At 44.7% G+C, this 275639-nt stretch overlaps 5 protein-coding genes and 4 long non-coding RNA genes across 18 annotated transcripts; 2 read left to right on the forward strand and 7 right to left on the reverse strand.

Annotated features, from left to right (window-relative positions):
* Positions 1-4111: 4111 nt before the first annotated feature.
* spen (spen family transcriptional repressor) lies at positions 4112-107455 on the forward strand. 5 transcript variants are annotated; one of them, XM_078949754.1, is made up of 16 exons: positions 4112-4628; positions 7644-7964; positions 16057-16650; positions 91723-91880; positions 95521-95721; positions 95793-95944; positions 96046-96171; positions 96249-96362; positions 96446-96559; positions 96631-96731; positions 96848-104561; positions 104642-104785; positions 104858-104986; positions 105069-105263; positions 105423-105581; positions 105817-107455. In XM_078949754.1, the coding sequence occupies exons 1-16, from the start codon at positions 4546-4548 to the stop codon at positions 105946-105948; spliced, it is 10437 nt and encodes a 3478-aa protein (XP_078805880.1). In that variant the 5' UTR covers positions 4112-4545; the 3' UTR covers positions 105949-107455. The 5 variants fall into 5 exon arrangements, with proteins under 5 accessions (XP_078805880.1, XP_078805881.1, XP_078805879.1 ...); XM_078949755.1 differs by having other exon boundaries at positions 104642-104776; XM_078949753.1 differs by having other exon boundaries at positions 104642-104986.
* Positions 24905-25964, reverse strand: LOC144993868 (uncharacterized). The gene is made up of 2 exons (XR_013657150.1): positions 25902-25964; positions 24905-25512 (listed from the first exon to the last, which is right to left on the reverse strand). It is a non-coding gene; the product is annotated as an uncharacterized LOC144993868 (long non-coding RNA).
* LOC144993865 (uncharacterized) lies at positions 29464-32735 on the reverse strand. The gene is made up of 2 exons (XR_013657147.1): positions 32683-32735; positions 29464-29767 (listed from the first exon to the last, which is right to left on the reverse strand). It is a non-coding gene; the product is annotated as an uncharacterized LOC144993865 (long non-coding RNA).
* Positions 33226-34097, reverse strand: LOC144993867 (uncharacterized). The gene is made up of 2 exons (XR_013657149.1): positions 34035-34097; positions 33226-33645 (listed from the first exon to the last, which is right to left on the reverse strand). It is a non-coding gene; the product is annotated as an uncharacterized LOC144993867 (long non-coding RNA).
* On the reverse strand, positions 38377-39436 carry LOC144993866 (uncharacterized). The gene is made up of 2 exons (XR_013657148.1): positions 39374-39436; positions 38377-38984 (listed from the first exon to the last, which is right to left on the reverse strand). It is a non-coding gene; the product is annotated as an uncharacterized LOC144993866 (long non-coding RNA).
* Positions 53901-57071, reverse strand: LOC144993863 (uncharacterized). Of its 3 annotated transcripts, none has more exons than XM_078949762.1 (2): positions 57000-57071; positions 53901-55438 (listed from the first exon to the last, which is right to left on the reverse strand). In XM_078949762.1, the coding sequence occupies exon 2, from the start codon at positions 55098-55100 to the stop codon at positions 54099-54101; it is 1002 nt and encodes a 333-aa protein (XP_078805888.1). In that variant the 5' UTR covers positions 55101-55438; positions 57000-57071; the 3' UTR covers positions 53901-54098. The 3 variants fall into 3 exon arrangements, with proteins under 3 accessions (XP_078805888.1, XP_078805886.1, XP_078805887.1); XM_078949760.1 differs by lacking the exon at positions 57000-57071 and adding an exon at positions 56509-56562 and having other exon boundaries at positions 53901-56151; XM_078949761.1 differs by lacking the exon at positions 57000-57071 and having other exon boundaries at positions 53901-55064; positions 55218-56221.
* Positions 65322-69623, reverse strand: LOC144993864 (uncharacterized). The gene is made up of 3 exons (XM_078949763.1): positions 69039-69623; positions 67098-67131; positions 65322-66740 (listed from the first exon to the last, which is right to left on the reverse strand). Exon 3 carries the CDS (start codon positions 66519-66521, stop codon positions 65520-65522), a length of 1002 nt encoding a protein of 333 aa, XP_078805889.1. The 5' UTR covers positions 66522-66740; positions 67098-67131; positions 69039-69623; the 3' UTR covers positions 65322-65519.
* On the forward strand, positions 106982-138197 carry epha2b (eph receptor A2 b). Of its 2 annotated transcripts, none has more exons than XM_078949759.1 (17): positions 106982-107118; positions 112364-112434; positions 113487-114126; positions 129474-129629; positions 129778-130116; positions 130220-130338; positions 130514-130685; positions 130770-130863; positions 131632-131684; positions 131758-131883; positions 132428-132613; positions 132694-132755; positions 132870-133079; positions 133166-133315; positions 133408-133601; positions 136049-136204; positions 137071-138197. In XM_078949759.1, the coding sequence occupies exons 2-17, from the start codon at positions 112378-112380 to the stop codon at positions 137177-137179; spliced, it is 2823 nt and encodes a 940-aa protein (XP_078805885.1). In that variant the 5' UTR covers positions 106982-107118; positions 112364-112377; the 3' UTR covers positions 137180-138197. The 2 variants fall into 2 exon arrangements, with proteins under 2 accessions (XP_078805885.1, XP_011471209.2); XM_011472907.4 differs by lacking the exon at positions 106982-107118 and adding an exon at positions 111804-111988.
* Positions 138198-165073: 26876 nt separating this feature from the next.
* On the reverse strand, positions 165074-223578 carry clcnk (chloride channel K). Of its 3 annotated transcripts, XM_078949764.1 has the most exons (20): positions 223345-223578; positions 221588-221719; positions 221371-221499; positions 220641-220657; positions 220518-220574; positions 220349-220426; positions 218325-218397; positions 212388-212513; positions 189827-189911; positions 189296-189394; positions 189050-189134; positions 183151-183303; positions 182338-182407; positions 182134-182244; positions 180353-180569; positions 175630-175763; positions 175239-175309; positions 174410-174490; positions 165525-165611; positions 165074-165356 (listed from the first exon to the last, which is right to left on the reverse strand). In XM_078949764.1, the coding sequence occupies exons 1-20, from the start codon at positions 223490-223492 to the stop codon at positions 165318-165320; spliced, it is 1992 nt and encodes a 663-aa protein (XP_078805890.1). In that variant the 5' UTR covers positions 223493-223578; the 3' UTR covers positions 165074-165317. The 3 variants fall into 3 exon arrangements, with proteins under 3 accessions (XP_078805890.1, XP_023812029.1, XP_023812030.1); XM_023956261.2 differs by having other exon boundaries at positions 220518-220657; XM_023956262.2 differs by lacking the exon at positions 212388-212513 and having other exon boundaries at positions 220518-220657.
* Positions 223579-275639: the final 52061 nt, after the last annotated feature.

Raw genomic sequence — 275639 nt, forward strand, 5'->3', positions numbered from 1 at the left:
GTTACTCAAAGAACACTGGCGCAGGCATTAACCGTTTCTAAACTATTATTATTATAGAAAATGTAATCATTGTTAGCTTTTCGTTAAAAAAGAAAAACCTAACAAACATGGATCCATCATTCCATGTTCTACACCTGCAGAGGGTCAGTGGATCAAGGTGGGACCAGTTCACCTGTCCATAACAGAGACAGCTTTGTCCAACTGACAGGTCGTAAAATGTTTACCTCATCAAGAAGGTTTCTAATGTTACATTTAGTTTGGTTGTTCTTTGAAGTTTGGAGCCAAAAGTCTCTGGATGACGATGATCTCCATTATTGATTAGTCTCGAAGACATTTCTGAAATAAAAAAAGAGATTTGGTTGATGTTGAGGTGGGAAAATGATGACACGCTGAAATGTCCACATCAGAAAACCCCATCCATGATCACAGAGGGCACATGAGATCCCACTGCAAGCACCATGTTCCCCATGAAGGCTTTATTACTGACGTGGAGGATCACTGTCGTGGAGATCACGGACATGAAGGATCACTGTTATGGACGATTACTGATGTGGAGGATCACAGATGGGGATGATCACTGACATAAAGGTTCACTGACATAAAGAGTTACTGACATAAAGGTTCACTGACATGGAGGATCACTGACATAAAGGATTACTGATTTGAAGGATCCCTGATGTGGAGGATCACTGATTCGAAGGATCACTGACATAAAGGTTCACTGACATAAAGGATCACTGACATAAAGGATCACTGACATGGAGGATCACTGACATAAAGGATCACTGACATAAAGGATCACTGACATGGAGGATCACTGACATAAAGGATCACTGATTTGAAGGATCCCTGATGTGGAGGATCACTGATTCGAAGGATCACTGACATAAAGGTTCACTGACCTAAAGGATCACTGACATAAAGGATCACTGACATGGAGGATCACTGACATAAAGGATCACTGACATAAAGGATCACTGACATGGAGGATCACTGACATAAAGGATTACTGATTTGAAGGATCCCTGATGTGGAGGATCACTGATTCGAAGGATCACTGACATAAAGGTTCACTGACATAAAGGATCACTGACATAAAGGATCACTGACATGGAGGATCACTGACATAAAGGATCACTGACATGGAGGATCACTGACATAAAGGATTACTGATTTGAAGGATCCCTGATGTGGAGGATCACTGATTCGAAGGATCACTGACATAAAGGTTCACTGACATAAGAGATCACTGACATAAAGGATCACTGACATGGAGGATCACTGACATAAAGGATTACTGATTTGAAGGATCCCTGATGTGGACGATCCCTGCTGCTTCATCAGCAGAGGACTGATAAAAGCCTTTCCCTCACTGTCAAGACTTCAGAATCATCCTGAGAGTTTAGTCCGCCGACCGGTCCCTGAGCTCAGCCTCAGGCTGCCCAGCGCGGGGCTGCCTGTGAGCTGAGTCCAGCTGCAAATGCGGCTCAGCAGAGGGCTCTATTGCTGACGGTAGCATCAAACGCTCCTCAGCAATGGTGATGAGTGCTTAGTTGCAGCATCAGGTGCTGTTTGGCTGCGTTTTGCCCTAACCGTGACCACGCTTTTTGTTTCTGCTCCTCGTGCGACCACTGTCTGTTGTCCTGGGCTGCGGGGGCAGGTGCTGCTGTTTTGTGCATCTCCACTTTGGAGGCTCCTTACATGTTGTGGATTCAGTGCATTTGGACTTTGGAGCCACCTCATGGTGTCTCCCTGACGGGCGTCAGCCACCAGTGTGTGCGGCCCACAGGCATCAATCAGGACTTTGGGCAGAGTCTGGGAATATGCACCTCAGCTGCAGGAACTGGATCCATTATTCATGGTGCAAATGGTGTTTCAAGGTGTCTGTGGCTCCTTTAGCTCAGGTATTAACATTTTTGGAGGAAAGGTGTGTATATTTTCCTAAAATAATAATAATAATTGATACTTTATTTATCCCACAATGGGGTAATTCTTCTCCGCATTTTGACCCATCCCCTGGGGGGAGTGGTGACCTGCAGACTACCTCAGCTTGGAGGGCAACAGGAGAGGCTGCAGAGAGCGGGGATTGATCCGCCAACCCTTTGGCATTTAGACAACCGCTCTACCACCTGAGCAAACTGCCGCCCATACAATACTTGTCTGGGTTTCCTGTGTCGGCGAGTCCTGCGCTTATTGATATTAGTTTTCTGTTGGCGGCACTCAGCAGCAACGGGGGACACACTATGCCACGCAGGAACCGAACTACTCAGTGTAGCACATCCACTGTTCAGTCCACAGGGAGGGGGGCTTCAGGTGATCCTGGTCTTTAGACAAACGGGGGGGGGGGCTTCAGGTGATCCTGGTCTTTAGACAAACGGGGGGGGGGGGCTTCAGGTGATCCTGGTCTTTAGACAAACGGAGGGGGGGGGCTTCAGGTGATCCTGATCTTTAGACAAACGGGGGGGGGGGGGCTTCAGGTGATCATGATCTTTAGACAAACGGGGGGGGGGGGGCTTCAGGTGATCCTGGTCTTTAGACAAACGGGGGGGGGGGCTTCAGGTGATCCTGGTCTTTAGACAAACAGAGGGGGGGGCTTCAGGTGATCCTGGTCTTTAGACAAACGGAGGGGGGGGCTTCAGGTGATCCTGGTCTTTAGACAAACAGAGGGGGGGGCTTCAGGTGATCCTGGTCTTTAGACAAACGGAGGGGGGGGCTTCAGGTGATCCTGGTCTTCAGACAAAGGGGGGGGGGGGCTTCAGGTGATCCTGGTCTTTAGACAAACGGAGGGGGGGGCTTCAGGTGATCCTGGTCTTTAGACAAACGGGGGGGGGGGGGGCTTCAGGTGATCCTGGTCTTTAGACAAACGGGGGGGGGGGGGCTTCAGGTGATCCTGGTAATTAGACAAACGGGGGGGGGGGGCTTCAGGTGATCCTGGTCTTTAGACAAACGGGGGGGGGGGGCTTCAGGTGATCCTGGTCTTTAGACAAACGGAGGGGGGGGGGCTTCAGGTGATCCTGATCTTTAGACAAACGGAGGGGGGGGGGGGGGGGGGCTTCAGGTGATCCTGATCTTTAGACAAACGGGGGGGGGGGGCTTCAGGTGGTCCTGGTCTTTAGACAAACGGGGGGGGGGGGTCTTCAGGTGATCCTGATCTTTAGACAAACGGGGGGGGGCTTCAGGTGATCCTGATCTTTAGACAAACGGGGGGGGGGGGGCTTCAGGTGATCCTGATCTTTAGACAAACGGGGGGGGGGCTTCAGGTGATCCTGATCTTTAGACAAACGGGGGGGGGGTCTTCAGGTGATCCTGGTCTTTAGACAAACGGGGGGGGTCTTCAGGTGATCCTGATCTTTAGACAAACGGGGGGGGGGGTCTTCAGGTGATCCTGATCTTTAGACAAACGGAGGGGGGGGCTTCAGGTGATCCTGGTCTTTAGACAAACGGGGGGGGGGGTCTTCAGGTGATCCTGATCTTTAGACAAACGGGGGGGGGGGCTTCAGGTGATCCTGGTCTTTAGACAAACGGAGGGGGGGGGGGCTTCAGGTGATCCTGGTCTTTAGACAAACAGAGGGGGGGGGCTTCAGGTGATCCTGGTCTTTAGACAAACGGGGGGGGGGGGGCTTCAGGTGATCCTGATCTTTAGACAAACGGGGGGGGGGGCTTCAGGTGATCCTGATCTTTAGACAAACGGAGGGGGGGGCTTCAGGTGATCCTGATCTTTAGACAAACGGGGGGGGGGGACTTCAGGTGATCCTGATCTTTAGACAAACGAGGGGGGGGGGTCTTCAGGTGATCCTGATCTTTAGACAAACGGAGGGGGGGCTTCAGGTGATCCTGATCTTTAGACAAACGGAGGGGGGGGCTTCAGGTGATCCTGGTCTTTAGACAAACGGGTGGGGGGGCTTCAGGTGATCCTGATCTTTAGACAAACGGAGGGGGGGGCTTCAGGTGATCCTGGTCTTTAGACAAACGGGGGGGGGCTTCAGGTGATCCTGATCTTTAGACAAACGGGGGGGGGGGGGGCTTCAAGTGATCCTGATCTTTAGACAAACGAGGGGGGGGGGGCAGTGAGGGGATCCTCCTGTCAGCCAGAACGGCTCAGGTGTCAAGTCACCATCACTCAATCAGGGGTTCTCTTGCGCATGCGCGTGGGCGGATGGCTATCTCATCGGGGAGAAAACAGCGGTTCACACACAAAGCCACGCCTGCGCGGTGCGCCTCTCATTAAGTGCGGTTGCTGCATCTTTTTAGGAAGCCGCGCGCTTTCTTTCAACACCAAAGGTCGCACGGAGTCAGGGACGCGCCTGGTCACGGGAACAGAGGAGAGCGCGTTCACGAGGAGCTGCAGGACCGCGCTTCTAGTGAAGAGGAGCGAACGGCGTGCGGGATTCAAGCTCCAGGTTTCCACCGGGTCACAGGCGGCACCGATGGTTCGCGTCCGGGATCCGGTTCGCTTGTGCGACGTCACTGCAGAAAAACGGTGGACTTTTGTCCGGCAGGAACCGACAGCGCAAACTGCATGAGTGGGGAGCGGGAGCGCTCAGCATGGTCCGGGAAACCAGACACCTATGGGTGGGAAATTTACCCGAAAATGTTCGAGAGGACAAAATCATTGAGCACTTCAAGCGGTGAGTATGAGGCGCGTGCGTGTGAGCGCGCGGGCAGCATCTCTGTGTCACCGTTTGGTGAAGTCGGGATGAAGCGGGAGGTTCCCCTGCTGTCACACCTCCACGGGGATCGCGTTAGAGAGCAGAAGTCTGCTGTTTCTATGGCGCAGCGTCCCGCCAGTACGCGCTGCTTCATAACAGAGGATGAGTGCAGCCTCGAACCCTGCCTCCCACCACCATCATCATCATCATCATCATCACCATCAGCCTTCCTCTCCGTCCAGCTCCATCGGGCTGCCTCACCGCGCACCGAGCATGTCAACAAACCCCCGGAGGTGCCGCGCCGCCGCGCGCCCGCGCAGGCAGCGCTGCGGGTCAAGTGGAGGCTGATGACGGCTGTTTTTCAGACAGGACTGTGAACCACAGCTGGCTGCTGCCCCGCGTGACCCGCAGGGCGATGCGGGCTCAGATCCCACTCATCACACGCAGACCCCGCGTTGGCCCGCTGTTCAGTTAATATCATCTCTTCCGCTTGTCTGGTCCTCCAAGACGACGCACCATTTATGGACATTTCGCCCTTTGTTCTCGGACCACATGTGCGCGTGCGGCTGTCACCGCTTCTTGAGGACACATCAGCTCGGTCCGCCCTTCATGTTCTGGGAAGCAGAGTCTTCCTTAAAACGCTGCTTTTTGTTAAATACCGGACTGAAGCTGACAATTCCAACACGCAGTGAACTGTCCACAGTTGTAGCTAAAGGCAAAGCTGTGTCTGTGGCAAACATCTGTGCGGATGGCTGCTGCTTTCAGGGCCGTCGTTTTTCCTAGATGCTTCTCATTTTGACTGAAGCATAAAAACGTGTCTACACTCACGCATCTCCCATCGCGCGCGCTAATGTACATCCATATGCTCGCTTATTGACATAATCCACGATGTGCGTGACGGGGTGTTTGGGGGAGGGGTGGGCTGCTGCAGATCCGCGTGCAGGTGCATGACAGCCGGAGTCAATGAAGATGGGGGGCGGCAGAATGAGTAAGCAGTGTGAGGAGTAGCTCTAAAATGGCGTCGGGGTCTGCGCAGTGCTGGTAACTGACAAGCCAATAAATGAGGGGCTGCCCACCCCCCAGCAGAATCTGGTGTGTTCAGGGAGTCACAGAAAAGACAGCATCGCTTTTTAGCTTCAGCTGTTTCTGTCAGAAGTGGATCATCATTCCGCCTCAGTCAGGTGTAGTACCGCTGTTCTCCACCAGGCGCTCCACAAACCTGCACTCAGCTCAGAGTTCATGTTCAAAGGTGTCTGCATCCACAAGATCGAGGGTCAGGGCTGGTTGCTAGGCAACGGTCGCCATGTCCAAGAAAACGATTGCAATGGGTAGCAAGCGGAACAATTTCTCACAAGCACATTCATACACTCATTAAAGGGCCTATATGGATGGATGGATGGATGGATGCATGCATACATGTATACATGTATCTCTATCTCATTTTGAGACTAGTAGTACATAACATTGTTTATGTATTCAAAAACTACACAGTAAGAGTACACAAATCTGTGAGTAGATACTTTTGTATTAACAGATGAGGCGTTTTATTACAAATCAGAAAGCAGTGACTTTAGTATTTCATGCTCTGCTGTAAACCGTGCAATGGGGGGGGGGCATGGCATTTCTGAAGCACGGCTGGCTCCGTGAGCGGTGCTCGAGAAGCTCCTGCTACAGGAAGACACTGCTGCCATATTGGGCTCGGATCCATCGGGCGGGAACTGCTGAGGCACGCGGGACGATCCGGGCCTCAATAGACACTCCAGTGGGCCGGAGTGGTCGTCTGCCGGGGACGTGACGTGCCGCAGGGCAGGAAGCGACTTTCTGATGACAGACAGAATTTGTGCTCAGTGTATTTAAGCAGTCATGTGCAGTGACGTATTTATCAGAGGATGTTCGATTGGCCGTTCTGCATGTCAATCAAGTCCTGTTCTTCTTGGTAGGATTTTGATTCGCTGAGGGATTTTTTAGAAAAATATGTTTTATTTTTGGGTTTTTTATCTGCTGGGCTGCGATCTACCCTTTTGATGCATTTATGTATTTCTGAGTATTCCTCTAAAAACCTGCTCTCACCAGCCCCTCCAATCACATGAAAAGGGGTGTGCTGCCAGCTCCGCCCCCAGACTAAGTCACGCCCACATTCTAGATGGAGCTAATGGGGATCGGCTAAACCACGGTAGCCAAACTTTTGGCAAGCGAGCTACTTTTTAAGACGACAAGCTCCAACAGATCTACCTACCTGTGTGTGTACATATATATGTATTTAAAAATCTATACATAGTATATAGTATTTTGGCTCTAAAATACCATGTTTATGTAATAATAATTCAAAAAAGTACACAAATCATTGTGAGGAGATAGCTTTGTCGTGTGTATTGATATTATTGTTGCACATGATTAGAACAGGTGCAGCGTTTATTCTGAAAACTGAAATAAGCGATGATGGCGTTTCATGCTCTGCTGTGTGAACCGTGTAATGGGGGACATTTCTATAGGGGGTCCGGGTTAACCGTGGACCAGCGCTCGAGAACCGCATGTTTGCTACCTTAGTGGGCTCAATCCCCTGAGCGGGAACCATGGAGCCAGTAGCCGGCGCCATGGCAGGACAGCTGGGTCAGACGGGATGTGTTGGTCTTGTTAAGGGCTCGGGCAGAAAGAAACACTCTTGTGGGCCTGGGTGGTCCTCTGGCAGGGACCTGGTGCACACATGTGCAGTGACACATTTATACACACATTCATACACACACACACACAGATTTTATACACACATCATACACACACACACATATTTATATACACATTCATATGTATAGGCCCATGCACACACACACACACACGTACTGAGGACGTGTACCTGGTTTGATGGTGAACACCTGGGAGGACAGAGAAGTGGCGTTGTGGACTTGAACTGTCCAGGTGTGGAGGAACCTTTTAGGGCTGAGGTATTGGTTTGCTAAACTGCTCCCTAATAATGCTTCTGCTTTGTTTCTACCTCAGGTATGGACGGGTGGAGAGCGTCAAAGTCCTGCCTAAGCGTGGTTCTGAGGGTGGAGTTGCAGCCTTTGTGGATTTTGTGGACATCAAAAGTGCTCAGAAGGCTCATAATGCTATCAACAAGATGGGGGACAGAGACCTGCGCACTGATTACAATGAACCGGGGACAATTCCTAGTGCAGCAAGGGGGCTGGACGATAGTCTGTCTTTAGGCTCGCGTGGCCGGGATGTAACAGGGTTCACAAGGGCGGCAGGGGGGGCCGTGTATGGGGCCCCCACGTCGCTTCACAGCAGAGATGGACGCTATGAACGCAGACTTGACGGGTAAGTGGGCAACGTTTCTGTGGAGGCGAGTCGAACCATGGTTTCTGGTAAACATCTTACCTCCAAGCATCTTTCCATCATCTATTCATTTACTTATTTGGGGGTTAAAGAGGAGAAGAGTCATGCTCAGGAACGAAATCATGAGATCCCCTCAGAGGTCCTCAGATTTGGCCCCAGTTCCTGGATTCCTGCTAAAAGTAGACCTGATGTATTCTGTTAACTGAGCATGCTCACACAGTGTCTGGTATTAACATAGGAAATAGTGTAATTGTCTGTTTGGGATTACGTTTGTGAGCATAAACGTCTCCACGGGGCAAAGATTGGACATCGTAAAATTTCCAGGATTATTGGAGAAAGAGAGGGAGAGAAAGGAAGAGAGAGTGGTCCAACGGCGGTCCTGGGATTCCCCTAATCTGGAGTTACGCTCTGTTCAATGGATTAATGCCATCCATTCTTCATCATGTAACAAGAAACCAATACACATTACATTATTAATCACCTCGTCCGGATTAGTCTAATCTGGCCTTCAGTCATGGTGCACACCTGTGGAGGGGCTTACTTCTCGTCCGGGTGGAGACGTGGATAACCTGCCCAGGATATTTATTCCCAGTTCCTGGATTAACGCCAGAAACAGGAAGAATGTGTTTCACGAAACAGGCGTGGTTTGTTTCCTTGTTCTTCCCTTTTTGTTGTTGTTTTCTTTGGGATTTAGAGCATTTCTAATTGAGTGCTGGGAGATCTTTTCTGCTGATTCAGCTCAGCAGAAAGAACCTAAACAAGTGAGCAAAAAATGTTTCTACCACCTCTTTCTTTTTTACTTTACAATGACTGAGACTTTCCAACGAGAACCACATCTGGATACTACAAGTCGGACAAACCCTGGAATTGTGACCGGACAGTTCAGTGGAGTTACTCCATCCATGTTTGTGGATTACTGAGCAACTTCCTGGAATTATTACCACAGCATGGATACAATCACCAACTTTTGGTTTAGGTTTGCTGCATTTCTGGCTGACTGGGTGGACAGCAAGACCAAGATGGATGGATGAAAGGTTCTGAATGCTGCTCTCCACTGTCGGAGCATTCATCTGGATTACTGCTACAGGATGTTTCCTTCTAACCTGCACCGGGTAGAGTCGGCTCATTTTGCAGAAGGATTAACTGATGGACGTAAGGAAAGAGTAGAAGACCTTGTTTTACTGTCAGGATGGGGATCCGTGGTGTCCTTACTGAAGACAGGTTCTTGGATTTCCGTACTGGACTGCAGTGAAACCCCCACACCTTTGGATTGATACTGGAAGTTTTCCAAGCTCTTGGTTCTGGGAGAAGCCACCTTTGTTTTTCACTCTGTGAACTAAAACCAGCTGAGCGTCTAAGCTGTGGTGCCATGAAGAGAGAGGATTACACTCCCAAGCCTCACTTCTTCATTTTTCCTTCCACCACTCAACATTTTTGCCCCATTTTTGCTCACAAAGTTGTATCTCCCTAAATTGTATTTGGAGTTATAGTTACCACTCTCTCAAAAGGTTGGTATGTCCTGCCCTGTGTATTCTAGCTGTCCTCTCTAACCCCCTAGTTTGAACCCTTGTCTTCTCCATTTCCCCACTAACCACAGTAGAGCGCATAGACTGCTGTTACTGTCTGTACATGCCGACATGTCTGCTGTTCTCCCCCCAACCCCCCACTCCCGTGTTTGCTTCTGTTTACAAAGGAAACGTAGAGTTAAATTATTTAGATATTACAGCGTTGACATTTTATGTCAGCCTTGGAAAAATGTCATTTTTATTTGCAGAAATGCATCCATGTTTACAAAAGACATTAAAATCCCTCGATGTAGGACCCGTGTTTTGGTTTAGACATAGATTTTATATTGTGCCTTTTGAATATGTTATATAACATACAGGTAAGCATGAGCAGCTCACACTGGGGTCAGAATTGTACTTTGGAGCAGAAAACCAGACTTTAGCAAAAAAGAGAGGCTTGTTTGGAGTTGAGCTTAACTTTTAGTTAGTTGTTTTGCTGATTTGGTCTAATCTCTTTTGAGACTTTTGGAATATGGCAGCGGATAAAGTATAATTAATCTATTGGGATAACATGTAACTGTTTCAGAAAACACCATGAACTGATTTTGCTGACATCACATACATGTGTGTCGTCCGCTGTGATTGGTCGTTTTTGCCTTAGAGTCACATAAACCTACTCAAGCCAAATGGTATTTTTCAAGATCAATTATCAGTTTATCTCCTTTGAAAATGATTTTTAATGGGTTAGGTCGATTGATGAAGAACTGGCCTCAGACAGATCGATCTGGTTGGATCGTAGGTAGGGCTGCACGATATGAGGAAAACTCGCGATATGCGATATTGGTGATTAATATTGCGATAACGATATAATTCGCGGTATATAAACAAATATCAAAACAACCAAAAACATCATTTCCGTGTTCACTGCAACAGTATAAAAATTATACTCCAAATGACCCTCGTCGACGTAGGCGGCAAACATCAAACATAAAAGGGCTCATCTGATTGATCAACAACGTAAACGGGTCCTTCCGATTGGTTAAATGCATAAAGGGATTTGTTTCATTTGTTCAATATTTCAAGCTGCCATGAGTTTGTTTTAGCACATTTAAGGTAACCATTTATTGCGATTTTCGCCGTCTTTTGCGGTATGCATATTGCACAGCTTAATGTCGCGATAACGATAAATTTGCGGTATATTGTGCAGGCCTAATCGTAGGGATAGAAATCGATTGATCGATCAATCGTTACACCGCCATGAAAAAGGCATTCAGGAGAAATGAAACATGAAAGTGAAGCTGAAGATTGTAGCAACAACAACAACAAAGAAATAAATGACAAACAAAAAATATGTTTGTGCAAAAAAGTTTGAAAAGAACAACTGTGGACTGTCCAGTCATGGAAAGAAAGAAAATGCAGTCAGGAAGCAACATAAGGAATCCAAACATCAAAACAGCTCTTCCGTTCCACCAGTTCAGTAAAATAGACGTTCAAGACAAAGGGTTGCTGGTTCTAAAGACACCCGTCAGTTCCCGTCAACTCCATCACATCATTATCAGCTGTAGGGCTGCAATGCGAGGAAAACCCGCGGTTTGGGATATTAGTGATCAATATTGTAATGACGATGCTATTACTGAATGAATCATTTCCATTTACCGCAACAGTTTCATTTAAATACGAGTCCACATAATGTTAACTGAACTCCTAATGACCCTGGTCTACATGGGAGGAGCCCATCTAACATAAAAGGACTCCATCTGATTGGTCAAATGCATATAGATTTAGTTTTTCGTTAAATACTTCAAGCTGGCACAAGATTGTTTTAGCACATTTGAGGTAACCAATTATCACAATTATCACTGTCTTTTGCGATGTGCATGCTGCACAGCTGCACATCTATATCTTCCACTTTCGGCTTCTCCCATCAGGGGTTGCCACAGCGAACAAGTCGCATGGTAAATTTGGCAATGTTTTACGCCGGATGCCCTTCCTGACGCAACCTTCTCAAACCGGGCTTGGAACCGGCAGAGGTAGAGAAGGGAACAGGGAGCAGCCCGGAGTCGAACCCTGGTTTCACGGACGGTACGCGCCGCAAACCAGCACGAGCTAAACTGGCTCCCCTGCTGCACATCTATATATCCACATCAATATCAAGCTGCACAGCTTGATATTGCGAAAACGATAAATTTGCGATTTAATGTGCAGGTCTACTCAGCATTATCAGATGAACATTTTGAGATTTTTTGGGTAAAAAAGAAGTGTTCTTCATTTTTTTAAGCAATAAAGGATGACCACTTCTTCATCCTTTCATTCATTTAAAGATTGTTTTTCTGTGGTGGCAAAAAACCCCACAAAGTTTAAAAATGCCATTTTTTAATGTTAGCATTTTCAAAAAAATGTCAAAAGTAAAAGTAAGGATATATATCACACTTTATTGCAGATCAGACTAACTAAATCCTTCCAAAGGTAAATCTTGTGGATTTAATCACAGTTTGACAGAGTTGACGAAAATCAAGGTTTGAAAGTACTGTTCTGTCTGTCTGTGCAAAGATTTACCAACATCTGTCTGCGTGGAAGCGGACAGATGTGTCAGAAGTTCTGATCAGTTCCAGGTCACAGGTCTGGATTTAGATCACAGGTCTGGATTAAGATCACAGGTCTGGATTTAGATCACAGGTCTGGATTTAGATCACAGGTCTGGATCCAGATCAAAGGTCTGGATTTAGATCACAGGTCTGGATTTAGATCACAGGTCTGGATTTAGATCACAGGTATGGATCCAGATCACAGGTATGGATCCAGATCACAGGTCTGGATCCAGATCACAGGTCTGGATTTGGATCACAGGTCTGGATTTAGATCACAGGTCTGGATTTAGATCACAGGTATGGATCCAGATCACAGGTCTGGATTTAGATCACAGGTCTGGATTTAGATCACAGGTCTGGATCCAGATCAAAGGTCTGGATTTAGATCACAGATCTGGATTTAGATCACAGGTCTGGATTTAGATCACAGGTCTGGATTTAGATCACAGATATGGATTTAGATCAGAGGTCTGGATTTAGATCACAGGTCTGGATTTAGATCACAGGTATGGATCCAGATCACAGGTCTGGATTTAGATCACAGGTCTGGATCCAGATCACAGGTCTGGATTTAGATCACGGGTCGGATCCAGATCACAGGTCTGGATTTAGATCACAGGTATGGATCCAGATCACAGGTCTGGATTTAGATCACAGGTCTGGATCCAGATCACAGGTCTGGATTTAGATCACGGGTCGGATCCAGATCACAGGTCTGGATTTAGATCACAGGTATGGATTTAGATCACAGGTCTGGATCCAGATCACAGGTCTGGATTTAGATCACAGGTATGGATTTAGATCACAGGTCTGTATTTAGATAACAGGTCTGGATTTAGATCACAGGTCTGTATCCAGATCACAGGTCTGGATTTAGATCACAGGTCTGGATTTAGATCACAGGTCTGGATTTAGATCACAGGTCTGGATCCAGATCACAGGTCTGGATTTAGATCACAGGTCTGGATTTAGATCACAGGTATGGATTTAGATCACAGGTATGGATTTAGATCACAGGTCTGGATCCAGATCACAGGTCTGGATCCAGATCACAGGTCTGGATTTAGATCACAGGTCTGGATTTAGATCACAGGTCTGGATCCAGATCAAAGGTCTGGATTTAGATCACAGATCTGGATTTAGATCACAGATCTGGATCCAGATCAAAGGTCTGGATTTAGATCACAGATCTGGATTTAGATCACAGATCTGGATCCAGATCACAGGTCTGGATTTAGATCACAGGTCTGGATTTAGATCACAGATCTGGATCCAGATCACAGGTCTGGATTTAGATCACAGGTATGGATTTAGATCACAGGTCTGGATTTAGATCACAGGTATGGATTTAGATCACAGGTCTGGATTTAGATCACAGGTCTGGATTTAGATCACAGGTATGGATTTAGATCACAGGTCTGGATTTAGATCACAGGTATGGATTTAGATCACAGGTCTGGATCCAGATCACAGGTCTGGATTTAGATCACAGGTCTGGATCTATATCACAGGTCTGGATTTAGATCACAGGTCTGGATCCAGATCACAGGTCTGGATGTAGATCACAGGTCTGGATATAGATCACAGATCTGGATTTAGATCACAGGTCTGGATCCAGATCACAGGTCTGGATCCAGATCACAGGTCTGGATTTAGATCACAGTTATGGATTTAGATCACAGATCTGGATTTAGATCACAGGTCTGGATTTAGATCACAGGTCTGGATCCAGATCACAGGTCTGGATTTAGATCACAGGTATGGATCCAGATCACAGGTCTGGATGTAGATCACAGATCTGGATTTAGATCACAGGTCTGGATCCAGATCACAGGTCTGGATTTAGATCACAGGTCTGGATTTAGATCACAGGTCTGGATTTAGATCACAGGTCTGGATTTAGATCAAAAGTCTGGATTTAGATCACAGATCTGGATTTAGATCACAGATCTGGATCCAGATCAAAAGTCTGGATTTAGATCACAGATCTGGATTTAGATCACAGATCTGGATCCAGATCACAGGTCTGGATTTAGATCACAGGTCTGGATTTAGATCACAGATCTGGATCCAGATCACAGGTCTGGATTTAGATCACAGGTCTGGATTTAGATCACAGGTCTGGATTTAGATCACAGGTCTGGATTTAGATCACAGGTCTGGATTTAGATCACAGGTCTGGATTTAGATCACAGGTCTGGATTTAGATCACAGGTCTGGATTTAGATCACAGGTCTGGATTTAGATCACAGGTCTGGATTTAGATCACAGGTCTGGATCCAGATCACAGGTCTGGATCCAGATCACAGGTCTGGATTTAGATCACAGTTATGGATTTAGATCACAGATCTGGATTTAGATCACAGGTCTGGATTTAGATCACAGGTCTGGATCCAGATCACAGGTCTGGATTTAGATCACAGGTATGGATCCAGATCACAGGTCTGGATGTAGATCACAGATCTGGATTTAGATCACAGGTCTGGATCCAGATCACAGGTCTGGATTTAGATCACAGGTCTGGATTTAGATCACAGGTCTGGATTTAGATCACAGGTCTGGATTTAGATCAAAAGTCTGGATTTAGATCACAGATCTGGATTTAGATCACAGATCTGGATCCAGATCAAAAGTCTGGATTTAGATCACAGATCTGGATTTAGATCACAGATCTGGATCCAGATCACAGGTCTGGATTTAGATCACAGGTCTGGATTTAGATCACAGATCTGGATCCAGATCACAGGTCTGGATTAAGATCACAGGTCTGGATTTAGATCACAGGTATGGATTTAGATCACAGGTCTGGATTTAGATCACAGGTCTGGATTTAGATCACAGGTCTGGATTTAGATCACAGGTATGGATTTAGATCACAGGTCTGGATTTAGATCACAGGTCTGGATTTAGATCACAGGTCTGGATTTAGATCACAGGTCTGGATGTAGATCACAGGTCTGGATGTAGATCACAGATCTGGATTTAGATCACAGGTCTGGATCCAGATCACAGGTCTGGATTTAGATCACAGGTATGGATTTAGATCACAGGTCTGGATTTAGATCACAGGTCTGGATTTAGATCACAAGTATGGATTAAGATCACAGGTATGGATCCAGATCACAGGTCTGACACAGGTCTTATAGACTGTTGAACTCTGAGAAGTTATTTGGTGTTTAGGAACTGAAGGCCCTGATCCTAAAGATCCAAGTCTGAAATCTGGAAGTCTACACTCACGTTTTTTCAAACTTTGTTCATGAACCGACACTTTCTCAAGAATATTTATTCTTTTTTTCCCTCCATTCGTTATTTCCTGTAATCAAACCTGCCAAAAGTTTGTCAAAATTTTCCAAGTTTTTGAGTTGAGTTTGCCAAAGTTCCAGTTTCTGTAAAACTACAACAGACTTGATTATTCTGCCTCAAGTCAGGATTTCTGACAAAAACATCTTTGACATGAAATTCATCAATTCATAGAATAATGAATTATTTCATAAAATCTACCAGCAAACGTATTTTGTTTTCAGACAAATAAAAAAGAAGCAGCTGTAAAGATTTGATAAATTGATATTGTTGCTATGAATTGAAGATCGGTTTAATTAAATGAATGGATTTCTTAACGAAACCATTGTTGCCGTTTTTACATTTGCTCTTATTTCTGATTTTTTGGTTCTTTAGTGGAGATTGAGTCGGTTTTCCGTTGATCCTCCCATTAAATGGACTTTCCTCACTCCTCCATGAGTCCAGCTTCCTGATGAAGGCGTGTAGTTTGAAAACATCAGCATGTGGAGATAAGTCCTCATGAAAGCTGTGAACGTACAGAGCAGTTCAGGTCAGTGAGGGCTTGTGGGAGAACGAGTAGGCAGACGTGAGGAACCGGAATGTCAGCTTAGACCTCTCCAGCCCCTTCCCCTGATCAGGAAACAGTTGTCTTGCAGGAATAGACGAGATCTGACCAGAACTTGCTGTCTTCTGGTTCCTCAGGGCCTCTGAGACTCGGGAGCGGGCGTACGAGCATGGCGCCTATGGCCATCACGAGCGTCCTGGGAGCAGCTTTGACCGTCAGCGGCACTACGACAGTGATTATTACCCCCGAGAGCGAACTCTGAGTGCTGCGGGGAGTGCGTCCTCCTGTGGAGGTGCAGCGGCCGCGGCTGGAGCTGCTGGACCCGGAACTGCTTCTGCAGGGGGTGGCGCAGGAAGCAGTGGATCAGCGGGGGCAACAGCAGGAGGAAGCTCGGTGTGCAATGCGGCCGGCTTCTACCGCTCCCACAGCCGGAGCCCCTGCCGCTTTGAGACACCCGAGCCTCGGTTCGAACCTCGCACCAGAGAGCCCTTCACCACGGCCGGTGGGGTTCACAGGGACCTGTATCGGGAGGACAGAGGGCGGCGCGGGGAGAGGTCCTATCGCCACAGTCACAGTCGGTCTCCACACTCCACGCATTCACGGAACCCGTCTCCTCAAAGGCTGGTGATCCAGGCGCCCCGCCCCGCACGCTCCCCCAGCGGATCCGGATCTCACAGCCGCTCCTCCAGCTCAGACTCCGTCAGCAGCTCCTCCAGCAGCACCAGCGGAAGGTAGGGGCTCCTCTGAGCTTTCTGCACTCCGTCATGATGCTCCCACCTCTGTGCCTCAGAGAACAATACCCCTGCAGCAAAAACACACCTGAGACAGAAACACACCTGCAGAAGAAACACACCTGAGACAGAAACACACCTGAGACAAAAACACACCTGAGACAGAAACACACCTGCAAAAGAAACACACCTGAGACAGGAACACACCTGCAGCAAAAACACACCTGAGACAGAAACACACCTGAGACAGAAACACACCTGAGACAGAAACACACCTGAGACAGAAACACACCTGAGACAGGAACACACCTGAGCCAGAAACACACCTGCAAAAAAAAAACACACGAGACAGAAACACACCTGCAAAAGAAACACACCTGAGACAGGAACACACCTGCAGCAGAAACACACCTGAGACAGAAACACACCTGCAAAAGAAACACACCTGAGACAGGAACACACCTGCAGCAAAAACACACATAAGACAGAAAAACACCTGCAGAAGAAACACACCTGAGACAGAAACACACCTGCAGAAGAAACACACCTCAGTCAGAAACACACCTGCAGCAAAAACACACCGGAGACAGAAACACACCTGCAGAAGAAACACACCTGAGACAGAAACACACCTGCAGAAGAAACACACCTCAGTCAGAAACACACCTGCAGCAAAAACACACATAAGACAGAAACACACCTCAGAATGAAACACACCTGCAGCAAAAACACACCTGAGACAGAAACACACCTGGGACAAAAACACACCTGAGACAGAAACACACTTGCAACAAAAACACACCTCAGACAGAAACACACCTGAGACAGAAACACACCTCAGAATGAAACACACCTGCAGCAAAAACACACTTGCAGCAAAAACACACCTGAGACAGAAACACACCTGAGACAGAAACACACATGAGACAGAAACACACTTGCAGCAGAAACACACCTGAGACACAAACACACCTGCAAAAGAAACACACCTGAGACACAAACACACATAAGACAGGAACACACATAAGACAGAAACACACCTGCAGAAGAAACAAACCTGAGACAGAAACACACCTGCAGCAAAAACACACATAAGACAGAAAAACACCTGCAAAAGAAACACACATGAGACAGAAACACACCTGCAAAAGAAACACACTTGAGACAGAAACACACCTGCAAAAGAAACACACCTGAAACAGGAACACACCTGCAGCAGAAACACACCTGCAAAAGAAACACACCTTAGACAGAAACACACCTGCAGAAGAAACACACCTGAGACAGAAACACACCTGAGACAGAAACACACCTGCAAAAGAAACACACCTGCAAAAGAAACACACTTGAGACAAGAACACACCGAGACAGAAACACACCTGAGACAGGAACACACCTGAGACAGAAACACACCTGCAGCCAAAATACACATAAGACAGAAACACACCTGAGACAGAAACACACCTGAGACAGAAACACACCTGCAAAAGAAACACACCTGCAAAAGAAACACACTTGAGACAAGAACACACCCGAGACAGAAACACACCTGAGACAGGAACACACCTGAGACAGAAACACACCTGAGACAGAAACACACCTGCAAAAGAAACACACTTGAGACAGAAAGACACCTGCAAAAGAAACACACCTGAAACAGGAACACACCTGCAGCAGAAACACACCTGCAAAAGAAACACACCTTAGACAGAAAAACACCTGCAAAAGAAACACACATGAGACAGAAACACACCTGCAGAAGAAACACACCTGCAGAATAAACACACCTGAGACAGAAACACACCTGAGACAGAAACACACCTGCAAAAGAAACACACCTGAGAAAGAAACACACCTGCAAAAGAAACACACCTCAGACAGAAACACACCTGACACAGAAACACACCTGGGACAGAAACACACCTGCAAAAGAAACACACTTGAGACAGAAACACACCTGCAAAAGAAACACACCTGAAACAGGAACACACCTGCAGCAGAAACACACCTGCAAAAGAAACACACCTTAGACAGAAACACACCTGCAGAAGAAACACACCTGAGACAGAAACACACCTGATACAGAAACACACCTGCAAAAGAAACACACCTGCAAAAGAAACACACCTGCAGAAGAAACACACCTGAGACAGAAACACACCTGAGACAGAAACACACCTGCAGCCAAAATACACATAAGACAGAAACACACCTGAGACAGAAACACACCTGCAAAAGAAACACACCTGCAAAAGAAACACACTTGAGACAAGAACACACCCGAGACAGAAACACACCTGAGACAGGAACACACCTGAGACAGAAACACACCTGCAGAATAAACACACCTGAGACAGAAACACACCTGAGACAGAAACATACCTGAGACAGGAATACATCTGAGACAGAAACACACCTGCAGAAGAAACACACCTGCAGAATAAACACACCTGCAGAATAAACACACCTGAGACAGAAACACACCTGCAGAATAAACACACTTGAGACAGAAACACACCTGAGACAGAAACACACCTGCAGCAGATACACACCTGAGACAGAAACACACCTGAGTCAGAAATACACCTGAGACAGGAACACACCTTCAGCAGAAACACACCTGAGACAGAAACACACCTGAGACAGGAACACACATGAGACAGAAACACACCTGCAGAAGAAACACACCTGAGACAGAAACACACCTGCAGCAAAAACACACATAAGACAGAAACACACCTGAGACAGGAACACACCTGCAGCAGAAACACACCTGAGACAGAAACACACCTGCAAAAGAAACACACCTCAGACAGAAACACACCTGACACAGAAACACACCTGAGACAGGAACACACCTGCAGCAGAAACACACCTGACAGAAACACACCTGCAAAAGAAACACACTTGAGACAGAAACACACCTGCAAAAGAAACACACCTGAGACACAAACACACCTGAGACACAAACACACCCGAGACAGAAACACACCTAAGACAGGAACACACATGAGACAGAAACACACCTGCAGCAAAAACACACCTGAGACAGAAACACACCTGAGACAGAAACACACCTGCAAAAGAAACACACCTGCAAAAGAAACAAACTTGAGACAAGAACACACCCGAGACAGAAACACATCTGAGACAGGAACACACCCGAGACAGAAACACACTTGAGACAAGAACACACCCGAGACAGAAACACACCTGACACAGAAACACACCTGCAAAAGAAACACACTTGAGACAGAAACACACCTGCAAAAGAAACACACCTGAGACAGGAAAACACCTGCAGCAGAAACACACCTGACAGAAACACACCTGCAAAAGAAACACACCTGAGACACAAACACACCTGAGACACAAACACACCCGAGACACAAACACACCTGAGACACAAACACACCCGAGACAGAAACACACCTAAGACAGGAACACACATGAGACAGAAACACACCTGCAGCAAAAACACACCTGAGACAGAAACACACCTGCAGAAGAAACACACCTGGGACAAGAACACACCCGAGACAGAAACACACCTGAGACAGGAACACATCCGAGACAGAAACACACCTGAGACAGGAACACACCTGAGACAGAAACACACCTGCAGCCAAAATACACATAAGACAGAAACACACCTGCAGCAAAAACACACCTGAGACAGAAACACACCTGAGACAGAAACACACCTGAGACAGAAACACACCTGAGACAGAAACACACCTGAGACAGGAATACATCTGAGACAGAAACACACCTGCAGAAGAAACACACTTGAGACAGAAACACACCTGAGACAGGAACACACCTGCAGCAGAAACACACCTGAGACAGAAACACACCTGAGTCAGAAACACACCTGAGACAGAAACACACCTGCAAACACACCTTGTTTTTTTTTTTTTTTTTTTTTTTTTTATCTTTTTGTCTTGTTATTTCAATCTATTTCCTTATTCAGTTATGTTTATTTATTCATACAGCTACCTTACACTTACCTTCTTTTATATTATTTATCCCTTTATTATTTATCCTTCTACCTTGCTAGTTTGCACGAGAGCACAAGTAACCGAAGTCAAATTCCCTGTACATGCGCTGTACTTGGCAAATAAAGTGATTCTGATTCTGATTCTGAAAAGAAACACACCTGAGACCGGAACACACCTGAGACAGGAACACACCCGAGACAGGAACACACATGAGACAGAAACACACCTGCAGAAGAAACACACCTGAGACAGAAACACACCTGCAGCAAAAACACACATAAGACAAAAACACACCTGAGACAGGAACACACCTGCAGTAGAAACACACCTGAGAGAGAAACACACCTGCAAAAGAAACACACCTGAGACACAAACACACCTGAGACACAAACACACCCGAGACAGAAACACACCCGAGACAGAAACACACCTGAGACACAAACACACCTGCAGAAGAAACACACCTGAGACAGAAACACACCTGCAAAAGAAACACACCTGCAAAAGAAACACACTTGAGACAAGAACACACCCGAGACAGAAACACACCTGAGACAGGAACACACATGAGACAGAAACACACCTGCAGCAAAAACACACCTGAGACAGAAACACACCTGAGACAGAAACACACCTGCAAAAGAAACACACCTGCAAAAGAAACAAACTTGAGACAAGAACACACCCGAGACAGAAACACATCTGAGACAGGAACACACCCGAGACAGAAACACACTTGAGACAAGAACACACCCGAGACAGAAACACACCTGACACAGAAACACACCTGCAAAAGAAACACACTTGAGACAGAAACACACCTGCAAAAGAAACACACCTGAGACAGGAAAACACCTGCAGCAGAAACACACCTGACAGAAACACACCTGCAAAAGAAACACACCTGAGACACAAACACACCTGAGACACAAACACACCCGAGACACAAACACACCTGAGACACAAACACACCCGAGACAGAAACACACCTAAGACAGGAACACACATGAGACAGAAACACACCTGCAGCAAAAACACACCTGAGACAGAAACACACCTGCAGAAGAAACACACCTGAGACAAGAACACACCCGAGACAGAAACACACCTGAGACAGGAACACATCCGAGACAGAAACACACCTGAGACAGGAACACACCTGAGACAGAAACACACCTGCAGCCAAAATACACATAAGACAGAAACACACCTGCAGCAAAAACACACCTGAGACAGAAACACACCTGAGACAGAAACACACCTGAGACAGAAACACACCTGAGACAGAAACACACCTGAGACAGGAATACATCTGAGACAGAAACACACCTGCAGAAGAAACACACTTGAGACAGAAACACACCTGAGACAGGAACACACCTGCAGCAGAAACACACCTGAGACAGAAACACACCTGAGTCAGAAACACACCTGAGACAGAAACACACCTGCAAACACACCTTGTTTTTTTTTTTTTTTTTTTTTTTTTTTTTTTTATCTTTTTGTCTTGTTATTTCAATCTATTTCCTTATTCAGTTATGTTTATTTATTCATACAGCTACCTTACACTTACCTTCTTTTATATTATTTATCCCTTTATTATTTATCCTTCTACCTTGCTAGTTTGCACGAGAGCACAAGTAACCGAAGTCAAATTCCCTGTACATGCGCTGTACTTGGCAAATAAAGTGATTCTGATTCTGATTCTGAAAAGAAACACACCTGAGACCGGAACACACCTGAGACAGGAACACACCCGAGACAGGAACACACATGAGACAGAAACACACCTGCAGAAGAAACACACCTGAGACAGAAACACACCTGCAGCAAAAACACACATAAGACAAAAACACACCTGAGACAGGAACACACCTGCAGTAGAAACACACCTGAGAGAGAAACACACCTGCAAAAGAAACACACCTGAGACACAAACACACCTAAGACACAAACACACCCGAGACAGAAACACACCCGAGACAGAAACACACCTGAGACACAAACACACCTGCAGAAGAAACACACCTGAGACAGAAACACACCTGCAAAAGAAACACACCTGCAAAAGAAACACACTTGAGACAAGAACACACCCGAGACAGAAACACACCTGAGACAGGAACACACCTGAGACAGAAACACACCTGCAGCCAAAATACACATAAGACAGAAACACACATAAGACAGAAACACACCTGCAGCAAAAACACACCTGAGACAGAAACACACCTGCAGAAGAAACACACCTCAGTCAGAAACACACCTGCAGCAAAAACACACCTGAGACAGAAACATACCTCAGACAGAAACACACCTGAGACAGAAACACACTCGAGACAGAAACACACCTGAGACAGAAACACACCTGCAGCAAAAACACACCTGACACAGAAACATACCTCAGACAGAAACACACCTGAGACAGAAACACACCTGAGACTGAAACACACCTCAGACAGAAACACACCTGAGACAGAAACACACCTGAGACTGAAACACACCTGAGACAGAAACACACCTGCAGAATAAACAAACCTGAGACAGAAACACACCTGAGACAGAAACACACCTTCAGCCAAAATACACATAAGACAGAAACACACCTGAGACAGAAACACACCTGAGACTGAAACACACCTGAGACAGAAACACACCTGCAGAATAAACAAACCTGAGACAGAAACACACCTGAGACAGAAACACACCTTCAGCCAAAATACACATAAGACAGAAACATACCTCAGACAGAAACACACCTGAGACAGAAACACACTCGAGACAGAAACACACCTGGGACAGAAACACACCTGCAGCAAAAACACACCTGACACAGAAACATACCTCAGACAGAAACACACCTGAGACAGAAACACACCTGAGACTGAAACACACCTGAGACAGAAACACACCTGCAGAATAAACAAACCTGAGACAGAAACACACATAAGACAGAAAAACACCTGCAGCAAAAACACACATAAGACAGAAACACACCTGAGACAGAAACACACCTGCAGAATAAACAAACCTGAGACAGAAACACACCTGCAGCAAAAACACACATAAGACAGAAACACACCTGAGACAGAAATACACCTGAGACAGAAACACACCTGAGACAGAAACACACCTGAGACAGGAATACATCTGAGACAGAAACACACCTGAGACAGAAACGCACCTGAGACAGAAACACACCTGCAAAAGAAACACACCTGAGACACAAACACACCTGAGACACAAACACACCCGAGACAGAAACACACCTAAGACAGGAACACACATGAGACAGAAACACACCTGCAGCAAAAACACACCTGAGAAAGAAACACACCTGCAGCAAAAACACACCTGAGACAGAAACACACCTGAGACAGAAACACACCTGAGACAGAAACACACCTGAGACAGAAACACACCTGAGACAGGAATACATCTGAGACAGAAACACACCTGCAGAAGAAACACACCTGCAGAAGAAACACACTTGAGACAGAAACACACCTGAGACAGGAACACACCTGCAGCAGAAACACACCTGAGACAAAAACACACCTGAGTCAGAAACACAGCTGAGACAGAAACACACCTGCAAAAGAAACACACCTGAGACAGAAACACACCTGAGACCGGAACACACCTGAGACAGGAACACACCCGAGACAGGAACACACCTGAGACAGAAACACACCTGCAGCAAAAACACACATAAGACAGAAACACACCTGAGACAGGAACACACCTGCAGTAGAAACACACCTGAGAGAGAAACACACCTGCAAAAGAAACACACCTGCAAAAGAAACACACCTGAGACAGAAACACACCTGCAGCAAAAACACACCTGAGACAGAAACACACCTGCAAAAGAAACACACTTGAGACAGAAACACACCTGCAAAAGAAACACACCTGAGACAGGAACACACCTGCAGCAGAAACACACCTGACAGAAACACACCTGAGACAGAAACACACCTGCAAAAGAAACACACCTGAGACAGAAACACACCTGCAGCCAAAATACACATAAGACAGAAACACACATAAGACAGAAACACACCTGCAGCAAAAACACACCTGAGACAGAAACACACCTGCAGAATAAACACACCTGAGACAGAAACACACCTGAGACAGGAATACATCTGAGACAGAAACACACCTGCAGAAGAAACACACCTCCAGAATAAACACACCTGAGACAGAAACACACCTGAGACAGAAACACACCTGAGACAGAAACACACCTGCAAAAGAAACACACCTGAGACAGGAACACACCTGCAGCAGAAACACACCTGAGACAGAAACACACCTGAGTCAGAAACACACCTGAGACAGGAACACACCTTCAGCAGAAACACACCTGAGACAGAAACACACCTGAGACAGGAACACACCTGAGACAGGAATACATCTGAGACAGAAACACACCTGCAGAAGAAACACACCTGACAGAAACACACCTGCAAAAGAAACACACTTGAGACAGAAACACACCTGCAAAAGAAACACACCTGCAAAAGAAACACACCTGAGACAGAAACACACCTGCAGAAGAAACACACCTCAGTCAGAAACACACCTGCAGCAAAAACACACCTGAGTCAGAAACACACCTGAGACAGGAACACACCTTCAGCAGAAACACACCTGAGACAGAAACACACCTGAGACAGAAACACACTCGAGACAGAAACACACCTGAGACAGAAACACACCTGCAGCAGAAACACACCTGACAGAAACACACCTGCAAAAGAAACACACTTGAGACAGAAACACACCTGCAAAAGAAACACACCTTAGACAGAAACACACCTGCAAAAGAAACACACCTGAGACACAAACACACCTGAGACACAAACACACATGAGACAGAAACACACCTGCAGCAAAAACACACCTGAGACAGAAACACACCTGCAAAAGAAACACACCTGCAAAAGAAACACACTTGAGACAAGAACACACCCGAGACAGAAACACATCTGAGATAGGAACACACCCGAGACAGAAACACACTTGAGACAAGAACACACCCGAGACAGAAACACACCTGACACAGAAACACACCTGCAAAAGAAACACACTTGAGACAGAAACACACCTGCAAAAGAAACACACCTGAGACAGGAACACACCTGCAGCAGAAACACACCTGACAGAAACACACCTGCAAAAGAAACACACCTGAGACACAAACACACCTGAGACACAAACACACCCGAGACACAAACACACCTGAGACACAAACACACCCGAGACAGAAACACACCTAAGACAGGAACACACATGAGACAGAAACACACCTGCAGCAAAAACACACCTGAGACAGAAACACACCTGCAGAAGAAACACACCTGAGACAAGAACACACCCGAGACAGAAACACACCTGAGACAGGAACACACCCGAGACAGAAACACACCTGAGACAGGAACACACCTGAGACAGAAACACACCTGCAGCCAAAATACACATAAGACAGAAACACACATAAGACAGAAACACACCTGCAGCAAAAACACACCTGAGACAGAAACACACCTGAGACAGAAACACACCTGAGACAGAAACACACCTGAGACAGAAACACACCTGAGACAGTAATACATCTGAGACAGAAACACACCTGCAGAAGAAACACACTTGAGACAGAAACACACCTGAGACAGGAACACACCTGCAGCAGAAACACACCTGAGACAGAAACACACCTGAGTCAGAAACACACCTGAGACAGGAACACACATGAGACAGAAACACACCTGCAGAAGAAACACACCTGAGACAGAAACACACCTGCAGCAAAAACACACATAAGACAAAAACACACCTGAGACAGGAACACACCTGCAGTAGAAACACACCTGAGAGAGAAACACACCTGCAAAAGAAACACACCTGAGACACAAACACACCTGAGACACAAACACACCCGAGACAGAAACACACCCGAGACAGAAACACACTTAAGACAGGAACACACATGAGACAGAAACACACCTGCAGCAAAAACACACATAAGACAGAAACACACATAAGACAGAAACACACTTGCAGCAAAAACACACCTGAGACAGAAACACACCTGCAGAAGAAACACACCTGAGACAGAAACACACCTGAGACAGAAACACACCTGCAAAACAAACACACCTGCAAAAGAAACACACTTGAGACAAGCACACACCCGAGACAGAAACACACCTGAGACAGGAACACACCTGAGACAGAAACACACCTGCAGCCAAAATACACATAAGACAGAAACACACATAAGACAGAAACACACCTGCAGCAAAAACACACCTGAGACAGAAACACACCTGAGACAGAAACACACCTGAGACAGAAACACACTCGAGACAGAAACACACCTGAGACAGAAACACACCTGCAGCAAAAACACACCTGAGACAAGAACACACCCGAGACAGAAACACACCTGAGACAGGAACACATCCGAGACAGAAACACACCTGAGACAGGAACACACCTGAGACAGAAACACACCTGCAGCCAAAATACACATAAGACAGAAACACACCTGCAGCAAAAACACACCTGAGACAGAAACACACCTGAGACAGAAACACACCTGAGACAGAAACACACCTGAGACAGAAACACACCTGAGACAGGAATACATCTGAGACAGAAACACACCTGCAGAAGAAACACACTTGAGACAGAAACACACCTGAGACAGGAACACACCTGCAGCAGAAACACACCTGAGACAGAAACACACCTGAGTCAGAAACACACCTGAGACAGAAACACACCTGCAAACACACCTTGTTTTTTTTTTTTTTTTTTTTTATCTTTTTGTCTTGTTATTTCAATCTATTTCCTTATTCAGTTATGTTTATTTATTCATACAGCTACCTTACACTTACCTTCTTTTATATTATTTATCCCTTTATTATTTATCCTTCTACCTTGCTAGTTTGCACGAGAGCACAAGTAACCGAAGTCAAATTCCCTGTACATGCGCTGTACTTGGCAAATAAAGTGATTCTGATTCTGATTCTGAAAAGAAACACACCTGAGACCGGAACACACCTGAGACAGGAACACACCCGAGACAGGAACACACATGAGACAGAAACACACCTGCAGAAGAAACACACCTGAGACAGAAACACACCTGCAGCAAAAACACACATAAGACAGAAACACACCTGAGACAGGAACACACCTGCAGTAGAAACACACCTGAGAGAGAAACACACCTGCAAAAGAAACACACCTGAGACACAAACACACCTGAGACACAAACACACCCGAGACAGAAACACACCCGAGACAGAAACACACCTGAGACACAAACACACCTGCAGAAGAAACACACCTGAGACAGAAACACACCTGAGACAGAAACACACCTGCAAAAGAAACACACCTGCAAAAGAAACACACTTGAGACAAGAACACACCCGAGACAGAAACACACCTGAGACAGGAACACACCTGAGACAGAAACACACCTGCAGCCAAAATACACATAAGACAGAAACACACCTGCAGCAAAAACACACCTGAGACAGAAACACACCTGCAGAAGAAATACACCTCAGTCAGAAACACACCTGCAGCAAAAACACACCTGAGACAGAAACATACCTCAGACAGAAACACACCTGAGACAGAAACACACTCGAGACAGAAACACACCTGAGACAGAAACACACCTGCAGCAAAAACACACATAAGACAAAAACACACCTGAGACAGGAACACACCTGCAGTAGAAACACACCTGAGAGAGAAACACACCTGCAAAAGAAACACACCTGAGACACAAACACACCTGAGACAAAAACACACCCGAGACAGAAACACACCCGAGACAGAAACACACCTGAGACACAAACACACCTGCAGAAGAAACACACCTGAGACAGAAACACACCTGAGACAGAAACACACCTGCAAAAGAAACACACCTGCAAAAGAAACACACTTGAGACAAGAACACACCCGAGACAGAAACACACTTGAGACAGGAACACACCTGAGACAGAAACACACCTGCAGCCAAAATACACATAAGACAGAAACACACATAAGACAGAAACACACCTGCAGCAAAAACACACCTGAGACAGAAACACACCTGCAGAAGAAACACACCTCATTCAGAAACACACCTGCAGCAAAAACACACCTGAGACAGACACATACCTCAGACAGAAACACACCTGAGACAGAAACACACTCGAGACAGAAACACACCTGAGACAGAAACACACCTGCAGCAAAAACACACCTGACACAGAAACATACCTCAGACAGAAACACACCTGAGACAGAAACACACCTGAGACTGAAACACACCTGAGACAGAAACACACCTGCAGAATAAACAAACCTGAGACAGAAACACACCTGAGACAGAAACACACCTTCAGCCAAAATAAACATAAGATAGAAACACACATAAGACAGAAAAACACCTGCAGCAAAAACACACATAAGACAGAAACACACCTGAGACAGAAACACACCTGCAGCAAAAACACACATAAGACAGAAACACACCTGAGACAGAAATACACCTGAGACAGAAACACACCTGAGACAGAAACACACCTGAGACAGGAATACATCTGAGACAGAAACACACCTGAGACAGAAACGCACCTGAGACAGAAACACACCTGCAAAAGAAACACACCTGAAACAGGAACACACCTGCAGCAGAAACACACCTGCAAAAGAAACACACCTTAGACAGAAACACACCTGCAGAAGAAACACACCTGAGACAGAAACACACCTGAGACAGAAACACACCTGCAAAAGAAACACACCTGCAAAAGAAACACACCTGCAAAAGAAACACACTTGAGACAAGAACACACCGAGACAGAAACACACCTGAGACAGGAACACACCTGAGACAGAAACACACCTGCAGCCAAAATACACAGAAGACAGAAACACACCTGAGACAGAAACACACCTGAGACAGAAACACACCTGCAAAAGAAACACACCTGCAAAAGAAACACACTTGAGACAAGAACACACCCGAGACAGAAACACACCTGAGACAGGAACACACCTGAGACAGAAACACACCTGAGACAGAAACACACCTGCAAAAGAAACACACTTGAGACAGAAACACACCTGCAAAAGAAACACACCTGAAACAGGAACACACCTGCAGCAGAAACACACCTGCAAAAGAAACACACTTGAGACAGAAACACACCTGAGACAGAAACACACCTGCAAAAGAAACACACCTGAGAAAGAAACACACCTGCAAAAGAAACACACCTCAGACAGAAACACACCTGACACAGAAACACACCTGAGACAGAAACACACCTGCAAAAGAAACACACTTGAGACAGAAACACACCTGCAAAAGAAACACACCTGAAACAGGAACACACCTGCAGCAGAAACACACCTGCAAAAGAAACACACCTTAGACAGAAACACACCTGCAGAAGAAACACACCTGAGACAGAAACACACCTGAGACAGGAACACACCTGCAGCAGAAACACACCTGAGACAGAAACACACCTGAGTCAGAAACACACCTGAGACAGAAACACACCTGCAAACACACCTTGTTTTTTTTTTTTTTTTTTTTTATCTTTTTGTCTTGTTATTTCAATCTATTTCCTTATTCAGTTATGTTTATTTATTCATACAGCTACCTTACACTTACCTTCTTTTATATTATTTATCCCTTTATTATTTATCCTTCTACCTTGCTAGTTTGCACGAGAGCACAAGTAACCGAAGTCAAATTCCCTGTACATGCGCTGTACTTGGCAAATAAAGTGATTCTGATTCTGATTCTGAAAAGAAACACACCTGAGACCGGAACACACCTGAGACAGGAACACACCCGAGACAGGAACACACATGAGACAGAAACACACCTGCAGAAGAAACACACCTGAGACAGAAACACACCTGCAGCAAAAACACACATAAGACAAAAACACACCTGAGACAGGAACACACCTGCAGTAGAAACACACCTGAGAGAGAAACACACCTGCAAAAGAAACACACCTGAGACACAAACACACCTAAGACACAAACACACCCGAGACAGAAACACACCCGAGACAGAAACACACCTGAGACACAAACACACCTGCAGAAGAAACACACCTGAGACAGAAACACACCTGCAAAAGAAACACACCTGCAAAAGAAACACACTTGAGACAAGAACACACCCGAGACAGAAACACACCTGAGACAGGAACACACCTGAGACAGAAACACACCTGCAGCCAAAATACACATAAGACAGAAACACACATAAGACAGAAACACACCTGCAGCAAAAACACACCTGAGACAGAAACACACCTGCAGAAGAAACACACCTCAGTCAGAAACACACCTGCAGCAAAAACACACCTGAGACAGAAACATACCTCAGACAGAAACACACCTGAGACAGAAACACACTCGAGACAGAAACACACCTGAGACAGAAACACACCTGCAGCAAAAACACACCTGACACAGAAACATACCTCAGACAGAAACACACCTGAGACAGAAACACACCTGAGACTGAAACACACCTCAGACAGAAACACACCTGAGACAGAAACACACCTGAGACTGAAACACACCTGAGACAGAAACACACCTGCAGAATAAACAAACCTGAGACAGAAACACACCTGAGACAGAAACACACCTTCAGCCAAAATACACATAAGACAGAAACACACCTGAGACAGAAACACACCTGAGACTGAAACACACCTGAGACAGAAACACACCTGCAGAATAAACAAACCTGAGACAGAAACACACCTGAGACAGAAACACACCTTCAGCCAAAATACACATAAGACAGAAACATACCTCAGACAGAAACACACCTGAGACAGAAACACACTCGAGACAGAAACACACCTGGGACAGAAACACACCTGCAGCAAAAACACACCTGACACAGAAACATACCTCAGACAGAAACACACCTGAGACAGAAACACACCTGAGACTGAAACACACCTGAGACAGAAACACACCTGCAGAATAAACAAACCTGAGACAGAAACACACATAAGACAGAAAAACACCTGCAGCAAAAACACACATAAGACAGAAACACACCTGAGACAGAAACACACCTGCAGAATAAACAAACCTGAGACAGAAACACACCTGCAGCAAAAACACACATAAGACAGAAACACACCTGAGACAGAAATACACCTGAGACAGAAACACACCTGAGACAGAAACACACCTGAGACAGGAATACATCTGAGACAGAAACACACCTGAGACAGAAACGCACCTGAGACAGAAACACACCTGCAAAAGAAACACACCTGAGACACAAACACACCTGAGACACAAACACACCCGAGACAGAAACACACCTAAGACAGGAACACACATGAGACAGAAACACACCTGCAGCAAAAACACACCTGAGAAAGAAACACACCTGCAGCAAAAACACACCTGAGACAGAAACACACCTGAGACAGAAACACACCTGAGACAGAAACACACCTGAGACAGAAACACACCTGAGACAGGAATACATCTGAGACAGAAACACACCTGCAGAAGAAACACACCTGCAGAAGAAACACACTTGAGACAGAAACACACCTGAGACAGGAACACACCTGCAGCAGAAACACACCTGAGACAAAAACACACCTGAGTCAGAAACACAGCTGAGACAGAAACACACCTGCAAAAGAAACACACCTGAGACAGAAACACACCTGAGACCGGAACACACCTGAGACAGGAACACACCCGAGACAGGAACACACCTGAGACAGAAACACACCTGCAGCAAAAACACACATAAGACAGAAACACACCTGAGACAGGAACACACCTGCAGTAGAAACACACCTGAGAGAGAAACACACCTGCAAAAGAAACACACCTGCAAAAGAAACACACCTGAGACAGAAACACACCTGCAGCAAAAACACACCTGAGACAGAAACACACCTGCAAAAGAAACACACTTGAGACAGAAACACACCTGCAAAAGAAACACACCTGAGACAGGAACACACCTGCAGCAGAAACACACCTGACAGAAACACACCTGAGACAGAAACACACCTGCAAAAGAAACACACCTGAGACAGAAACACACCTGCAGCCAAAATACACATAAGACAGAAACACACATAAGACAGAAACACACCTGCAGCAAAAACACACCTGAGACAGAAACACACCTGCAGAATAAACACACCTGAGACAGAAACACACCTGAGACAGGAATACATCTGAGACAGAAACACACCTGCAGAAGAAACACACCTCCAGAATAAACACACCTGAGACAGAAACACACCTGAGACAGAAACACACCTGAGACAGAAACACACCTGCAAAAGAAACACACCTGAGACAGGAACACACCTGCAGCAGAAACACACCTGAGACAGAAACACACCTGAGTCAGAAACACACCTGAGACAGGAACACACCTTCAGCAGAAACACACCTGAGACAGAAACACACCTGAGACAGGAACACACCTGAGACAGGAATACATCTGAGACAGAAACACACCTGCAGAAGAAACACACCTGACAGAAACACACCTGCAAAAGAAACACACTTGAGACAGAAACACACCTGCAAAAGAAACACACCTGCAAAAGAAACACACCTGAGACAGAAACACACCTGCAGAAGAAACACACCTCAGTCAGAAACACACCTGCAGCAAAAACACACCTGAGTCAGAAACACACCTGAGACAGGAACACACCTTCAGCAGAAACACACCTGAGACAGAAACACACCTGAGACAGAAACACACTCGAGACAGAAACACACCTGAGACAGAAACACACCTGCAGCAGAAACACACCTGACAGAAACACACCTGCAAAAGAAACACACTTGAGACAGAAACACACCTGCAAAAGAAACACACCTTAGACAGAAACACACCTGCAAAAGAAACACACCTGAGACACAAACACACCTGAGACACAAACACACATGAGACAGAAACACACCTGCAGCAAAAACACACCTGAGACAGAAACACACCTGCAAAAGAAACACACCTGCAAAAGAAACACACTTGAGACAAGAACACACCCGAGACAGAAACACATCTGAGATAGGAACACACCCGAGACAGAAACACACTTGAGACAAGAACACACCCGAGACAGAAACACACCTGACACAGAAACACACCTGCAAAAGAAACACACTTGAGACAGAAACACACCTGCAAAAGAAACACACCTGAGACAGGAACACACCTGCAGCAGAAACACACCTGACAGAAACACACCTGCAAAAGAAACACACCTGAGACACAAACACACCTGAGACACAAACACACCCGAGACACAAACACACCTGAGACACAAACACACCCGAGACAGAAACACACCTAAGACAGGAACACACATGAGACAGAAACACACCTGCAGCAAAAACACACCTGAGACAGAAACACACCTGCAGAAGAAACACACCTGAGACAAGAACACACCCGAGACAGAAACACACCTGAGACAGGAACACACCCGAGACAGAAACACACCTGAGACAGGAACACACCTGAGACAGAAACACACCTGCAGCCAAAATACACATAAGACAGAAACACACATAAGACAGAAACACACCTGCAGCAAAAACACACCTGAGACAGAAACACACCTGAGACAGAAACACACCTGAGACAGAAACACACCTGAGACAGAAACATACCTGAGACAGTAATACATCTGAGACAGAAACACACCTGCAGAAGAAACACACTTGAGACAGAAACACACCTGAGACAGGAACACACCTGCAGCAGAAACACACCTGAGACAGAAACACACCTGAGTCAGAAACACACCTGAGACAGGAACACACATGAGACAGAAACACACCTGCAGAAGAAACACACCTGAGACAGAAACACACCTGCAGCAAAAACACACATAAGACAAAAACACACCTGAGACAGGAACACACCTGCAGTAGAAACACACCTGAGAGAGAAACACACCTGCAAAAGAAACACACCTGAGACACAAACACACCTGAGACACAAACACACCCGAGACAGAAACACACCCGAGACAGAAACACACTTAAGACAGGAACACACATGAGACAGAAACACACCTGCAGCAAAAACACACATAAGACAGAAACACACATAAGACAGAAACACACTTGCAGCAAAAACACACCTGAGACAGAAACACACCTGCAGAAGAAACACACCTGAGACAGAAACACACCTGAGACAGAAACACACCTGCAAAACAAACACACCTGCAAAAGAAACACACTTGAGACAAGCACACACCCGAGACAGAAACACACCTGAGACAGGAACACACCTGAGACAGAAACACACCTGCAGCCAAAATACACATAAGACAGAAACACACATAAGACAGAAACACACCTGCAGCAAAAACACACCTGAGACAGAAACACACCTGAGACAGAAACACACCTGAGACAGAAACACACTCGAGACAGAAACACACCTGAGACAGAAACACACCTGCAGCAAAAACACACCTGAGACAAGAACACACCCGAGACAGAAACACACCTGAGACAGGAACACATCCGAGACAGAAACACACCTGAGACAGGAACACACCTGAGACAGAAACACACCTGCAGCCAAAATACACATAAGACAGAAACACACCTGCAGCAAAAACACACCTGAGACAGAAACACACCTGAGACAGAAACACACCTGAGACAGAAACACACCTGAGACAGAAACACACCTGAGACAGGAATACATCTGAGACAGAAACACACCTGCAGAAGAAACACACTTGAGACAGAAACACACCTGAGACAGGAACACACCTGCAGCAGAAACACACCTGAGACAGAAACACACCTGAGTCAGAAACACACCTGAGACAGAAACACACCTGCAAACACACCTTGTTTTTTTTTTTTTTTTTTTTTTATCTTTTTGTCTTGTTATTTCAATCTATTTCCTTATTCAGTTATGTTTATTTATTCATACAGCTACCTTACACTTACCTTCTTTTATATTATTTATCCCTTTATTATTTATCCTTCTACCTTGCTAGTTTGCACGAGAGCACAAGTAACCGAAGTCAAATTCCCTGTACATGCGCTGTACTTGGCAAATAAAGTGATTCTGATTCTGATTCTGAAAAGAAACACACCTGAGACCGGAACACACCTGAGACAGGAACACACCCGAGACAGGAACACACATGAGACAGAAACACACCTGCAGAAGAAACACACCTGAGACAGAAACACACCTGCAGCAAAAACACACATAAGACAGAAACACACCTGAGACAGGAACACACCTGCAGTAGAAACACACCTGAGAGAGAAACACACCTGCAAAAGAAACACACCTGAGACACAAACACACCTGAGACACAAACACACCCGAGACAGAAACACACCCGAGACAGAAACACACCTGAGACACAAACACACCTGCAGAAGAAACACACCTGAGACAGAAACACACCTGAGACAGAAACACACCTGCAAAAGAAACACACCTGCAAAAGAAACACACTTGAGACAAGAACACACCCGAGACAGAAACACACCTGAGACAGGAACACACCTGAGACAGAAACACACCTGCAGCCAAAATACACATAAGACAGAAACACACCTGCAGCAAAAACACACCTGAGACAGAAACACACCTGCAGAAGAAATACACCTCAGTCAGAAACACACCTGCAGCAAAAACACACCTGAGACAGAAACATACCTCAGACAGAAACACACCTGAGACAGAAACACACTCGAGACAGAAACACACCTGAGACAGAAACACACCTGCAGCAAAAACACACCTGACACAGAAACATACCTCAGACAGAAACACACCTGAGACAGAAACACACCTGAGACTGAAACACACCTCAGACAGAAACACACCTGAGACAGAAACACACCTGAGACTGAAACACACCTGAGACAGAAACACACCTGCAGAATAAACAAACCTGAGACAGAAACACACCTGAGACAGAAACACACCTTCAGCCAAAATACACATAAGACAGAAACACACCTGAGACAGAAACACACCTGAGACTGAAACACACCTGAGACAGAAACACACCTGCAGAATAAACAAACCTGAGACAGAAACACACCTGAGACAGAAACACACCTTCAGCCAAAATACACATAAGACAGAAACATACCTCAGACAGAAACACACCTGAGACAGAAACACACTCGAGACAGAAACACACCTGGGACAGAAACACACCTGCAGCAAAAACACACCTGACACAGAAACATACCTCAGACAGAAACACACCTGAGACAGAAACACACCTGAGACTGAAACACACCTGAGACAGAAACACACCTGCAGAATAAACAAACCTGAGACAGAAACACACATAAGACAGAAAAACACCTGCAGCAAAAACACACATAAGACAGAAACACACCTGAGACAGAAACACACCTGCAGAATAAACAAACCTGAGACAGAAACACACCTGCAGCAAAAACACACATAAGACAGAAACACACCTGAGACAGAAATACACCTGAGACAGAAACACACCTGAGACAGAAACACACCTGAGACAGGAATACATCTGAGACAGAAACACACCTGAGACAGAAACGCACCTGAGACAGAAACACACCTGCAAAAGAAACACACCTGAGACACAAACACACCTGAGACACAAACACACCCGAGACAGAAACACACCTAAGACAGGAACACACATGAGACAGAAACACACCTGCAGCAAAAACACACCTGAGAAAGAAACACACCTGCAGCAAAAACACACCTGAGACAGAAACACACCTGAGACAGAAACACACCTGAGACAGAAACACACCTGAGACAGAAACACACCTGAGACAGGAATACATCTGAGACAGAAACACACCTGCAGAAGAAACACACCTGCAGAAGAAACACACTTGAGACAGAAACACACCTGAGACAGGAACACACCTGCAGCAGAAACACACCTGAGACAAAAACACACCTGAGTCAGAAACACAGCTGAGACAGAAACACACCTGCAAAAGAAACACACCTGAGACAGAAACACACCTGAGACCGGAACACACCTGAGACAGGAACACACCCGAGACAGGAACACACCTGAGACAGAAACACACCTGCAGCAAAAACACACATAAGACAGAAACACACCTGAGACAGGAACACACCTGCAGTAGAAACACACCTGAGAGAGAAACACACCTGCAAAAGAAACACACCTGCAAAAGAAACACACCTGAGACAGAAACACACCTGCAGCAAAAACACACCTGAGACAGAAACACACCTGCAAAAGAAACACACTTGAGACAGAAACACACCTGCAAAAGAAACACACCTGAGACAGGAACACACCTGCAGCAGAAACACACCTGACAGAAACACACCTGAGACAGAAACACACCTGCAAAAGAAACACACCTGAGACAGAAACACACCTGCAGCCAAAATACACATAAGACAGAAACACACATAAGACAGAAACACACCTGCAGCAAAAACACACCTGAGACAGAAACACACCTGCAGAATAAACACACCTGAGACAGAAACACACCTGAGACAGGAATACATCTGAGACAGAAACACACCTGCAGAAGAAACACACCTCCAGAATAAACACACCTGAGACAGAAACACACCTGAGACAGAAACACACCTGAGACAGAAACACACCTGCAAAAGAAACACACCTGAGACAGGAACACACCTGCAGCAGAAACACACCTGAGACAGAAACACACCTGAGTCAGAAACACACCTGAGACAGGAACACACCTTCAGCAGAAACACACCTGAGACAGAAACACACCTGAGACAGGAACACACCTGAGACAGGAATACATCTGAGACAGAAACACACCTGCAGAAGAAACACACCTGACAGAAACACACCTGCAAAAGAAACACACTTGAGACAGAAACACACCTGCAAAAGAAACACACCTGCAAAAGAAACACACCTGAGACAGAAACACACCTGCAGAAGAAACACACCTCAGTCAGAAACACACCTGCAGCAAAAACACACCTGAGTCAGAAACACACCTGAGACAGGAACACACCTTCAGCAGAAACACACCTGAGACAGAAACACACCTGAGACAGAAACACACTCGAGACAGAAACACACCTGAGACAGAAACACACCTGCAGCAGAAACACACCTGACAGAAACACACCTGCAAAAGAAACACACTTGAGACAGAAACACACCTGCAAAAGAAACACACCTTAGACAGAAACACACCTGCAAAAGAAACACACCTGAGACACAAACACACCTGAGACACAAACACACATGAGACAGAAACACACCTGCAGCAAAAACACACCTGAGACAGAAACACACCTGCAAAAGAAACACACCTGCAAAAGAAACACACTTGAGACAAGAACACACCCGAGACAGAAACACATCTGAGATAGGAACACACCCGAGACAGAAACACACTTGAGACAAGAACACACCCGAGACAGAAACACACCTGACACAGAAACACACCTGCAAAAGAAACACACTTGAGACAGAAACACACCTGCAAAAGAAACACACCTGAGACAGGAACACACCTGCAGCAGAAACACACCTGACAGAAACACACCTGCAAAAGAAACACACCTGAGACACAAACACACCTGAGACACAAACACACCCGAGACACAAACACACCTGAGACACAAACACACCCGAGACAGAAACACACCTAAGACAGGAACACACATGAGACAGAAACACACCTGCAGCAAAAACACACCTGAGACAGAAACACACCTGCAGAAGAAACACACCTGAGACAAGAACACACCCGAGACAGAAACACACCTGAGACAGGAACACACCCGAGACAGAAACACACCTGAGACAGGAACACACCTGAGACAGAAACACACCTGCAGCCAAAATACACATAAGACAGAAACACACATAAGACAGAAACACACCTGCAGCAAAAACACACCTGAGACAGAAACACACCTGAGACAGAAACACACCTGAGACAGAAACACACCTGAGACAGAAACATACCTGAGACAGTAATACATCTGAGACAGAAACACACCTGCAGAAGAAACACACTTGAGACAGAAACACACCTGAGACAGGAACACACCTGCAGCAGAAACACACCTGAGACAGAAACACACCTGAGTCAGAAACACACCTGAGACAGGAACACACATGAGACAGAAACACACCTGCAGAAGAAACACACCTGAGACAGAAACACACCTGCAGCAAAAACACACATAAGACAAAAACACACCTGAGACAGGAACACACCTGCAGTAGAAACACACCTGAGAGAGAAACACACCTGCAAAAGAAACACACCTGAGACACAAACACACCTGAGACACAAACACACCCGAGACAGAAACACACCCGAGACAGAAACACACTTAAGACAGGAACACACATGAGACAGAAACACACCTGCAGCAAAAACACACATAAGACAGAAACACACATAAGACAGAAACACACTTGCAGCAAAAACACACCTGAGACAGAAACACACCTGCAGAAGAAACACACCTGAGACAGAAACACACCTGAGACAGAAACACACCTGCAAAACAAACACACCTGCAAAAGAAACACACTTGAGACAAGCACACACCCGAGACAGAAACACACCTGAGACAGGAACACACCTGAGACAGAAACACACCTGCAGCCAAAATACACATAAGACAGAAACACACATAAGACAGAAACACACCTGCAGCAAAAACACACCTGAGACAGAAACACACCTGAGACAGAAACACACCTGAGACAGAAACACACTCGAGACAGAAACACACCTGAGACAGAAACACACCTGCAGCAAAAACACACCTGAGACAAGAACACACCCGAGACAGAAACACACCTGAGACAGGAACACATCCGAGACAGAAACACACCTGAGACAGGAACACACCTGAGACAGAAACACACCTGCAGCCAAAATACACATAAGACAGAAACACACCTGCAGCAAAAACACACCTGAGACAGAAACACACCTGAGACAGAAACACACCTGAGACAGAAACACACCTGAGACAGAAACACACCTGAGACAGGAATACATCTGAGACAGAAACACACCTGCAGAAGAAACACACTTGAGACAGAAACACACCTGAGACAGGAACACACCTGCAGCAGAAACACACCTGAGACAGAAACACACCTGAGTCAGAAACACACCTGAGACAGAAACACACCTGCAAACACACCTTGTTTTTTTTTTTTTTTTTTTTTTATCTTTTTGTCTTGTTATTTCAATCTATTTCCTTATTCAGTTATGTTTATTTATTCATACAGCTACCTTACACTTACCTTCTTTTATATTATTTATCCCTTTATTATTTATCCTTCTACCTTGCTAGTTTGCACGAGAGCACAAGTAACCGAAGTCAAATTCCCTGTACATGCGCTGTACTTGGCAAATAAAGTGATTCTGATTCTGATTCTGAAAAGAAACACACCTGAGACCGGAACACACCTGAGACAGGAACACACCCGAGACAGGAACACACATGAGACAGAAACACACCTGCAGAAGAAACACACCTGAGACAGAAACACACCTGCAGCAAAAACACACATAAGACAGAAACACACCTGAGACAGGAACACACCTGCAGTAGAAACACACCTGAGAGAGAAACACACCTGCAAAAGAAACACACCTGAGACACAAACACACCTGAGACACAAACACACCCGAGACAGAAACACACCCGAGACAGAAACACACCTGAGACACAAACACACCTGCAGAAGAAACACACCTGAGACAGAAACACACCTGAGACAGAAACACACCTGCAAAAGAAACACACCTGCAAAAGAAACACACTTGAGACAAGAACACACCCGAGACAGAAACACACCTGAGACAGGAACACACCTGAGACAGAAACACACCTGCAGCCAAAATACACATAAGACAGAAACACACCTGCAGCAAAAACACACCTGAGACAGAAACACACCTGCAGAAGAAATACACCTCAGTCAGAAACACACCTGCAGCAAAAACACACCTGAGACAGAAACATACCTCAGACAGAAACACACCTGAGACAGAAACACACTCGAGACAGAAACACACCTGAGACAGAAACACACCTGCAGCAAAAACACACATAAGACAAAAACACACCTGAGACAGGAACACACCTGCAGTAGAAACACACCTGAGAGAGAAACACACCTGCAAAAGAAACACACCTGAGACACAAACACACCTGAGACAAAAACACACCCGAGACAGAAACACACCCGAGACAGAAACACACCTGAGACACAAACACACCTGCAGAAGAAACACACCTGAGACAGAAACACACCTGAGACAGAAACACACCTGCAAAAGAAACACACCTGCAAAAGAAACACACTTGAGACAAGAACACACCCGAGACAGAAACACACTTGAGACAGGAACACACCTGAGACAGAAACACACCTGCAGCCAAAATACACATAAGACAGAAACACACATAAGACAGAAACACACCTGCAGCAAAAACACACCTGAGACAGAAACACACCTGCAGAAGAAACACACCTCATTCAGAAACACACCTGCAGCAAAAACACACCTGAGACAGACACATACCTCAGACAGAAACACACCTGAGACAGAAACACACTCGAGACAGAAACACACCTGAGACAGAAACACACCTGCAGCAAAAACACACCTGACACAGAAACATACCTCAGACAGAAACACACCTGAGACAGAAACACACCTGAGACTGAAACACACCTGAGACAGAAACACACCTGCAGAATAAACAAACCTGAGACAGAAACACACCTGAGACAGAAACACACCTTCAGCCAAAATAAACATAAGATAGAAACACACATAAGACAGAAAAACACCTGCAGCAAAAACACACATAAGACAGAAACACACCTGAGACAGAAACACACCTGCAGCAAAAACACACATAAGACAGAAACACACCTGAGACAGAAATACACCTGAGACAGAAACACACCTGAGACAGAAACACACCTGAGACAGGAATACATCTGAGACAGAAACACACCTGAGACAGAAACGCACCTGAGACAGAAACACACCTGCAAAAGAAACACACCTGAAACAGGAACACACCTGCAGCAGAAACACACCTGCAAAAGAAACACACCTTAGACAGAAACACACCTGCAGAAGAAACACACCTGAGACAGAAACACACCTGAGACAGAAACACACCTGCAAAAGAAACACACCTGCAAAAGAAACACACCTGCAAAAGAAACACACTTGAGACAAGAACACACCGAGACAGAAACACACCTGAGACAGGAACACACCTGAGACAGAAACACACCTGCAGCCAAAATACACAGAAGACAGAAACACACCTGAGACAGAAACACACCTGAGACAGAAACACACCTGCAAAAGAAACACACCTGCAAAAGAAACACACTTGAGACAAGAACACACCCGAGACAGAAACACACCTGAGACAGGAACACACCTGAGACAGAAACACACCTGAGACAGAAACACACCTGCAAAAGAAACACACTTGAGACAGAAACACACCTGCAAAAGAAACACACCTGAAACAGGAACACACCTGCAGCAGAAACACACCTGCAAAAGAAACACACTTGAGACAGAAACACACCTGAGACAGAAACACACCTGCAAAAGAAACACACCTGAGAAAGAAACACACCTGCAAAAGAAACACACCTCAGACAGAAACACACCTGACACAGAAACACACCTGAGACAGAAACACACCTGCAAAAGAAACACACTTGAGACAGAAACACACCTGCAAAAGAAACACACCTGAAACAGGAACACACCTGCAGCAGAAACACACCTGCAAAAGAAACACACCTTAGACAGAAACACACCTGCAGAAGAAACACACCTGAGACAGAAACACACCTGAGACAGGAACACACCTGCAGCAGAAACACACCTGAGACAGAAACACACCTGAGTCAGAAACACACCTGAGACAGAAACACACCTGCAAACACACCTTGTTTTTTTTTTTTTTTTTTTTTATCTTTTTGTCTTGTTATTTCAATCTATTTCCTTATTCAGTTATGTTTATTTATTCATACAGCTACCTTACACTTACCTTCTTTTATATTATTTATCCCTTTATTATTTATCCTTCTACCTTGCTAGTTTGCACGAGAGCACAAGTAACCGAAGTCAAATTCCCTGTACATGCGCTGTACTTGGCAAATAAAGTGATTCTGATTCTGATTCTGAAAAGAAACACACCTGAGACCGGAACACACCTGAGACAGGAACATACCCGAGACAGGAACACACATGAGACAGAAACACACCTGCAGAAGAAACACACCTGAGACAGAAACACACCTGCAGCAAAAACACACATAAGACAGAAACACACCTGAGACAGGAACACACCTGCAGTAGAAACACACCTGAGAGAGAAACACACCTGCAAAAGAAACACACCTGAGACACAAACACACCTGAGACACAAACACACCCGAGACAGAAACACACCCGAGACAGAAACACACCTGAGACACAAACACACCTGCAGAAGAAACACACCTGAGACAGAAACACACCTGAGACAGAAACACACCTGCAAAAGAAACACACCTGCAAAAGAAACACACTTGAGACAAGAACACACCCGAGACAGAAACACACCTGAGACAGGAACACACCTGAGACAGAAACACACCTGCAGCCAAAATACACATAAGACAGAAACACACCTGCAGCAAAAACACACCTGAGACAGAAACACACCTGCAGAAGAAATACACCTCAGTCAGAAAGACACCTGCAGCAAAAACACACCTGAGACAGAAACATACCTCAGACAGAAACACACCTGAGACAGAAACACACTCGAGACAGAAACACACCTGAGACAGAAACACACCTGCAGCAAAAACACACATAAGACAAAAACACACCTGAGACAGGAACACACCTGCAGAATAAACAAACCTGAGACAGAAACACACCTGAGACAGAAACACACCTTCAGCCAAAATAAACATAAGATAGAAACACACATAAGACAGAAAAACACCTGCAGCAAAAACACACATAAGACAGAAACACACCTGAGACAGAAACACACCTGCAGCAAAAACACACATAAGACAGAAACACACCTGAGACAGAAATACACCTGAGACAGAAACACACCTGAGACAGAAACACACCTGAGACAGGAATACATCTGAGACAGAAACACACCTGAGACAGAAACGCACCTGAGACAGAAACACACCTGCAAAAGAAACACACCTGAAACAGGAACACACCTGCAGCAGAAACACACCTGCAAAAGAAACACACCTTAGACAGAAACACACCTGCAGAAGAAACACACCTGAGACAGAAACACACCTGAGACAGAAACACACCTGCAAAAGAAACACACCTGCAAAAGAAACACACCTGCAAAAGAAACACACTTGAGACAAGAACACACCGAGACAGAAACACACCTGAGACAGGAACACACCTGAGACAGAAACACACCTGCAGCCAAAATACACAGAAGACAGAAACACACCTGAGACAGAAACACACCTGAGACAGAAACACACCTGCAAAAGAAACACACCTGCAAAAGAAACACACTTGAGACAAGAACACACCCGAGACAGAAACACACCTGAGACAGGAACACACCTGAGACAGAAACACACCTGAGACAGAAACACACCTGCAAAAGAAACACACTTGAGACAGAAACACACCTGCAAAAGAAACACACCTGAAACAGGAACACACCTGCAGCAGAAACACACCTGCAAAAGAAACACACTTGAGACAGAAACACACCTGAGACAGAAACACACCTGCAAAAGAAACACACCTGAGAAAGAAACACACCTGCAAAAGAAACACACCTCAGACAGAAACACACCTGACACAGAAACACACCTGAGACAGAAACACACCTGCAAAAGAAACACACTTGAGACAGAAACACACCTGCAAAAGAAACACACCTGAAACAGGAACACACCTGCAGCAAAAACACACCTGAGACAAGAACACACCCGAGACAGAAACACACCTGAGACAGGAACACATCCGAGACAGAAACACACCTGAGACAGGAACACACCTGAGACAGAAACACACCTGCAGCCAAAATACACATAAGACAGAAACACACCTGCAGCAAAAACACACCTGAGACAAGAACACACCCGAGACAGAAACACACCTGAGACAGGAACACATCCGAGACAGAAACACACCTGAGACAGAAACACACCTGAGACAGAAACACACCTGAGACAGAAACACACCTGAGACAGGAATACATCTGAGACAGAAACACACCTGCAGAAGAAACACACTTGAGACAGAAACACACCTGAGACAGGAACACACCTGAGACAGGAATACATCTGAGACAGAAACACACCTGCAGAAGAAACACACTTGAGACAGAAACACACCTGAGACAGGAACACACCTGCAGCAGAAACACACCTGAGACAGAAACACACCTGAGTCAGAAACACACCTGAGACAGGAACACACCTGCAGCAAAAACACACCTGAGACAAGAACACACCCGAGACAGAAACACACCTGAGACAGGAACACATCCGAGACAGAAACACACCTGAGACAGAAACACACCTGAGACAGAAACACACCTGAGACAGAAACACACCTGAGACAGGAATACATCTGAGACAGAAACACACCTGCAGAAGAAACACACTTGAGACAGAAACACACCTGAGACAGGAACACACCTGCAGCAGAAACACACCTGAGACAGAAACACACCTGAGTCAGAAACACACCTGAGACAGAAACACACCTGCAAACACACCTTGTTTTTTTTTTTTTTTTTTTTTATCTTTTTGTCTTGTTATTTCAATCTATTTCCTTATTCAGTTATGTTTATTTATTCATACAGCTACCTTACACTTACCTTCTTTTATATTATTTATCCCTTTATTATTTATCCTTCTACCTTGCTAGTTTGCACGAGAGCACAAGTAACCGAAGTCAAATTCCCTGTACATGCGCTGTACTTGGCAAATAAAGTGATTCTGATTCTGATTCTGAAAAGAAACACACCTGAGACCGGAACACACCTGAGACAGGAACACACCCGAGACAGGAACACACATGAGACAGAAACACACCTGCAGAAGAAACACACCTGAGACAGAAACACACCTGCAGCAAAAACACACATAAGACAGAAACACACCTGAGACAGGAACACACCTGCAGTAGAAACACACCTGAGAGAGAAACACACCTGCAAAAGAAACACACCTGAGACACAAACACACCTGAGACACAAACACACCCGAGACAGAAACACACCCGAGACAGAAACACACCTGAGACACAAACACACCTGCAGAAGAAACACACCTGAGACAGAAACACACCTGAGACAGAAACACACCTGCAAAAGAAACACACCTGCAAAAGAAACACACTTGAGACAAGAACACACCCGAGACAGAAACACACCTGAGACAGGAACACACCTGAGACAGAAACACACCTGCAGCCAAAATACACATAAGACAGAAACACACCTGCAGCAAAAACACACCTGAGACAGAAACACACCTGCAGAAGAAATACACCTCAGTCAGAAACACACCTGCAGCAAAAACACACCTGAGACAGAAACATACCTCAGACAGAAACACACCTGAGACAGAAACACACTCGAGACAGAAACACACCTGAGACAGAAACACACCTGCAGCAAAAACACACATAAGACAAAAACACACCTGAGACAGGAACACACCTGCAGTAGAAACACACCTGAGAGAGAAACACACCTGCAAAAGAAACACACCTGAGACACAAACACACCTGAGACAAAAACACACCCGAGACAGAAACACACCCGAGACAGAAACACACCTGAGACACAAACACACCTGCAGAAGAAACACACCTGAGACAGAAACACACCTGAGACAGAAACACACCTGCAAAAGAAACACACCTGCAAAAGAAACACACTTGAGACAAGAACACACCCGAGACAGAAACACACTTGAGACAGGAACACACCTGAGACAGAAACACACCTGCAGCCAAAATACACATAAGACAGAAACACACATAAGACAGAAACACACCTGCAGCAAAAACACACCTGAGACAGAAACACACCTGCAGAAGAAACACACCTCATTCAGAAACACACCTGCAGCAAAAACACACCTGAGACAGACACATACCTCAGACAGAAACACACCTGAGACAGAAACACACTCGAGACAGAAACACACCTGAGACAGAAACACACCTGCAGCAAAAACACACCTGACACAGAAACATACCTCAGACAGAAACACACCTGAGACAGAAACACACCTGAGACTGAAACACACCTGAGACAGAAACACACCTGCAGAATAAACAAACCTGAGACAGAAACACACCTGAGACAGAAACACACCTTCAGCCAAAATAAACATAAGATAGAAACACACATAAGACAGAAAAACACCTGCAGCAAAAACACACATAAGACAGAAACACACCTGAGACAGAAACACACCTGCAGCAAAAACACACATAAGACAGAAACACACCTGAGACAGAAATACACCTGAGACAGAAACACACCTGAGACAGAAACACACCTGAGACAGGAATACATCTGAGACAGAAACACACCTGAGACAGAAACGCACCTGAGACAGAAACACACCTGCAAAAGAAACACACCTGAAACAGGAACACACCTGCAGCAGAAACACACCTGCAAAAGAAACACACCTTAGACAGAAACACACCTGCAGAAGAAACACACCTGAGACAGAAACACACCTGAGACAGAAACACACCTGCAAAAGAAACACACCTGCAAAAGAAACACACCTGCAAAAGAAACACACTTGAGACAAGAACACACCGAGACAGAAACACACCTGAGACAGGAACACACCTGAGACAGAAACACACCTGCAGCCAAAATACACAGAAGACAGAAACACACCTGAGACAGAAACACACCTGAGACAGAAACACACCTGCAAAAGAAACACACCTGCAAAAGAAACACACTTGAGACAAGAACACACCCGAGACAGAAACACACCTGAGACAGGAACACACCTGAGACAGAAACACACCTGAGACAGAAACACACCTGCAAAAGAAACACACTTGAGACAGAAACACACCTGCAAAAGAAACACACCTGAAACAGGAACACACCTGCAGCAGAAACACACCTGCAAAAGAAACACACTTGAGACAGAAACACACCTGAGACAGAAACACACCTGCAAAAGAAACACACCTGAGAAAGAAACACACCTGCAAAAGAAACACACCTCAGACAGAAACACACCTGACACAGAAACACACCTGAGACAGAAACACACCTGCAAAAGAAACACACTTGAGACAGAAACACACCTGCAAAAGAAACACACCTGAAACAGGAACACACCTGCAGCAGAAACACACCTGCAAAAGAAACACACCTTAGACAGAAACACACCTGCAGAAGAAACACACCTGAGACAGAAACACACCTGAGACAGGAACACACCTGCAGCAGAAACACACCTGAGACAGAAACACACCTGAGTCAGAAACACACCTGAGACAGAAACACACCTGCAAACACACCTTGTTTTTTTTTTTTTTTTTTTTTATCTTTTTGTCTTGTTATTTCAATCTATTTCCTTATTCAGTTATGTTTATTTATTCATACAGCTACCTTACACTTACCTTCTTTTATATTATTTATCCCTTTATTATTTATCCTTCTACCTTGCTAGTTTGCACGAGAGCACAAGTAACCGAAGTCAAATTCCCTGTACATGCGCTGTACTTGGCAAATAAAGTGATTCTGATTCTGATTCTGAAAAGAAACACACCTGAGACCGGAACACACCTGAGACAGGAACATACCCGAGACAGGAACACACATGAGACAGAAACACACCTGCAGAAGAAACACACCTGAGACAGAAACACACCTGCAGCAAAAACACACATAAGACAGAAACACACCTGAGACAGGAACACACCTGCAGTAGAAACACACCTGAGAGAGAAACACACCTGCAAAAGAAACACACCTGAGACACAAACACACCTGAGACACAAACACACCCGAGACAGAAACACACCCGAGACAGAAACACACCTGAGACACAAACACACCTGCAGAAGAAACACACCTGAGACAGAAACACACCTGAGACAGAAACACACCTGCAAAAGAAACACACCTGCAAAAGAAACACACTTGAGACAAGAACACACCCGAGACAGAAACACACCTGAGACAGGAACACACCTGAGACAGAAACACACCTGCAGCCAAAATACACATAAGACAGAAACACACCTGCAGCAAAAACACACCTGAGACAGAAACACACCTGCAGAAGAAATACACCTCAGTCAGAAAGACACCTGCAGCAAAAACACACCTGAGACAGAAACATACCTCAGACAGAAACACACCTGAGACAGAAACACACTCGAGACAGAAACACACCTGAGACAGAAACACACCTGCAGCAAAAACACACATAAGACAAAAACACACCTGAGACAGGAACACACCTGCAGAATAAACAAACCTGAGACAGAAACACACCTGAGACAGAAACACACCTTCAGCCAAAATAAACATAAGATAGAAACACACATAAGACAGAAAAACACCTGCAGCAAAAACACACATAAGACAGAAACACACCTGAGACAGAAACACACCTGCAGCAAAAACACACATAAGACAGAAACACACCTGAGACAGAAATACACCTGAGACAGAAACACACCTGAGACAGAAACACACCTGAGACAGGAATACATCTGAGACAGAAACACACCTGAGACAGAAACGCACCTGAGACAGAAACACACCTGCAAAAGAAACACACCTGAAACAGGAACACACCTGCAGCAGAAACACACCTGCAAAAGAAACACACCTTAGACAGAAACACACCTGCAGAAGAAACACACCTGAGACAGAAACACACCTGAGACAGAAACACACCTGCAAAAGAAACACACCTGCAAAAGAAACACACCTGCAAAAGAAACACACTTGAGACAAGAACACACCGAGACAGAAACACACCTGAGACAGGAACACACCTGAGACAGAAACACACCTGCAGCCAAAATACACAGAAGACAGAAACACACCTGAGACAGAAACACACCTGAGACAGAAACACACCTGCAAAAGAAACACACCTGCAAAAGAAACACACTTGAGACAAGAACACACCCGAGACAGAAACACACCTGAGACAGGAACACACCTGAGACAGAAACACACCTGAGACAGAAACACACCTGCAAAAGAAACACACTTGAGACAGAAACACACCTGCAAAAGAAACACACCTGAAACAGGAACACACCTGCAGCAGAAACACACCTGCAAAAGAAACACACTTGAGACAGAAACACACCTGAGACAGAAACACACCTGCAAAAGAAACACACCTGAGAAAGAAACACACCTGCAAAAGAAACACACCTCAGACAGAAACACACCTGACACAGAAACACACCTGAGACAGAAACACACCTGCAAAAGAAACACACTTGAGACAGAAACACACCTGCAAAAGAAACACACCTGAAACAGGAACACACCTGCAGCAGAAACACACCTGCAAAAGAAACACACCTTAGACAGAAACACACCTGCAGAAGAAACACACCTGAGACAGAAACACACCTGAGACAGGAACACACCTGCAGCAGAAACACACCTGAGACAGAAACACACCTGAGTCAGAAACACACCTGAGACAGAAACACACCTGCAAACACACCTTGTTTTTTTTTTTTTTTTTTTTTATCTTTTTGTCTTGTTATTTCAATCTATTTCCTTATTCAGTTATGTTTATTTATTCATACAGCTACCTTACACTTACCTTCTTTTATATTATTTATCCCTTTATTATTTATCCTTCTACCTTGCTAGTTTGCACGAGAGCACAAGTAACCGAAGTCAAATTCCCTGTACATGCGCTGTACTTGGCAAATAAAGTGATTCTGATTCTGATTCTGAAAAGAAACACACCTGAGACCGGAACACACCTGAGACAGGAACACACCCGAGACAGGAACACACATGAGACAGAAACACACCTGCAGAAGAAACACACCTGAGACAGAAACACACCTGCAGCAAAAACACACATAAGACAGAAACACACCTGAGACAGGAACACACCTGCAGTAGAAACACACCTGAGAGAGAAACACACCTGCAAAAGAAACACACCTGAGACACAAACACACCTGAGACACAAACACACCCGAGACAGAAACACACCCGAGACAGAAACACACCTGAGACACAAACACACCTGCAGAAGAAACACACCTGAGACAGAAACACACCTGAGACAGAAACACACCTGCAAAAGAAACACACCTGCAAAAGAAACACACTTGAGACAAGAACACACCCGAGACAGAAACACACCTGAGACAGGAACACACCTGAGACAGAAACACACCTGCAGCCAAAATACACATAAGACAGAAACACACCTGCAGCAAAAACACACCTGAGACAGAAACACACCTGCAGAAGAAATACACCTCAGTCAGAAACACACCTGCAGCAAAAACACACCTGAGACAGAAACATACCTCAGACAGAAACACACCTGAGACAGAAACACACTCGAGACAGAAACACACCTGAGACAGAAACACACCTGCAGCAAAAACACACATAAGACAAAAACACACCTGAGACAGGAACACACCTGCAGTAGAAACACACCTGAGAGAGAAACACACCTGCAAAAGAAACACACCTGAGACACAAACACACCTGAGACAAAAACACACCCGAGACAGAAACACACCCGAGACAGAAACACACCTGAGACACAAACACACCTGCAGAAGAAACACACCCGAGACAGAAACACACCTGAGACAGGAACACACCTGAGACAGAAACACACCTGCAGCCAAAATACACATAAGACAGAAACACACATAAGACAGAAACACACCTGCAGCAAAAACACACCTGAGACAGAAACACACCTGCAGAAGAAACACACCTCATTCAGAAACACACCTGCAGCAAAAACACACCTGAGACAGACACATACCTCAGACAGAAACACACCTGAGACAGAAACACACTCGAGACAGAAACACACCTGAGACAGAAACACACCTGCAGCAAAAACACACCTGACACAGAAACATACCTCAGACAGAAACACACCTGAGACAGAAACACACCTGAGACTGAAACACACCTGAGACAGAAACACACCTGCAGAATAAACAAACCTGAGACAGAAACACACCTGAGACAGAAACACACCTTCAGCCAAAATAAACATAAGATAGAAACACACATAAGACAGAAAAACACCTGCAGCAAAAACACACATAAGACAGAAACACACCTGAGACAGAAACACACCTGCAGCAAAAACACACATAAGACAGAAACACACCTGAGACAGAAATACACCTGAGACAGAAACACACCTGAGACAGAAACACACCTGAGACAGGAATACATCTGAGACAGAAACACACCTGAGACAGAAACGCACCTGAGACAGAAACACACCTGCAAAAGAAACACACCTGAAACAGGAACACACCTGCAGCAGAAACACACCTGCAAAAGAAACACACCTTAGACAGAAACACACCTGCAGAAGAAACACACCTGAGACAGAAACACACCTGAGACAGAAACACACCTGCAAAAGAAACACACCTGCAAAAGAAACACACCTGCAAAAGAAACACACTTGAGACAAGAACACACCGAGACAGAAACACACCTGAGACAGGAACACACCTGAGACAGAAACACACCTGCAGCCAAAATACACAGAAGACAGAAACACACCTGAGACAGAAACACACCTGAGACAGAAACACACCTGCAAAAGAAACACACCTGCAAAAGAAACACACTTGAGACAAGAACACACCCGAGACAGAAACACACCTGAGACAGGAACACACCTGAGACAGAAACACACCTGAGACAGAAACACACCTGCAAAAGAAACACACTTGAGACAGAAACACACCTGCAAAAGAAACACACCTGAAACAGGAACACACCTGCAGCAGAAACACACCTGCAAAAGAAACACACTTGAGACAGAAACACACCTGAGACAGAAACACACCTGCAAAAGAAACACACCTGAGAAAGAAACACACCTGCAAAAGAAACACACCTCAGACAGAAACACACCTGACACAGAAACACACCTGAGACAGAAACACACCTGCAAAAGAAACACACTTGAGACAGAAACACACCTGCAAAAGAAACACACCTGAAACAGGAACACACCTGCAGCAGAAACACACCTGCAAAAGAAACACACCTTAGACAGAAACACACCTGCAGAAGAAACACACCTGAGACAGAAACACACCTGAGACAGAAACACACCTGCAAAAGAAACACACCTGCAAAAGAAACACACTTGAGACAAGAACACACCGAGACAGAAACACACCTGAGACAGAAACACACCTGCAGCCAAAATACACATAAGACAGAAACACACCTGAGACAGAAACACACCTGAGACAGAAACACACCTGCAAAAGAAACACACCTGCAAAAGAAACACACTTGAGACAAGAACACACCCGAGACAGAAACACACCTGAGACAGGAACACACCTGAGACAGAAACACACCTGCAGCCAAAATACACAGAAGACAGAAACACACCTGAGACAGAAACACACCTGAGACAGAAACACACCTGCAAAAGAAACACACCTGCAAAAGAAACACACTTGAGACAAGAACACACCCGAGACAGAAACACACCTGAGACAGGAACACACCTGAGACAGAAACACACCTGAGACAGAAACACACCTGCAAAAGAAACACACTTGAGACAGAAACACACCTGCAAAAGAAACACACCTGAAACAGGAACACACCTGCAGCAGAAACACACCTGCAAAAGAAACACACTTGAGACAGAAACACACCTGCAAAAGAAACACACCTGAGAAAGAAACACACCTGCAAAAGAAACACACCTCAGACAGAAACACACCTGACACAGAAACACACCTGAGACAGAAACACACCTGCAAAAGAAACACACTTGAGACAGAAACACACCTGCAAAAGAAACACACCTGAAACAGGAACACACCTGCAGCAGAAACACACCTGCAAAAGAAACACACCTTAGACAGAAACACACCTGCAGAAGAAACACACCTGAGACAGAAACACACCTGAGACAGAAACACACCTGCAAAAGAAACACACCTGCAAAAGAAACACACTTGAGACAAGAACACACCGAGACAGAAACACACCTGAGACAGAAACACACCTGCAGCCAAAATACACATAAGACAGAAACACACCTGAGACAGAAACACACCTGAGACAGAAACACACCTGCAAAAGAAACACACCTGCAAAAGAAACACACTTGAGACAAGAACACACCCGAGACAGAAACACACCTGAGACAGGAACACACCTGAGACAGAAACACACCTGCAGCCAAAATACACAGAAGACAGAAACACACCTGAGACAGAAACACACCTGAGACAGAAACACACCTGCAAAAGAAACACACCTGCAAAAGAAACACACTTGAGACAAGAACACACCCGAGACAGAAACACACCTGAGACAGGAACACACCTGAGACAGAAACACACCTGAGACAGAAACACACCTGCAAAAGAAACACACTTGAGACAGAAACACACCTGCAAAAGAAACACACCTGAAACAGGAACACACCTGCAGCAGAAACACACCTGCAAAAGAAACACACTTGAGACAGAAACACACCTGCAAAAGAAACACACCTGAGAAAGAAACACACCTGCAAAAGAAACACACCTCAGACAGAAACACACCTGACACAGAAACACACCTGAGACAGAAACACACCTGCAAAAGAAACACACTTGAGACAGAAACACACCTGCAAAAGAAACACACCTGAAACAGGAACACACCTGCAGCAGAAACACACCTGCAAAAGAAACACACCTTAGACAGAAACACACCTGCAGAAGAAACACACCTGAGACAGAAACACACCTGAGACAGAAACACACCTGCAAAAGAAACACACCTGCAAAAGAAACACACTTGAGACAAGAACACACCGAGACAGAAACACACCTGAGACAGAAACACACCTGCAGCCAAAATACACATAAGACAGAAACACACCTGAGACAGAAACACACCTGAGACAGAAACACACCTGCAAAAGAAACACACCTGCAAAAGAAACACACTTGAGACAAGAACACACCCGAGACAGAAACACACCTGAGACAGGAACACACCTGAGACAGAAACACACCTGCAGAATAAACACACCTGAGACAGAAACACACCTGAGACAGAAACATACCTGAGACAGGAACACACCTGCAGAAGAAACACACCTGCAGAATAAACACACCTGCAGAATAAACACACCTGAGACAGAAACACACCTGCAGAATAAACACACTTGAGACAGAAACACACCTGAGACAGAAACACACCTGCAGCAGATACACACCTGAGACAGAAACACACCTGAGTCAGAAATACACCTGAGACAGGAACACACCTTCAGCAGAAACACACCTGAGACAGAAACACACCTGAGACAGGAACACACATGAGACAGAAACACACCTGCAGAAGAAACACACCTGAGACAGAAACACACCTGCAGCAAAAACACACATAAGACAGAAACACACCTGAGACAGGAACACACCTGCAGCAGAAACACACCTGAGACAGAAACACACCTGCAAAAGAAACACACCTCAGACAGAAACACACCTGACACAGAAACACACCTGAGACAGGAACACACCTGCAGCAGAAACACACCTGACAGAAACACACCTGCAAAAGAAACACACTTGAGACAGAAACACACCTGCAAAAGAAACACACCTGAGACACAAACACACCTGAGACACAAACACACCCGAGACAGAAACACACCTAAGACAGGAACACACATGAGACAGAAACACACCTGCAGCAAAAACACACCTGAGACAGAAACACACCTGAGACAGAAACACACCTGCAAAAGAAACACACCTGCAAAAGAAACAAACTTGAGACAAGAACACACCCGAGACAGAAACACATCTGAGACAGGAACACACCCGAGACAGAAACACACTTGAGACAAGAACACACCCGAGACAGAAACACACCTGACACAGAAACACACCTGCAAAAGAAACACACTTGAGACAGAAACACACCTGCAAAAGAAACACACCTGAGACAGGAACACACCTGCAGCAGAAACACACCTGACAGAAACACACCTGCAAAAGAAACACACCTGAGACACAAACACACCTGAGACACAAACACACCCGAGACACAAACACACCTGAGACACAAACACACCCGAGACAGAAACTCACCTAAGACAGGAACACACATGAGACAGAAACACACCTGCAGCAAAAACACACCTGAGACAGAAACACACCTGCAGAAGAAACACACCTGAGACAAGAACACACCCGAGACAGAAACACACCTGAGACAGGAACACACCCGAGACAGAAACACACCTGAGACAGGAACACACCTGAGACAGAAACACACCTGCAGCCAAAATACACATAAGACAGAAACACACCTGCAGCAAAAACACACCTGAGACAGAAACACACCTGAGACAGAAACACACCTGAGACAGAAACACACCTGAGACAGAAACACACCTGAGACAGGAATACATCTGAGACAGAAACACACCTGCAGAAGAAACACACTTGAGACAGAAACACACCTGAGACAGGAACACACCTGCAGCAGAAACACACCTGAGACAGAAACACACCTGAGTCAGAAACACACCTGAGACAGAAACACACCTGCAAACACACCTTGTTTTTTTTTTATTTTTTTATTTATTTTTTTTTTTTTTATCTTTTTGTCTTGTTATTTCAATCTATTTCCTTATTCAGTTATGTTTATTTATTCATACAGCTACCTTACACTTACCTTCTTTTATATTATTTATCCCTTTATTATTTATCCTTCTACCTTGCTAGTTTGCACGAGAGCACAAGTAACCGAAGTCAAATTCCCTGTACATGCGCTGTACTTGGCAAATAAAGTGATTCTGATTCTGATTCTGAAAAGAAACACACCTGAGACCGGAACACACCTGAGACAGGAACACACCCGAGACAGGAACACACATGAGACAGAAACACACCTGCAGAAGAAACACACCTGAGACAGAAACACACCTGCAGCAAAAACACACATAAGACAAAAACGCACCTGAGACAGGAACACACCTGCAGTAGAAACACACCTGAGAGAGAAACACACCTGCAAAAGAAACACACCTGAGACACAAACACACCTGAGACACAAACACACCCGAGACAGAAACACACCCGAGACAGAAACACACCTGAGACACAAACACACCTGCAGAAGAAACACACCTGAGACAGAAACACACCTGAGACAGAAACACACCTGCAAAAGAAACACACCTGCAAAAGAAACACACTTGAGACAAGAACACACCCGAGACAGAAACACACCTGAGACAGGAACACACCTGAGACAGAAACACACCTGCAGCCAAAATACACATAAGACAGAAACACACATAAGACAGAAACACACCTGCAGCAAAAACACACCTGAGACAGAAACACACCTGCAGAAGAAATACACCTCAGTCAGAAACACACCTGCAGCAAAAACACACCTGAGACAGAAACATACCTCAGACAGAAACAAACCTGAGACAGAAACACACTCGAGACAGAAACACACCTGAGACAGAAACACACCTGCAGCAAAAACACACCTGAGACAGAAACATACCTCAGACAGAAACAAACCTGAGACAGAAACACACTCGAGACAGAAACACACCTGAGACAGAAACACACCTGCAGCAAAAACACACCTGACACAGAAACATACCTCAGACAGAAACACACCTGAGACAGAAACACACCTGAGACTGAAACACACCTGAGACAGAAACACACCTTCAGCCAAAATACACATAAGATAGAAACACACATAAGACAGAAAAACACCTGCAGCAAAAACACACATAAGACAGAAACACACCTGAGACAGAAACACACCTGCAGAATAAACAAACCTGAGACAGAAACACACCTGCAGCAAAAACACACATAAGACAGAAACACACCTGAGACAGAAATACACCTGAGACAGAAACACACCTGAGACAGAAACACACCTGAGACAGGAATACATCTGAGACAGAAACACACCTGAGACAGAAACGCACCTGAGACAGAAACACACCTGCAAAAGAAACACACCTGAGACACAAACACACCTGAGACACAAACACACCCGAGACAGAAACACACCTAAGACAGAAACACACATGAGACAGAAACACACCTGCAGCAAAAACACACCTGAGACAGAAACACACCTGCAGCCAAAATACACATAAGACAGAAACACACCTGCAGCAAAAACACACCTGAGACAGAAACACACCTGAGACAGAAACACACCTGAGACAGAAACACACCTGAGACAGAAACACACCTTAGACAGGAATACATCTGAGACAGAAACACACCTGCAGAAGAAACACACTTGAGACAGAAACACACCTGAGACAGGAACACACCTGCAGCAGAAACACACCTGAGACAGAAACACACCTGAGTCAGAAACACACCTGAGACAGAAACACACCTGCAAACACACCTTGTTTTTTTTTTTTTTTTTTTTTTATCTTTTTGTCTTGTTATTTCAATCTATTTCCTTATTCAGTTATGTTTATTTATTCATACAGCTACCTTACACTTACCTTCTTTTATATTATTTATCCCTTTATTATTTATCCTTCTACCTTGCTAGTTTGCACGAGAGCACAAGTAACCGAAGTCAAATTCCCTGTACATGCGCTGTACTTGGCAAATAAAGTGATTCTGATTCTGATTCTGAAAAGAAACACACCTGAGACCGGAACACACCTGAGACAGGAACACACCCGAGACAGGAACACACATGAGACAGAAACACACCTGCAGAAGAAACACACCTGAGACAGAAACACACCTGCAGCAAAAACACACATAAGACAGAAACACACCTGAGACAGGAACACACCTGCAGTAGAAACACACCTGAGAGAGAAACACACCTGCAAAAGAAACACACCTGAGACACAAACACACCTGAGACACAAACACACCCGAGACAGAAACACACCCGAGACAGAAACACACCTGAGACACAAACACACCTGCAGAAGAAACACACCTGAGACAGAAACACACCTGAGACAGAAACACACCTGCAAAAGAAACACACCTGCAAAAGAAACACACTTGAGACAAGAACACACCCGAGACAGAAACACACCTGAGACAGGAACACACCTGAGACAGAAACACACCTGCAGCCAAAATACACATAAGACAGAAACACACCTGCAGCAAAAACACACCTGAGACAGAAACACACCTGCAGAAGAAATACACCTCAGTCAGAAACACACCTGCAGCAAAAACACACCTGAGACAGAAACATACCTCAGACAGAAACACACCTGAGACAGAAACACACTCGAGACAGAAACACACCTGAGACAGAAACACACCTGCAGCAAAAACACACATAAGACAAAAACACACCTGAGACAGGAACACACCTGCAGTAGAAACACACCTGAGAGAGAAACACACCTGCAAAAGAAACACACCTGAGACACAAACACACCTGAGACAAAAACACACCCGAGACAGAAACACACCCGAGACAGAAACACACCTGAGACACAAACACACCTGCAGAAGAAACACACCTGAGACAGAAACACACCTGAGACAGAAACACACCTGCAAAAGAAACACACCTGCAAAAGAAACACACTTGAGACAAGAACACACCCGAGACAGAAACACACTTGAGACAGGAACACACCTGAGACAGAAACACACCTGCAGCCAAAATACACATAAGACAGAAACACACATAAGACAGAAACACACCTGCAGCAAAAACACACCTGAGACAGAAACACACCTGCAGAAGAAACACACCTCATTCAGAAACACACCTGCAGCAAAAACACACCTGAGACAGACACATACCTCAGACAGAAACACACCTGAGACAGAAACACACTCGAGACAGAAACACACCTGAGACAGAAACACACCTGCAGCAAAAACACACCTGACACAGAAACATACCTCAGACAGAAACACACCTGAGACAGAAACACACCTGAGACTGAAACACACCTGAGACAGAAACACACCTGCAGAATAAACAAACCTGAGACAGAAACACACCTGAGACAGAAACACACCTTCAGCCAAAATAAACATAAGATAGAAACACACATAAGACAGAAAAACACCTGCAGCAAAAACACACATAAGACAGAAACACACCTGAGACAGAAACACACCTGCAGCAAAAACACACATAAGACAGAAACACACCTGAGACAGAAATACACCTGAGACAGAAACACACCTGAGACAGAAACACACCTGAGACAGGAATACATCTGAGACAGAAACACACCTGAGACAGAAACGCACCTGAGACAGAAACACACCTGCAAAAGAAACACACCTGAAACAGGAACACACCTGCAGCAGAAACACACCTGCAAAAGAAACACACCTTAGACAGAAACACACCTGCAGAAGAAACACACCTGAGACAGAAACACACCTGAGACAGAAACACACCTGCAAAAGAAACACACCTGCAAAAGAAACACACCTGCAAAAGAAACACACTTGAGACAAGAACACACCGAGACAGAAACACACCTGAGACAGGAACACACCTGAGACAGAAACACACCTGCAGCCAAAATACACAGAAGACAGAAACACACCTGAGACAGAAACACACCTGAGACAGAAACACACCTGCAAAAGAAACACACCTGCAAAAGAAACACACTTGAGACAAGAACACACCCGAGACAGAAACACACCTGAGACAGGAACACACCTGAGACAGAAACACACCTGAGACAGAAACACACCTGCAAAAGAAACACACTTGAGACAGAAACACACCTGCAAAAGAAACACACCTGAAACAGGAACACACCTGCAGCAGAAACACACCTGCAAAAGAAACACACTTGAGACAGAAACACACCTGAGACAGAAACACACCTGCAAAAGAAACACACCTGAGAAAGAAACACACCTGCAAAAGAAACACACCTCAGACAGAAACACACCTGAGACAGAAACGCACCTGAGACAGAAACACACCTGCAAAAGAAACACACCTGAAACAGGAACACACCTGCAGCAGAAACACACCTGCAAAAGAAACACACCTTAGACAGAAACACACCTGCAGAAGAAACACACCTGAGACAGAAACACACCTGAGACAGAAACACACCTGCAAAAGAAACACACCTGCAAAAGAAACACACCTGCAAAAGAAACACACTTGAGACAAGAACACACCGAGACAGAAACACACCTGAGACAGGAACACACCTGAGACAGAAACACACCTGCAGCCAAAATACACAGAAGACAGAAACACACCTGAGACAGAAACACACCTGAGACAGAAACACACCTGCAAAAGAAACACACCTGCAAAAGAAACACACTTGCGACAAGAACACACCCGAGACAGAAACACACCTGAGACAGGAACACACCTGAGACAGAAACACACCTGAGACAGAAACACACCTGCAAAAGAAACACACTTGAGACAGAAACACACCTGCAAAAGAAACACACCTGAAACAGGAACACACCTGCAGCAGAAACACACCTGCAAAAGAAACACACTTGAGACAGAAACACACCTGAGACAGAAACACACCTGCAAAAGAAACACACCTGAGAAAGAAACACACCTGCAAAAGAAACACACCTCAGACAGAAACACACCTGACACAGAAACACACCTGAGACAGAAACACACCTGCAAAAGAAACACACTTGAGACAGAAACACACCTGCAAAAGAAACACACCTGAAACAGGAACACACCTGCAGCAGAAACACACCTGCAAAAGAAACACACCTTAGACAGAAACACACCTGCAGAAGAAACACACCTGAGACAGAAACACACCTGAGACAGGAACACACCTGCAGCAGAAACACACCTGAGACAGAAACACACCTGAGTCAGAAACACACCTGAGACAGAAACACACCTGCAAACACACCTTGTTTTTTTTTTTTTTTTTTTTTATCTTTTTGTCTTGTTATTTCAATCTATTTCCTTATTCAGTTATGTTTATTTATTCATACAGCTACCTTACACTTACCTTCTTTTATATTATTTATCCCTTTATTATTTATCCTTCTACCTTGCTAGTTTGCACGAGAGCACAAGTAACCGAAGTCAAATTCCCTGTACATGCGCTGTACTTGGCAAATAAAGTGATTCTGATTCTGATTCTGAAAAGAAACACACCTGAGACCGGAACACACCTGAGACAGGAACACACCCGAGACAGGAACACACATGAGACAGAAACACACCTGCAGAAGAAACACACCTGAGACAGAAACACACCTGCAGCAAAAACACACATAAGACAGAAACACACCTGAGACAGGAACACACCTGCAGTAGAAACACACCTGAGAGAGAAACACACCTGCAAAAGAAACACACCTGAGACACAAACACACCTGAGACACAAACACACCCGAGACAGAAACACACCCGAGACAGAAACACACCTGAGACACAAACACACCTGCAGAAGAAACACACCTGAGACAGAAACACACCTGAGACAGAAACACACCTGCAAAAGAAACACACCTGCAAAAGAAACACACTTGAGACAAGAACACACCCGAGACAGAAACACACCTGAGACAGGAACACACCTGAGACAGAAACACACCTGCAGCCAAAATACACATAAGACAGAAACACACCTGCAGCAAAAACACACCTGAGACAGAAACACACCTGCAGAAGAAATACACCTCAGTCAGAAACACACCTGCAGCAAAAACACACCTGAGACAGAAACATACCTCAGACAGAAACACACCTGAGACAGAAACACACTCGAGACAGAAACACACCTGAGACAGAAACACACCTGCAGCAAAAACACACATAAGACAAAAACACACCTGAGACAGGAACACACCTGCAGTAGAAACACACCTGAGAGAGAAACACACCTGCAAAAGAAACACACCTGAGACACAAACACACCTGAGACAAAAACACACCCGAGACAGAAACACACCCGAGACAGAAACACACCTGAGACACAAACACACCTGCAGAAGAAACACACCCGAGACAGAAACACACCTGAGACAGGAACACACCTGAGACAGAAACACACCTGCAGCCAAAATACACATAAGACAGAAACACACATAAGACAGAAACACACCTGCAGCAAAAACACACCTGAGACAGAAACACACCTGCAGAAGAAACACACCTCATTCAGAAACACACCTGCAGCAAAAACACACCTGAGACAGACACATACCTCAGACAGAAACACACCTGAGACAGAAACACACTCGAGACAGAAACACACCTGAGACAGAAACACACCTGCAGCAAAAACACACCTGACACAGAAACATACCTCAGACAGAAACACACCTGAGACAGAAACACACCTGAGACTGAAACACACCTGAGACAGAAACACACCTGCAGAATAAACAAACCTGAGACAGAAACACACCTGAGACAGAAACACACCTTCAGCCAAAATAAACATAAGATAGAAACACACATAAGACAGAAAAACACCTGCAGCAAAAACACACATAAGACAGAAACACACCTGAGACAGAAACACACCTGCAGCAAAAACACACATAAGACAGAAACACACCTGAGACAGAAATACACCTGAGACAGAAACACACCTGAGACAGAAACACACCTGAGACAGGAATACATCTGAGACAGAAACACACCTGAGACAGAAACGCACCTGAGACAGAAACACACCTGCAAAAGAAACACACCTGAAACAGGAACACACCTGCAGCAGAAACACACCTGCAAAAGAAACACACCTTAGACAGAAACACACCTGCAGAAGAAACACACCTGAGACAGAAACACACCTGAGACAGAAACACACCTGCAAAAGAAACACACCTGCAAAAGAAACACACCTGCAAAAGAAACACACTTGAGACAAGAACACACCGAGACAGAAACACACCTGAGACAGGAACACACCTGAGACAGAAACACACCTGCAGCCAAAATACACAGAAGACAGAAACACACCTGAGACAGAAACACACCTGAGACAGAAACACACCTGCAAAAGAAACACACCTGCAAAAGAAACACACTTGAGACAAGAACACACCCGAGACAGAAACACACCTGAGACAGGAACACACCTGAGACAGAAACACACCTGAGACAGAAACACACCTGCAAAAGAAACACACTTGAGACAGAAACACACCTGCAAAAGAAACACACCTGAAACAGGAACACACCTGCAGCAGAAACACACCTGCAAAAGAAACACACTTGAGACAGAAACACACCTGAGACAGAAACACACCTGCAAAAGAAACACACCTGAGAAAGAAACACACCTGCAAAAGAAACACACCTCAGACAGAAACACACCTGACACAGAAACACACCTGAGACAGAAACACACCTGCAAAAGAAACACACTTGAGACAGAAACACACCTGCAAAAGAAACACACCTGAAACAGGAACACACCTGCAGCAGAAACACACCTGCAAAAGAAACACACCTTAGACAGAAACACACCTGCAGAAGAAACACACCTGAGACAGAAACACACCTGAGACAGAAACACACCTGCAAAAGAAACACACCTGCAAAAGAAACACACTTGAGACAAGAACACACCGAGACAGAAACACACCTGAGACAGAAACACACCTGCAGCCAAAATACACATAAGACAGAAACACACCTGAGACAGAAACACACCTGAGACAGAAACACACCTGCAAAAGAAACACACCTGCAAAAGAAACACACTTGAGACAAGAACACACCCGAGACAGAAACACACCTGAGACAGGAACACACCTGAGACAGAAACACACCTGCAGCCAAAATACACAGAAGACAGAAACACACCTGAGACAGAAACACACCTGAGACAGAAACACACCTGCAAAAGAAACACACCTGCAAAAGAAACACACTTGAGACAAGAACACACCCGAGACAGAAACACACCTGAGACAGGAACACACCTGAGACAGAAACACACCTGAGACAGAAACACACCTGCAAAAGAAACACACTTGAGACAGAAACACACCTGCAAAAGAAACACACCTGAAACAGGAACACACCTGCAGCAGAAACACACCTGCAAAAGAAACACACTTGAGACAGAAACACACCTGCAAAAGAAACACACCTGAGAAAGAAACACACCTGCAAAAGAAACACACCTCAGACAGAAACACACCTGACACAGAAACACACCTGAGACAGAAACACACCTGCAAAAGAAACACACTTGAGACAGAAACACACCTGCAAAAGAAACACACCTGAAACAGGAACACACCTGCAGCAGAAACACACCTGCAAAAGAAACACACCTTAGACAGAAACACACCTGCAGAAGAAACACACCTGAGACAGAAACACACCTGAGACAGAAACACACCTGCAAAAGAAACACACCTGCAAAAGAAACACACTTGAGACAAGAACACACCGAGACAGAAACACACCTGAGACAGAAACACACCTGCAGCCAAAATACACATAAGACAGAAACACACCTGAGACAGAAACACACCTGAGACAGAAACACACCTGCAAAAGAAACACACCTGCAAAAGAAACACACTTGAGACAAGAACACACCCGAGACAGAAACACACCTGAGACAGGAACACACCTGAGACAGAAACACACCTGCAGAATAAACACACCTGAGACAGAAACACACCTGAGACAGAAACATACCTGAGACAGGAACACACCTGCAGAAGAAACACACCTGCAGAATAAACACACCTGCAGAATAAACACACCTGAGACAGAAACACACCTGCAGAATAAACACACTTGAGACAGAAACACACCTGAGACAGAAACACACCTGCAGCAGATACACACCTGAGACAGAAACACACCTGAGTCAGAAATACACCTGAGACAGGAACACACCTTCAGCAGAAACACACCTGAGACAGAAACACACCTGAGACAGGAACACACATGAGACAGAAACACACCTGCAGAAGAAACACACCTGAGACAGAAACACACCTGCAGCAAAAACACACATAAGACAGAAACACACCTGAGACAGGAACACACCTGCAGCAGAAACACACCTGAGACAGAAACACACCTGCAAAAGAAACACACCTCAGACAGAAACACACCTGACACAGAAACACACCTGAGACAGGAACACACCTGCAGCAGAAACACACCTGACAGAAACACACCTGCAAAAGAAACACACTTGAGACAGAAACACACCTGCAAAAGAAACACACCTGAGACACAAACACACCTGAGACACAAACACACCCGAGACAGAAACACACCTAAGACAGGAACACACATGAGACAGAAACACACCTGCAGCAAAAACACACCTGAGACAGAAACACACCTGAGACAGAAACACACCTGCAAAAGAAACACACCTGCAAAAGAAACAAACTTGAGACAAGAACACACCCGAGACAGAAACACATCTGAGACAGGAACACACCCGAGACAGAAACACACTTGAGACAAGAACACACCCGAGACAGAAACACACCTGACACAGAAACACACCTGCAAAAGAAACACACTTGAGACAGAAACACACCTGCAAAAGAAACACACCTGAGACAGGAACACACCTGCAGCAGAAACACACCTGACAGAAACACACCTGCAAAAGAAACACACCTGAGACACAAACACACCTGAGACACAAACACACCCGAGACACAAACACACCTGAGACACAAACACACCCGAGACAGAAACTCACCTAAGACAGGAACACACATGAGACAGAAACACACCTGCAGCAAAAACACACCTGAGACAGAAACACACCTGCAGAAGAAACACACCTGAGACAAGAACACACCCGAGACAGAAACACACCTGAGACAGGAACACACCCGAGACAGAAACACACCTGAGACAGGAACACACCTGAGACAGAAACACACCTGCAGCCAAAATACACATAAGACAGAAACACACCTGCAGCAAAAACACACCTGAGACAGAAACACACCTGAGACAGAAACACACCTGAGACAGAAACACACCTGAGACAGAAACACACCTGAGACAGGAATACATCTGAGACAGAAACACACCTGCAGAAGAAACACACTTGAGACAGAAACACACCTGAGACAGGAACACACCTGCAGCAGAAACACACCTGAGACAGAAACACACCTGAGTCAGAAACACACCTGAGACAGAAACACACCTGCAAACACACCTTGTTTTTTTTTTATTTTTTTATTTATTTTTTTTTTTTTTATCTTTTTGTCTTGTTATTTCAATCTATTTCCTTATTCAGTTATGTTTATTTATTCATACAGCTACCTTACACTTACCTTCTTTTATATTATTTATCCCTTTATTATTTATCCTTCTACCTTGCTAGTTTGCACGAGAGCACAAGTAACCGAAGTCAAATTCCCTGTACATGCGCTGTACTTGGCAAATAAAGTGATTCTGATTCTGATTCTGAAAAGAAACACACCTGAGACCGGAACACACCTGAGACAGGAACACACCCGAGACAGGAACACACATGAGACAGAAACACACCTGCAGAAGAAACACACCTGAGACAGAAACACACCTGCAGCAAAAACACACATAAGACAAAAACGCACCTGAGACAGGAACACACCTGCAGTAGAAACACACCTGAGAGAGAAACACACCTGCAAAAGAAACACACCTGAGACACAAACACACCTGAGACACAAACACACCCGAGACAGAAACACACCCGAGACAGAAACACACCTGAGACACAAACACACCTGCAGAAGAAACACACCTGAGACAGAAACACACCTGAGACAGAAACACACCTGCAAAAGAAACACACCTGCAAAAGAAACACACTTGAGACAAGAACACACCCGAGACAGAAACACACCTGAGACAGGAACACACCTGAGACAGAAACACACCTGCAGCCAAAATACACATAAGACAGAAACACACATAAGACAGAAACACACCTGCAGCAAAAACACACCTGAGACAGAAACACACCTGCAGAAGAAATACACCTCAGTCAGAAACACACCTGCAGCAAAAACACACCTGAGACAGAAACATACCTCAGACAGAAACAAACCTGAGACAGAAACACACTCGAGACAGAAACACACCTGAGACAGAAACACACCTGCAGCAAAAACACACCTGAGACAGAAACATACCTCAGACAGAAACAAACCTGAGACAGAAACACACTCGAGACAGAAACACACCTGAGACAGAAACACACCTGCAGCAAAAACACACCTGACACAGAAACATACCTCAGACAGAAACACACCTGAGACAGAAACACACCTGAGACTGAAACACACCTGAGACAGAAACACACCTTCAGCCAAAATACACATAAGATAGAAACACACATAAGACAGAAAAACACCTGCAGCAAAAACACACATAAGACAGAAACACACCTGAGACAGAAACACACCTGCAGAATAAACAAACCTGAGACAGAAACACACCTGCAGCAAAAACACACATAAGACAGAAACACACCTGAGACAGAAATACACCTGAGACAGAAACACACCTGAGACAGAAACACACCTGAGACAGGAATACATCTGAGACAGAAACACACCTGAGACAGAAACGCACCTGAGACAGAAACACACCTGCAAAAGAAACACACCTGAGACACAAACACACCTGAGACACAAACACACCCGAGACAGAAACACACCTAAGACAGAAACACACATGAGACAGAAACACACCTGCAGCAAAAACACACCTGAGACAGAAACACACCTGCAGCCAAAATACACATAAGACAGAAACACACCTGCAGCAAAAACACACCTGAGACAGAAACACACCTGAGACAGAAACACACCTGAGACAGAAACACACCTGAGACAGAAACACACCTTAGACAGGAATACATCTGAGACAGAAACACACCTGCAGAAGAAACACACTTGAGACAGAAACACACCTGAGACAGGAACACACCTGCAGCAGAAACACACCTGAGACAGAAACACACCTGACTCAGAAACACAGCTGAGACAGAAACACACCTGCAAAAGAAACACACCTGAGACAGAAACACACCTGAGACCGGAACACACCTGAGACAGGAACACACCCGAGACAGGAACACACATGAGACAGAAACACACCTGCAGAAGAAACACACCTGAGACAGAAACACACCTGCAGCAAAAACACACATAAGACAGAAACACACATGAGACAGAAACACACCTGCAAAAGAAACACACCTGAGACAGAAACACACCTGCAGCAAAAACACACCTGAGACAGAAACACACCTGCAAAAGAAACACACTTGAGACAGAAACACACCTGCAAAAGAAACACACCTGAGACAGAAACACACCTGCAAAAGAAACACACCTGAGACAGAAACACACCTGCAGCCAAAATACACATAAGACAGAAACACACATAAGACAGAAACACACCTGCAGCAAAAACACACCTGAGACAGAAACACACCTGCAGAATAAACACACCTGAGACAGAAACACACCTGAGACAGGAATACATCTGAGACAGAAAAACACCTGCAGAAGAAACACACCTCCAGAATAAACACACCTGAGACAGAAACACACCTGAGACAGAAACACACCTGAGACAGAAACACACCTGCAAAAGAAACACACCTGAGACAGGAACACACCTGCAGCAGAAACACACCTGAGACAGAAACACACCTGAGTCAGAAACACACCTGAGACAGGAACACACCTTCAGCAGAAACACACCTGAGACAGAAACACACCTGAGACAGGAACACACCTGAGACAGGAACACACATGAGACAGAAACACACCTGCAGAAGAAACACACCTGACAGAAACACACCTGCAAAAGAAACACACTTGAGACAGAAACACACCTGCAAAAGAAACACACCTGAGACAGAAACACACCTGCAGAAGAAACACACCTCAGTCAGAAACACACCTGCAGCAAAAACACACCTGAGACAGAAACATACCTCAGACAGAAACACACCTGAGACAGAAACACACTCGAGACAGAAACACATCTGAGACAAAAACACACCTGCAGCAGAAACACACCTGACAGAAACACACCTGCAAAAGAAACACACTTGAGACAGAAACACACCTGCAAAAGAAACACACCTTAGACAGAAACACACCTGCAAAAGAAACACACCTGAGACACAAACACACCTGAGACACAAACACACATGAGACAGAAACACACCTGCAGCAAAAACACACCTGAGACAGAAACACACCTGAGACAGAAACACACCTGCAAAAGAAACACACTTGAGACAAGAACACACCCGAGACAGAAACACATCTGAGACAGGAACACACCCGAGACAGAAACACACTTGAGACAAGAACACACCCGAGACAGAAACACACCTGACACAGAAACACACCTGCAAAAGAAACACACTTGAGACAGAAACACACCTGCAAAAGAAACACACCTGAGACAGGAACACACCTGCAGCAGAAACACACCTGACAGAAACACACCTGCAAAAGAAACACACCTGAGACACAAACACACCTGAGACACAAACACACCCGAGACACAAACACACCTGAGACACAAACACACCCGAGACAGAAACACACCTAAGACAGGAACACACATGAGACAGAAACACACCTGCAGCAAAAACACACCTGAGACAGAAACACACCTGCAGAAGAAACACACCTGAGACAAGAACACACCCGAGACAGAAACACACCTGAGACAGGAACACACCTGAGACAGAAACACACCTGCAGCCAAAATACACATAAGACAGAAACACACCTGCAGCAAAACACACCTGAGACAGAAACACACCTGAGACAGAAACACACCTGAGACAGAAACACACCTGAGACAGGAATACATCTGAGACAGAAACACACCTGCAGAAGAAACACACTTGAGACAGAAACACACCTGAGACAGGAACACACCTGCAGCAGAAACACACCTGAGACAGAAACACACCTGAGTCAGAAACACACCTGAGACAGAAACACACCTGCAAAAGAAACACACCTGAGACCGGAACACACCTGAGACAGGAACACACCCGAGACAGGAACACACCTGAGACAGAAACACACCTGCAGCAAAAACACACATAAGACAAAAACACACCTGAGACAGGAACACACCTGCAGTAGAAACACACCTGAGAGAGAAACACACCTGCAAAAGAAACACACCTGAGACACAAACACACCTGAGACACAAACACACCCGAGACAGAAACACACCCGAGACAGAAACACACTTAAGACAGGAACACACATGAGACAGAAACACACCTGCAGCAAAAACACACATAAGACAGAAACACACATAAGACAGAAACACACTTGCAGCAAAAACACACCTGAGACAGAAACACACCTGCAGAAGAAACACACCTGAGACAGAAACACACCTGAGACAGAAACACACCTGCAAAAGAAACACACCTGCAAAAGAAACACACTTGAGACAAGGACACACCCGAGACAGAAACACACCTGAGACAGGAACACACCTGAGACAGAAACACACCTGCAGCCAAAATACACATAAGACAGAAACACACATAAGACAGAAACACACCTGCAGCAAAAACACAACTGAGACAGAAACACACCTGAGACAGAAACACACCTGAGACAGAAACACACTCGAGACAGAAACACACCTGAGACAGAAACACACCTGCAGCAAAAACACACCTGACACAGAAACATACCTCAGACAGAAACACACCTGAGACAGAAACACACCTGAGACTGAAACACACCTGAGACAGAAACACACCTGCAGAATAAACAAACCTGAGACAGAAACACACCTGAGACAGAAACACACCTTCAGCCAAAATACACATAAGATAGAAACACACATAAGACAGAAAAACACCTGCAGCAAAAACACACATAAGACAGAAACACACCTGAGACAGAAACACACCTGCAGAATAAACAAACCTGAGACAGAAACACACCTGCAGCAAAAACACACATAAGACAGAAACACACCTGAGACAGACATACACCTGAGACAGAAACACACCTGAGACAGAAACACACCTGAGACAGGAATACATCTGAGACAAAAACACACCTGAGACAGAAACGCACCTGAGACAGAAACACACCTGCAAAAGAAACACACCTGAGACACAAAAACACCTGAGACACAAACACACCCGAGACAGAAACACACCTAAGACAGGAACACACATGAGACAGAAACACACCTGCAGCAAAAACACACCTGAGACAGAAACACACCTGCAGCCAAAATACACATAAGACAGAAACACACCTGCAGCAAAAACACACCTGAGACAGAAGCACACCTGAGACAGGAATACATCTGAGACAGAAACACACCTGAGTCAGAAACACACCTGAGACAGAAACACACCTGCAAAAGAAACACACCTGAGACAGAAACACACCTGAGACCGGAACACACCCGAGACAGGAACACACATGAGACAGAAAGACACCTGCAGAAGAAACACACCTGAGACAGAAACACACCTGCAGCAAAAAGACACATAAGACAGAAACACACCTGAGACAGGAACACACCTGCAGTAGAAACACACCTGAGAGAGAAACACACCTGCAAAAGAAACACACCTAAGACAGAAACACACCTGCAGCAAAAACACACCTGAGACAGAAACACACCTGCAAAAGAAACACACTTGAGACAGAAACACACCTGCAGCAAAAACACACCTGAGACAGAAACACACCTGCAAAAGAAACACACTTGAGACAGAAACACACCTGCAGAAGAAACACACCTGAGACAGAAACACACCTGCAGTAGAAACACACCTGAGAGAGAAACACACCTGCAAAAGAAACACACCTAAGACAGAAACACACCTGCAGCAAAAACACACCTGAGACAGAAACACACCTGCAAAAGAAACACACCTGAGACAGAAACACACCTGCAAAAGAAACACACCCTAGACAGAAACACACCTGCAGCCAAAATACACATAAGACAGAAACACACATAAGACAGAAACACACTTGCAGCAAAAACACATCTGAGACAGAAACACACCTGCAGAAGAAACACACCTGCAGAATAAACACACCTGAGACAGAAACACACCTGAGACAGAAACACACCTGCAGAATAAACACACTTGAGACAGAAACACACCTGAGACAGAAACACACCTGCAAAAGAAACACACCTGAGACAGAAACACACCTGAGTCAGAAACACACCTGAGACAGGAACACACCTTCAGCAGAAACACACCTGAGACAGAAACACACCTGAGACAGGAACACACCTGAGACAGGAACACACATGAGACAGAAACACACCTGCAGAAGAAACACACCTGACAGAAACACACCTGCAAAAGAAACACACTTGAGACAGAAACACACCTGCAAAAGAAACACACCTGAGACACAAACACACCCGAGACAGAAACACACGTAAGACAGGAACACACATGAGACAGAAACACACTTGCAGCAAAAACACACCTGAGACAGAAACACACCTGCAGAAGAAACACACCTGAGACAGATACACACCTGCAAAAGAAACACACCTGCAAAAGAAACACACCTGCAAAGAAACACACTTGAGACAAGAACACACTCGAGACAGAAACACACCTGAGACAGGAACACACCTGAGACAGAAACACACCTGCAGCCAAAATACACATAAGACAGAAACACACATAAGACAGAAACACACTTGCAGCAAAGACACACCTGAGACAGAAACACACCTGCTGAAGAAACACACTTGAGACAGAAACACACCTGAGACAGAAACACACCTGCAAAAGAAACACACCTGAGACACAAACACACCTGAGACACAAACACACCCGAGACAGAAACACACCCGAGACAGAAACACACTTAAGACAGGAACACACATGAGACAGAAACACACCTGCAGCAAAAACACACATAAGACAGAAACACACATAAGACAGAAACACACTTGCAGCAAAAACACACCTGAGACAGAAACACACCTGCAGAAGAAACACACCTGAGACAGAAACACACCTGAGACAGAAACACACCTGCAAAAGAAACACACCTGCAAAAGAAACACACTTGAGACAAGAACACACCCGAGACAGAAACACACCTGAGACAGGAACACACCTGAGACAGAAACACACCTGCAGCCAAAATACACATAAGACAGAAACACACATAAGACAGAAACACACCTGCAGCAAAAACACACCTGAGACAGAAACACACCTGAGACAGAAACACACCTGAGACAGAAACACACTCGAGACAGAAACACACCTGAGAGAGAAACACACCTGCAAAAGAAACACACCTAAGACAGAAACACACCTGCAGCAAAAACACACCTGAGACAGAAACACACCTGCAAAAGAAACACACTTGAGACAGAAACACACCTGCAAAAGAAACACACCTGAGACAGAAACACACCTGCAGCAAAAAGACACATAAGACAGAAACACACCTGAGACAGGAACACACCTGCAGTAGAAACACACCTGAGAGAGAAACACACCTGCAAAAGAAACACACCTAAGACAGAAACACACCTGCAGCAAAAACACACCTGAGACAGAAACACACCTGCAAAAGAAACACACCTGAGACAGAAACACACCTGCAAAAGAAACACACCCTAGACAGAAACACACCTGCAGCCAAAATACACATAAGACAGAAACACACATAAGACAGAAACACACCTGCAGCAAAAACACACCTGAGACAGAAACACACCTGCAGAATAAACACACCTGAGACAGAAACACACCTGGGACAGAAACACACCTGAGACAGGAATACATCTGAGACAGAAACACACCTGCAGAAGAAACACACCTGCAGAATAAACACACCTGAGACAGAAACACACCTGAGACAGAAACACACCTGCAGAATAAACACACTTGAGACAGAAACACACCTGAGACAGAAACACACCTGCAAAAGAAACACACCTGAGACAGGAACACACCTGCAGCAGAAACACACCTGAGACAGAAACACACCTGAGTCAGAAACACACCTGAGACAGGAACACACCTTCAGCAGAAACACACCTGAGACAGAAACACACCTGAGACAGGAACACACCTGAGACAGGAACACACATGAGACAGAAACACACCTGCAGAAGAAACACACCTGACAGAAACACACCTGCAAAAGAAACACACTTGAGACAGAAACACACCTGCAAAAGAAACACACCTGAGACACAAACACACCCGAGACAGAAACACACTTAAGACAGGAACACACATGAGACAGAAACACACTTGCAGCAAAAACACACCTGAGACAGAAACACACCTGCAGAAGAAACACACCTGAGACAGAAACACACCTGCAAAAGAAACACACCTGCAAAAGAAACACACCTGCAAAGAAACACACTTGAGACAAGAACACACTCGAGACAGAAACACACCTGAGACAGGAACACACCTGAGACAGAAACACACCTGCAGCCAAAATACACATAAGACAGAAACACACATAAGACAGAAACACACTTGCAGCAAAAACACACCTGAGACAGAAACACACCTGCTGAAGAAACACACCTGAGACAGAAACACACCTGAGACAGAAACACACCTGCAAAAGAAACACACCTGAGACACAAACACACCTGAGACACAAACACACCCGAGACAGAAACACACCCGAGACAGAAACACACTTAAGACAGGAACACACATGAGACAGAAACACACCTGCAGCAAAAACACACATAAGACAGAAACACACATAAGACAGAAACACACTTGCAGCAAAAACACACCTGAGACAGAAACACACCTGCAGAAGAAACACACCTGAGACAGAAACACACCTGAGACAGAAACACACCTGCAAAAGAAACACACCTGCAAAAGAAACACACTTGAGACAAGAACACACCCGAGACAGAAACACACCTGAGACAGGAACACACCTGAGACAGAAACACACCTGCAGCCAAAATACACATAAGACAGAAACACACATAAGACAGAAACACACCTGCAGCAAAAACACACCTGAGACAGAAACACACCTGAGACAGAAACACACCTGAGACAGAAACACACTCGAGACAGAAACACACCTGAGACAGAAACACACTCGAGACAGAAACACACCTGAGACAGAAACACACCTGCAGCAAAAACACACCTGACACAGAAACATACCTCAGACAGAAACACACCTGAGACAGAAACACACCTGAGACTGAAACACACCTGAGACAGAAACACACCTGCAGAATAAACAAACCTGAGACAGAAACACACCTGAGACTGAAACACACCTGAGACAGAAACACACCTGCAGAATAAACAAACCTGAGACAGAAACACACCTGAGACAGAAACACACCTGAGACTGAAACACACCTGAGACAGAAACACACCTGCAGAATAAACAAACCTGAGACAGAAACACACCTGCAGCAAAAACACACATAAGACAGAAACACACCTGAGACAGAAATACACCTGAGACAGAAACACACCTGAGACAGAAACACACCTGAGACAGGAATACATCTGAGACAGAAACACACCTGAGACAGAAACGCACCTGAGACAGAAACACACCTGCAAAAGAAACACACCTGAGACACAAAAACACCTGAGACACAAACACACCCGAGACAGAAACACACCTAAGACAGGAACACACATGAGACAGAAACACACCTGCAGCAAAAACACACCTGAGACAGAAACACACCTGCAGCCAAAATACACATAAGACAGAAACACACCTGCAGCAAAAACACACCTGAGACAGAAGCACACCTGAGACAGAAACACACTTGAGACAGAAACACACCTGAGACAGAAACACACCTGAGACAGGAATACATCTGAGACAGAAACACACCTGAGTCAGAAACACACCTGAGACAGAAACACACCTGCAAAAGAAACACACCTGAGACAGAAACACACCTGAGACCGGAACACACCTGAGACAGGAACACACCCGAGACAGGAACACACATGAGACAGAAACACACCTGCAGAAGAAACACACCTGAGACAGAAACACACCTGCAGCAAAAAGACACATAAGACAGAAACACACCTGAGACAGGAACACACCTGCAGTAGAAACACACCTGAGAGAGAAACACACCTGCAAAAGAAACACACCTGAGACAGAAACACACCTGCAGCAAAAACACACCTGAGACAGAAACACACCTGCAAAAGAAACACACTTGAGACAGAAACACACCTGCAAAAGAAACACACCTGAGAATGGAACACACCTGCAGCAGAAACACACCTGACAGAAACACACCTGAGACAGAAACACACCTGCAAAAGAAACACACCTGAGACAGAAACACACCTGCAGCCAAAATACACATAAGACAGAAACACACATAAGACAGAAACACACCTGCAGCAAAAACACACCTGAGACAGAAACACACCTGCAGAATTAACACACCTGAGACAGAAACACACCTGAGACAGGAATACATCTGAGACAGAAACACACCTGCAGAAGAAACACACCTGCAGAATAAACACACCTGAGACAGAAACACACCTGAGACAGAAACACACCTGCAGAATAAACACACTTGAGACAGAAACACACCTGAGACAGAAACACACCTGCAAAAGAAACACACCTGAGACAGGAACACACCTGCAGCAGAAACACACCTGAGACAGAAACACACCTGAGTCAGAAACACACCTGAGACAGGAACACACCTTCAGCAGAAACACACCTGAGACAGAAACACACCTGAGACAGGAACACACCTGAGACAGGAACACACATGAGACAGAAACACACCTGAGACAGAAACACACCTGAGTCAGAAACACACCTGAGACAGGAACACACCTTCAGCAGAAACACACCTGAGACAGAAACACACCTGAGACAGGAACACACCTGAGACAGGAACACACCTGAGACAGAAACACACCTGCTGAAGAAACACACCTGAGACAGAAACACACCTGAGACAGAAACACACCTGCAAAAGAAACACACCTGAGACACAAACACACCTGAGACACAAACACACCCGAGACAGAAACACACCCGAGACAGAAACACACTTAAGACAGGAACACACATGAGACAGAAACACACCTGCAGCAAAAACACACATAAGACAGAAACACACATAAGACAGAAACACACTTGCAGCAAAAACACACCTGAGACAGAAACACACCTGCAGAAGAAACACACCTGAGACAGAAACACACCTGAGACAGAAACACACCTGCAAAAGAAACACACCTGCAAAAGAAACACACTTGAGACAAGAACACACCCGAGACAGAAACACACCTGAGACAGGAACACACCTGAGACAGAAACACACCTGCAGCCAAAATACACATAAGACAGAAACACACATAAGACAGAAACACACCTGCAGCAAAAACACACCTGAGACAGAAACACACCTGAGACAGAAACACACCTGAGACAGAAACACACTCGAGACAGAAACACACCTGAGACAGAAACACACTCGAGACAGAAACACACCTGAGACAGAAACACACCTGCAGCAAAAACACACCTGACACAGAAACATACCTCAGACAGAAACACACCTGAGACAGAAACACACCTGAGACTGAAACACACCTGAGACAGAAACACACCTGCAGAATAAACAAACCTGAGACAGAAACACACCTGAGACTGAAACACACCTGAGACAGAAACACACCTGCAGAATAAACAAACCTGAGACAGAAACACACCTGAGACAGAAACACACCTGAGACTGAAACACACCTGAGACAGAAACACACCTGCAGAATAAACAAACCTGAGACAGAAACACACCTGCAGCAAAAACACACATAAGACAGAAACACACCTGAGACAGAAATACACCTGAGACAGAAACACACCTGAGACAGAAACACACCTGAGACAGGAATACATCTGAGACAGAAACACACCTGAGACAGAAACGCACCTGAGACAGAAACACACCTGCAAAAGAAACACACCTGAGACACAAAAACACCTGAGACACAAACACACCCGAGACAGAAACACACCTAAGACAGGAACACACATGAGACAGAAACACACCTGCAGCAAAAACACACCTGAGACAGAAACACACCTGCAGCCAAAATACACATAAGACAGAAACACACCTGCAGCAAAAACACACCTGAGACAGAAGCACACCTGAGACAGAAACACACTTGAGACAGAAACACACCTGAGACAGAAACACACCTGAGACAGGAATACATCTGAGACAGAAACACACCTGAGTCAGAAACACACCTGAGACAGAAACACACCTGCAAAAGAAACACACCTGAGACAGAAACACACCTGAGACCGGAACACACCTGAGACAGGAACACACCCGAGACAGGAACACACATGAGACAGAAACACACCTGCAGAAGAAACACACCTGAGACAGAAACACACCTGCAGCAAAAAGACACATAAGACAGAAACACACCTGAGACAGGAACACACCTGCAGTAGAAACACACCTGAGAGAGAAACACACCTGCAAAAGAAACACACCTGAGACAGAAACACACCTGCAGCAAAAACACACCTGAGACAGAAACACACCTGCAAAAGAAACACACTTGAGACAGAAACACACCTGCAAAAGAAACACACCTGAGAATGGAACACACCTGCAGCAGAAACACACCTGACAGAAACACACCTGAGACAGAAACACACCTGCAAAAGAAACACACCTGAGACAGAAACACACCTGCAGCCAAAATACACATAAGACAGAAACACACATAAGACAGAAACACACCTGCAGCAAAAACACACCTGAGACAGAAACACACCTGCAGAATAAACACACCTGAGACAGAAACACACCTGGGACAGAAACACACCTGAGACAGGAATACATCTGAGACAGAAACACACCTGCAGAAGAAACACACCTGCAGAATAAACACACCTGAGACAGAAACACACCTGAGACAGAAACACACCTGCAGAATAAACACACTTGAGACAGAAACACACCTGAGACAAAAACACACCTGCAAAAGAAACACACCTGAGACAGGAACACACCTGCAGCAGAAACACACCTGAGACAGAAACACACCTGAGTCAGAAACACACCTGAGACAGGAACACACCTTCAGCAGAAACACACCTGAGACAGAAACACACCTGAGACAGGAACACACCTGAGACAGGAACACACATGAGACAGAAACACACCTGCAGAAGAAACACACCTGACAGAAACACACCTGCAAAAGAAACACACTTGAGACAGAAACACACCTGCAAAAGAAACACACCTGAGACACAAACACACCCGAGACAGAAACACACTTAAGACAGGAACACACATGAGACAGAAACACACTTGCAGCAAAAACACACCTGAGACAGAAACACACCTGCAGAAGAAACACACCTGAGACAGAAACACACCTGAGACAGAAACACACCTGCAAAAGAAACACACCTGCAAAGAAACACACTTGAGACAAGAACACACTCCAGACAGAAACACACCTGAGACAGGAACACACCTGAGACAGAAACACACCTGCAGCCAAAATACACATAAGACAGAAACACACATAAGACAGAAACACACTTGCAGCAAAAACACACTTGAGACAGAAACACACCTGCTGAAGAAACACACCTGAGACAGAAACACACCTGAGACAGAAACACACCTGCAAAAGAAACACACCTGCAAAGAAACACACTTGAGACAAGAACACACTCGAGACAGAAACACACCTGAGACAGGAACACACCTGAGACAGAAACACACCTGCAGCCAAAATACACATAAGACAGAAACATATATGAGACAGAAACACACCTGCAGAAGAAACACACCTCAGTCAGGAACACACCTGCAGCAAAAACACACCTGAGACAGAAACATACCTCAGACAGAAACACACCTGAGACAGAAACACACTCGAGACAGAAACACACCTGAGACAGAAACACACCTGCAGCAAAAACACACCTGACACAGAAACATACCTCAGACAGAAACACACCTGAGACAGAAACACACCTGAGACAGAAACACACCTGCAGAATAAACAAACCTGAGACAGAAACACACCTTCAGCCAAAATACACATAAGATAGAAACACACATAAGACAGAAACACACCTGCAAAAGAAACACACTTGAGACAGAAACACACCTGCAAAAGAAACACACCTGAGAAAGGAACACACCTGCAGCAGAAACACACCTGACAGAAACACACCTGAGACAGAAACACACCTGCAAAAGAAACACACCTGAGACAGAAACACACCTGCAGCCAAAATACACATAAGACAGAAACACACATAAGACAGAAACACACCTGCAGCAAAAACACACCTGAGACAGAAACACACCTGCAGAATAAACACACCTGAGACAGAAACACACCTGGGACAGAAACACACCTGAGACAGGAATACATCTGAGACAGAAACACACCTGCAGAAGAAACACACCTGCAGAATAAACACACCTGAGACAGAAACACACCTGAGACAGAAACACACCTGCAGAATAAACACACTTGAGACAGAAACACACCTGAGACAGAAACACACCTGCAAAAGAAACACACCTGAGACAGGAACACACCTGCAGCAGAAACACACCTGAGACAGAAACACACCTGAGTCAGAAACACACCTGAGACAGGAACACACCTTCAGCAGAAACACACCTGAGACAGAAACACACCTGAGACAGGAACACACCTGAGACAGGAACACACATGAGACAGAAACACACCTGCAGAAGAAACACACCTGACAGAAACACACCTGCAAAAGAAACACACTTGAGACAGAAACACACCTGCAAAAGAAACACACCTGAGACACAAACACACCCGAGACAGAAACACACTTAAGACAGGAACACACATGAGACAGAAACACACTTGCAGCAAAAACACACCTGAGACAGAAACACACCTGCAGAAGAAACACACCTGAGACAGAAACACACCTGAGACAGAAACACACCTGCAAAAGAAACACACCTGCAAAGAAACACACTTGAGACAAGAACACACTCCAGACAGAAACACACCTGAGACAGGAACACACCTGAGACAGAAACACACCTGCAGCCAAAATACACATAAGACAGAAACACACATAAGACAGAAACACACTTGCAGCAAAAACACACCTGAGACAGAAACACACCTGCTGAAGAAACACACCTGAGACAGAAACACACCTGAGACAGAAACACACCTGCAAAAGAAACACACCTGCAAAGAAACACACTTGAGACAAGAACACACTCGAGACAGAAACACACCTGAGACAGGAACACACCTGCAGCCAAAATACACATAAGACAGAAACATATATGAGACAGAAACACACCTGCAGAAGAAACACACCTCAGTCAGAAACACACCTGCAGCAAAAACACACCTGAGACAGAAACATACCTCAGACAGAAACACACCTGAGACAGAAACACACTCGAGACAGAAACACACCTGAGACAGAAACACACCTGCAGCAAAAACACACCTGACACAGAAACATACCTCAGACAGAAACACACCTGAGACAGAAACACACCTGAGACAGAAACACACCTGAGACAGAAACACACCTGCAGAATAAACAAACCTGAGACAGAAACACACCTTCAGCCAAAATACACATAAGATAGAAACACACATAAGACAGAAAAACACCTGCAGCAAAAACACACATAAGACAGAAACACACCTGAGACAGAAACACACCTGCAGAATAAACAAACCTGAGACAGAAACACACCTGCAGCAAAAACACACATAAGACAGAAACACACCTGAGACAGAAACACACCTGAGACAGAAACACACCTGAGACAGAAACACACCTGAGACAGGAATACATCTGAGACAGAAACACACCTGATACAGAAACGCACCTGAGACAGAAACACACCTGCAAAAGAAACACACCTGAGACAGGAACACACCTGCAGCAAAAACACACCTGAGACAGAAACACACCTGAGACAGAAACACACCTGAGACAGGAACACACCTGCAGCAGAAACACACCTGAGACAGAAACACACCCGAGTCAGAAACACACCTACAGAAGAAACACACTTGCAGCAAAAACACACCTGAGACAGGAACACACCTGAGACAGGAACACACCTGAGACAGAAAAAACACCTGAGACAGAAACGCACCTGGAACAGAAACACACCTGAGACAGGAACACACCTGAGACAGGAACACACATGAGACAGAAACACACCTGCAGAAGAAACACACCTGAGACAGAAACACACCTGCAGCAAAAACACACCTGAGACAGAAACACACCTGCAGCAAAAACACACATAAGACAGAAACACACATAAGACAGAAACACACTTGCAGCAAAAACACACCTCAGTCAGAAACACACCTGACTCAGAAACACACCTGCAGCAAAAACACACCTCAGACAGAAACACACCTCAGACAGAAACATACCTGCAGATAAAACACACCTGAGAAAGGAACACACCTGCAGCAGAAACACACCTGAGTCAGAAACACACCCAAGACAGAAACACACCTGAGACAGGAACACACCTGAGACAGGAACACACATGAGACAGAAACACACCTGCAGAAGAAACACACCTGAGACAGAAACACACCTGCAGCAAAAACACACCTGAGACAGAAACACACCTGCAGCAAAAACACACATAAGACAGAAACACACATAAGACAGAAACACACTTGCAGCAAAAACACACCTCAGTCAGAAACACACCTGACTCAGAAACACACCTGCAGCAAAAACACACCTGAGACAGAAACACACCTGCAGCAGAAACACACCCAGTTCTCTGATACATTCAATGGTTTGCATACATTGTTAGTACACTACAAATCCCACGTTTCATTGTCAACTTGTGTGCGTGTTGGAAGCTCAAGAGCAGGTGTCTGTTCCTCTGCAATGAAGATGAAGTTCTTCACTCAGTCCTGAGGATGTGAAGCTCATGCCTCTCTGACTCATAAGGACAATTTTTTATAAATTATCGTTTGCTGATCACATTCCTTTTGGGATGTAAATCATTTTTCTGACTTTAAGGGATGTTACAATGGTGAAGGTTCTTCATATCTGGACTGGAGTTCTCTTTCAAAGGAGGCGGTAACCTTCAGATAAATTAGTTATGTTTATTTGGCCACAGAAGCAATTACATGCAGAGATGGAAACTGTAAAAACCCTTATCATGTCTCTGACATTTCGTTTACCTATGGAGTGTAGTTGAAGCGTTGGTAAGTTCCAGTGAATTCCTTCACAAACCAAAAACTACTAAGGGTAGACCCAGCTGAACTGCCCATGTCACCTTAATTCTTTTTAAAAGCAAGAGAAGCATCAAACGAATGGCAAACCAAGACATGGACCAATGTTTGTGCAAAATACGGTTACTAATGCGAGATATAAATATGCAACAGGTTCTATTTGTAGAAATGGTCAGACTCCATGGCCAGAAATCTCTTTAGTCACATGAGACTTCTGGAAAGTAGTGAAATTTACTAGAAAAACAATCCCATGTGTGGTAGAAGGACTTTCTGCCACTGGAAACATTTTGGTTCTGTGGCGACAACACAGTCGCAGTGTACAGAGTGAATCATATAGAGTTAATGTTCTTGATACACCAATGTAATCACAACACACAAGGTCCACCATGCTTTCTTCACATTGCCAAATAAGAAAGCTGCTGGCCTTGATAGTGTATCTACAGAGTACATATGGTTTGCTAGTGCTAAGGTATTTTCAAAACTATCCGTGTGTTTTAAACTTTTCTCAATCATGGACTTTTACCAGACTCCATGGTAGCTGTCATGTTAGTTCCAGTGATAAAAAACAAAGCTGCTCAGACAAATACAGACCAAAAGCTCTGGCTAGAATACTGTCAAAACTCTTTGAAATACCGTAAATTCCTGACTATAAAGCGCACCCGATTACAAGCCGCACCCACCTATTTCATGTTTGACCACTTTTATACATACACAAGCCGCATCGGAGTACAAGCCGAATGTATTAGGCAACATTGTCATCATGACTAATCACGTCCTGCCTCCCAGAGTAAGTGTGATTCATTAACACACTGTGGGAGGAGACAGCTTTGCCTCAGGCTCATGTATTTGAGTACACCCACATCTGCCAAACAGCATGGACCTCTATTCTGTTCACAAGTTCCTCAGTTATGTATTTTTTTATTTTATTTTATTTTTTTAGTTTTTTTTACTTATTGACAATTTAGGTATCATACATAAAATTACAAACAGTAACCATATAATCAACATCACATCCCTCAGTTATGATGAGGAAATTTACGTCCGCGATTCCCCATTTCCCATGAGTCTTAGGGGCTAAAGGCGGGGCCAATGCCCGGCTCGCCACACTGTTGTACGTGTTTAAGAATGAGCAAGTATCAGCAGTGCATGGAGGGGTGAACGGGTACAGCTCTCCTTCCGCTTATGTTGCGGCAGCGTTATGGGAGTAACAGGGCTGGTTAAAAAACACACCAGTAAAATAAAGCAGCGGCGACTGAAAAGCGCGCGCCTCAGAGCGATACGTGCGCCTCAGTGCGGCGCGTGCGTCAGAAGTTCCCTTCCACAACAAACACTGTTGCTCCGCGGACGCCTCTGCGCTCCGTCCGTCCGCGCTTCGTCCCCATTGCGTCGGTGGACGGAGCAAATCGTGTCTGTGCAGAGCAATCGGACTTAATGCTGTACGTTTTGTGTATGAGGGGCGGATGCGTTGTTACGTGTGGGAGCCTTCAGACTGCCATCGGCCCCGCAGCTCTACGAGCAGCAGGAGAACATGTCTCCAGCTCACACGGAGGCTGTGAGCTTTTCAATGCAAAATTCCGCTCAGTCCTTAGAAACCGTAAAAACGACCACGTCGATTTGTGTTTCCAGTCGTGTCCCGACAAAATAAAGGCTGATGTTATTCCCACATATTCACGTGCAGCCAGCCGAGTCACTGTGACTCAGAGGTAAATTCACTCCATGCGCTGTTCCCTCCGTCACGCAGCAGAGCGGCTTTTCCAAACCCGTTGGTGATGGTGGATTTTTTCACGCTGCTTTTAACGATTGCTTTTAACTTGAAAGCTTCATCATATTGTAGCGGCGATCACGTGCACGTTGGATCTAATGGCACCAAAGGATTCTGGGATGCGGCTGGGCATGCGTGTTTCGTTTTGTTGAACCGTGACTGAAGTGTCTAAGACCTGAAGTCAACTCCATGCTGTTTGGCTGCTTAGAGGTGTGTTGAAAAATAAATGACTTGTGCTTGGTGTTAGATGGAGAATTCAAACCATTCACTGCGTTAGAAAATACGTACATGGCGGCCGCCAATTAAATCCATAAATTAGCCGTGTCACTGAATAAGCCGCAGGGCTGTAGGCGCAGGAAAAAAAGTAGCGGTTTATAATCCGGAAATTACGGTAATCCTGCTGGATCAGATCAGTTTGTAAAAATGACAGATTATCCGTTTGAGTTTAAAGAAGAGTTTGGTACTCACATGTGAAAATATGCTCTTAAAGAGATAAACACAACAATCTAAATTCTTCTGCTTTTTGTGTTTTTAAGATGCTTCTAAAGCACTTTACATAGGACCTCAGTGGAAATTATTTAGCAAATTGGCAGATAGGTGTGCCTAAATGTGTTATGTTCGGCATTTATCTGCACAGGTTGAGACATTTAACACCAGCCTGGTGTGAGATGGTGGGGGGTGGGGATTCTTCCTCCTATTCTCTTTATTTATTTATTTTATTTTTATTTTATTTTATTATACTGTATTTATCCCACAATGGGAAATTTGTTCTTCGCATTTGACCCATCCCCTGGGGGAGCGGTGAGCTGCAGCCGAGCCGCGCTCAGGAGGCAGTAGCGTTAAGGGTCTTGCCCAAGGGGCCTCACTGGGTGATGTTAATTGCTCGCCATTGATACGGCAATTTCCCCATTATTATTGTTCATTCCACGCCAGGAATCGAACCCTGGATTCCTGCGTCTCTCACCTTGCCAACCGAGCTACCCAGCCGTTTGAACTTGGTTGGATGAATGTCTTTCAAACTGAAAGCCTGTCATATGGGCTGTGTGTGATCTCATTATCAATCATTTAATGTATGCTGATGACATAGTTGTGTTCCGTCCAAGCACTGCTGGTCTTCGACAGTTGCTAAATGTCTGTTCAGCTTACGGACTTGATAATGACGTTACATTAAATGCAGGAAAAAGCATGATTGTGAACCAGAATGCCACCTTCCCAGGTTTGTATCTAACAGATTCTGTTCTTGTGTGTTCTGATGAGGCCACGTGTCTCTGGCGTGTGATCTCAGGAAAGGTAAAATCAATCAGATTGTGAATTTCCGTTCTGAGATCCATACAGTAGTTTGGTGGTGATATTCTGATGAATCAACAATCAGCTGACCTGCTGAGTGTTTCTTTCAGGAGGAGCTTTTTCCTCTTTTAAACTCGTAGAAATGGAGTTGATCATGGGAGCGTTTTAGATGTCGGGATTTTCCTCGGGGACTTCCTTCTCAGGTTTCATCTCCAGGCGTTTGGGATTGACCCTGAACGGCGCAGCGGCGGCATCAGAGAGGGCTGTGGGGGGAATGTCAGGAGATGCTGCTGTTTTTCTCACCACCTACCTCTGTGTGTGGGCTACACCCCCCCCTCGTGAGATCCAGTTGGAACTGGAAATTTCTGGCCGGCGCTGGCTGCGTGCCCACTCCCACAGGCCCGGCTCCGGCAGCAGCCCTTACGGAGTGTCTGGCTCTGGGAGGAGAAAGTGAGAAGAAGGAAACAAACAGCCTGGAGAGCTGAGATGGACAGGGACCAGTTAGGAGGCGGAGTTTCCTCGTTAAAACAACGCCTTCTGTTTTCAGACTGAGGCTAAGCTTCATTCATTCAGTCGAAAGCATCAAAGATGTTAAAAGCATCTCTTCATATCAAATAACAGCTCTGCAAAAACCCTGATTAATTCAAACCAAATCAGATGAATTAAACCGTATTTCTGGATGTTTTCTGATTAATATTTATCATTTTATTTATTAAACTTTCCTTTAGTTCTGATCCCACTGATTTATTATTTATTCTTCTTTCTTTTTTTCTTTAATTCTTGAAAAAAACAGTTGCATATGTCTCCGCCCTTGCTGAATATTTAACCCCACCCCTCACTCACCTCAGCACCAAAAGCACCACCAACCTTCTGCTTTCCTCTCCACGGCGTCCATCTTCACCTCAGTGTTGGACAGTACTCCTCCTTCTGTCCTCGTCCGTCGTCTTTACTGTGTTTGGCCGGAATCTGAGGGGAAGGACACCCAGCTTTGTGGCGGGAACTAAAAACTTGAATGAATGAACTTTAAAATGACAAAAAACAAGGGTGACAGAAAAAACTGACCACCAAGAACTGAAAAACAGGCACTTCATACGCTGAGGGGACCATCAACCTGAACCTGGTGCAACTCATACAGAATGTGACCAAAACCTGACATATCACTGAAAACACAAACTAAAGTCCACAATCACCCCCTACAGCTTTTTGATCACATCTGCCCATTGTTCTTCGTCTACCCACCTCCAAATGTTTCCATCTCACTGTCGCCGGTGACTGCAGGAGTGCTCCAAGGCTCTGCTCTGGTTCACCTTAACTTTCCTCAAATATAAAAAAAACAATAAACTGAACTTCTCTTGTGGACGCCAAATCTCTCTGTCAGTATTGATTACTCTCTCTCTCTTTCTCCCGCCCAAGGCGAAGTCTGTGGTCTCAGTCTGCCTCAAAGCTTTCTGTTGCTCTTCCTGGAAGGGGCGGGTCCTCACTTTGTGACATCACACTGTGAGGTCCCTCTCGTTTTCGTGGATTGGGAGGGGCCGGTCCTTAGAGAGCAGGGTTTCAGAGGAATGCTCAGAAATGTGTGAACGCACCAAAATACTGCTGATAAAAGTGAGGAAGGACATAGGTCCTTGAATTATGGGCCGCAGCAGTGACTAACTGCAAGGAGCGAACGAGAAAAACGACAAATGTACAAAAAAGCTCTAAAAAGAGGAAAGGACAGACATGAGCAGTGTGAAGGAGAAGACAAAATACACACAGTCCCTGTTTCATTAGCAAAGACGACTAATTGGAATTTTTTCTTTTCTTCTTTCTTTCTCCGCCTGTAAGCTAAAATTTGACATGCGGGAAAACTCATCAAAATATGCACACGCCTAGTACCTGCTGAACATTGTCAGCAACCCCCCCACCCCCTTTCAAAGCGAAGACATCATCATTGAAACGTTAAACAATAAATGGGGCGAAAACCGCTAATGAAGCCAAAAATACATCTCAAAATTCACTAACCAAAACACGTGTTGGGGATATCCAAAGGAAGTTTTCATAGAAGTAGGTTTAGAGGCCGTCATCTGGACGTTTCACCTCTTACCCCAGAGGCTTTGACCATTCCAGTACAGAAAGCTGAGTCCAGATGACAGCCCTAAACCTACCACTATGATGGAAGCAACCTGGATGAATGAGAGGCTTCACAGACAAAGGAAGTTTTGTAATTATTATGGGATGGTCACACCGCCAATGGCTTGGAGGCCATTTTGTGGCAAATTGGGAAGTTTTCATGTTTTTCAACAATAAAGGAAAAGAAAACTGTTTCCACCACATGCAGCCAGCTCGAGTCAACAGCCAACAGAGAAGTTTTGTCGACCTCTGACCTCTAGAAGAGGCCGCCATCTTGAACTTGAAAAACCCCTTTAGTACCAGCTACAAATTAAAGTTTGTCCTATAGGGACCTTCACTCATCGTCTCCTAATTTCTTGGACATCATTGGGAAGCTATGGTGGGAAAAAAAATGTGAAATTAGAAGTTGTAAAATTATTAATTGTGTTGGCATGGTGAGCTCGCAAAAGGGACATTCTCCTGTTACTTGAACATTTGTTTACGGAATATTGTAAAAACTGTAATGCATGGATCCCTGGCTACACAGGATATAAACATGTTAGGAATGTGGGCGTGGTTAGCAATAAACCTCTGTTGCCAAGGAAATCCAAAGGTTTACTTTTGTCAATTTTTATGAAACTCACACTCTGTTCGGTATCCCCAGACAACCAAAAAGTAGCATAGTTGCCATGGAGATGAAGCCAACAGAAAAGCTGCCATTTGGAAAAAAATTTTTTTTTTACATCAATTAGTCACCCCCCCCCCCCCTCTCAGTGAGATTTCTATCAAGGCTGTGAAGACGGGGGGGCAGGTAGCGCCGGCAGGTCATTCAGCGCCGCTCCCGGCTTTAATTATAATTATTCCTGTTTGCATCATCAGTTTTTATTTGTGTAACTTTACACAATCTGAGAACGAGCACATTTGGACATTTAAATATATGTTCACAAAATCACATTGTGTCTTTTTAATGGCCTTAGACATTTTCATTCATTCATCTTCTAAACCCGTTTTGTTCTCTTTCGGGGTCACGGGGCTTCTGGAGCCTTTCCCGCCCACTTGTGTGTGAAGGTGGGGAGGGGGGCATCCTGGACAGGTCGCCAGTCTGTCGCACACTTTTTCATTTTTTCTTAAAAATTTAAGAGTTCTTTGGAAACAGCATTTTCTTCCCAGCCTCTACAAAAAGTGGGATCTTTTCTTTTCTGTGTTCCAGTGATTCCAGTTCCAGCTCAAGTGATGACTCTCCAGCGCGGTCAGTGCAGTCTGCAGCCGTCCCAGCACCCTCAGCTCTTCCTTTAATCTCACTGGACAAGGATGAACCACGGAAAAGCTTTGGCATCAAGGTCCAGAATCTTCCTGTGCGCTCCACAGGTAATTCGCTCAGAATAATATGAAAATAAATGTGAGATAAATAAATGTGAACGGTATCTTAAGCATATATGGAGTGTCAAAAGAAGTATGCAAAGCTGTCCAAACAACAAACAAACCTCAGCTATCTAATCTCAGAGATCTGACCTGCAAAAGAAAAGGGAAAAGCAGCGGCAAACGCTGACAGACACAGGAGGAAACGTGTGATAGGCAGCTGTCCCGACTTCTATAGAGAAGCAGACAGGTTGTACTCGTTCTGTGGGTCAGAAGAACCGTTCTGGATCTGATACCTTCTTCCTAACTTCTTCCTTCTAGTCCTCATGTTTTTAAAGATAGTTTTTCTTTATGGCATGTTATATAAGTTATTAACTGACCAATCAGATGCCTCAGTAAAAGCATGTGGGTCTGACGACGAATGTCTAAGGCGTTTGATTGACAGTTTTTGGGTAGCCAATGGCAGCAGACTTCACCCATGAAAGCCCTCTCCTTCTTATTGTGACGTTCTTTTTTGAGCGTTCAATGTTCCCGTGTGTCTCCAGCTCCACACGGATGAACCAGGAGGGAAAAACTATAACAAAGTAGGAATACAGGTTAACAAATGCAAACTCACCGTTGGGAAGGTTCTCTCTCAACGCCGTGTACAATTCTCCTGCGCCGCGTTATTGACTGTAGAATGGGAGAGCGGGGTTTCCATGACACAAATGCAAAAAACTACCGACATTCCAGAAAAAACACAACTTCACTGTTTCCATTAAACCATAATTATGTGAATAAACACAAACCAACTCACACCATAAGTCCTTCATAAACACGGATGTGAGCAGTATTTAGATTTACAGCAGATACCTTCATATTTCTGTCTGTGTGTGTCTCATTACAATGCATGGAAGACACGGAGGATGTTTAGAGATCAGATTGATTTCTTTTAAAAAGTTCTACAAAAGCATCAGTAACTACGTCTCCATGTCTGGTTCATGACATCATTCATTCTTTCTGCTTCTGTGTCTCTGAGACCCACATTAGCTCAAGAGGGAAAAATAGAAACAAGACTCAAACTAGAGGATCTTTTTATAATAGTCTTGATGAAAAGAAGAATAATATCATAAGATTTAGGAGGCCCGAGCTGGCTGCCTTTCCGTCCCGCAGCGGCGCTCTGTCTGCTGCCAGCCAGCCGCCCGGGTGCCGGCATAGCCAGCAAACGGACAGAGAGGTTTCAGCAAAGCCCCCTTCCTGAGGCCTGGAGTTCGGCACGGTGCTTTTAAAGCTGCTTCATCAGCTTGTGTCCATATGTAAAGAATCAACATGTATCAAGTCTTGTCATTTTAGTTTAAATGAATAAAATGGTTCCAATCACGGTTAGTCAGGAAGGAATGAAAGTAAAATGATCTCGTCTGCACTTAGTAATCTTCTGTTGCACCCTAATCTGAACTTTAACACACAGTCATTTAGAATTAAAGTGCAGCAAGAAAAAGAAGAATAAAATGAACTCTGTATGACTCAACAGTGGAGCACGTCTTCCACAACATAGCTTAGAAGAAATGCAGGCAGGCAAGTGTTGACACTTTAACACAGGTTAAATACTTAAATAAGCATATATATATATATATACAAATATATAAACATATACATTGGAATGTGCTGTTGCAGATTTTATCTGTGCATTTTAGAGTTGAGGGCTGTTATTGCCTTGGGAAGAAATATGTGAATGTGTGTGTGTGAATGTGTGTGTGAATGTGTGTGTCTGAATGTGTGTGTGTGAGTGTGTGTGTCTGAATGTGTGTGTGTGAATGTGTGTGTGTGAGTGTGTGTGTCTGAATGTGTGTGTGTGAATGTGTGTGTGAATGTGTGTGTCTGAATGTGTGTGTGTGAGTGTGTGTGTCTGAATGTGTGTGTCTGAATGTGTGTGTGTGAGTGTGTGTGTCTGAATGTGTGTGTGTGAATGTGTGTGTCTGAATGTGTGTGTGTGAATGTGTGTGTAAATGTGTGTGTCTGAATGTGTGTGTGAATGTGTGTGTGAATGTGTGTGTCTGAATGTGTGTGTGTGAGTGGGTGTGTCTGTGTGTGTGTGTGAATGTGTGTGTGAATGTGTGTGTCTGAATGTGTGTGTGAGTGTGTGTGTGAATGGGTGTGTCTGAATGTGTGTGTGTGAATGTGTGTGTGTGAGGGTGTGTGTCTGAATGTGTGTGTGAATGTGTGTGTCTGAATGTGTGTGAATGTGTGTGTGAATGTGTGTGTCTGAATGTGTGTGTGTGAATGTGTGTGTATGAATGTGTGTGTGAATGTTTGTGTCTGAATGTGTGTGTCTGAATGTGTGTGTGTGAATGTGTGTCTGAATGTGTGTGTGTGAAGGTGTGTGTCGGGGTGTGTGTGTGAATGTTTGTGTCTGAATGTGTGTGTGAATGTGTGTGTGAATGTGTGTGTCTGAATGTGTGTGTGTGAGTGTGTGTGTCTGTGTGTGAATGTGTGTGTGAATGTGTGTGTCTGAATGTGTGTGTGAGTGTGTGTGTGAATGGGTGTGTCTGAATGTGTGTGTGTGAATGTGTGTGTGAATGTGTGTGTCTGAATGTGTGTGTGTGTGAATGTGTGTGTCTGAATGTGTGTGTGTGAATGTGTGTGTGAATGTGTGTGTCTGAATGTGTGTGTGTGTGAATGTGTGTGTGAATGTGTGTGTGAATGTATGTGTCTGAATGTGTGTGTCGGTCAGGGAAGACCCAGGACACGCTGGAGAGACTACGTCTCTCTGCTGGCCTGGGAACGCCTCGGGGTCCCCCCAGAGGAGCTGGAGGAAGTGGCTGGGGCGAGGAAAGTCTGGGCATCTCTGCTTAGACTGCTGTCCCACGACCCGGTCCCAGATAAGCGAAGGAAGATGGATGGATGGATGGATGACAACACACATTTTTTTACATTTTGCATCAAATAAATAAAATAGTGTTGATATTTCCTGCCTTTACTGGCAGATTCACCATTACTGCTACTTCCTGTTGTTTTAATGAGCTTGGAGAAAACATCCGCATGCACCTGCCCACTTGACTTTTAACCAATCATGACTGCAAATGCACGCCACAACTTTTACTAAATAACTATGACTGCATTGTAGTGAGGATTTAAATAATAAGTTAGATTACTCTCTTACTTAACTTATGGTGAAGGACAGTTCGTACTGTCCTATCAGTATCCGACACATTTGGGTAGAAACCGCGAGAACTGAACCTACAACCTTCTAGTCAGAGGCTGACCACTCAAGCTTTGCACTGAGACTACACAAAGAAGTTGAACGGTCATTGTAACTAATTTATGACGCATCCCTCGAGTCAAACCGTCTTACAGCATCAATATCTGTGTGTTTGGTCTAAAGTGGGCAAAAAGGGTAAAGGTCAAAATCTCACCATCATGTACTCAGAACGATAATCAGCTTTGAAGCCTTGCCCAGCACAACAGGCTGCAACCTGTTCCAATGTCCAACAGTTTGTGCAGAGTAATGATAGAAACACCGTCTGCACAGCTGACCCCGTTTTCAAAGCATGAGGGGTTCAGCAGCAGTACGATCTCTACGTACTAAAAAAGCTGGAGTCGTTTTCGTGGCAATCGTTTTTATGAAATATGAGCCGCCATTTAGTCACAACTTCATTTTTGCTTTGCACAGATACGAGCCTAAAGGACGGTTTGTTTCATGAATTCAAAAAACACGGAAAAGTGACATCTGTTCAAATCCACGGAGCTTCAGAGGAGCGCTATGGACTTGTCTTTTTCCGTCAACAAGAAGATCAGGAGAAAGCTCTGGGAGCGTCCAAGGGGAAGCTTTTCTTTGGCATGCAAATCGATGTGACGGCCTGGAACGGTCCAGGTAAGTTCAGGGGGTGGCGGTGGTACAGTTCATATCTGCAAAGTCAGTTGCTCATAATCTGCACCTGTTAGAAACAGAAAGTGAGAATGAGTTTAGACCATTGGATGAGAGGATTGACGAGTTCCATCCGAAGGCCACACGAACTTTATTCATTGGAAATCTGGAGAAGACCACCACCTACCATGACCTGCTAAACATCTTTCAGAGATTTGGAGAGATTGTGGTACGTTTAGATGCTTACTTGGTCAAACATTCTGTTGTGTTGGCCACACTTCTAAAAATGAGCCTTCTTTACTAACATGATTTGTTTTATTGTTTCTGTAGGATATTGACATAAAGAAAGTAAATGGAGCCCCACAGTACGCCTTTCTACAATACTGTGACATTGCCAGTGTCTGTAAGGCCATAAAGAAGATGGATGGCGAGTATCTGGGCAACAACAGACTGAAGGTGAAACCTAATTTTTCATTTGAAACATTGTCCATGTGAATTGAAATAATACAATAAATTGTGTTTTTTTTTTAAAGCTTGGCTTTGGAAAAAGTATGCCAACGACATGCGTTTGGTTGGATGGACTGGCGTCAAACACAACCGAACAGTTTCTCACCCGTCATTTTTGCCGCTACGGACATGTTGTCAAGGTGAGCATGTTGTTTTTCCTTCCCTACATAGCTGTTGGTCTCCTGTCTGTGCACTCGCCCTAACGCTCCTCTATTCCTGAAAGGTCGTACTGGACAGGATGAAGGGAATGGCCCTCATTCTCTACAACAACATTGAGTATGCACAGGCTGCAGTCAAAGACACAAAGGGATGGAAGCTCAGTGGCAGTAAAATTAAGGCAAGGGAAACATTTCCCGACTATGATCCATGATCTCAGTGACTGATAATGAACTTTCTTTTTTTCTCCAGGTGGACTTTGCCAATCAGGAGAGTCAGATGGCTTTCTATCGCTCAATGCAGGCATCTGGGCAGGATATACGAGACTTTTATGATGTCATCTCTGAGAGAAGGTTGGTGCTGTATTTTCCTCCCTGTAAGAGCAAGCAGCTGATCCGATGCTGACTTCTACATTATTGTTTGAAAAATGGACAAAAAATGTCAATTCTTTCATTCCAATTTTTTGCAGGGATGATCGGCGATCCCAATACGAGTTTCAAACTGAAAGACAATATTATGAGAACATACGAACTCCCGGAACATACAGTGATGATCTGCGACGAAAATATCCTACAAGAAGTCGGGAGTTCTACACTGAATGGGATCCTTACCAGGGAGATTACTATGACTCGCAGTACTTTGAAGACCCTCGTGAATATCGAGAATACAGAGCGGACCCTTACGAACAGGACATCCGCAAATACAGCTATTTGCAGCGAGAGCGTGAAAGAGAAAGAGAGCGCTTTGAAACCGATCGTAGCCGAGATCATGGAAGAAGGACCATTGAGCGTAGTCAAAGCCCGTCCCACATTGCCACTCGCCGTCCTGCCAGCCCCACAGAATCCACTTCCATCCCTGAGAGGGTGCCAAGCGATTCTGACAGACGAATTTGTTGCCGATCGTCTGAACATAGTGGCAGCTGCAGTTCAATATCTCCTCCCAGATTTGAGAAAGCGGAGAAGGCTCGCTCCGAAAAGCATAGCAAAACGGAGAAACTGGAAAGGGATCGGATGTTTGAAACCGAACGAGGAAATTTTACAGAAAAAGAGAAAAAAATGGGACGAAAAGATAGAGGGGACAAAGAAAAAGCTGAAAAACAGAGGCTTAAAAAGCTCAAAGTCACATCGCCCGTTGCTCTAAAAAGTGAGACAGAATCCGAACTTGAAAGAGAAGTCAGCCCAGAGTCTGTTCCAAGAAGTAAGACCAGCAAAAGCCCCAAAGAAAGCTCCAGCAGAGGAAGGTTAGACCTTCTGCCTTGTGTTGTGCAGCTAACACGTGTCAAGGAAAAAGAAGGCAAACTGATTGGTCATTCTGTCCAAGACAAACAAATCCAGCGTGGTGGCATGGACAGTCTCCGGCTGGTTTCACCTACAGCTGATCAAAGTCCTCCATTCAGACCCGAGCCGTCAAAACTAGATACTTCCAAACACGGGAGAATTCCCAGAGTTAAAACTATGCACAGCTCTGCAGAGGTTTCGGAAAAGGAGGGTAAGATTAAGTCAAAAAAATACAGTAAATCTGAAATAGGATTTGAAAGTAAAATATCTGCGGATATCAGCCGTTTAGCTGTAAGGAAAAGGCGTTTTGAAGAGACAGGAAGAACTGATCGACAGAGAAGAAGCGGCGAACAGGAAAATAGCAGACATAGGGTTTGTAAGCTGTGGAACAGTGCACAAGGGCTACGCAAAAAGGAACACAGCACAGATAAATGCACTCAAATGGTTTTAGCAAGCAGTCCTGAAGAAGGAGCAGACAGTGAGAGTGACCCCATCAGGCGTCCTCTGGAGCAGTCTCAGCTCAGGGAACCTCTTGAAGACTGCACAGAGCAGACGGACTGCCCCCTCCTCCACATGGACGTAGAGAGCTCAAAAAGGGACTCTGGCTCCACCCCCACAAAGACAACTGGTGACTGCTGTTCACAGGAATCAGTCCAGCAAAAGCAGTTTGGGGCTGAAAATGGAGACAGGACAACGCGGTGGAGAGACGTAGATGGAGACAATCTTTTCCTGAGCATGGAACAGACAGATTTCCTCATGAAACAAAATGACTGGCACAGATTCAAGCTTGGCAATCCTGACAAGTCACTCAAGCTTGAAAAATCACCAAACAGTGATTCGTGCCAGTTTGAAAAAAATTATATCACATTTGAAATTGGAAAATCCATCCAGGATGCAGCCAGGGATGACCTGCCATGTGTTAAAAGAAAGAAACATCAAGATTCCTTTGATATCCTGAAAGTAAAACCAGAGTCCGATTTCTCAACTTCAAATTTGAATGATGTGTGCCAAATGCCGTCTTATGTTGTAGCTAATCACCTTTCAGAGAATGAGGAAGATGACGCTGCCCAGATTTCTTTGTCGGTCACAAAGAAGGAAAGAAAATCCTCCCCATCAACAGATGATGCATCCACACAGCCAGAACTGCTGAACAAAAGTTTGAGACATTTTCAGTCTTCTAATAATGTGACCCCAAAGCTGAAAACAACTTTGCTGAGGAGTGACGATGACTTCTTGCGTCACTGGGAAAGACGTGTAAAGTCTGATTCCCTAAGAATGGAAGTGACGTCATCAGGGGACACTTCTAAACGAGAGAGCATCCACAAATGCCTTAGCCAGGATCTGGAACCTGGAGAAGTACAGTCGGATTCAGATGATGATGATGATGGAAAAAACAAATTCAACTCTCCAAAGTGTAGGAGCTCTTTATCATATATCCTTAGAGGTGCTAACAAAAGGAGGGCAGACATTAAGCTTCCAAGCTCCCTGGAGAAAAATAAATTTTACTCCTTTGCATTAGATAAAACCATCACTCCTGATACAAAAGCTCTCCTGGACAGAGCCAAGACTTTGTATTCCTCAAGGGAGGACAATTGGTCCTTTCTTCCCTCACGCTTTCCAGCCTCCCACAGCTGTTCGAACAAGGACAAGGCAGAGCTAGCACCTCGGCCCATTCCTTCATGGTACATGAAAAAGAAAAAGATTAGAGCCGATTCTGGTGAAAAGCTAAACAATAAAAAGGAGGAGCTTAAGCCACAAGACCAAGAGCGCCAGGATTTGTTTGCCTCTCGTTTTCTGCACAGCTCAATCTTCGAACAGGATTCCCGGCGTCTACAACGTCTTGAACGTAAAGATCAAGTTATGGAAACTGAAAGTCTGAAGCCTTGCTTTAAGACTGGTGACGCAGAGGCACACACTGAATTTGCAGAAGCTAATGTCTCACAAGAACCAATAGTACTTTTCCATAGTCGGTTTTTGGAACTTCAGCAGCATAAAGGCAAAGAGAACACTCATCTTGATGTGGAGAGTGACTCAGGTGTGGAGGAAATCAGGAGATATGCTGTTCAAAGTAGCGACCTTGACTTGTCTGATAAGGAATCTGAGCCACCACTGAAAGCCAATGAAAAACCAGCTTGCCCCACGGCGCTGTCTGCAGTTTGGCAACAGGCTCATTCTCCCAAAGACACTTCTGTTCCAGAACTGAAAGACATTTCATCTTCATCCCAAGATCAGGAAGAACTTTGTGGCAAAGAAGAAAAAATGCATCCAATTCCAGAGAGTTCTTCGTCTATTCCAAGGGAAGAAAAAATATCAGAAGATATTAAACTAAACATTTCTTCTGAATTTAAAAATTCAGAGCCAGAAAATAACTTTGAAGTAAAAGCTGAGTCAGTGGAGCCTAAAATCAACTTCAGTGATAATTTGGTGGTGGAGCCTAACCCTGTTGTCGAAGACAAGTCTCCCACGCCTGGTGCCTCCCTAAGAGCCCCTGAAAAGGAGAATGCAAAATTAGAGTCTGAAACTGGAAAACAGGAAGCAAAGCACTTTGAAGAGGCTCCAAAGTCTGATGTAGAAACTGATCCTCACATGCCAGAACTAGAGCCAGAGACCAAACCATTGCCAAATCGCAGACAACCTAAAGGGAAAAGGGCAAAACCCCCATCCGTGTTACCACAATCAACTCAAGCGGAAAAACCTGTGACACGAAAAAGCGAACGTATAGACAAGGAAAAACTCAAAAGGACCTCATATCCTCAAGCAGAAGCTTGTAAAATTAAATCAGAGCCTAAAGCCACATCTAAGTCCCTGGTACATGCATCTGATTTGGAGCAGAACCTGGAATCAAGCTTGATTCATGGAAGAACACGACGAAGGAACGTGAGGTCAGTTTACGCAACTCTGCATGAAGATGAACAAGCCGGCAAAGAACTTTTAGAGTCACCCCGCTCCATGCGTAAGCGAGCTGTCGAGAAGGAACCCACGTCACCCCGCTCCATGCGTAAGCGAGCTGTCGAGAAGGAACCCACGCAGCAAGATGTTCAAGTCTCCACTACCGCCAGGCGGGGACGGCCGCCGAAGAGAGGTGTCAAGCGAATTGAAGACAGATCTCCTTCAAAAGGGGATCCAAAGAAAATGGTAGAAACTGATCCAGACAGCAAGGAGATATCCAATACTGCAGAAATTGTTAAGGCTACTGAGGGATGGCGTTCACCTCGCACACAAAAATGGCAACAAACGACACTTCCTCTAACTGCTCCAGTCAACAAAAAAAGTGGAAAACCAGAGAAATTCTCTGGGAATAAGTTGTTGTTGGCCGAACAAATGGACGTGACTTGTAAGGCTGATGCAGAGCTTCACCTTCAAACGGATACTGACCTGTTTGGGAACATTTCAGATCAATTGGAAAATGTAATCCTGCCAGCAAACAGACATGATAAAAATGTGAAAGACAGTGGTGACACAAAATTTGCTGAAACCAGTTTAAAAGAAATGGGAACCTTGGAAACGAAACAGCAAACAGAAAAGAGTGCCAAAAGTAAAACACCAAGGCTGAAGCGGAACACCAAACAGCTTCCTGAAGACCAGCCGCACAGTTTAAAGAATCTAGAAATCCGTGTCAGTGTTGATGATGTCAAGAGTTTACTTGGTTCTGACAATTCTGAGCCCAAGACATTCGAAGTTACTGCAGTTAGTAAAACCAAAACAGTAGTTCAAGAAAACACGATTGTGCAAATGACAGACTGTCCAAACGAGTCCAAAGACTCTACTTCACTGGACAGTAAAGAGAATCTTTTGGAACCTGAACTCCCTGCAGATCCAACAGCTGTTCTTCTGGCACAACAAATGGAATTGGAGCAAGCAGTTGAAAATATTGCCAAACTTACAGCTGACCAACCTCCTCGACCTTATAAGGAACCACCTGCCGAGCCATCGGCGGAATTGCTTCCTGTCACTGAGGAGCCACCAGCTGAAGTTGAGGAGCAGAAACGAGCCAACCCTGCAAGTGAAACTGAACTTGCAGCTGCCATTGATTCAATTACAGCTGAGGAAACCTGTGCAGATGCAGAGGGCTTCAGTGCTCCTCCTCCTTACACCCCTCTCATTCCAACCCCCGAGTCATTGATATCCTCCTCCTCATCATCCAATGAGATCATGGAACCTGAAACACATATGGTTATCAACAGCATTCTCGCAGGCAGCCTAGATGACGGTTCTCACACACCAAGCCCAAAAGCCCAAGAACCTAAGGCAGCCGATCACACAATTAAACTTGAAACCCCTAGAAAAACTGGCAAAATTAGAGCCAAAAGCCCAAAGAAGTCAAGAAACTGTAAAGGTACAGCTAGCAAAAAAGAGAAAGCATCCAAGAAGCAAAACCTGTCTGTATCGTCTGCACTCAAATTGCCAGAATCAATTCCAGAGGATCCAGAGGCTGGTAATTCAAAAGCAGCCATTGTTATAGCTGGGGCGCCTACAGCAACTTCCGTGGTCACTGCTGTTGCAACATGCAGACATGAGGTTACCAGTGCCATCGCTGTGGACACGCCTAAAGAAGCTGAGCAGCCTGAGGTTGAACAGCCTGTGCCGAAAGAATCTGCCTGCCATTCAGGCCCAAACAGCATCTCCACTTGTAAAACGTCCGTTCAAGCAGCAGAGCTATGCCTTCCGTCTCTCACCCCTGCTCACTGTCGGCCAGTTTCCCAGCATACTGCACCCGCAGGACGACCTGCCAAAATGCCCCTGTCATTAGACTGGCCCCAGAGATCTGAAGAAAGCAGAATTCATGTGGCTTCTTCGTGTCACGTCACAGTGGTAACTCCCTCCTCTCCCGCATCAACCGCACTGGGAAACCCTTCAGCTAACCCTCCTTTGCCCCCTGATACAAAGGCTTCTGACATAGACTCTAGCTCTAGCACCCTAAGAAAAATTCTAATGGAACCTAAATATGTGTCTTCTCCCAACAGCACTTCTGTACCTTCCACTATAGTCTCATCTGGGCGGTCAGACCATATAAGGATGTCGGAGAAGGTAAATATTTCTGATTCAGTGGGTTTAAGACCGTTGCATCTTGAGGAAAGACAGGCACTGCCATCCCAGCCTGCACACCATAAACCATCTCCACTTAAAGAGTCCCAACAGAATTGTGGAGAAAAGAGGCAGCAACAGAAATTTTCTCCCACCACTTCAGTAATTAGTCGAATTCCAATACCTTATGATACGGAAGAAACTCCTAGAATTTCGTTAGGCCATCGAACTATTAGCCTAACAAGTCCTAAACACAGACTTCAGTCAAACTCCAATGAAAACATTGGCTGCCATGGCATGGATGCAGTAGAGGACTGTAACAGTCGTCGCACAGTTGTTGAACCTTCTCCTTATCGTGCAGGCTCTGGTCCAGGCTTACGGGTCAACACATCCGAGGGAGTTGTTGTTCTGAGTTATTCTGGTCAAAAAACAGAAGGACCTCAAAGGCTGAGAGCCAAAATAAGTCAAATTCCTCAGGCCAGTGCTGGTGACATAGAATTTCAGCAATCAGTGTCCAAATCTCAGATAAAGCAGGACCCACTTATTACGTTATCCCAGTTGCCCAATCAAAAGGTCTCTACTGCAGGTTATGGGCACACTGGGGTAGTTTTACCAGGAAGTTCTTTTAACTCACAACCTGTCATCTCCAGTACAAAGCAGGAGAATCATGCATGTGACACATCTGAAGCTCCATTTCACGCCTCCTCTCAGGGTGTGGTGAAGATGTTCCAACCATCCGTTAGTTCTTCTCAAGTCTTAATGTACAACCAAGCGGTGTTTCAGCAGCAGCATGGCAAGAGAGGACTATTAACAGACCCTCATGCTAAAAAGTTGGACATTAGCAAAGTTTCACAGCAGTCCAGTCTGAGTCCAGTCATGAGCCCACACCATTCTTCGCTGTCTGGAGCTCGGATGAGTCCAAGCCCTGGGATGACAAATGAGCGATCAGCTCTAATTCTGAAGCAAGAACCACAGTCTCCAAGAACATCTGGCCACTCCCCTTCACCTTTTGTCAAAGCTTGTCCACAAAGCAGCTCTCCCATTGGGACTTCCGTCGTTCTTGGTCATGGTATTCCACCAATGTCATCATATCATTCCAGTGTCCATCACTCACATGCAGAGCAATCGTCTGTCATAATTCAGCCTCACAACGTCTCTCAGTCAACTGCTCATGAGGTCAGAATGAACAATCCAACTCTGTCTGGAATAAACTACGGAAGGCGTGGAGACTCCATGTCCTCCCCACATGCAGGGCCTCCACAAAGCTCAAGCACGTCCCATTCTAATGTCATACGCGATGTGGTGTTGCAGACCCATCCAAGTCCCCAAGGATCAGTGTCGGGTGTTGGCAGCAACAGTGTGAAAGAAGAAGAATCTCTACACTTAAATCAAGCTCTGAGTAGACCTTCAGCTCCCCAGATCCAGTCAGACGTCATGATGATTCCTAGTGACCCCAGAAGACTCCATGCTGTCCTTCACATGGATCAGTACAGAGACATGCACCAGCGCATGCTCATGCACCAAAAGCGGGGAGAGCAGGCAGCTGTGGAAACCAGGCAGTCACGCAACTCAGACACTGAAACAAAATCTTCCAGCAATATCTCTGGGCCTTCGACCAGTCCTATGTTAGGGAAAAGCGTTGAGCTTTCAACTAAAGGGCCTCTCAGACCAGCAGAGGGAAGGCTAACCCATCAGAGTCCAAATGACAGTAGGATTCGCGGAGTCTGTGTGTCCAGCCCCGTTATGGTGTCTCCTCACCCTCATGGGGTGCAGCGAATCCATTCCGGCTCAGCCTCCTTTCAATTATATCGAGATGTGCGAAAATACCCCTCCCAGTTTCCAGGACACAGCCTTGCTAACCAATGCATTACATCCTCACAGGTAACTAAACACACCCAAGTATCTAAAAATACAAGAAATGTTCAGTTTATCTTCTAATTTGCTTTCAATTTCTGGAACAGGTGCCTCCAGAGCCAGAGCCAGGGAGCAGAGGTCAAACTTCGCAGTTGCTTGTGGGAGGAAGCGATACCAAGCTGGTGAACGCTCATCTTTGCCATGCTAGCTCTTCAGAGCCGTCCCAACTCTCCCAAATGACGGTGGATAAGGTCTCCCCTTCATACCATTCTCCTCTGATACCCCCCATGAGTCTTACTCATAAGCCAGAGCTGTCTGTGCAGAAGGGCCCCCCATCCGTCCTCCTTGGTCCTCCGTCAACAGCATTGCCGTCAGGTTTCAAACAGCTGCGGCATGATGCAAACGTGGAACATTCAGGACAACGGTCTACTGATATGGTGCAGCTATTGACGGTAGGACGGTGGGCTGGCAGGACAGCAGTACTTGTCAGATCAAAAGCCGTTTAACTACACACGCTTTCCCTCACATCTGCAGAAATATCCTATCGTATGGCAAGGCCTGTTGGCACTGAAGAATGACCAGGCTGCTGTCCAGCTGCACTTTGTTTCTGGTAACACGTTGCTGGCACAGCGCTCCCTGCCGCCCTTGGAGGGGGGTTCTCTTCTCCGCATCGTCCAGAGGATGAGGCTTGAGGTTTCCCAGTTGGACAGCGTAACACGTAGAATGACTGTATGTATTTTCTGACTTTTGAAATATTTCAAACTGCATAGGTAATAAAAATGTGTGGCTTACGTATCTGAACTGCTGAAAGCCCTGCAGCTGTGATTCTTCCAGGGGTTTCTAGGACATTTTGATGCATGAATAACACAACCACTTTACTTGTGACAGGTGGAAAATGACTTCTGCTTGCTGCTGGCTCTGCCTTGTGGTCGAGATCAAGAAGATGTCCTCAGTCAAACGCAGGCCTTGAAAAGTGGCTTCATCACCTACCTTCAGGCCAAACAGGCAGCTGGCATTATCAACGTACCTAATCCTGGCTCCAATCAGGTTTGTGGTCTTTAGAATGTCTTTCTTTATCCAGGGGGGTCCAACTCCAGTCCTCAAGGGCCGCAGGCTCGCTGTTTTCAGGTTGCTCCTGCTGCCGATCGCTTGGATCCGCTGTGAAGTTGAACGGATGGGGTAGGACTCTGACCCTGGAGGACTGGAGATGGACCCGAGTGTTTGGAGCTGTGTGCCACCATGCAAACTTGACCCTTTTCTTGTCCATTCTCCGAACCTACAGCCAGCCTACGTGGTGCAGATTTTCCCGCCCTGTGAATTTTCGGAGAGCCACCTTTCCCGTCTGGCCCCTGACCTTCTCAACAGCATCTCCAGCATTTCCCCCCACCTCATGATCGTTATTGCCTCTGTCTGATTACGCCAACACCAGCCCTCAGCCAGAACTCAGCCAGTTAAGAAACTGGAACTGCCTCATGTTTTTCTGAGTTTGACTTTTACTAAAGTAATTTCTTGTGCTTCTTCATGTCACCGAGTCCTTAAATTCCCCAGTGACGACGAATTCCAGGAATCTTTTGAAGACGCACTGAGTGGAGGATGAAATGAGGATTATTGATAAGTTTTGAGTTTATTTTTGCCAGTTTTGGAGCAGTTGGACAAGTCATGGCATTATTTGGGCTGCAGATGGAGCTCTGTTGGAATATTTCTTACCATCAGATTGTAATATTTTTAAGTTGATGTGAAAATTCATTGCACTCTATGAGAGAACTATTGTAAACTCTGTACAGGTTTGAGTAGAAGTTGATGTGTGTACGCTGGGATCCATTATTCCAGCAGAAAGGACGTCTTCGCCTGGCACTCTCGTTGCTTTCTCCTCCGTCATCAGCAAACCTCAGCCTGGTTTCCGACTCTGGTCCTTTCCCCAGGGACGCGTGATGGGATCTTTAAAGCTGTACAGTTTACACTCAATGCCTCAACAGGGGACTATAGAAAGATATTTAATTTGTGGATTTTTTTTGCATCTTTTTGAAAGCTATTGCAGACAATGGTCAAACTGTAAGTATTGTAAATAGTTAAAGACTCAAACTACATGGAGAGACCAAGAGAATTATTTTAACAGACACATCATAAAGTCTTGTTTTTGTGTTTTAAGTTTCTGACCCTCCTGTTCTCCTTTCATATTTATTTTCCACAATTGATCTTTGGATGTTTGCAAAAATTCAAAACAGAAACAAGGATTTTGTGCCAAAATGCTTTTTTTTTTGCAACATGAACTAACGTGTTAAACAGAACCAATTTTCTTATATGACTTTGTATTTTGCCATCCAGAGGGCAGTTCGTTCTTCATCATCACCGTCCTCTTCACTTGTTTATACACAATGAACATGTTTTGGTTTGAAAGGACCTTTTTGTACTGACAGTTGTGCATTTTCTGTCCTTTGTTCTGCCTCCCCGGCGGTCCTGCACTGCCCCCTGCTGTCTGAAAATCATTCCACATTGAAGTCATTTCTGCCACTGAGTGTGGGAGGTGCCGACATGCTTTAGGTTGAACCTGAAGAGGCAAGATGGGATCATAAAGGCCATGAATGTGAGTCAAACGACGCTAATGGATGTTTTGATGCCCCCCCCCCCCCTCCCCGTTCTATTCTTGTTGAGTGTTTTTGGAGGAAAACCGATGCTGAAAGTAAAACCATGTTTGTCATGAATCCTTTATGACTGGAGGGGGTCACTCCCATGGTTTATGTTGAAGGCACTTATCAGTTTTTATACATACAAAATCTTTAAATGGTGATTAATATAAAAAATGTCTTTTGATCAATTTTTACTTTGAGTTTATTTTGCTGTTCCTCTATGAGGACATTTTAAAGTGTAACATAAATGGTTGTTTAACTTCTGAAGATCATTAAATGGTCCATAACTCTGTGCTTCCTGTTTGTTTCATGACTGTATTTTGATGTAACGTTTTTCTTCACAATAATCCACAAACTGCCTCTCCAAATGGGAGAATGATAAAGAATTCAGCCATTCCTCCATTTTCCAACATGTTTGAAAAAAACCTTGATGGGGGTCCCACACATTTACTGCCTGTTACCGTATTCCAGATGTGAATATCTGATCGCACTGGATGGATGAAGATGTGGGAAGAAGATTTTGGACTTTGGATGCTAAATAGTTCTGATAAGAAAGCAGTTTCTCCTTTTCAGACAGTCAGGCCTTTCAGGTCTTCAAGAAAGAATTGGAAAAAAAATTGAGATCTATTTACAAAAGAATTCTGCTCGGGCTGTAACCCTTGTGCTGTCTTAGATTACCCCCCCCCCCCCCTTCCATTGAGGTGTTCTCCCTACCATGACAAAGGTGGATAAAGGTGGAAAGATTTCATGTAATCCATGGACACCAGTGAAGATCACAAAACATTGAAGAAAAAAGGTTCAGAGCTCGTTCTAGTGGGTCTAGATGACCCAACTCCCAATGTTAAAGTGCCTATAGCACTAGGGTTACAGGTGACACTGCTGACAGAGTTGAAGAGAAAAACTCAGTGGATGCCGTGAACACAAACTTTTGTTTCTCTTCACAGATTTTACAGGATAGTGAGGTAATAGTATTGTGGTGACAGACACACATCATTGTGTGTTTTCCACATGATGGTCTCACTCTGTTTAGTATGTCTGCCCTTTTGATAAATGTGTACATATACCAACCATAAACTGTGATATAAATGTAAATATTGTGGGGGTGCACTTGGTTGTGTTGGGAAATAAGACTTAAATGGAACCAAATGAGTGTTTATACATGACAAATGTGTGTCGGATGTTTCCTTGTGTGTTTGTTTCTGTGTGTATGTTTATCTACATGTGTAGTTGTTTGTGTATTTATGTGTACCTAAACCTGTACTTGGAGAGGGAACAGGGCTATTTATAAGGTTTTTACTTCCTCTGACTCCCTTTTGGTTATTTCTTTTTTTTTTTCTTGTCCTATTTTTCCTGTAGAGCAAATTTCCAAAAGAGAATATTATAATATCACATCCTGAGATGCAAAGGGAGCCAATGCAGCGATTTCAAAACCGCTGACATGTGTTCCCGCCCCCTGTTCCACGTTAGAACTTATGGCACTGAGTTCTGTAATAATTGTAGGCTAGCAAACGATTTTTGTGGTAAACCAGAAAACGGGGCAATAACAGCATGCATCCGCCCCTCTGTTCTGGCACAAGAGAGGTATGGACGGAGGTGGAAGGTTTCCAGGGTGGGGAGAGGGCAGCCAACAATCTTTTGGGCGGTGTTGATGACCCGCTGGAAAGCTGCTGAGCCAAGAGCGTCTGCAGCATGTTAGTACACTTTCTACGATGGCATGGTCAAAGGTCACCAGCAGTCTATGGTTGATGTTATTTTGAGATGATTCCGTTGCGTTGCCAGGATTGGTGTCACCAAGGCCCCACCCTGGAGCCAGGCCTGGTGGCCGGGGCTCCTCCCACGGGGCCCTGGTCAGGTCCAACCTGAAGGAACGACATGGGATCGGTCTCCCGTGGGCCCACCACCTGTAGGGCTGGTGCAATGTGGACTGGGTGGCAGTTGAAGGCGGAAACCTCAACTGTTTACGGAACTTGGCTCTTGGGACACTTCTCTGGGAGGGAAGGAACCTGTGCTTGTGCAGGAGGTCGAGGCGTAGTGGCTAAATATAGGTGGGCTCACCTCTATGCACAGCCTGGGCTCTGAAACTTAGTCCCTCAAGATGGGCTAGAGACTCTCTACCATTCTGGCGTTGCTTGTGAGTCCCCAGCTCAGCCCCCAAGTGTTCAGAGTTCACCCCAGTGGAGAAGAGTTGTGTCCCTTCACCCTCGGGTGGGGGACAGGTCTCTGACTGTGGTTTATTCTACAGACCGAAGAGCAGTGTGGAGTAGTCCGTCTTCTAGGTGTCTCTTCAAGGGGTCCTGAGGACCCAAGCTGAAATCATTGAGGTGAGACTTGGTGTTGAGTCACCAAGAGTGGATGAAGTCCGCCCTGAGTACCTCAAGTTTCTGGATGCTGTGGGAGTCTCAGCAGACATGTTTCTGCAACACTGCGTGGCAGCCGGGATTCCTACCACTGTACTGGTAGATGGGGGGTGGTTTCCATGGGGGTGTACCAACTACCGAGGAATCAGACTTCTCAGCCTCCCTGGCAAAGTCTGTGCCAGGCTGCTGTAGAGGAGAGTCCGTCTGATAGTCTGACCTCAGATCCAGAAACAATTCTTATTCCTCCTCCTATTCCTCCTCCTCCCATGCCTCCTCCTCCTCCTATTCCTCTTCGTCCTCCTCCTAAGCCTCCTTTTCCTCCTTTTCCTCGTCCTCCTCTTCCTCCTCTTCTTCTTCCTCCTCCTCTTCCTCTCACTCCTCCTCCTAACCCTCCTTTACCTCCTCTTCCTCTTCTTCCTATTCCTCCTCTTCTTCTTCCTCCTCCTCTTCCACTTTTTCCTCCTCTTCCTCTTCTTCCTATTCCTCCTCTTCTTCTTCCTCCTCCTCTTCCTCTCACTCCTCGTCCTCCTCCCTCTGAATTCGTTGTGAGAAAAGATTAAACATTTCTTTAGGATGTGGTCTCAGCCTGGAGCATGACTGACGGATCTTCATCGTTTTGGTTTTTCTCTCCAGGGGCCTCATTTATAAAACTTTGCGTAGGATTTGCGTCAGAAGTGGCGTACGGATGAAACATAGGACGTGCGTACGCAAAGAAATATTCGGAGTTATAAAACCGTGCGCACGCACATCCTACGCATCTTTCCCTTAATAAATCACAACCAATTCTAAATGCAGGGCAGCTTTTGCGGCTTCATGACACGCCCATAGTTGCCCATAAATAGTCCGTGAAACGCCCACAAATGAATATTCATTGATTGCAGAACCATGGCAAACACCGGAGGAAATCAAAAAAACGTATCTTCACTCAATGTGAAGTAGAAGTTATCGTTGGCGTGGTGGAAAAGAGGAGAAAAGTGTTGTTTGGAGGGCACAGTGTGGGCATTACTAATGCCAAAAAGGCACGTGAGCGGCAAACGGTGGCAGACGCCGTAAATGCTGTAGCCTCACAACCATTCGAGGTTGTGAGGCTACAGCGCTCCATGGGGGGACCGGAGCGCCAGATGCACCGGGTGACACGCGTGGTTCCTCCGAGTGCTCCTCTGTAACGCCGGGCCCAAAAGCCCGCAGAGGTCCAACAGGACGGCTGGAGGAAGTCAGAACCGGCTCATAAGCCACTCGTCCTCGTTTGCCAACAAGTCTTCTTGCTGTCTAAAGATGCGTTCACTCCGAATTCTTCCATTTGCCACATCTTCTAAGAGCGTAAGATCAGCCATTGTGCGTCATTACGCATTGTGATGGAGCATTTTATTTCCCTCCATTTAATTACATCTGACAAGCTGCAGATGTCAGTAATAATCGACGTGGAAATGGGAAATTGTTCAGCAAATGTAATTTCTTGTTGCTTTCTGAATGGTTGAGACATACGCCATACATTGTTTTATCAAAAATAAAACAAACTAAAGGCATATGCATGAAAACCATAATTCCGTGGCTTAGGAAGAAATGTTTTACTATGAAAACAACTTTCCCCAGTGGATAATTAGTACATCTGTCCGTCTGTCTGTCTAATTACACCTATATCTGCTCCACCAGACGGACACACTGACGAGAATGTCAGTTTTGTATTTCGTTTTGTTAACTATATTATTTATGAGGATGAATTGCACAACATGCCAATATTGCAGAACATATTTCACTTTTCTTTTTCCAAATAAGTGTTCATTTGAATTTCTGTTGTAATTTTCGTTTGATTTTTTTTATTTGTTTCACTGCTGATCGATCAAACGGGTGTTGGTGTAGCTGTTAATTGTAAGACTTGCTTTGTGAAGTCTTCATGTTATTTCTGAGAGGCAGGATTGTCATTTTCACTTTCACGTGTTTCTTCCATCTGCCGACGGTGTCGCCGTTTCTCATTTCACCCGTTTTGTGCGTACGCCTGGGTCAGAGCGTGGAGGACCGCACATTTTCCCGTCAAGTTTGCTTTTTATAAATCTCAACTATTGCGTAGAGAGTGGCGTACGCCTTCTTTTGTGCGTACGCAACGTTTATAAATGAGGCCCCAGAACCTGCTGAACATTTTGGGCAGAAACTCTTTTCCTGAATTGTTGCAGAAATGATTTGATGTCTTTCAGCAAAAACCCAAATCAGATCCTTTTGTTCAGACCTCTGTTTGCTGATGGCAGAAGCACATTCCAGGGGGTGGAGTCTTGACCGGGGGGGGGGCGAGGTTTGTGAATGAGCTGCGGGGCGCAGCGCGCGCGCGCACCTCCACTGCGCAGTCCCAGCCAAAGTGCGGCGCGTGCAGGCGCAGGAAAACTTTTCCAAATGGATTTTCCTCTTGGAAATTGGCTTTTCTTCTCTCTGTGCCTGCTGATTACCAGGACTGTAATAACGTTACAGAGTAACGAAGGTGAGTGTCCGTTTGTACCAGGATTCATGCTGCAAACCAACGACCCTCACCCTGCGGACATCCCGCGTGCCATGCGGGAGCGTCCAGGAAAGAAGCTTCGCTGTAATGACTTCCTCAGAGTGTCTGATCCAACAGAGTTCCTCCGGATTCAGACGAGAAAGCTTCTTCCTGAAGTTCATAAGCCTCCAGTCGAAAGTTGGAGGAACTTTTGCGGAGGTTTGGTTCATGTGACGTCACGCTGCTGCAGCAATCAGGCCGCTGAAGTTTCTCCTGATCGTTGGTTTAATAAATCCTTTTCTGATGTGTCTGGAACGAACGTCTGTGGAGATTTCGGTGACATTCCTGTGGGTTCAAGTCTCATGTCTTCCTCCTCAGTGGTGCTTTTGGACATGAGGAAGGTCGGAGGGGAGCTGGGCTGGTTGACGCTTCCGCTGAAGGAGCCCGGGGTGAGTGAGTGCTGCTTCTGTTTTCAGCTTCGCTTGGGAGTAAAGGAACCCAGAGGAGCAGACGAGACTCCTGCAGAGGAGCAGACGAGACTCCTGCAGAGGAGCAGACGAGACTCCTGCAGAGGAGCAGACGAGACTCCTGCAGAGGAGCAGACGAGACTCCTGCAGAGGAGCAGACGAGACTCCTGCAGAGGAGCAGACGAGACTCCTGCAGAGGAGCAGACGAGACTCCTCCAGAGGAGCTGTTCTCCTTCTGGCCTCTGGTGGTTACATAGCGTTATAGCAACACTTGAACGCTAGGGGGCATCACGTAGTGTCTCATGTTGGAGGCTGGAGGGCTTTCAGCCACAGTTTTGTTTTTTGAGCTGAATCTGCACCCCCCACCAGATTGCGCTGTGAGGCATGCACAGACATGCTGAGGTCCCTGAACGTCTCACACAGGTTTCACAGTGTGTGACTGTAAAGCGCTTCAGGCCTCAGAGGAAGGTAGAAAGCACTTTACAAGTGTACGCCATTTACCATTACATGTGTGTGTGTGTGTGTCTGTGTGTGTCTTTAACAAACCTCCATGGGTCTTCCACGTGTCACATGACCACCGTCTCCCTCTTGTCTGTTTTCTAAGCTGCTGCACAGGAATGTTTCCCAGCTGTGCAGCAGAGGTGCAGCAGGTTTTATGTGGTAGTGCTCACTCAACACATTCCTTTGATTAATAGCATTGCGACTGCATGCAGAGAGCAGCTTGTGTCCCTGTGGGGTCCGGGGGGGTTCATCAGCGCTGCTACTTTATAAAACTGCTGTCACATTACTGCCTTCTTGCAGCAGCACATGCATGTGAGCAGCTCAGTTACTGGGACAAGTGAACGTGGAGGGGGTCTTTGTAATTTCAAGGTTGCACCTTCATCCAGATTTCTGCTGTGTTGAACTATAAAGAATTGAAAGAGAGTTTTCCCTACAGAGGACCAGTTCATACTGAGAGTCCTACAACCGTCTCCTGTAGACAAGCGATCCAGTTTGTTTCTCTAATCTCTATGCTTTGTATGATTTTATTTCAGTGGGAGGTCACCCAAAGAACCCTTAACGGTTCTCAGTTCTACACCTACTCAGTCTGCAATGTTGAGGAACGTGAGCAGGACAACTGGCTGCGTACCACCTTCATCCAGCGAGGTGCATCGGTCTCTCGGGTTTTTGTTGAAATTCAGTTTCTTGTCAGAGACTGTAACTCATTTGATGGAGGGTCATTGACGTGCAAGGAAACATTCAACCTCTTCATGTCCGAGTCGGACGCAGACGTCGGTATGACCTTCCGCAAGGGCCAGTTCAAGAAGGTGGCCACCGTTGCCCCGGACAAGATCAGCGGTAAAGGAGAAATGAACATCAACACAGAGACAAAGGTGGTGGAGAGCCTATCTCGGAAAGGATTTTACCTGGCGTTTCAAGACATTGGAGCCTGCGTGGCTCTCCTCTCTGTCCGAGTCTACTACAAAATCTGCCCAGAAAAGGTCATGGAGCTCGCTCTGTTCCCCGAAACTGTGGCAAGCCCCGGATTAAGGAAGGTGAATGGGAAGTGTGTGGACCACGCTGTCGCCGCGGAACTGCCGCACAGCCACTGCTCTGCGGACGGAGACTGGGTGGTGCAAGTAGGACGATGTCTGTGCCAAGCAGGTTATGAGAAGGTGAAAGACTCGTGTCAAGGTAAGGACATGCTCCTGAATATTAAAGTCCCAATGAGTGAAATTTGTTCTGCACATCTGACCCCTCCCCTGGGGGAGCGGTGAGCTGCAGACACCACCGTGCTTGGGAACCATTTAGTGGTTTAACCCCCCAATCCAACCCTTAATGCTGACTGTCAAGCAGGGAGGCATTGGGTCCCAATTTTAGAGTCTTTGGTGTGACTTGACAGTGGATTTGAACTCACAGATTTCCAGTCTCAGGGTGGACACTCTACCACAAGGCCACTAAGTTGGATGTGGTCCTCCTCACAGGGGCTTTCCCTTGTCTGGACAGAACATTTTAGTCAGGGGAACCAGAGTTTGTTTCCCACCTGAACAGATCTTCAGTCTGAAGACACCCAAGTGGACCCTGGTCCAGGACCAGGAACCACTCTCGGACCCATCTTTGGAGGTGGTCTCGGTTTGTTTCCAATTGGACTGAGCTTCGGTTCGCTCTAAGTTTCCTCAGTCATAAATACGCTCCGGGCTCTGAGCGGAACAACTGGACCAACACGGCCACCGTAGCCGGTCGCCACATGACGTAAAGACATTAGGAAGGAAGCAGCAGATGAGACAACGATGAAACACAGCAACTCCTCAAGGCCCGTTCACACCGGGATGAATTTCGCCGGCGATTTTCGACGACGTTTAACGCCTCGTGACTAAACAAAGGGCACCAATGAGAGTGTGCACAACGCGAAAAAACGCCACGCGTCAAAGCGTCCAAAAAAAAAAACGCCTCGGGTTCGTTTTTTTTTTTGACGCCTCGCGTCGAAATCTATTCGACCAATGAGAATGGCGCTTTTGCACACGTGTCTGGAGCTTCTGAAGTTACAGTAAAACACAACTTGGGGGCGGTCAAACACAAAACTGCCTTGCTGAGCACACATACCAGCGAAGAAGATAGACGCCGAGTAGCGTCTACACTGCCGCGAAGAAATAATGACGGACATTCTAAAATATCCCCGAACCAAGCACCAGTTGGAGCTACTGGTGCTGGAAATATTCATGTTTTCTTTGTTTGATTCTGACAAGCGGGTAAATACTTGCTCTCTTCTTCTGAGCGAAAAGCGACTTTAAGAAGCGTAAAGTTGCGCAGCGCCACCTTGTGTACAGGAGTATTTCTGTTTTACATTAAGCGCCATCTAATGTCAGGGAATGAAATTGCATGTTCGCTCGGCTCATCGTCAGCGAAAATCGCCTGGGTGTGAACACAAAAAACGTGTTGAAAAACGCTGGCGAATAACGCCTGGCGAATATTCGTCCCGGTGTGTACGGGCCTTTAGGGTGCATGAAGGAAGACTCCTTAAAACAAATTTTAACGTGATCACTGTTTTCCCAAAAATCTAAATGTCATTGTGATTTCATTTTGATCTTTTAAGGTGGTATTTGTAGAAGTTCAAAGAAACCACATGTGGGTGTTTTGGTCGAAGAAAACATTAAGAAATTGTAGAAGCAGCACCACCATCGTATGATATCTGAATTCTGAACAAAACACAGATGTCGGGATCCTCCTAGTGGCTGATGTTTGTCCCGTGACTGCCTCCTGTCCTGGGGGGCTCTGCCCAGCACCCTGCCTCACAGTTGGATTCGCTTGTTTTGTTGTTGGAAAGTCAATTGATCAAAGAGCCAGGAGGCTGCTGTTCTACCACGGATTAACGTCTGTCGGATTAACCAGTGGGGGGGGGGGTCCTTTGTATACAACATGCTCTGCTGAACCCCCCCCCATCCTTGTCACTGACGAAGGGGCAGCTAACCCCCCTCTTAGTCTCCACCTCTTCTTTACTTTTCTCTTTGTTTCCACAAGTTGCCCTTATCTTCAGCCAGCATGCCCGGGCCGGTCTGGATCTGCTCCGGGGCAGAACCGGGATCATGGAAATTCCTCTAATCCTCGTCACAAACTCACCCTGCAGTTGGTTGCAGATCAGAGTTTTCCCTCCTCTGACCTGATGAAGTGCTGATGGTTGTCAGCACTTCACACACAAGGTTGTGTAAAGTTGGGAGGGATTTTATTTGAACAGAGGTGAGGGTTGGAATGCAAAGGTAGAACAATGAAGCGCTGTTTTTCCTCGGAGGGCTGGTGAACCCCCCCACGTCTCCCTGCTGGCTGGTGCATTCCTGATCAGCTGCTTGGAAGGAGACTCCCAACCAGAGGGGGGAGACCAGCTCCGGTTCACACCCCATCACTAAAAAAATGAAACATCACAAAGAAGCTTGATGACGGGGGGGGGGGGTGTAGATCAGAGCCCAGATGATTGGTTGGGGGGGCTCACAGAGGGACATCTAGTAGACCAGGGTGCTCATTGCGTCGATCACAAAGGATGTGTAGTAAAAGTATAAATATACGGTATATATTTATATATTTAAAAAGAACTGCAGTCAGCGAATCATCATCCTCAGCTTGACTGACATGCAGAACGGCCAATCAAACGCCACTCACTGCGATGCTCACGTCGGCCCCGCCCTCCCTGTGCTCTGATTCTGCCAATGGCTTATGCTCATTTCGTAGTTTTTCTTCCTCCTCATCTTCAGAAAGCGTTCATGGTCAGACTCCTAACCGTGGATGGAGCTGATGACCTTCACATTGTTCTGCACTGGCCTGAGGTCAGTCACTCAAAAAGAACCTGGAACAGAACTCTCCCTCATGGTGAATGAATCTAGATTTGCTTTGATTGTAGGTAATCAGCTGGTGGGTCACATGTTTGTGGGCGGTGACAGTAATAGACTTTAACTCAGCTGTGCTTTTTGCCTGTGTAAGATGGAAGGGGGGGGGGGGGGGGTGAGCTGGGTTGTCGTATTTTTTGTTGACCGCTTTCCATGATTTATACGCCAGAAAAACCCTTTCTCATGTTATAATCTGACATATTTATCCAAATGTATGCATTTAATTCAAAATAATGTTTTCATTCACTTAAAAATCAAGTCTAAATATAAATATATGGAGTTTGACGGCGTTAATCCTCTTCCTTTGCTGGAAGGCAGAACTTTAACTGTGTGGTTTCTTCCCTTTGAGGTTGAAGGTTTGTCATGTTCAGCAAATGGTTAACTGGAGTTTGAGACTTTTTCTGGTCGTTGTCTGTTGATCCGCTCGTCTGAGATCTCTGGTCTGTCAACCCTTTTAGGGTTAAAGGGGGGGACGGCGTCGTCTTCACACGGACATCACTGCTTACATCAAAGCTCTGAATTGAAAGATAAAGCCGTTTTCAGTGTGTGGCAGAGGGGATGTAAAATACACAATGATGTAATTCCCCTCTTTGTTTGAATCATGGATGGGTTACATGGAGAAACTTTCAGTTCCTGCTCAAGTTTTGTGGCATCTTTTCATAATTCTGCAGAAATTCCTGCTGACATTTTACCTTGGAACAGTTTCCACTCATAACCTGCTTCCATTGGAGCAATGGAATGAGCCTGTCACCCCCCCAACAGGCTGCCCTGGCCCATCCTCTGGAGGTCCAAAGCTCTGCTGTGAAATCTCCACTTTCAGTTTGTGAGGCAAAGGGTCCTTTTTTTTTTTTTAGAGGCTGGGGAAAAACAGCGTCTGAATAGAGGTGTCTGTGATTGATGTGTCTCCTGCCCAACTACTTTCTGTAAACTTGTTTCCAAATTCATCCCACGCCAATCAAACAAACCGTTGGTGACTGGGTTGTCATGTGTCTGCTGACTGCGGTGAGCGACTTGTAGGGTAGCAATTGCCTTGGGTGTGTTTGGTCGTTTTACCCAAAGTAAGTACTGGTTCTGCAAGCTTTTTCTGCCTCTATAAAATCTCATCTCCTCTCTTTGAGCCGCTCGGGGAAGACGGGGGATATCTTCAGCTTGTTGTTTTTTTTGTAGTTTCTTTTCTCAAATCCTGAGGTGCACACTGTCGCCTCAGCTACAACAAACTGAGACAGCTGGGAAGCTTTTCTGTTTAAGTTGTTGTGCTGCCTCCAAAATCACAGAGAGACTGTAATTCTTGGTCGAATTGCAGCTTCTGAATAAGCATCAAATACATCCGGTTTCACGCAGCCTGATGGGACTTTTAGACTGAGAACATTTTATGCCCTTTTCCCTGGTGAATGTCATTTTTCAGAGAAATCCTTGACAGCTCCTTAAGATTCCTAGTGAGACGAATCTGAGCTTGCTCAGTGGGAAGGAGAACAGCTACTTATGTCAGAAACATTTAGTGGAAAATTAACTAACCGTTTTTTTTTTATCATATTAGTTATTCATAACAGGATGATTAGATAAGCTGTGCAGACCATTGACTGTCTGTGAGAACTCAGGAAAAAATGACTGGCCTCCAGTTCCAACCCAATGAAGTCGACTCAGTCGCCATGAAATCTTTCCACCTTTATCCACCTTTGTCATGGTAGGGAGAACATCTCAATGGAAGAGGGGGGTCATCTAAGATAGCACAAGGGTTACGGACCATCAACAAATTAACAAGTGCATGAGATGAAGAAGTTTTTAGATCAAACCCAGAACTAAATGCTTTGCAAAAAATAAAATAAAGTACAATGAAACATTTCCTCAAGTTGTGTCTTAACATTTTTATTTATTTTGCAATGTTTTAATGAGAAGTATTGCAATAGTATATGCTCAATATTTTTCCTAAGTTAAAAGTCTGTTTTTTTCAATAGCTTCCAAACCATGTGACCTGATGATTCCAAATATATGCCAAATTATGGCTCCAACATGGACCATACACACAGAAATTTTACATCAATTTTTGTGTTTAAATTCCAAAGGTTTGTATATACAGTCTGGTTATTATTTTCAATAGCTCCCAAACCATGTGACCCAAAGAGATGAAACCTACGCCGAAATGTGGCACTGTCATCCCAACGTCAGAAACACCAATGTATATTGCAATTATAGATGATGCAAAATGTATATTAATTTTTATATTAAAATGTGTCTGATGTTGGGGTGTCAGTGCCACAGTTCACAATATGTTTCCTCTCTTTGGGTCACATGGTTTGGGAGCTATTGAAAAAATTGACCAGATTTCATATGCAAATCTTTGGAATTTTAATATAAAAATTCATATAAAGTTTTTGTATGGTGTATTTTGGAGCCATAATTTGGCATATATTTGCAATCATAAGGTCACATTGTTTGGAAGCTATTAAAAAAACCAGAATCTTTACTTCAAACCATTTTTCTAACAAGATATCTAGCATCTGTCATTGGAAAATTGTCTTATTAAAACATTGCAAAATAAATACGATTATTTAAACACAACATGAGGAAATGTTTTATAGTAATTTATTTATTTTTGCAAAGCATTTAGTTTTGGGTTTGATCTAAAATCTTCATCTCATGCATTTGTTAATTTGTTGACGGTCCCTAAGAGATCCGCACTGAATGTCTGCCAAATATCCAACCTACAACTAACTTCACTGCAGTTTCTTAACTGATTCTGAAATAGTGTGGTTGGAAAACTTATTCCTATGCTTCTAGGAAAAAGCTTGCATTCCCAAATTATCCTAACGAAGAGGAAAAACCTTCAAAGACCTTTAATGACCCAAAACTACGTAGACTTTTTGTACTCCTAACCTACAGAATGAGGGGTTATGTCTTGCCTTTTTCCAGCTCACATATTAATATGTTTCAGAAAAAAGAAATCCTCTCTGAAAGAATTGGAATGTCTTCTAAAATGAACCCAAGGCCATCTGCCTGCTTTTTTACTGGCTATTTTGTGATCAAATAAGCTGTTTGGAGGTCTGAACAGATTTTTTCTCCACGTTTCTCAGATGCAGGACGAAGCGGCTCTATAAACCGGATGGATGTCTCGGTTGGGAGGGATCAGCTGTAGTTTACGTCTTTCTGCTCGAAATGTGTCTTGTGCTCTGAGCTCTGCGAGATGCTGGTTGTGGTGTGGAACAGAAGAACATTCCTCAGCCCAGGGCCTCTAAGTACAGAGATGGGACGTTGTGTTGGGTGGGGTCAGAGCAGCACGAAGCACATGGTTTTGAACTGTTTGGTGTATGATGCAAGTATTTTCTTTGCCCCTTGCCATCACTCAGCCCCCCCACAGCACACACTTGCTCACTCTGCCGTTGCTGTGAACGGAAACTGGAGGTCACCTAATCCCCGGGCAACTTTGACCCGTTGGTTCAGGGCTTTTTTTGGTCGGTCTGTGCAGAGAGGTCTTTGCTCTGCTTTTGCATTTGATTTCCTTGAGTTTTTTGCCTAGTTTGGTCCCTTTTGGATACTTTCCTCTGAACTTGAAACGGATGGCAGGTTCCCGCTGTGGGCCTTGAAGAGGGTGTGAAGGGTGGATGGAGGAGAGAGGGATATTTATTATATTCAATCAGGCCTGATGAACACCCCCCACTCCCCCAGGGCCAACACAGCTACACCTTTGTAGCAGCCGATATACCCTCCTCCACTTCTCCACCTCAGTAACCATTGGCTCATGTTACCAGCCCCCCCCCCCCCCCCCCCCCCACACACACACCGGAGACCCCCAATGTTTACACATCCAAGTACCCTTCATGTTGATGTTCTGCATGTAGACAGATTGACATGATGGACTGCAATTGGAGCTCTAAAAACAGAGCCGCCTGGGAAGGATTGCTATGAGGGATCCGCTGTGATAAGGATCCAGACATTTTGTTTATTTCTTGTTTGGATTTAGTTTTCTTCCTCGCTGACGTATGTCTGACCCTTTCTTTCCCCGCTCTCTGGTAGAGCGAGCATGTGTTTGTTTTACTTGGCCAAGTGGCGTTTACTTGTACCCTGGAGCAATGGTGACCTTATTGCCTTTTAAAAGCTCAGCACTGGACTCTATTTCAGGGGCCCTGAACCACGTAGCCTCATGTCTTTAGGGGTGTGGTGTCGTCACGCCAGCATGTCACACATTCGTCCGTCTAGCCATCCCAGCATGCATTCATCGGCGTCTCATTCATCTTGACTTCTGCCCTCAGAGCCTCTGTGGCTCCTTAACAGGCTGCTGCTACTCCAACACTCTCCAGTGACGAGTCTTTCTTTGCAGCAAATGGCAGACGAGAAAAGCTGCCTAACGCTGTCAAACTGGACCAATCAGAACACGTTGGCCTTTGTTTTTGAGCTCCTTCATCTCAGGAAACCCTCATAGTGCCTTATTCATGTGTGGTCAGCACTGCAGGTGAGCTTTCTGCAGGAGTCTGCGGCCTGCTGACGGCATTTCTGGTGATCGTTCATCCCTTTGCGTTCATTCTGTGATGGGCTGTTTTAGGAAGGAAGCCTGCGTCAGTTGCTCACCTCCTGCTTCCTGTTTGGTCCAACAACAATCCACAACCCTTCCCACTGTCTCCATGAAACCAGGAAGTTTACTTAGTGCAGCTTTTTCTTTTCCTCGAGGAATCCGGTTAAAAGCTTTTTGGAGAGTCAGCTGCTGTGGTTGCACATTGTGTCAGTGTAACTCAATTCCAGGAAACACTGACGTTCACTTTGAGCGCAGAGATGGTGGTCAGGATCAAAGCTGCACCTACAGCCCTCCTGTTGGTAGGGATGGGTTCCGTTAAGGTTTGAACGGTACTACTACTCTTATTGATACGGTATTTTAACGAGACTCTTATCGATACTTTTTGAGGATGAAAAATAATTAAATAACAAATTGAGAACATAAAGTCTTTTATTTCCTCCTTACGGAACAACATTGTTTTTTTAACAAAACATTTTACTTTATACATGATAATGTTCCAGTACAAACCGGGAATGCACGTGGATGTGCTGGACCAGAGGTCGCTAACCTGAACCTCTCAAAGAGACATTTGGGAGCCGCAACACTAGATGTGTTAGAAAAAAGGTTTTTGCCGATGTATAGTGATAGTTCATTTGGCAATACTTGTGTTGATTTAAAATGTTTTCATGATATTTATGTAAAATATTAATTTAATTCTTTAATTATTTGTATTCATTATGAGAGTGATGTTTCCTTTGATCTTTTTTCCATTTTTGCACAACCTTGAATAGACTTTTCCATCTGTCAAACACCAGAGTTCAGATGAATGAGATGATGGAAACAAATTCACTTTGATGCAGACTCCATCTATTTATTTATTTTTCTTTAAATCCAGTAAACCCAATAAATTATATTTATTTATGGATGACAACTAAGCCTGGGCGAAAAATCGATTGAATGAAGGAATTTGAATTTTTTGTTATGGGCGATTTAAAAAATAACTAAATCGAGTTTTGGTGTAATGCCGCATTTTTGGGTCCCCAGAGCTTCCGTAGCGTTAGTTTCACACGGCGTTATGGCAAGCGGCAAACAACAGCATCATAGCACACAGGAAACAGCGACAGCATGGCTACCGGTGAGAGAGGAAAGTTTGTTCCCAAGAAAGGATTCAATCCTCTGTTGATGGAACTGGTCTGGGTTTACTGATGGGGAGGAAGAGGGGTTTTAAGATTACTGTGGACTTCCTGTGACGTCATTTCCGGGTGAGCTATTCCCAGTGCTAGTCGTGTGTGACTGCTGTCCTCTTGTTTGGCATTAGCCTTACTACTATTGCTTACTCTAAGGGTTATCTGGGTTAATATTCACATCTAATACTTTTTATTAGCGAATTCACCACTGTTAAACCGCTTGCTGTTCACTTTTCTCATTTTGCTAAATAAACCACTTCTCTTTACTTAAACACCGCTAGCCTTAGCTTAGAACCTAGTATGGCCACCACCACTCCTTCCGCCTCTCCTCCTTTCTCCTGCCCCATGTGCCATATGTTTAGTGATGATCCTGCCTCCTTTAGTGAAGATAGCGGTAGTTGTGTTAAGTGTAGTCTTGTGTTAGACTTGGAGGCCAGGCTGGAGCAGTTAGAAGCGCGGCTCCGCACAGTGGAAGCTAAGCCGGCTAGCCAGGTCGTTACTCGTAGCGCGGGCCGCGCCACCAGGGCTAACTTAGTTAGCACCCCAGCGCCCTCCCAACAGCCGGGAGACAGTCAGGGGTTTGTACCGGTTGGGAGGAAACATAGTGCTAAACGCAAAAACTTAGAGCACCCGAGACTCCACGTTAGTAATAGGTTCTCCCCCCTCGGCGACACACCCGCTGAACACTCAACTCTGGTTATAGGCTCTTCTGAAGTTAGAAACGTGGAGCTCCCAGCGGCTACAGTCAGGTGTTATCCGGGGGCCAGAGTTGGTGACATCGAGGGGAACCTTAGGATGTTAGCTCAAAATAAGTCCAGGTTCCGTCGAGTCGTGATTCACGCAGGCGGTAATGATGCCCGACGGAGACAGTCAGAGGTGGTTAAGTTAAACGTAACTTCGGTGTGTAAACTGGCTAAGACGATGTCCGACACTGTAATTTTCTCTGGTCCCCTGCCGAACTTAGTCAATGATGAAATGTACAGCCGCTTTTCATCATTTAACCGCTGGCTTTCTAGATGGTGCCCAGAAAACGGCGTTGGTTTTGTGGATAACTGGAGCGCGTTTTGGGGGAAGCCCGGTCTCATGCGGAGAGACGGCGTCCATCCCACCCGGGACGGTGCCGCTCTTCTTTCTAGAAACATTTCTGCTAGCCTTAGTCTGACAACCTGACAATCCAGAGACGAGACCCGGGCGCAGAGCAGCAGTGGAAAACGCTCCTCTGAGCCTCCCTTAGGGTTAGTGCCGGTGCAAAACCCATGCAGGGAAAGTCAAGCAGGTCCGAGCTTTAGCTTATGTGCTGAAAGACAAATGAAAGGAGCGCGTCATAGAAACCTTAAAGTGACAGACAGCAGTTCTCACAAGCAGAATTATGATGTCATTAAATGCGGTTTATTAAACATTCGATCCATTTCCTCCAAGTCCCTCTTAGTCAACGAGTTAATTACTGATAAAAACCTTAGTCTTCTAGCTTTAACAGAAACTTGGCTCCAACAGGATGACTATGTTAGATTGAATGAAGCAACCCCCCCCACTTATGCTAACTATCAGAAATCCAGGATTTCAGGGAAAGGAGGTGGTTTGGCAGTAATATCACAGTCTAGCTTACTTCTCAGCCCTAAAGTTAAAAATGCTTATAATTCATTTGAAAACATCATATTGTCTTTAAGTCACCCAAACAGGAAAACTCCAAAACCTGTTTTACTCATAATTATTTATCGCCCCCCCCGGCCCATATTCAGAATTTTTAACTGAGTTTTCCGACTTCCTATCGACTATTGTCTTAGATTCTGATCAAACTATAATATTAGGGGATTTTAATATTCATGTTGATGACCCCAGTGACTGTCTAGGAAAGGCCTTTGCAGCTTTATTAGATGATGTTGGTTTCACCCAAAGTGTGAATGAACCCACTCACTGTCATAAGCACACCCTGGATCTTGTTCTAACCCATGGGATAGAGATCAGCCAGCTGAGTGTCCTTCCTCTTAACCCCATCATTTCTGATCACTTTCTGATTACCTTCCAGTTTACATTAGAACATCCTTCTGCCCCAGTGAATAAGAAACAGCTTAGAAGAACCTTAACTGACCGTTCTGTGTCTGAGTTTAAACACACAGTTCAGCCAGTACTTAGTGATATTCTGAGAAAATACTGAGTCCAGCTCCCATAGTATCAGTCCTAGTATAAATGACCACTTTGTTAATGATGCCTTACAAGCCCTCAGGAGTACACTCCATGTTGTTGCCCCCTTGAAACCTACGTTCGTCAGACAAAACCGAGTAGCACCGTGGTTTAACGCTGAAACTCGTTCTCTTAAACAAGAAACCCGTAAGTTGGAAAGAGAATGGCGCCGCTCCGGTTCAGAGCAGTCTCTGGATACCTGGAAACATAGCCTATTAAATTATAAAAAAGCTCTGCGTAGAGCTAGAAGCCAGTACTATTCAACCTTAATATCAGAGAATGGAAACAATCCAAGATTTCTTTTTAGCACTATTGCTAAATTAACTCGCAGTCAGAGCTCAGTAAAACCACATGTTCCTGTTTCTCTCAGCTCTGATGATTTTCTTACATTTTTCGACAGTAAAATCTCAAATATTAGACATAAGTTAAATCAAGTTATTCCTACTATCAGCCCAGAACAGGCTGAAGCGGTAGAAATGGAGGCATCCATAGAAACCTCTGTAACATTAGACTGCTTCACTGCTGTGGATCAAGTGGAAATAACATCAATTATTACGTCCTCCAAATCCTCAACGTGTCTGTTAGACCCAATTCCCACTAGACTTTCTAAAGAAACTTTTCCCCTAATTAATGATCCCATATTAACAATGATAAATGCCTCTCTGGAAACTGGTTACGTGCCACAGTCTTTTAAATATGCAGTTGTTAAACCTCTTCTGAAAAAGCCCAGTTTGGATCCTAGCATCTTGGCCAACTATAGACCGATATCAAACCTGCCCTTTATTTCTAAAATCCTAGAAAGAGTTGTAGTTAAGCAGCTTTACTGCCACCTACAGGACAACAGCCACTTTGAAGACTTTCAGTCGGGGTTTAGACCTCACCACAGTACGGAAACTGCACTAGTTAGAGTCTCTAATGACTTGTTATTGGCCTCAGAAAAGGGACTACTTTCTATTCTGGTCCTGTTGGACCTCAGTGCAGCCTTTGACACTATCGACCACAGTATTTTACTCCATAGATTAGAGCAGGACATAGGGATCAGAGGATCTGCTCTCCAGTGGTTTAAATCCTATCTGTCTGATAGGTATCAGTTCGTTAATGTAAATGGAGATTCCTCTCAGTGCACTCGAGTCAACTATGGAGTCCCACAGGGCTCAGTCTTGGGACCGATCCTGTTTACGCTTTATATGTTACCCCTAGGAAACATAATCAGGAAACACAGCATTAATTTTCATTGTTATGCCGACGATACGCAGTTGTATTTATCCATGAAGCCTGACCAGAATGACCAGATAGAGAAACTGAACGCCTGCATCAGTGACATCAAGACCTGGATGACAATTAATTACCTCCTCTTGAACCCAGAAAAAACTGAGGTCATTATACTTGGTCCTAAAAACCTCAGAGATGCTCTGTCTGCTCAGATAGTTTCCCTGGATGGTGTAAGTATAGCCCCCAATTCCACAGTTAGAAACCTTGGGGTTTTACTTGACCAGGATTTATCATTTAAGGCTCACATATCTCAGGCGTGTAGAACTGCCTTTTTTCACCTGCGGAATATTGCTAAGATCAGAAACCTACTTTCTAAGAGTGATGCTGAAAAACTCATCCATGCATTTGTTACATCGAGGCTGGATTACTGTAACTCCTTGTTAGCAGCGTGTCCTAAGAGTTCCTTAAGAAGTCTCCAGCTTGTTCAGAACGCAGCAGCTAGATTGTTAGCTGGAACTAGCAGAAGAGATCACATCACTCCTGTGTTAGTTTCACTCCATTGGCTCCCAGTTGATTCTAGAATTAAGTTCAAGATCCTCCTGTTAACCTATAAGGCCTTACATGGAATGGCCCCGTCCTATATTAAGGACCTCATAGTCCCTTACCATCCAATGAAAACACTTCACTCCCTAAATGCAGGACTGCTTGTGGTTCCTAGAATTAGTAAAAGTACGGTTGGAGGTAGAGCGTTTAGCCACCAAGCCCCTGTTTTATGGAATAAACTCCCAGCTCATGTAAGAGAGGCCGACTCAGTTTCTACATTCAAAGTTAGACTGAAAACATTCCTCTGTGGACAGGCTTATTGTCAGACTAGTTAGTATTCAGAGATTATTTAACTTAATGTTAGTTTGTTTAAATTAAACTTAATAATAACTATTTCTTTTAAAAGGCTGCTAGAAGTTGAAGCTGGGGTAACTATGGTGCTCTGGGGTTCTGTCCTCTTTCCTTTTTTACTTCTACCCTTCCTCTTCTCTATTCTTGATCATAATTTATCATTTAGTTCTCCATGCCTCTGTTTGCTGCAGTGATTCATGTATTGTCCCTCTTTTCCTCTTTCCCCTCCTGGGGAGTGGGAGTGCTTCCAGACTCCAGTTGGTTCATCCGTGCTCCTGTTCCTGACCGAGTACCTCGCCTCTGCTCCTGCTCCTACACCTGGCTGTGGTTCCTGTCTCCGGCTCGACTCGCGCCTTTGACTGTCCCCCCCCCCCCCCCCCCCCCCCCCAACTCCATCTGGATGAAGCTCGTCTGCTGGACTTTTATATATGTAGTTGTAGATTTAGATAAGTTCATTCTTCTCTAAGATTTCTGGTAAATCGCCTGTCCGTCCTGGGGGAGGATCCCTCCTTCATGTGGACACCCCTGAGGTTTCTTCGTTTTTTCCGGAATCCGTTTTTTTTGGGAGTTTTTCCTTACGGCGAAGGGGGGTCTAAGGGCAGGGATGCCAGTATAGCTTAGTCAGTTTGTTAGTTCATTTTAGTATTTTCCTATTGAACTCTTTGTATTCATGATCCTTTTGATTTCATGTTTTACTTCGAAGCCCATCGAGACGACTGTTGTTGTGATTTTGGGCTATACAAATAAAATTGAATTGAATTGAATTGAAGAGCCCCCCCCCACGCTGCAACATTTGCCTGAAGCCCATTGCAGTCAAAGGCTCTGACTGGCTGTAGCGTGGCACGCGCTCAGTCCTCTGACACACGCAGCGCACGGACACACACACACACATAGTCATTCTACAAGGCCTCTATAGTTAGTTCATTAGTTAGATAGTTAGTTGTCTAATTGTTACTGTTATTTGTTAATAAAGAAGACTCATTGTAATTATGAATGTATTCATTTGCGACGCGTTTATATCATGTGGGACACAGAAAAAGCGACTTCTCCAGTACCGATAGCAGAACCGTTGATTGTTGATGTAGGTTATTCTGAGAGAGACGCCTTCAAAGTTGTTCTGCGACAGTTTTTTTCAAGGATTTTGGAGATGAAAGGAAGATTAGAAAATGGGGCAGAAAGTGTTTAGTTTGGAGGGGTCTAATCCTGCTACAGGAGTGACAGCAGCCTTTTTGAGAGGAGAGGACTGAATAAGGTTGGTGATGAGAGGGGACAGGCAGGGAAGAGGAGCTTTGACCAGAACTGTAGGAAGTGGATCAAGTTGACTGCTAGAGGATTTCGAATGTTTAATTAGCTCAGCAATATCACTGACTGATAGTAGAGAAAATGATGAGAATGTGTGATGTGGGTCCAACAGGAATGAGGGAGCTGGAGCGGAGCCAGGATGTACTAAGAGTTCCTGATGGATGTTCTCTATTTTTGATCTGAAGAAGGAAGCCAAGGTGTCACAGAAGTCAGAGGTGTAACGGTGGGGTGGTAGTTGGTTAGTAGGCTGTCACTTTGGAAAAGAGGGGAAAGAATTCCCTTCACATGTGTTTATTAAAGTGGAGTAGCATGCTGACTTGGCTTTAGAGATGGAGTCCTTATAGTGGGAGAGGTGACTGATGTACATGTCCCTGTGTACGGAGAGACCAGCTTTTTTGTACAGTCTTTCCAGTCCACGTCCTTTAGCTTTTAGTTGTCTGAGGGAGGGGCTGAACCAGGGAGCAGTGAGCGAAAAGGAGACCCTTCTGGTTTTAAGCGGAGCATGGATATCCAGGATGCTGTCATGATGATGTGAGACAAGTTCATCAGGTGTGTGGAGGGTGTCAGTGCAGGGAAGGTCAGTGATGGGGCGGCCGTGGTGCAGCGGTAGGGCGGTCGACCCATGATCGTAAGGTTGCAGGTTCGATCCCTGCCTTGCACGCCCATGAGTCAAAGTGTCCTTGGGCAAGACACTGAACCCCACCTTGCCTCTGGTGGTAGGCGGGCGCCTGTGTTTGGCAGCAGAGCGGCCACCAGTGTGTGAATGTGTGTGACTGTAAAGCGCTTTGTCCTTGTAGGAAGAAAGGCGCTATATAAGTATACGCCATTTACCACATGGGATGAGAAATGATCCAGGTTAATCTTATTGATTTTACGGTAGGTAGTGCTGCGTGGGGGGGTTGATCCAGCGGATGCAATATTCACATCAAAAGTTACTAGGGAGTGGTCAGAGAGAGAAAGGGGATCCACTTCGCAGCCATTTGGCAAGACACCAGAGCAGCAGACAAGGTCTAAAATCGGTCCTGTGGTGTGGGTGGGAATTGTGATGTGTTGATGAACACCAAAACTCTCCAAACAGGATATAAAATCTGTGGACTTCTTGCAATAATCACAGAAATGCCTGAAAGGGTCTGAACTTCCCTCAGCTAAAGAAGATCAGCATTAAACAGATTCCGTCAGTTCCAGTCCAAATCAAACTGAGACTCACCTTTAGGTGTAATCATGGATCCAGACCTGAACCCATACTTCCCAGGCTGGAAAACTCGTAACTCAGTGGTGCTCATGTGTTTGTGTCTATTTTCCCTAAAAGTTGAAAAGCTTACCTGATCCCTGTATTTGTGAACCAGTTTATGTTGAAACGCCTTGGACCGAGTTTGACTGTTCCTGGTGAAACTGTCACTGCAGGGTGTCAGCCAGGCTTCTTCAAGGCTGAAGCCTCCAACAGATCGTGCGAGGCTTGCCCTGCCAACTCTCAGGCTCTGGTCTCTGGAGCCCAGTTTTGCTTCTGCAAGGATGGATTTTATCGAGCACCAACAGATCTGCGCACAGGGCCCTGCACAGGTGAGAATCCTACATGCATTGAACTGCTTTTCTCTGCATTTGCATGCTGGATTAGTTTTTCTCGCATCAATACTTTAAATACAGATTCCTTAAATACGTCTTTGTGTTCCTCAGGTATAATTTTGTTCTCCAACCTTTTATATTACAGGCCTCCCCTCTGCTCCCCGCGACCTCATGGCCTCCACCCAGCTCCCGTCAGGGAAACTGCTCCTCTCCTGGAAGCCGCCTGAAGACACTGGAGATCGGGAGGACATAACCTATAATGTGGAGTGCCAGCGCTGTGACGGTCCTGTCTGTCAAACCTGCGGAGAGAAGATCCGCTACGAGCCTGGCAGCGTGGGCCTCACCGACACCAAGGTGCTAGTGAGCCAGCTGGATGCACACCTGAACTACACCTTCACTGTGGAGGCTCTTAGTGGTGTATCTCAGGTTCTTGAGGAGGAAATGCCATCTTCCACCTCCATCACTACATCTGTGCTCTTCACAGGTGAGCAGGACCAGCAGACACAGGTCTATGGAGCATCTCATTATGAAGAACTGATTTCATTACTGATGATGTTTTTCATATTTTAATCTCCTTTTGTCATCAGATCCCCCAAAACCTATAAGCATACAACTGGTTGAACAGACTCCCACCAGTTTGTCCCTTTCCTGGGATGTCTCCCCTCGTTCTCAGCCAACCAGCTATGAACTTACCTACCGCAAGAAGGTGCACCACGCTTGATTGTTTCCCCCAAAGTTCCATAGACTTGAACGGGGTAGTTCTTGTAGGATCCGCATTAACTAATGTTCAGTTCTAAATGTATTTTAAAAGAGACATGCAAACTTTCCACTCTTATCTGGGGTTCGGAAGTGATGTTGGTTAACCTTTTTGTCCCTGCCAGGACGATAATCTGGATAAAACGACCTACATTTGGCTTAAATTGGAGAAAAACTACGCTCAGATCAAGGATCTGGCCCCGGCTACTGCCTATCTCTTCAGGGTTCAGGCTCTCAGCAGTGATGGCAGCCACGGAGGCTTCAGCCAGGAGGAACAGTTCGAGACCTTGTCTGAAGGTAAAAAAGAGAACAATTCATTATTTCCTGACATCCTTGTTCAGGGTTAGGGTCTCGCTTGAATGTCCCTGCTTTTGTTTTTAGAACACCATAGCAAGACAGCAGTTATCCTGGCTGCTGCGGCGGGAGGAGCCAGCATGTTGATCCTTGTGCTTGTGGTTCTGTTTGTGCGCAGACGGTGAGTAACCGCTGCTCCATCAAAGGCCTCCACCACTGTTTGGATTTCTCATATTTGGTCTTTGCTAAGCCTCTAAAAACTCCTGCATCCACTTTCTCTGGTTTTTTTCAATACCCGCTTCTCTAGCTGAATCCGAGAACTCACCTGGGTTGAATCTGTCCCGTCATCGGTCACTGACCAAATCAGCTCTGAGTTAAAATTTAAGTCCCAAATTTGTTCTCTGCATTTGACCCATCATCCCCTGGGGGAGGGGTGGGCTGCAGTTACAGCCGCGCTCCAGCCATTTGGTGGTTTAAGCCCCAAATTCAGCCCCTTCATGCTGGGGGCTTTGGCTCCCATCTTTAGAAATTTTGGTCTCAGACTTGGCCTGGATTTGAACTCACAACCTTCTGGTCACAGGGCAGACACTCTATGACAAGGCCAGTGAGGGGCACACCATTGGTCATACCATCTGCTTGGATGCTTCAGTGTAAACGTGAACTTCCTCAGTGGTGGGAAAACTCGCAGATGCCCATATAACACCCTTCAATTCATTCCTAAATGTTTCTTCATCTCTAAATTCATTTTAATGCCAGGAACACTTCAGAACATTCACATGATGGAGGTCCGCTCTCGGAACACTTTTTTGAACAAATTGCTTTAGGACTTTCAGCAATTTAAGCATAAAGCTTCAATGGTCGCACTTGCAGCTTAGCATCTTCAGGGATTCAGCTTGCACACATGCATTATCATAGATATTGTCTAGTTTTAAAATATCCTGTGTTTCAGGAGAAGAAATTCTCACAGGCAGAGACAAGACGACACTTACTTTTCCACCCCAGGTAAAACCGCATCTTAATAAACTGACAGTTCGTGGAAATGTTCTCAGTGCAGTTTTGTGTCTTTGACATGCAGAGCAGTTAAAGCCGCTGAAGACGTACGTGGATCCACACACATACGAGGACCCCAACGTAGCTGTGCTGAAGTTTGCCACAGAAATCCCCCCCAGCCATGTAACAAAACAGAAAGTCATTGGAGCTGGTGAGTGACACACCGCTGTGAAAATCTGCCGCAGGGCTTAAGATGTTGAAAGAGCTTTCCAACCCACAGATTCGCTGTTTATTTTGTGTGTTTTTCACCGTTTAACAGGCTGAATGACAGTGGTTTGCAAGATTAGCATCAGTTCTCACACAACAAGTTGAGACAGTGTCTGTTGTGCGTCAGGTCTGAGGAATGTGAGGGTTTGAAACCAGGTTTCAGCAACAGGACGCTGGGAAGCTTTTCTTTAAGGAAAGGCTCGTTCAAGTGTGACCACTTTTACTCTTTGGACCTTTTTCAGTGATCAACTCCCATGATCACGTGTGCAGCGGCCTGCCTGCAAAACACAGGGCAGTCTTTCTTGCAGCACCACGCCAAGACACACCTTTGTGAGAGCACCTCGGGCAAAACAGGCACAGAGACTTCCTGATTTTGTCACTGTTATACAGCCAAAGCCTGCAGCAAGAAACCCGAGAAGATTCCTCACATCCATTTACTGTTGTCGTTCTGGATCTCTTGTTCTGATAAAGACTGTGCCTTTTTGCAGGAGAATTTGGAGAGGTGTACAAAGGAATTTTAAAGGCTCCAGGGAAGAAGGAGTTTGCAGTAGCTATCAAGACGCTGAAGTCCGGATACTCTGAGAAGCAGAGGCAGGATTTCCTGAGCGAGGCCTCGATCATGGGCCAGTTCTCCCATCAGAACATCATCCGTCTGGAGGGCGTGGTTACCAAATGTAGGCATTCCTGCCGTTAAGCTTGTTTTATATTGTATCATCATTTGTAATATAGTGCGTCGCACTGGGTTTTTGTGCAGTTAAACATGCTATGATAGTGACTGAATACGTGGAGAATGGAGCACTGGACAAATACCTGAGGGTGAGTCCACCTGTTGTTCCTGCCCTCACTTTGTTGTTAGCTGATTATGTAAATGCTTGAAAGGGAGGTGATGACATCATTTGATATAAGAACAACCCTTCTCTCTTCCTCTAGAACCACGATGGAGAGTTTTCCTCCTTCCAGCTGGTGGGCATGCTGCGTGGAATCGCAGCTGGCATGAAGTACCTCTCAGACATGAGTTACGTTCACCGGGACCTGGCTGCTCGCAACATCCTGGTCAACAACAACCTGGAGTGCAAAGTGTCTGATTTCGGCCTGTCCCGAGTGCTGGAAGATGATCCTGAGGGGACATATACCACAAGTGTGAGTAGATATGGGCCTTTCTCAGAGCATGACCCACAAAGCATGTCAGGGAGCTCACAGTTGGTTATGTCTGTGTTCTTCAACAGGGAGGTAAAATTCCCATTCGCTGGACGGCTCCAGAGGCAATAGCCTACAGGAAGTTTACTTCAGCAAGTGATGTTTGGAGTTTTGGCATCGTCATGTGGGAAGTCATGGCGTTTGGAGAAAGACCCTACTGGGATATGAGTAACCACGAGGCAAGCTAACAGTTAGAGTTAATTTCTTTCAATGGCACTTTAGGATAGGTAAACAGCTGCCCTAAAAAATCTAATGATGTGACCAACTGCAGGTGATGAAGGCTATCAATGAGGCTTTCAGGCTGCCTGCACCCATGGACTGCCCTTCAACTGTCTACCAGTTGATGCTGCAGTGCTGGCTGCAGGATCGGTCAAAGAGGCCGCGCTTCGGAGACATCGTAAGCCTGCTGGACAAGTTGGTGCGCAGCCCCGACTCCCTGAAGACCATTGCAGACTTTGATCCACGGTAAGATCTGTTTGGTAATCAGCCATCTGGGTTAGGGTGAGGTTTTCTTTAAGCAATGGTCACCAGAAACACCCAAGTCCTCCACCAAAACAGTTGGAACAGGGAAATTTGGCCTCTTAAATGGTCCTCAGTGAGCTTGTATGTATGCACAGACACATGAAACATAAGAGGGAATAATGGGCCGGGGGTCCACGGTGGCCAGGATTGTCAGACTGAAATGTGGTCATCGCCAGGCCCCCGGCCCATGTCAACAGCCCTCATCAAGTGTTTATGCTACTACTGTAGGATTTCTAACAGTTAGACTGTGGCGGTGGGACGGCAGCACATCAGACAATTTTGGGACCTTAGAGACCCTCCTATCAGTCAGTTATCGTGCTGCTGCCTTCCTGCCACCGCATGGCCTCCAAATGTGCATTGGCGGCCACTGCCCGATGTCATAAAATCGTCCAGTCGCCGCTCAATTCGAACTTTGCCGCTGGCATGTAGAAATACAACCACTGTCTCCCGTTGACAAATGCCGGTGTGTGGCCACATGAAGATTTTGCTGAAAAACAGGCTTTTTGCTTTCAGCGTGGTGGCCTTTTGGCATATGTGATCGTAGTCTAAACGAGAATGTCTCAACAAGGGATCCATATCAATCTACTCACCTTCTCTGTCTTATCACTAGGGATGGGTATCGTTAAGGTTCTACGGTACTACTACTCTTATTGATACTGCTTATCGATCCAGTATTTTGACAATTATAGATACTTTTTGAGGACGAAAAATTAATAACAAATTTATTTCCTCTTTATGCAACAACATTGTTTTTTTTTTAGAAAACATTTTACTTTATACATTTTTCCAACTTGAAAAGTAAAATACATGAAAAAATAAGTTATTTAAAGAAAAATAAACAGCAATGTTTTGACATATTGCTGTCATGATGAAAATATAAACCAAATTAAATGAACTGTTCACTCTAAAATAAAATGCAGTTGCATAGGGCAGCAAACGTTGCTCGTTTTTGTTGTTGGAAGTTCTGCATATGGTGCGTGATTTGAACTATAATAAACACATTCATCATTGCTAATAATTTACTTTTCTGCGAGTCCTGTGTTCAAACTTCAAGGGCTTCTGGGGGAATTTCCATAGCATTCATTTCCATTACAAGCTGCGTGCGTTCTTTTTATTTTTTTATATTTTTTAACTTGTCCTGTCCAACAGCTAGGCAGACAGATGAGAGCTGAGGGCCTCTTGTGTTGGACATATTTTACTTTAACAAGTGGGGTTATGAATCTTCAGACTAACCAAAGGTATGTCTGAATAAACCCCTTTTGTAATTGAGGCCAAACTTTATTCATTTTAATCATGTTTGAAAATCTTTGGTGTTGGACCGGACGGAAAAGGAAAGAAGGGAAGAAGAGGGAGGGATGTTAGAGAGGGGGGGGGGGGGGGGGGGGGGTAGGAGGGTGATCATAGGAAGGAAGGGTAAAACCATGAAGCAGCATAGAGCAACTAGTTTCTGAATGGTTATACTCATTACGGTGAGGTTCAGATGTAATACAAATCTAGAAGGCCGGGGCCTATCCACACACACACTCACATGTTATAAACACACCTGTTGGCTCCAAAAAAAATGTCCTCATGTCAACATGTACACAATACAGATAATGTTCACACACGCATACTTACGCCTTGCGTGCGGATTCTTGAGTGCGCCAGAGACTTTTGTGTGTGTGTGTGGGGGGGGGGGTTGCAAGAGTCCCGACACCGCGACTCTTGCTGCTTCATCACCACGGTGATCACTCCCACACCGTCACAGCTCTACTCCAGAGCGGTTTAATAAAGACCTCTATTACTGTTCTCTTTCACTCCGTCACAACAAACATGAACGTGTGCCCCCAACACTTGTGCACGCTCTCACTCGCTCTGGCGTGGCACGTGCTCAGTCCTCTTACACACGCAGCGCACTGCTACACACACACATACTCATTCTACAACACCTGTATAGTTAGATAGTTAGTAGCTAGTTGTTACTGTTATTTGTTAATAAGGAATACTGCGTTGTAATTATGAATTGTATTCATTTATGCAGCCGGGGGATTTTGTGTTTGGCGACAGGGGTGGGATGGGGTTGCGGGGTTTGCGGTTAACCGTGACACCGTGACTCTTGCTGCTTCATCACCGCAGTAATCAAAAACCCCACACTGTCACAGCTCTAGTTTATATCTTGTGGGACACACATACACTAAAAAGCGACTTCTCCAGAACCGATAGCAGAACCGTTGAGGTCAGATCTTACCGATACTGAGGTCTTGAAGAATGTTGCCCCGGGGCTCGTTCAATTCCGGGGCTCGGTACCCATCCCTACTTATCACCCCATCATTTCTGCCTGAACATGAATCTGTTTTTGCCGTGGTAAACTCTGCACATCAGAAACATTTGTATTTCCTTTCCATTGCCAGCATTTCAATCCGTCTGCCAAGCACCAGCGGCTCGGACGGTTCTCCCTTCAGGTCCGTGTCCGAATGGCTGGAGTCCATTAAAATGAACCAGTACATTGACAACTTCACATCTGCTGGGATACTCACCATGGACCAGGTCTTGCAGATGAAGAATGAGTATGTTTGTCATCTTTGTTCCTCATTGAATCTAAAACTACAATCCTAAAAGATTTCTTGCTGCATATCTCTAGAAGCAGAAGTCAGAATTTTAAAATGTAGGACTGGGCTCATTTGTGGTGGACCAGTCATTGTAGGTCCAAGACATGCTACCTGCCTTGTGGATCGATTCTTCTTGACCTCCTAAAATCCTGGTTTTGCCCGTTTAGGTGAAAATGCTCTTTAGCTTTGAATGCAGATGCAAAATCCCATCGAGAAAGAACTACTTGAGAACATTTGGGACCTGATCCATTTGGACCATGACCACAAGAACATCCAAAAAATAAACCCCTCAGTCTCTGTAAATGCAGGCCTTCTGGGCAAACTGTAAAGACAAACCCTTTCAAGTATTTGTTATGCAGCCGGATGTCATTTCATGGCTCCATTCTACCATGGTAGTCATGTGGTAGCACTCTTGGAAAGCCACCAGTTATTTATGATGCACCCTTTTGCCAGACAAGGGATTCATGGTAAGCAGGGAGAATTCTCGTTAAGTCGTTGAGGCTGTAATTAAAACTTTGGCTAGAAACTTGTGTATGTGTGTGCAAGGCTGTAGCTCTACTAGTGAGGAGCAAATAAGCCAGTATTACCTGTTATTGTCCAAGATGAAAAAAAAGGGGCAGTTTAGAAGCTTGGAGCGGACCCCACCTTTTCAGCAAGTTGAAGCTAGACTGGACTGGAATCGGCTCCAGGCTGGTATTTCATCACTCTGAATGAGTGGGTGATTACTTCAAGACACGACAAAGCAGGAGGGATGTGTGAAAAGTGTTGGACTGAAGCCAAAACGCCAGAGCAGCGGCTCTTTAACACTCTTCTGTCTTTTGCAGGGACGTCAAGAACATTGGCGTGAGGCTCCCCGGCCATCTAAAGAGAATCGCTTACAGCATCTTGGGTTTAAAGGACCAGACAAGCACCCTGAGTGTGTTTGCAGTGTAATCCCAGCAAGGAGGACAATCCAGACCAGCCGCTGCAGCTGGCAGCCTTTTTTACTCTTAGCTTTGCTCAAGCTGCAGGAATGGTTTTGAAACTGCTCTTTTTTCCCATTGAATTGATCCAATAGTCTGTATATTTAAATATCTATTTTTTTATTGTACATGCCTTGTTTTGGATATATCCCAATGCTAGAATAGGAGGATTTTCATCTTTTCCTTTCATCATCAACCTTTTGTAACCTGCTTCAGCTTTGCACCAGGAATCCAGTGTCCTGTTTCTGCAGAAAACGTACGAGGGATGATGATATTTACAGATTCCTTTGGTATTGTTTTATAATTCTACTATGACCCAAACATTGGAATTAGGGCCAGATAATGTAGCACTTGATCAGCTTTGTTTTTCTTATAAAATAGAGAAACACTTCTTAAGCCTTGAAATGTTTAGAAATTGTAAACAAAGTTCTGTTTTTGACTGTTAAGTTATTTGAAAGACTGAAAGTTTAAAAGGGAAAGAAAACTGCTGGTTCATATTTTGGGTTTCAGTATCTCATTTGGCTTTTGGACCCTTTTGTTGTGCAAAGTCGCAACGTTTTTGATGCTTCAACAATCAAGTGCATGACACATCCCAGAGATTTGCCACTAAATCCGTGTTCAGTGGAAGATGAGTGGAAGCAGCTCTTCGGTGTGAGAACAGGACACGCCTCCTGTTGATGACTCCAAATCCTATTCATTTACTCTTCCTTTGGATTTTTTGCTTTTGTTGACTTCATTTGAAAAAGAGGAGTTTTCCTGGTTTACACTCTTAACCAAACAGTTGTTTTAAATTCACTGCTGCTGTCTTTCCAAATCTTTCTTTGTGAGACTCATTATTGGCTCATTCTTTGTTGCCTTTGGTCTTATGGTGTATTTTATAGTTTATTTATTTTTTTAACTTTTATTTATTCAAAGTGACAAACACTGAGCTTGGTTTATAAGTTTATATAAGCTGCTCGTTGATTTTAAAATAAAATAAAAATCCTCAATGTGTCTCATTTCTAAGATAGTCACCCCCCAAACTGCAATTACATTGCAGAGAAAAAACCTATTGCTAACTTTGATCTATTTTTTTAAATTGGTTGTTTTTTTAAGCAGTGACGCCTCTTTTGAGTTTAGTTTGTTTTTAGTGATCTTTTTGGAGGGTTTTCACCTCCTCGCTGTCTTCAGGTTTGCGTCGCCCCCTGTCCATGTAGGCCGCTGGTTGCTCGTTGGCAGGTTTTCTGTGTTTCTCCTAAGGTTCAGAAAGTTCTAAATTCATGGTTGATCAACCAAAAACCTGCTTAGGGCTTAGTCCCAACTGCCCTTGCGGGGGTGGATACAGACTGTGTGGGCAAAGGTGCAAAAGTTGTGCTATCTTAGGCACTTTAACGTTGGGAGTTGGGTCATCAAGACCAGTGTTTTTCAACCTTTTCTGAGCCACGGCACACTTTAACCTTAAAAAAAATCCCGCGGCACACCAGCATCCAAAAATTAAAAAAAAAGGAGAAACTCATAGTCTGTATTGATCTACAGCCCCTGCACAATCTCACATGCATTTTTGAGATAATTGTTACAGAAAAAGCTGGAAACTGTAGCTGTTTTTTTCTAAAAGATGCAATAAAAGTTAAGTTAGAAGATTTAAAAACAGTTTGTGTGTTCGTTAGTTTCAAGACGTTTAACAACAGATCTCCGTATGCGCTGTCACTCTCACAACCCAATGCATCATGGGAGATGTAGTGCTAAAACGGCCGAAGTTCGGTTTTCGGAGCTTCATTGTTTTGTTCACTTATTCCATGGTCTGATACCGGATTCTGTGGAAAGCTACACCGCTAAAGACGAGCTTTAGCTGGTATTTCTTTTAGAACTGAGCGACTTTACGAGCTAAATCGGGACAAGGAAGTGAAGACTTTAACCACTTCTGATTGGTCAGACTGATGACATGTGATTAACCCCCCCAACACGGGACTTTTCCAAACTACAGCCGATGGTGCAGCTGAATCGCGGTACGTCATTCTTATCAAAATGTCTTTAATAAAATAAAATAAACGCAAAGAAAAAGTATTTTACGATCTTTTATATTCCTAACTCCTCAGTGTTTTATCAGGGCCTGTTTGGATGAACAAAGAGCTAAAATCCTGGAGATGGGAAATGGGTTTTTAGATCAGTTAATGAGGGCAATTTCCCACGGCACACTTGGCCATCTCCCCACCAGTGTGCCAAAACACTGCTCTAGACAGTGCTCTGAACCTTTGTTCTTCAATGATTTGTGATCTTCACTGGTGTCCATGGATTACATGAAATCTGTCCACCTTTATCCACCTTTGTCATGGTAGGGAGAACACCTCAATGGAAGGGGGGGGGGGGGGGGGGTCATCTAAGATAGCACAAGGGTTAAAATCATATCCAGGACTGTAACTCAAGACAGCTAGAACAAGAACATGGACTTCGACCAAAAAAATAATAATGATAAAAACGCCCCTCTCCCCCTCTGCGGGTGGTTTCTCCTCCAAGCTGGGGTCCTCTACCAGAGTCCTGGGAGCTTGAGGGTCCTGCAGTATCTTAGCTGTTCCTGTTCTTTTCTGGACTGAGAGGTCTGAGGTCTTTCCAGGTATCTGTTGTAGCCACTCCTCCAGCTTGGGGGTTACTGCCCCCAGTGCTCCAATTACCACAGGCACCACTGTCACCTTCACTTTCCAGGCTTTCTCCAGTTCTTCTCTGAGTCCCTGGTATTTCTCCAGTTTCTCATGTTCCTTCTTCCTGATGTTCCCAACACTTGGCACTGCCACATCCACCACAACGGCTTTCCTCTGTTCTTTCGGCGCCTTCTGGGTTCTCTTTTCTTAAGCTCTGTTATTTCTCTTTTACTTGTGCTTGTTTTTGTGTGTTTTATTATGAGGGGCTTATTTAATTATTTTACTTCATGTGTGGGGTTTGTTTTTATTGTATTCTTGTTTGTTTTTTATGGAAAGCACCTTGAGCTGTCTGTGTGACATGAAAGGTGCTTTATAAATAAAATTAATTTGAATTTGAATTTTATCCACCACTACAATGTCTGGTTGGTTCTCCATCAATATCCTATCAGTCAGGATCTGGATCAGAATCTTTGCCCTCTCATTCTCTACCAACTTCAGAGGTGTTTCCCCTTTTGACCTTGGGGTTTCCAGTTCATATTCTGCACACATGTTCCTGTATATTATTCCAGCCACTTGATTGTGGCGCTCCATGTATGCTTTACCTGCCAGCATCTTACACCCTGCAGTTATGTGCTGGATTGTTTCAGGCGCCTCTTTGCACAGCCTACACCTTGGGTCTTGTCTGGTGTGGTACATCTACACCTTGGGTCTTGTCTGGTGTGGTACATCTACACCGTGGGTCTTGTCTGGTGTGGTACATCTACACCGTGGGTCTTGTCTGGTGTGGTACATCTACACCTTGGGTCTTGTCTGGAGACATTCACTGAGCACACTGTCAGTTGGGGCCTTGAGCTTGATGTACTCATGCATCTTGGATGTTTCATCCTGGATAGTGGCTTCTACGCTCACTAGTCCTCGGCCTCCTTCCTTGTGGCTAGCATACAGTCTCAGGGTGCTGGATTTGGGATGGAATCCTCCATGCATGGTGAGGAGCTTTCGTGTTTTAACATCCGCGGTCTGTATCTCTTCCTTTGGCCATCTTATTATTCCTGCAGGGTATCTGATAACTGGCAGTGCGTAGCTGTTTATTGCCCGGGTCTTATTTTTGCCATTGAGCTGGCTTCTCAGGACTTGCTTTACTCGTTGGAGGTATTTAGCTGTTGCAGCTTTCCTTGTTGCCTGCTCCAGGTTGCCATTTGCCTGTGGAATTCCAAGGTACTTGTAACTGTCCTCGATGTCTGCTTTTGTTCCTTCTGGGAGTGAGACCCCTCCTGTGTGGACTACCTTGCCTCTCTTTCTCACCATCCGGCTGCATTTCTCGAGCCAGAATAACATCCCAATGTCAGTACTGTAGATCCTGGTGGTGTGGATCAGGGAGTCAATGTCACGCTCGCTCTTAGTATATATTGATGTCATCCATGTAGAGGAGGTGGCTGATGTTGGCCCCATTTCTGAGTTGGTATCCATAGCCAGTCTTGTTGATTCTTTGGCTCAGGGGGTTGAGACCTATGCAGAACAGCAGTGGGGACAGAGCATCACCTTGGTATATCCCACATTTGATGGACACTTGTGCAAGTGGCTTCCCATTGGTTTCAAGGGTGGTATTCCACAGCTTCATTGAGATTCCTATGAAGGCTCTTAGAGCCCTGTTGATGTTGTACAGCTCCAAGCATTCAGTGATCCATGTGTGGCATTGAGTCATAGGCCTTCTTGTAATAAATCCATGCTGTGCACAGATTGGTGTGTCGTGACCTGCAGTCTTGAGCGACTGTTCTGTCAACCAGGAGGTGGTGTTTAGCTCCTCTGGAGTCTCTACCAATGCCCTTCTGTGTGTTGCTCATGTATTGATCCATGTGCCTATTTATCTTGGTTGCAATGATGCCAGACATGAGCTTCCATGTTGTAGACAGACAGGTTATTGGCCGGTTGTTGGATGGGACTGCACCCTTTAAGGGATCCTTCTGTATCAGAATCGTTCGCCCTTCCGTTAGCCATTCTGGGTGAGTCCCATCTCTTAGCAGCTGGTTCATTTGTGCTGCCAGGCATTCATGGAGTGCAGAGTTTCTTTAGCCAGTAGGCATTAAACATGTAATAATAATATTGGATTGGATTTATCTGCGCACTTCCAGACGCTCAAAGCGTTTACTATGTGTCCACTATTCATTCAGGTGATGGTAGAGTCGTGGCGCAAACACGGTCTCTCTGACCATGCACATTCATGCTGGTAGGCAGTAGTGTTAAGGGTCTTGTCCATGGGCCCTCACAAGGTGGTGTTAACTGCACACCAATTCAATTGCTTGCCTGTTCTTCCCCCCCTGGGAATCGAACCCTGGTTTCCTGCATGTCAGTCCTTCACCTTACCAACCGAGCTAGCCGCTAACCAATGTAGTTTTCAATGGCAAAATCGATCAGCAAAGTTAAGCCATATCTTCCTCCTCGTGCTCTGGCGCATGTAATTCATGCTTTGTTAACAGTGCTGTCCAGTTCTTAAATCCAATTATTTTTATTCAAGTTTTAAATTTAAACATTTTTTCTTTCACATTTTCAATAGATCCTTCAAGTTTATGTCAAAGGTGGGCCGGAATGTGTGTAATATTTGTGCTGATCCTTAGTATTTCTTTTGGTGTTGGGTGGTTTTGTATGTTGTGCTGTTTTGTTTAGTTTTTACTTTTGCATGCGGTTTAATTTTATTGGATCATGGACCTGATTGCACACACCTGGACCTCATTGGGCAGAACTCCTCACCACTGCATAAATGGAACTCAGCGCAGTGCAGCGCAGCTGAAGCGTGACGCAAGGAATGAAGCTCCGGGTGAGAGCCAAAGGAAGGGGGACCAGCTGATCGCCAGGTCGACGCCGACATTGAAGACGTAGCGGGAGCCGTGTGAGACGGGGGCGTCGACCGTGTGGAGGAACGCCGAGGCTGACCGAGAAGTCGCGTGTGGGACCTGAAGGCCCGACGATCGGTGCATAAAGGAAAGTCTGCTCCCCCGACCGGCCTGGATGCGTGTGGCTGATGTTGGTGTAACACCCTGAAGTTTTTGCGTTTTTTTTTGTGTGTTCGTTTCAGCCGCACAGACGCTGGGTTTTTTTTCCCTCCACGGCCGGTTTCAACGGTGGACTTCGGGGGGCGCGGCTTTGGGACTGGACTCTTTTAGCTGGGACTTTTAATCAAATTTTTATGTCTTTTATTTTATCAATTTACAGCTGTTTTTAGATTACTATTTATTAAATCCCTTTTTACATTTTTAATTGTTTTTAGTCATTTTTGCACAGTATTTTATTGAGCTGATTCAATCACCAGTGTGACATTTACAATATGTACCTTCAAGTTTAAAACTATTTTCAGAGTTTCCTTGTTTTTAAATGAAAAAGTACCATCTGTTTCCTTTTTATTCACTTTAAACTGGTACATTTTGACCCATAGGATAAAACTGCCCTAAATTCTGAAGGCCAGACGTTGCTTGGTAATCTGGGTTGTTCATCCAGTAAAATGGCAAAGTAGGGTCACAGAGCCTCGTCGTTGGCACCAATACATTAAAGCTGCTTTATTAGATCAAAGCTTCTAAACTCCTGACTCCTCCCTACCCACTTACTTTAGATAAACCTTTAGAATATCCATCTTACATGTTTGTTAAAATGTCCTATTTTATTTATTTACATTTAATTGTTTTTGACCTTTACAAAAGTTCCTAAATGATTCATTCATTCTTATTTTATGCCTTTTAGCTGTGCAGCACTTTTATCAGGTGAGATCGATTTTATTGAGATGTCACTCATTTAAATAAACGTATATTGATCTAATGCAGCATTACACCAGGCCAGTCAGTCAAAGTTATGGAATATCACACAATCTTTTTTCCTGTTCTCAAGATTCTCAGCTAAAGGAACTCATCAAATCCATTTTCCATAAAGAATTCAGCCACCTTCTTTGAGGGTCTTTCCTCTGCTGGGACAAGGAAGGGATGCTTAGTTTTCTAAGAACTAACTACTTTGGCTAATTGAACTTCTACAGCCCTGAAAGCATCCTTCACAAAAGGACCGTAGTCCACCAAGGCATTGTTTTTGCCAGAAAAAAAGAAGTTTTAACTATTCTGATCTTTCATGAAGCCCATCTTGGGTTTTTGTCCTTGACTTTCTGCTAACTGTATTTTCTGCTTCTGTCAAACCAAAAGAATGCCCAGAAATAGGCCTGGTTTTTATGTGGTTACTGTAAACCAAAAGTCCTGCTTTCTTCAGTCGTTCATTCTTCCTTTTCCATCCTTGATGGAAAAAAGTGAAAGGCAATGCTGCTAAATGTACATTTATCTAAGTGAAGTTTGTTATTGAGCTTGATGTATGCTGTCATTATTGTCTACATTCCTGTAAACGACAGGAGGAATCCATGGCAAGACAGAGACAGGGGGTGATTCCTGGTGATGCCCATGTGAGTGAAGTGCTTTAGGCAATAACAGCATGTGGGGTCTGTCTATGAAGACTGTCATTCATCCAGGTAGATCCCATCACCGTAGTGGGTTTAACCCTTGTTCTATCCTAGGCACATAAACATTGGGAGTTGGGTCATCTAGACCCACTAGACAGTGCTCTGAACCTTTTTTCTTCAATGATTTGTGATCTTCACTGGTGTCCATGGATTACATGAAATCTTTCCACCTTTATCCACCTTTGTCATGGTAGGGAGAACACGTCAGTGTGAGGGTGGGGTCATCTAAGATAGCACAAGGGTTAAAGGTTGTCATCTGGACTGAAGTTGAAAATGTTTCACCTCTTATCCAAACGACTTTGTCAATTCTGAAATAGCTGGTAAAAGAGCTGGTTTATATGTGCTCATGGGGGAGGAGTCAGACCTGAAACTGGATAGTATTGTTTACTTAGACCAGGGGTGTCTAAGTAAATTGAACCATGGCGGGCCGTATCTGGCCTGCCATGGTTCAATCCGGCCTAGTCATGAAGAGTAAAAATTATAAGAATGTTTAAAAAAAACAAGCACGTTTCTAGTCCATTCCTGTGGCGAGTTGTGATTTTTTTAAAGAAATAACCGAAATGCGCAATTCCGCCACTAGGGGGAGCACAGGCTAAGCAAAACAGGTGAAAATGCATATTTTTTGCACCTGCCAAAAGTGAAACCTAATGGCTCTGTGTCTGAATAAGATGTAGTTTGGTTCCCCGCAAGCCCCACTGCTGTGACATTGTTATAAGAATGATCAGTGGTGACACACTAATGACCAAAATGTTGTCAAAAAGAAAAAAAGGGTTGAAGTGCTGAGCTTTCCAGGAACAATGGACAAGTTTTATTTGTTTACGGAGTTGAAAGCAAAACCTGCGTGCTTGTTATGTCATCAACAGGTAGCAGTGCTCAAAGAATACAACATTCAGCACCACTATGAGACAATGAGGAAAGTTTCACCATTTGCAGTTAAGAAAAGAGAGGATTTACCAACTAAAAGCTGGACTGAATAAACAACCGTCTGCATTTACTGCAGCGTGACAAAAGTGATGGACCAGTGACAGACACCTGACTGCAGAGGAGTTGGAGCAAACATCCAAACCATTTTCAGATGCTGAACCTATAGAAAAATGCTGAAGGCTGCAGAAGTCTTGTTCCCTAAAAACCAGCCAGTCAAGGATTATGATTACAGATCCAACATCTCTGAGGAGACTTGGGCGCCATATTAAGGAATCCAGTCATTTATTGTATTTTCGGTCTATATTGATGAAAGCACAGATACAGATATTGCACAACTGTGCATATTTCTTAGAGGTGCTGAAGAGAGGTCATAGCGGAGTTTCTTGAGTTGATGGACCCAACAACAGCTGATGACATAGTCATCTCTCTAGTTACTTTGCTGGACTATGTTGGAGTGTACTGGTCACGTGATGTCAGTCTGGTCACTGATGGCGCCCATCAAAGGTCAGGAAGAAGGCAGGTGTTCCCACAAAATTCAGGCAGAAATCAGGAAAAGATTCTTGGACATTTCATTGTGTCTTGCACACTTGAATGACAGTAAATATGTTTCTGCACAGGATCAAAACGAAGCCCATTGAGACGACTGTTGTTGTGAATTTGGGCTATACAAATAAAATTGAATTGATCTGAATCTGATATTGATGGCTGGCTGAAGTTTGAGGAGAGAAAGGAGGTTAACTCCAAATTCTTGTTATGTTCACAAATGTTTGTAAGTTTAATTTAGTTTAATTATTTATTGATTTGCACATTTACATTTTAGGCAGGTGTTTCATTTTTCTTCCATAGCCCCTCTTGAGTTTATTATAGGAATTGATTCAGTGTCAGATGTAAAATAATCAGTCTGAATAAAAATTAAATAAACCAAATTCTTTAAGTGAAATGCATTTTATTTTACATCCATTGGCCTCTGTAAATGAATGTGTAATAATAAATTATTAGGCTACCATGATGGCTGAGGCTTTTTTTCCAACTAAGTTAAAAAAAAACAACTGTTTTTTGCTTTTATGTCACTGGTCCGGCCAACTTGGGATCAGACGCCTTGAATGGGGCCCCCGAACCAAAATGAGTTTGACACCCCTGACTTAGACCAATGTTTTTCAACCAGTGTGCTGCGACACAGTAGTGTGCGCCGTGGGAAATTACCCATTTTCACTGATCTAGAAACATTTCCCATCTCCAGGATTTCAGCTCTGTGTTCATCCAAACAGGCCCTGATAAAACACTGAGTAGTTAGGAATATGAAATTTCATAAAATACGTTTTTCTTTGGGTTTGTTTGATTCTATTACGTGTGGGCAGCTGGCCACTTAAAAATTTCCTCCGGGATCATTAAAGTCTATCTATATTAAAGTCTCTCTCTCCCTCTCTCTCTCTCTCTCTCTTTAGTGGTGTAGCTTTCCACAGAATCCGCTATCAGACAGTGGAACAAGTGGTTATGGTGGGGAGGTGATGCTGTAGTATCGCGAGACCCAACGAGACGAGCGTAGTGAGTCAACTTGGCGCCACGTAAGCAGTTGTACAAACATTTTCGATCTTGTTTCAATATTCTGCCATATTAAAATAATCCTAGCAACTAACATAACTTGATAAGATTATTAAGCTTTTGTCACCCTGGAGGGCCTGGACAAATTCATTGACGAGTGTTACAATACCTGCGTCATGGGGAAAACCAACGCCACCACCCCCTCCTCCAAGCGTGGACGCCCTGAAGACTCTCCCGGGGCTGCGTCCTCTCCAGGCAGCGGCGTGAGCGACATCCTTGATTCCATTGATAAAAAGCTCTCCAGCCTTGATTGCCACCTTAATCTGCTGGAGATCCTCCATAGAGAATTTCAAGGCCTGCGGGAGTCTCTGGAGTTCAGCCAGCAGCAGGTGCGGGAGCTAGCAGCGGAGAACCAGGCCCTCAGAGAGACCGTCAAGATCCTGGGCAACGACACCGCCCATCTCTCCGAGGAGAACCGATCCATCAAGGAAACCCTCCTGGATCTTCAGTCGAGGAGCATGAGGGACAACCTGGTGATCTCGGGGATTCCAGAAGAGGCAGGGGAAGACCCGGATGCCACTGTGAAGTCCTTCATGGAGGTCCACCTGAAGCTGCCCAAGGAGGAGGTGCAGAATATCTCTTTCCACAGGGTTCACCGTCTCGGAGGACGAAGGTCCGACAATCAGTGCCCGCGTCCTATTGTGGCCAAATTCGAACATTTTAAACAGAAGGAGCTGGTGAAGGGCCGCGGACGGGAAATGAAGGGAACGCACTTCAGCGTTAACGACCAGTTCCCGGCAGAAATCCTCCGTAGAAGGAAGATCCTGTTCCCGCTGAGGAGGAAGCATCTTACTGCGGGTACGAGAGCGGTTGTGGCCGTTGACAGATTATATGTCGACAGGCGGCTGTTCCGGGTCCCGGAGATCACCCCCTGGCTGGGCTGAAGGCTTTCAGATCCGCGCTGAGAACAACTGCGCTGCCCAGAAGAAACCCGTCAAACTCATTTCAATGGATGGAAAACCGGATCATCAATAATCCACACCTCGATCTCAGGAAAACAGTTGTTTTTCTCCACCTCCCACTCATGTCTCTGTTGTTGTTTTGTTGTTTTTGTTTTCTCTTTCTTCTCTTGTTTTCTATCTGGTCCTTGGTCCCCCCCCCCTCCTCATATGTAAATCACCGAAAAGCAACGCATCCTCGGTAAGTATTTATTTACGCGTCAGAGCAAAGTATTGACTCATTTCTTAATAATGTAAACCTACCCAGGTTAAATGAGGATCAAATCACAAACTTACCTCCGCTCTCGTTGTCTGAACTTCATGAAGCTCTGTTACTTATGCCTAATGGTAAAGCACCAGGGCCTGACGGCTTTCCTGCTGAGTTTTATAAAGAATTCTGGGAACAGCTGGCACCAACATTTTATAAAACCGTCACATCTATCAATGAGAGCCAATCAATGCCACCTAACATAAACTCAGCCAACATAATTCTTCTTCTAAAACCAGACAAAGATCCCACTAGTCCTTCAAGCTATCGCCCTATTTCTCTAATTAATGCAGATGTAAAAATTATCTGCAAAGCACAGAGAATAGAAAAAATCACTCCTCACATGATTCACTTCGACCAAACTGGATTCATCAAAGGCAGACACTCGGATGATAATGTCCGTAGACTAGTTAATATAATAGACTTTGCCACCATTGAAAACCAGGAAATGACGGTACTATCGCTGGATGCTGAAAAAGCCTTTGACAGAGTAAATTGGAAGTTCCTTATTTCCGCCCTCCATAAGTTTGGTTTTGGAGAAGCATTGATCAATTGGATCAAAATATTATATCACAACCCCAATGCATCAGTTAAAACTAATAAACAGACTTCCAACAGGTTTTTTCTTGGAAGAGGAACCAGACAGGGCTGCCCACTCTCTCCTTCTCTTTTTGCTATATTCATTGAGCCTCTAGCTGCAGCAATAAGACAGAATGAGAGCATTATAGGAATAAAAACCAAACACAGCCATATTAAAATTAATCTCTATGCGGATGAAATATTACTGTTTTTAAATAACTCACGTTCTGTAAATGAAACAGTAACAATTATTAATGAATTTTCCTGCCTATCAGACTACTCCATTAATTGGAACAAATCTGTTTCATTATCACTGAACAGTAATGCAGAGCAAAGTGTCATGGTGCCTCTGTCAGGTTCCTCCCCCCTCCCCTCTCTGCTTGGCCTAATTCACCTCAGCTGCCGCCACTCAATTCATCAGCCTGCCAGACCTTCATAAGGAGCTCCAGGACCAGTATTCAACGCGAGTTCGTTGCCTCTAATGGTGCTTAGTCTGGTCACCTCACAGTCCCTTGTCATAGATCTCTCGCATTGTCTTACGTACATCTTGTCCTGTCTCCAGGAATCTCATGCCACGAGTGGACACGCAAATCTGGACTCGCCAAGCAGACGCCCATCGGGAGTTACCTGCCTCACTGGGGAATCTCGCCGAACGCCAAGCCGCCTCACGAGCCTTAGCCGGACCTCCAGCCTCGTCTCGAGCCATCGCCGATCCTCAGGTCTCGCCCCGGATCCACGGACCATCTCCAGCCACGCCACCTCCCTGCCGTACCGGAACATCACCCATCAGCGGAGCAAAATAAACTCTTACCTATCCTTACTCACCTTCTGTCGTCCTTCCGGGTTTCAGCGTCTGGGTCTGCCTAGCCTTGCAAGTCATGACAGAACGAACTCGCCCGAACCCCGACCCAGCTGACCCGGAGGAACTTCGCCTCGCCGTAACTCAGCAAGGGATTATGCTAGGACATCAAGCTAACATCCTCACTCAAATGGCGTCGGCTCAGCAGGACTTATTCCGCCGTTTAGACGGTATGACGCAAGCTCTAATTGATTTAACCGGACAATATGCTAACTCTGCTACAGGTACTCACCTTCCATCTTCCGGCAACAGCTACACTTCCGCTTCCGATCCCACCCATGCTACGGAAAACTTCCGGCTCCAACCTGAGCCGTTTTCGGGTGACGTCAAAGCCTGTGGCGGCTTCCTATTACAGTGTCAGCTCATTTTTCAACATGCTCCCAGGTATTATCACACGGACCACAGTAAAATCACTCTCATCATCAACTCACTCAGAAATAAAGCCCTACAATGGGCTCAAGCCTTTATATCAGCTAATCCCATTACTCACCTTAGTTATGAACATTTTATTCATGAATTTCGCCTAATTTTTGATCAGCCTCGCAAGCAAGAGGAAGCCACCAGACGCCTGTTAAATTTAAAACAGCATGGTCGGTCAGTAAGTGACCACGTTATAGATTTTTTTCGTGTCCTGGCAGTTGAAGCAGGCTGGCCAGATATAGCATTAAAAGGAATATTCTACCAGTCTCTAAACAAATCCATTAAGGATCATCTATGCACCCAACCAGATGCTAACTCGTTCGAAGAGCTTGTTTCTGCAGCTCTCAGGTCTGATTCCCGGCTTCGTGAACGGCATAACGATCGCCAGAGTAATCAACACATATCCACTAGCCAACCTTATTTTTCTGTTATTCCGCGCCAGTCACCAACCAAAGCAGATCATTTCACTTCGGAGGAACCGATGCAGGTTGGACATTCTAAACTGTCGGCGGGGGAGCGAAAACGGCGTCAAGAAGAAGGTTCATGCTACTACTGCGGTGCTCTGGGACATTTAGTTTCTAAATGCCCGCGACGTAAACTCCTGATTTCCCCCCCTAGTGACAAGTCGCTTGGGGAATGTTCCACCATTCATACTACTCCTAATTTCCTCTACATTCCTGTTAAACTTTGTACCAAAACAGAAGTCCATAGCACCAAGGCCCTCATAGACTCCGGTGCCGAACAAAGCCTGATTGATATGGATCTCGTCACTAAACTACGTATCCCCACAGAACCTTTGGATAACCCTGTTGAGGCCTCCGGCTTGGGAGGTCAGCACCTTTCTCGGATTACACACCGCACCAAACCCGTCCAGCTACTCACTTCCGGTAATCACAGAGAAACCCTCCAATTCTTCATCACACGTTCCAAACACACCCCGATTATCCTGGGGTTTTCCTGGTTAAAGCTTCACAACCCACAGTTTACTTGGAGCCTTGGACAAATCACCAATTGGAGCGCATATTGTTTGGCTAATTGCCTTTCTTCCGCTATACCCGCCACTTATCGGCAGTCCCCTGAAAATCATACTGCTGTCAATTTGGAAAATATCCCTACCTGTTATCACGATCTACAGGACGTTTTCAGCAAAACTAAAGCCTGCGCTCTTCCTTCCCATCGCCCTTATGATTGCGAAATAAAATTACAACCTGGCTCCACCCTCCCTAAGGGGCGACTATTCAACCTCTCCGGACCCGAAAGACTCGCTATGGAGAGCTACATCCAGGAGGCACTATCCCTGGGTCATATACGCCCCTCGTCATCCCCTGTGGCTGCTGGTTTCTTCTTTGTGGAGAAAAAAGATAAGACACTACGCCCCTGTATCGATTATCGGGAACTCAACCAAATCACCATAAAAGATAAGTACGCTCTACCTCTTATTTCATCTGTTTTTGACTCTGTTCAGGAAGCTCGTGTCTTCACCAAGCTGGATTTACGCAACGCTTATCACCTGGTCCGTGTTAAGGAGGGAGACGAGTGGAAGACGGCATTCAACACTCCACTAGGTCATTATGAATATCTGGTCATGCCCTTTGGGCTGACTAATGCCCCCGCTGTCTTCCAGAGACTAGTTAACGACGTCCTTCGTGATTTTCTGAACCGGTTTGTTTTTGTTTATCTTGACGACATCCTCATCTATTCTAATAATCAGACCCAACACGAACAACACGTCCGCCAGGTTCTCACCAGACTCCTGGAGAATCGACTCTATGTCAAGTCAGAGAAATGTGAATTTCACGTCGACCATGTACAGTTTCTGGGATACATCATAGAGGCGGGACGAATTCGACCCGATCCTTCAAAGATCGAAGCTGTTTCCAATTGGGAACCCCCAAACAGCCGGAAAAAACTCCAACAATTCCTTGGTTTTGCCAATTATTACAGGCGATTCATTAGGAATTATAGCAGTATTGCAGCACCCCTTACACGCCTCACTTCCACCACTCAAAGTTTTCAATGGACCCAGGAAGCTCAACAGGCTTTTGATCGGCTCAAGGGGCTCTTCGTCACAGCTCCTATCCTGATTCAACCCGACCCTTCTCGCCAGTTCATCGTGGAAGTGGATGCCTCGGACTCAGGGGTCGGAGCGGTCTTGTCCCAGAAAGAGCAACACACCGGTAAGCTCAAGCCTTGTGCCTTCTTTTCTAGAAAATTATCACCAGCAGAGCAAAATTATGATGTGGGAAACCGGGAGCTGCTGGCCATCAAGTTAGCATTGGAGGAATGGAGGCACTGGCTGGAGGGGGCTGAACACCCTTTCGTCGTCTGGACGGACCACAAGAACCTGGCATACCTGAGGACGGCTAAGAGGCTTAACTCTCGACAGGCTCGTTGGTGCTTATTTTTTGATCGCTTTCGTTTCACCATAACCTATAGACCCGGTAGCCGGAATGTCAAGCCCGATGCTCTTTCCCGCAAATATAGCTCCTCGGACAAGTCCACAGCCACCATCGTCCCTTCCACCTGTATCGTGGGCGCCCTTACCTGGGACATTGAAAACCGTGTCATCCAGGCCCAAGGTGAGGAACCCGATCATGCCCCCTGCCTTGATGGCACTCTGTATGTCCCTACCTCTCTCAGGTCGGAAGTAATTTCCTGGGGACACTCCTCTCGGGTGTCCTGCCACGGCGGCGTCCAGAGAACCCTCAATCTCCTCCGTCGAAGGTTTTTCTGGCCTTCTATGGACAAGGATGTTCGAGAGTTTGTGGCTGCCTGTACCACCTGCGCCCGCTCTAAGTCATCCAATTCTGCACCGGCAGGACTACTACAACCATTGCCTACCCCCAGCCGTCCCTGGTCACACATTGCCTTGGACTTTGTCACCGGTTTGCCCCCTTCTCAGGGTAATTCCGTCATCCTCACTGTCATTGATCGGTTTTCCAAGATGGCTCATTTCATTCCCCTTGCCCAGTTGCCCACAGCCACCGAAACTGCTCAAGTCCTGGTTCATCAGGTGTTCCGGCATCACGGCATTCCCCTGGACATTGTTTCTGACCGTGGCCCTCAGTTCGTCTCTCAGGTTTGGAAGGCCTTCTGCTCCGCCTTGGGGGCCACGGTCAGCCTCACTTCTGGATATCACCCCCAGTCCAATGGTCAAGCGGAGAGGGCCAACCAGGAACTGGAGGCAGCTTTGCGTTGCCTGGCGGCACAGAACGACAAGGACTGGTCCCAGTATTTAGTATGGATTGAGTATGCCCACAATACACACTCGTCCTCCGCTACTGGGGTGTCTCCGTTCGAAGCCGCCCTCGGGTACTCACCACCTCTGTTTCCGTCCCAGGAACTCGATTTGGCGGTGCCGTCTGTCCAGGAACATCTCCGGCGTTGCCAACGCATCTGGCAACAGACCACAGCTGCTCTCCTCCGCACCAAGGAGAGCAACTGCCGCATTGCCAATCGACACAGGGTGGTGGGGCCCACTTACCAGCCTGGTCAGAGGGTATGGCTCTCCGCTTGCAACATTCCCATCCAAGCCACCTCCCGGAAACTGGCTCCACGGTACATCGGACCCTACGTCATTGACAGGATCATTAATCCTACCTGTGTCCGACTTCGTTTGCCACGAGCTCTCAAGGTACACCCCTCGTTTCACATCTCCCAAATCAAACCTGTTCAGGACAGTCCTCTGTGCCCGCCGTCCGCTTCCCCACCACCCGCCCGGGTCATCGACGGCGCCCCCGCCTTCACGGTTAGCCGGATTCTGGACGTCCGGCGTCGGGGTCGCGGGCACCAGTTCCTGGTTGACTGGGAGGGTTACGGTCCTGAGGAGCGGTCTTGGATCTCGCGCTCTCTCATCCTGGACCCGTCCCTCATCAAGGATTTCTTCCGGGCCCATCCTGATCGCCGCCCTGGACCGCCTGGAGGCGGTCGTTGAGGGGGGGGTACTGTCATGGTGCCTCTGTCAGGTTCCTCCCCCCTCCCCTCTCTGCTTGGCCTAATTCACCTCAGCTGCCGCCACTCAATTTATCAGCCTGCCAGACCTTCATAAGGAGCTCCAGGACCAGTATTCAACGCGAGTTCGTTGCCTCTAACGGTGCTTAGTCTGGTCACCTCACAGTCCCTTGTCATAGATCTCTCGCATTGTCTTACGTACATCTTGTCCTGTCTCCAGGAATCTCATGCCACGAGTGGACACGCAAATCTGGACTCGCCAAGCAGACGCCCATCGGGAGTTACCTGCCTCACTGGGGAATCTCGCCGAACGCCAAGCCGCCTCACGAGCCTTAGCCGGACCTCCAGCCTCGTCTCGAGCCATCGCCGATCCTCAGGTCTCGCCCCGGATCCACGGACCATCTCCAGCCACGCCACCTCCCTGCCGTACCGGAACATCACCCATCAGCGGAGCAAAATAAACTCTTACCTATCCTTACTCACCTTCTGTCGTCCTTCCGGGTTTCAGCGTCTGGGTCTGCCTAGCCTTGCAAGTCATGACACAAAGACTCACAATACCAGTCAAATCAGGCAATATAAAATATTTAGGAATTTATTTTTCCTCCAAACCATCAGAACTGGTGCTGCTAAACTACACCCCATTACTGAAAAGCACACAGAACGATCTAACACGCTGGACCAACCTGCCTCTGTCCCTTATGGGCAAGGTAGCCACGGTTAAAATGAAAATCTTACCTAAAGTTAATTATCTCTTCTCAATGATTCCCACACAACTGCCATTAAAATGGTTCAAAACATAAGACTCATCCAAATCAAGCTTTTTATGGAACAATAAACCTGCAAGAATTAGTCTAAAAACTTTAAAATCTGCGAAAAGCTGTGGAGGATTAGAATTACCTAATTTCCACAAATACTTTCTGCAAATAGATTACAATACATCTTAAAATGGTTAAAAAATAATCCAGAAACCAACTCATGGTTAGACTTGGAACAGGCGTTATGTGGAAAGATCAACCTGTCAGAGCTACCATTTATCCGCCAAAAGAATTAAAAAACAAGACTGTTTCCAAAGTACTAATATAAACGCTACTTTAACAGCATGGTGGGAATTTCTAAAATTATCTAACTCGCCAATTCAACCGTGCAAAATGACACCCATCTGGAACAACCCAGACATCCTCATAAACAAAAAAATGATACACTTCCCATCTTGGCAAGAAGGGGGCGTAACACTACTAGAGCACCTAATTATTGATAAAAGATTCATAACTCCCCAGGAACTTCAAGACAAACATGGAATAAATAACTTCTTGGAATATCACCAACTTAAAAATCTATTGTTACTAAACAGTTTAAATATAAAGACAACGATTTAAAGCTACCAGAAGCAGTTACCTCTGATTAATTTCTCAATGAATAAAATTTTCTCTAAAATATACAAACTATTATGCAATTTAGATAATAATATTTCACTTCTAACAACAAAATGGGATGCAGATTTGAGCATCAGCACAGATGAAAGCTTCTGGTCAGAACTTTGTATAAATACCTTTAAACTGACAAAAAGTCCAAATCTGCAGCTAATCCATTTCAAAACTCTTCACAGAATTTACTACACTGGACAGAGGATGTTCAAGATGGGTCTCAATAACTCAGACATTTGTCAGCACTGTGACGGTAATCTACCCGACAATTACATGCATGCACTGTGGTTCTGCACGCCTGTCCAGGCTCTCTGGCAGCAGGTATGTGCCGATCTATCAGTCTGGCTTAAGGTTTCAATTACGGCTTCACCGTCACTTTGTGTGCTTGGTGACATGAGTGCCATCGATGTAGAAGGAGGATTAGGCTCTATCATTTTCATAACTCTTTGTATTGCTAAAAAAACAATTTTAATAAATTAGAAAAACAAGAAAAATATAAATATAAGTCTATCCAGAAATCTGCTGTTTGATCATATCAGCTTGGAAAAAATGTCAGCCCGAAGTTCAAGCAACTTTGAAAGAATTCGGTCTCTCTGGTCTCCCATAGCTAACTCCATGACTTAGGGGGTGTGGGGCCTGGTCTTCGCTGCTCCTTATCTTTCTGCCGTGGGTCGTGTGGGGGTCGGGGCCTCCGGTGCCTGGCGGGGGGTGGTGGTGACTCCGTTGGTCGGGGGGCCGGGTCCAGTGCCTGGGTGGGGCGGGCTGGGGTGCTGCGTGGTCTTCTGGGCGCGGGTGTGGGGGGGGTGTGGTGGTGGGGGGGGGCTGAGTGGTGTTTCGGCTTGGCTTGGGGGGGTGGTCTCTTTGCCTGTGCTGGGGGGGGGTTGGCGTGGGGTCCTGCTTGGGAGGGGAGGTCCAGCGGCGCTGGGCGGGCTGCCGGTCTACACCTGGGGCTGGGATCAGCCCTTCCCTGGCTCTGGGATGGGGCGGGGCAACCCTCTTGGGGCCCCCGGTCGCTCTGGGTGTCATCCGCTGGGGCTGCGGGGTCTGGAGGGGTGTGGAGGGGGGGGCTTGTCGGCCCCGTCCTGTGGGGGGGGCTTTCTGGGGGGGGGGGGGGGGGTCCCACTATCGGTACGGGACCTTGGGGGTTTGGCAGGTCGGGGTCTCCGCTGAGGCAATCGGCGGTTGCCCCGGCCGGTTGGCGGCCTCGGTCCCGTCGAGGCCTGACCAGAGCTCTCCCAGGGCCGGAGCTTGGGGGTGGGGGTTTGGGCTTGCTCCGGGGGGAAGGGGGGGGGCGGCGCTTACTGGCTCCATCCTTTCTTTGTGGGGTGGGTGTTGCTGGGCCTGGGGCGTCGGCGCCTCTGGGATGGGGCCCCGGGGCTGGGGGTCCTGAGCGCGTTGCTGGAGGGGGGGGGGGCTTTGGGACGGCTGTTTAACCACTGGGGGACAGTCTACCAGCTGTCCCCAACTTACCCCCTTCCTCATACAATATCATATTAGGGTGAGGGGGTGGGGGGTTTAGCCAGCGTTGAGCCTTGGGGGGGGGCTACTTGGCAGTGGTCCCCCTCCCATGGTTGCCGAATGGAGTGGGCCCCCCCTCTCTCGGTTTTATTTGCACCTTAGACATGTAGGGCCCTTGGTAGGGGGGGTGCTTGGACATCACTGCCAGCAAGCAGCAGATGTCCTCTTAGCACCCTACCCGCCAATTTTAACTGCGCCTTAGACATTTTAGGGCCCCTTGGTGGGGAGGGTGATGGGACATCACTGTGAGTAATCAGGAGATGTCCCCTCAGTGCCCTACCCGCCAATTTTTAACTGCACCCCCTTAGTGCACACACCCTTTAATCCTCAAAATATACATAACAAACCTAAACACGCACACACGCACCCTCACTAACACACAAGCACACAGTCATGTCGCAAGGAAGGTGGGACCTTGGACCATCTGTCCCCTACCCCATCCCTGGTGGGGCGGGCGGGGCCCTTGGCATACCCAGCCCAGAAACCGGGGATCATTTCACACCTGGGCCGGCGGTATCTGTGTCCCTGCGGGGTGGGTTCTGGTCCTTGCCACCGGGTTCTGGGCCTCGACAATTTCCATCTGTGGCCGAGCTTGGTCGGGCCATGTCTACAACAACCCTTGTGGGCCCCCCTTCTCTCTGGGGTGCCCCCTCCTGGGCGGGGGCGGCTGGCCCCTGTCTTGCACCTTTCTGGACCATCTGTGGCCCTGGTGGGTGGCTGCCTGGAGCGTGGAGCGGGTCTCCCTTGGGGGGTCCTGGCTCGTACCTGGGGTTAGGGCGGGGGGATGCCCGGACCACCTGGGTGGTGATGGGGTGCTCGTCTGGGGCTGTGGGCACCCCTCTCGGGTGGGGCCCGGCGTTGGGCCCTCCTGGTGCTGCGGGGGGGCTGCTCTCCTGGTTGGGCTGGGGAGGCGCTCTCTTTCCCCCCATGTCTCCCTGCTCTCTGGCTCTGGGGGCCTCGTGGTGGCCCTGCTGGCCCTGGCCTGGGTGGCGGGCGTGGGCGCCCGGGGGGCGGTTGTTCTCTGCCTGCTGCCGCGTGGCGTTGGGGGCTTCTGGCTGCCGCGGCTGCTGCGGCGGGGGTCTGGGTGTGGGGATGGCTGGTTGCTCCCCCTCTTTCTTCATCCATTTTAGAAGAACATAAACACTCAACTGACCACAGGTGTTAGCTCACCTTTGCACTGACAAATTGCGTGAATGAATGAAATATCTCGCACTAGTTGGCTAGTAGGCATAAGTATGGGTGTGTGAACACTATCTGTTTTGTGTACATGTTGACATGTGGTCATTTTTGCAGCTAACAGGTGTGTTTATAACATTTGAGTGTGTGTGTGGACAGGCCCCGCCCCTTTGAGATTTGTATTCTATCTGTACCTTACCGTAATGATAAACATTCAGTAGCTTGTTGCTTTATGCTGCTTCATGGTTTTACCCCCCTCCCCCCTCCTATGATCACCCTCCTATCCCACCCCCCTCTTTCTAACATCCCTCTCTCTTCTTCCCTTCTTTCCTTTTCCATCCGGTCCAACACAAAAGAATTTCAAAAATAATTAAAATGAATAAAGTCTGGCCTCGATTACAAAAGGGGTTTATTCAGACATACCTCTGGTTTGTTCGAAGATTCATAACCCCTGTTGTTAAAGTAAAATATGTCCAACACAAGAGGCCCTCAGCTCTCATCTGCCTGCACAGCTGTTGGACAGGACAAGTTTAAAAGAAAAAAAAAAGACAGTGGAACAAGTGAAAAAAAAAATGAAGCCCAGAGAAGCTCTACATCTCCCATGATGCATAGGGTTAAAGTGACAGCGTCTCAGCGTACAGTGAGTCTTCCCCATTAAACGTCTTAAACCACAACGAACACACATCAAACAGTTTTTAAATCTTCTTGATGAATTCAGAGGTCAACAGTTTAGTTCTCCTTCAAGGTTTGTGTTTCTTAACAGCCAAACAAAGTCATCTTTCTAACTGAAACACTTTTCTATGGAGTTAATTCAGTCTCAATAATCAGAAATGCACACAAACTGTTTCACAAATACACACACTCTGATTCACAACTGTAATTTTACACAAACGTGCAATATTCATTTGGAAATGCACAAGTTGTGATTCACACATGCAGGCTAAATGTTTCTCACAAATGTGCACGTTGTGATTCACTATAAAAAACAGTACATTTTTCAGAAATGCACAATAGATGCTTAACAAACATCATTTTAGGTACAATCGTAATATGAACTCACAGAACATACAAATGTTAGAATGTGCATTCACAAACCCGCTCTCATTTGTGAATCTCCCCACATTTGTGGGAGATTTTTCTACGGTGAATATTCAGACTCTCTTCACGCTGCAGGTCAACTAATGTCACCATTGGCTAAGGAATCTGTCAATCAAACTCATCAGCAAAGCAGGCGTGCTCACTTTCAGCCAATCGAGTGGCCTCTTAGACTTTCTCCAGCTTCCATCCATGGCGAGGCTTCATAAACGAAGATTATGAAGGGGGCTATCCACATCTTCCACAGGCTCTGCCTCCAAGCACCGTCAATATGAGACAGAGACACCCTTGCCCATAAGGGACAGAAGCAGGTTGGTCCAGCGTGTTAGATCGTCCTGTATGCTTTTCAGTAATAGGGTGTAGTTTAGCTGCACCAGTTCTGATAGTTTGGGGGAAAAATTGATACCTAGATATTTGATATTTCCTGATTTGACTGGTATTGTGAGTCTTTGTTCCGCATTCCTGTTGAGTGGTAATAAAACAGACTTATTACAATTAATGGAGTAGTCTGATATGGAGGAGAATTCATTAATGATTGTTGGTGTTTCATTTACAGAATGTAAATTACTTAAAAACAGTAATATGTCATCTGCATAGAGACTAATTTTATGATGGCTGTGTTTAGTTTTAATTCCTTTAATGCTCTCATTCTGTCTTATTGCTGCAGCTAAAGGCTCAATAAATATAGCAAAAAGAGAAGGAGAGACAGACACAATGCAGACACCATGTTAGATAAATACGGCAAAGTGATTGGTCGTTAGAATCTGGACCAATCAGCAGCTGTTTGATGGCAGCTTGGTCACGTCAAACTGAAACTTAACTCAGCAAAATCAAAGACAGGAAAAAAGCAAGATGACACACAACGCATGCGGAAACGTGTTTTGCAAACGCAAAAAAGTTTTTGAAAGCAAATAAACAATTGAAAGCAAATATTTAATATTTCCATTTGCAACTTAGAAAGTTTTGTGTGCAACATGGCAGAAATATCACTCCAAACAACTACGTCAAGCTGTCCTCCATTGTATGTTGGTCAAAGCTGCCTGCCTGCCTCAGTTCAATTCCACCACCACTTTATGTTGCTTTTGTTTGTTCCTAAATGTTCTCTGGAAAATGTCAGCGTCTTGTCCAAGTCTGCAAACCAGCAACACTCTGGCATTTAGATTCTTGCTACTTTTAGCAGCCATTTCCTGACTGATTTACTTCAAATTCCACCTGAATCGGTCTGCCGTGGTCTTTCCTCTGCTTCGTCTCTGTCTGCATTTTAGATGCGATGGTGATGATGATGTCAGGGCATGACATCATCATTACCATCGCAGAGTATGTGATGATGTCAGGGCATGACATCATCATTACCATCGCAGAGTATGTGATGATGTCATGTCATGACATCATCACATACTCTGATGATGTCAGGACATGACATCATTCAACATCAAAACACAACATTTAGAACATTTAGACAGACTATGATGTCATATTTTGTCATTAGAGAAAATATGACATAGCTTCTAAGTGTACATATAGGACCCTCTCACAGAGTCTTTGCAGGAAAGAATAAGAATCAAGGCTCGGAAAAAACGTTTATAGCATTCAGGAAAAGGGCTTTTTTTTAAATTGCAACAAGTCCAACTGTGAAAATGTCTCTTAAAGAATTAAACAGAGTTACAGAACAAATGATTCAGCAGAATGCAACTTTGAGAAGTCACATTGACATTCTCAGTAAAAATCTTTCCAACATAAAGCACCTGGAAACATCACACAAACACTTTAAGAATGAACGGAAAGCTGCTTTCAGGGAGAACAAGGAATTAATTCAAACTTTAGAGTCTCTGAACAAAGAAGCTCAGAAACAACTGAAGGTTCAGGAGAAATGTGCGGAAGAAAAACAAAAGATTGAAGATTTCTCTGAAAGAAACAACTCTATTAAGGAGCAAATTAAAACTCTGAAATTGAAACTTTGGCCGAAAGAAGAACTGAAATTGGAAAAGGAGAGAGTGAAATCTCAACGAAAAAATGTGGAAAAGAAATATGCGGTTCTTCAGGCTGAACTGCAAAAATATCAAAAGAAAGCAGCTCGACAATCACTTCTGGAAGTAGATTACAGACTAGAGTTGAAGGAGTCCCATCTTTTACAGCATAAAACTGAAGCTCTGAAAAGTGAACTTCGGCAGCTGCAAACAGAGCAAGAGGAACAAGAGGAGATGAGACAAAGCTATCCCAGAATGTGTGTAGAAAAAGTCAGATTACAAAAATTGAACACAAAGTTGGAAATGGAGATTTCAGAGATGAAAAAGAGCCAAAAGACTCCTGAGGAACTGTCTGCTCAGTACTTCCAACTGAGAGAGGAGAGGGATTTACTTAGAGTGGAAGCAGAAAACCTCTTGGAGACCAGAAAAAAATCCGAGATCATGCTGAAAGATGTCAAAAAATTGGAATCTGAATGTGATCAAATGCAGGCTGAGAATGAGAAAACCATCCAAACTAACCTGGAACTCTCCCTGGAAGTTGCCGAGCTGCAAAGAGACTTGGACATTCAACGAAAGGATATACACAAGAAAAGACAAAACTATCAAAGTCTGGTGGACAAAAGGGGCAGTTTACAGAACTTCACCAAGATACTGGAATCAGAGATTCAAACCAAAAAGGAAGAATTGTCCAAAACATCTGTCCGATCGTGTAGGCAGAAACACGAAGACGGAACTTTAATGGAAGACTCTGAGGGAAACTCAGATGATGAGCTGGAACTCAGTGAAACACTTTTCTCTGGCGACTCTGAATCTGATGAAAATTCTCCAATGTCTGAGGAAGATGATGAGGACTTCTCAGACGATGAAGAAAATGGTCTAAAGAAGGAAAGACCGTTTCTACTGAAGATGTCCAGTCTGAAGATTTCAGGGTTGAATCATAAAAAACTGGGGGTGATTTTAAAGGGACACCAGAGACTGTTCAGGAAGGGTCCAGACTGAGCTTTGTGATCTGACTTTTAGCAAAAATGTAGGAAGTTTGTTTTTTTATAAGGAAATTATTTCATGCTACTTCTGTCTTTACTCATTTGAATAGATCTTTTTCATTCACTTCACTGATTTATATCTGATTATTAAGGCTTATTTATTTCTTTATTTACTTTTATCTTGGATCTTATTAATGATTAATTTTATGCATTACTATGTTGTGTGTGTGTTGGGGGGTTTAGGCTATGTATATGTTTAATATATATATGTTTTCTTAATTTTTCTTATTTGTGTAATGGTCTTTTGTCTTGTTTTTGGTTTTTAAAATTAGATTTTTTTTTATCTGAAGCACCTTTAGTCACTAGTAGGTAACATGCTATGCAAGTAAATTTTGATTTGATTTACAAATTCTTTCATGTCTGAGGAAGAAGAGGTCAATACTTTGGTTTCAGATTATGAGAAAATCTAACACAATGAAGGAGAAACTTTTCAGTTTTGGTCATCTTATGGAGGACCAGCAGAGAAAAAGGAATTTTCTTTGACTAAATCCTAAAATAAATCCCAAAATTTCTGATGGGTGGGTGGATTCATCTCAGAACTTTAAACATTTAAATATCTAAGGGGGCTGATGGGAAGAAACATTCAGCTACACACAACACACATTCATGTAGGGAATAAAATGGGAACAATCCAACCCAGGGTTCAGCACTTGGCCCTAATTTATTAATTTTATATATGATTCCTCTTGAGATACTTATTAATCAATTCAGCCACATCTCATATCATTTCTATGCAGACGATATCCAGCTCTACTGTTCTTTCCCGGAAAATTGTTATTACAAACTACAAACTTTGTTGACTTGCTTAACGAGCATTAAAACATGGCTGAGCAATAATCCTTTATTCTTAAACACCCAGAAAAACGAGACTTTGATTTTAGCCCCAGAACATAAAATTCCTTCCATCAGACAACAACTCGGGTCTCTGAGCTTTTTGTCCACTCAAACATCAGAAATGTTGGGGTGTTTGACAAGTCTATGTCCCTGGAAGGTCACTCAAAACAGATGGGAAAAAAAACTGTTTTTATCATCTGAGGAACGTGGCAAAATGAAAAAGTATTTAGTTTTGATCTGACCTGGAAACAGTGCACCCCCTTAGTACACTCACCCTTCACTCCTCAAAATATACACTCCAATCCAAACACACATACATACACAAACACACCCTCACAAACACACACACGCATTTGACAAGGAAGGTGGGACCTAGGACTATCTGTCCCCTACCCCATCCCTGATAGGGGGTACTGGACCCTTGGCAACGGCGCCCGTGTTCCTTGGGTGCTGTTTTCCTGGGCCCGGCAGCCCTCTCTCCACGCAGGGAGAGGGATCCCTGGCAAGTCCAAGAGCCGGGGATCACATCACACCTGAGCCTGGGGGTGTCTGTGTCCCTGTGGTGTGGGTTCTAGTCCCTGCCCTGGGGTGCTGGGCCTCGCCAAATTTCCAACTGTGGCTGAGCCTGGTCGGGGGACATGTTTACAACACTTCTTGTGGACCCCCTTTTTCCCCCTTGGTGACCTTCTCCTGGGCGGGGGCAGCTGGCCCCTGCCTTGCTCCTTCCTGGACCAACCATGGGCTGGGTGGGTGGCTGCCTGGAGCGCGGGTATCCCTTGGGGGGTCCTGGCTTGTACCTGGGGTTGGGGGGGGGGGGGTGCCCGGAACTCCTGGGTGGTGATGAGGTGCTCGTCTGGCGCTGTGGGCGCTCTTCTGCGGCGGGGTCCCGCGCTGGGCCCTCCCGGCGCGCGGGGTGGGGGGGCTGCTCTCCTGGTTGGGCCGGAGCAGCACTCTCTGTCCCTCCGTGCCTCCCTGCTCTCTGGATCTGGGGGCCTCGCGGCGGTCCTGCTGGCCCTGGCCTGGGTGGCGGATGTGATCACCTGGGGGACGGTTGTTCTCTATCTGCTGCCGTGTAGGTGCTGGGGGGTTCTGGCTGCCACTGCTGCTGCGGCGGGGGTCTTGGTGTGGGGATGGCTGGTCACTCTTCCTCCTTCTTTTTACATTCCATCATCCGTTTTAGAAGAACAGAAACACTCTTAAGATTAATAACCCCTGTTGTTAAAGTAAAATATGTCCAACACAAGAGGCCTTCAGCTCTCATCTGTCTGCCCAGCTGTTGGACAGGACAAGTAAAAATAAATAAATAATAATTTTTATAGTGACACGTGTGATGTTATTCTGGTCGGGATTGTAATAAGAGGATGCAGAGTAATGATATACATAGTATCCATAAAATCTTCAGTATTCTTGTGTTTGTTTGGATTTCATTAGTCTATATTGTAATCACCACATATTATAGTATCTTTTATGTTTTTAATAGTTAATAATTTGTGTCCAACTCCCAATGTTAAAGTGCCTAGGATAGCACAAGGGTTACAGCATAAATTATTTTATGCTGCACAATTCTTTGGGACTAGATGAACAGCAGTGACAAGCAAAAGAATGACGCCCACCAAATGAGACCCAATATGTTTAGCTAAAGAAGCATTGTTAACTTTTGTGTTAATTTTCATGGTGTCTTATGTTTTAGAACTTGTGAGCGTTTGTCCAAAGTAAAAAAAAAATACTCATGAAAAAAATGCTATTTTCTCTTAATATTTAATCATTTATTGATTAAAACAAAACAATAGTTCAGAATTTGGCGCAGTGCTAGGGCGGTCGACCCATGATCGTAATATTGCAAGTTCGATTCCCGTCTAGCACGCCCATGAGTCGATGTGTCCTTGGGCAAGACACTGAACCCCACCTTGCCTCTGGTGGTAGGTGGGCGCCTGTGTTTGGCAGCGTAGTACAAGTGTGTGAATGTGTGTGTAACTGTAAAGCACTTTGGGCCTTGTAGGTAGAAAGTCGCTATATAAGTACACGCCATTTACTATTTACAAATCTTAAAAAGTGTAACTTCCTGCTGGACGGAGTCAGAGTTCAGACGTTTGTTTTCTGCTGCAGACATTGTAAGAGAGGAGCTATGGTCAAAGGTTTTGCTCGCCCTCCTTATGAAAGACACGGAAGATGCTGAGAAATCTGGTGCATTTATTTTGAAAAGCTTCACAAAGGTCTTGGCAAACTAATTAGTTTGAAGCTTGAGCCTTTTTTGATAAACACAGAGCTGATATTCTGGTGATTTTTAAGATCAGTGAGCATTCATGTTTTCCCACGGCACACCTGGTCATCTCTCACGGCACACTGGCTGAAAAACACTGTGCTAATCCAATGTAAATGTATCCGTATGGCATAATGGACTGGGTTGGTGACACTAGTTCTCTTTGGCCAAAGCCTGCAGTATTTCTTTCATCTGAAAGAAAACAGGAGGACAAAGAAGGAAATAAATTGAATGGAATTGATTAGTCTTTTCATCAGAATGTGTTTAAAAGCTTCCAACATGTTTGATAAAAGTATAATAGAAAATGTAACAAAGTCAAAGCACAAATATGTGCATGAATATTTTGCAAACATTCATCACCTTTGACCATGTGAGACACCCCACTAGTTTTCCTTTATCTGCCACAAACAGGGTCTGCAGTTCAAGTACACTCATCATGCTGTAGGCCTAAAAAGAGGAAAATCCAGCAGAAGCTTCACATCACTTCCATATCACAATGCAACCACAAGGGGGCACAATCCAGTGCTTTTTCAAGTAAATGCAGAGGGTTGTGTCAGAAAGGGCATCTGGTGAAAAACCAAAGTCAAGTGAATCTTGATAAATGCCTTATACTTAAATACTCTACATAGATGTTCATTAAAGACATGGCTGACTCAGTTGTTGGACAGAACAAATTAAATAAAATTTAAAAAAGAGACATGGCCCACGGGTTCATTGTGTGGTGAAATTTGGTCACAAAGTGCAGAAAATAACACAAGATGAACATTTGAGGATGTATTGAAATTAGATTATTGTCTTGTGTTTCTTTTCTCTTCGAAGCATCAACCTATCAAAAATCGTCTTTGCTGTCATGCGAATCATTTTCCTAGAGACACGCCCACCTTTCCTTCTTTGCTCAATAATACATATTCAAACCAGTTCTAATTAATTGCTCGCTTTCTTTGCACCTCCACCATGAATTCGTTTGCTCTTTTTTCTGCAGCGTATTTCAAGATAATCCATCTGCTTGTGCCATTCTGGGATATGTTTAAGACCCGCCTCATTAATGCCTTTGAAAGATCAGGAGTTTCTCCTAGGTCAGGGGTGGCGAACACACGGGCGGCTCTCGGCCAATGATCATGCGGCTCTTTGCGTCTCATCATATTTTCTATATACTGTGCCTCATTTCATAGCTTTCATAGAGGAATCATATATAAAATTAAACCACACTCAAATCCATCAGAGGGTGTTAAAAATAAATAATAAATAACAATAAAAGTAATTTGGCAATTTGTGAGTTTTAATGCCGCTCCCGACACATAAGTCACCGCCAATCATTTGTGCATGTGACGCCCAATGCCGGAGAAAATAAATAAACATTTGATGTGCGTGCAGACCGTTACCCTCATGGTCAAAATGGCGAAATTCAGTGTATAAAGATGAACACAGGACGTTTCTGGAAGAATGGAAAGATTCTTACTTTTTTACTGAACAGAATGGCGTCACTGTGTTTATTATTATGAGCTTTGGAAGCAGTAAAATAGTTCATGGCAGAAAAGAACTAAACGTATCCCAGAGAAAATGAAAAACTCTTCCTGATCAACACAAATTGTCTCCTTTATGAACAAGTTGAAGCTTTTCAAACATTCAAACGGTCATCATCCCACTTTCCTTCTTTGTGGAGCTCACAGCAGAAAGCTGCAGTCCACATGAATAAAGCAGAACGTGACGCTGCTGCTGGACGGAAACTTGACTTTGCTGTTTGAGGACCTGCAGCAGAAACGACCACAGATCACTTTTCTCATGGATCCTCTAATGCAGAGACTGAGATCCCAGCTTGTCACTGATGAGGCAGCGAGAGAACCGGAGATGATTGAGCTGAAATCTCTTTGTTACGTTTTGGAGAACAGAGAAATCCCCGTGTGTCAAAGAGCTGCTCTAAGCTGCTGTGATGTTCTCCTCAATGTCTGCCAGTCCCTGTTATTACCTTGAAAAACGGGAAATCAAGACATCGGTCCGTTCTGACTGACACTCACATAAAGGAACCGATCAGAGAGGCTGAAACTGAATCTAAACCTGATCTGCAGAGGATCACTAGAAACCAGAGAAATCCCACTGAGATCATCATCCATCACTGCAGGAAGGTGAGAAACTCTGAGATGGAGTTTGGAAAACACACCTGACTGAACACGCTGGTGAGAATATCTGAATATTCCATCAATGATCAGATTTTCATGCAAAAAGTCAATCATTAGTTTTTAAATAAAAAAGAAAAAGAAGTTAGAAAAGTAAAACATTGAAGGCAAAAATTTAATGTATGCTGCACACATCTGAAATGTAATTAATTAATGTGTTTATTGCGAATATGAATGACTTAGACACCAGAAGGATGCTCTGTCCAGATGTTTGTGTATTTGTTTGTGTAAGTATCATTGAAAGAGGAATGTTGAGACACAAAGAATTACCAGTTAAATACTTTTGGGTGAACGGTGAAATATTCAGTTGTTAAAATCCTAAATCTGACTTCAGAGGAGTCAGTGCCTCACCAGCATCAACCTCACTGCACGTCACTGAGTAGTAGTGTGTGTCAGAGAGAGGCAGAGAAAAGAGTGAGAGAGAGAGAGAGAGTGTGTGTGAGAGATGAGAGAGAGGTGCCTGTGTGTGTGGAGGGGGGGGGCTGACCTCCAGGGTTAACTCTGTCTTAGCTGCATTTGATGTGTGTATTGAGGGTGGACACTTTCCTTGAAGGGGACAGAGAGTGCAAGTTCCAGCCAACCAGGAGAGCAGCCCCCCCGCCGCACCGGAAGGGCCGAATGTGGGGCCCCGCCCCAGAAGAGTGCTGGAAATAAAAGTTTGTGTGTCCAAACTTTTAGTCTGTACTGTAGCTTGATGTCATCCATGTAGAGGAGGTGACTGATGTTGGCCTCATTTCTGAGTCGGTATCCATAGCCAGTCTTGTTTATTATTTGGCTGAGGGGGTTCAGACCTATGCAGAACAGCAGTGGGGACAGAGCGTCACCTTGGTATATCCCACATTTGATGGACACTTGTGCAAGTGGCTTCCCATTGGCTTCAAGGGTGGTTTTTCACAACCTGAACAATCAGTTCACCTCCATCCAAGATTTTATGTCTGCTGAGCACTTTTGCAGATTGTCAAGACACTCAGCTCCACCAGATTTTAGGAGATATACATTTAATCTGAGACTATCTCAGAAATCTGAGCGTAATGATCTAAAACAGCAGGTGTGGACATTAAAACAGAGGGGTCAGGGATACAAGGAGAGGGTAAAAACCTAAGGTTTGGGCCAAAACAAAACTGGAGGGTAAGGATTTATTTAGTGTTTTATGGTTGACCCCTAACCTTTGGAGCTTTCCACTTCAGAACTAGAAAAATGTCTGAAGTCTCGTCTTGAGACTCAAGTTTTTCAATTTAGTAGAAGTGTATGGTTCTGTATGGTCTTTGAAATTTTCCTTTTTGTGCAGCACTTTGGAGGCAGCACAGTGGAACACTTGTTAGCACACTTGCCTTGCAATTAAAAAAACCTGGTTTAAATTCTGGATGGTTGAGTTTGCAAGTTCTACCCGTGTAAGTATGTGGCCCTGTGACACACTGGCAAGGCAAGGCAAGGCAAGTTTATTTGTGTAGCACAATTCGTACACAAAGTAATTCAAGGTGCTTCATAAAACAGAAAAATGCATTAAAATCACAATACATCATAGAAAATAATCAACGTAAAATTTACTTTAAAAGAAAAGAAAAAATTTTGAAAATTGATTTAAAAATAAAGGAAGGTAAGGAAAGAAAAGTGCAGATAGGACCTTTCAGTCAAATACACGACTAAACAGAAATGTTTTGAAATGATTTGAAAAGATTTGAGGGTTTAAGAGACAGAGAATGAAGGTAGCTGCTGACTCTTTCTCTTTGTTTCTGTGGGCCAAAAACAATAACTTCGGTCTTGTCTGAGTTTAGCTGGAGAAAGTTGTTCTGCATCCACGCACTGATCTGTTGGAGGCAGTGGCTGAGTGAATCCACCGGCCCATTCACACTCTATTTGCGCCTGCGCGAGGCTGCACATCCGTTGCTCTGTGTGTGAGTTGTTTGTACGTTTGAGACTGTTCGATCTAATGCAAGCCAGCATTAGTAGAATTGTTTATTTTAGTAATGAACTACTGATGATCGGGAAACATAAAAACCTTGGTGTCCGTCATGTTATTCCATCGGAGCTTAGGCGGAAATACCGGGGATGCCGAGCTGGTCGTAAACACAAGGCGAAGCTGAAGGCTAAAGCGGCTAACCGGCGGCGTTTCAAACCATTCATCCCCTCCGTCATTATGGGAAACGTTAACGCCCTGTCCAACAAGACGGACGAGCTCACTGGACTGATAAGTACACAACGCTGCTCCACGGAGAGCAGCCACCTCCTCTTCACCGAGACATGGCTAACCAGCAATGTGCCGGATTTTAACGTGGATCTGCCCGGCTTTACCACCGTAAGAGCAGACCGTGACCCAGACTCCAGCGGGAAGAGCAGGGGGGGTGGCCTCATCCTGTATGCCAACAGACGATGGTGTCACCCGAATCATCTGACCGTTAAAAAGGTAATCTGCGACCGTAATTTGGAGCTGCTAGCGGTGGGCATCAGACCCTATTACATCCCACGTGAGTTTTCCCACGTCATCGCGCTCTGTGTTTACATTCCTCCGAGAGCGGAAGCACAGGCGGCTCTGGAGACAATATATAACACAACAACAGAACTGCAGTCCAAGCACCCAGGGGCGTTCATGATTATTTCTGGTGATTTTAACCACGTATCCCTGGAAACCACTCTGCCCACCTTTCACCAATATGTCGACTGCCCCACTCGAAATAACAGAACTATTGACCTTCTGTATGCAAACACTCTGGACGCATACTCAGCTGCCCCTCTCCCCCCCCTTGGAAAATCGGACCACAACCTCATACACCTGCAGCCTAGCTACACCCCTCTTGTGAAGAGGCAGGCGGCTACCACCAGACAGGTCAGGAGATGGTCTGCTGGAGCTGAGGAGGCCCTCAGAGACTGCTTTGAGTGCACGGACTGGAGTGAACTGATTGGGTCTCATGGGGATGACATTGAAGGAGCTGTGGGCTGCATGACGGACTATATGAACTTCTGTGTGGACTTGGTGGTGCCTGTCAGAACTGTCAGGAGCTTCTCAAATAACAAACCCTGGGTTACCAGGGAAGTTAAGGGCAGTTCTGAACAGGAAGAAGAGGGCTTTCAGGAGCAAAGATCGGGAGGAGATGAGAAGGGTCCAACAGGAACTAAAAGTCTGCATGAAGGAGGCCAAGGAGGCACACGGGAGGAAGCTAGAGCAGAAGTTGAAGGACAACAACCTGCGTGAGGTCTGGAACACCATGAAGACCATGACTGGATGCAGCAGAAAAGAGGGCGGTGTGACAGGCGGGAGTCAGGAGAGGGCAGATGAACTCAATATTTTCTTCAACCGGTTCAGCTCCCCCCAGGCTACTCCACATGTTGCCTGCTCCCCGGTTCTGCAGTGCCCCACCGATCTCCCCAACCATCTTGCTTCTGCTCCCCCTCCTGCTGCCCTCCCCTTGCCCCCATCTCAGTCACCAGCTCCCGATGATCACCCCTTTTCCATCACTGCGGATCAAGTGAGCAGGGAACTGAGACGACTCCACCCCAGGAAGGCAGCTGGCCCAGACCGTGTGAGTCCACGGCTCCTTAAGGCCTGTGCTGCAGAACTGGGAGAACCCCTACAGCAGGTTTATAATCTGAGCCTGCAGCTGGGGAGGGTCCCATCACTGTGGAAAACATCATGCATCGTTCCTGTGCCCAAGAAGAGTCGCCCCAGTGAGCTGAATGACTACAGGCCGGTCGCCCTTACATCTCATGTCATGAAGACGCTGGAGCGGCTGGTCTTGCAGCTCCTGAGACCCCAGGTGCGGGGGGATGAGGACCCTCTCCAGTTCACCTACCAACCTAAAGTAGGAGTTGAGGACGCCGTCCTGTATCTTCTACATCGGGCCCTCTCCTACCTGGACACAGGGGGCTGTGCTGTGAGAAAGCTCTTTTTTGACTTCTCCAGCGCTTTTAATACAATCCAGCCCCTCCTTCTCCAGCAGAAGTTCCTCTCCCTTGGTGTGAACTTCCACCTGGTGTCATGGATAACGAACTATCTGACCAACAGGCCACAATTTGTCAAAATGGGGAGTTGCAGTTCCTCCATGCTGACTGGCAGCACGGGGGCTCCACAGGGCACAGTCCTATCACCTCTCCTCTTTACCCTCTACACCACCGACTTCCACTATAACTCTGATGCTTGCCACCTTCAGAAGTTCTCGGATGACACAGCAATTGTGGCATGTATCAAAGAGGATGAGGAGGGGGAGTACAGACAGCTGGTGGAGGACTTTGTGCACTGGAGCCAACGAAACTGCCTCCACCTGAACACATCCAAGACAAAGGAGAAGGTGCTGGACTTCCGACGAACACCTGCTGAGGTTCGGCCCATCCTCATTGGTGGAGCAGAGGTGGAGGTAGTGGATAACTCCAAATATCTTGGAGTCCTCCTGGACAAAAAGCTGAACTGGTCGGTAAACATGGACTCCATATATAGGAAGGGGCAGAGCAGGTTGTACTTTGTAAAAAGACTCGCATCTTTTAACGTCTGCTCAGATCTCCTTTTGATGTTTTATCAATCTATTGTTTTAAGTGCCCTGTCCTATGCGGTGGTGTGTTGGGGGGGTTGCGCGAACAAAAAGGACATAAAAAAACTGAATCGTCTGGTCAGGAGGGCAGGCTGTGTGGTGGGGCGGACCCTGGAGACAGTGGAGGTGGTGGCAGAGCGGAGGATGCTGTCCAAACTAGACAGCATCATGAAGAACACTGGTCACCTCCTACATGGACTCTTTAGTGACCAGAGGAGCACATTCAGCGACCGCCTTCGCTCTCTGCCATGCTCCACAGAAAGACTCAGGAAGTCCTTTGCACCGAGTGCAATTAGACTGTTCAATACTGCTGGGAGGGGAGGGGGCATGAGGAGGAGTCACTAAACGGGCATCTACTTTTTACCACTTTTATGGTTTTGCTTTTACTTCTTCTATTTTGTTTCTACTGCCGTTATATTTTTATTCCTTTTATTCTGTTTTTAGTGGGGTGACTATTTTATGAATTTATGACTATTTATTAGTCAACTACTTTAAATTTCTATTGAATGTTTGTGTATTTGAGCAGCATCGGATGGTTATGCAAGTTCCCTCGGGATTAATAAAGTACTCTATCTATCTATCTATCTATCTATCTATCTATCTATCTATCTATCTATCTATCTATCTATCTATCTATCTATCTATCTATCTATCTATCTATCTATCTATCTATCTATCTATCTATCTATCTATCTATCTATCTATCTATCTATCTATCTATCTATCTATCTATCTATTCACCTGTTGTCAGTGACACACAGATCTGAGTATCATCTGCATAGTTGTGATAAGATATGTTATTACTGCGTATTAACTGCCCTAGTGGCAGCATGTAGAGGTTGAACAGAAGGGGTCCCAGGATCGATCCCTGGGGCACACCACAATTCAAGCCCATGTAGTCTGAGACACAACTCCCAATTTCAACAAAGTATTTCCTGTCTTCCAGATAAGACTTGAGCCAACTTAGGGCAGATCCAGAGATGCCAACCCAGTCTTGGAGTGTGTGCAAAAGGATCCCATGATCAACAGTATCAAAGGCAGCGCTCAGGTCTAGCAGGATTAAGACAGAGACTTTGCCATTGTAAAGTTATCTTTGTTAAACCTTCTTCTTCATTGCACTTTGTTTCTTTCATTTCAATCTTGAATCCAAAATCAATGAACGACAAGAGACTGTCTTACTCGTTTGAATGGCTCTGTAGAGGTGCCAACGATGCCATCCATACCAACAACGGTAAAACAACCATATGGCTCCGCCGTCCATTCATTTATCGAAGAATTCACCAGCTGCACATTGCATCAAACCCAAAAACATTTCCTCTATATAAACGGAAGTTATTGACTTCAAAATAAAAGCATAAATTGTTCTTTAAAATTAAATTATGACATCGCTGGCAATAAACTATAAATGTGTCACATAAATGGCGCTTACAGCCATCATCAGTGTTCAGGCGGATGTCGTTGGTTACCTTGATAAGAGCAGTTTCTGTGCTATGATGGGGTCTAAAACCTGACTGGAAAAAATCAAATGAATTGTTTAATAAGAGAAAATCAGTGAGCTGTTGGTAGACAACTTTTTCAAGGACTTTTCCTAAAAATGGCAGATTAGAGATAGGTCTGTAATTATTCAGTACAGTGGGATCAAGACCGCTTTTCTTCAGGAGAGGTTTAATGACTGCAGTTTTTAAGGCCTCTGGAAATATTCCAGATTGAAGAGACATGTTAACTATTTGAGTAATTGATGGCAACCTATTCAGGGTGCACCCCGCCTTTAATTGACAGTTGCTGAGTAGGCTAATATGGGATTCAGCTAGTTCTGACAATGGATATACCTTTTGGCAGCTCCCATGAGAGCAGCGATGGACAAACTATGACCCGGGGGCCCATTCAACTATTAAACCTAGGACCGGGACATAAACCCTTAACTTCTGCATCACTCGGCCGTGGTGTGGAGGTAAAGCAGCTCACCTTCAAGTGGAATATTGCAGGAATGGTTCCCGTCTGGATGCCTGTGTGTCAAAGTGTCCTTGGGCAAGACACTGAACCCCACATGCATCCTGGTGGTTATAGGTTGGCGCGAGTATTCGGCATCATTGTGTGAATGGGGACTGTAAAGTGCTTTGGGCTAAGAAGGTAGTTAAGCTCTATAGAAGTGTACCCCAATTACCATTTAGCATGGTTTTTCATCAGATACATTTCCTGACACAAGAACCCACATTTACGCAGACTTGGAACAAACAAAAGCATTAAATTGTTTCACATTGTAGTTTCATTTCTTCAGGTCATTGGAATGAGATATACTCTTAAGGTGGGTTGGATGCCATTAAAAAAAAGATTCCTATGCTAAATTCAACCCCTTGACTCAATTTTATCTCCTACATCATGAATAGAAACTGGGAATGTAGCAGGACTTAAATTAAGGTTATGTCAAAGTAATATCTAGGTTGTAACCCTTAAAGTCACCCACAGAAATGTGGACGCTATTCAATAACTTTTTCTTTTATATGTAACCACAGTGGAAGACGATTTGCATTTGCCAGCTGCATTCACCTACCATGTCAACTGTGCTGGAAGGAGATAGCAGGGAAGAAACTGGTTGGATGCAGCAAACGTCATCCATTTGCTGCTGCAGATTCTGAAAACATCAGCACAAATTCGTCAACGCTGCATGTCCCATTTTAATCCCCTTGAGGTCAGTTTTATTCTTCTAAAAATCAAAAAGCTCAGTGGCCTTGTGGTAGAGTGTCTGCCCTGGGACTGAAAGGTCAAATCTATGGCCGTGTTATACCAAAGACTCTAAAATGGGACCCAGTGCCTCCCTGCTTGACACTCAGCAGTAACCCTTGTGCTATCCTAGGCACTTTAACATTGGGAGTTGGGTCATCTAGACCCACTAGACAGTGCTCTGAACCTTTTTTCTTCAATGATTTGTGATCTTCACTGGTGTCCATGGATTACATGAAATCTTTCCACCTTTATCCACCTTTGTCATGGTAGGGAGAACACCTCAATGGAAGGGGGGGGGGGGGTCATCTAAAATAGCACAAGGGATAAGGGGTTGGATTGGGGGGGGGGGGGGGTTAAACCATCAAATAGTTCCAGAGCGTGGCTGTGTCTACAGCTCACTGTCCTCCAATGTGAAGAACAAATTTCAAACATCTGCGTGAATGCTAAAGACTTATGATTTATGATTTATGTTTAAAGACTTTTTTTGATTGGGACTCTAGGTTTCTCAACAATTTAGCTTTGGTCAAATCTTCCTTTGCAAACAAAATTAGCTGTTTTGAAAAAAGAGATTTTAATGAGCTTTTTGATTTTTTTTATTTAAAAAGATGTTCTGCCTTCCAAACAGTTCTTTTCAAACAAACATCCTCTGGACTCACCTGGGTTTTACAGTGGTGTAAGAACTTCAACAGCTCTGATCGCTGAACAAACCCCACTAAAATCTGGGAATCTTCAACAGAAAAATGAATAAAAGTCCGTTTTCTGTTCACTTAAACTCCGAAGAGTGACTGTAAGGGCTGATAAACTTATTTAAATTAATACATAAAAAGATTGTATGAATCCGTTTGTCTCAACAGAACACAATTTTGCTCTAATAAACTGCTATTTTTTTTTTCTCTTCCTTATGTGGCTGTTTGTAAATCATAACATTGTTCACAGTTGTGGATTTGTTTCCATGGTTTATGTTTTTAAGCTGTTTTTGTTTTTCTGCTCTCTGTGAGGCTCAGTTTGAAAGACTGATAAATATAAATATACAGCAAGTCTGCGCACCTTCAGAGTCCACCACAGGGATTTGTAGCTGAACACTGGCAACGACAATGTGGCGAACCTCCTCTGGCCCAGCTGCTTTCTGGAGTTGCACTGAGTCCTTTTCCAAAATGTGGGCCACAGTTGTCAAGGAAATCCTGTAAAAAAAATAAACAAAAAAGGCGGTCACAGCTAACGACTTCCCATCTTTGTTCCACTAGAACACACAATGGCTTTTTCTCTCTTTTTTGGGTTTCTTTTTTTATGGCGAACATCTTGTTTTTCTAAGTATCCTGCTACAACCAAATCTGTTAAACTAATTACAACTGCCAAGACCTCTTGACATCTCTCTTACACTTTTTTACCTGATTGCACGTCCTGTGAAGTCTGTTTGTGCTTGGTTAACCCGTTCTCAGTGCCTAGGCTTCTTGTGTGCTGTACTCCACACTTGACTCCCTAGATCCTGATGCAGATCTGCGACGCTGGTTGCTTCCACATGGCCAACTGGTGCATACTTTTTCCAAGTCCCCATCTACCTGGCTGTATGCATTATTTAATTCCTAAACTGGCCTTCTGGCCTATGTTTGCTGGATTGTAAGAACATCATATCCTCTGACCACCTTGTTGACTAATAATCATTTCTCCCTAACACCTCTTTCCATCTCTAATGTGCAGGATGAGCTTGCTTGGGGAGATCCAAATAAATCTGCTGGCTTAGATGGTCTTCGTCCTGTGTTCTTAACCCTTGTGCTGTCTTAGATGACCCCACCCCTTACAGTGACGTGTTCTCCCTACCGTGACAAAGGTGGATAAAGGTGGAAAGATTTCATGTAATCCATGGACACCAGTGAAGATCACAAATCATTGAAGAAAAAAGGTTCAGAGCACTGTCTAGTGGGTCTAGATGACCCAACTCCCAATGTTAAAGTGCCTAGGATAGCACAAGGGTTAAAGGCAGATGCTAATGTCATTGCTGCTCCTGTCACAAGCCTGTTAAATAGGTCCCTACAGTGCTTTATCCCAGACTAACCACATGTTGTCCAACCACCAGACTTGCTTTCAGGCTGAGTGTGGGTGGATTAAAGCCACAATCAAAGTCCTTGATGATGTCATCACAGTCTTAGACTGCAAAAACGTCCGCATAGCGACCTGTAGTGAACTTGCAAAGGCTTTGGACTCAGTTGACCACAGGATCCTTCTACGTAGGCCTGTATTGGTCTACTCTGACTATTTTGCAAGCTACCTTTCTCGCTGTATCCAACAGGTGAATGCTGAAAATATCATGTCCAAACCACTAACCCACTTGATGTTCTTTATCACTCTGCTGCTCGCTTTGTACTCTATGCTCCTTTTCACGTTCATCACTGTGAACTCTGCAAACTAGTGGCCCTCTCTCTACGCATGACAATTCCATCATAGGCATCTTTTTATCTAAAAACAATCCTGTATGAGACTCTTTATCACTCGTCTCTCCTCCACTCAGACTAGGTCAGGATAATTTATCAAACTCCCTATTCATAAAACCTTTGCCATCTTTGGCCAAGACTCTCTTAGCTTTTCTGATGCAAATGACTGGAACACACTACTAACTACATTCAAACATTCATCATTAACATCTATCTCTTTATTCAGACAGAGACTTCTGCAGGTCATTGTTATGGCCAGCCCCCTATCAGAACCCCCCCCCCCCCCCCCCCATGCACAGTCGTGCTGGCGCCGCATGTCTGTGGTATTTGTGTTGTGAACCAGTGTAGCAATGGCTCTTTTACACTGGCTCTTTCGATTCGATTGGGGGGGGGGGGGGGGTTGTAAATTTTTAGTTATTATATAATTATTACTCGTTATTTTACTTTATTATTTTATTTCCCAACTAATGACTCATCCGTGAAAAATAATGTCCAGTATAAACTGAGGGAAGTGACTTTAACAAAAAAACAAACAAAATAGAAAAAGTAGTCCGCTCCTGCACTCGATTAATGTATTGGACCGGTGGACCGAGTGACCGTGTCTCTGAGCAGAGTAGCCGGGGCAGAGTGTTTGAGGGGAATGGAGGATGCTTTATTACGTGTGGGAGACTTCGGACTGCGATACGTCCCACAGCTCAAGGTGAACAAGCTACCGAACTCAGGAGGACCGCCTGTAATGGTGCCTCTGGCAGTCTCTCCTCCCCCTTCCCTCTCTGCTCTGCTTCCTGACTCGAACAAGCTGTGAACACTCACCTCATCAACCTCTAGCCCTACTTAAGGAAATCCAGTTCCAGCAATCATCGCCCCTGATGGTGCTTAGTCTGGTCACTAGAGCTTATTCTTTGCTCTTGTGTTTTTGGTCTTCGCTAACTTTGTCTTACGCCTCGCCTACAGGACTTCAAACCAAGAGTGTTCACCTGAGTCACACATCTCCAAGAGCAGCCTTATCCTAAATGAAAGTCCTGGTTACCCCAACCTACGCCAAGACGTCCAGTCACAACAAGAGTCCTTTCCAGGACAAGACCTCCAGCCACGCCATGACTCCAAGCCACGCCAAAAGTAAAACTCAATTACTTATCATCTTACTCACCTGTGTTTTCCTTCCGGGTTCCAGCTTGTGGAGGATTTCTCCTACAATGTCAATTAATCTTCCAGCAAGCACCCAGGTATTATCACACTGATCACAGTAAAACCCCACTAATCATTAAGTCTCTCAGAAACAGAGCCATGCAATTGGCCCAAGCGTTCATAGCGGCCAATCCCATTTCACACCTGCCCTTCGACCGGTTCATCTGAGAATTTTGACTGGTCTTCGACCAACCAGGAATTAACCACCCGACGATTGCGAAGGCTCAAGCAACCCAATCGATCGGTCTGTGATCATGTGATCGACTTTTGGAAATTAGCAGTGGAAGCAGGTTGGCCTGACCAAATTTTAAGAGATATTTTTTTTTACCAATCTCTTAATAAATCTAGACCACTTTTGCCCTCAACCTGAAGCCCCCAAGTTTGAAAATCTTGTCTCAGCAGCCCTTTGCTCCAATATTTGCCTCAGGGAGCGTCAAGGAGAACGAAACCATCAAGCCCGTAAGATACCTCCTAACACCACTCTTCACACCACCACCTTGAATTCACTTCCTCAATCTGTTTTTGAAGTATCCCACAAAATTACAGAAGAACCCATGCAGATCAGACACTCTAAGCTAACTGCTGAAGAGCGTCAAAAACGCAGGGAGAATTACCTAACTTCCACAAATATTTTCTTGCAAATAGATTACAATACATCTTAAAATGGTTAAAAAATAATCTAGAAACCAACTCATGGTTAGACTTGGAACAGGCGTTATGTGGAAAGATCAACCTGTCAGATCTACCATTTGTTAGCCAAACAGTTAAAAAACAGAATTGTTTCCAAAGTATTAATATAAACACCACTCAACCGTGCAAAATGACACCCATCTGGAACAACCCGGACATCCTCATAAACAAAAAAATGATACACTTCCCAGCTTGGCAAGCAGGGGGCATAAAACAACTAGAGCACATAATTATTGATAGAAGATTCATAACTCCCCAGGAACTTCAAGACAAACATGGAATAAATAACTTCTTGGAATATCAGCAACTTAAATCTATTATTACTAAACAGTTTAAATATAAAGACAACGATTTAAAGCTACCAGAAGCAGTTACCTCTCTGATTAATTTTTCTCCAAAATATACAAACTTTTATGTAATTTAGATAATAATATCTCACTTCCGATAATAAAATGGGATGCAGATTTGAGCATCAGCACAGATGAAAGCTTCTGGTCAGAACTCTGTCTAAACACCTTTAAACTGACAAAAAGTCCAAATCTGCAGCTAATCCATCTCAAAACTCTTCACAGAATTTACTACACTGGACAGAGGATGTTCAAGATGGGTCTCAGTAACTCAGACATTTGCGAGCACTGTGACAGTAATCTACCCGACAGCTACATGCACGCACTGTGGTTCTGCACTCCCGTCCAGGCTCTCTGGCAGCAGGTATGTGCCGATCTATCAGTCTGGCTTAAGGTTTCAATCACAGCTTCACCGTCACTTTGTGTGCTTGGTGACATGAGTGCCATCGATATAGAAGGAGGATTAGGCTCTATCATTTTCATAACTCTTTGTATTGCTAAAAAAACTATTTTAATAAATTGGAAAAACAAGAAAAATATAAACATAAGTCAACACAGAAATCTGCTGTTTGATCATATCAGCTTGGAAAAAATGTCAGCCCAAAGTTCAAGTAACTTTGAAAGAATTCAGTCTCTCTGGTCTCCCATAGCTAACTCCATGACTTAGGGGGTGGGGGGCCTGGTCGTCGCTGTTCCTTGCCTTGCTGCCGTGGTCAGGGGTGGGGGTCGGGGCCTAACCCTACACCCTGGCTATCCGAAGATTCATAATCCCTGTCCAACAGGCCTTCAGCTCTCATCTGTTTGCTCAGTTGCTGGACAGGACAAATGAGAAAAGAAAGGAAGATATACAGTATTTTTTTTTAGACCAGAGTTTCTGTGAGTTTATTCACACATGCACACTTTGTCCTGCAGCACTGAACCCAAACTTTGGTCTGTTTACCCCAAAATCTAGTAAACTAGTTATGAAAACATCCTCAATTCAAAGTGTTCAATTAAACCTATGGCATGTTTTGTTGGTGATCGATCGATGGATTGATTCATTGATTGATACAGTGTACCAATGGCATTCATCTTTTGTAATTTAATGTCTTTTTGAAAATATGTTGTCTTTCTTACTGAGGATAAGCCTTCACCAGAGACGGCAGGTGCGGCAATTTCTTGTTGATAGAGATGGCATCATAAAAAGACGGGCGATTTCCGGAGCGAGCCAGCCCATTGGCTAGTAAAGTGGCGAGAAGAATGGGTACAGCATGACTGAACTGACCAGTCAACTCGACAGCCAAAAGAGCTGGGGACAGTGTGTGTGTTACAGCACCAGAAAGGGCAGCTGCACCTGCAGAGAAAACAAGAAGGAACAAATATTTTACATTTAAATGTAAAATAATTATTATATCTTTTAAACCTAGAATTTATCAGCCAGTGAGATCTAAACATTCCTTCCTGCCACAGATTCGGGGGCGCCCTTTACATCGATTGCATTTGAAGGATCTGTGGGTATTGCATCAGTCAAATTTGTCCAACACAAAGGCCCTTTAGCTCCGATATGTTTGCTCAGCTGCTGGATAAAAAAATGTGTGGGTACATCTGGGGCCATCAAAAATAATTACTGTCAGTTGAGGCCTTGAGCTTGATGTATTCTTGCATCTTGGATGTTTCATCCTGGATTGTGGCTTCAACATATTTTCATTTCATGTTTCCTTATGTAACCTAAAGTTCTTTTCCTTCATAATTTGTGTATGACATTTTTCTTTGTAATGTTTATAGAGAGACTGTGCCAAAACCTACTTTGTAAAAAGATCTGTGGCTATTAGAATGAAGCGGTTGCTCCAAAAGGAGCGAACCGTGTCTCTGATCAGTGCAGTTGGAGTCTCGTAACTTCGTATTCACAGGCAGGGAAGGTGCTTTGTTACAGTGTGCAGTCCGGAGAAGGGTTGGGACCGCAGTCTGTCCAGCTGGTCTGCATGAGCGAGCTGTCAGACTCAGGAGAAACGTGTCTCCTGGGAGATTTGTACCTCCAAGCGCACAAGCAGCTTTGGGACGGTGTGTGCGCTATAGCGGAGGCGGCTTTTGAATGAACAGTCTTGAGAAACTGTGCAAACAATCGTGAATTTTAACTATCATAACAATAATAAAAGCGGGTTTAGAAGATCATCTCGCTCTATGTCGGAGCTTTGTTTGTTAACAACCAAACTCATAACTTCTTCTTTTACAGCTGTACTGTAATTTTTTTTTAAACGGTTGTACTGTGATTTGTGCGGACTAATCACTATCTGACACATCATCGGACCAGCGTCCAGCCAACCAAATAGTGTGACGTCATCATTAGTCGCAGGCCCCCGAACACTTATTGCAGGTCGAACAGTTTTGGGACCTACACCGGTAGTTGGATGGTACTTCATCCTTTGAGGGATCCTCCTGGATCAAGATTGTTTGCCCTTCCGTCCCATCTCTTAGCAGCTGGTTCATTTGTGCTGCCAGGCGCTCATGGAGTGCTAAGTTTCTTTAGCCAGTAGGCATGAATCATGTCTAGTTTTTATCAGCAAATTTGATCAGCAAAGTTAAGCCATATCTTCCTCCTAATGCTCTGGAACATGTGATTCATGCTGTGTTCCCGCTGCTGTCCAGTTCTTCAGACCTGGGACTCTTTCTTGGATGTCTGCCACTGTGATCGTTACTGGATTTTGTTCAGGGAGGTTGCTATGTTCTTTTGTCAGAGAGACCTGCTCAAATGTAAAGGTTAATAAACACTGAATGGTATTCAAAACAAATTGGTGTGATAAAAATTCTGTCCAGTCTGCTTATTGCAAAACCCAGAAAACACTGAAAATAAAGAAAGACAATTTAATCCCTTCACACTGATAAGTTCCATTTAGTACTTGAGATATGTGATATTTTACCAGCAAGTGCATAGACTCCAGGATACACAGAATCCCAATGATGGCCAAAAACTACTCCAGTGGAGAAGACATGAGCCACTCCTTCCCCAAGCAGCCGACCACCAGCTGCACCTGGAGCAGAAACACCAAATTCATAAAGAAGGAACCAAATATGTTGTTTTGTTTTGTTGTTCCCTTTTGAACTAAAGACATGATGTTCCTCACCAAGGACAAACATGGGCATGAAGTATCCAGCTGGCAGAGGCAGAGTGCAGGCAAGGACCAACATCCAAATCTCAACAGAAACAGACACACAGTCAGGGGTGTACATTTGCTGACAGCTGTAATAGAATTGCTATTAGTCTGATCAGAGAAGTGCTGCCATCAAGATTCAACCATTTTAATATTTAAATGGCACCACAGGTCAAAGCGACCAACTCAGTGGCCTTGGGGTCTAAAAAAATGCAAATGAAAATAAACAGTCTTTTTCTTTTAACCAAGAATAACTCTCCTTTCAGGGTTTTTTCTTTTATGCCTTTTCTGCTGCTTTGTACACACGACTGATATTGGTCCAGATAGATGCCAGGTTATTCACTCGCAAAAGATTTTCCTGATTGGACATAAAACCTGCTCCTACCAGCAGCAGAACACCTGCTGAGGTGCTTTGTCTGCCTTCTGTTTGTTATTCAAGTTATGAGTCATTGTAACTGAGAAAGCCAACATCCCTCCACTTCTTAACCCGCTGAATCCATTTCAAGGTCATAGGGTCACCAGAGCCTGTCCCAGATACCTTTGGGCAAAGGCGGGGTAAACCCTGAATAAGTCACCTGTCTATTAAAGGACACCCCAAAAACACACACTTACACACCCACATCTAGTAATAATTTAGAGAAATAATGAAGTCAAGAGTGCCCGGAGAAAACCCACACATGCAAGGGGAAAACATGCCAGACGAAAACACTGACCACTGCTTCTGCATACAGGCCTAGAAAAGCCAACAAAATACAATTCAAGAAGACATAATTGTGTTATTGGTACCTTCATGAGCAGAAAGAATGCCAAAGACAAGAGAAGCGGCATTTCTGAGGTGTTCCACTTTAGTGACAACTCCTGATGGACTGATGCATTGTGGGATAAAGAGCTCCACTGTCTGCAATCCAACAACGAGGTGAGGAGCTCTTTCGTGGTGTACTGATGAACAAATGAGTGACATTTGCGTTACATAACGGTGCATCCACATTTTGATAAAACAAATGTTGCTAAAGTCCCACTCCGATCATCTTCTTGTTTATTTTCAAAGTGTTCCTAGTGGTATTTTAATTATGGTAATGCCATTTTTAGCCAAAATCCAAAAACCTGTGTTGTTTTTTAGGACTTAGTTTCTGCAGAGTGGCAGGAGTTCATCAGAAATTCACCTCTGAATTGTGGGTGGGACTGTTGGCGCGAAGTAAGCCTGTGCTGATTTACCATCATGCCTGTGTTTACAATCTGTCTCACAAGCTTACATCCCCTCATACCTTCATGTTACCATTAGTGGTGCAACAAAAACAGATGCAAGATCAGAGCTATCCAGCCAATCAGTTTTGATCAAGTTTCCAGTTCAGACGAGGAAAACAAAGACCTTCATGAATCTTTTTGTCTGACAGTGGATGCATCAGAAAGGGACGGAGCAGGGATCTTGTGGCCTGCAGTTCTACGCCACATCTAAAAGGACATTTTGTCCATCTGCTCCCGACTCACCACAATTTGTATAAAGAAATACTCAGAAAAGCAGTTTCAATCTTTTCTTTATAAATGTCCTCCATCATCAGAAAGATGCCACAAGAACATGTTCAATTTTGATTTGAACAAATCTTATAGATCAGACTTGACAGATCTGCTCCGCTCAAGCACACCGCTATCAGCTTTGGCCTGCTCACTCACAGACAAGGGACAATTAATCAATCAACTCCTCACCAAGCACAAACAGGATTTCCTCTGTTTAATCAAAACCTGGCAACTGCCTAACGCCTTTTCACACCTTAACAACTCAACTCCTGATGGATTTGTTTATGTTTAGAAATCTTGCGGCTCCCGCAGGGGAGGTTTCCGGTAATCCCCCGCAAGAAGTGGAAAGTCACACTTGTCTCAGTGCCCCTGGTTTCTCTGTTGGACTGCACTGTGCTACAAATATCTAGATCCATTCCCACCATCATTGCATTGGTATACCTCCCTCCAAAACCAAACTCTGACCTAATTACTCAGGTCAGCTCCACTCACTCAGCTCCACTGCCATCCAGTTCAAACAAGAATTGATTGCAAAACACCTTTAAGTCCATCCACAACCTCTCCCCTCCTGTTCTTTCTGCTCTCATCAAAGTCCTTACACCTTCCAGCTCCCTGAAATCTTCATCCTCCCTTTACCTGACTATTTCTTTAACCTGCATCAGCACCATGGGGGGCAGGGCTTTCAGCTGCTCTGCCCCCAAACTCTGGAACTCCCTTTCACTGGATTTAGAAAAAACTCTGACACCATGTCCCTATTCAAATCTAAACTCCAAACCCATCTGTTCAGAAAATCATGTTTAACACCTTTGCACCATTTCTTTCTCTCCCAGCTGTTTTAATTGTGCTTTACTCATTTTATTTGTACAGTGGCCTTGAGATTCCTAAAAGGTGCTTTTAAAATAAAATGTATTATTATTCTTATTATTATTAGCAAACACACCAAAAACACAATTTCTTTAATCGGAGTGGGTCTTTAATATCAAGAAGGACACTTTATTTCTTGTACATACTTCACTGATTGAATCCATACTACATACAATATATCCTTCTGGTCTCACTCTCTTACACTCAAACACAAAATAATGCTCACTAAAACAACCAATCAGGCTAGCATAACCATCCAAACACCTCAGACCCCATCGGTGGAATGCAGAAGCAATCAATGTTTAGGCAAGCCAACCCTTCTCATCAAAGACACCACTCATCCTCTTTATCATTCCTTCTATTTGCTGCCATCAGGCAAACAATATAGAATCTTAATGGCGAACAAAAACATATACTAAAAGGCCCTCATCCCACTTGCAATTTCTGCGTTAAATTACTCTTGGCAGCACTTGTATTATTTTCATCTTAGTAGTTGATGTCGCTTTAATTTGATTATTTTATTTATTTATCGTGTTTTGAACCAATGAATCTTTTTCCCCCCGTACTGTTAAAGATAAAATTCTGTTCATTAAATAAACAATAATGGAACAAACATGATTTATCTATCAGTTGGTTGTTTTTAAACAAATCGAATTTACTTACACCATTCAAAATGAAATAAATCCATCAACCCTACACCTTGGGTCTTGTCTGGTGTGGTAGATCTACCCCTGGGTCTTGTCTGGTGTGGTAGATCTGAGCCTCTATTGCTCTGGTGCTCAGGGATTGTTCCTGAGCTGCCAGGATGAGCGCTTCAGTGCTGTCCTGTAGGCCAGCCCTTTCTAGCCATTGGTAGGACTTCTTGATATCAGCCACTTCAGTTATGGTCCGGTGGTACAACCCATGCAGGGGTTTGTCCTCCCGTGAGGATCTGTCCTCCAGCACTGTATCCTCTGCTCTCCATTGCCTGAGACATTCACTGAGCACACTGTCAGTTGGGGCCTTGAGCTTGATGTATTCATGGATCTTGGATGTTTCATCCTGGATAGTGGCTTCTACGCTCACTAGTCCTCGGCCTCCTTCCTTGCGGCTAGCATACAGTCTCAGGGTGCTGGATTTGGGATGGAATCCTCCATGCATGGTGAGGAGCTTTCGTGTTTTAACATCCGTGGTCTGTATCTCTTCCTTTGACCATCTTATTATTCCTGCAGGGTATCTGATAACTGGCAGTACGTAGCTGTTTATAGCCCCGGTCTTGTTCTTGCCATTGAGCTGGCTTCTCAGGACTTGCCTTACTCGTTGGAGGTATTTAGCTGTTGCAGCTTTCCTTGTTGCCTGCTCCAGGTTGCCATTTGCCTGTGGAATTCCAAGGTACTTGTAACTGTCCTCAATGTCTGCTATTGTTCCTTCTGGGAGTGAGACCCCTCCTGTGTGGACTACCTTGCCTCTCTTTCTCACCATCCGGCTGGATTTTTCGAGCCCGAATGACATCCCAATGTCAGTACTGTAGATCCTGGTGGTGTGGATCAGGGAGTCAATGTCACGCTCGCTCTTAGCATATAGCTTGATGTCATCCATGTGGAGGAGGTGACTGATGGTGGCCCCATTTCTGAGTAGGTATCCATAGCCAGTCTTGTTGAATATTTGGCTGAGGGGTTCAGACCTCTGCAGAACAGCAGTGGGGACAGAGCATCACCTTGGTATATCCCACATTTGATGGACACTTGTGCAAGTGGCTTCCCATTGGCTTCAAGGGTGGTTTTCCACAGCTTCATTGAGTTTCCTATGAAGGCTCTTAAAACCCTGTTGATGTTGTACAGCTCCAAGCATTCAGTGATCCATGTGTGTGGCATTGAGTCATAGGCCTTCTTGTAATCAATCCAGGCTGTGCACAGGTTGGTGTGTCGTCTTGCAGTCTTGAGCAACTGTTCTGTCAACCAGGAGTTGGTGTTTGGCTCCTCTGGAGTCTATACCAACGCCTTTCTGTGTGTTACTCATGAATTGATCCATGTGCCTATTTATCTTGGTTGCAATGATGCCTGACATGAGCTTCCATGTTGTGGAGAGACAGGTTATTGGCCGGTAGTTGGATGGGACTGCACCCTGTGAGGGGTGGCCATTCGGGGTGAGTCCCATCTCTTAGCAGCTGGTTCATTTGTGCTGCCAGGCGCTCGTGGAGTGCGGTAAGCTTCTTTAGCCAGTAGGCATGTATCATGTCAGGGCCCGGTGCTGTCCAGTTCTTCATACCTGACACTCTTTCTTGGATGTCAGCCACTGTGATGGTTACTGGATTCTGTTCAGGGAGGTTCCTATGTTCTTTTCTCAGAGAGACCAGCCACTGGGCATTGCTGTTATGTGCTGTGTCTTTCTCCCATATGTCCCATACTGTTCAGTTTCCAGCCTTGGTGGGTCTGCTCGGCTGTTTTGACCCTGCCACTGAGTGTACACTTCTGCAGGTTGAGTTGCGAAGAGCCTGTTTATCCGTCTGGCTTAATTGTCTCTTGTGTACCTCTTTAGGCGGCTGCTCAAGGCTAGGAGCCTTTGTTTGGCAGTTTCCAGTGCTTCAGGTATGGGCATCTGGCTGTATTTCTTAGGTACTTGCTGTCTCATTGTACCTCTTTGAGCCTCTGTCAGCTTACTCACATCCTTCCTAATTGACTTGATTTTGGCCTCTAACCGTTGCTTCCATGGTGGGTATTGTTTTCTTCCATTGTTGCTCTTATAGCCAAGCATCTCAAGGATCACTGCTGCTGAAGTGTAAACCAGTTCATTGGTTTCTGTGATTGTTGTGGTAGAAATTGCCCTCAATGCTTAATTCGCAGTTTCCAGAAGACTTTCAGGCAGTACATCACCTAACCGTTGTAGCTTGTGTCGGGGTTGCCCAGTGGTCATTCTAGGAATGATCTTGTCTTTCAGGTCAGTTGCTGCCTCACTCAGCATATCTGTAGTTGTTGGGGCTGTGTACCCAAGCTCGGGGTGGGAGTGTGGTATAGCATCCTTTCTGACCTGCTGTTCTGGCTCTGGTGTGGTATTGTAATGTATCCCTTCAATCTCAAGTTGTGATAGGAGTTACCGTTTGTGGATGTTAGAGCATTGGGCTTTTCAGGGTCCTGGAGGGGCCTAGCCAGTCTCCAGATCTCAGCCCCATAGAGAATCTTTGCCCAGTAACAGCCCCAAAACATCCCTGCTCTAGAGATCTGCATGGAGGAATGGACCAAAATACCTGTAACAGTTTGTGAAAACCTTGTGAAGAAAATGTTTGACTGTTGTCATTACCAACAAAGGGTATATAACAAAGTATTGCGTTGAACTTTTGCTACTGACTAAATACTTATTTTCCACCATAATTTGCAAATAAATTCTTAAAAAATCAGACATTGTGATTTTCTGGGATTCTTTTAGTCATTTTGTCTCATAGTTGAGGTTTACCTAAGATGGAAATTACAGGCCTCTCATCTTTTTAAGTGAGAGAACTTGCACGATTGGTGGCTGACTGAATACTTTTTTGCCCCACTGAGTAAATACTATGACTCTGTTGTTGGACTAGACTTGAGACTGGTAGGTCTTGACTTGGGACTTGCCTGCTCTTGACTTGGGGATTGACTTGGACTTGAGGACAAGGACTTGAAACTTACTTGTGACTTGCAAAATAATGACTTGGTCCGACTTCTGCATTCCAGTGTCAATTCTAGTAAATATTTGCATACAAGTCATGTCAGGTGAGTGTCTGTGTTCTACAGCACACAATGATGTTATAGATTGTAGAACGTAAGAGAGAAAAAGGAAGGGTAGCATCCAGTTTCACCCACACCAAGCCCCTGCTGAAGGCAAAGGAGCAGTGGCAGTCAGGGTCCCCAGGATACCCACGCAGAGAAGCATGTCCATGACAGACCCCAAACCAGAGGAAGAAAGGCCATTGCACAAGGCCGTGTTTCCAGTGTGAGGCCCGACCAAGCTGCATGTTTTCCATGCCCTGCTGATGCACACCTGATTCAAGTGATCATGAGGCTCTACAGAAGCTTGACAATGACAGTCATCAAAGACAGGTGTGTTTGAGCAGGATTGGATTAAAAAAATGCAGGACAGTGTTCCCCGAGGTCCAGGGTTGGGAAGCACTGCTCTAGGCAACCACCAGCCCACCCCAGTCAGTCAAGGAGAGAACAAAGTCAACCCCCCACCCAGGAAAAGTTATCACAAAATGCTAACAATGTGAAACTTTCAAAGAAAACTAAAATTTCTGCACTGAGCAAGCCTTTGAAGAAAGACTTTGTGCATAAAAGAAGCTAAAGTGGCTCCTGATTCCCACCTCTGAAGCCATGTACTGTCCAGTCGAAGGGGGGAATGTCAGGCATGCCAGGAAAAAAACGACCCCGGCAGAGTACAGACCCTTCCTGCGGAGATTTGGAAATACAGGTGTTGAAGTCAAGTTTGGGCTGTTTTGTGTGTGTGAGAGAAAACTTTTTTTAACTTGTTTTAAGATCTGAGGCCATAATATTGTTTCAAAGGAAAAAGAAAGACTCATCAATATTTGGCTTTTTGAATAAACTCTCACTCTGTCTGCATCCTAATAAACAGCGGGTTGGTTTTGGTAAATTGTAGGATCCACCGATGGCAAAAGAGATAGCAGCAGCCAACAGCTCCACAGAGCAGCCTGCTTCCACACAAGAAAGGAAAAACAGAGGCAACTGGGAATCAAATCAGCAATGGGCACAGAAATCATTAGTCTTAAGGTGAATGAAAAACAGCAAAAACTAAAAAAAACAATCAGATGAAAAATACAACGGTTCCACCTTTGAGTGTGAGTGACATTAACCCTTGTGCTATCTTAGATGACCCCCCCCCCCCCTTACATTGATGTGTTCTCCCTACCATGACAAAGGTGGATAAAGGTGGAAAGATTTCATATAATCCATGGACACCAGTGAAGATCACAAATCATTGAAGGAAAAAGGTTCATAGCACTGTCTAGTGGGTCTAGATGACCCAACTCCCAATGTTAAAGTGCCTAGGATAGCACAAGGGTTAATTAAACATCGAACTTAAGTCTTTTTGAGTCGGTGAGATGCTGCTAAAGCAAACTTACCCCAGGAAAGCAAAAAGCACAATCTCCAGTGGGTAGAAAGGCAAAGCAGAGGGGAAATTCGTTTTGAACAACGCCTGAACAGTTTCTGCGGACAAGAAGGAAATTAACGTCACCAGTTAAAATTCTCCCAGACAATGAAGAACCAAAGGGTTTCCTGCACATCATTGACTTGAGGTTTTGATAAAATTTAGATTGGGTTAGTGTCAATCAGATGTTCTTTGGATTTTCACGTAAAACTATCTTTTTGTGATATCCAGCAAAAATACTGAGGAGTGAAAGGTATTTGACAACATAGTTAAAAATTAATAATGTGTGTGAATAGGGCTGTGACGATAACCGCATCACCGCGGTGATGACTCATCACCGCACGTCACCGCACGTTTTATTTTTTTATTTTATTTTTAGTTCTGCATATGGTGCGTGATTTGAACTATAATAAAAACATTAACCACATTCCTCTTTGCTGATAATTTACTTTTTATATACGAGTCCTCTTGTCCTGTGTGTGGAAAAACCCTGCGTCCTCCAGCGCAAGGTTAGGGACAGCCCATTATACATATTATGGGGGGCTTTTTTAATGAGTGTCAGATTTTAATTAACTGCTTGCCATGTTTTAGTATTTGTAATGTTTACATATAATTTTAAATTAAATGCACAAACACAGGCATAAAAAATAGCGTAACTGAAACAGTTGGACTTAGTTAGATTTTGATAGCAAGTATGCCTACCGGTAGCTTCATTTGGTATACGCCATATAACGCTTGTGCGCTCGAGAATAATAATGGCAACGAATTTAGTGTCTTAATCCAATACTGTGTCGGATATTTGGGCACACTTTGGCTTTGAGGCAGATGACAAGGGACAGCCGGTGAATTTGGACAAGGCAATATGTCGTATATGTCGTACAGAAGTTTCCGTCTCCAGAGGAAATACGACCAATTTAAGATCCCATCTGCGAATCAACCATCCTGTGGCGTTTGTCGGACTTGGGAGAACCAGCAGCAGACCACCTACCTCAGGCCAGCAGCGACAATTGGGAGTCTCCGAGGCCTTTGCAAGAGGAGCGAAGTACCAAAGTGGCAGTAATCGGTGGCGAGCACTGACCGACAGCGTCACTCGTTACTTGGTTGAGGAAATGGTGCCATTTCGTACCGTTGAGAAGCCAGCGTTCAAAGCCATGTTACATGAATTTGACAAGTACATGTACTTCCTGACCGAAAGTACTTTTCTCAAACAGCGATCCCTGAAAAGTATCTGTCAGTGAAGGACGGCGTAATACAGGAGTTAAAATACGTCGATTATTTCTCAGTGACAGCTGATATGTGGTCAAGCGTAAACAACATGCCATACATGAGCCTGACCATACATTATCTGAGCACAAACTGGGAACTAAAATCAAAGTGCCTGGAGACTGTGTTCACGCCAGAAAGCCACACGGCTGACAAACTGGCGGAAGCCCTCAGATCCTCCTTCCAAGAGTGGTCCTTGGATGAGAGGAAACTGATCTGCATTACAACGGACAATGGAGCAAATATTGTGGCTGTGGTCCGGAAGCTTGGCTGGACATGGTTAAATTGCTTTGGCCATAATCTACATTTAGCCGTCACCAGACACTGAAGTAACGAGGTATTTGCAGGAGGAGGCCCTGGATCTGCACTCTGATCCGCTTGCCTGGATAATCAGGCTCGATTCCCTCTGCTATCAAAAGTTGCAAGGAAATACTTGACTGTGTGTGCAACAAGCACGCCATCGGAGCGTGTGTTTAGTGCGGCTGGCAACATCGTTACCCCGTTAAGGTCTTCTCTTAAGCCTGACAAGGTTAACATGTTGGTGTTCCTGTCACGAAACATGAAGACTGGCAAATAAAAGCAGCAGCACCTGGTCATTTTTTGTTTTCAAAGGTTGCAAATGTTTACCTGTATATTTAGTTAATAAGTTATTTATTTAGTTGTTACTGTTATTTGTATGTTTGATAATAAATATACTGCGTTCTATTCATTTCCATTGTATTCATTTCCATTACAAGCTGCATGCGTTCTTGAGTGCGCGACGTGGCCGCCCGCCGGAGGATTTTGTGTTGGGGGCGGGGGGGCACCAAGAGTCCCGACAGACACCATGACTCTTGCTGCTTCATCACAGCGGTGGTAAAAAAAAATCCCACAGCGTCACAGCTCTACTACAGAGCGGTTTAATAAGGAATCAGTCACTTTTCTTCTGGGGGAAACATTTATTACTGTTATCCTTCACTCCGTCCTTCCTCTTACAGACGCACCGCGCTCACAAAGTCACAGTCAATCTACAACACCTATATAGTTAGTTCATTAGTTAGATAGGTAGTAGTTAGTTGTTACTGTTATTTGTAAATAAACAATACTGCGTTGTAATTGTACTTTTTTGGGACGCGGCGGCCGCCAGGAGATTTGATTTGGCGGGGGGCGGAGCCGGGGCGAGGGCGGGGTGGGGCTGTGCGGTTAACCGCGACACCGCGCCCCCTGCTGGTTCATCACCGCGGTGATAAAAAATCCCACACCGTCACAGCCCTATGTGTGAATTTTATGTTTATTAGTTTTTTGTGCCAAACATGGTCTGCCTTTGTAGTTTTCCATGTTTTGCTGGATTTATTGTCTTACTCTGACTTTTAAATGTTATATAGACGTATTTGAATTGAGTCATTATCAGAAGACCACATCTCCACCATGACCCCACCCTTTGATCCTGTGATGGGGGCGGGGGGTTCTAAGGGGAAAAGATGCCACTCATTTCTGTGTTCCCCTTTATGAGTCTTTCAGTGCAGGAATATGGGTGAGCCACCTGGTGGATCTAAACCAGTCTAATGAAGCCACTTTGATGAGTGGTTCACTGTTTTATGAAAGACAGTCCGGTCCAGATGCCAGGGGGGGAGCCACAATCCCTGGCCTGGCTCCCGGGTTAGGCCCAGGTGACGCCAATCCAGGCAATGTAGCAGGAATCTTTGTTGGTGCTTCTCATGGGGGGCCGTTCTTTATCTGGGGGACCCTACCGGGTGCAAAAGCCCCAGACGGCATAGTTCCTAGGATTACTTAAACTATCAAACCCCCACCGTATTAAAGTGGTGGTTCACGGAGGGGGATCAGGACATATTTATTATAAAGGGTAAATGGATAAAAAAAAATGTTTTAATTTTTGTTAACCAGATGATGGGTTAGGGTTAGGGTTAGACAATGGCGTCTCTCTGAAAAGACAAACAAACTCACCGATCACAACACAGGAAAAATAAAACATCAAGAAAATGATCTGAAGGGCCAATGGGAGGAGGGGATCGTACAAGCTCTAACATTGTAAAAAAAAAAAAATCTTTCATCTCTTAACTTCACAAGTAAGAGAAGTTGGTTATTATTCATTACATAAGTCTTGACTTGGGAGTTAGCATAAAGTGTAAGGAATATGAGTTTTAAACGATTAGAAATGTAGACATCTAATGCCTACCGGACCAAAGGACTTTTCTGTGGTGGATTTGACCAGGTGAGAGCATATACGGGCTTCATAATAGTCCAGAAAACAATCCCACGATTCCCCTCCATCGGCTTGGTAACACGTAAAATTGGTAAATCAATTGGTAAAACTTAATTGAATTAAGTTTATTCAACTTAATTTTTTATGTCTATCCAACTCAATTAATATGTTGATCTCACTTAATTCTTTTTAAATTTTGATTATACAACTTAAATTGACACATTTCTCACATCCATATCAAAGACATGAATGACCCAGCAATGTCTCGCATTACAAGGCAGAAACTCACGTGAGGTGAACTCTGTCTTTAATACTGGGACAAACAGTGTTTTACGGCACAAGTGGGTTGGTCATCATCCTCTCTAACCCTCTAACTCATGGTGCAGAAAAAAATAAACATAACAGTTTGAATTACTAGTTAAAACAGAGTAAAACAGCTAGACAACAAAACCCATGGACAAAAACTCACACTTAAACCCTAATCTGCCCAGAAACGCAAAGAAAGTGGTATCCCACAATTCCTTGCGCTGCCTTACGTTATGAGGTCATGACACATTGACAGCTTCACACCAAAGTTACACCAACTTAATAGAATTACGTTGATTGAAAGTAAAATAACTATGTCAGACAACTATTATTATGTTATTCTTAAGTTGAATGAACAAAAAATAAAGATTTATTTTCACCAAACTAAATAAGTTAGATCAATGTATAAAAGTTTATCTTTCCAACTACAGCCCAAATAATGTTTTAGAGTGTAACAACCAAAGTTTGTTTCTCATTCACAAGAAAATGAATAGGCCTGCAGCTCTATAATTACTTTGAAAAAAAAGCTGCTATCCTTTTCTGCTTTTCTTGACCCGACCATGGTCAGGGGAGCCGCTTCAGCTCCTAGGGTGAGGTCGTCTTCATGGAAACTCTTTGTGGTCTTTGGTTCCACACCAGCAAAAGGAACAGACTCACTGTTTTTCTTTGATTAATGATGATTTTTACCCTTCTTTTTCATACATCTTTCGATTCTGTAACTTCCCCCCCCCACACATCTTTTTTTCTTCATCTCTCTTACACCTGCCACCCCACCTTTCGCACTCTCTCTCCTTTTCACACTCCAACAAAGGATGTGGTTAACAATTTTTGTGATCCTCTGAATTGAATTTTTGATTAATAGGGTCAGCACCGCTAAATCTGAGGCCATGGTTTTTTGAAAGGTAGTTTGCCATCACTTGGCAGGTGGAGTGTCCCTGCCCCAGGTGGGGGAGTTTAAATATCTTGGGGTCTTGTTCACAAGTGAGGGAAGACCGGAGTGTGAGATTGACAAGCGAATCGTGCAGCGTCCGCTGTTATGTGGTCGCTGTAACGGTCCGTTGTGGTAAAGAGAGCTCTGTGGTGAAGAGAGAGCTGAGCCAGAAAGCAAAGCTCTCAATTTACCAGTCGATCTTCGTTCCAATACTTACCTATTGTCATGACGTCGTAGACGTAGCAGACCCAGACGCTGAAACACGGAAGAAAACTCACAGCTAGGATGACTTTGAATGGATTTATTTTTCCAATGGTAAATAAGTTTCTGAGGGGACGTGGACGAGTCTCCTCCGTGGATTGAGCTTGGTGTCCTTTGAGCTGATGCAGATGAAGGGGGGGCGACACGAGGAGGCGTCGAACCGTGGAGCCAGAGGGAGCGAGGCTTGGGCGCTGAGGACAGCGGGACCAGCTTGAGGTGAGGCGTGGATGGTGAGGACGACGTGATCAGCTTGGAGCGAGGCGTGGGCGCCGAGGACGGCAGGACCAGCGTGGAGCGGGGGAACCAGAGTGACCAAGGTAGGAACCTGAAGGTGAGCACAAGACGAGGTAAGTAAAGTGACTAGATAAACTTAGCTGAGACTAAAAGGCCAGGCATAAGCACCGGAGTGAGTATAACAAACTGGCGCTGGACACTGGTGAGGAGCTCCCATATGAAGACCGGCAGTATGATAAGAAGATGAGGGTCAGCTGGTTCCAATCAGCCAGGGGGTGAGAGCTGGAGGAGGGGAGGTGAACTGACAGGCACCGTGACAGTACCCCCCCCTCAACGACCGCCTCAAAGCGGTCCAGGGGGGCGGTCAAGGTGGGCCCTGAAAAAGTCGTCCAGGAGGGAATGGTCCAGGATCATGGAGCGGGAGATCCAAGAGCGCTCCTCTGGACCGCAACCCTCCCAGTCCACCAGGTACTGGTGACCGCGGCCCCGGCAGTGAATGTCCAGAATCCGACTGACTGTAAAGGCAGGCGCTCCGTCGATGAGCCGGGCGGGTGGTTGTGAAGCAGACAGCGGGCATAAGGGGCTTTCCTGAAAGGGCTTGATTTGGGAAACATGGAACGAGGGATGAATCTTTAAAGCAGCCGGGAGCCGTAGTTTAACACAGGTAAGATTGATGATCTTGTCAGTGATGTAGGGCCAATGTAAAGGGGTGCTAGCTTGCGTGAGGTGACCTGGAGGGGTATGTTCTTGGAGGAAAGCCAAAATTTTTGCCCTGGTTGGTAATCCGGGGCCGCTCTCCGTTAGCCAGACGACAGTTGCTCTCCCGGGTGCGCAGAAGAGCGGCCTTAGCTTGGCGCCAGATGTGCTGGATGCGTTGCAGGTGATGCTGCACTGAGGGAACCGCCAAATCTAGCTCACGAGAGGGGAACAGCGGAGGAGAATAACCAAGGGATACTTCAAATGGTGACATACCGGTGGCAGAGGAGGGATGGTTGTTGTGGGCGTACTCAATCCATACTAGGAACTTGGACCAGTTGGATGGATTCTGAGCAGCCAGGCAACGAAGGGCAGCTTCCAACTCCTGATTTGTACGCTCCGCTTGGCCGTTAGACTGGGGGTGATAATCAGAGGTGAGACTAACGGGAGCAAAAGGTTCTCCAGACCTGGGACACGAACTGGGGTCCCCGGTCTGAAACAATGTCCTTGGGGATCCTGTGGTATCTGAAAACCTGATGAACCAGAATGTCGTCCATTTCAGCGGCAGTGGGGAGTTTAGGCAAAGGAATGAACTGTGCAGCCCTAGAAAAACGATCAGCAATGGTAAGGATGACGGTGTTACCTTTTGATGGAGGCAACCCTGTGATGAAATCTAGGGCAAGGCGTGACCAAGGGCGAGCAGCGATGTGCAGAGGGTGGAGTAAACCAGCTGGAGGTGAATGGGATGATTTGGATCTGGTGCAAATAGTACAAGCGGCGACAAACTCCCTGACATCCTGATCTAGGGTCGACCAGAAAAACCTGCGTTTAATGAGGTTGAGCGTCCGTTGGACGCCCCCATGACAAGAAACACGAGAAGTATGCCCCCAAACCAGGACGTCCGAACGCAGAGAGGAAGGCACGTATAGAGCATTAGCGGGGGGGGGGGGGGGGGGGGGGGGTCGGGTTAAGCGTTTAGCTGAACGGAGGTAAGCGAGATTTTTATGGTCCGTCCAAACTATGAACGGTTGCTCCGCCCCCTCGAGCCAGTGACGCCATTCCTCAAGAGCTAGTTTTATGGCAAGGAGTTCGCGGTTACCAATGTCGTAGTCACGTTCACCAGGTGATAGTTTGCGTGAAAAGAAGGCGCAGGGCTTGAGTTTCCCCAAGGAAACCTCACGTTGGGAAAGAACTGCTCGAACACTGGTATCGGAGGCGTCAACCTCTACGATAAACTGACGTTGGGAGATAAACATCCCCTTGAGTTTATCGAAAGCGCCCTGGGTTTCTGGGCTCCAAATAAAAGGTTTATTAACGGACGTAAGTTGAGTGAGAGGGGCGGCGAGAGTACTGTAGTTATGTATGAATCTACGGTAAAAGTTGGCAAATCCGAGAAAGCGTTGTGATTGTTTGCGTGAATCGGGAGGTTCCCAGTTGGCGACAGCGGAAACTTGGTTGGATCGGGGCGGATGTTGGCAGCCTCAATAATGAACCCAAGAAACGAAACAATACATACGTGAAATTCACACCATTCAGCCTTTACAAAGAGCTGGTTTTCGAGAAGACGCTAAAGGATTTGACGAACATGGTGGGTGTGGAGATTGTGATTGGGTGAATAAATGAGAATATCGTCAAGATAGACGAAGACAAACCTATTAAGGAAGTCTCGGAGGACGTCATTAACTGGGTGTTGAAAAACTGCAGGGGCATTGGTGAGCCCAAAGGGCATCACAAGGTTTTCAAAATGCCCAAGAGGGGTGTTGAAAGCAGTTTTCCATTCGTCCCCCTCCTTCATACAGACTAGGTGGTACGTTTTACGAAGGTCTAATTTTGAGAACACACGCGCTTCCCGAACGGAGTCCAAGGCGGAATTTATGAGAGGCAAAGAATATTTATTCTTAACAGTGATCTGATTTAATTCTCGGTAATCGATGCATGGCCGTAGGGTCTTATCTTTCTTTTGGACAAAGAAAAAAATGGCACCAACGGGTGACGAGGAGGGTCGGATGTGGCCCGTGGAAAGTGATTCATGGCGAGTTTTTCGGGACCTGACAGGTTGAATAAACGTCCCTGGGGGAGAGTGGCCCCGTTTAATAACTCTATGGAGCAGTCATAAGGTCGGTGCGGAGGTAGAGCCCCGACCTTGTTTTACTAAAAACAGTCCTGAGATCATGGTAACATGGGGGTACCTTGGAGAGGTTGATATCAACAGGGGCAGGCTCCTGATTGGGAGAAACTGATGGTACGGCGGAGCGGAGGCAGTTGGCAAGGCAATGGGTGCTCCAGTTAGTTATGTGATGATTGACCCAATCAAACTGGGGATTGTGACTGCGGAGCCATGGGAAGCCTAAGATTGAAGAGTTTGAGTGATATAGAATTGCATAACTTCATGATGGTTACCGGAGGTGATAAGTTGCACGGGTCTGGTAAGGTGAGTGATACGGGTGAGCAGCTGACCACCTAGTCCAGCCGCCTTGACAGGATGATCCAGCGGTTCTGTGGGGAGACTGAGTTTGGACACTAAGTGACCGTCAATAAAACTTTGTTTGGCTCCAGAGTCTATGAGTGCTTGGCATTAATAAACTTGAGACTGAAGATGGATGAAGATCTTGGGGGAGCACGTGATGCTGTAGTATCGCGAGAGCCGACGAGAGGAGTGTGGTGAGTTTACTTGGCGGCGCGTAAGTTGTGAACAAACATTTTTGATTTATTTAATTACACCGCCATATTTAAATAATCCAGAAAGTTAAAAAATAAAAATCTGAAAAAGTTTGTCAAGCATTTGCCAGCCTGGAAGACCTGGAGGACCTGGAGGATCTGGAGAATTACATCGACGAGTGTTTCAATACCTGCCTCATGAAGAAATCCAACACCGCCACTCCGTCCACCAAACGCAACCGTCCCGAAGACTCCCCGGGGGCTGTCTCCTCCCCAGGCAGCAACATGAGTGATATCCTGGATTCAATTGATAAAAGGCTCTCCAGCCTTGATTGCCGTTTAAATCTGCTGGAGATCCTCCATAAGGAATTCCAAGGTCTGCGAGAGTCTCTGGAATTCAGCCAACAGCAGGTGCAGGAGCTCGCAGCAGAGAACCAGGCCCTCAGAGAGACCGTGAAGACCTTGGGCCACGACACCGCCCGTCTCTCTGAGGAAAACCGATCCATCAAGGAAACCCTCCTGGATCTTCAGGCGAGGAGCATGAGGGACAATCTAGTGTTCGCAGGGATTCCAGAAGAGGCAGGAGAAGTCCCGGAGAACATTGTTAAGTCCTTCATAGAGGTCCACCTAAAGCTCCCCAAGGAAGAGGTCCAGAAGATCTCCTTCCACAGGGTTCACCGGCTCGGAGGAAAGAGGCCGGACAATCAGCGTCCCCGTCCTATTGTTGCTAAATTTGAACATTATAAACAAAAGATGCAGGTAAAAAGCAGAGGGCGAGAGCTGAAAGACACACATTATAGCGTGAATGATCAGTTCCCAGGCGAGATCCTCCGCCGGCGGAAAATCCTCTTCCCGCTGAGGAGGAAGCACCTGTCTGCTGGAGCCCGCGCGGTGGTTGCCGTTGATAAACTTTTTGTGAATGGCAAGCTGTTCCGGGACCCAGAGGTAACACCCTGGCTGTGCTGAAGGCTTTCAGAGGCGCACTGACATCTGCGCTGCCCAGAAGAAACCAGCAAACTTATTTAATTGAATAGGAAATAATCGGATCATCAATAATCCACACCTCTCAGGAAAAGTGTTTTTTCTTTCTCTCACATTCATGTTTCTGTTGTTGTTTCGCTGTTTTTGTTTTTTGTTCTTTTTCTTTCCCTCTCTCTTTTCTCTTGCCCCCCCCCCCCTTCTCATCTCCTCATATGTGAATCAGGTAAAGTCAACGCAACCACGGTGAGTATTTATTTATGCACGGAACGGGCGCGCGCGCATACTAGCGCGCATAAGAGCATGCACACGCGATCCCGCACACACACGTTGATAAACTGCAAAAACCTCACTTAGGCTCACACAGGACGCACGCAACATGCAGCTCATAGCCAAGACACGTTCACCCACAACGCACAGCGCTTGTCAGTGTAGCAGGTACGCACAGCGGGCACGCGCACACGGATGGGCACACGCACTATTTAGCCTTGCACTCTCCCGGTTAAAACAGCTATGAACAGTCTTAATATCGTTAGCTGGAATGTGCGTGGACTTGGTTCTGGGCCAAAGAGATTGAAAGTGTTAAATCACCTGAATGATCTTAAAGCAGATATAGCTTTGCTGCAGGAGACCCATTTATCTTTATCAGCTGGTCATCTCCTGTGCTGTTCCCAGTATCCAGTTATGTATTCTGCCAGTTTCAACTCAAAGCAAAGAGGAGTTGCTGTTTTGATTAATAAAAATGTTACATTTACTCATAAGGATACAGTTACTGACCCAGAAGGCAGATTTGTAATCATTAATATATCCATTCAGAATAAGGACTTTTGCATAGCAAGCATCTATGGTCCTAATGTTGACGACTCTTCCTTCTTTCACAGATTCTTCACCTCACTCTCAGCTCACTCTGACTCCACAATCATTATAGGAGGAGACGTCAACCTTGTTTTGGACCCTGAACTTGACAGACTCAGCACAGCAGCAAACCAGCGTACATGGCAGTCTGCAAGTATTCTAAAGCAGTACATGAATGACCTGGGTCTCTGCGACGCTTGGCGCTCATGTCATCCAAACACTAAGGGGTTCACCTTTTTTTCTCCAGTTCATCATTCACACTCTCGTTTAGATTATTTATTAGTCAGTAACTCCCTTTTGAAAGAAATTAAAAGTTCCAACATTCATCCAATAATTATCAGTGATCATGCACCAGTCTCTGTAAATATTTCTGGGGAAATATCGATACCCTCGGGTTCAACCTGGAGGTTTAATACGTCTCTGTTAAAGGACCAGGAATTTATTGAATTCTTTAAAAAAGAGTGGGAAACCTTCTTAGAATTCAACAATACTTCTGAAATATCACCAAGTATTCTTTGGGAAGCAGCAAAAGCAGTCATGAGAGGGAAAATCATCTCTTATTCAACGCATAAAAAACGCAAAGAGAAAGCAGATTTATTAGAATTAGAAAATAAAATAAAAACTCTGGAGACTGCTTATGCTGCTTCTGCACAGGAACACATACTGGGCGACCTGAAAAATTTAAAGCTGCAGTTTAATGACATCATCAATAAACAAACACAATTCCAGATACAAAGGCTTCGACTGGAAAGATATGAAAACTCAAATAAATCTGGCAAATTTCTAGCTAATCAGCTTAAAATTAATAAAGAAAAATCAACAATCACTTCTATTATGGACCAAACAGGGAATATCACCCATGACCCGGTAAAAATTAATAATGCGTTTAAAGACTTTTATCAAAACTTATACACTCCACAGATCAATCCATCAGAACAAAGCATCAACTCATTTCTCAACAATGTAAACCTGCCCAAGTTAAACGAAGATCAAATCACAAATTTAGACTCTCCGCTCTCGTTGTCTGAGTTTCATGAAGCTCTGTCACTTATGCCTAACAGCAAAGCACCAGGACCCGACGGCTTTCCTGCAGAGTTTTATAAGGAATTCTGGGAACAACTGGCACCAACGTTTTATAAAACGGTAAAATTCATCAATGAAAGCCAATCTCTACCACCTAACATGAACTCAGCCAACATTATCCTTCTTCTAAAACCAGACAAAGACCCCACGAGTCCTTCAAGCTATCGCCCCATTTCTTTAATTAATGCAGATGTAAAAATTATCTGCAAAGCACTAGCACAGAGAATAGAAAAAGTCACTCCTCACATAATTCACTTTGATCAAACTGGATTCATCAAAGGCAGACACTCGGATGACAATGTCCGCAGACTCGTTAACATAATAGACTATGCCACCATCAAAAACCAGGAAATGACTATACTATCACTGGATGCTGAAAAAGCCTTTGATAGAGTAAATTGGAAGTTCCTCATTGCTGCCCTCCATAAGTTTGGGTTTGGAGAATCATTTATCAATTGGATCAAAATATTATATCACAACCCCAATGCATCAGTTAGAACTAATAAACAGACTTCCAATAGGTTTTTTCTTGGAAGAGGAACTAGACAGGGTTGCCCACTCTCCCCCTCTCTTTTTGCAATATTTATCGAGCCTCTAGCTGCAGCAATAAGACAGAATGAGAGTATTAAAGGAATTAAAACCAAACACAGCCATCATAAAATCAGTCTCTATGCAGATGACATATTACTGTTTTTAAGTAATATACATTCTGTAAATGAAACGGCAACAATCATTAATGAATTCTCTTCTATATCAGACTATTCCATTAATTGGAATAAATCTGTTTTATTACCACTGAACAGTAATGCGGAGCAAGGACTCACAATACCAGTTAAATCAGGCAATATAAAATATCTAGGTATTTATTTTTCCCCCAAAATATCAGAACTGGTGCAGCTAAACTACACCCCATTACTGAAAAACATACAGGACGATCTATCACGCTGGACCAACCTGCCTTTGTCCCTTATGGGCAAGGTAGCCACGGTAAAAATGAAAATCTTACCCAAAGTTAATTATCTCTTCTCAATGATTCCCACACAACCGCCATTAAAATGGTTCAAAACATTAGACTCATCCATATCAAGCTTTCTATGGAACAATAAACCTGCAAGAATTAGTCTAAAAACTTTAAAATCTGCAAAAAGCTGTGGAGGATTAGAATTACCTAACTTCCACAATTACTTTCTTGCAAATAGATTACAATACATCTTAAAATGGTTAAAAATTAATCCAGAAACCAACTCATGGCTAGACTTGGAACAGGCGTTATGTGGAAAGATCAACCTGTCAGATCTTCCATTTATTAGCCAAATAGTTAAAAAACAGGATTGTTTCAAAAGTATTAATATAAATGCCACTTTAACAGCCTGGTGGGAATTACTCAAAATATCAAAATCATCAATTCAACCGTGTAAAATGACACCCATCTGGAACAACCCAGACATCCTCATAAACAAAAAAATTATCCACTTCCCAGCTTGGCAAGCAGGGGGCATAAAACAACTAGAGCACATAATTATTGATAGAAGATTCATAACTCCCCAGGAACTTCAAGACAAACATGGAATATATAACTTCTTGGAATATCAGCAACTTAAATCAATTATTACTAAAAAGTTTAAATACAGAGACAACGATTTAAAGCTACCAGATGTAGTTACCACTCTGATCAATTTCTCAATGAATAAAACTCTCTCCAAAATATACAAACTTTTATGTAATTTAGATAACAATATTTCACTTCCGACAACAAAATGGGATGCAGATTTGAGCATCAGCACAGATGAAAGCTTTTGGTCAGAACTTTGTCTAAACACCTTTAAAATGACAAAAAGTCCAAATATGCAGCTAATCCATTTCAAAACTCTTCACAGAATTTACTACACTGGACAGAGGATGTTCAAGATGGGTCTCAGCAACTCAGACATTTGTCAGCACTGTGACAGTAATCTACCCGACAATTACATGCATGCACTATGGTTCTGCACGCCTGTCCAGGCTCTCTGGCAGCAGGTATGTGCCGATCTATCAGTCTGGCTTAAGGTTTCAATCACAGCTTCACCGTCACTTTGTGTGCTTGGTGACATGAGTGCCATCGATGTAGAAGGAGGATTAGGCTCTATCATTTTCATAACTCTTTGCATTGCTAAAAAAACTATTTTAATAAATTGGAAAAGCAAGAAAAATATAAATATAAGTCAACACAGAAATCTGCTGCTTGATCATATCAGCTTGGAAAAAATGTCAGCCCAAGGTTCAAGTAACTTTGAAAGAATTCAGTTCTCTGGTCTCCCATGGCTAACTCCATGACTTAGGGGGTGGGGGGGGCCTGGTCGTCGCTGCTCCTTGCCCTTCTGCCGTAGGCCGGGGTGGGGGTCGGGGCCTCCGGGGCCTGGCGGGGGGTGGTGGGGGCTCCGTTGGTCGGGGGGTCGGGTCTGGCGCCTGGGTGGGGCGGGCTGGGGCGCTGCGTGGTCCTCTGGGCTTGGGTGTGGGGGTGCGTGGTGGGGGGGTGGGGTGGTGGTCTGGCTTGGCTTGGGGGGTGCTGGGGGGGGTTGGCGGGGGGCGCTGCTCGGGGGGGGGGCCCAGCGGCGCTGGATGGGCTTCCCATCTACACCTGGGGCTGGGATCGGCCCTTCCCTGGCTCTGGGGCGGGACGGGACAACCCTCTCGGGGCCCCCGGTCGCTCTGGGTGTCATCCGCTTCGGCTGCGGGGTCTGGGGGGGGGTGGGGTGGGGGGTCTTGTCGGCCCTGTCCTGTGGGGGGGCATTCTGGGGGAGGGGGGGGGCATTATTGGTACGGGGCAGGGGGGGTTGACGGGTCGGGGTCTCCGCTGAGGCCATCGGCGGTTTCCCCGGCCGGTTGGCTGCCTCGGTCCCGTCGAGGCCTGACCAGAGCTCTTCTAGGGCCGGCATTTGGGGGTGGGGGCCTGGGCTTGCTCCGGGGGGGGGGGCAACGCTTTCTGGCTCCTCTCTCTCTGTGTGGGGGGGGTGGTGCTGGGCCTGGAGTGTCGGCGCCTCCGGGGGTGGGGCCCCTGGGCTGGGTGGGCCTGGCCCCCTTGTTGGGGGGGGGGGCGGGGGGACAGCTGTTTGACCACCGGGGGACAGTCTATCAGCTGTCCCCAACTTACCCCCTTCCTCATATAACCTCATAACAGGGTGAGGGGGTGGGGGGCTTAGCCTGCGATGAGCCTGGGGGGGGGGTTTACTAGGCAGTGGCCCCCCTCCTATGGTTGCCGTATGGAGTGGGCCCCCCCTCTTTCGGTTTTATTTGCACCTTAAACATGTAGGGCCCTTGGTAGGGGGGGTGCTTGGACATCACTGCCAGCAAGCAGCAGATGTCCTCCTAGCACCCTACCCGCCAATTTTAACCGCACCTTAGACATTTAGGGCCCCTTGGTGGGGAGGGTGAGGGGACGTCACTGTGAGTAATCAGGAGATGTCCCCTTAGTGCCCTACCCGCCAATTTTAACTGCACCCCCCTTAGTACATACACCCCTCCCCCCTCAATATATACATCCCAACATAAACACACACACATGCACACACACACTCTCTCAAACACACATACACGCACACACATTTTGCAAGGAAGGTGGGACCTAGGACCATCTGTCCCCTGCCTCTTCCCTGGTGGGGGGTACGGGCCCCTTTGCAACGGCGGCCGTGTCCCCGGGGTGCCGGCTTCCCTGGCCCGGCGGTGCTTTCTCCGCGCGGTGGGGGGGGTTCACATTACATCTGAGCCGGGGGTGTTCGTGTCCCTGGGGGGTGGGTTCTGGTCCTTGCTCCTGAGTGCTGGGCCCCGCCAAATTTCCAACTGTGGCCGAGCCTGGTCGGGCCATATTTACAACACCCCTTGTGGGCCCTCTTTTTTCCCCGGGGTTCCCCCCTCCTGGGCGGGGGCGGCAGGCCCCCTGCCTCGCTCTTCCCTGGACCAACCGTGGGCCGGGAGGATGGCTGCCTGGAGTGCGGAGCGGGTCTCCCTTGGGGGGTCCTGGCTCGTACCTGGGGTTGGGGCGGAGGGATGCCCGGAACTCCTGGGTGGTGGTGGGGTGCTCGTCTGGGGCTGTGGGCGTCCTTCTCCGGTGGGGCCCTGCGTTGGGTTCTCCCGGCGCGACGGGGGGGCTGCTCTCCTGGTCGGGCTGGGGCGGCGCTCTCTTTCCCTCCGTGCCTCCCTGCTCTCTGGCTCTGGGGGCCTTGCGGCGGCCCTGCTGGCCCTGGCCTGGGTGGCGGGCTTGGTCGCCCGGGCGGCGGTTGTTCCCTGTCGGTTCCCGTGTGGCGTTGGGGGGATTCCGGCTGCCGCTGCTGCTGCGGTGGGGGTCTTGGGGTGGGGATGGCTGGGCACTCTCCCTCCTTCTTTTCACGTTCCACCATCCATTTTAGAAGAACATAAACACTCACCTGGGCACAGGTGTTAGCTCACCTTTGTACTAACAGTTTGCATGACTGAATGACTGAAATATTTCACATTAGTTGGATTTAAGGCATAAGTATGCGTGTGTGAACACTATCTGTTTTGTGTACATGTCGACAGGTGGACATTTTTGCAACTAACAGGTGTGTTTATAACATTTGAGTGTGTGTGTGGACAGGCTCCGCCCTTTATGTACTACATTTGAACCTTACCGTAATGATTAACAACCAGTAAACTTGTTGCTTTATGCTGCTTCATGGTCTTACCCCCCTCCCCCTCCTATTATCACCCCCTACCCCCCCTCTCTCTAACGTCCCTCTCTCTTCTTCCCCTCTTTCCTTTTCCGTCCGGTCCAACACCAAAGATTTTCAGACATGTTTGAAATTAATAAAGGTTGGCCTCAATTACAAAAGGGGTTTATTCAGGCATACCTTTGGTTTGTCTGAAGATTAATAACCGCTCTTGTTAAAGTAAAATATGTCCAACCCAAGAGGCCCTCAGCTCTCATCTGACTGCCCAGTTGTTGGACAGGACAAGTTAAAAAAATAAAAATAAAAAAAATAAAAAAAAATAAACTTGAGACTGATGACATAGCTTGAGAGGTAAATAAAGAAAGTTATTTTCCTGAATAACAGTGGAGGAACCCTTCTAGCGGGGGGGGGGGGGGGGGCTTTGGAGTTTAAACATAATGAGCATGTGATGCCACAAATAGCATGCTGAGGACTGTTTTTAAGTATTTTTAAGTATTTTGTTATGAATCCCTGCAGGGGCAAAATACTTGCTTTGTATGCTAATGTACTTTATCTGGACAGAGCTTTATGTTTTGGGACTGTTATGAATGGACTTTGGTGAACGAGAAAAAGCAGCATGCGCCTTTAAGAAGAGGCGGAGCTACGAGAGGGAGGCGGCCAATGACGCGCAGGCAGCAAGGGCAAACAGCTGATGCTTTAAAAAAAAAAAGAGAAAGACTGGGATGGGGGAGGGAGAAACTCAACAGATGTGCCGTGTCTGAGAAACTGCGTCGGATGTCCCAGAGCCGCTCCGTTTTCATGCTCCACACACTGGATTATACTCCCCACTTCCTGGAGGACGGATTATTGCGTGTATTTTTCCCCATGAAATCTACACGTCATAGATCTGGAAAACACCGGTGAGATTGAGCCTTTTTGTTTTTGCAATGCATTGCTGGGACTGAGTTTACAAACTCCATTAGTTGGACTCTAGGATATAAACAGAGACTTACATATATATATATATATATATATATATATATATATATATGTAAAAATACGGTGGTGGTTATATGTTTTGTCGGATGAACGGTTTGGGGCATGGTAAATATATAATACACCTGAACAAACCTTAAGTGGGACCTCTGAGTTGTCATTCTTTGTTTAATGTTTATGTTGCACGCACCTGTTTTTCTTAATTTAAGCAGTTAATATTTTGAATTGCTTTATTGTACTCTTTTCCAACATTAAGTTTGGAAAGGTTTGTTACAAGCACTGCTGCACATGATGCCCAGATTGTCCACAATAGAAACAGGTACCTTCTTCCTTGCGTCTGCGGCGTTCCTCCGGTGTGAGTTTTGAATGTCCAATCTGCATGGGTTCCTCAGAGGAGCGGGAGAAGTGTTCGCGTGAGATGAAAGAAGGCGGTTCTGGCATGGGGGGTTTAGACACAGGGTTATTTACAGTTTTCTTCTCAGTTCGTGCTCTTTCTATCTGACGTTCGCGAAGTTGTAGGTCAGATCGAAGAGCTGCAGTAACTAGCTCCTCGAACGTTCTAGCTTCCGGCTGTGAACAGAGATGGTCTTTAAGTGATTGATAGAAAACCCCTTTTAGGGCAACGTCCGGCCATCCAGCTTCTACAGCTAGAATGCGAAAGTCAATTAAATGTTCACTTACAGATCGGTTGCGTTGCCTTAATCCCAGAAGGTGGCGAGTCCCCTCCTCTGTCTTGCGGGGTTGATCAAAGATCAGCTGAAATTCACCTAAGAAACGCTCAAAAGAAATCTGAGAAATGGGGTTTGCAGATAGATAGGCCTGAGCCCATTTGAGCGCTTTGCCTCTGAGGGAGTTCTCTATGAGGGTGATCTTGCTGTGGTCAGCTTGGTAATACTGCAGAGCCTGCTGAAAAATAAGTCGGCACTGAAGAAGGAAACCCCCACATGATTCAACGTCCCCCTGAAAATATTCCGGTTGAAGTCGGAAATTTTCAGGAATCCATGTGGCAGTGGAAAAAGTCTAAGCTCCCGGCTGTAGGTGCTGTAATTTTGGTATTAGCATTAGCTGGATATTGTCCGATAGGATTCATCTGGGCTTGAGAAATTCCACTCAGTCGACGAGAAAGGTCCTCTTGAATAGCGGTGACCCGGGTGATGGTACTGTAGAGGAGGTCCAGAAACAGTCCACGCTGGGTGACGGTCTGACGTAGATCTTCCGGGTCAGCTGGGTCTGGGTCAGTTTGTTCTGTCATGACATCGTAGACGTAGCAGACCCAGACGCTGAAACCCAGAAGAAAACTCACAGCAAGGATGACCTTGAATGGATTTGGATGGTCATAACCGAAAGAACCAGGCTGGCTGGCTAGGCGCTCCCTTAGAGATAGGGGAAGGAGCCTGCTCACCCGCAGAGACCTTGGACTAGAACCGCTTCTCCTCCACATCGAAAGGAGCCAATTGAGGTGGATCGGTCATCTAGTCCGGATGCCTTCTGGACACCTCCCTGGGGAGGTGTTCCGGTATGTCCCACTGGACGGAGGCCAGAACACGCTGAAGAGACTATGTCTCTCAGCTGGCCTTGGAATGCCTCTGGGTCGCCCCAGAAGAGCTGGAGAACGTGGCTGGGGCTAGGGAAGTCTGGGCATTTTTGCTTAAACTGCTACCCCCACGACCTTGTCGAGGATAAGTGAAGGAAGATGGATGAATGGATGGATGTTTTAGAATTAGTGAAGTCACCATTAATGTTTCCAAGTTGACCACACAACTCTATTCCTGCTCCTTTAAAAATATTTGTTTTCTACCTCTTTTCTTTCTACTTAAAGCTTTGTGTTGTGTGACAATTGTCCTGCTATAGTAACCTGGTTAATGTAAGGGGTTGGACAGTTTCACATCAAACTGAGACATGCACATTTTCATGTTGAAAGGAGGCACTGTTGTGTTAAAAGTGATAAATTAGTCTTGTTTCTGTTCCCGTGTGGTTTTCCTTTTTGCTTAGAGTTACTACTTTGTTTTTCTGACTCCTGAAACGTTAGAAAAATCGGAATAACTTTGTTTTAGTTTCCTTTCTTTGAACGTGGATTCCAGCTTCAAGCTTTGTGGAAATGTCTTCACAACTTTAAGAACTATAAGAATATTTTTGGTCACTTAATAAGAAAAGACATGTAAAATTGCTTCAAAAGCGTCAGAAAAAGATGTTTTTCCACATTTTCCCAAAAGACAACGTGAAACACATGCAGAACGTCTGTGCTTTGAAATCCCTGCCCCCATTTGTGTCAAAGCAGTTTTCAAACTTTTCCAATGTTACCCCCCTGTTTGGTTTCTAGCTCTCACTATTTAATCTTGCTTGGCTGACAGAAGCTTTTACCTTTTGATTAACTAGATCTGGGCAATCAGCAGCAAGGAGGAGGATCCGGACAAGAGACATGTGCGTAATTTAAAGGACCAAAGTTGGACAATCTCTTGGGGCCTTATCTCAATCCTCATGTCATTTACTTACTTTCTACTATATTTATCAACAGAAAACACCAAGTCCGTTAGGATGTTAAGATTTTGACTTACAGCTTAAATGTCTGTTAATGTCAGATGGACTTTGTTAATTTTTTTAAAGGTGTTGATGCTTTAGAGGGACTCCTGTATGCTCCTGTATTGGGGGTAAAGGTTGGCAATGCTAGCCTTTTAGCTGGGGTAGTTTTTGTTGATCATTTTTGGAGGCTGGCATGGGAGTTTGTGATCACCTGAAGGTGGTGTGATGCTAAACCCAAACAAGCACTAAAACACTGAAATGAATGTGCATCAATTTTTCTGCTGCAATTCAGTTCTTTAAAGCTGCACTCTGATGCAAATTGTGTTTTTGGTGTTTTTTTTTTTTTTTTTTTTTTTTTTTTAACTTGTCCTGTCCAACAGCTGGGCAGACAGATGAGAGCTGAGGGCCTCTTGTGTTGGACATATTTTACTTTAACAAGAGGGGTTATTAATCTTCAGACAAACCAAAGGTATGTCTGAATAAACCCCTTTTGTAATTGAGGCCAAACTTTATTAATTTCAATCATGTTTGAAAATCTTTGGTGTTGGACCGGACGGAAAAGGAAAGAGGGGAAGAAGAGGGAGGGACGCTAGAGAGAGGGGGGGGGGGTAGGGGGTGATAATAGGAGGGGAAGGGGGATAAGACCATGAAGCAGCATAAAGCAACAAGTTTACTGGTTGTTAATCATTATGGTAAGGTTCAAATGCAGTACAAAAAGGGCGGGGCCCGTCCACACACACACTCAAATGTTATAAACACACCTGCTAGCTGCAAAAATGTCCACCTGTCGACATGTACACAAAACAGATAGTGTTCACACACGCACACTTATGCCTTAAAACCAACTAGTGTGAAATATTTCAGTCATTCAGTCATGCAAGCTATTAGTGCAAAGGTGAGCTAACACCTGTGCTCAGGTGAGGTTTTATGTTCTTCTAAAATGGATGGTGGAACGTGAAAAGAAGGAGGGAGAGTGCCCAGCCATCCCCACCCCAAGACCCCCACCGCAGCAGCAGCGGCAGCCGGAATCCCCCCAACGCCACACGGGAACCGGCAGGGAACAACCGCCGCCCGGGCAACCAAGCCCGCCACCCAGGCCAGGGCCAGCAGGGCCGCCGCGAGGCCCCCAGAGCCAGAGGCCAGGGATGCACGGAGGGAAAGAGAGCGCCGCCCCAGCCCAACCAGGAGAGCAGCCCCCCCGCCGCGCCGGGAGAACCCAACGCAGAGCCCCACCGGAGAAGGACGCCCACAGCCCCAAACGAGCACCCCACCACCACCCAGGAGTTCCGGGCATCCCCCCGCCCCAACCCCAGGTACGAGCCAGGACCCCCCAAGGGAGACCCGCCCTGCACTCCAGGCAGCCATCCGCCCGGCCCACGGTTGGTCCAGGGAGGAGCGAGGCAGGGGGCCCGCCGCCCCCGCCCAGGAGGGGGGAACCCCGGGGAAAAAAAGAGGGCCCACAAGGGGTGTTATAAATATGGCCCGACCAGGATCGGCCACAGTTGGAAATTTGGCGGGGCCCAGCACTCAGGAGCAAGGACCAGAACCCACCCCCCAGGGACCAGACACCCCCGGCTCAGATGTAATGTGAACTCCCCCACCGCGCGGAGAGAGCACCGCCGGGCCCAGGAAGCCGGCACCCCGGTGACACGGCCGCCGTTGCAAAGGGGCCCGCACCCCCCACCAGGGAAGGGGTAGGGGACAGATGGACCCAGGTCCCACCTTCCTTGCAAAATGTGTGTGCGTGTATGTGTGTTTGAGATGGTGTGTGTGTGCATGTGTGTGTGTTTATGTTGGGATGTATATATTGAGGGGGGAGGGGTGTGTGTACTAAGGGGGGTGCAGTTAAAATTGGCGGGTAGGGCACTAAGGGGACATCTCCTGATTACTCACAGTGACGTCCCCTCACCCTCCCCACCAAGGGGCCCTAAATGTCTAAGGTGCGGTTAAAATTGGCGGGTAAGGTGCTAGGAGGACATCCGCTGCTTGCTGGCAGTGATGTCCAGTGATGTTTTTGGTGTTTTTACCATGTTCTTGTGGATTTTTTCTGATGATGGAGGACATTTATAAAGAAAATGAAAATTAAAACTGCATTTCTGAGTATTCCTTTCTGAGTAAAGCTTGTAGCAGTGACGCAGAAGCTAGTATTGCTGTGAGCCACATACTCCCAGCTCTGCCCAATTCTGATGCATCCACTGTCAGACGAACAGATCCATGAACGTCTTTGTTTTGTCTGGTATGAGCTGGAAGATGGATCTAAACTGGAAGCCAGGATAGCTCTGACATTGCTGCCATTTTGGTTGCAACATGATTGTTAGCTTGGGGTGTGAATGGCTGCCAGCTAGTGGAAGTTCATGTAAACAGATGGGTGATGTGAAGGGGGCTTGCTCTGTCACAGTGCCAACAATCCTGCCCACAACTCAGAGGTTAATTTCTAATGAACTTCTGCCGCTCTGCAGAAACTATGTCCTAGAAAATGACACTGGTTTTGAAATTCCGGCTAAAAACAGCATCATCATAATTAAAAGACCAGTGGGAACACTTTGACGATACATCAGAAGGTTATGAGAGTGGGAATTTAAAATAAAACCTGTTAGATGAGGGTTAAAAGCTTCTCCACCTCTTTAACCCTTGTTCTATCCTAGGCACTTTAACATTGGGAGTTGGATCATGTAGACCCACTAGACAGTGCGCTGAACCTTTTTTCGTCAATGATTTGTGATCTTCACTGGTGTCCATGGATTACATGAAATCTTTCCACCTTTATCCACCTTTGTCATGGTAGGGAGAACACGTCAATGTAAGGGGGGGGGGGGTCATCTAAGACAGCACAAGGGTTAAAGGGTTTGGACTGTTTTGAAGCAAAACATCTGTTTGCTAACTACCAGTGTGGTAACTGGTTACTTACCCATATCTCCACTCCAGACAGAGAAGAAGCGGAAGGTCAGTGCTCCACAGGCCGCCGAGAAGAAACATGGGAAGTAATGCCTCAGAGAGTAGTGGGAGCCCATCACCTCCACACTGAACAACACACCTACAGCACCAAAGCCAAAAGGACAAACAAAAGAAGTCTCAGCCAGCAAGGCCAAAAGGGATAGCCAGCTGCCCTGTGGACAGCAGAGCTTTACACTGGCTACTGTAGCAAGCCGGACCACTGAGTGCCCACATAAGCCCCATGGGGCCACCATGGAAACTGTGAAAAAACCCATTCAGGGATCAGTGTGCTTCCAATAGTTGTTCATTTCGACTTTTAGAGTTTTGAGGAGGCACATGTCAAACACCAAAGAATTGTGCAGACGTGATCACAGGAGAAGAAAACCTACATTTTTGGCTCTTTGATTTATCACTGCATGTTGGTTCAGATGTCCGTGATCAAACACTTCTCCATGGTGTTCACAACCAGAACCATGGCCCGGTCCGGTAGACCGAGTGGTTTGACGTAAAATTGCAGCCTTTAACCCAAGTGTTCTCAATCTGCTTCTGCTTCCTGAGAAGCCTGGCATGTTTGGAGATTTCAGCATTCCTTCTGGTCAGATGGTCGTTCAGATAAGCAGCCGATCCCTTCAGATTCCCCCTTTGGTTCATCAGAGCTAGCTTGTGTTTTTAATTCACAACCTGATGAGGATCGCTGGTTACCCGTCTCCTTTCTCCTGGGGAGCCGTGGCAGGTCTCGATAGTGTTTAGATCTCTTTCTAGCTAGGAATGCTAGCGCTATTAGCATTAGCAATTAACTCCAGCTCCACTTAGCTTTGCACGAGGTTTGAGGTTTTATTGATCTGATTTGATTTTATTGATTTATTTCAAGCATTGTAGTCAAAGCAATAAAGAATTTACACATATTTATCAAACTCATTACAGAAATGAGGAAATATATAGATTAATAAGACAGGAAATAAAACAAAACAAAAAGTAGAGTTTGATTTATTGCTTGAAAAGGAGTGGGAAGAAGCAAGCTTATACAATCCCACCCCTACTGAGTTCATTCATTTGATAGTTTTACAGTGTTTTAAATCCGGTTCTGATCAGATAGATTCTCTTCAAGAAACAAAATCCAGTGCCTAGATATGATTGATGATCTTCAGAAAACATTCATTCATGATTTCAGTAAACAGTAACGATACCGATATGAAATAATAATTGATTATCATTAGAACACATGATCACATTAAACTATTAATTATTGCTACACATTGCAGATCAAGTAAACAAAATCAATAGCTTATTGATTGTAATTCAAACATTTCAGTAATCATTATTGCACATTACAATGTAACACTCAGTGGTTGTAATTAAAATAGCTTTGATTATTTCACCACAATCAAGTTCACACGTGGATTTGGAATTATTCAAACACCTGTTGATCCTTAAATCCTCTCATCTTCATATCCTGAGATAAGAGTTTCTTTATACCTTTTCTTGAATATTTGAACATTTTTTGAGGTCATTACTGAACCCGTTCCAGAGTTTAGTGTCACACACCGACACACAGAAACTTTTCTCTGTGGTTCTTATCAATTTGATCTTGAAGTTTCTACATCCCCTCAGTTTGTTCCTCCTTCATTTTCTAACAACTGTTTTTGGATATTGATGGTAACGATTTCCAACTGGCTCTGTATAAAAGTTGTGCAGTGTAAAAATCCACAAGGTCATGCAGTTTTAAAAGTCTTGATTGATAAAATAAATTGTTTGTATGATCAAGATATCTGGCTTTATGTACAATTCTGACGGCTCGTTTTTTAAGTAAAACGAGAGGATGTAGTGAGCTCTTGTAATTATTTCCCCAAATTTCTATTTTCTCTAAAACCATATTGGTTTTCATTTATAATGTTATGTTTTTCAATAAATAAAGCTAATTTATCATTGAATAATTTTTCTAAAATTCTTGAGAATTGTGGAAGGAGACAGCTCTATAGTTTGTAAATTGGTGTTTGTCTCCACTCTTATAGATAGAAATCACTTTGGCTATTTTCATTTGGTTTGGGAATCTCCCAGTTCGTAATGATAAGTTACATATGTATGTCAGAGGCTTAGATACACTATAAATGACTTTTTTCACCACCTTCATATCTATATCCTCACAGTCTTTTGAGTTTTTACTCTTGAATTTATTCACAATTGATATCGGCTCATTTTCGTTCACATCAGAAAGAAGGATTGAGTGTGGGATCCTTTCGATGGGTGGATTATTGTCTTTGCTAGTTTTGCATTTTGGAATTTCTGCTGCCAACTCTGGACCCACGTTTATAATAATAATAATAATGGATTGGATTTATCTGCGCTTTTCAAGACACTCAAAGCGCTTACAGTGTGTCCATTATTCATTCACTCCTCATTCATACTTGGTGACGGTAGCTACGGTTGTAGCCACAGCTGCCCTGGGGCAGACTGACAGAGGCGTGGCTGCCATTTCGCGCCTACTGCCCCTCTGACCATCACCGGGATCATTCATACACATTCACACACCAGTGGAGCCACACTGGAGGCAAGGAGGGTGAAGTGTCTTGCCCAAGGACACAACGACATTTTTTGGCTGGTGGGAGCGGGGATCGAACTGCCAACCCTTCGGTCATTGGACGACCCGCTCAACTACCTGAGCAACTGTCGCCCCATAACAAAGTAGTTATTGAGACCATTTGCTGCTTCATTGATGTTGTAGCTTTGACCCTTCTCATCTGTAAAGTAATCTGGATAAGTTCGCTTTTTTGTCCCATTTTTAATGATGCTATTTATTTTTTTTCCAAACTTGCTTTACGTTGTATTTATTTTCATTCACTAGATTATTGAAGTACACTTTTTTACTGTAACGTGTTATTTCAGTTAGTTTATTTTTATATGACTTATATCTTTGTTCAGTTTCTCTTGTCCTCTGTTTTAAGAATTTTATATAGAGGTTATTTTTCTTTCTACAAGCATTTTGTAGACCGCTGGTTAACCAAGGGCATTTGGCATATTTGTTCTTGAATTTATAAATTAGACAGTTCTTATTGTAAAGTGACCTAAATATTTCTAAAAAAACATTTATAAGCAATATCGACATCTTTCTCTCTGCACACAGAGTTCCAGTTTTGTCTGGATAAGTCATTATTCAGAGCATTCACGGTTTTTTCATTTCTTAACCTTTTGTAGACTGGTTCTTTTATAACTTTATTTGTCTTCACATTGATGTCAAATAGTGCAAAATCTGGTAAATGATCAGTTATGTCACACATCATTAGTCCACTCATATGAGCGTATTCTATATTATTTTTAAAATATTATCAATGAGAGTAGCACTTTGAGTAGTGATTCTGCTGGGTCTTGTTATGGTTGGATATAAACTCATACCATACATTCTGCTGATAAAGTCGTTGGTTGCTTCATGTTTGCTGGGGTTTATCAGATCCATATTAAAGTCTCCACAGATGTAGAATATTTTGTTATTTAGAGAGGTAAACATCTTTTCCATCCAGTCACTGAACACTTCTAAGCTTGACCCTGGCGACCTATAAACACAGCTTATAATGACATTTTTCCCTGAATTGTTACATATTTCAATTGTAAGACATTCCAGTATTCCATCCACTGCGACAGACAATTTATCAATTACTGTAAACTTTGTGTTTTTTTCCACATATATTGCGACTCCTCCACCTTTTTTGTTTACTCTGTTCACATAGTTAAGTTCATAGTTCTCCAATTCAAAGTCAGCGTCCTTGTCGCGGCTGAACCAAGTCTCAGATATGGTTATGATATCAAAGGAATACCCGATGTTCTGTAAATAGTCCTTGATGTCTTCAAAGTTGGTATTCATGCTTCTGCTGTTAAAGTGAATGATTGACAGTGTTTCTTCTGGGTTAACAGAGTTCTTAAAGTCATCTATGCTGTAATATTTGCAGTCCATATTAACAGTGGAAAAGAATTGATCAGGGTCGATGTCTTGAAGGTTTTTGTCATTATCACTGAATATTTGAAGGTCGGTTTGCTCACCATTCAGATCTCTCTGAGAGTTGTGGTTGCGGGTGATTGTTGAAGAAAAAGTGTTGTTTTTTTCAGAAGCCATGGATAGTAGAGTTCGTCTCCTCATCCCGTGAGACCAGCATCTTCACGTATCTCTTGTTTAGACTGTGGTGGGTAAATAGTTTTCCAAATCTTTCAAGCTCCTGATAAGAACAACCTTGGACTGCTCAGGGGATCCACAGAGTTTGGCATAAATTTTGCAGTCTTCACCCAGGTTCCTTGAATTTTCCCCTGCTTTTTCAAGTAACGTGCTCTTCTGGCGATGTCGGCATTCCTTTTCGTGAGGTTGTCAAAACAACGTGAAAACGTTGGTTCCCCTCAGATTTCTTCCTTGCTTCAATGAAGCTGCTTTGTGTTTCCGATTGACAAACTTTAAGAGGATTGCTGGTTTGTCGGTGTCTCTTCTCCTGGGAAGCGGTCTGCAGATCTCTGCATTGTTGGTGTCCAGAGAAATTCCATTGGACTTTAGGAACTCCTCCACCTGTTTCTCCACAGAGCTCGTCTCCTGCTCGTCGGATTCCTCACCGTTCTCAGCGGTCACTGCATGCGCGTATGACCGGGGTTTGATTTTCAATCCGGTGATTATCACGTTGTTACATCTGGAGATCTGCTCTTGGTCATCCATTCGTTTCTCGATTATATCCATCCTGTTGAAACACTGCTCCTGCAGAGCCCGGACCTGCTTCACCTCTCCGATAGCATCCAGAATTTGTCCGTGAACAATCTTCATAGCTTTGATGTCTTCCAACACGAAATCAAGCATCTTCCTCAAGTCCTCATATTCCTCAGACACTGGGTTTCTTCTTGGTGGCATGTTTAGGAATTGCTTTTCTCAATATTTACGCTTTTCTGCGGTAAATAGAATTGAGAACTGCAGCTGGTCTATGCCTGCGTGGCGTCTTCTCCGAGAGCCGGAAGTCATCCAGTTATTCACTGGATGAATAATGTCATCCAGTGAGAATGACATTATTCATCCTTGCTTGTTGTTCCACGTCGTCCACTCTTTTTCTGTAGCCGGCAGGCAAAACATGTTCGTTCGTTAACCCAGAACCAGAAGATTGGGAGCGGTTGAAGTGCCAGCAGGGATGAAAGGCTGAAGAAGCAAGAAGAACTTGTAGAAAGGAACTCAAAACTCAGGATGCATTATCATACGGATTACAGTCTACAGTGTTTGTATATCTTACAAAAGAAAAAGCCACCCGACCAGTCTATGGTGTAGATTATGGGACACATACAAACGCACTGATTTTAAAATAGGGTTTATTTAACTAATGGGAACTAGTGAAACTTAAAACAGCAATCATCATGTATAAAGCCAGAACTAACTTACTTCCAGTAAACATACAACAACAGTACAAGGAGAGAGATGGGAGTTACAATTTAAGAAATCAGCTGAACTTCAAAAAGCAGTGTATTTGTACTACACAAGATAAAATGTGCTTATCAATCTGTGGTGTGGATTTATGGAATAGACTGGATAAAGGTTTAAAACAAACCAAAAGTTTACATGTATTCATAAAAACCTACAAGATGTCACTGATGGAACTGTACAAAGTAAGAAATGATCAGTAAAAACAAAAATATTCCTTCTGCGAAGGTGCTATGCAGAATGTAATGTGAATGTATGACATGTACAAAACTGTAAATAGAAATATGTAAAAAAAGGGGTGGGATCATATACAAGATTTCTCTTCTACCTTCTCTTTTTCAAGCACACTGTCTTGTTTTATCTGCCTATTTAAACGTTTGTGTTTATTTTCATTTTGAAATAAAGAAAATTGAATTGAATTGGACAGTGAAGAGCCACAGAGGGAAAAGAGTTGTGTATTTATTCAATCACGTGTCTTACCACTAACTGGTGCTCCAAAGCAGCTGGCAACTCCGACTGCAGCAGCTACAACCAACATGTCTGAGGTTTTTTCCTGCAGAAGTACACATGTTGGCCTTAAAAACATTCAAACAAACAACTGTAACATGCAGTAATGACAAAATCAGTTAGAAATGTTTCCTGCAGCTTTGAGTATGGTTGTCAAAATAAGACAAAAACCTTTATTTTATTATCTTGAGAAATTTAGATTTTTAAAGAAATATAGATCAGTTACTTCAACAGTAAGTTGAAACAGAGTCAAAGGGAATAATCACAGACAACAGACTGATAACCTGTAACCCTTGTTCTATCCTTGACACTTTACCATTGGGAGTTGGGTCATCTAGACCCACTAGACAGAGCTCTGAACCTTTTTTCTTCAATGATTTGTGATCTTCACTGGTGTCCATGGATTACATGAAATCTTTCCACCTTTATCCACCTTTGTCATGGTAGGAAGAACACCTCAATGTAAGGGGGGGGGGGGGTCATCTAAGATAACACAAGGGTAAAGTAAAGTTTTAAAGCTTTGTGAGGTCCACCTACCCACCAGCGATTAAAATAAACAAAACGTTTGAAGTCTAATAAAATAAAAGGACTGATCTAAGAATTGTAATGAATAGAAAACATTAAAAAGCTCTTTTTTTTTTTAACTTGTCCTGTCCAACAGCTGGGCAGACAGACGAGAGCTGAGGGCCTCTTGTGTTGGACATATTTTACTTTGACAAGAGGGGTTATTAATCTTCAGACAAACCAAAGGTATGTCTGAATAAACCCCTTTTGGAATTGAGGCCAAACTTTATTAATTTCAATCATGTTTGAAAATCTTTGGTGTTGGACCGGACGGAAAAGGAAAGAAGGGAAGAAGAGAGAGGGATATCAGGGGGGGGGGGGGGGGGGGGGGGGGGGGGTGATAGTGAGAGGGGGATAAGACCATGAAGCAGCATAGAGCAGACAGGTTTGCTGGTTGTTTATCATTACGGTACAGTTCAAATGTAGTACAAAAAGGGCGGGGCCTGTTCACACACACTCAAATATTATCAACACACCTGCTAGCTGCAAAAATGTTCACATGTCAACATGTACACAAAACAGATAGTGTTCACGAACGCATACCTATGCCTTAAAACCAACTAGTGTGAAATATTTCATTCATTCAATCATGCAAACTATTAGTGCAAAGGTGAGCTAACACCTGTGCTCAGGTGAGTGTTTATGTTCTTCTAAAATGGATGGTGGAATGTGAAAAGAAGGAGGAAGAGCTCTTTGAAAACAGAGTTTTCATAAGTCTGTTGTGGGCTTGAATTCAAACCTTTTAACACAGTCGTCAATGACTGACAGTCTGCCTTCAGTGTTCTGTGGAGAAGACTACAGCATTTGGTTTGCACTCTGGTTTCCATCAAATTTGGGAATAAAAAATAAGGGTTTGGAAATAATGTCAAATGAGACCCTTTTTTTGTTTTTGATTTATATTCTTGACCACAGCTACAACAGTTGTTAAAATGCATCTTTTGTTTGACATCACACATTCAGTAATGTAGCTTTTTCATGTTGAACACTAATTTTGTTGAGAGTTTTGGTAAATTTGCCATAAGGCCAGGGAATTTAGTTCTCTACTCTTTCTAACATTGAAGAGAATTTTTTTTTTAAATTTCCTGCAATTTATGCTTTGAAAAAACCTAGAGGGAGGCCATTAAATAATTGACTCTTTACACGTCAACAGATGTTGTTCCAGAAAGAATGTTAAAGCCTGGCTGTCTGATTATGAATTGATGAATTTACCTTTCACTGATATAAATCTATAACAGTCATAAAAGTATCAGATTAAAGTACTTCATATATCTTCTTATTTCTAATGCATTACTGGTTTTTGCATTTCTATTTTCAATTCCTGTTTACAATTGCCACATATATATATATATTTTTTTTTTTACTGGAGTCACTTATTGAAGCTGAGATAGGGATTTTGGGTAAAGGTTGCAATGCTGACATGACATTTGATTTACCTTCTTGATTCCTTGTAGAAGAGAGAACATATTATCTAAGTAGGCAGCAAACATGGTGGAAAGATGCACAAATGGTCCCTGAAATGTAAAAAATAAATTGGGAGATAAATCTGACAGTTATCAGCGGCACAGCCCTAATCTTGTGTTAGCTTCATGGTTTGTCTCTCACCACTTTGCCGAGGAAAACAGTGCTTCCAGCTGCCAGCGTACAGAAAAGGCCCAGGAACTTGGAAAACATGTTTGTAAGAGACAAGTAGAGAGGCATGTCAATGCCAGCCAGCATGGTTCTGACCTCCGGGATCCCTGAGCCTAAGGAGAACAACATCATGAGCCTAAGCCCACAAAAGCCTTAAAAAACCCTGTCATCAACCGTGGGACAAGAATAAATGAAGAGAAAAAAAGGAAAAGCCTGCAAAGACTGTTGTTCGTACAAGCTGAAAAAGAAACTTTTTCACTCTCCAGTGTGTGAATGTGTGTGTGAATGGGTGAATGAGACGTGACTGCAAAGTGCTTTGGGCGTCAATGCGGGTATTGAAGCGCTGCAGAAGTATTGACCATTTTACCAATATCTTTGGAACTTTAGTGTCTAAGAAATGTCTTCTGAAATGTTTTTAAAACTAAATAAAATTGATATCACAAACTTTATTATCAAGCAAATCAATAAAGAGACTATAAACCACCTTAACAAAATTCAGTAATTTCTGCTTTTTGGATATGTTGATTGGTGTATACTCACAAGGCGCTTTACTACCTTCTTAGAAGGCCCAAACCACTTTACAATCACAGTCCCATTCACATACAAATGGCGGCTAAATGCTGCCAAGCTATAGCCACCAGAAGCAATGTGTAGTACGGTGCCTTGAAGGACACTTCAACGCCCGTGTGGGCAGGGTAAAAACCGAACCCGTGATCTACCAATCAGAAGTTTACCGCTCTTCCTCTGCAACACAGCCACCCCATGATATGACTGGGTGCTTTAAAAGATCCATATCCAAATCCAGGGTAAAATATTGGACACTGACCTGTGGAGAAGGGGCAAATGCTCTGGCAGAATGTTGCTGCTAAAGCACAGAGGCATGCTGGGTAGAGCGTCCAACAGAGGAACTGCAGAAGAAAGTTGCCCTCGAGTTGTCCATAAAGCCACTGCTGAGCTGGAAGTTTAAAAACGGAAACTTTGATCAAAGTTATGTTTTTTTTGCTTGTCTGGATTGAATCTTTTAGAAAAATGTTCATGTTTACCCCCCAGCATCTTGGCCACACTGAAGTCCATGAGGAAGCTGAGCAATGCCATTGTAATCCCCAATGTAGCGTAGGCATACCATTGCATACCACACACTGCTCCCAAACAACGTTGTAACTTCAACAGAAAATCTGCAAACAACAAATTGTCCAGTTTAATCTGCAACCGAGTCACATGCCTAGCATGCATATCATCATAAGCCCCTTGTTTGGCCTTTGACCCCTCTACTTTCACCGTACGCTGCATCTCCTTGTACTCTGCCTTCTCTCCGCAGTCCTCTCAGTATTCCACCTCTTCTTAGCCTGTATCTTACTCCTTATACACTACTGAGCCTCCTCAGTACACCACCAAGTCTCCTTAGCAACATTCTTTCCTGATGACACACCAAGTAAACTCCTGCCTGTCTCTCTGATCCCATCAGCTGTAGTTCTCCAGTCATCTGGAAGTTTCACCTGAACACCCACCCAGAGCCTGTTTCAACTGCTTCTTAAAAGTCATGCAACATTTTTCCCTTTTCAGCTTCCATCAGTTTGTCCCTTTCTCTGCCTTTGTCCTTTCTTTCTTCATCTCCTTCATCACCAGAGTCATCCTACACACCACCATCCTAACCGATCTGGAAACACTCTCACCTATCACTATTTTGCAGTCACTGATCTCCTTCAGATTACACCGTCTAAACGAGATGTAGTCTGTCTGTGTGCTTCGACCTCCACTCTTAAAGGTCACCCTATGTTCTTGCCTCTTCTAAAAGAACATATAGAGCCATAGAGCCATTTCCATCTTCTTTTGCTAAATCAATCACCATCTATCCAACTCCATTGGCGCACATTTCTGATTGGCAGCAGGGTGGATTAAAAAGTGATCATCAACAGCGATGATGCACGCCTCAAAAGGTAGTTCCGGCCACATAGCTCGATTGTTCCATATCACAGAAACAGAAGACTACTCAGAAGACAATATTACTATTCCAAATATTGACATGTCTGAAACAAATAAAATAAAATAAAAACATAGATTGTCATACTTTGTTTCACGGTTTATCACAACAAGACAGTAGAAAAAAATGAATCATTTTATAGTTTCCTTTAACCTCTCTGGTTAATTTGGTCATTTAAAGACTGACATGCAGCAGAGAGAAAGAGATTAAAGGACCTAAGAAACAGGTAATAAGATACGAGGAGGAATTGAATTCTTTGGACTTTAGACTTTGAACCCAACTTTAGCTTCATCATCTGGACAAAAACAAGAGATAAGAGGTACATTTTTACTCTGAACTGATGCTTTAACCCATCGTGACCATCAGCATAAATATCGTTTTCTTTTGCTGCTGCAGTCGAGGTTGGTGCCGTTACCATGGCACACTGCACCATGTATCAAATAGTCTGCTTTTTGTGAAAAAGCGATTTAAGATGAAAAAAAATAAAAAGAACAAAGTACTAAAAATTTATTGAATAATTCTTTTCTTTTCTTTCTTTTATAAGTGACCAATGTATAAGTCAGAAAATGCCCTTTGAGGTGTCCATTATCAGAAATAAACAGACTTCATGGAAGCAACCATTCAGGCTTCCGCATCACCCATTACTTGTTGATAATGCAGACCTCATCGGCCATTATCCCTTACATATTAGTGCATTGACTTGAAACTTGACCAAAATTTATAGCTTCCACTCTAAGTTCATATGAACTCAGATTCACATATCAAATCAAAAGAACCCCTTGATATTTATCAGGCAATTAGGTTACAAACCCACCTTACCTTTGACTGTTGAGTGAGTCTCTCTGCATGGTTTCCACTGAACCAAAAAGACTGAGCTTTTGACGGATGATAGAGGCTGTTTTTCCGATTCCTGGACATTTTCGTGCTGATCTCTCTTCCTCTCAGGAAGCTCTTCCAGCTGTTTCATTTTGCCTGAAAATACACAGGAGTGCGTAAGTGCAAATTTACCTTCTTGCTTCAGATAAGGCTAATCAGATTCCGTATGCGTGGGCTGGTAAGTCACCTCTGTCGGGATATTTGCAAAGAGTCACAGCTGAAAGAGTAGCTAATATTTACTTTATCTGGAACACTAGTTTTGTCCTCCATTTGCCAGGAAACACATTTTCAGTTTTTGCATTGTTTAGAACCAGGGAACACCTTTAGAGAGGGAGAAATTAGGGATTAAGAAAATGAAGACACGTAAAAAACCCACAACTATCATGTGCCTATAATAGAATAGAATAAGTCTTTAATAATCCCTGAGGGAATTTAGAAATGGCCATCTGCGCACACTCATAAAACACACACACACATTAAAAACCGGGACAGGAAGAGACTTAACAAGCTGTCAGGAGGGCCAGTTCTGTCCTTGGCTGCCCACTGGACTTTGTGGAGGAAGTGGGTGAAAGGAGGATGTTGGCCAAGTTAACATCCATCATGGACAACACCTCTCACCCACTACATCAGACAGTTGAGGCACTAAACAGCTGTTTCAGTGGCAGACTGTTACACCCCCCATGCAGGAAGGAACGGTGCCGCAAGTCATTCATCCCAACAGCTGTAAGATTGTACAATGCCACAGTTTAAATATGCATGTACAAACCGTAGCTCATCTGGATATTCTTTATTTATTTAATTTTATTATTAGGCATAACATATGTTATGTCGTAATAGTGTACATAAGTTCTTACTTATTTTTTCCTTTTTCTATTTTTGCACATTTTGTATTTGTATACTTGCACATTTTGGAACACCCCTCACTTTTGCACATTGCTGTCACTTTTCTCTGCTTTTTGGAACTGCTGTGACAATTGAATTTCCCCAATGTGTGATCAATAAAGAATATCTTATCTTATATTATCTTGAAAAAATACAAAAAGAAAAAATAGCAGTAGATTAAAAAGATTAATAGATTAAAAAAATAGAATTATAATTTAAAAAATCAGTGGGTAAAAAATAAAAATGACAAGAAATTACTTTTAAGATGCCCTACCAGAGAGTTGTATTTCCTGATGGCACGAGGAACAAAAGATTAATTCTAAATCAATGTAAAATGAAGGAAGTTTTGCCTAAGTATGAGCAGTTTAAATCCCCTGTCTCGCGTTTAAACTTTGATAGCAGCAACTTTAATTCCACTAAAAAGAATCCACTATTTAAAAGACTGAGATTTGTCACATATCTAAATCGTTTTTTATCACACTCCACTCTGCTTTGGCTGGATGTCCTGCTTTAAACTTCAACAATGTCCTGGTTTCATTTATGTGGTTATTTTTTGGGACTTTGTTCCTGCCTCAGCTCCACAAACCTGCACTGAACATAGAGTAATTACTCCAAACACATTAAAACCAGCTTCTTGTTTTCTATATCATGAACCCATAACATCTTTGAAGTGTTTGATTATTTACTCATCATTAACAATGAGGCAGATTATTATGAAGTGCATTCTCAGTATCAGCAAAGTTCCTCCCAAACTGTCATTTATAGGTAATGAGGAGGAGTTGGCATCTTTTGACCAAATTGGACTGAATTGTCCAGAAGCTCTAAGAATCCTCTCTTGATTCTTTAATCAGAAATACATTCACAAAAAAATCATTTTGCACAGTAACATATGGGCACATATGTTAAACTTGGAGGCTGGGCATGGCCCATAATTAAATTACTTTGGACCTGTGTGTCAATATTTCTTTACTATGCTCTATGTCAAATCCATTCACATGTTAGTTTCCTAAAGTTCACCACTGTTGTTTTTCCACATCCAAAGAATCCAAAGGGAACATTCTTAGAAAATTCTAGACACTGGATGGTCACATGACTTTATTCAAAGTCTGTCCACACATTGGACTGGAATGATGGACTGATCCGTGTTGATGACATCACATGTGTGTTGTTGCTGTCATTGGTCGGTTTTACATTAGAGTGACATAAACCTACTGTACCTTAATCCAGATGGTATGTTCCAAGATCAATTATAAATCGATATAGATCAATTTATCTCATTTAAAAATTATTTTATAATCAGATAGGTCAATTTGATTAACAATTCGCGTCAGACAGATGGATCTGGTTGGATTGTAGGAATAGAAATCAATTCATCGGTTAGTCAATTAATTGTCCATCCATCCATCTTCTTCCGCTTATCTGGGACCGGGTCGTGGGGGCAGCAGTCTAAGCAGAGATGCCCAGACTTCCCTCTCCCCGGCAACCTCCTCCAGCACTTCTGGGGGGACCCCGAGACGTTCCCAGGCCAGCCAAGAGACGTAGTCTCTCCAGTGTGTCCTGGTTCTTTCCCAATTAATTATTACCTAATTTTTACATTTCTCAAACAGCCTCTTGACAGGATTTAAAATTGGCTTGTCCGAGGTGATGTTTGCATTTGTATTTAGGCGTCCTTACACAACAACCCTGTCATACACTTTCTGAGTAAATGCAGAAGAAAATGAATCATTGTCCTTAGTGAGAAACTCAATTTGAAAATGGAAGCAATGGTTGGCAGAGGTCAAGGTAAGTAAAAAAACAATTATATTCATGGTTAGTAGAGGTTCCTGGAAATTTGTGGGAGTAATGTGATGTCCTTTAGCACATGATGACGTATCTGACTATATCTGTAACAGCTTTCTGAGAAGTGACGCACATAAACTGAAGGGTTTTGATGGTGTGATTGCATAAATTCTTTCTGATTCAACTCACTGAACCCCCTTAGTTTGTTATTTTATTGTTTCATTTTTTTGGACATTCTAGTCTAGATCCTGTTACAATATTAAATGATTTAGTTTCATTACTTGCATTAGGAGAGAATAGTAATAAGTTGTATTTACTCAGTTGCATTGGCTGCAGAAAAAAACTCAGTAGCTTCACTGTAGTAAACTTTTGACTTTCTTCAAATTTTCAATGAAAACCTTTGTGTTGAAGACTGAATTGAATAATTCTTAGTCTACAAAGTTTTCAACTGTACTTAAGTATGTATTGTAACAGTTAATTATTCGTTTTTCTGTGAGTAAATATTTGAAAATATAAATTTTCTTTTTCTTTACTTGTTCTGTCCAACAACTGAGCAAACAGATTAGAGCTGAAGGTCTTTTGTGTTGGACAGGTTTTACTTTCACATAAAGAGGTTACATAACTTTTAAAAACCAGAGTGGAACCAAACACAGCCATCATAAAATTAGTCTCTATGCAGATGACATATTACTGTTTTTAAGTAATATACATTCTGTAAATGAAACGGCAAAAATCATTAATGAATTCTCTTCTATATCAGACTATTCCATTAATTGGAATAAATCTGTTTTATTACCACTGAACAGTAATGCGGAGCAAGGACTCACAATACCAGTTAAATCAGGCAATATAAAATATCTAGGTATTTATTTTCCCCCCAAAATATCAGAACTGGTGCTGCTAAACTACACCCCATTACTGAAAAACATACAGGACGATCTAACACGCTGGACCAACCTGCCTTTGTCCCTTATGGGCAAGGTAGCCACGGTTAAAATGAAAATCTTACCCAAAGTTAATTATCTCTTCTCAATGATTCCCACACAACCGCCATTAAAATGGTTCAAAACATTAGACTCATCCATATCAAGCTTTCTATGGAACAATAAACCTGCAAGAATTAGTCTAAAAACTTTAAAATCTGCAAAAAGCTGTGGAGGATTAGAATTACCTAACTTCCACAATTACTTTCTTGCAAATAGATTACAATACATCTTAAAATGGTTAAAAAATAATCCAGAAACCAACTCATGGTTAGACTTGGAACAGGCGTTATGTGGAAAGATCAACCTGTCAGATCTACCATTTATTAGCCAAATAGTTAAAAAACAGGATTGTTTCAAAAGCATTAATATAAATGCCACCTTAACAGCCTGGTGGGAATTTCTCAAAATATCAAAATCATCAATTCAACCGTGTAAAATGACACCCATCTGGAACAACCCAGACATCCTCATAAACAAAAAAATTATCCACTTCCCAGCTTGGCAAGCAGGGGGCATGAAATAACTAGAGCACATAATTATTGATAGAAGATTCATAACTCCCCAGGAACTTCAAGACAAACATGGAATATATAACTTCTTGGAATATCAGCAACTTAAATCTATTGTTACTAAAAAGTTTAAATACAGAGACAACGATTTAAAGCTACCAGATGTAGTTACCACTCTGATCAATTTCTCAATGAATAAAACTCTCTCCAAAATATACAAACTTTTATGTAATTTAGATAACAATATTTCACTTCCGACAACAAAATGGGATGCGGATTTGAGCATCAGCACAGATGAAAGCTTCTGGTCAGAACTCTGTCTAAATACCTTTAAACTGACAAAAAGTCCAAATCTGCAGCTAATCCATCTCAAAACTCTTCACAGAATTTACTACACTGAACAGAGGATGTTCAAGATGGGTCTCAGTAACTCAGAAATTTGCGAACACTGTGATAATAATCTACCCGACAGCTACATGCACGCACTGTGGTTCTGCACTCCTGTCCAGGCTCTCTGGCAGCAGGTATGTGCCGATCTATCAGTCTGGCTTAAGGTTTCAATTACGGCTTCACCGTCACTTTGTGTGCTTGGTGACATGAGTGCCATCGATATAGAAGAAGGATTAGCATCTATCATTTTCATAACTCTTTGTATTGCTAAAAAAACTATTTTAATAAATTGGAAAAGCAAAAAAAATATAAATATAAGTCAACACAGAAATCTGCTGCTTGATCATATCAGCTTGGAAAAAATGTCAGCCCAAAGTTCAAGTAACTTTGAAAGAATTCGGTCTCTCTGGTCTCCCATAGCTAACTCCGTGACTTAGGGGGTGGGGGGGGCATGGTCGTCGCTGCTCCTTGCCCTTCTGCCGTGGGCCGGGGTGGGGGTCGGGGCCTCCGGTGTTGGCCGGGGGTGGTGGGGGCTCCGTTGGTCGGGGGGTCGGGTCCGGCGCCTGGGTGGGGCGGGCTGGGGCGCTGCGTGGTCCTCTGTGCTTGGGTGTGGGGGTGCGTGGTGGGGGGGTGGGGTGGTGGTCTGGCTTGGCTTGGGGGGGTGGTCCCTTTGCCTGTGCTGGGGGGGGTTGGCGGGGGGCGCTGCTCGGGGGGGGGCCCAGCGGAGCTGGATGGGCATCTACACCTGGGGCTGGGATCGGCCCTTCCCTGGCTCTGGGGCGGGACGGGGCAACCCTCTTGGGGCCCCCGGTCGCTCTGGGTGTCATCCACTTCGGCTGCGGGGTCTGGGGGGGGGGGGGGGGGGGTTTGTTGGCCCTGTCCTGTGGGGGGGCATTCTGGGGGAGGGGGGGGGCACTATTGTTACGGGGCAGGGGGGTTGACGGGTCGGGGTCTCCGCTGAGGCCATCGGCGGTTTCCCCGGCCGGTTGGCTGCCTCGGTCCCGTCGAGGCCTGACCAGAGCTCTTCTAGGGCCGGCATTTGGGGGTGGGGGCCTGGGCTTGCTCCGGGGGGGGGCGGCGCTTTCTGGCTCCTCTCTCTCTGTGTGGGGGTGGTGGTGCTGGGCCTGGGGTGTCTGCGCCTCCGGGAGTGGGGCCCCGGGGCTGGGTGAACCTGGCCCCCTTGCTGGGGGGGGGGGGGGCGGGGGACAGCTGTTTGACCACCGGGGGACAGTCTATCATCTGTCCCCAACTTACCCCCTTCCTCATATAACCTCATAATAGGGTGAGGGGGTGGGGGGCTTAGCCTGCGATGAGCCTTGGGGGGGGGTTTACTAGGCAGTGGCCCCCCTCCTGTGGTTGCCGTATGGAGTGGGCCCCCCCTCTTTCGGTTTTATTTGCACCTTAGACATGTAGGGCCTTTGGTAGGGGGGGTGCTTGGACATCACTGCCAGCAAGCAGCGGATGTCCTCCTAGCACCCTACCCGCCAATTTTAACCGCACCTTAGACATTTAGGGCCCCTTGGTGGGGAGGGTGAGGGGACGTCACTGTGAGTAATCAGGAGATGTCCCCTTAGTGCCCTACCCGCCAATTTTAACCGCACCCCCCTTAGTACACACACCTCTCCCCCCTCAATATATACATCCCAACATAAACACACACACATGCACACACACACCCTTTCAAACACACATACATGCACACACATTTTGCAAGGAAGGTGGGACCTGGGTCCGTCTGTCCCCTGCCTCTTCCCTGGTGGGGGGTACGGGCCCCTTTGCGGCGGCGGCCGTGTCCCCGGGGTGCCGGCTTCCTGGGTCTGGCGGTGCTCTCTCCGCGCGGTGGGGGGGTTCACATTACATCTGAGCCGGGGGTGTCTGGTCCCTGGGGGGTGGGTTCTGGTCCTTGCTCCTGAGTGCTAGGCCCCGCCAAATTTCCAACTGTGGCCGAGCCTGGTCGGGCCATATTTACAACACCCCTTGTGGGCCCTCTTTTTTCCCCGGGGTTCCCCCCTCCTGGGCGGCGGGCCCCTGCCTCGCTCCTCCCTGGACCAACCGTGGGCCGGGCGGGTGGCTGCCTGGAGTGCGGAGCGGGTCTCCCTTGGGGGGTCCTTGCTCGTACCTGGGGTTGGGGCGGGGGGATGCCCGGAACTCCTGGGTGGTGGTGGGGTGCTCGTTTGGGGCTGTGGGCGTCCTTATCCGGTGGGGCCCTGCGTTGGGTTCTCCCGGCGCGGCGGGGGGGCTTCTCTCCTGGTTGGGCTGGGGCGGCGCTCTCTTTCCCTCCGTGCGTCCCTGGCCTCTGGCTCTGGGGGCCTTGCGGCGGCCCTGCTGGCCCTGGCCTGGGTGGCGGGCTTGGTCGCCCGGGCGGCGGTTGTTCCCTGCCGGTTCCCGTGTGGCGTTGGGGGAATTCCGGCTGCCGCTGCTGCTGCGGTGGGGGTCTTGGGGTGGGGATGGCTGGGCACTCTCCCTCCTTCTTTTCACGTTCCACCATCCATTTTAGAAGAACATAAACACTCACCTGAGCACTGGTGTTAGCTCACCTTTGCACTAACAGTTTGCATGACTGAATGACTGAAATATTTCACACTAGTTGGTTTTAAGGCATAAGTATGCGTGTGAACACTATCTGTTTTGTGTACATGTCGACAGGTGGACATTTTTGCAGCTAGCAGGTGTGTTTATAACATTTGAGTGTGTGTGTGGACAGGCTCCGCCCCTTTTTTTTTTTTTTTTCTTTCTACATTCGAACCTTACCATAATGATTAACAACCAGTAAACTTGTTGCTGTATGCTGCTTCATGGTCTTATCCCCGTTCCCCTCCTATTATCACCCCCTACCCCCCCTCTCTCTAACGTCCCTCTCTCTTCTTCCCCTCTTTCCTTTTCCGTCCGGTCCAACACCAAAGATTTTCAGACATGATTGAAATTAATAAAGTTTGGCCTCAATTACAAAAGGGGTTTATTCAGACATACCTTTGGTTTGTCTGAAGATTAATAACCCCTCTTGTTAAAGTAAAATATGTCCAACACAAGAGGCCCTCAGATCTCATCTGACTGCCCAGCTGTTGGACAGGACAAGTTAAAAAACAAAAAAAACAAAAAAAAAAAAAAACCAGAGTGGAAAATATAAACGCCTTTTGTTTGTCACTTTATTATTTTTATTTTTCTGTTACATTTAGTGTGTGTGGGGAGGGAGAGGAGAAGAATGTGAGGGGGGGGGGGAGAATAAAAGGAACAGAGTTGGAGAAAGTGGGGGATACAAGCACTGATTTGAATAAGTTATTATTTTAAGCTATAACAATTATACCAGATTTGCTGGAAAGACAAATATTATGTCCAAGCTGAAATTCCATCAATACACTGTGGGTTAGGAGGGGGGGATGAAGCAGACAGGGAGCAGTGTGGCAGTGTGCACGTGGGGGTGGAGATACATGCATGCTGCCAGAGTGAACCGTGTGATCATAAGGGGAACCTATAGTGGCCGACAGGGCTCACAATACATACAAAAGAAAAAACACAACGGCATTACCTGTTGCGCAACGAAATTACCCGCAACACGACGACATTGCCGCAGCATTAGCATTAGCCTCAGCACAACGGAAATTATGACTTTTTTTTACTATCGACAGAAAAAAAACAATTCAGTTTCAAACTATTCGGTGTGACAGAGTTTTTGAGCCACCAAAAAAGCAGAGCAGCAGCAGATGAACGCCGCGCAGCCGCAGAGCAGACCAGCTAAACTTAGTTGAACAGGTCAGCTGAATGTTTATTGATAATGTTCCTAATGTTGGAAGCTCATTTGTTTGATTTATGATTTATTAATGTTTTATTTATTGATGGGTGGTTTGCAGGATCTCTGCAGCCCCTTGATGAAGACGTCGCCAACAGCGTCGGTATTGTTGTGGAGTGGGTGTGTGTGTACGTGCTGGGGACCGAGCGTGTGTGTGTGAGAGGAGGAAGAAGCGCATGCAACGAGAGAGGGAGGTGAGAGCACATAGCGGAAGAGTCTGCGTTTATATTGTGTGTTGGAGGACGGAGAACCGTAATAAAAAGAAGATATCCCCCCCCAGGAGAAGTGTTTTGGAGTCTTTATTATCCCGTTTTGGAGGCTGAGGGTCCGAAACGGGAAAGTGAACCCTGAACGAGGATCTTTCTTCGGCCCTGGAGAGGATCTCCCCTGCGTTCCCGACCACGGTCGGAAAGAAAAAAAGAGAAGTCATTGCGCAGGAAAGGTTCAACAATGTCCCTGCAGCTGTTCACTTCAGTCCTTTCTTCCTCCATTAAAGACCAGATCTCTACGTTTGTGTGACGCTTCCGTCTGAGGAGGAGCACTTTTTGGGATTGTCAACGTTCTAATGCTAATTAATATCCATCCATCCATCCATCTTCCTCCGCTTATCCGGGACCGGGTCGCGGGGGCAGCAGACTGAGCAGAGATGCTCAGACTTCCCTCACCCCAGCCACTTCCTCCAGCTCCTCTGGGGGGACCCCGAGGCGTTCCCAGGCCAGCCGAGAGACGTAGTCTCTCCAGCGTGTCCTGGGTCTTCCACGGGGCCTCCGCCCAGTGGGACATGCCCGGAACACCTCTCCAGGGAGGCGTCCAGGGGCCATCCGGACTAGATGCCCGAGCCACCTCAGCTGGCTCCTTTCGATGTGGAGGAGAAGCGGTTCTACTCCGAGCTCCCCATGGGTGACCGAGCTTCTCACCCTATCTCTTTTATTTTTTTTTTTATTTTTTTTAACTTGTCCTGTCCAAGAGCTAGGCAGGCAGATGAGAGCTGAGGGCCTCTTGTGTTGGACATATTTTACTTTAACAAGAGGGGTTATTAATCTTCAGACATACCAAAGGTGTGACTGAACAAACCCCTTTTGTAATTGAGGCCAAACTTTATTCATTTCAACCATGATTGAAAATCTTTGGTGTTGGACCGGACGGAAAAGGAAAGAAGGGAAGAAGAGGGAGGGATGTCAGAGGGGGGGGGGGGGGGTGATAGTGAAAGGAGGGGGGTAAGAACATGAAGCAGCATAGAGCAGACAGGTTTACTGGTTGTTTATCGTTACGGTACAGTTCAAATGTAGTACAAAAAGGGCGGGGCCTGTTCACACACACTCAAATATTATCAACACACCTGCTAGCTGCAAAAAATGTCCACATGTCAACAGCGGCAGCGGCAGCCGGAATTCCCCCAACGCCACATGGGAACAGGCAGGGAACAACCGCCCCCCGGACGACCAAGACCGCCACCCAGGCCAGGGCCAGCAGGACCGCCGCGAGGCTCCCAGAGCCAGAGAGCAGGGAGGCGCGGAGGGAAAGAGAGCGCCGCCCCAGCAGCCCCCCCCGCCGCGCTGGAAGAGCCCAACGCAGGGCCCCACCGGAGAAGGACGCCCACAGCCCCAGACGAGCACCCCACCACCACCCAGTGATTAATCACAGTGATGTCCCCTCACCCTCCCCACCAAGGGGCCCTAAATGTCTAAGGTGCGGTTAAAAGTGGCGGGTAGGGTGCCAGGAGGACATCTGCTGCTTGCTTGCAGACATGTCCAAGCACCCCCCCTACCAAGGACCCTACATGTCTAAGGTACAAATAAAACCGAAAGAGGGGGGGCCCACTCCATACGGCAACCATAGGAGGGGGGCCACTGCCAAGTAGCACCCCCCCAAGATGCATCGCAGGCTAGACCCCCCACCCCCTCACCCTAATATGAGGTTATATGAGGAAGGGGGTAAGTTGGGGACAGCTGGTAGACTGTCCCCCGGTGGTCAAACAGCTGTCCCCCCCCCCCCCCCCCCCCCAGCAAGGGGGCCAGGTTCACCCAGCCCAGGGGCCCCACCCCCGGAGGCGCCGACACCCCAGGCCCGGCACGACCCACCCCACACAGAGAGAGAGGAGCCAGAAAGCGTCGCCCCCCCCGGAGCAAGCCCAGGCTCCCACCCCCAGACGCCGGCCCTAAAGGAGCTCTGGTCAGGCCTTGACGGGACCGAGGAGGCCAACCGGCCGAGGCAACCACCGATTGCCTCAGCGGAGACCCCGACCCGTTAGCCGCCCCCCGACCCGTACCAATAATGCCCCCCCCCTCCCCCCCAGAAAGCCCCCCCACAGGACAGGGCCGACAAGCCCCCCACCCCACCCCAGACCCCGCTGCCGAAGCGGATAACACCCAGAGCCACCGGGGGCCCCGAGATGGTTGTCCCGTCCCCGCTGACATTTTTTCCAAGCTGATATGATCAAACAGCAGATTTCTGTGTTGACTTATGTTTATTAGGGCCCGAGCACGGAGTGCAAGGACCCTATTGTATCTGTTAGGTTTATTATTAGGGCCCGAGCACGGAGTGCAAGGACCCTATTGTATCTGTAAGAGTTATTATGGCCCGCAGCACTCACAGAGTGCAAGGACCATATTGTAACTGGTACGAGGGTCGAACACTCAAAAAGGTCCAAAACGTCAAAAAAACGCGTCAAAACGCCAAAAAATGGGGTCAAAAGTCGCCCAAAGCACAAAACGACACGACAATTGTGTAACGCAACAAAAATACACACACACACGCACAACGCCAACGCAAAAACGACAAAATTGTAGTCGCAAAAATGACGACAAAAACACGAAAAAGCCCCAAAAAGCCCTCAAAAGACAGGTTTAAAGCCAAAAAGACATGCCCAGCCTATAGTAAAAGACAGGCCGCATTGAAATACATAGGAAATCCTAACCGCAAAAACTTCTATATTGTTTTTCGAATGTTTATTATGGCCCGCAGCAGTCATAGACTGCAAGGACCATATTGTAACTGGTACGAGGGTCGAACACTCAAAAAGTCCAAAACGTCAAAAAAACGCGTCAAAACGCCAAAAAATGGGGTCAAAAGTCGCCCAAAGCACACAACGAGACGACAATTGTGTAACGCAACAAAAATAGACACACACACGCACAACACCAACGCACAAACGTCAAAATTGTAGTCGCAAATATGACGACAAAAACCCACAAAAGCCCCAAAAAGCCCTCAAAAGACGGGTTTAAAGCCAAAAAGACATGCCCAGCCTATAGTAAAAGACAGGCCGCATTGAAATACATAGGAAATCCTAACCGCAAAAACTTCTATATTGTTTCTGCTTCGTTTCATTATTATTTTTTTTTTTTTTATTCTTCTTCTTTCTTTCTTCCACTTTGAGCGAAAATTTGACCCCCGCCACATACCCGAAAACTCACCAAAATTGCCACACAGCTGGGATAAATTGAAAATGAATTTTCGGCAAAGAGAACGTCACCCCCCCCACGATGATGACATCACGGCGAGCGTCCCCGTAAAAAAAATGAATGGGCCGAAAATCGTTTATGGGGCCAAAAAAAAATATTTTGAAATACAGTTACGAAACCAAAACACATGTATTGGAGATATCCCAAAGATGTTATGAAATCATTATGGGATGGCCACACAACCTACGGCTTGGCGGCCATTTTGTGGCGAACTCAGAGAAATGGCGATTTTCGTGTTTTTTCACAATATGGGAAAACGACACTTTTGTTCAAGCGATTTTCACGAAATTGCACACACATGCCAAGACCATGATTCTACAATAACCAAAGAAGTTTCGTTGACCTTTGACCTTGGCAAGGGGCGGCCATCTTGAGTTTTCAAAAAAAAGCACCTTTAGTAACGGATACAAACGAAAACTCGTCCTAGGGATTTTTATCGATCTTTTTGAAACTTCTCGGGCATCAATGGCAAGCTACTGTGGACAAAATGTTGGAATTAGAAGTTGTAGAATTTGAAACGCGTGCGCGTGGCGAATTCGCAACCGTCGCCATTTTAGCTAGCTCGCACATATTTTATCGAAATATCCTGAAACTGAAATATGCAATAACCTGGCCCACACTGAACAAAACGATGTCACATACGGCAAAATTGATAAAGGAATGTGGCCGTGGTAAACAAAAAACGGTCGCAAAAAAAAGTGCTGACTCGGCTAAAAAAAAAATTTCGGATTTTTTTTTAATGAATCGGCTAGCGAAACCCAGATAACTTTGTCGGGTATATCCAAACAAAGTTTTGAAATCATTATGTGATGGCGACACGACCTACGGTTTGGCGGCCATTTTGTGCCAAAATCTGCCATTTTGCGTTTTTCGCGTTTTTACACGATATGGAAAAATGAACTTTTTTTCGAGCGATTTTCACGAAATTTGACGCGCATGTCCCTAGCGTAAGTCTACAATCACCTCTGGAGTTTCATCAACCTTTGACCTCGGGAAAAGGCGGCCATCTTGAATTTTCTATAAAAAACACCTTTACCACCAGATTCAAACGTAAACTTGTCGTTGGAATTTTCATCGATCGTCTCGAAACTTTTTGGGCATCAACGGCAAGCTACTGTGGAAAAAATGTTGGAATTAGAAGTTGTAGATTTTAAACGGCGTGCGCGTGGCGAGCTAGCAAAGTGGCGCACTGTTATAACTCCCATGCATTTCAATACAATACAGTGAAAATTGAATGCATGCATTCATGCCTGAAACAGATTACATTGAAAAACACTGGATATGGACATATAAGGAATGTGGGCGTGGTTAGCATAAAACCACTGTTGCTAAGGACGACAAAAAGTTTACTTTTACCGATTTGTCCGAAACTGACGTCAATCTGTTCGTCCTCCCATGGGGACCAAAACATAAAATGGTTGCTATGGAGATAAAATCAACAAAAAAGCCGCCATTTTGGAAAAAGTGGTTTTTTTATCAACTTATGACATATAGCTTTCACCAATGGAGGAATTTGTTTTTCTGAGTCAAATAATGATGCTGATCGCTATGCTAGCACTTTTAACTATGTTAGCATAACTAGCATAACTAGCATAATTAGCATTTTAGGTAATGTGTTTTTCTGAGTCAGTTGATGATGCTGATCGCTATGCTAGCACTTTTAGCCACATTAGCATAGCTAGCATAGTTAGCATAATTAGCAATTTAGGTAATGTGTTTTTCTGAGTCAGTTGATGATGCTGATCGCTATGCTAGCACTTTAAGCTACATTAGCATAGCTAGCATAGTTAGCATAATTAGCATTTTAGGTAATGTGTTTTTCTGAGTCAGTTGATGATGCTGATCGCTATGCTAACACTTTTAGCCACATTAGCATAGTTAGCATAGTTAGCATAATTAGCATTTTAGGTAATGTGTTTTTCTGAGTCAGTTGATGATGCTGATCGCAATGCTAGCACTTTTAGCCACATTAGCATAGCTAGCATAGTTAGCATAATTAACATATGAAGTTTTGACTAGCCATTATCAAAAGTGGGCGGTGAGGGCGGTTGTGCGTAGAGTTGGGCGTGGAAGGCGGGTTGCGTCTGCGGGCCATACAACGCCGCTTGCGGCTTTAATTATTATTATTATTCTTCTTGTCCTATAACGGCGTCTTTGAGCTTAATTTTGACCCCCGCCACATACCCGAAAACTCACCAAAATTGGCACACACCTGGGATAAATTGAAAATGAATTTTTGGCAAAGAGAACGCCACCCCCCCGAAGTCGATGACATCACGGCGAGCGATCCCGTAAAAAAAATGAATGGGCCGAAAATCGCTTATGGGGCCAAAAAAAAAAATTTTGAAATACAGTTACGAAACCAAAACACGCGTGTTGGAGATATCCCAAAGAAGTTATGAAATCATTATGGGATGCCCACACGACCTACGGCTTGGCGGCCATTTTGTGGCGAACTCAGAGAAATGGCGATTTTCGTGTTTTTTGACAATATGGGAAAACTACACTTTTGTTAAAGCGATTTTCACGAAATTTCATACACATGCCACAAACACGATTCTACAACTACCAAAGAAGTTTTGTTGACCTTTGACCTTGGGAAGGGGCGGCCATCTTGAATTTTCATAAAAAAGCACCTTTAGTAACGTATACAAACGAAAACTCGTCCTAGGGATTTTTATCGATCTTTTTGAAACTTCTCAGGCATCAATGGCAAGCTACTGTGGACAAAATGTTGGAATTAGAAGTTGTAGAATTTGAAACGCGTGCGCGTGGCGAATTCGCAACCGTCGCCATTTTAGCTAGCTCGCACATATTTTATCGGAATAGCCTGAAACTGAAATATGCGATACCCTGGCCCACACTGAACAAAACAATGTCACATACGACAAAATCAATAAAGGAATGTGGCCGTGGTAAACAAAAAACCGTCGCAAAAAAAAGTGCTGACTCGGCAAAAAATTTTTTTTTCGGATTTTATTTTTAAGAATCGGCTAACGAAACCCAGATAACTTTGTCGGGTATATCCAAACAAAGTTTTGAAATCATTACGTGATGGCCACACGACCTACGGTTTGGCGGCCATTTTGTGCCAAAATCTGCCATTTTGAGTTTTTCGCGTTTTTACACGATATGGAAAAATGAACTTTTTTATGAGCGATTTTCACGAAATTTGACTCGCATGTCCCTAGCGTAAGTCTACAATCACCTTTGGAGTTTCGTCGACCTTTGACCTCGGGAAAAGGCGGCCATCTTGAATTTCTATAAAAAACACCTTAACCACCAGATTCAAACGTAAACTTGTCGTTGGAATTTTCTTCGATCGTCTCAAAACTTTTTGGGCATCAATGGCAAGCTACTGTGTAAAAAATGTTGGAATTAGAAGTTGTAGATTTTGAACGGCGTGCGCGTGGCAAGCTAGCAAAGTGGCGCACTGTTATAACTCCCATGCATTTCAATACAATACAGTGAAAATTGAATGCATGCATTAATGCCTGAAACTGAATACATTGAAAAACACTGGATATGGACATATAAGGAATGTGGGCGTGGTTAGCATAAAACCACTGTTGCTAAGGACGACAAAAAGTTTACTTTTACCGATTTGTCCGAAACTGACGTCAATCTGTTCGTCCTCCCGAGGGGACCAAAACATAAAATGGTTGCTATGGAGATAAAATCAACAGAAAAGCCGCCATTTTGGAAAAAGTGGGCTTTTTAGCAACTTATGACATATAACTCTCACCAATGGAGGAATGTGTTTTTCTGAGTCAGTTGATGATGCTGATCGCTATGCTAGCAATTTTAGCCACATTAGTATAGCTAGCATAGTTAGCATAATTAGCCTTTTAGGAAATGTGTTTTTTTGAGTCAGTTGATGATGCTGATCGCTATGCTAGCACTTTTAGCTATGTTAGCATAGCTAGCATAGTTAGCATAATTAGCATTTTAGGTAATGTGTTTTTCTGAGTCAGTTGAAGATGCTGATTGCTATGCTAGCACTTTTAGCCACATTAGCATAGTTAGCATAGTTAGCATAATTAGCATTTTAGGTAATGTGTTTTTCTGAGTCAGTTGATGATGCTGATTGCTATGCTAGCACTTTTAGCCACATTAGCATAGCTAGTATAGTTAGCATAATTAGCATTTTAGGAAATGTGTTTTTTGGAGTCAGTTGATGATGCTAATCGCAATGCTAGCTCATTTAGGCACATTAGCATAGCTAGCATAGTTAGCATAATTAGCATTTTAGGAAATGTGTTTTTCTGAGAGAGTTGATTATGCTGATCGCTATGCTAGGACTTTTAGTCACATTAGCATAGTTAGCATAGTTAGCATTATGAGCAAATCCAGCCTTGATTAGCTTTTAATTTGTGGGCGGTGAGGGCGGAGAGGGCCGCGGTAGTGCATAGAGTTGGGCGTGGAAGGCGGGTTGCGTCTGCGGGCCATACAACGCCGCTTGCGGCTTTAATTATGGCCCGCAGCACTCACAGAGTGCAAGGACCATATTGTAACTGGTACGAGGGTCGAACACTCAAAAAGGTCCAAAACGTCAAAAAAACGCGTCAAAACGCCAAAAAATGGGGTCAAAAGTCGCCCAAAGCACAAAACGACACGACAATTGTGTAACGCAACAAAAATACACACACACACGCACAACGCCAACGCAAAAACGACAAAATTGTAGTCGCAAAAATGACGACAAAAACACGAAAAAGCCCCAAAAAGCCCTCAAAAGACAGGTTTAAAGCCAAAAAGACATGCCCAGCCTATAGTAAAAGACAGGCCGCATTGAAATACATAGGAAATCCTAACCGCAAAAACTTCTATATTGTTTTTCGAATGTTTATTATTATGGCCCGCAGCACTCACAGAGTGCAAGGACCATATTGTAACTGGTACGAGGGTCGAACACTCAAAAAGTCCAAAACGTCAAAAAAACGCGTCAAAACGCCAAAAAATGGGGTCAAAAGTCGCCCAAAGCACAAAACGACACGACAATTGTGTAACACAACAAAAATACACACACACACGCACAACACCAACGCACAAACGTCAAAATTGTAGTCGCAAAAATGACGACAAAAAACCAAAAAAGCCCCAAAAAGCCCTCAAAGAACGGGTTTAAAGCCAAAAAGACATGCCCAGCCTATAGTAAAAGACAGGCCGCATTGAAATACATAGGCCACCTGACTGCAAAAACTTCTATATTGTTTCTGCTTCGTTTCATTATTATTATTATGGCCCGCAGCAGCAGTCACTGACTGCAAGGACCATATTGTTTTCGCAGTTGGAACGACGACTTCGCCGCCTTTCAGCGAGAATTTGACCCCCGCCGCATGCTCGAAAAGTCACCAAAACGTGCACACACCTGGGATAAATTGCAAATGAATTTTCCACAAAGTCAACGTCACCCCCCCGAAGACGATGACATCACGGCCAGCGATCCCGTCAAAAAAATGAATGGGCCGAAAATCGCGTATGGGGCCGAACAAAATGTACTTCAAAATACAGCCGCGAAACCAAGACACACGTGTCGGGGATATCCCAAAGATGTTTTGAAATCATTATGGGACGGCCACACGACCTACGGCTTGGCGGCCATTTTGTGGCGAACTCTGAAAATTGGCGATTTTCGTGTTTTCCCACAATATGGGGAAAAGACACTTTTGTTTGAACGATTTTCACGCAATTGCACACACTTGCTGCCAGCTCCAGTCTACAAACACCCCAGAAGTGTCGTTGACCTTTGACCTTGGGAAAAGGCCGCCATCTGGAATTTTCTCAAAAAAGCACCTTGAGCACCAGATACAAACGAAAACTCGTCGTTGGAATTTTCATCAATCGTCTCGTAACTTTTCGGGCACCAACGGCCAGCTACTCTGGACAAAATGTTGGAATTAGAAGTTGTAGATTTTGAACGGCGTGCGCGTGGCGAGCTAGCAACCGTTGCCATCTTGGCTAGCTCGCACATTTTTCATCGGAATGTCGTGAAGAGGAAATATGCGATTCCTTGGCCCGCGCTGAACAAAACGATGCTACGCACGACAAGATCGATAAAGGAATGTGGGCGTGGTAAGCAAAAAACCGTCGCAAAAAAATGTGCCGACTCGGCAAAAACGAAAAAAATCGGAACTTTTCTTTTGAGAATCGACTAACGAAACCAATATACCCTTGTCCGCGATATCCAAAGGACGTTTTGAAATCATTACGGGATGGTGACACGACCTACGGTTTGGCGGCCAATTTGTGCCAAAATCTGCCATTTTGCGTTTTTCGCGTTTTTACACAATATGGAAAAATGAACTTTTTTTCGAGCGATTTTCACGAAATTTGACGCACATGTTGCTAGAGCCAGTCCACAACTACCTCTGGAGTTTCGTCCACCTTTGACCTCGGGAAAAGGCCGCCATCTTGAATTTTCTATAAAAAACGCCTTTACCCCTGGATTCAATCGTAAACTTGTCGTTGGAATTTTCCGCGATCGTCTCGAAACTTTTTGGGCATCAACGGCAAGCTACTGTGAAAAAAATGTTGCAATTAGAAGTTGTAGATTTTGAACGGCGTCCGCGTGGCGAGCTCGCAAAGTCGCGCACTGCTATTCCTCATACCTTATTATGGCCCGCAGCAGCAGTCACTGACTGCAAGGACCATATTGTTTTCGCAGTTGGAACGACGACTTCGCCGCCTTTCAGCGAGAATTTGACCCCCGCCGCATGCTCGAAAAGTCACCAAAACGTGCACACACCTGGGATAAATTGCAAATGAATTTTCCACAAAGTCAACGTCACCCCCCCGAAGACGATGACATCACGGCCAGCGATCCCGTCAAAAAAATGAATGGGCCGAAAATCGCGTATGGGGCCGAACAAAATGTACTTCAAAATACAGCCGCGAAACCAAGACACACGTGTCGGGGATATCCCAAAGATGTTTTGAAATCATTATGGGACGGCCACACGATCTACGGCTTGGCGGCCATTTTGTGGCGAACTCTGAGAATTGGCGATTTTCGTGTTTTCCCACAATATGGGGAAAAGACACTTTTGTTTGAACGATTTTCACGCAATTGCACACACTTGCTGCCAGCTCCAGTCTACAAACACCCCAGAAGTGTCGTTGACCTTTGACCTTGGGAAAAGGCCGCCATCTGGAATTTTCTCAAAAAAGCACCTTTAGCACCAGATACAAACGAAAACTCGTCGTTGGAATTTTCATCAATCGTCTCGTAACTTTTCGGGCACCAACGGCCAGCTACACTGGACAAAATGTTGGAATTAGAAGTTGTAGACTTTGAACGGCGTGCGCGTGGCGAGCTAGCAACCGTTGCCATCTTGGCTAGCTCGCACATTTTTCATCGGAATGTCGTGAAGAGGAAATATGCGATTCCTTGGCCCGCGCTGAACAAAACGATGCTAAGCACGACAAGATCGATAAAGGAATGTGGGCGTGGTAAGCAAAAAACCGTCGCAAAAAAATGTGCCGACTCGGCAAAAACGAAAAAATTCGGAAATTTTTTTTGAGAAACGACTAACGAAACCAGTATACCCTTGTCCGCGATATCCAAAGGACGTTATGAAATCATTACGGGATGGTGACACGACCTACGGTTTGGCGGACATTTTGTGCCAAAATCTGCCATTTTGCGTTTTTCGCGTTTTTACACAATATGGAAAAATGAACTTTTTTTCGAGCGATTTTCACGAAATTTGACTCACATGTTGCTAGAGCCAGTCCACAACTACCTCTGGAGTTTCGTCCACCTTTGACCTCGGGAAAAGGCCGCCATCTTGAATTCTCTATAAAAAACGCCTTTACCCCTGGATTCAATCGTAAACTTGTCGTTGGAATTTTCCGCGATCGTCTCGAAACTTTTTGGGCATCAACGGCAAGCTACTGTGATAAAAATGTTGCAATTAGAAGTTGTAGATTTTGAACGGCGTCCACGTGGCAAGCTCGCAAAGTCGCGCACTGCTATTCCTCATACCTTATTATGGCCCGCAGCAGCAGTCACTGACTGCAAGGACCATATTGTTTTCGCAGTTGGAACGACGACTTCGCCGCCTTTCAGCGAGAATTTGACCCCCGCCGCATGCTCGAAAAGTCACCAAAACGTGCACACACCTGGGATAAATTGCAAATGAATTTTCCACAAAGTCAACGTCACCCCCCCGAAGACGATGACATCACGGCCATCGATCCCGTCAAAAAAATGAATGGGCCGAAAATCGCGTATGGGGCCGAACAAAATGTACTTCAAAATACAGCCGCGAAACCAAGACACACGTGTCGGGGATATCCCAAAGATGTTCTGAAATCATTATGGGACGGCCACACGACCTACGGCTTGGCGGCCATTCTGTGGCGAACTCTGAGAATTGGCGATTTTCGTGTTTTCCCACAATATGGGGAAAAGACACTTTTGTTTGAACGATTTTCATGCAATTGCACACACTTGCTGCCAGCTCCAGTCTACAAACACCCCAGAAGTGTCGTTGACCTTTGACCTTGGGAAAAGGCCGCCATCTGGAATTTTCTCAAAAAAGCACCTTTAGCACCAGATACAAACGAAAACTCGTCGTTGGAATTTTCATCAATCGTCTCGTAACTTTTCGGGCACCAACGGCCAGCTACTCTGGACAAAATGTTGGAATTAGAAGTTGTAGACTTTGAACGGCGTGCGCGTGGCGAGCTAGCAACCGTTGCCATCTTGGCTAGCTCGCACATTTTTCATCGGAATGTCGTGAAGAGGAAATATGCGATTCCTTGGCCCGCGCTGAACAAAACGATGCTAAGCACGACAAGATCGATAAAGGAATGTGGGCGTGGTAAGCAAAAAACCGTCGCAAAAAAATGTGCCGACTCGGCAAAAACGAAAAAATTCGGAATTTTTTTTTGAGAATCGACTAACGAAACCAGTATACCCTTGTCCGCGATATCCAAAGGACGTTATGAAATCATTACGGGATGGTGACACGACCTACGGTTTGGCGGACATTTTGTGCCAAAATCTGCCATTTTGCGTTTTTCGCGTTTTTACACAATATGGAAAAATGAACTTTTTTTCGAGCGATTTTCACGAAATTTGACTCACATGTTGCTAGAGCCAGTCCACAACTACCTCTGGAGTTTCGTCCACCTTTGACCTCGGGAAAAGGCCGCCATCTTGAATTCTCTATAAAAAACGCCTTTACCCCTGGATTCAATCGTAAACTTGTCGTTGGAATTTTCCGCGATCGTCTCGAAACTTTTTGGGCATCAACGGCAAGCTACTGTGATAAAAATGTTGCAATTAGAAGTTGTAGATTTTGAACGGCGTCCGCGTGGCGAGCTCGCAAAGTCGCGCACTGCTATAACTACCATGCATTTCAATACAATACAGTGATAATTGAATGCATGCATTCATACCTGAAACAGATTACATTGAAAAACACTGGATATGGACATATAAGGAATGTGGGCGTGGTTAGCATAAAACCACGACAAAAAGTTTACTTTTACCGATTTGTCCGAAACTGACGTCAATCTGTTCGTCCTCCCGAGGGGACCAAAACATAAAATGGTTGCTATGGAGATAAAATCAAAAGAAAAGCCGGCATTTTGGAAAAACTGGGTTTTTTAGCAACTTATGACATATAACTCTCACCAATGGAGGAATGTGTTTTTCTGAATCAGTTGATGATGCTGATCGCTATGCTAGCACTTTTAGCTATGTTAGCATAACTAGCATAGTTAGCATAATTACCATTTTAGGTAATGTGTTTTTCTGAGTCAGTTGATGATGCTGATCGCAATGCTAGCAATTTTAGCCACATTAGCACAGCTAGCATTATTAGAATTTTAAGTAATGTTTTTCTGAGAGAGTTGATGATGCTGATCGCAATGCTAGCACTTTTAGCCACATTAGCATAACTACCATAGTTAGCATAATTAGCAAATGCAGTTTTGACTAGCCCTTAATCTGTGGGCGGTGAGGGCGGTGAGGGCGGTGAGGGCGGTGAAGGCGGCGTTGGTGCGTAGAGTTCGGCGTGGAAGGCGGGTTGCGTCTGCGGGCCATACAATGCCGCTTGCGGCTTTAATTATTATGGCCCGCAGCAGTCATAGACTGCAAGGACCATATTGTAACTGGTACGAGGGTCGAACACTCAAAAAGTCCAAAACGTCGAAAAAACGCGTCAAAACGCCAAAAAATGGAGTCAAAAGTCGCCCAAAGCACACAACGACACGACAATTGTGTAACGGAACAAAAATAAACACACACACGCACAACACCCCCGCACAAACGACAAAATTGTAGTCGCAAAAATGACGACAAAAACACAAAAAAGCCCCAAAAAGCCCTCAAAAGACGGGTTTAAAGCCAAAAAGACATGCCCAGCCTATAGTAAAAGACAGGCCGCATTGAAATACATAGGCCACCTGACTGCAAAAACTTCTATATTGTTTCTGCTTCGTTTCATTATTATTCTTCTTCTTTCTTTCTTCCACTTTGAGCCAAAATTTGACCCCCACCACATACCCGAAAACTCACCAAAATTGGCACACACCTAGGATAAATTGAAAATGAATTTTCGGCAAAGAAAACGTCACCCCCCCCACGATGATGACATCACGGCGAGCAATCCCGTCAAAAAAATGAATGGGCCGAAAATCGCTTATGGGGCCAAAAAAAAATATTTCAAAATACAGTTACGAAACCAAAACAGGCGTGTTGGAGATATCCCAAAGAAGTTATGAAATTATTATGGGATGGCCACACGACCTGCGGCTTGGCGGCCATTTTGTGGCGAACTCAGAGAAATGGCGATTTTCGTGTTTTTTGACAATATGGGAAAATGACACTTTTGTTTAAGCGATTGTCACGAAATTGCACACACATGCCAAGACCCTGATTCTACAATAACCAAAGAAGTTTCGTTGACCTTTGACCTTGGGAAGGGGCGGCCATGTTGAATTTTCTTAAAAAAGCACCTTTAGTAACGTATACAAACGAAAACTCGTCCTAGGGATTTTTATCGATCTTTTTGAAACTTCTCGGGCATCAATGGCAAGCTACTGTGGACAAAATGTTGGAATTAGAAGTTGTAGAATTTGAAACGCGTGCGCGTGGCGAATTCGCAACCGTCGCCATTTTAGCTAGCTCGCACATATTTTATCGGAATAGCCTGAAACTGAAATATGCGATACCCTGGCCCACACTGAACAAAACGATGTCACATACGACAAAATCGATAAAGGAATGTGGCCGTGGTAAACAAAAAACCGTCGCAAAAAAAAGTGCTGACTCGGCAAAAAAAAAAAATTTCGGATTTTATTTTTAAGAATCGGCTAACGAAACCCAGATAACTTTGTCGGGTATATCCAAAGAAAGTTTTGGAATCATTACGTGATGGCGACACGACCTACGGTTTGGCGGCCATTTTGTGCCAAAATATGCCATTTTGCGTTTTTCGCGTTTTTACACGATATGGAAAAATGAACTTTTTTTCGAGCGATTTTCACGAAATTTGACGCACATGTCCTTAGCGTAAGTCTACAATCACCTCTGGAGTTTCGTCGACCTTTGACCTCGGGAAAAGGCGGCCATCTTGAATTTTCTATAAAAAACACCTTAACCACCAGATTCAAACGTAAACTTGTCGTTGGAATTTTCTTCGATCGTCTCAAAACTTTTTGGGCATCAATGGCAAGCTACTGTGTAAAAAATGTTGGAATTAGAAGTTGTAGATTTTGAACGGCGTGCGCGTGGCAAGCTAGCAAAGTGGCGCACTGTTATAACTCCCATGCATTTCAATACAATACAGTGAAAATTGAATGCATGCATTAATGCCTGAAACTGAATACATTGAAAAACACTGGATATGGACATATAAGGAATGTGGGCGTGGTTAGCATAAAACCACTGTTGCTAAGGACAACAAAAAGTTTACTTTTACCGATTTGTCCGAAACTGACGTCAATCTGTTCATCATCCCGAGGGGACCAAAACATAAAATGGTTGCTATGGAGATAAAATCAACAGAAAAGCCGCCATTTTGGAAAAAGTGGGTTTTTTATCAACTTATGACACATTGCTCTCACCAATGGAGGAATGTGTTTTTCTGAGTCAGTTGATGATGCAGATCGCTATGCTAGCACTTTTAGCTATGTTAGCATAACTAGCATAGTTAGCATAATTAGCATTTTAGCTAATGTGTTTTTCTGAGTCAATTGATGATAATGATTGCTATGCTAGCACTTTTAGCCACATTAGCATAGCTAGCATAGTTAGCATAATTAGCATTTTAGGTAATGTATTTTCTGAGTCAATTGATGATGCTGATCACAATGCTAGCACTTTCAGCCACATTAGCATAGCTAGCATAGTTAGCATAATTAGCATTTTAGATAATGTGTTTTTCTGAGTCAGTTAATGATGCTGATCGCTATGCTAGCACTTTTAGCCACATTAGCATAGCTAGCATAGATAGCATAATTAGCATTTTAGGTGATGTGTTTTTTTGAGTCAGTTGAAGATGCTGATCGCTATGCTAGCACTTTTAGCCACATTAGCATAGCTAGCATAGTTAGCATAATTAGCATTTTAGGTAATGTGTTTTTCTGAGTCAGTTGATGATGCTGATCGCTATGCTAGCACTTTTAGCCACATTAGCATAGCTAGCATAGTTAGCATTATTAGATTTTTAGATAATGTGTTTTTCTGAGTCAGTTAAAGATGCTGATCGCAATGCTAGCACTTTTAGCCACATTAGCATAGCTAGCATAGTTAGCATAATTAGCATTTTAGGTAATGTGTTTTTCTGAGTCAGTTGATGATGCTGATCGCTATGCTAGCACTTTTAGCCACATTAGCATAGCTAGCATAGCTAGCATAGTTAGCATAATTAACATATGCAGTTTTGACTAGCCTTCATCAAAAGTGTGCGGTGAGGGCGGTGAGGGCGGTGGTGCGTAGAGTTGGGCGTGGAAGGCGGGTTGCGTCTGCGGGCCATACAACGCCGCTTGCGGCTTTAATTATTATTATTATTATTCTTGCACACTAACGGCGTCTTTGAGCTTAATTTTGACCCCCGCCACATACCCGAAAACTCACCAAAATTGGCACACATCTGGGATAAATTGAAAATGAATTTTCGGCAAAGAGAACGTCACCCCCCCGAAGTCGATGACATCACAGCGAGCGTTCCCGTAAAAAAAATGAATGGGCCGAAAATCGCTTATGGGGCCAAAAAAAAATATTTCAAATTAGAGCAACGAAACCAAAACACGCGTGTTGGAGATATCCCAAAGAAGTTCTGAAATCATTATGGGATGGCCACACGACCTACGGCTTGGCGGCCATTTTGTGGCGAACTCAGAGAAATGGCGATTTTCGTGTTTTTTGACAATATGGGAAAACGACACTTTTGTTCAAGCGATTTTCACGAAATTGCACACACATGCCACAAACACGATTCTACAACTACCAAAGAAGTTTTGTTGACCTTTGACCTTGGCAAGGGGCGGCCATCTTGAATTTTCATAAAAAAGCACCTTTAGTAACGGATACAAACGAAAACTCGTCCTAGGGATTTTTATCAATCTTTTTGAAACTTCTCGGGCATCAATGGCAAGCTACTGTGGACAAAATGTTGGAATAAGAAGTTGTAGAATTTGAAACACGTGCGGGTGGCGAATTCGCAACCGTCGCCATTTTAGCTAGCTCGCACATATTTAATCGGAATAGCCTGAAACTGAAATATGCGATACCCTGGCCCACACTGAACAAAATGATGTCACATACGACAAAATCCATAAAGGAATGCGGCCGTGGTAAACAAAAAACGATCGCAAAAAAAAGTGCTGACTCGGCAAAAAGTTTTTTTTTCGGATTTTATTTTTAAGAATCGGCTAACGAAACCCAGATAACTTTGCCGGGTATATCCAAAGAAAGTTTTGAAATCATTACGTGATGGCGTCACGACCTACGGTTTGGCGGCCATTTTGTGCCAAAATATGCCATTTTGAGTTTTTCGCGTTTTTACACAATATGGAAAAATGAACTTTTTTTCGAGCGATTTTCACGAAATTTGACGCGCATGTCCCTAGCGTAACTCTACAATCACCTCTGGAGTTTCGTCGACCTTTGACCTCGGGAAAAGGCGGCCATCTTGAATTATCTATAAAAAACACCTTTACCACCAGATTCAAACGTAAACTTGTCGTTGGAATTTTCAGCGATCGTCTCGAAACTTTTTGGGCATCAATGGCAAGCTACTGTGGAAAAAATGTTGGAATTAGAAGTTGTAGATTTTGAACGGCGTACGCGTAGCAAGCTAGCAAAGTGGCGCACTGTTATAACTCCCATGCATTTCAATACTAAACAGTGAAAATTTAATGCATGCATTAATGCCTGAAACAGAATACATTGAAAAACACTGGATATGGACATATAAGGAATGTGGGCGTGGTTAGCATAAAACCACTGTTGCTAAGGACAAAAAAAAATTTACTTTTACGGATTTGTCCAAAACTGACGTCAATCTGTTCGTCCTCTCGAGGGGACCAAAACATAAAATGGTTGCTATGGAGATAAAATTAACAAAAAAGCCGCCATTTTGGAAAAGGTTTTTTTTTTTACCAACATATGACATATAGCTCTCATCAATGGAGGAATGTGTTTTTCTGAGTCAGTTGATGATGCTGATCGCTATGCTAGCACTTTTAGCTATGTTAGCATAGCTAGCATAGTTAGCATAATTAGCATTTCAGGTAATGTGTTTTTCTGAGTCAGTTAATGATGCTGATCGCTATGCTAGCACTTTTAGCCACATTAGCATAGCTAGCATAGTTAGCATAATTAGCATTTTAGGTAATGTGTTTTTCTGAGTCAGTTGATGGTGCTGATCACAATGCTAGCACTTTTAGCCACATTAGCATAGCTAGCATAGTTAGCATAATTAGCATTTTAAGTAATGTGTTTTTCTGAGTCAGTTGATGATGCTGATCGCAATGCTAAAACTTTTAGCCAAATTAGCATAGCTAGCATAATTAGCATATGCCGTTTTGACTAGCCATTATCAAAAGTGGGCAGTGAGGGCGGTGAGGGCGGTGGTGCGTAGAGTTGGGCGTGGAAGGCGGGTTGCGTCTGCGGGCCATACAACGCCGCTTGCGGCTTTAATTATTATTATTCTTCTTGCACACTAACGGCGTCTTTGAGCTTAATTTTGACCCCCGCCACATACCCGAAAACTCACCAAAATTGGCACACACCTGGGATAAATTGAAAATGAATTTTCGGCAAAGAGAACGCCACCCCCCCGAAGTCGATGACATCACGGCGAGCGATCCCGTAAAAAAAATGAATGGGCCGAAAATCGCTTATGGGGCCAAAAAAAAATATTTTGAAATACAGTTACGAAACCAAAACACGCGTGTTGGAGATATCCCAAAGAAGTTATGAAATCATTATGGGATGGCCACACGACCTACGGCTTGGCGGCCATTTTGTGGCGAACTCAGAGAAATGGCGATTTTCGTGTTTTTTCACAATATGGGAAAACGACACTTTTGTTCAAGCGATTTTCACGAAATTTCATACACATGCCACAAACACGATTCTACAACTACCAAAGAAGTTTTGTTGACCTATGACCTTGGGAAGGGGCGGCCATCTTGAATTTTCATAAAAAAGCACCTTTATTGACGGATACAAACGAAAACTCGTCCTAGGGATTTTTATCGATCTTTTTGAAACTTCTCGGGCATCAATGCCAAGCTACTGTGGACAAAATGTTGGAATTAGAAGTTGTAGAATTTGAAACGCGTGCGCGTGGCGAATTCGCAACCGTCGCCATTTTACCTAGCTCGCACATATTTTATCGGAATAGCCTGAAACTGAAATATGCGATACCCTGGCCCACACTGAACAAAACGATGTCACGCACGACAAAATCGATAAAGGAATGTGGCCGTGGTAAACAAAAAACCGTCGCAAAAAAAAGTGCTGACTCGGCTAAAAAAAAAAATTTCGGATTTTATTTTTAAGAATCGGCTAACGAAACTCAGATAACTTTGTCGGGTATATCCAAAGAAAGTTTTGAAATCATTACGTGATGGCGACACGACCTACGGTTTGGCGGCCATTTTGTGCCAAAATCTACCATTTTGCGTTTTTCGCGTTTTTACACAATATGGAAAAATGAACTTTTTTTCGAGCGATTTTGACGAAATTTGACTCGCATGTCCCTAGCGTAAGTGTATAATCACCTCTGGAGTTTCGTCGACCTTTGACCTCGGGAAAAGGCGGCCATCTTGAATTTTCTATAAAAAACACCTTTACCACCGGATTCAAACGTAAACTTGTCGTTGGAATTTTCATCGATCGTCTCGAAACTTTTTGGGCATCAACGGCAAGCTCCTGTGGAAAAAATGTTGGAATTAGAAGTTGTAGATTTTAAACGGCGTGCGCGTGGCGAGCTAGCAAAGTGGCGCACTGTTATAACTCCCATGCATTTCAATACAATACAGTGAAAATTGAATGCATGCATTCATGCCTGAAACAGATTACATTGAAAAACACTGGATATGGACATATAAGGAATGTGGGCGTGGTTAGCATAAAACCACTGTTGCTAAGGACGACAAAAAGTTTACTTTTACCGATTTGTCCGAAACTGAAGTCAATCTGTTCGTCCTTCCGAGGGGACCAAAACATAAAATGGTTGCTATGGAGATAAAATCAACAGAAAAGCCGCCATTTTGGAAAAAGTGGGTTTTTTAGCAACTTATGACATATAACTCTTACCAATGGAGGAATGTGTTTTTCTGAGTCAGTTGATGATGCTGATCGCTATGCTAGCACTTTTAGCTATGTTAGCATAACTAGCATAGTTAGCATAATTAGCATTTTAGGTAATGTGTTTTTCTGAGTCAGTTGATGATGCTGATCGCTATGCTAGCACTTTCAGCCACATTAGCATAGTTAGCATAGTTAGCATAATTAGCATTTTAGGTAATGTATTTTTCTGAGTCAGTTGATGATGCTGATCGCTATGCTAGCACTTTTAGCCACATTAGCATAGTTAGCATAGTTAGCATAATTAGCATTTTAGGTAATGTGTTTTTCTGAGTCAGTTGATGATGCTGATCGCTATGCTAGCACTTTTAGCCACATTAGCATAGCTAGCATAGTTAGCATAATTAGCATTTTAGGTAATGTGTTTTTCTGAGTCAGTTGATGATGCTGATCGCTATGCTAGCACTTTTAGCCACATTAGCATAGCTAGCATAGTTAGCATAATTAGCATTTTAGGTAATGTGTTTTTCTGAGTCAGTTGATGATGTTGATCGCTATGCTAGCACTTTTAGCCACATTAGCATAGTTAGCATTGTTAGCATAATTAGCAAATCCAGCCTTGACTAGCTTTTAATTTGCAGGGCTGTTAGGGCGGTGAGGTCAGCGGTGGTGCGTAGAGTTGGGCGTGGAAGGCGGGTTGCGTCTGCGGGCCATACAACGCCGCTTGCGGCTTTAATTATTATTATTATTCCCGTTTCTAACGGATCCGTTGAGCTCAAATTTGACCTCCGCCACATACCCGAAAACTCACCAAAATTGGCACACACCTGGGATAAATTGAAAATGAATTTTCGGCAAAGAGAACGTCACCCCCCCGAAATCGATGACATCACAGCGAGCGTTCCCGTAAAAAAAATGAATGGGCCGAAATCTCTTTATGGGGCCAAAAAAAAATATTTCGAAATAGAGCTATGAAACCAAAACACGCGTGTTGGAAATATCCCAAAGAAGTTTTTAAATCATTATGGGATGGCCACACGACCTACGGCTTGGCGGCCATTTTGTGGCGAACTCAGAGAAATGGCGATTTTCGTGTTTTTTGACAATATGGGAAAACGACACTTTTATTTAAGCGATTTTCACGAAATTGCACACATATTCCAAGACCCTGATTCTACTATAACCAAAGAAGTTTCGTTGACCTTTGACCTTGGTAAGGGGCGGCCATCTTGAATTTTCTTAAAAAAGCACCTTTAGTAACGTATATAAACGAAAACTCGTCCTAGGGATTTTTAGCGATCTTTTTGAAACTTCTCGGGCATCAATGGCAAGCTACTGTGGACAAAATGTTGGAATTAGAAGTTGTAGAATTTGAAAGGCGTGCGCGTGGCGAATTCGCAACCGTCGCCATTTTAGCTAGCTCGCACATATTTTATCGGAATAGCCTGAAACTGAAATATGCGATACCCTGGCCCACACTGAACAAAACGATGTCACATACAACAAAATCGAGAAAGGAATGTGGCCGTGGTAAACAAAAAACGATCGCAAAAAAAAGTGCTGACTCGGCAAAAAAAACTTTTTTCGGATTTTATTTTTAAGAATCGGCTAACGAAACCCAGATAACTTTGTCGGGTATATCCAAAGAAAGTTTTGAAATCATTACGTGATGGCGACACGACCTACGGTTTGGCGGCCATTTTGTGCCAAAATCTGCCATTTTGAGTTTTTCGCGTTTTTACACAATATGGAAAAATGAACTTTTTTTCGAGCCATTTTCACGAAATTTGACGCGCATGTCCCTAGCGTTAGTCTACAATCACCTCTGGAGTTTCGTCGACCTTTGACCTCGGGAAAAGGCGGCCATCTTGAATTTTCTATAAAAAACACCTTTACCACTGGATTCAAACGTAAACTTGTCGTTGGAATTTTCATCGATTGTCTCGAAACCTTTTGGGCATCAATGGCAAGCTACTGTGGAAAAAATGTTGCAATTAGAAGTTGTAGATTTTGAACGGCATGCGTGTGGCAAGCCAGCAAAGTGGCGCAGTGTTATAACTCCCATGCATTTCAATACAATAGAGTGAAAATTGAATGCATGCATTCATACCTGAAACAGATTACATTGAAAAACACTGGATATGGACATATAAGGAATGTGGGCGTGGTTAGCATAAAACCACTGTTGCTAAGGACGACAAAAAGTTTACTTTTACCGATTTGTCCGAAACTGACGTCAATCTGTTCGTCCTCCCGAGGGGACCAAAACATAAAATGGTTGCTATGGAGATAAAATCAACAGAAAAGCCGCCATTTTGGAAAAAGTGGGTTTTTTAGCAACTTATGACATATAACTCTCACCAATGGAGGAATGTGTTTTTCTGAGTCAGTTGATGATGCTGATCGCTATGCTAGCACTTTTAGCTATGTTAGCATAACTAGCATAGTTAGCATAATTAGCATTTTAGGTAATGTTTTTCTGAGTCAGTTGATGATGCTGATCGCTATGCTAGCACTTTTAGCCACATTAGCATAGATAGCATAGTTAGCATAACTAGCATTTTAGGAAATGTGTTTTTCTGAGTCAGTTGATGATGCTGATCGCAATGTTAGTAATTTTAGCAATGTTAGGATAGCTAGCATAGTTAGCATAAATTAGCATTTTAGGTAATGTGTTTTTCTGAGTCAGTTGATGATGCTGATCGCTATGCTAGCACTTTTAGCTATGTTAGCATAACTAGCATAGTTAGCATAATTAGCATTTTAGGTAATGTGTTTTTCTGAGTCAGTTGATGATGCTGATTGTAATGCTAGCACTTTTAGCCACATTAGCATAGCTAGCATAGTTAGCATAACTAGCATTTTAGGAAATGTGTTTTTCTGAGTCAGTTGATGATGCTGATCGCAATGTTAGTAATTTTAGCAATGTTAGGATAGCTAGCATAGTTAGCATAAATTAGCATTTTAGGTAATGTGTTTTTCTGAGAGAGTTGATTATGCTAATCGCTATGCTAGGACTTTTAGTCACATTAGCATAGTTAGCATAGTTAGCATTATTAGCAAATCCAGCCTTGACTAGCTTTTAATTTGTGGGCGGTGAGGGCGGTGAGGGCCGCGGTGTTGCGTAGAATTGGGCGTGGAAGGCGGGATGCGTCTGCGGGCCATACAACGCCGCTTGCGGCTTTAATTATTATTATTATTATTCCCGTTTCTAACGGATCCGTTGAGCTCAAATTTGACCCCCGCCACATACCCGAAAACTCACCAAAATTGGCACACACCTGGGATAAATTGAAAATGAATTTTCGGCAAAGAGAACGTCACCCCCCCGAAATCGATGACATCACAGCGAGCGTTCCCGTAAAAAAAATGAATGGGCCGAAATCTCTTTATGGGGCCAAAAAAAAATATTTCGAAATAGAGCTATGAAACCAAAACACGCGTGTTGGAAATATCCCAAAGAAGTTTTTAAATCATTATGGGATGGCCACACGACCTACGGCTTGGCGGCCATTTTGTGGCGAACTCAGAGAAATGGCGATTTTCGTGTTTTTTGACAATATGGGAAAACGACACTTTTATTTAAGCGATTTTCACGAAATTGCACACATATTCCAAGACCCTGATTCTACTATAACCAAAGAAGTTTCGTTGACCTTTGACCTTGGGAAGGGGCGGCCATCTTGAATTTTCTTAAAAAAGCACCTTTAGTAACGTATATAAACGAAAACTCGTCCTAGGGATTTTTAGCGATCTTTTTGAAACTTCTCGGGCATCAATGGCAAGCTACTGTGGACAAAATGTTGGAATTAGAAGTTGTAGAATTTGAAAGGCGTGCGCGTGGCGAATTCGCAACCGTCGCCATTTTAGCTAGCTCGCACATATTTTATCGGAATAGCCTGAAACTGAAATATGCGATACCCTGGCCCACACTGAACAAAACGATGTCACATACAACAAAATCGAGAAAGGAATGTGGCCGTGGTAAACAAAAAACGATCGCAAAAAAAAGTGCTGACTCGGCAAAAAAAAAAAAAAATCGGATTTTATTTTTAAGAATCGGCTAACGAAACCCAGATAACTTTGTCGGGTATATCCAAAGAAAGTTTTGAAATCATTACGTGATGGCGACACGACCTACGGTTTGGCGGCCATTTTGTGCCAAAATCTGCCATTTTGAGTTTTTCGCGTTTTTACACAATATGGAAAAATGAACTTTTTTTCGAGCCATTTTCACGAAATTTGACGCGCATGTCCCTAGCGTTAGTCTACAATCACCTCTGGAGTTTCGTCGACCTTTGACCTCGGGAAAAGGCGGCCATCTTGAATTTTCTATAAAAAACACCTTTACCACTGGATTCAAACGTAAACTTGTCGTTGGAATTTTCATCGATTGTCTCGAAACCTTTTGGGCATCAATGGCAAGCTACTGTGGAAAAAATGTTGCAATTAGAAGTTGTAGATTTTGAACGGCATGCGTGTGGCAAGCCAGCAAAGTGGCGCAGTGTTATAACTCCCATGCATTTCAATACAATAGAGTGAAAATTGAATGCATGCATTCATACCTGAAACAGATTACATTGAAAAACACTGGATATGGACATATAAGGAATGTGGGCGTGGTTAGCATAAAACCACTGTTGCTAAGGACGACAAAAAGTTTACTTTTACCGATTTGTCCGAAACTGACGTCAATCTGTTCGTCCTCCCGAGGGGACCAAAACATAAAATGGTTGCTATGGAGATAAAATCAACAGAAAAGCCGCCATTTTGGAAAAAGTGGGTTTTTTAGCAACTTATGACATATAACTCTCACCAATGGAGGAATGTGTTTTTCTGAGTCAGTTGATGATGCTGATCGCTATGCTAGCACTTTTAGCTATGTTAGCATAACTAGCATAGTTAGCATAATTAGCATTTTAGGTAATGTTTTTCTGAGTCAGTTGATGATGCTGATCGCTATGCTAGCACTTTTAGCCACATTAGCATAGATAGCATAGTTAGCATAACTAGCATTTTAGGAAATGTGTTTTTCTGAGTCAGTTGATGATGCTGATCGCAATGTTAGTAATTTTAGCAATGTTAGGATAGCTAGCATAGTTAGCATAAATTAGCATTTTAGGTAATGTGTTTTTCTGAGTCAGTTGATGATGCTGATCGCTATGCTAGCACTTTTAGATATGTTAGCATAACTAGCATAGTTAGCATAATTAGCATTTTAGGTAATGTGTTTTTCTGAGTCAGTTGATGATGCTGATTGTAATGCTAGCACTTTTAGCCACATTAGCATAGCTAGCATAGTTAGCATAACTAGCATTTTAGGAAATGTGTTTTTCTGAGTCAGTTGATGATGCTGATCGCAATGTTAGTAATTTTAGCAATGTTAGGATAGCTAGCATAGTTAGCATAAATTAGCATTTTAGGTAATGTGTTTTTCTGAGAGAGTTGATTATGCTAATCGCTATGCTAGGACTTTTAGTCACATTAGCATAGTTAGCATAGTTAGCATTATTAGCAAATCCAGCCTTGACTAGCTTTTAATTTGTGGGCGGTGAGGGCGGTGAGGGCCGCGGTGTTGCGTAGAATTGGGCGTGGAAGGCGGGATGCGTCTGCGGGCCATACAACGCCGCTTGCGGCTTTAATTATTATTATTATTCTTTTTCTTCCGACGGAAGAGTCGCCTTTTTGAGGCCTTTAACATACCCCAAAACTCACCAAATTTGGCACACACATCAGGAGTCGCGAAAAATTTCGTATTTTACAGGAGATTGGCATGGGCGCACAAAAACGGCTCGACAGCGCCACCTACAGTGACATTTGTCCCGAGCCCCCGCATATGCTTTGACATACAAGCTTGATTTTAACAGGACATGTTCATCAGATAGAAACCTACAAAAAAGTCTCTTGGGACCAAGCTGTCAGTTGCACAGGAAGTCTGATATTTTGATGACAATATGTCATTTTTGCTGTATTTTGGTCATTTGCAGGCCTCGCTCTAGAACGAACTCCTCCTAGAGATTTGAGAGTAATGACTCCAAACTTTGGTTTTGTAAACTAAACACATGTCCGATGTTAAATTGCAAAGCTTTTAAGTTTTTATGGATGTTTGTGACCATGGCGGCGCGTCAAAATTGGAGGTCGTTTCGAAAACACGCCATGAAAAGAAAAATGGCCATTACTCAGCCATGCATAATCCAATCTGATCCAAAATTGATGTGCATGATTGTAGTCTGACTCTGAACACATCTGCAGTGAAAAAATCTGGAAAAAGTGTAGCGCCACCTGCTGGCAAGAGGAAATGACATGTTTTACTTGGAGCATCACTACTCCGAGTAGGATGAGCCGACACACCTTAAAATGACGTCCACCTGTTGAAAAGCCATTGAAGTTTACTCTGACAAAAAACCATAACTTTCAATGCGGGGGTGTGGTCGTGACAGAGCGGCAAAGTTGGGCATCTCGCTATGCACACAAAAGTTGCTCTCACGTGCACATTCCTTGTCCAATCTCACTGAAATTCAATGGATATGATGAAGCTTCTATTCTGAACCCATGGATATGACAATCTTGGACGAGCTCTATAGCGCCACCTAGTTATTGCATTGGGCACATTCTGCCCTGTATTTTCTCTTTGCTTTGTCCGATGTGCATGAAATTAAAACTGGAGATACTCAGAAGGGTCCTCTCTCATCATGTAAAGTTTCATGGGTGTACACCTGACGGTGCCTGCGTAACAGGAAGTGGTCGATTATGTGCACCCAAATAATAGAAATTTATTATAAATCAGCCGTTTGTCTCAGGAAGCTGAGATTTCAGAATTAGATGCCTTTAATAACCTCCAGCTTTGATATGTAACACTATAGGGTCTACGAGAAACTTCATCACTTGATTTTTTTAATGAAATTTTGGACTGAACAAAGATTTTTAGCATAAATTCTGTTTAGGTTATCAGCACCAAGAATTCAACTTTCATAGGCATTTATGTGCTACTGCTTCCTAAAAAAATTCAGAATTATTGAAATTACAGGTGAACTTTTAGACATCATTTCATCCAAAAAGGTCCGAAAACGTCTTTTTAGGCAAAACTGCAAACACCTATTTTTTTGCATAACTTATCTTTCAAATATCAGCACAAAAAAATTTAAAACGGTAGGGATCTGTGTTTGCTGCCTTCCATATTTTTTTCAGACTTAAAAGTGTAACAGATGATTTATAAAAAATCCTTTTTCATCCAAAAACCTGTGTTAAATCTGTCTAGACTCCAAACAAACATTTTTTTATGGTAACTTATGTTTCAACAATCGACACCAATTTTCACAGACCTATAGCTAAACATGTCCCATAGCTCCCTGAATATTTTCATAGATATAAAATGAACTGGTCATTCTAACATCTAACATCTTACATGTCAAAGCCTCTCTCAGCCTGGCTCTGCTGAAGGAGTCGTGTTACAACCCCGCCCCCTCCTGGTGGGACCCCTGCTCCTATGTAAATTAGCAAGCAGTGAACAGAGAGATGAGGAGTAAGAATGGCCATTACTCAGGCATGCATAATCCAAAGACAGCCAGTTAAACACTGAAAGACATATTTTTTCGGTATGTCTTTCATACATCTTTAGTATTAAAAACTCTCCAAGATGAATGTGCCTGACTCCACCTGCAGGTGGATCACAGACTTCCTGACGGACAGACAGCAGTATGTGAGGCTGGGGAAGCTCGTCTCAGATACTCGGACCACAAGCACCGGATCCCCCCAGGGCTGTGTCCTTTCACCCCTGTTACTCTCCCTGTACACAAACAGCTGTACAGCTGGTCACCTGTCTGTCAAACTCCTGAAGTTTGCTGACGACACCACACTCATCGGCCTCATCTCTGACGGAGATGAGTCGGCCTACAGGAGTGAAATAGCCAGGCTGGTGTCATAGTGCAGCGCTAACAACCTGGAGCTTAATGCTCTGAAGACAGTGGAGATGACAGTGGACTTCAGGAAGGCCCCAGCCCCCCTCCCCCCTGTCATCCTCTGTGACTCCCCGGTGACCTCTGTGGAGTCCTTCTGCTTCCTGGGAACCATCATCAGCCAGGACCTCAAGTGGGAGCAGAACATCAGCTCCATCACTAAGAAGGTCCAGCAGAGGATGTACTTCCTGAGGCAGCTGAAGAAGTTTCACCTCCCTGAAAAGATGCTGGTAGACTTTTACACCGCCATCATCGAATCCACCCTCACGTCCTCCATCACAGTCTGGTTCGCTGCGGCCACGGCCAGAGACAAGGCCAAGCTGCAACGCGTCATCCACTCAGCAGAGAAGGTGATCGGCTGCCACCTCCCGTCTCTCCAGGAGCTGCACATCTCCAGGACCTGGAGGCGGGCAGCCAGGATTGTAGCCAACCCCTCTCATCCAGGACATAATCTCTTTCGGCCCCTCCCTTCTGGAAAGAGGCTCCGGTCCATCAGGACCAGGACCTCGCGCCACAAGAACAGCTTCTTCCCCACTGCAGCCAGCCTGCTGAACAGAACCCCAACTCCCCCAGGTGACCCCCCCTCCCCCCCCGCCCACCAAAGGACTGTCGGTGCCACTTACAGGCCCCACCATCCCAGCCCATCTGTGCTCCCACTTTAATTCACCTTACTCTACTGTATATAGTGTGTTGTTGTTGTTAACTTATTTTTTAACTTATTCTTAATTGCACTATACACCAAGTCAAATTCCTCGTTTTGTAAAGTGCGCTCTACTGAACCTGGCAATAAAACTTTTTCTGATTTCTGATTCTGATTCTGATTCTATTAATCATTGTTTTTTATTCATTCAAAATGCAATTAAATCAATATTTTATCTTTTTTCTTTTCCTTTTTCTTTTTTTTTATCTCTTATATCCTTTTTTATAATCAATGTTTGAACTTCTTTTCCTTTCTATTGTCATGGTTTCAGTTTGTTGTCTTTTTTTTCGCTTTAGTTCTTGTTCTGTCTTGTTTGGTTCTATTTCCTGTTTTATTTTGAAAGGTTTCCTGTCTTGTCATGTTTCTTGAGTTTTACTTCCTTTGGTCCCCATCTGCCCTAATCGTGTTCACCTGTGTCTTGTCTGCCCTGTCTGTATATAAGTCTTGTCTCTGCCTTCCTCCTGTGCTGGTCCATTAACTTCTGCTCATGTTGATCACGTCTTCTTGTCTGGCGTCCATGTCCCTTGCCATGCCACAGTAAGTTTTTGTTTTTAGTTTTGTCATCCTGCTCTGCAGCGCTTTTTGTTAGTTAAATAAACCCACTTGCCCTGAACCCGTTTGCCTCCCGTCTCTGCGCCTGGGTCCTACCTGCTCTCGAGCCTCCCCCCCACATGACATCTATACATCCAATGAAATTAAACTGCAAATCAACAAACACAACTGATAACAAATGTCTCTAAAAAATGATGTGTATATTTGCAGAACCTTAAAAACACCAAACAAATAACAAATGCTTCCCAATTAAAGCACAAAAAATGGAACACAAAATGTAAAACCCAAGTTAGAAATTGCAATTTGAAAAAGATACTTTTTTCAGCAGCTTTTCAAAATCAATCACCAATTCTACTCTTCTGTGGATGAAACAAAGAACTCCAGAACAATGAAGCCATTTCTCTAAGTCTCTCTCACCTTCAGTTTTAAACAAGGTCTGTGAAAATCCACCATACATTGGTCACATGAACTCAGAGACCTGCTAAAAGTGCACAATTGTAAAAGCTCTTTTATATAGACAACTGTTTGTTTGCTTAGAGCTCTAAATATAAAAAAAATGCTTTTCTATCACCTAGACACAGATGGAGAACCATATCAACTGGATTAATAACAGGGTGGCATGTTTAGACAACATGAAGCTGTCCATCACATTTTTGACCTAAACATGTAAACACATCCTTGGCTCTGCGGTTAGGAAATGGTATTTGGGAATCTCTTTATACCAGGAGCCAGCCTGGCCATTGGAACATCGCCACAGTGCCCATCCAGACTGGGACAGCAACGGGGTCTACTTCAGAGCCGTGAGCTGCTGTGTTTAACTCCAGCTGTCCCAGCAAGGTAGACAACTGCAGCAACATCCACTGACCAAGCTGACAAGCCCTGGCAGAAAAGATCCCCACAAGAAAAACACTGGCTCAGGCAGGCTGGTCAAAAAAAAATAGTTTTGCCATTGTCTTGCAGCTCGCAGATCAAGTGGTTTAGTTTTCCAGTAATGTCAGTCAAGAATGCAAGTTCAGATTCACAATGTTCATATTCACCATATTCAACAGACATCTCCTCCAATAGCACCTTAAAAATCCTGTGCTGTTTTGCTTTGCAGCTGAGGTTGTTTACGATTTTCAGAATAAGAGTCATTATATGTCCAGAGCCAATCACTTCTGCACATAAGGCCTGCTGGTGAATGACGCAGCAGTAATGCAGACATTTTGGAAAGTCTGGGTCAGCTTTACAGTGAGTGATGAAACCTGTTTGTCTATTGATCATAGCAGGAGTCCCATCTGCAGTCACTGCTACCAGCTTTTCTAATTGTACCTTTTTCTGCACAAAAACTCCTTCACCGTGTTATACATTTCAACTCCTCTTGTAGTTGTCTGTTAGGGCAGATGTGTCAGGAGTTCTTCTCTTGTGGAAACCAAAAGCTATGCTGTACTGTTGCCGTCCACAGACTCATCACACTGGACGTTAACCACCTGCACTTTGCAAGATCCCGGTCCAGCTAATTGGCCAAGTTATCAGACATAGCTGACACTCATCTAGACATTGTAGTGGAAATTGAATGAGTTCTATTGTTCTCATCCTTAGGGACAGTGATAGCAATTATCATCATTGCTTGAATTTTTTTCATGCTATATGCAAAAGTCTTTGTCCCTTAAGGCAACAGATTACAGCCCCCCCCCCCCCCCCCCCCCCCCCAGGCTGCTGTCGTATTAACAATAGCTTGGAGCTCCAGAATGGACAAGAAAAAACGACGAGAATGGCTCGAGCAGGGCGTTGCTCACGGGGCGGTCGCTCGTGCCATGCGGTCGCACGTGCTCGGGCCCGCTAAATGCTACTTGTAGCTTTAATTATTATTATTATTATTATTCTACCGGAAGAGTCGCCTTTTTGAGGCCTTTAACATACCCCAAAACTCACCAAATTTGGCACACACATCAAGAGTCGCGAAAAATTTCGTATTTTATAGGAGATTGGCATGGGCGCACAAAAACGGCTCGATAGCGCCACCTACAGTGACTTTTGTCCCGACGCCCCGCATAGGCTTCAACGTATAAGCTTGATTTTTACAGGGCATGTTCTTCAGATGGAGACCTACAAAAAAGTCTGAAAGGACCCACCTGTCACTCGCACAGGAAGTCTGATATATTGAGGTCAATATGTCATTTTTGCTTCATTTTGGACATTTGCAGGCCTCGCTCTAGAACGAACTCCTCCTAGAGATTTTGGAGTAATGACTCCAAACTTTGGTTTTGTAAACTAGACACATGTCCGATGTTAAATTGCGAAGCTTTTAAGTTTTTACGGTTGTTTGTGACCGTGGCGGCGCGTCGAACTTGGAGGTCGTTTCGAAAACACGCCATGAAAAGGAAAATGGCCATTACTCAGCCATGCATAATCCAATCTGATCCAAAATTGATATGCATGATTGTAGTCTGAATCTGACCACATCAGAAGTGGAAAAATCCAGAACAGGTGTAGCGCCACCTGCTGGCAAAAGGAAATGACATGTTTTACTTGGAGCATCACTGCTCCAATTAGGATGAGCCGACACACCTCAAAATGATGTCCACCTGTTGAAAAGCCATTGAAGTTTACTCTGATAAAAAGCCATAACTTTCAATGCGGGGGTGTGGTCGTGACAGAGCGGCGAAGTTGGGCGTCTCGCCATGCACACAAAAGTTGCTCTCACGTGCACATTCGTTGTCCAATCTCACTGAAATTCAATGGATATGATGAGGTTTCCTTTCTGAACCCATGGATATGACAATTCTGGACGAGCTCCATAGCGCCACCTAGTTATTGAAAAAAACAGTTTTTGTCGCATTCTTCCCTATCTTTTCTCTGCGCTTCGTCCGACGTGCATGAAATTAAAACTGGAGATACTCAGAAAGGTCCTCTCTCATCATCTAAAATTTCATGGGTGTACATCTGACGGTGCCTTCATAAGGCCCCCCCAAACAGGAAGTGGTCAATTGCACTTACTCATAAAACAAAGCTTCATAGCAAATCAGCCGTTTGTCTCAGGAAGCTGAGATTTCAGAGTTAGATGCCTCTTACAAATCTCCAACTTTGATAGATAGCACTATAGGGTCTACGAGAAACTTCATACCGGTGTTTTTCCTATGCAATTTTGGACTGAACAAAGATTTTTAGCATAAATTCTGTTTAGGTTATCAGCACCAAGAATTCAACTTTCATAGGCATTTATGTGCTACTGCTTCCTAAAAAAATTCAGAATGATTGAAGTTACAGGTGACATCTTAGAGAGCATTACATCCAAAAAGGTCCGAAAACGTCTTTTTAGGCAAAACTGCAAACACCTATTTTTTTGCATAACTTATCTTTCAAATATCAGCACAAAAAAATTAAAAACGGTAGGGATCTGTGTTTGCTGCCTTCCATATTTTTTTCAGACTTAAAAGTGTAACAGATGATTTATAAAAAATCCTTTTCATCCAAAAACCTGTGTTAAATCTGTCTAGACTCCAAACAAACATTTTTTTATGGTAACTTATGTTTCAACAATCGACACCAATTTTCACAGACCTAAAGCTGAACATGTCCCATAGCTCCCTGAATATTTTCATAGATATAAAATGAACTGGTCATTCTAACATCTGGCATTCTAACATCTAACATCTTACATGTCAAAGCCTCTCTCAGCCTGGCTCTGCTGAAGGAGTCGTGTTACAACCCCGCCCCCTCCTGCTGGGACCCCTGCTATGTAAATTAGCAAGCAGTGAACAGAGAGATGAGGAGTAAGAATGGTCATTACTCAGGCATGCATAATCCAAAGACAGCCAGTTAAACACTGAAAGACATATTTTTTCGGTATGTCTTTCATACATCTTTAGTATTAAAAACTCTCCAAGATGAATGTGCCTGACTCCACCTGCAGGTGGATCACAGACTTCCTGACGGACAGACAGCAGTATGTGAGGCTGGGGAAGCTCGTCTCAGATACTCGGACCACAAGCACCGGATCCCCCCAGGGCTGTGTCCTTTCACCCCTGTTACTCTCCCTGTACACAAACAGCTGCACAGCTGGTCACCTGTCTGTCAAACTCCTGAAGTTTGCTGACGACACCACACTCATCGGCCTCATCTCTGACGGAGATGAGTCGGCCTACAGGAGTTAAATAGCCAGGCTGGTGTCATAGTGCAGCGCTAACAACCTGGAGCTTAATGCTCTGAAGACAGTGGAGATGACAGTGGACTTCAGGAAGGCCCCAGCCCCCCTCCCCCCTGTCATCCTCTGTGACTCCCCGGTGACCTCTGTGGAGTCCTTCTGCTTCCTGGGAACCATCATCAGCCAGGACCTCAAGTGGGAGCAGAACATCAGCTCCATCACTAAGAAGGTCCAGCAGAGGATGTACTTCCTGAGGCAGCTGAAGAAGTTTCACCTCCCTGAAAAGATGCTGGTAGACTTTTACACCGCCATCATCGAATCCACCCTCACGTCCTCCATCACAGTCTGGTTCGCTGCGGCCACGGCCAGAGACAAGGCCAAGCTGCAACGCGTCATCCACTCAGCAGAGAAGGTGATCGGCTGCCACCTCCCGTCTCTCCAGGAGCTGCACATCTCCAGGACCTGGAGGCGGGCAGCCAGGATTGTAGCCAACCCCTCTCATCCAGGACATAATCTCTTTCGGCCCCTCCCTTCTGGCAAGAGGCTCCGGTCCATAAGGACCAGGACCTCGCGCCACAAGAACAGCTTCTTCCCCACTGCAGCCAGCCTGCTGAACAGAACCCCAACTCCCCCAGGTGACCCCCCCTCCCCCCCCGCCCACCAAAGGACTGTCGGTGCCACTTACAGGCCCCACCATCCCAGCCCATCTGTGCTCCCACTTTAATTCACCTTACTCTACTGTATATAGTGTGTTGTTGTTGTTAACTTAATTTTTAACTTATTCTTAATTGCACTATACACCAAGTCAAATTCCTCGTTTTGTAAAGTGCGCTCTACTGAACCTGGCAATAAAACTTTTTCTGATTCCTGATTCTGATTCTGATTCTATTAATCATTGTTTTTTATTCATTCAAAATGCAATTAAATCAATATTTTATCTTTTTTCTTTTCCTTTTTCTTTTTTTTTTTATCTCTTATATCCTTTTTTATAATCAATGTTTGAACTTCTTTTCCTTTCTATTGTCATGGTTTCAGTTTGTTGTCTTTTTTTTCGCTTTAGTTCTTGTTCTGTCTTGTTTGGTTCTGTTTCCTGTTTTATTTTGAAAGGTTTCCTGTCTTGTCATGTTTCTTGAGTTTTACTTCCTTTGGTCCCCATCTGCCCTAATCGTGTTCACCTGTGTCTTGTCTGCCCTGTCTGTATATAAGTCTTGTCTCTGCCTTCCTCCTGTGCTGGTCCATTAACTTCTGCTCATGTTGATCACGTCTTCTTGTCTAGCGTCCATGTCCCTTGCCATGCCACAGTAAGTTTTTGTTTTTAGTTTTGTCATCCTGCTCTGCAGCGCTTTTTGTTAGTTAAATAAACCCACTTGCCCTGAACCCGTTTGCCTCCCGTCTCTGCGCCTGGGTCCTACCTGCTCTCGAGCCTCCCCCCCACACGACATCTATACATCCAATGAAATTAAACTACAAATCAACAAACACAACTGATAACAAATGTCTCTAAAAAATGATGTGTATATTTGCAGAACCTTAAAAACACCAAACAAATAACAAATGCTTCCCAATTAAAGCACAAAAAATGGAACACAAAATGTAAAACCCAAGTTAGAAATTGCAATTTGAAAAAGATACTTTTTTCAGCAGCTTTTCAAAATCAATCACCAATTCTACTCTTCTGTGGATGAAACAAAGAACTCCAGAACAATGAAGCCATTTCTCTAAGTCTCTCTCACCTTCAGTTTTAAACAAGGTCTGTGAAAATCCACCATACATTGGTCACATGAACTCAGAGACCTGCTAAAAGTGCACAATTGTAAAAGCTCTTTTATATAGACAACTGTTTGTTTGCTTAGAGCTCTAAATATAAAAAAAATGCTTTTCTATCACCTAGACACAGATGGAGAACCATATCAACTGGATTAATAACAGGGTGGCATGTTTAGACAACATGAAGCTGTCCATCACATTTTTGACCTAAACATGTAAACACATCCTTGGCTCTGCGGTTAGGAAATGGTATTTGGGAATCTCTTTATACCAGGAGCCAGCCTGGCCATTGGAACATCGCCACAGTGCCCATCCAGACTGGGACAGCAACGGGGTCCACTACAGAGCCGTGAGCTGCTGTGTTTAACTCCAGCTGTCCCAGCAAGGTAGACAACTGCAGCAACATCCACTGACCAAGCTGACAAGCCCTGGCAGAAAAGATCCCCACAAGAAAAACACTGGCTCAGGCAGGCTGGTCAAAAAAAAATAGTTTTGCCATTGTCTTGCAGCTCGCAGATCAAGTGGTTTAGTTTTCCAGTAATGTCAGTCAAGAATGCAAGTTCAGATTCACAATGTTCATATTCACCATATTCAACAGACATCTCCTCCAATAGCACCTTAAAAATCCTGTGCTGTTTAGCTTTGCAGCTGAGGTTGTTTACGATTTTCAGAATAAGAGTCATTATATGTCCAGAGCCAATCACTTCTGCACATAAGGCCTGCTGGTGAATGACGCAGCAGTAATGCAGACATTTTGGAAAGTCTGGGTCAGCTTTACAGTGAGTGATGAAACCTGTTTGTCTATTGATCATAGCAGGAGTCCCATCTGCAGTCACTGCTACCAGCTTTTCTAATTGTACCTTTTTCTGCACAAAAACTCCTTCACCGTGTTATACATTTCAACTCCTCTTGTAATTGTCTGTTAGGGCAGATGTGTCAGGAGTTCTTCTCTTGTGGAAACCAAAAGCTATGCTGTACTGTTGCCGTCCACAGACTCATCACACTGGACGTTAACCACCTGCACTTTGCAAGATCCCGGTCCAGCTAATTGGCCAAGTTATCAGACATAGCTGACACTCATCTAGACATTGTAGTGGAAATTGAATGAGTTCTATTGTTCTCATCCTTAGGGACAGTGATAGCAATTATCATCATTGCTTGAATTTTTTTCATGCTATATGCAAAAGTCTTTGTCCCTTAAGGCAACAGATTACAGCCCCCCCCCCCCCCCCCCCCCCCAGGCTGCTGTCGTATTAACAATAGCTTGGAGCTCCAGAATGGACAAGAAAAAACGACGAGAATGGCTCGAGCAGGGCGTTGCTCACGGGGCGGTCGCTCGTGCCATGCGGTCGCACGTGCTCGGGCCCGCTAAATGCTACTTGTAGCTTTAATTATTATTATTATTTTTCTTCTGCCGGAAGAATCGCATTTTTGAGGCCTTTAACATACCCCAAAACTCACCAAATTTGGCACACACATCAGGGGTCGCGAAAAATTTCGTATTTTATGAGAAATTGGCATGGGTGCGCAAAAATGGCTCGACAGCGCCACCTACACTGACTTTTGTCCCGACGCCCCGCATACGCTTTAACGTACAAGCTTGATTTTTTCAGGGCATGTTCATCAGATGGAAACCTACAAAAAAGTCTGTAGGTACCAAGCTGTCAGTCGCACAGGAAGTCTGCTATATTGATGTCAATATGTCATTTTTGCTCTATTTTGGACATTTGCAGGCCTCCTTCTAGAACGAACTCCTCCTAGAGATTTGTGAATAATGACTCCAAACTTTGGTTTTGTAAACTAGACACATGTCCGATGTTAAATTGCAAAGCTTTTAAGTTTTTACAGAAGTTTGTGACCGTGGCGGCGCGTAGAAATTCGACGTTGTTTCGAAAACACGCCATGAAAAGAAAAATGGCCATTACTCAGCCATGCATAATCCAATCTGATCAAAAATTGATATGCATGATTGTAGTCTGACTCTGAACACATCTGCAGTGAAAGAATCTGGAAAAAGTGTAGCGCCACCTGCTGGCAAGAGGAAATGACATGTTTGACTTGGAGCATCACTGCTCCGAGTAGGATGAGCCGACACACCTGAAAATGACGTCCACCTGTTGAAAAGCCATTGAAGTTTACTCTGACAAAAAACCATAACTTTCAATGCGGGGGTGTGGTCGTGACAGAGCGGCAAAGTTGGGCATCTCGCTATGCACACAAAAATTGCTCTCACGTGCACATTCCTTGTCCAATCTCACTGAAATTCAATGGATATGATGAAGCTTCTATTCTGAACCCATGGATATGACAATCTTGGACGAGCTCTATAGCGCCACCTAGTTATTGCATTGGGCACATTCTGCCCTGTATTTTCTCTTTGCTTTGTCCGATGTGCATGAAATTAAAACTGGAGATACTCAGAAGGGTCCTCTCTCATCATGTAAAGTTTCATGGGTGTACACCTGACGGTGCCTGCGTAACAGGAAGTGGTCGATTATGTGCACCCAAATAATAGAAATTTATTATAAATCAGCCGTTTGTCTCAGGAAGCTGAGATTTCAGAATTAGATGCCTTTAATAACCTCCAGCTTTGATATGTAACACTATAGGGTCTACGAGAAACTTCATCACTTGATTTTTTTAATGAAATTTTGGACTGAACAAAGATTTTTAGCATAAATTCTGTTTAGGTTATCAGCACCAAGAATTCAACTTTCATAGGCATTTATGTGCTACTGCTTCCTAAAAAAATTCAGAATGATTGAAGTTACAGGTGACATCTTAGAGAGCATTACATCCAAAAAGGTCCGAAAACGTCTTTTTAGGCAAAACTGCAAACACCTATTTTTTTGCATAACTTATCTTTCAAATATCAGCACAAAAAAATTAAAAACGGTAGGGATCTGTGTTTGCTGCCTTCCATATTTTTTTCAGACTTAAAAGTGTAACAGATGATTTATAAAAAATCCTTTTCATCCAAAAACCTGTGTTAAATCTGTCTAGACTCCAAACAAACATTTTTTTATGGTAACTTATGTTTCAACAATCGACACCAATTTTCACAGACCTAAAGCTGAACATGTCCCATAGCTACCTGAATATTTATATAGATATAAAATGAACTGGTCATTCTAACATCTGGCATTCTAACATCTAACATCTTACATGTCAAAGCCTCTCTCAGCCTGGCTCTGCTGAAGGAGTCGTGTTACAACCCCGCCCCCTCCTGCTGGGACCCCTGCTATGTAAATTAGCAAGCAGTGAACAGAGAGATGAGGAGTAAGAATGGTCATTACTCAGGCATGCATAATCCAAAGACAGCCAGTTAAACACTGAAAGACATTTTTTCGGTATGTCTTTCATACATCTTTAGTATTAAAAACTCTCCAAGATGAATGTGCCTGACTCCACCTGCAGGTGGATCACAGACTTCCTGACGGACAGACAGCAGTATGTGAGGCTGGGGAAGCTCGTCTCAGATACTCGGACCACAAGCACCGGATCCCCCCAGGGCTGTGTCCTTTCACCCCTGTTACTCTCCCTGTACACAAACAGCTGCACAGCTGGTCACCTGTCTGTCAAACTCCTGAAGTTTGCTGACGACACCACACTCATCGGCCTCATCTCTGACGGAGATGAGTCGGCCTACAGGAGTGAAATAGCCAGGCTGGTGTCATAGTGCAGCGCTAACAACCTGGAGCTTAATGCTCTGAAGACAGTGGAGATGACAGTGGACTTCAGGAAGGCCCCAGCCCCCCTCCCCCCTGTCATCCTCTGTGACTCCCCGGTGACCTCTGTGGAGTCCTTCTGCTTCCTGGGAACCATCATCAGCCAGGACCTCAAGTGGGAGCAGAACATCAGCTCCATCACTAAGAAGGTCCAGCAGAGGATGTACTTCCTGAGGCAGCTGAAGAAGTTTCACCTCCCTGAAAAGATGCTGGTAGACTTTTACACCGCCATCATCGAATCCACCCTCACGTCCTCCATCACAGTCTGGTTCGCTGCGGCCACGGCCAGAGACAAGCCCAAGCTGCAACGCGTCATCCACTCAGCAGAGAAGGTGATCGGCTGCCACCTCCCGTCTCTCCAGGAGCTGCACATCTCCAGGACCTGGAGGCGGGCAGCCAGGATTGTAGCCAACCCCTCTCATCCAGGACATAATCTCTTTCGGCCCCTCCCTTCTGGCAAGAGGCTCCGGTCCATCAGGATCTCGCGCCACAAGAACAGCTTCTTCCCCACTGCAGTCAGCCTGCTGAACAGTACCCCAACTCCCCCAGGTGACCCCCCCTCCCCCCCCCCGCCCACCAAAGGACTGTCGGTGCCACTTACAGGCCCCACCATCCCAGCCCATCTGTGCTCCCACTTTAATTCACCTTACTCTACTGTATATAGTGTGTTGTTGTTGTTAACTTAATTTTTAACTTATTCTTAATTGCACTATACACCAAGTCAAATTCCTCGTTTTGTAAAGTGCGCTCTACTGAACCTGGCAATAAAACTTTTTCTGATTTCTGATTCTGATTCTGATTCTATTAATCATTGTTTTTTATTCATTCAAAATGCAATTAAATCAATATTTTATCTTTTTTCTTTTCCTTTTTCTTTTTTTTTTATCTCTTATATCCTTTTTTATAATCAATGTTTGAACTTCTTTTCCTTTCTATTGTCATGGTTTCAGTTTGTTGTCTTTTTTTTCGCTTTAGTTCTTGTTCTGTCTTGTTTGGTTCTGTTTCCTGTTTTATTTTGAAAGGTTTCCTGTCTTGTCATGTTTCTTGAGTTTTACTTCCTTTGGTCCCCATCTGCCCTAATCGTGTTCACCTGTGTCTTGTCTGCCCTGTCTGTATATAAGTCTTGTCTCTGCCTTCCTCCTGTGCTGGTCCATTAACTTCTGCTCATGTTGATCACGTCTTCTTGTCTGGCGTCCATGTCCCTTGCCATGCCACAGTAAGTTTTTGTTTTTAGTTTTGTCATCCTGCTCTGCAGCGCTTTTTGTTAGTTAAATAAACCCACTTGCCCTGAACCCGTTTGCCTCCCGTCTCTGCGCCTGGGTCCTACCTGCTCTCGAGCCTCCCCCCCACACGACATCTATACATCCAATGAAATTAAACTACAAATCAACAAACACAACTGATAACAAATGTCTCTAAAAAATGATGTGTATATTTGCAGAACCTTAAAAACACCAAACAAATAACAAATGCTTCCCAATTAAAGCACAAAAAATGGAACACAAAATGTAAAACCCAAGTTAGAAATTGCAATTTGAAAAAGATACTTTTTTCAGCAGCTTTTCAAAATCAATCACCAATTCTACTCTTCTGTGGATGAAACAAAGAACTCCAGAACAATGAAGCCATTTCTCTAAGTCTCTCTCACCTTCAGTTTTAAACAAGGTCTGTGAAAATCCACCATACATTGGTCACATGAACTCAGAGACCTGCTAAAAGTGCACAATTGTAAAAGCTCTTTTATATAGACAACTGTTTGTTTGCTTAGAGCTCTAAATATAAAAAAAATGCTTTTCTATCACCTAGACACAGATGGAGAACCATATCAACTGGATTAATAACAGGGTGGCATGTTTAGACAACATGAAGCTGTCCATCACATTTTTGACCTAAACATGTAAACACATCCTTGGCTCTGCGGTTAGGAAATGGTATTTGGGAATCTCTTTATACCAGGAGCCAGCCTGGCCATTGGAACATCGCCACAGTGCCCATCCAGACTGGGACAGCAACGGGGTCCACTTCAGAGCCGTGAGCTGCTGTGTTTAACTCCAGCTGTCCCAGCAAGGTAGACAACTGCAGCAACATCCACTGACCAAGCTGACAAGCCCTGGCAGAAAAGATCCCCACAAGAAAAACACTGGCTCAGGCAGGCTGGTCAAAAAAAAATAGTTTTGCCATTGTCTTGCAGCTCGCAGATCAAGTGGTTTAGTTTTCCAGTAATGTCAGTCAAGAATGCAAGTTCAGATTCACAATGTTCATATTCACCATATTCAACAGACATCTCCTCCAATAGCACCTTAAAAATCCTGTGCTGTTTAGCTTTGCAGCTGAGGTTGTTTACGATTTTCAGAATAAGAGTCATTATATGTCCAGAGCCAATCACTTCTGCACATAAGGCCTGCTGGTGAATGACGCAGCAGTAATGCAGACATTTTGGAAAGTCTGGGTCAGCTTTACAGTGAGTGATGAAACCTGTTTGTCTATTGATCATAGCAGGAGTCCCATCTGCAGTCACTGCTACCAGCTTTTCTAATTGTACCTTTTTCTGCACAAAAACTCCTTCACCGTGTTATACATTTCAACTCCTCTTGTAATTGTCTGTTAGGGCAGATGTGTCAGGAGTTCTTCTCTTGTGGAAACCAAAAGCTATGCTGTACTGTTGCCGTCCACAGACTCATCACACTGGACGTTAACCACCTGCACTTTGCAAGATCCCGGTCCAGCTAATTGGCCAAGTTATCAGACATAGCTGACACTCATCTAGACATTGTAGTGGAAATTGAATGAGTTCTATTGTTCTCATCCTTAGGGACAGTGATAGCAATTATCATCATTGCTTGAATTTTTTTCATGCTATATGCAAAAGTCTTTGTCCCTTAAGGCAACAGATTACAGCCCCCCCCCCCCCCCCCCCCCCAGGCTGCTGTCGTACTAAAAATAGCTTGGAGCTCCAGAATGGACAAGAAAAAACGACGAGAATGGCTCGAGCAGGGTGTTGCTCACGGGGCGGTCGCTCGTGCCATGCGGTCGCACGTGCTCGGGCCCGCTAAATGCTACTTGTAGCTTTAATATTTTTCTTGTTTTTCCAATTTATTAAAATAGTTTTTTTAGCAATACAAAGAGTTATGAAAATGATAGAGCCTAATCCTCCTTCTACATCGATGGCACTCATGTCACCAAGCACACAAAGTGACGGTGAAGCCGTAATTGAAACCTTAAGCCAGACTGATAGATCGGCACATACCTGCTGCCAGAGAGCCTGGACAGGCGTGCAGAACCACAGTGCATGCATGTAACTGTCGGTTAGACTATTATCACAGTGCTCGCAAATGTCTGAGTTACTGAGACCCATCTTGAACATCCTCTTTCCAGTGTAGTAAATTCTGTGAAGAGTTTTGAGATGGATTAGCTGTAGATTTGGACTTTTTGTCAGTTTAAAGGTGTTTAGACAAAGTTCTGACCAGAAGCTTTCATCTGTGCTGATGCTCAAATCTGCATCCCATTTTTTTGTTGGAAGGGCAATATTGTTATCTAAATTACATAAAAGTTTGTGTATTTTGGAGAGAGTTCTATTCATTAAAAAATTAATCAGAGTGGTAACTACATCTGGTAGCTTTAAATCGTCGTCTTTAAATTTATACTTTTTAGTAATACTTGATTTAAGTTGCTGATATTCCAAGAAGTTCTCACCCTATCTCTAAGGGATCGCCCAGCCACCCTACGGAGGAAGCTCATTTCAGCCGCTTGTATTCGGGACCTCGTTCTTTCGGTCATGACCCATAGCTCATGACCACAGGTGAGTACTGGAACGTAGATCGACCGGTAAATTGAGAGTTTTGCTTTTCGGCTCAGCTCTCTCTTCACCACGACGGACCAATAGAGCGACCGCATAACTACGGACGCCGCTCCGATCCGCCTGTCAATCTCACGCTCCGATCTTCCCTCACTCGTGAACAAGACCCCAAGGTATTTAGACTCCTCCACCTGGGGCAAGGACACTCCACCCACCAAGAGATGGCAAACTACCTTTCTCCGGTCAAGGACCATGGCCTCAGATTTAGCGGTGCTGACCCTCATCCCAGCCGCTTCACACTCGGCCGCAAACCGCCCCAATGCACGCTGGAGGTCCCGGTTCGATGAAGCCAACAGGACAACATCATCTGCAAAAAGCAGAGAGGAAATCCTGTGGTCCCCAAACCAGATCCCTTCCGGCCCCTGGCTGCGCCTAGAAATTCTGTCCATAAAAACTATGAACAGAACCGGTGATAAAGGGCAGCCCTGCCAGAGTCCAACGTGGACCGGGAACAGGTCTGACTTACTGCCGGCTATGCGAACCAAGCTCCTACTCCGGTCATACAGAGACCGGACAGCCCTCAGTAAGGCTCCCCGGACCCCATATTCCCAGAGCACCCCCCACAGGATGCCACAGGGGACGCGGTCGAACGCCTTCTCCAAATCCACAAAACACATATGGACTGGATGAGCGAACTCCCACAATCCCTCCAGCACCCCAGATAGGGTGTAGAGCTGGTCCACTGTTCCACGACCAGGACGGAAACCACACTGTTGTTCCTGAATCCGAGGTTCATTAATTAATATAACAGACTATTTTCATTCATCTTTATTGTTTTATGTTGAAACAGGACGTTTCATCTGGAGGAGGGGGCGTATGGAACACTTTTTACATCCACATTGGTGTTCAGATGACAGGTTCATGACGTAAGGCAGGGGTGGGCCATTCTAGGCCTCGAGGGCCGGTGTGTCTGCATGATTTCCAGATATTCTTGCCCTACTCATGGCTGATGACCTGGTTCAGGTGTGTCCAGCCAATCA

The sequence above is a fragment of the Oryzias latipes genome, chromosome 7 (genome assembly GCF_053564925.1).
Source record: "Oryzias latipes strain Hd-rR chromosome 7, Olatipes_Hd-rR_3.1".
Taxonomy (NCBI): Eukaryota; Metazoa; Chordata; class Actinopteri; order Beloniformes; family Adrianichthyidae; genus Oryzias; species Oryzias latipes.

Bases quoted from the DNA above. Each gene is read 5' to 3' on its own strand.
- spen (XM_078949753.1), top strand. From the start codon at position 4,546: ATGGTCCGGGAAACCAGACACCTATGGGTGGGAAATTTACCCGAAAAT. The intron at 7,965-16,056 runs GTAAGTGGGCAA...CTGGTTCCTCAG, and splicing joins TATGAACGCAGACTTGACGG to GGCCTCTGAGACTCGGGAGC. The intron at 105,264-105,422 runs GTATGTATTTTC...TACTTGTGACAG, and splicing joins GCGTAACACGTAGAATGACT to GTGGAAAATGACTTCTGCTT.
- LOC144993863 (XM_078949760.1), bottom strand. From the start codon at position 56,132: ATGTTTCTGTCTCAGGTGTGTTTCTGTCTCAGGTGTGTTTATTCTGCA.
- LOC144993864 (XM_078949763.1), bottom strand. From the start codon at position 66,521: ATGTGTATTTTGGCTGCAGGTGTGTTTCTGTCTCAGGTGTGTTTCTGT.
- epha2b (XM_011472907.4), top strand. From the start codon at position 111,814: ATGAGCTGCGGGGCGCAGCGCGCGCGCGCACCTCCACTGCGCAGTCCC. The intron at 112,435-113,486 runs GTGAGTGAGTGC...ATTTTATTTCAG, and splicing joins TTCCGCTGAAGGAGCCCGGG to TGGGAGGTCACCCAAAGAAC. The intron at 129,630-129,777 runs GTGAGAATCCTA...TTTATATTACAG, and splicing joins GCGCACAGGGCCCTGCACAG to GCCTCCCCTCTGCTCCCCGC.
- clcnk (XM_023956261.2), bottom strand. From the start codon at position 223,492: ATGAAACAGCTGGAAGAGCTTCCTGAGAGGAAGAGAGATCAGCACGAA. The intron at 221,500-221,587 runs GTAAACATGAAC...TTAAACTTCCAG, and splicing joins TGTGGCCAAGATGCTGGGGG to CTCAGCAGTGGCTTTATGGA. The intron at 189,395-189,826 runs GTAAGTTTGCTT...GTGTGGAAGCAG, and splicing joins GTGCTTTTTGCTTTCCTGGG to GCTGCTCTGTGGAGCTGTTG.